Source organism: Nomascus leucogenys, chromosome 15 (assembly GCF_006542625.1).
Source record: "Nomascus leucogenys isolate Asia chromosome 15, Asia_NLE_v1, whole genome shotgun sequence".
Lineage (NCBI taxonomy): Eukaryota > Metazoa > Chordata > Mammalia > Primates > Hylobatidae > Nomascus > Nomascus leucogenys.
In genome coordinates, this window is record NC_044395.1 from 33,252,580 (window position 1) to 33,540,937 (window position 288,358).

At 37.8% G+C, this 288,358-nt stretch overlaps 1 protein-coding gene across 3 annotated transcripts; it reads left to right on the forward strand.

Moving 5' to 3' along the window:
• Positions 1-6,468: 6,468 nt before the first annotated feature.
• TRPC6 (transient receptor potential cation channel subfamily C member 6) lies at positions 6,469-141,074 on the forward strand. 3 transcript variants are annotated; one of them, XM_030829636.1, is made up of 13 exons: positions 6,469-7,143; positions 88,239-89,013; positions 100,853-101,035; positions 103,446-103,610; positions 109,347-109,563; positions 115,977-116,210; positions 118,780-119,044; positions 120,228-120,423; positions 121,179-121,382; positions 123,018-123,092; positions 137,565-137,648; positions 138,913-138,988; positions 139,532-141,074. In XM_030829636.1, exons 1-13 carry the CDS (start codon positions 6,974-6,976, stop codon positions 139,681-139,683), a joined length of 2,796 nt encoding a protein of 931 aa, XP_030685496.1. In that variant the 5' UTR covers positions 6,469-6,973; the 3' UTR covers positions 139,684-141,074. The 3 variants fall into 3 exon arrangements, with proteins under 3 accessions (XP_030685496.1, XP_030685497.1, XP_030685498.1); XM_030829637.1 differs by lacking the exon at positions 103,446-103,610 and having other exon boundaries at positions 6,974-7,143; XM_030829638.1 differs by lacking the exons at positions 100,853-101,035; positions 103,446-103,610 and having other exon boundaries at positions 6,974-7,143.
• The last annotated feature ends 147,284 nt before the right edge of the window (positions 141,075-288,358 follow it).

Below are 288,358 nucleotides of genomic sequence, written 5' to 3' on the forward strand. Positions count from 1 at the left end.
TTCCAGGGAAAAATGCCACTTGATCATGGTATACCATCCTTTTAATGTATTGTTGAATTCAGTTTGCTAGCATGTTGTTGAGGATATTTGCATCAATGTCATTGAGGATATTATAATTTTCTTTTCTTGTAATGCCTTTGTCTGGCTTTGGAATTAGATTAATGTTGGACTCATAAAATGAGCCTAGCAGTATTTACCCTGCTTCAGTTTTTTGAAGTAATTTGAGAAGGATTGGCACTAATTTTTCTTTAAATGTTTGGTAGAATTCACCAGTGAAGACATCAGGTCCTGAGCTTTTCTTTGAAAAATATTTTTGATTACTGATTCAATCTTCCTACTTGTGATTGGTCTGTTCAGATATGCTATTTTTTCATAGTTGAGTCTTGGTTGATGGTAAGTTTCTAGGAATTTATTTCTTCTAAACCATCCAATTTGTTGGTGTATAGTTATTTATAATAGTCTTCTAAGGTTCTTTGTATTTCTGTATAAGTTGTAATGTTTCCCTTTTCATTTCTCATTTTAGAGTCTTCTTTCATTTTTTTATTAGCTTAGACAAAGGTTTATCAATTTTATCTTTTCAAAAGATCCACTTTTAATTTTGTTGCTCTTTCATATTGCTTTCCAAGTCTCTATTTTATTTATTTTTTCTTTTATCTTTGTTATTTCCTTCCTTCTACTAGCTCTGGACTTAGATTGTTCTTTTTTTTCTAGTTTTTTTTTTTTTTTTTTTTTTTTTGAGAAATGATGTTAGGTTGTTTATTTGAGGTTTTTCTTCTTTTTTAATGTAGGTGTTTATTGCTACAAACTTTTCTCTTAGAACTGCTTTGCTGCTTCCCATAATTTAGTAAGTTGTGTTTACATATCATTTGTCTCAACATATTTTTTTGTTTTCCCTTTGATTTCTTCTGTGATCCATTGGTTGTTCAGAAACATGTTTTAAAATTTCCAAATACTTGTGAATTTTCCAGTCTCCTTCCTGTTATTTATTTCTAGTTTCATGCCATCGTGGCCAAAAGAAATACTTGATATTAATCTTTTATTTTTTTATTTTTCTTTATTTTTTTTTGAGACAGAGTCTAGTTCTGTCACCCAGGCTGGAGTGCAGCGGCATGATCTTCTTAAACGTGTTGATTATATGCTTTAAAAAGTTCACCTGTATCTTTCTTTAGTAGGTTTTACAACTTCTTTAATTACATTTGACTTATTAACGCATACTATTTTTGGCAAAAGTATGGGATAGAAATCCCTTATCCAGTTTGATTTATTCCACATTCCTTCACATCTCCCATTGACTTAAGATGTGCTCTTTATCATACCATGAAATTTTTTGTATCCTTTATTCTTTCCATTAAATCTTTATATATTTCTAGTTTGTGTGTACCAATTTATAAAATTTTTGTGGTTTTATTAAATCATTCGATATTTTTTACACCAAGTTTCTTTCATTGCTTTTCTTTTTTTGGATTTTTCTTTCTTTTAGATATTTATTTTTAGAAATGTGAAAAAATAAATAGTAGAGAAAAGCCTGTCCTTCTACAGGAAGACATAAGTATTGAAACTACTACATTCTAACTAAATCTATAAATTTAATACAAGTATAATGAAACTATCAGTAAAATGTGTTATATAATTTGATACAGACCTTTGATTATTTTTCAATTAGGTCTTAGTGAAGATTTATAATTTTCTTTTCATAGGTTTTACAATTCTCTGTTAAATATATTTCTGCTTATATTTTATAGCTTTTATTATATTTTGACTATTGCTAATATAAAGGAAAACTACTGAATTTTTAATATTTACTTTTATTATCTGGCACTGTACCAAACACATTTCTTACTTCTAAATCTAACTATTTTTAGCTAAAAATCTTGAATTTTTTATAGTAGATTATTATATAGCCTGTGAAGTAATAGATTTATGTCCTCATTTCAAACTTTTTCATCGTATTTTTTATGTTTTATTTTACTTATTGTTGAAGTTCTTAGCTATGAAAAATAGTAATGATAATGACAAACATCTTTATTTGATTTCTTGCATTAATGGAAACATCTCTGGTGTTTCTCCATGTTGTTTTTATCTAAAATAGTTTTCTCTGCCATGTTAAAAATGTGTCTGTTACTCTTAGTTTTCTAAGCTTTTTCTTATTTTCTTTTAAAAAATGAATAGATATTAACTTTTTGGATCCATGGAGATGATTATCAGTTTTTGAATTTTAGACTTTTTCTTAAAGGACCTTAGTGTTCACTTAATTTTCAATAAGTATATTAATTTTCCTTGTAGTATATGTGGAAAATTGAGGTCCAGGTTGTATTCGAACATGTCCAGTGAAAGAAAACAAAAACAAAAACAAGACAAAAACCAGCAAAAACAAAACAAAACAAAAAACCAAAAGCAGCTCAGTCCATTCTTGATATGTCTTCATTTACTAAACTTGGGTGACATTGATCTATAAATCAACAATTTTTCAATCGTCTTCTATTTATGAATCACTCCTTTGTTACCCAGTTCTTATTTTTCAGTCGTGCTGTCAAACATATCACATATTAACTCTTGGTAAACAGTTTGCTAAAAATGTCCCAATAATTCTATCAAAAGAGATATTAACTTAACTTGTTCTCTAAGTGAAACCATATTAATCACAAGTGCTTACAAAATAAGCATATGATAATGTTAGAATTTTGGACAACATCCATGTCAAGCTCAATTAGAGCAAAAATGAAATTAGCAATCTGTAGATTTCTTCTATTTGTTTCTGATGGTTAATAACATTTTAGCTGCAAGAGAGATACTAAATGTAAATTATTATAATCCCTTTATTTTAAAAATTAAGAAATTGAGGTTCAAAGATATAGTAGCACCTGCTCAGATTTTACTCAAACTGGAGTTTGCAGTGCACTTTCATTCATAGAGAATCAGCAGCCCCTCTGAAGCTTCTGAGGTGTTTCTGGTTTTACCCAGTTGATTCTACATGTGATAGGAGTCAGGGCTCAGGGTTTCCATGCTTTAAAATATCCAGATGAAATCATGACTAAACTTTCATCTGTACTTCTGGCCAACCAACCCCAAACTGCATTTCCCAGAGAGACTCCTATGTTAGTGGTTTTCCATCAGCAACAGCAACTCACAAACTGCAGCTTTGTGTAACTTTTGAGCTTCTTGAGTCATTAAGCATTTAATGTTTTCTCAACCTTTTGCTCCTAGTGGCAATTTCTTTTCCTTTCCCTTTGGGCTCCTTGCCTGAGACTTCCTAGAGCAGCGGTTCCCAACCCCCAGGCTATGGACTGCTATCCATCTGTGGCCTATTAGGATCTGGGCCACACAGCAGGAGGTGAGCAGTGGGCAAGCCAGCGAAGCTTCACCTGTATTTAGTATTTACAGCTTTTTCCCATCACTTGCATTACCGCCTGAGCTTTGCCTCCTGTGAGATCAGCAGAGGCATCAGATTCTCCTAGGAGCATGAACCCTGTTGTGAACTGTGCATGTGAGGAATCTAGGTTGTGTGCTCCTTGTAAGAATCTAATGCCTGATAATCTGTCAGTGTCTCCCATCACCCCCAGATGGGACCATCTAGTTGCTGGAAAACAAGCTCAGGGATCCTATCAAGTCTACATTATGGTGAGTTGTATAATTATTTCATTATATATAACAATGTAATTATAATAGAAATAAAGTGCACAATAAATTTAATATACTTAAATAATCTCCAAGCCATCCATCCTACCCCACAGGTCCGTGGAAAAATTGTCTTCCACGAAACCAGTCCCTGGTGCCAAAAAAGTTGGGGACCAATCTTCTAGAGGACAACCGTTTTTCTTTACTCATTTTTCTTCTATCAGCTTTTCAAAACACTGTGTTATATTATATGTATAGTATATATATACACATTATATATATTACACATATATATACATTATATATATTACACATATATATACATTATATATATTACACACATGTATATATGTAAAATATCTGTTTTTGTAAAATCAAGCTATTAATCAAACAGTGCAGATATATATAACGAGGCAAAGGTCCTCTCTCATTAACATCTCTTCCTCCACCCAGAGACACATAACTCACCTTCATCCTCACATCTCAGAATTAATGACTGAGTGTTTTTTTTATTTCAATAGCATAAACATACTACATAAACATACATAACCTATAATTGCATAGCAATTTCCAACTCTGCAAGAACTATCAGTCCTGCGCTCACCCAACGTTTTTTAACTTTAAAAACTGTTGTTTCTTTGTTCACTCAGCTTTCTTCATGACTCCAGATCTACTCAATGCTTCCATACTTGATTCGAAAATATATTATTTAATTGTATTTTGTCTTTTTTTTTAAATTGGTTTCACCATGTTTTTAATGTAAAGTGATAAAACTGCATAGATAACTATACAATGTGGGAAGTTAGAGATTGAGGCATAATTGTATACCAGCTTACTGATGAAAAAACTGAGGCAGAGAGAGATTTAATGACCTCTGTGAAATCATGTAACTTCAGTTAGGGAAGTGGCCGAAATGAAAATCCAGGCTTTGAGACTTCTGACCTAATGATTCCACTTCATCATGTCATAAGTTCTTTCAGAATCTTCTAACATTTGTACACCACCTTATGCCTTCTGGGTACTCAATAAATGACTGGGCTTGTTGGTCTAGTACTCACTATAATTAAAAAAAAAACACGGAGAAAAACATGTCTTATCTTACCACATGATAAATTGATGTCAGAATAAAAGTTTACTGTAGTAATTTTTTCAGTGTGAAGGTTGTTACCTGTGAATGAAAAACAGTGTAACAACAGCAAAATAAATTGTCTCTATTTTTTTTTTCTTTTTACATGAAAGGTTAACACTTCAACTGACACTACAAGTGTTTAACTCACAAGTGGCTTTAACTCACAGAATTTGAATTGGGTAGAAAACCTTTGAATACTACTTTTCCCATGAATGTTTTCCCCATACTTGGTGTTGCCAAAGAGATTACCTTGGCACTGTTTAACTAAACATTTATTGATTAATTCATTCAAGCATCAAAGCTAATGAATACTTACAGATAGCAGTTGCCACAAACAAATTTTAGGCAGAATATCTTATTGCTAGGTATAGTAACTAGAAAATTATAAGAATTTTAAATCATGGCTGCACATGTTGAAAGATCAAAAAGGAAGGCTCTTAACTCAGAAAGAACAGACTTCAGAATGATCCAGGGTTGTTTGTTTCCCCAGGAAAAATGTTCTTTTCCAAGGCCAAGAGCATTTTCTTATTTTTTCTATATTCCTTCCATCCATCCATCCCTCCACCCACTCACCCACCCATGCATGCATGCATGCACCCTGCACACCTGTGTCAAATACAAAGCTGGATCCTCAGGACACAGTGGTTTCTGCTCTCTCTGAGTTTCAGTTCTAAATTTAAAGGCAAACTCAGAAGTTTCTAAATGTGTGAGCTCTTTTCCCCTCTATCAGATCGATTGCTTTTTCCCACACTTCCAACATTCATTTTGTTGTCCACCTGTTCATGGGAACCAAAGACACCTTTGCAGACAGATTTCAGTCTGGCTTTCTTTCATCCAATTGCAATGGGGCTCTGATCTTTTCATGGCTGGCTGCTTGCCATGCATGTCTCAACTTAACTAGCACCTCCTTAGAGGGGCCTCTTTTAACCATCTCATCTGAAGTAGTCATTCACCAGCTGCCATCACATCAACCTGTTTTATTTTCATTGTAGCATTTGTCCTTGATATTTTTTCATTTGCTTATTTAATTGGTCCGCCTTTCTGCCATGAAAGCTCTATGAGGGCAGACAGGTGCCTCATCTGCTTGTTTGCCTCCGAATTCTGAAATGATTTGAAACGCAGTTGGCATTCATTAAGTATTTGTTGACTTAATGAATGGATTCTTAATTGGCTACTACTGCTTAAAGGTCTACAAATACTGATTCATCCTTGTTGACAAGTTTTTACTTCTCACACGTATGCATATTAATCAGAATTTAAAACCAAGTCTTAAAAATAAAAACAGCTTGGAAACGTGGGAAACATCTGGCAGAGAAATCATTCTTGCATTCGCAGTGATGGAAGGAAAATTTTTTCTCTGAAGTAAGCAGGTTGTTGGCCTCTTTATCGGTATCATTGGAAAATGCTTGCCTATTTTTGTTGGTTTTTTCAGGAACTGGGAACATCTGGCGTTGGGAACATAGAATGTTGTTCATTTTTAAAGCAGAGTCATAATAACTTTATGAGTTGAGAGTAAGAGAGAAAATGCCCAAAGAAAATGAAGGCAGTCTGGAGAAAGAAGAGGCTCGTGTCCCTTTTAAGGAACAGGTTTCCTTAGCTCTTCCAGAGTGGTTCTTAAAGGAAGCTTCCTAGAAAGTCCGCAGTTGGTATCCTTACTAAATAAGCCAACTAAATAGTAGAGGGGAAAAAAAGAGTGCGTGCCTGGCTCCTCCTAGTTCAGGCTCATACCGCCTCCTGAAAGTTGTGGCTACAGGACAGGCTTTGGCTGCTTTCTAGAACGTCGCTCGGATCCCTTTAAAGGTGGGGATCTTGACGGAGAATGCCGGGGGATGAAGGCGGGAGCTGAGGGCTGTAGAGTCTCTGTTGACATAGTAACTCTTCAGCGCTGTCTCCCTTGCTCTCCGCTCTTACGCTTCGCTACCACCAGCGGCCCCGCCTGTGCCCTCTCTGCCCGGGAGCCCCGGACGCATCCTCGCGGGGTCTTCTTGGCCTGACCTGCTCAGGTCAAGGTCCTCTTTGCACCCCCTTAAGTGGCGACTTCTCCCCGGGCCAGTGGGCGAGCCACTTGCGGTGGGCGTCTGCACCCCCTGCCTCATCGCCGTCCCCTGGGCACCGGTCTGCCCAGGACCAGTTCGGCCGCTGACGCGGGCCCTCCGCACCGGGTCGCCGCTGGAACTGCCCACTCGGCTCCCCCGGGAGCGGGGCCCAGGCCAGTCGGGCGTTCCCGCCATGAGCCAGAGCCCGGCGTTCGGGCCCCGGAGGGGCAGTTCTCCCCGGGGCGCTGTCGGAGCCGGTGCGCGGCGCAACGAGAGCCAGGACTATCTGCTAATGGACTCGGAGCTGGGAGAAGACGGCTGCCCCCAAGCCCCGCTGCCTTGCTACGGCTACTACCCCTGCTTGTGAGTGCCGGCGACGCGGGGCGGATCGGGCGCGGGCTGCGCGGAGGGAGGTTGTGCGCTCGTGGCCGAGTGCGGTCCGCGCGCGTTCTGAACCCGCGTGTGTACCTCCTAGGACGGTGCTGGGAGGTCCGCGAGAGCCAGGGCTGGGACCTGAGTGAGTGGAGGGGCGCTCGGGGAGTGGGGGAGGCGGGGGTGTCTAGGTTTGCTCCTCGTAGGTACGCATGGATATGTTTGCCCACGAGAGTGAGACCGCATAGTACCAACACCATTGCAGGTGATCAGATGGGTGGTCGATTTCTCCAGACCCCTTCATCCTGTGCTCTCCAAGAGACAGGATCGCTACGTAACAGGCGTGATCTGAACAGGGGGCTGATTCAGATGTACGCCCGGGTGACTCTTAGCCTATGTGGGAGAGATGACTAGAACTCCAAGGGTTGGAGCCGCCTGAGTGCTGGGTGCGCCCGGCCGTCTCCACGCTTGGCTTAGCGTTTCGGGCTGAGCGCTCAGGTCCTTGGACCGTGGGACAGCCAAAGTTAGACCAGGACCTATCCCCGGGCCTGGGGCCTTGGAGTGAAGACAGAAATAGAACCAATAGGCCTCTCCACCGGCGGCGCGAAGCTTTTTACCAGGGGCGTCTGGGGAGACGAGCTTGTTAGGGGCTGGGAGACTCACGGGCTATAGAAGTGAGGGCGTCGGGGTCGTTTGTTGGGCTGTGGGTAACTACAAGCTTTTGTTTATGAATCTAGGGTATTTTTTTTTTTTTTTTTTTTAGCTGGGTGGGTGGAGGGAGGGGAGGTAGGGAGTAAGCAGAGTGGACTCCAGAAGAAAAGACTCCGCTTCCCCGACACCGCTGTGACCACATGTGCAGCGGGCAGATAGCATTTCTGTCCCATTGCCTCTTTGGGTGATTGGGTAGTCAAGTTTCCTGACTTGTCACATCTACCCGCAAGCGGTTTCCCGTGGTTCTCAGCTCTATAAACAGCTTTCGTTGGAGGAAGGATTCCTCCCCATAGGCGCCTGGCAGACCCTCTTGATAGATGGGTGCTGTGTCAGGGCTGCCCAGTCTCAAGGCCTGCTGCGGTGCCCTTTTGAAGTAAGAGGTGAGCCCCAGTGAAGGGAGCATCCAATTTTTCTCAAAGATAAAGGAAAATAGTTGGAACTGGTTTCATTCATCTGTGTGCTGTGCAAGTTAAGAGCATTTACAATTATGTATATATTTTTCTTTTTAAAAGTTCAAGACATAATTCTCATACCATCTAATTCCCCCATTTAAGTTGTACAATGCACTATTGTTTAATATATCCATAAAGTTGTACAGCCACCACTAATATCTAATTCCAGGACAATTTCATCATCCCTCAAAGAAATCTTACACTTGATGTGTTAAGTTAGAAGATATTTTTATGTCTCATAGTACAGACTTTTCCAACTTTAATGGCTAGCATACAAATCATCTGGAAATCTTGTTAGAGTGCAGATTTTGAGAAGGCAGGTCTTAGGTACAGCCCAAGATTCTCCATTTCTGACATCCCTCAGATGATGACAAGGTTGCTAGCCCATGGACCACCCTCTGAATAGCAAGGTGATATATGACAAGAAGAAACAAGAATAGAAAGAAAAATAAATAAATCTTGGATATTCTGAAATGCTGCTATTTTAAAATTTACTTTGAAGGTGTAAGTTTAAGACGTAGATGGAATTTTTATTGGCTTAAACTTGAGATCTCCGATGTCTGAGGGTTATAGGTTTGGCAACAATACCTCCTGGCTAAACCAGGTGACTAAAAATTTATATGGCTTTTTAAAAATTAGACTGTTCCATGAACAAAACGTTTTTTCATTCTATTATCCCTGTAATCACTTGTCGCTGTGTCTGTCAAAAAACGATTTGATTAAAAACCTTGTGGTTATATATCAGTAGTGAGAGAGACTAAATAAAGTATTAATTCCAAGTTATCCTGAAAACTCTTCCCAGTGCTTTCTTCAAATGTGGCTTACTGCCTAATTTGTCTAATTCTTGTTATTACGTTTTTTAACTACAGGTTCTCACTATGTTACCCGGCTGTCCTCAACATGCAGTATTTAGTGAATATGTATTTTTCTCCCTTAGTTCAAGAATCCTGGACTATTCTTAATAAATAGAGCTGAGCAGCAGAGTGATGAACAGAAATATTTTAATGTGCTTCAGTTCATAACATCCACTTTCTGCATGATGTCAGAGGTACTATAATACAAGTAAGAGTGAGCCATGCTCTAGAATTTGAGTTTGGTTTTATATGAATCTATTATTTCCAAAAGGTTCTATAGTTACATTTCATCCACTGTTTTCTCTGACAAGGTTTTAAGTTTTTCCAGTTGAATAATCAACTAACGGGAACATTTTAACCAAGAAACAAAAGTACTTCACACCTATGATGTATGAGAAAGAGCTAAAGAAAATTACTCCCTCTGGTAGAGTACAAATCAACTCTTCCATATGCTTTTGACTTGTGATTTATACAATTTCATTTTTTGTTCAGAGTGGGAGGTGTATCATTTCTGAAAGTGGCAATCACTAGTACATTTTAGATATGAATATTGCCATTTCTCAAATAATTGAGATCTTCCCTTATAAAATCCCAAGTCTTTGTAAGTTGTCATTTCTGTGAAATACATTCTATGACTCTTGCCAAAAATTTCTGTTTCATAGTTTTCTTATTTAAAAAGATTTTTTACATATATTTATGGAGCTTTTACTACTGAGAATTGTGGTAAATTATCTTATTTGTGAGCAATTATGTGCAATAAGGCCTTAATAGTTAAAGTAGTAATAAGTTGAAATGGTGTTTAGAAGAAAATGACTCAGATTTTCTCTTTATTTAACTTTCAATAGCAAATCAATTAATATTCTCTATTGTGATCAATTTGTAATGGTGATTAGCAAGAAAGGCCCATGTCCTGCCAAAGTCCCAGGAGGCATTTCAGATTTCCTTTATTTAGAACTTTAAAGATATGTTTACAGTTCTTCACTTCTGAACTTGGGGAACAATCCCAGACATTTAAAAAAGTTAAGCATTTCTAAAATCTCAGGATCTGAAAACACAGTCCAACTAAACTTTCTGCTTGGGAAGGAGTAATTGATTGATTATGAATAATGAAACAGTAAACTGTAAACTAAAGCACTGGCAATGCAGCTGACTGAGACAATCTGAAAAATTGATGGTTACAGACACCTAGCGGTACTGGATAAAAGATTTTAAATGATTTTAAAACATCTCCCAATTTTGTGAAAAATAAAAGGGTAATCTACCATGTGCTAAGAACAAAGACATTAAAAGCGAGTACAGATTGTGAAGTGATGATGTGGTTGTCCTGTGAGTTATGCGTTCCAGTGACCAAGGAGCATGGAATCTAATGTCCCTATGAGACAGAAAGAAGGTAAACTCTTGGTGCCAGATGAGGCAGAGAGCTGGAACTGAGATACCCTTGTGCCCTGCATAAAGCCATTAAATAAAAACGTAGGCTAGAAATATATGCCCACCAGCATACAGTGAGAACAGGAAACTTTAATAGTACGAAGAAAAGAACACTCCCCCTTGAGAATATCTTTTTGGGTTTTTTGTTTTTATACCCTACCTAACTGGCCTAGAAATTTTCAACATGGAAAATACTTCTGAGGCTCCTATAAGAGTAAAACACAAAATCATTATGAAAGACTAGTATCAGGCTGGGCGCGGTGGCTCACGCTTGTAATCCCAGCACTTTGGGAGGCTGAGGCGGGCGGATCACGAGGTCAGGAGATCGAGACCACGGTGAAACCCCATCTCTACTAAAAATACAAAAAATTAGCCGGGCGTGGTGGCGGGCGCCTGTAGTCCCAGCTACTTGGAAAGGCTGAGGCAGGCGAATGGCGTGAACCTGGGAGGTGGAGCTTGCAGTGAGCCGAGATCGTGCCGCTGCACTCCAGCCTGGGCGACAGAGCAAGACTCCGTCTCAAAACAAAACAAAACAAAAAAAACAAAAAAAAACCAAAATCATTATGAAAGACTAGTATCAAGCATCTAGACTGCCTAGGCTTTTCAAGAAGAAAGCAAGTCCTGCTAAAGATACGCTTGCTATAATGAATAACAAAACACACAAGGAAACAATCGACCAAGAGTGAGAGTCAGTGGACCATGGACTCAATCGACCATGAGTGAGTCGATATAAGACATGCAGTAGTGAGTGGATTTTTTAAAAAGTTGAGATAATGCAACAACATGAAAAAGAATATTTAAAAGTGCGTATAAATGGTGACAATATAAAAGAATAAATCAAACCTTAAGAAAAAAATGACATTTAGGCCGGGCGCGGTGGCTCACGCTTGTAATCCCAGCACTTTGGGAGGCCGAGGCGGGCGGATCACGAGGTCAGGAGATTGAGACCATGGTGAAACCCTGTCTCTACTAAAAATACAAAAAAATTAGCCGGGCGTGGTGGCGGGCGCCTGTAGTCCCAGCTACTTGGAGAGGCTGAGGCAGGAGAATGGCGTGAACCCGGGAGGCGGAGCTTGCAGTGAGCCGAGATCGCGCCACTGCACTCCAGCCTGGGCGACAGAGTGAGACTCCGTCTCAAAAAGAAAAAAAAAAAAAAAAAAAAAAAAAAAAAGACATTTTTAAAGAAAAGGACAAATAGAACATCTATAAGTAAAAAATACAATTCTTAAAAAAATTCAATGGAAGGGTTAAATGCAGATTAGAGCATAATTGATGATAATGCCCAAAATGCAGAGACATAAAAAATATTTTATATGGGCATTGTTAAGAGTAATGGAGCTAGAAGGTAAGAGTTCCAGGAAAAGGAAACATATAGAAGTGGGAGAGGCAACACTTGAATAGATAATGGGTGAGGATTTTCCAGAAATAATGAATTTTCATGTTTATGAAGTATACCAATGTTAGTGTAAAACATAAAAATAAACCCATTTAAACATATCATTTAAATTGCAGAACACCAAAGACAAGAGGAAATACTAAAAATTAATCAAAACATAGAGATTTGAATGACAGAGTTTTAAAATTCAAAGTATTTACAGTGGAAATGCACTCATAATATATTTTGATATTACCTTGGTTAAAGAATGTATAGCTTGTAAGAACGATGGCTTTTCCATTACATAAAAGGTTTACTCTCTAGTTATTAATGGAGTCAGTGCTCCACTGCTGATAAGGTCTCTCTGATGGATATGTACTAAATATTTTTAAAAGGTGACTTATTGCATCACAGTCTTAGAGGAAACTCAAAGTGATTCTTAATTCTATCCTCTATTTCATATGAAAAAACAAAAAGTGACTTTTATAAAATGGGTCACAGATCCTTTAAAAATTTTATTGACTTCAAGAGGGTTTTGGATGACCTGAACCCCATTTATGAACCCAAGATCCAGAGTTTGAATTCCCAGTTTAAGAAAGGTAATGTAATGTTAGAGACCACAAGTAAAATCCCCCACGTATTGCTTTCTTTTCTCCAGGCAAAAAAAAAAAAAAGTTAGTATTGAACACATTGATAATAAGGGAATGAAAAAATTCAGACTGTAGGCTAGAGAATCTTTCCTGATATTACTTGCCAATAGGGTAACTAGTCTCTTAAAGAAGTTTAAGATTGAAGAACATGGACTCAGGCCTATGCATCATATTAAATTATCATGTCCTTGTTATCTCTCCCTCGTTTTTGGCAACCATGTTCATTGAAACATCTGTTAAACATTTTTACACTTATTTGTTCACATGTCTTTTTCCTCTTACTAGAATGTAAGCCACAGGAAGTGGGTCTGTCCTTCATCCCCCATACTTAACACAGTGCCTGGCAAAGAGAAGGTGCCATTTAATCTATTCCTCAACAAAGAGATTTCCTTCTTCTCAATATTTATTCTAATAAGAAATAAAATGATGCCCGCTACTTTAATAAAATAGCATCTGGATCAGCTAAGTTGGGCAGAAGAGTGAATGTGCATATCAAAAGAGATACCTATATCTTATATTCCAGCTGTCTGTCACAAAGACTTATCTTTCAGGGGATCTTTCACTAATCACTACTGCCACCAGCATACTACTCTTCTTTTAGCTCTCTAGCCTGAGGCTCTTTCCTTAAAGTTCCCTCTGCACACCTGAGGTGAGGCTATATCTTTACCAAAGAGAATTAATAAAAAGGGAAAAACTCCTGGCTGGCTATAACTGCTCTTCCAGCTCATTTATAGAGTCTCCTAGGGACTGACCCTTGCCTGGCCCCAAGTGTCATCTATTTGTCAGTGAGTGTTTTGCTTTCCCTCTGCAGACCATGCTCAATCAATCTAGTCCTTAGTCCTAGCCCAGACTGAAGAATGACTGCCTCCCCACCTCCCGCCACAACCTTTTTCTTTGTTGTAATATCTGTTTTCCAAACTTTATTTCTTTTTAAAATTCTCCACCTTTCCTAGATGATTGACATTAGATATGTCTACTCCTTTAAGCAAAGATACCACCACTGACCCACAGAGGTGTGGCTTTACTCTCTGACCCCAAAGGGGCAGTCACATCAGAACATGACAGTCCAGCAGCAGTACAAGGTATTTCCAAATAAAATTAAAGGGCTGATATTCTTAACAAGACATTTATTGAATGATAAGTGAAATCAATAAAAGAACATGTGTGACACAATGATTTCTTATACATATGTAGTGGTTTAGAATGCAGAAAGAATCCTATAATCTATTATACCCTTTGAAATAGCATCTATAACCATAAAGCCAAGACCTAGACTTTGATGAAAGATTTGCAGTGTGGAAGCTTGCTCTTCCAGGGGAAAAGCACATGTAAAAACCACCTTCGAATCTGGCTCCCCTTCTATTAGGAGTAATCATCTCCCCCAACCACTTGGATTAATGGTGGGTCTCATAGATGATGACTTTGAAGCTCTGTGTGCTGCATGGAAACGACCTGTTTTGTGTTGAAACCTCCCTTGGCTTGAAGTAATCAACTCCACTGGTAACATATTATTATCGTGAAACATTTTTAGGATGCCAGCATTGTAGATTGTGGAATGATTGCCAGATGTGCTTAAAAGTCCACATTTATTCTGTAACAAAATGTTTGCCTCCAGGAAGACATTGCATAATTTTTTTCTCTAGACAGTTATGCTCCTTGAGTTGTAAGAAGTAACTTCATAAGGCAATTCATCTTAAAGAGGGTAAAAGTCATAAAAGGAAAACATTTTCTTGAGTCCATTCTTATTTTTCTCCCTCTTTCACAAAAAATGCCAAATATAATTGGTTCCAGTTGGATAAAATTACCGTGTGTGATTGCTCTTTGTTTAGGAATCTTCTGATGGCTTTCAATACATTCAGAAGTGCTTATCCATATGCCAAATTTCAATTAAACTTTGGCATCTAAAATTTGGTATGCTGCTCAAGAGGCTTTAAGCCATTGGAACTGACTGAATCACAGTTCTTATAGAATCTCTGTTTAGAGCAGAATACAGAAATGAGTGTTACACATACTCAAACAACCTATATGATTGCAGCATAACTGTTCTCCACCTAATTCAGCTCTCAGCCATGACAAAGAGGAGAAATGATGTTAACTAGAATTATATACAGTTTAATGTAAGTTGCTGTTTCTGTGGAGGACTAATCCAAAATATTTATATATATTTGGGGCAACTAACATTTTTTGAATACCTATTCTGTAGCAGGTTCTTTTCTAGTTGTCATACAAATGTAATTTGATCTTCAGAGCATCTACTCAGCTATTTTTAGCATCCGTTTTATAAAGAACAATGCTGAAATTTAGAAATGTTAAACAATGTGCAGAAAGTTACACAGCCAGTAGGTTGTTGTCAAATGGGCAAAACCCAATATACTTGGGGCTGGAACACGTGGACCGTGGGCTGGCAGATTCTCTCAGTATCCCATATCTCAGTCCTCTATTCTCTCAGTATTCAGCCAGGCACAGCTGGATACAGGTGGATTATGCTCTTCAAAAGCGCACTCACCCCCATTCCTTCTCTTCTCCCTTTTCATAGGAATTTGGAGAGCCACACGTTGGCTCTGATCTACTGAACCAACATTCCTTGTGCTGTGCTCATTATATCTAAGTTATATCCTGGGTGCGGGCAGAAGACTGGAAGAAAAGGGCATAAATAGCAGTAATAAGTATGTTTAACCCCCACTTTCTCTTTCTGTTGAAATTTTAGCCATCTTTGAAGGTCAAGCTTTATATCTCTCCTTTCATTAATTCATTAATCTATTCATTCATCTCTGTTGATTTTATATGATTATGTCCAGCAAGAATAGAAATAATAGCTAGATTTATTAGTGACTTCTGTATACTAGGCCCTTCTCCAAGTGCCTTGTAGGTGTTAACTCATTTAATCCTTATCGCAAACCTATGAGATATGCATTTTTATAATCCTCACTTTACTGATAAGAAAAAAGAATCACAGTAAAAAGAAGGTAGGTGACTTGCCAAATGCTACACAGCTAGCAGTTGGCACAAATGGGAAGAAAGAAAGGGAAGAGCAAAGGATTTTGTTTTATCTCTTATTTCAATAAAGAGTGAAACTAGGTTTTGAAAAATTGCCAATCTTTGTCACCAAAGGAAGACTCTGAATGGTAACAAAATTGGGTGTCGATTGCTAATGTTACCAAAGATCCACAAACTGATCATGACTAAAGATTGCAAAAGGCAAGGCTTTCTTTTACTTCTCATTGCCATCATGTGGCTAAAACTGCTTCTAAGCTATAATGCAGGTTGTTTTAGAGACATTGACTCACATGACAGTGTGAAACTGGGGATTTAACCATAAGATTTGCATAATTTTTAAAGCATTTACATGTTATTCATCTAAAAATATCAGTTGCCAGGAATCAATTATAGTGTGGATAGTCATGTTAAGATTGACTGCCTGTTCAAAGCAGAGTTCATGTTTCAATTGCACCAGCTTTGGTTTGTGACACAAAAAGCATTTTGTCCTGACTTGCAGTCGCACAAAACCTTCAACAAACAAACAAACAAACAAAAAAACTAGGAAGAGTTCCCTTCATGGGAATCGCTGACAAAACTATCTTGAGAGTTAGGAGTCAAAATAAGAATTAGAAATGGCAATTTCTAAAGGTAACTTAAAAATTCTTTTAGGGAGTTAAACTGTTATAGATAAAAATCATTTTTGTTATTACCGAGTTAGCCTTCTTGAAACAGAATTTTGTATAGAGTAGATTGAAGAGTGGCAGAAGCAGCTATAAAAAGCTGATCCTGGGCAGTAAGAAAATCCCCACACTTACCTAGGGGAAGGATTTCTGCAGGAACCCTTTTCTTGGAGGAGCATTCAGGGCCAGACATTGTATTCCATCTGGAAAGATTCTTAATTTATTTCAACAAACATTTGTTTAAGTTCCTTTGGTACATTAAGCACATTTTAGGGTAACCAGTGAATAACATATAGCATGAAGTCTAAGCTTCTATCAATTGTAACCTGCTTTGACATTTTATGTATCTTTAAGAAAAAAACCAAAAAAAAGTGTTATCAGTTAAATTATATCTTAGATTTTTATTTTATACCTCTTAAAACAGTTCTTTATACTCAATTAGATATAGATTTGGATCATATATAACTCTTATGCACATAATTAAAAAATAAATTTGTTATGGTATTCCTAAGTTCCTTCATATTTAGGGATGGAGTCTACAGAATCGCGTTTCAACTCAGAAACTTCAGTGCCCATATTTTTCCACAGGATTGTGCTCTGTGCCAAAAGGACATTGGTGATGAAGGATTTCTTTAAAACAATCTAAAGAATCCATAATAGACCAAAAGCTTTTGGTGCTAGATAATTAAACTGACTTTGCAATTACATATAAGTAGCCTATTTTGACTAACAGTTCCAGCATGTCGCTAAATAAAATAAATCTGATTCAACTGTTCCTTATGTACTCTCCACCCTTCTCAACACACACACACACACACACGTATGTGTTTCTTAGGCTTGAAAGGAGCTTCACTACTGTTCCCAGGATTTTTTTCAAGCCATGCCATTCATTCTGAAACTCGGGATGCCATTGTTTTTAATGTTGGCACATGCACTGATGATGAAAACTCTGTCATGGTAATGACTGACACTTGACTGACAGCGATTGCAAGAAGGCTTAGATTATAAGACATGTTGTATGTAGAGAAGTTAAAATGGGAGAAATATGTGTCTTAGAATCAATGAAATATGTTCAGTGGGCTAAAGTTACTGTAAATGAGAAAGAAGAGGAAACATGAAAGATTACAAGGCAAACAGTATTGTTTATGATCTGTCCAAAAGCTAAGAAGTTTGGATTTTATTCTCTAGCTGACTTGAAAACACAGTAAGAATATGCCAGGCCCTTGCTTTATTTACATTAGCTTATTTGATCCTCACAACAAACTTGTGTGGTTGGTAATATTGAAAGGGATGCCGGCAAACTCAAACCACACCGAGTACGGCCAAGAGATCTTTATTGGAGAGGTTGAGGTCAAGTTGCACAGGGTAGAGGGAGAGAGAGCTGTTGGGTGGAGTAATTTATAGCCCCCAGGGCTATGTGGGCACTGATGATTGGATTGGGGGCGGGCCTGAAGGGAGGCAGGCCGACGTAGTGCTGGGTAAAGAAGAACCCGGAACCAGCGCCATCTTTTGGCGCCTTGCGTCACCTAACATTCCTCCCTTTTGTTTCTCTTAGAGGTGGGTGGAGGGGCGTCGTATCTCATCTGGCTACTTCCTGCTGAGTGGGGGCATTGAGGGGGAGTAAAGGGAGGACCGTTAGGGGCATCTATCAGTAGAATAAGCCTGAGTAGTGTGGCAGCGTATGTAAACACTTCTTGGGGTGTGAAGTCCATGAAGGTTCCTCTAACATTGTGATCCATTCAAAGGGTAGCGATGGATTGGCTATGAGCCAGCTGTCCACATGGAGATCATTGAGAAATTTGTGGAATCGGTTGGTGGTTGTCATGACTGGCTTGGGTTAGCAGGTTGTGAGCCCATCTGTGGAATCTGTCCCATCCTCGCTGGTGGCTAAAAGTTGGTAGTTTCTGAGGAGAAGCTGGTTAAATGTTTGGTTAGATATGGAAGAGATTTGGTTTTTCGTAAACTTAATGAGGCAGGGGAGTAGTGCGCAGAAAGTGAGGATACCCATTGGGGGGCCTAAAAATGGAAGGAGCCAAGCTAAGAGGGGGGTTTTGAGGGTTTCCCAAAGGGAGGGAGTAGTGCTAGCATTCATTAGTTTATGTTTTATCTGATGTAGGTTTTTAATGCTAGTTTCGATTACTTGGGACTCATTAATGTAACAACAACAGTTCTCCTGTAAGAAGATGCAAGTGCCGCCTTTTTCGGCTGTGAGTAGGTCGATGGCATGGCGGTTTTGAAGGGTGACACCAGCTAGAGATGTGATTTGTTGTTGGAGGGTGGCTAGAGACTGAGCTGTTTCCTCAATGGCCGTCTGAAACTTGGGATACGCTGTATACTTATGAGAGAGGTTGTTAGAGAGATTCCAAGCATGATAGGTAGGAAGATTGCTTTTTTTTTTCTGACGGTCCTCAGGAGAGTTGGGTTTAGGGTGATTAAACTGATAGGCTTGAAGGCCTTCAGAGAAGGAGAGCAATGTGAGTTGAGGAACTAGTGTGGTGGGTATGCAGGGGCCAGGGATAGAGGAATTAATGGCCGTTACACCAAAAAAAAAAAAAGGCCGTCTGGAGCTGGAAAGTTGGGGGGCTGACAGTTTGTTTGCATGTTACATTGTGGGGCGATGGGGGGTGGTAGCTGGTGTTGTAACAGGTAGGAATAGGGACGCTGAGGTTGGCAAGGAGTGGGGGACATGGGAGATTACAAAGCCAGTGGTCGGGGTGGGGAGGAGTTGCTTGTGTTTATGGAGCTAGATAGTGGAACTGTAGCAAGAGGGGGTTTGTTGATGTTTGCGCATAAGAAACAACCGGAAGTAGGGAACTGAGAGGTGCCTAATAGTAGTAATCCTTGATTGAGGAACAGAAGCCAGGAAGCCTGTATGGAGGTTGTGTCAGCCTGTGGGTGTAGCTGGGATTGTAGTTCAGTCTCTCTTTGAGAAATATGTATGTTAATTTCAGCTAGAACCTGTTGGGAGTCAGTTTTTAGGGTACGGGTGATGGTTAGTAGTTTGTGCTGGATAAGACCAGGCATTGCTTGGGTGTATTCCCCCTGTGGCTGCCTGGCCTCAGATTGCGTTGGCTGGGTCGGTGATGTGAATTGCTCGAGATGAGGCATTGTTTTGGTGATTTAATTCATAACACAGCTGGTCCAGGGACACCCATAGTTTTGGGGCCATTCAGTTTTACAGGTGCTGCGGGATTGTTGGTGTGGAAAGCAAATGGCAAAGTGGAACATGTGGAAATAAGGGTCCTAACCGCTGTTTATTATGGTGAGTTTAGGGAGGGGAAGGTTTACTGAGGATGCGTCGAAGGAGCATCGGGTGTAACTGATGACATTGGTGTGTGACCTCCGGTTAGAACGTATTGTAGGAGGGTGAACTGGGGAAAGTGTAATTTTTGTAGGTCTGAGGCAAGAGTTTGACCAAAGATATGGGGGCTATCTCTGAACACTTGGGGAAGCACTGTCCACGTGAGCTGTTGTGATTGTTTAGCGTCTGGGTCAGTCCAAGTGAAGGTGAACAGGTCTTGTGACTGAGGGGAGAGGGGAATGGTGAAAAAGGCATCTTTAAGATCTATGACTGAGAAATGTGTGGCACTAGGAGGAATAGAGGATAAGAGCTGAGGTCTTGGATGAGGCGGAACATACCATTGGGTTTTTTTACTGCTGGAATAGGGGTGTTAAATGGAGAATGGGTTGGCCTGAGGAACCCTTTTCTTAAGAGGTCTAAAATAATTGGTTGTAATCCTTTCAGGCTGGAGACGGGAAGAGGATATTGGGATTGGCTGGGGAAGTGGTGTGGGTTTTTAAGGAATAGTTGTATGGGAGGACAGAGTGCTAATGAGGGGGTGGTTGTGTCCCACACTATGGGGTTGACGCTGGCTGGGAGCGAAGGCAGAGTAGGAGCAGGAGTTTGATCTATGGAACTCGCCACCAAGGCAATGAGTGAGGTGGATTGCGGGAGGGTGATTGGGTTGAAGGTGTTGGAGGTTTTAAATTTAGAGAGAATTTCTCTTCTTAACAAAGGGAGTGGGCATTGTGGCATGACTAGGAATCGATGGGAAAAGATGTGGCTGGAGAAAGTGCAGGAGAGGGGAGGAGTGGCTCTTGGACGTATGGTTTGGCCTCCGACCCCGACTATGGGAGACCCAAAGAGGGAAGTGGTGCCCCAAAATTCCCTTAAAACCGAGAAAGTAGCTCCGATGTCTAGGAGAAAGGTGATGGGACGTCCATCCACTGTTAAAGAGACCCTGGGCTCCTGTGTGGTGATGATTTGTGTTGGGAAGGAAGTCCCAAGGCCCTGTCAGTCTTGAATGGCCAATCCTAGAAGATCGGGAGTTGGGATGGTGGCCGGCCCGGCCCCCCTTCAGGAGCCGGGGCAGTCTATGCCCCAATGGCCAGATTGGTGGCATTTAGGACATGGCCAGTTGGGGGGCCTGGGATTTGGGCACTCTCAGACCCAGTGCCCTTCCTTTCCTCATTTGAAACAGGGCCCTGGGGGCTGATGTTGGGATGGATGGGCAGATGACAACTTATGGCCGTGTGATCGAGGGGAGGCTTGAAGGGCTTGTGCCAGTAACTTGTACTTTTACCTCTTTGCCTTCTCATCTTGACTGTGATACACCTTAAATGCCGTCGCTAAGATCTCATTTTGAGGGGTGAGGGGGCCTTTGTCCAGTTTTTTTAGTTTACCTTTGATATCAGGAAAACTCTGAGGAAAAAAATGGGACATGAGGAGTTGCCTACCTTCTGGGGTTTCGGGATCTACGTTGGTGTAGTGTTGGAGTGCCTGTGTAAGGTGATCTAGAAAAGTGGACGGGTTTTCATTTTTATCCTGTATGACTTCATGATGTTTTTCAAAGTTAACTGCCTTTTGAGCTGCCCTCCGTAGACCAGCTATGATGCAAGTAGCAAAATGGTCTCGGGCTGATACTCCATTTTGGGTGTTATAATCCCAATTGGGCTCATGCTCAGGTACTGCCTGCGCTCCTAGCGGTAGGGCTGGGGTTGTTTGATGTTCTTTGAGGGTGAACAGGTAGTAGGGTTGTGAAGGGGGCCTGTTGGCGGAGGAGGGTCCGTAGAAGATGTAAGAGGTGGAGAGCCAGAAGAGCAGGCTCGGATCAGGCATGAGGGCGGCAGCTTACGCCTTAGGAATAGGGGTTTGTGGGTTCGTGTTTAAGGAGAAAGCAGAATTGGAAGTGTAGGAGCCTAGGCGTTTTTCTGTTTGTGATAAGTCAGCCATAGAAAAGGGGACGTGGACTCGGACAATACCTTCAGTTCCTGCCACCTCTCTAAGGGGGACAAGGAGGAGGGGTGTGACTTTGAGTGAGTGGTTGGGGGGGCTGAAGGCCGGGGCTGACGGGATAGGTGGTTGAGGGCGTGGAGTGGGGGGGCAGCAGGAGGCTGGGTGACTTCTGGTTGGGTGGTGGCCAGAGGGTGCGGCGGAGGGTGGTGGTATGGGGGGGGGGGTTCATCGGCTGGGTCGAAGTCGGGGCAGAGGGAGAGGTTGGCGGTTTAAGAGCGGCAAGGAGCTGCTGTGGTTTGCAAGGGAGACAAAGGTTAGGTCTATTCCGTAGGAGAAAGAAGCCGTGGATATATGGGATCTCTACCCATTTTCCTGTTTGCTCGCAATAATTGTAGAGATCCTGGAGAATGTTAGGATCGAGAGACCCATAAGTGGGCCATTTGCTTTGGTTGTCTAGGGGATATGTGGGCCAGTTTTGCTATTTGGGGTCTACCGTGGCCTTAGGGGCTTGAGGCGAGGCGCTTCGTGGAGTCTCTTGCCTGCCTAGAGAGGTAGACCCCAGAGGGGAAGACTTACCAAGAGGAGGCCGGTGTTGGGCGAACAGCTTGGGGAACAGGAGAATGGGTGAAGGCGGGTAAGGAGTTTGGGTTGAGTCTAAGAAGAGATAGGGATCCCACTAAAAGTGGAGAGTCCCGATCCGAGTCATGGCACCAAATGAAAGGGATGCTGGCAAACTCAAACCACACCGAGTACGGCCAAGAGATCTTTACTGGAGAGGTTGAGGTCAGGTCACGCAGGGGAGAGAGAGAGAGAGCTGTTGGATGGAGTAATTTATAGCCCCCAGGGCTATATGGGCACTGATGATTGGATGGGGGGCAGGCCTGAAGGGAGGTGGGCCGACATAGTGCTGGGTGAAGAAGAACCTGGAACCAGCGCCATCTTTTGGTGCCTTGCGTCACCTAACAAATATTATTTCTACTTGTAAATGCAGAAAAAGAAGTTCAGAAAGGTAAAATAATTAGCCAAAGAATTAATGGTTCTTAAGTATCTCAGTCAGGATTTGGGCTCATATTTGACTGTTTTGTTTATTTGCTTGTTTGCTTTTACCTTTACTGTTCTACGCTTCCTCTGAAGTAGAATACCAGTTTGATGAGGAAAGGATATACTCTGTAAAAAATGACTAGCATCTGGTAGGGCCTCAAGAAATATTTGTGAAATGAATAAATCAATGCCTGCCTTATACAAAATGATTTCAGTGTATTGGCCTTATCTCCACAATTCTTTCCTCTATGAACGTCATACGGTATCACTAGACTTTGCCTTCAGGGTATCAAGTTTTCATCTTAGCATTTTTAGAAATACATTATTGGAGTTTTATATTCTTGGAGCTTAGGTCATTTGATGATTTTTTTTTTTTTAAATTATACTTTAAGTTCTGGGGTACATGTGCAGAACATGCAGGTTTGTTAGATAGGTATACACATACCATGGTGGTTTGCTGTACCCATCAACCCGTCATCTACATTAGGTATTTCTCCTAATGCTATCCCTCCCATAGTCCCTCACCCCTGAAAGGCCCCAGTGTGTGATGTTCCCCTGCCTGTGTCCATGTGTTCTCCTTGTTAATCTCCCACTTATGAGTGAGAACACGTGGTGTTTGGTTTTCTGTTCTTGTGTTAGTTTGCTGAGAATGATGGTTTCTAGCTTCATCCATGTCCCTACAAAGGACATGAACTCATCCTTTTTTGTGGCTGCATAGTATTCCGTGGTGTATATGTGCCACATTTTCTTAATCCAGTCTATAATTGATGGGCATTTGGGTTGGTTCTATGTCTTTGCTATTGTGAACAGTGCTGCAATAAACATATGTGTGCATGTGTCTTTATAGTAGAATGATTTATAATTCTTTGGGTATATACCCAGTAATGGGATTGCTGGGTCAAATGGTATTTCTAGTTCTAGACACCTGAGGATTGCCACACTGTCTTCCACAATGGTTGAACTAGTTTACGCTCCCACCAACAGTGTAAAAGTGTTCCTATTTCTCCACATCCTCTCCAGCATCTGTTGTTTCCAGACTTTTTAATGATCACCATTATAACAAGCGTGAGATGGTTTTGATTTGTGGTTTTGATTTGCGTTTCTCTAATGAGTTTTTTTTCATATGTTTGTTGGCTGCATAAATGTCTTCTTTTGAGAAGTGTCTGTTCATATCCTTTGCCCACTTTTTGATGGGGTTGTTTATTTTTTTCTGGTAAATTTGCTGAAGTTCTTTGTAGATTCCAGATATTAGCCCTTTGTCGGATGGATAGATTGCAAAAATTTTCTCCCATTCTGTAGGTTGCCTGTTCAATCTGATGATAGTTTCTTTTGCTGTGCAGAAGCTGTTTAGTTTAATTAGATCCCATTTGTCTATTTTGGCTTTTGTTGCCATTGCTTTTCGTGTTGTAGTCATGAAGTCCTTGCCCATGCCTATGTCCTGAATGGTATTGCCTAGGTTTTCTTCTAGGGTTTTTATGGTTTTAGGTCTTACGTTTAAGTCTTTAATCCATCTTGAATTAATTTTTGTATAAGGTGTAAGGAAGGGATCCATATGCATATGGCTAGCCAGTTTTCCCAACACCATTTATTAAATAGGGAATCCTTTCCCCATTTCTTGTTTTTGTCAGGTTTGTCAAAGATCAGATGGTTGTAGATGTGTGGTGCTATTTCTGAGGCCTCTGTTCTGTTCCATTGGTCTGTATATCTGTTTTGGCACCAGTACCATGCTGTTTTGGTTACTGTAGCCTTGTAGTATAGTTTGAAGTCAGGTAGCATGATGGATGCCTCCGGCTTTGTTCGTTTGGCTTAGGATTGTCTTGGCTATGCCAGCTCTTTTTTGGTTCCATATGAAATTTAAATTAGTTTTTTCCAATTCTATGAAGAAAGCCAGTGGTAATTTGACGGGGATAGCATTGAATCTATGAATTACTTTGGGCAGTATGGCCATTTTCACAATATTGATTCTTTCTGTCTATGAGCATGGAATGTTTTTCCTTTTGTTTGTGTCCTCTATTATTTCCTTGAACAGTTGTTTGTAGTTCTCCTTGAAGAGGTCTTTCACATCCCTTGCAAGTTGGATTCCTGGGTATTTTATTCTCTTTCTAGCAATTGTGAATGGGAGTTCACTCATGATTTGGCTCTCTGTTTGTCTGTTATTGGTGTATAGGAACGCTTGTGATTTTTGCACATTGACTTTGTATCCTGAGACTTTGCTGAAGTTGCTTATCAGCTTAAGGAGATTTTGGGCTGAGACAATGGGGTTTTCTAAATATACAATCATGTCATCTGCAAACAGAGATAATTTGACTTCCTCTTTTCAAAATTGAATACACTTTATTTCTTTCTCTTGCCTGAATCCCCTGGCCAGAAATTCCAATACTATGTTGAATAGGAGTGGTGAGAGAGAGCATCCTTGTCTTGTGCCAGCTTTCAAAGGGAATGTTTCCAGCTTTTGCCCATTCAGTATGATATTGGCTGTGGGTTTGTCATAAATAGCTCTTATTATTTTGAGATACATTCCATCAATGCCTAGTTTGAGAGTTTTTATCATGAAGGGTTGTTGCATTTTGTCAAACACCTTTTCTGCATCTATTGAGATCATCACGTGGTTTTTGTCATTGGTTCTCTTTATGTGATGGATTACATTTATTGATTTGTGTATGTTGAACCAGCCTCGCATCCCAGAGATGAAGCCAACTGTATCATAGTGGATAAGCTTTTTGATGTGCTGCTGGATTTGGTCTGCCAATATTTTATTGAGGATTTTTGGATCAATGTTCCTCAGAGATATTGGCCTGAAATTTTCTTTTTTGTTGTATCTCTGCCAGGTCTTGGTATCAGGATGGTGCTGACCTCATGAAATGAGTTAGGGAGGATTCTGTCTTTTTCTATTGTTTGGAATAGTTTCAGAAGAAATGGTACCAGCTCCTCTTTGTACTTCTGGTAGAATTTGGCTGTAAATCTGTCTGGTCCTGGACTCTTTTTGGTTGGTAGGCTAATAATTGCTTCCTCATTTTCAGAACTTGTTATTAGTCTATTCAGGGATTTGACCTGTACCTGGGTTAGTCTTGGGAGGGTGTATGTGTCCAGGAACTTAATCATTTCTTCTAGATTTTCTACTTTATTTGCATAGAGGTGTTTATAATATTCTCTGATGGTAGTTTGTATTTCTGTGGGATCAGTGGTAATATCCCCTTTATCATTTTTTATTCCATCTATTTGATTCTTCTCTCTTTTCTTCTTTATTAGTCTGGCTAGCGGTCTATCTGGTTTGTTGATCTTTACAAAAAACTAGCTCCTGGATTCACTGATTTTTTTTGAAGGGTTTTTTGTGTCTCTATCTCCTTCAGTTGTGCTCTGATCTTATTTCTTGTCTTCTGCTAGCTTTTGAGTTTGTTTGCTCTTGCTTCTCTGGTTCTTTTAATTATGATGTTAGGGTGTCGATTTTAGGTCTCTTATGCTTTTTTTTGTGGGCATTTAGTGGTATATATTTCCCTCTAAACACTGATTTAGCTGCTTCCCAGAGATTCTGGTACGTTGTGTCTTTGTTCTCGTTGGTTTCAAAGAACATCTTTATTTTTGCTTTAATTTTGTTATTTACTCAGTAGTCATTCAGGAGCAGGTTGTTCAGTTTCTGTGTAGTTGTGCGGTTTTGAGTGAGTTTCTTAATCCTGAGTTCTAATTTGATTGCACTGTGGTCTGAGAGACTTGTTTGTTATGATTTCCATTCTTTTGCATTTGCTGAAGAGTGTTTTACTTCCAATTATGTGGTCAATTTTAGAATAAGTGTGATATGGTGCTGAGAAGAATGTATATTCTGTTGATTTGGGGTGGAGAGTTCTGTAGATGTCTATTAGGTCCGATTGGTCCAGAGCTGAGTTCAAGTCCTGGATATCCTTGTTAATTTTTTGTCTCTTTGATCTCTTTAATATTGACAGTGGGGTGTTAAAGTCTCCCACTATCATTGTGTGTGAGTCTAAGTCTCTTTGCATGTCTCTAAGAACTTGCTTTATGAATCTGGGTGCTCCTGTATTGGGTGCACATATATTTAGGATAGTTAGCTCTTCTTGTTGCATTGATCCATTTACCATTATGTAATGGCCTTCTTTGTTTCATTTGATCTTTGTTGGTTTAAAGTCTGTTTTTTCAGAGAGTAAGATTGCAACCCCTGCTTTTTTTTTGCTTTCCATTTGTTTGGTAAATATTCCTCCATCCCTTTATTTTGAGCTTGTGTGTGTCTTTGCATGTGAGATGGGTCTCCTGAATATAGCACACTGATGTGTCTTGACTCTTCATCCAACTTGCCAGTCTGTGTCTTTTAATTGGGGCATTTAGCCTGTTTACATTTAAGGTTAATATTGTTATGTGTGAATTTGATCCTGTCATTGTGATGTTAGCTGGTTATTTTGCCCATTAGTTGATGCAGTTTCTTTTTAGCGTTGATGGCCTTTATAATTTGATATGTTTTTGCAGTGGCTGGTATCGGTTGTTCCTTTCCATGTTTAGTGTTTCCTTCAGGAGCTCTTGTAAGGCAGGCCTGGTGGTGACATAATCTCTCAGCATTTGCTGGTCTGTAAAGGATTTTATTTGCCCTTTGCTTATGAAGCTTAGTTTGGCTGGATATGAAATTCTGGTTTGAAAATTGTTTGTTTAAGAATGTTGAATATTGGCCCCTCCTCTCTCCTAGCTTGTAGAGTTTCTGCCAAGAGATTCGCTGTTAGTCTGATGGGCTTCCCTATGTGGGTAACCCAATTTTTTCTCTCTGCCTGCCTTTAACATTTTTTCCTTCATTTCACCCTTGGTGAATCTGACAATTATGTGTCTTGGTGTTGCTATTCTTGAGGAATATCTCTGTGGTATTCTCTGTATTTCCTGAATTTGAATGTTGGCCTGCCTTGCTAGGTTGGGGAAGTTCTCCTGGATAATATTCTGAAGAATGTTTTCCAACTTGGTTCCATTCTTCCCATCACTTTCAGGTACACCAATCAAACGTAGATTGGGTCTTTTCACATAGTCCCGTATTTCTTGGAGGCTTTGTTCATTTATTTTCACTCTTTTTTCTTTAATCTTGTCTTCATGCTTTATTTTGAGTTGATCTTCTGATATCCTTTCTTCCACTTGATCAATTTGGCATGTATGATACTTGTGTATGCTTCACGAAGTTCTCATGCTGTGTTTTTCAGCTCCATCAGGTCATTTATGTTCTTCTCTAAACTGGTTATTCTAGTTAGCAATTCTTCTAGCCTTTTTTCAAGGTTCTTAGCTTCCTTGCATTGGCTTAGAACATACTCCTTTAGGTCTGAGGAGTTTGTTATTACCCACCTTCTGAAGCCTATTTCTGTCAATTTGTCAAAGTCATTCTTCATCTAGTTTTGTTCCCTTGCTGGTGAGGAGTTGTGATCCTTTGGAGGAAAAGAGGCATTCTGGTTTTTGGAATTTTCAGCTTTTTGCACTGGTTTCTCCCCATCTTTGTGGATTTATCTACCTTTTGTATTTGAAGTCTGTGACCTTCAGAAGGGGTCTCTGAGTGGACATCCTTTTTATTGATTTTAATACTATTCCTTTCTGTTTGTTAGTTTTACTTCTAACAGTCAGGCCCCTCTGCTGCAGGTTTGCTGGAATTTGCTGGAGGTCCACTCCAGACCCTGTTTGCCTGGGTATCACCAGCGGAGGCTGCAGAATAGCCCAGATTGCTGCCTGTTCCTTCCTCTGGAAGCTGCATCCCAGAGGGGGCACCCACCAGATGCCAGCCAGAGCTGTCCTGTGTGAGGTGTCTGTTGGCCCCTACTGGAAAATGTCTCCCAGTCAGGATACACGGGGTTCAGGGACCCACTTGCGGAGACAGTCTGTCCCTTATCAGAGCTCGAACACTGTGCTGGGAGATCTGCTGCTCTCTTCAGAGCTGCATGGCAGGGACGTTTAAGGCTGCTGAAGCTGTGCCCACAACCACCCCTTCCCCGAGGTGCTCTGTCCTGGGGAGTGGGGGTTTTGTCTCTAAGTTCCTGACTGGGGCTGCTGCTTTTTTTTTTCAGAGATGCCCTGCCCAGGGAGGAGGGAATCTAGAGAGGCAGTCTGGCCTGAGGGGCTTTGCTGAGCTGTGGTGGGCTATGTCCATTTGGAACTTCCCCACAGCTTTGTTTATACTGTGAGGATAAAACCGCCCCCTCGAGCTTCAGCAATAGCGGACGCCCCTCCCCCCACCTAGCTAGAGTGACCCAGGTGATGTCAGACTGCTGTGCTGGCCACGAGAATTTCAAGCCCGAGGATCTTAGCTTGCTGGGCTCCATGGGGGTTGGACCCCCCTGAGACAGACTTCAGCCCCCTTTCCAGGGGAGTGAATGGTTCTGTCTCACTGGCATTCCAGGTGCCACTGGGGTATGAAAAAAAACGTCCTGTGGCTAGCTTGGTGTCTGCTCAAAAGGCCGCCCAGTTTTATGCTGGAAACCCAGGGCCCTGGTGGTATAGGCACCCTAGGGAATCTCCTGGTCTGTGGGTTGCCAGGACTGTGGGAAAAGCCCAGTATCTGGGCCAGAGTGCATGGTACAGTCCCTAATGGCTTCCCTTGGCTAGAAGAGGGAGTTCCCGACCCCTTGCGCTTCCCGCGTGAGGTGATACCCCACCCTGCTTTGGCTGGCCTTCCTTGGGCTGCACCCACTGTCCAACCTGTCCCAGTGAGATGAACTGGGTACCTCATTGGAAATGCAGAAATTACCCGCCTTCTGTGTCTATCTTGCTGGGAGCTGCAGACCGGAGCTGTTCCTATTGGGCCAATCTTGTCAGCAACCTTGATGAGTAATAAGAGCTGGGTGATATATTCTTGATCTCTAAAATGGTGCTTGTTAAATATTTTTTAACAATCCTACAAACAAGATATGTATATAAACATTTTTTCTTTTCATGTTGATAGAATACCTGTGGGGATACATCTTTTTTGTTTTTATTTTAATAACAAGAGGAAAGGGGTATAAATTTTTATTTAAGTTGAAAGAATTTGTGAAAACTAAACTTCCTGAGACCAAAGCTCATTATCTCCAGAAAAAAAATCTTAAATACTGAAATGAAGAAATCCAACTTAAAATCAAGAAAGTTAGAAAAGATTGGGTAAGCAAAAAATGGTCTAAAAGTTACACATTATTGATAATATAATTTTGATTTGCACCATGTTGTGCCTAGGCAAAACTTACAAAGTGATTTAGTTGATTTTTATTGTAATCTGTCTTCTAGAAATTAGGTCAATTATTTTCAAATTAGATTACAATATACCCCATATACACAAAGTGGCTTAGAAATTATCCCCATGTCACTTCTTACCTGCAAGAATCTAATATCCATTTACTAGAAACTTATGGTGAAAGATACCCCTGAAGAAAGAGTGTTGTGCATTAAGTGAACATAGAGAAAATATTAGCAAGCCCTTGTCTAAACATGTACGCCAGATGATGGGGATTAAAAAATGTTTTAATTAATGGTTTTTCCCATCTGGTTATGTTTCTGAATCACTTAAATGATTTTTAAAAATACAGTTTCCCTAAGATTGACAAGAGTCCAAATAAATCAGAATTTCTGAGGGTAGAGCCCAGCAATGACATATTTTTTAAAAAATTACCCAGATGATTCTAATATGTAGCTAGTTTTGGAACCTATTATTTCAACTACTTTAGATTCACTATGAAAACCAGAGTTGAAAATAAACCTAGTTTCAATCAAGGAAACTGTTACTGTGTACTTATCCAAGAACAAACATATGAGATTAAAAAATTATGCTATTTAGGGTCCAGTGATCAGATATTGTCAAATAAATTAGAAAATAGTATATTCTAATTTAGCAAATTTTCATCAAATATCTATTATATACAAGGTGCTATTCTTACTATATTTTAGGAGCAGAAATGATGAGTCTGTATGATATGCTTGATAAGATGTCAGGAGAGTAATGTCAGAGAGTTGTTTTTTGAGAAAGTATATTAAAAAAATTCCCCTTCCAATTTGTTTCTTAAAGAACAGCCTGTTGCAATAATTTTATATTTGAATTACAGGATAAAATAATTTCTCAGAATTTTATTTTTATCTTAATATTGACTTTCTTCCTCATTTGGATTCTCAGTGTAAACTTCAAGTCTGTAATTTCAGGAAGTATTGAGGAAATTTGTCCTTTTTCAAATCACCCAAGATTTTTAGGGTAAAATTTACCCAAAGGATGAAAATTTTGCTATTAACTAAACTCATTATCACTTAGGTTAGTTTCTTCTTTTTCTGAATATTATGTAGTTTTGAATACTTCATTGTTGATTGTTTTCTTTGCTGCGCAGAAGCTTTCAGTTTGAAGAAGTCCTAGAATTATTGTCAAGATCAATGTCAAGGAGCTTTTATCCTATGTGTTCTCCTAGGGAAAGATCTTATATTTAGGTCTTTAATCCATTTTGAGCTGATTTTTGTGTATGGTGTAAGAAGGGTCCAATTTAATTCTTTTGTGTGTTGCTATCCAGTTTTTCCAATATCATTTATTGAAGAGACTATCTTTTCTTCCATTGTGTCTTCTTTGTACCCTTGTTGAAAATTATTTAACCCTATATGCTTGGCTTTATTTATAGGCTCTGTATTCTGTTCTGTTGATCTCTGTGTCTGTTTTTAAACCAGTACCATATTGTTTTGATTACTATAACTTTCAAATATAATTTGAAATTAGATTGTGTGATGCCTCCAACTTTGTTTTTCTTTCTCAAGATTACTTTGGCTGTTTGGATTCTTTTGTTGTTCTGTATACATTTTAGAATTTTTTTCTATTTCTGTGAAAAATGCTACTGGAATTTTGATATTGTTTTGAATCTCTATATCACTTTGGGTGATATGAAAGGTTTAAAAATATCGATTTTTTCAATCCATGAGCATGGAATATCTTTCCATTTGTTTGTGCCTTCTTCAGTTGCTTTTATATTGGAAGCATCTCTTTTTAAATTCAGGAGGAAGACAATGATGCCTACACTGCTGCTTCTATAAGCATGTACTGGAGCCTTAATTAGCACAGTAGAAAGTGAAAGAAATAAAAATAATCAGTTTGTAAAGGAAGAAATAAAAGTGCCACTATTAGCATAAGATTGTATAATAAAGCTCAAAAATTCCATGGAAAAATTATTAGATACAGTAAGAGAGTTTAGCAAATTGTTGCGTATATGATTGTTATAGAAAATCAATCATATTTATATCAGCAATGAACTGTTAGAAAACATAATAAATATACGGTTCACATAAACTAGCAAAAAACATGGCTTTAATGGAATAAAACTTAAAATTGTATTGAAAGACATTAAAGAGCATTCATACAATGCAAAAGCATATGCCATCTTCACAGATACTAAAAACTCAGTATTAAAGATGTCAGTCTTTTTTTTTTTTCTTTATGAACTGATGTCTCACATTGGATTCTTTATTGGGGAGGTGGGAGTAGGAAGAAGGACAAGTTTGTTAAATCCTGCAATGCGTGCAGTAACATTCTCTGTTTCTGTAGCTTCATGCAGTTAAACATATAACCCTGTTTTCCTCTGGCCATCTCTTTCTCACTCTAAATGTACAAGTAGAAAATGGAACAAAGAAGGAAAATACTTAATATGAAACTAGCTGGATGATTCTTGGGTAGAGGGATGCAGAGGCCTGTACTGCCCTCACCTTCGCTCTATAGCCCCTCTGTGTGTTCACTTCCTCCTTCATGCTCTGCATACCCAGTTTTGCACAAACTCCCAGTGTCTCCTCCCATCCTGCCCCTCTCTTTTCTTCTCCCTCCAGCCGCATTTGCAGATATTCCCATCCTCTCTATCCTCACTCCATTCATACTTGACTTTAAAAATTTATAAATTAAATGAATGTATGGTGAGTACTTATTAGGCAGTAATTATTGTACTAGGAACAAGAAATTAAAAAAAAAAAAAAGATTGACAGGACATACACAGCCGACAGACAATAAACAGCTTTAACATTTTTTGTAATGTTTTCCTACCTAAAACCTATTCACTCTTCAAGACTCCTTAAGCTTCAGTTTTCTAACATATCAGCCCTGCCCCACTCTTGCAGACACATGGGAAAATACAGACACGTACACATACAAGCATCCTCATCACTTCACACAGCTTCTGGTCCAGAGTCAACCATCACTCAGTATTTTCACAACTACCTGACTCAACACATTCTTATCCTTGGGTCTCTGTTATTCTTGTAATCAATCTTATAATCAGTTTCTAGTACAACAGTATGTGGTAGAACTTTTTGAAGTGGTGGACCTGTTTATTTTGTGCTCCGCCCAATGTAGCCACCACTGGTATTGAGCACTCGAAACATGGCTGGTGCAACTGAGGAACTGACTTTTCAGCATTAATTAATTTTAATGAATTTGAATTGTTATATATGGCTAGAGGTTACCATATATACTGGACAACAAAATTCTAACCTCTTTACATGGATTAGTTTTCCAGATTACTGGCAGAAGAAACGCTAATGAAGAACATACTATCTGCCAGGCATGATGCTAAGCATTTTACACATAGGAATCCGTTAATACCTCACAACAGCCCCATGAAGTAGGCCTATTATTTTCTCCATTTTGCAGCTTAGGAAGTGAAAGCCCAGACGTAAACTAACTTTTGCAAAGCCACGTAGGTAATTCGGAGAGCTGAGATTCAAACTCAAGCAGTCTGACTCCAGAGTTTATATTCTTAGGGCTTATTCTTTACTCTCTTGGACAAGGTATTTTTAATACTTACTTTCAATGTCATATTTCACAGGGGTCAGAAAGAAGGACAAAGGCACTTTTCCTATTATGCTTCAGCTCACAACAGTAGGTAGCTACCTACATATGAGTATGGCTCAGATTATTTTATTATGTAAACTAGGATTTTTGGTATGAGGTCTGTAGAGCAAAATTTAAATCACTTGTTCTACAATTTCGGGTTTTATAGAAACAAGCATTTTCATATAATATATAAAAAATATCTAGTGAAAAAGAGAACAGAGACAGAATTTTAAAACATGGGGTTTGCAAAGGAATTTACCCTGGAAATATTCTGGGACTCAAGATGAAGCCATAAGCTTTTTGAATTTAGGAACTGTCCCGAATTCCTAGGTACTAAATAGTTAACTAAATTATGTACTAAATAGATAACTGCTCATTGAAATCCTTGCAAGTCCCACTGAAATTGAGTTATTTCCTCTAGTTTCTTATCTTCCTCTTTGTATTCCTTTCTTCTGTTACCATCTTTATTTTTAAGTCAGTTATGTCTCTTTCTCTTCCATTTTATGACCAGGTTTATCCATTTTCAGGAGTATTAGAAGCTGATAAGAACTGAGAAATAGGAACCATCCCCAATCAAAGGTAGTTTGAATTTTTAGTTTCCCAGGATATTTATTTACCACAGGTTCACTTCACTCAGCATTTGTGAGCTGTGTCCCAGGCAATTTGTTAGTAATCAGAACTAAAGAACCAAACTCTTAAAATGATTTACTTTTAAAAGCACTTTAATGTATGTTCTTTAATATCTTTGTATTTATAAATACATATAAACTAATATGTATAAATATATAAATGAATATGTGTATATTTAATATATATTATTTAATGTCTTTCTATCTATATTATATATATTTTTAATGGGGTCATACTATGCTTACTTATATTGTAATTGTTTTTCTTTCCCATTTAACATGATTATGAATTTTAGGGGGTTTAAGTTTAACCCTAGAACTCTGATACTGGCATGCCCTCTCATATGTTTCCTGAGTAGAAGAGAGAGGAATAAGGCTTTTGAAAGTCCCAGCCTACACTGTCAGTGCCTCTATATAGCAATATAGCCTCTATATAGTAAGGGAGCTCTCGGGTCAGGTGTAGAGTAGAAGGATATAAAGGATGAGAACCACTGCTCTCAAATGTTCTCAACAGTTTCCATGAAAATTTAAAATAAAAAGTATGCAGAGGCTTCTAAGTAAATAAAAGAGTTGGCATGGAACTCATGTATACCATTTATAAGGGTGCTTACTCTAACTGAAATAAATGACTTTACATATATCTAATGAACTTGCTCTTTTAGCTTATAGTATATCAGAACAAATGAGAAGCGGAGGACAGTACTTGAGACTAAGTTTTTGTTGCTGTCAATTTGCCTAACAGCTTTATATTTCAAAAAGATGAGTTACTCAAGTGGAATATTATTAGTGTAGGAGGAAAAGTCCCATAACCCTCAAACCCACTGATAGCATTGATACTTTATCAGCAGCGTGCTGTAATGATTGGATGACTCAAGGATACATTATGAATGTCAAAGAAACTTAATCTGATCATTGTGAATATAATTTAAGAAAAGAGAGATGTATCCGATATATTTTAGAAAGATTTTAAATCCAATACAACAAAACTGTTCATGCTATAAGACATGGTATTAAACTGGAATGCTCTTTTATACGGATTAACTCATTGGCAACAATCTGAGACCCTATTGTGGGTAGTTCAGGTTGATTTCCACTCTGACTTCTGCCTTCCCTCACCAGCATTAACTCTCCTTACCTTTTTCCCCATCTTTATGCTCTAATAATAAATGATCAATGCTTCTGACTGCTGTGCCATTCCTACACTGTTCTCTGCCTAGATTACCTTTGACTCTGATTCTTTTTTCTTCAGGAACAGCCCTTCGGAGAATCCTTCCCTGAATTTTCCTCTGCACTCCGGGTTGCTTCTCAGAGCTCTTATAATGTTCTGGGCAGATCTATGCTATTTTTTTTTTTAATCACACTGTAGTATGATTTATTTCTGTGTCTGCTGTATGGGGCTTTCAGGTATTTGAGGGCAGTGGCTATGGCTTAGTAATATACCTGTTAGTTATAGAACAGTTTGTCACACACATTATCTAAAAACGTTCAGTGCATGGAAGGATGGTTGAATGAATCAGTCTTGCCGACTCAAATGCTTAAGTGCAAGAAATGAAAACAAGCAAATCTGATGTAAAGGAGGGTTGGGGACGTAGTGACCTTGAGAGGAGCCTTACATAAATTGATAGTGTTCGTTCAACCCTGATCAATTGTTGCCTGGAGGCTCTAGAGGCTTGTGTTCCAAAATTCTCTGTTTTTTTTTTTTTTTTTTTTTTTTGAAGAGAAGCCAAAATTAAGGTTTTATATGTGAAGTGTTCTGATTTTTTCAAATGCTAAATGGTCCAAAAGAAGTATACACCAGGCTCACCCACAGACTAATCATTTTTAAAAGATTTAGAATGAATAATAGGTCAGTTTCCATGAAATTCTAATTGGAAATTGAATACATTTTGCCCACTCATATGCCACCATAATGAAACCTAAAACTCTGTTGATCCAAAACAAAATTGAAGTTATCTTGTTGTCATACAGGTTTTATTTTTATTTCAGAACTTGATCTGACAGATGTTACTTTTTCACATGGTCAGCTGTTGCTTTAAAAATGAACTGTAAGAAAACCTTTGTAGGGACATGGATGAAGCTGGAAACCATCATTCTCAGCAAACTATCACAAGGACAAAAAACCAAACACCACATGTTCTCACTCATAGGTGGGAATTGAACAATGAGAACACATGGACGCAGGAAGGGAACATCACACACCAGGGCCTGTTGTGGGGTGGGGGGAGGGGGGAGGGATAGCATTAGGAGATATACCTAATGTTAAATGATGAGTTAATGGGTGCAGCACACCAACATGGCACATGTATACATACGTAACAAACCTGCACGTTGTGCACACGTACCCTAAAACTTAAAGTATAACAACAAAAAAAAGACATTATAGTGGATGCTTTTAGGTGTAGAAAAAAATAAATTTTGAAAAATCACTGAAATAAAAATTCTTTCAAACTGCCAATAAATTATCTTAGCTCCCTATGAAAAAAAGTTAACTTTTATTTAGAGGTGTATTCATGATATGTCATAATTATTATTTGTTTTGTTAAAACCTATGGCGATAACTTCATGGAAAATCACTCCCTAGGGAATAGCTGGGCTAGTGCTTCTCAAACTTTTTAAAATTGTAAATTGGCAATTTACAATTGTCTAATTTTATGGAGTATAAAGTGTTGTTAAGATTTATCAATACAGTGTGAAATGAGCGATTAGTCTAATCACTAAATAGACTAGCTCAACAGATTAGTGATGTTGATCATTTAAAAATATGTCTGGCCATTTGGATATCTTCTTTTGAGAAATGTCTATGTAAGTCTCTTGCTCATTTATTATCTGTGTTGTGTTTTGTTTTGGGTTGTTTGAGCCCCTTATATAGTGTGGATATTAATCCCTTATATATATGGCTTGCAAATATTTCTCCCAATTCATAGGTTGTCTCTATACTCTGTTGTTTCTTTTGCTGTGCATAAGCTTTTTAGTTTAATATAATCCCATTGTCTGTTTTTGCTTTTGTTGCCTGCACTTTTGGGCTTAAATCCAAAAAAAAAAACATTGCCTAGATCAATGTTGTGTAGTTTCTCCCCTGTTTTCTTCCAGTAGTTTTACAGTTTTTGATCTTATGTTTAAATCTCTAATCCATTTTGAGTTGATGTTTGCATATGGCATGGGATAAGGGCCCAGTTTCATTCTTCTGCATGTGGATAGCTAGTTTTCTGAACACCATTTATCAAAGAGACTATCCTTTTGATCGTTACCATTGTGTATTCTTGGCACCTTTGTCAAAAATCAGTTGACCGTAGGCTGGGCATGGTAGCTCATGCCTGTAATCCCAGCACATTTGGAAGCTGAAGAGGCAGGATTGCTTGAGCCTGGGAGGTCAAGGCTGCAGTGAGCTGTGATTGCACTCCAGCCTGGGTGACAGAGCAAGACCCTGTCCCAAACAAACACACAAAAAATCAATCGACCATACATAAATCAGTCCTGGGCTTTCTATTCTGTTCCACTGGTTAGTATATGTGTGTGTGTGTATATATGTGTGTGTGAGTATATATATGTATATATGTATACATTTACACATATATATGTTTATATATATATATGTGTGTTTGTGTATTTGCCAGGACTATGCTATTTTGATTACTATAGTTTTGTGCTAGATTTTGAGGTCAGGTAGTATGATAACTTCAGTTTTATTCTTTTTGCTTATGAATTGCCTTGGCTATTTGAGGATTTTTGCAGTTCCATATGAATTTTAGGACTGGTTTTCTCTTTTTATGAAAAATGACATTGGAATTTTGAAAAATATTGCATTGAATCTGTAGATCACTTAGTCTGTAGATCACTTTGCCTAGTATAAACCTTTAATAATATTAATTCTTATAATCTATGAACATGGAATATCTTTCCATTTATTTGTGTCTTCCTCAATTTGTTTTATGAACATTTTATAGCTTTCCTTGTAGAAGACAGTCACCTCCTTGGTTAAATTTACTCCTAAATAATTTACCCTTTGTGTAGCGATTGTAAATGAGATTGTTCTGATTTCTTTTTTTGGATAGTTCTTTGTTAGTATACAGAAATGTTACTGATTTTTCTGTGTTGATTTTGTACTGTGCAACTTTACTGTATTCATTTGTTAGAACAGGTTTTTTTTTTGTGTGTGTGGAATCAGTAGAGTTTTCTGTATGTAAAATTGTATTATCTATAAGCAGAGAAAATTTAACTTCTTCCTTTCTAATTTGGATGCCTTTTATTTTTTTCTCTTGCCCAATTGCTCTGGCAAGCTCTTCCAGTACTATATTGAATAGAAGTGGTAAGAGTGGGCATCCTTATCTTGTTCCAGATATTAGAGAAAAAGCTTTCATTTTTTCACCATTGAGCATAATGTTAGCTGTGGGCTTCTCATATTTGACTTTTATTTTTTGAGACACAGAGTCTCACTCTGCCACCCAGGCTGGAGTACAGTGGCACAGTCTCGGATCATTGCAAACCCCTGTCTCCCAGGTTCAAGCAATTCTCATTCCTTAGCCACCTGAGTAGCTGGGATTACAGGCGTGTGCCACCATGTCTGGCTAATTTTTGTATGTTTAGTAGAGACAGGGTTTCACCATGTTGACCAGGCTGGTCTCAAACTCCTGGCCTCAATGATCTGCCTACCTCGGCCTCCCAAAGTGCTGGGATTACAGGCATGAACCACCATGCCTAGCCATCTTTATTTTATTGAGGTACCTTTTCTTCTATGCGTAATCTGGTTAGAGTTTTTATCATGAAAGAATATTGAATTTTGTCAAATGCTTTTCCTGTATCTAATTAGATGACCATATGGTTTTTTGTCCTTTTGTTTTTCAATGTAATGGATCACATTTATTAATTTGTGTATGTTGAGCCATCGTTGCATCTCAGGAATTAATCCCACCTGATCATGGAGGATGATCTTTTTAATGTGTTGTTGAATTTTGTTTGCTTGTATATTTTGTTGAAGATTTTTGGATCTGTGTTCATTGAGGATACTGGCCTATAGTTTTCTTTTCTTGTAGAGCTCTCATCTGGCTTTGGTATCAGGGTAGGGCTGGGTTCTTAAAAAGAGTTTGGAAGTATTCCCTCCTCTTTAATTTTTTGGAATAGTTTGAAAAGGACTGGTATTATTTCTTCTTTAAATGTCTGGTAGAATTCAGCTGTGAAGCCATCGGGTCCTAGGCTTTTCTTTGATGAAAGACTTTTAATTATTGGTTATTTATTCAATCTCCTTACTTGTTATTGGTCTGTTCACATATTCTATTTCTTCATGATTCAATCTTGGCAGGTTCTATATATCTAGGAATTTATTTCTTCTAGGTTATCCAGTTTGTTGGCATATAATTGTTTCTAGTAATCTCTCTTATGAGCTTTTGTATTTCTATGGTATCAGTTTTAATGTCTCCTTTTTCTCATTTTATTTGAATCATCTCTCTTTTTTTTCTTAGTGAGCCCAATTAAAGGTTTGTTGATTCTTTTTCTTTTCAAAAAACATACTCTTTGTTGATCTTCTTGATTGTTTCCCTAGTCTCTATTTCATTTATTTCTGCTCTAATGTTTATTATTTGCTCCCTTCTGCTAACTATGGGCTTAGTTTATTTTATTTTTCTGTTTCCTTGAGGTATAATATTAGGTTGTTAATTTGAGATCTTCTTTTTTGATATAGGTGTTTATTGCTATAAACTTTCCTCTTAGAACTGCTTTTGCTGTATTCTGTAAGTTTTGGTATATTGTGTTTCCACTTTCATTTGCCTTAAGACATTTAAAAAATCCCCCTTTTAATTTTCCATTCACCCATTGGTTGCTCAGGAGCATGCTGTTCAATATCCGTGTATTGGCAAATTTTTCCAAATTCCCCCTGTTACTGATTTCTGTAATTTCAGTCTTTTGAAATTTGCTGAGGTGTGTATCGTGCCCTAACATGTGATCTGTCTTGAAGAATGTTTTGTGTGAACTATTCTTCAAGTTTTATAAATAAATATTATTTATATAAAATTCTCCACATTTTATGTTCCTGACTACAGAAAAAAAATGACTGGTTCTCATAGAAATCTGGTACAGTCCACCATAAACACAAATATTCTTTGACATCTGTTTTACATTAAAAGTTTGCATTCTCTTACATAATGTTCCCATGTTCATCTAAAAATAAAATTGTTTTTCTACCATCCCTTCTTCCAAAAAGATGAAATATGTTTATCCATAACTTCATATGTCCTTAGGTCACACTGCATGCTCAGGGGTATTCATACCAGGATGCGGAAAAGCAGATGACTCACATCGATAACTAAGAGCAGAATATATCAGCTCAACCACTTACTAAGCTCAGGTCATGAGCAAAATACATTGAGTACACAGGACCCTTCCTAGACAGGAAAAGGAAGCCTTTTGGTGGTCGTTGTTAAATAATAGAAGAGAAGTCCATTGCAGAATGGTGAAAGAGTAGGATGCCATGTGGCAAAGTTGAAAAGAAAGGTACAGCCTTTGGAATGGAAGAAATTATGTGGAGTCCTCATATGTTCCATGACCAGTTGACACCAAGCCTAAAACATCCTGCCTTTGAAATAATAGGTGAAGGCTGATTTCATCAAAAGGAGATTTAGTTGTATAATCATCTAGTGAATGTAGACTTCACAAAAGGATGAGCTCCCAAAACCTGAAACTCTCCTTCTCATGGCAGTGTCTCTTGGCCTACCACAGAGTGAGAGCTCAGTGACTATCAGACCACAGTGTCGCAGCACTGAAATTATCTAGGTAAGAAGAAAGAGCAAACACTAATGGAACCCAGAACAATTTTAACCCATGGAGTGGCATCTTTGTGGCCTGTTTTAAGACTCAGGCATAGAGAGCAAGACAAACTTAGAGAGGACAGAGAGGGAAGGGAGTCAAGCCCGTGATGTGCCTGCACCCAGTGGGAGGACAAGGTCAGGCAAGGAAATAGGGCTGGGATTGATTGAGGGTGTTACTCAGCTTTGAAAGAAGATCAGCTGCTATCCGTCTTAGGCTGGAGTTTACAATAACATTCATTAACTTTTAGTTAATAAAGAATTTTGTTGATTGGTTATTTTTCATCTTTGTTTTTTAAATTTTTTCCCCACTTTTTGGGTGATGCAGGGAAAGAAATATAGTGATGCCGATAACTTGCTTCTTCCCATTGCCTGGCACTGGGCAGCCACCACCTGAAATTGGCCAAGGCACTGAAGGATACTGTAGAGGTCAGTCTCTCACACTGAAACCAGGAAAACCCACCATATTCCAAATTTATATATATGTTTTATACATACATTCATGCAAACATGGGAAACATTAAAGATTCCAACATAATCAGGCTACTGTTTATTCTCTTAACAGTTAATTTTTTTTTTTACTATTGCTCTACTTTGAAATAAGCTTAGATGCCCAGTTAATATACCAAGCATAACATAAATGTAAACAGAAGTTTATATGCAAATCTAAAACTCTTTTTTGTTGTTCCAGCTTCTCTGCTACTGGCCTCTTAATAAAAAGCAGAAGTGAAAGGGAACAATTTTCATTTTCAGTTCTTCCTATTGAAGAGACACGGTATAAAATATACTGTCTCACACATCCATTTCACTGAATATGCTGGTCTGTCTGCCTGGAGCGCTGATTTCTCCTTCCTCTTTATTTATAGAACCCTTTTGCGTCTGACCACGTATTCTTTAAAAGTCACTGGCCAGTGAATTCAGCTTCAACTGATGCAGAGTCCAGTGTGTCTATTTCTGTATTTCCATGAGCATTGTATATACCTCTAGCACAGCATTTAAACCATGTGTGAAATGTGTTCACATGAATGTTTTCCCCACAGAACTATGAACACTTAAAACGGCATCTATTATAGAGCAGCGACTTAATTTTTTTTTTCAATTGTCTCATTTTCCTTTACATATGCCCTATTACTGAGCTTGGTATCTGGAACACGATAAATCTTAAGAAACTTTTTGTGGAGAGAATGATTTATGAGTGCAGTTACTCTTCTAAAAGTAGCTATGGGAGCCAAAAGAGACATGAATAAAATAGAGGAGCTTATCCATACATGTGTGCTAGAATATGTTATAATTCTTAGTGAATGTGATCCAGCGTATGCTAAGTTCTCAGTAGGTGAGCTGGTTGAGAGGGAGGAAAGCTGGAAACTATTAGAAACACAACCTGGGTGGATTCTAAAGTACTGATCAGCAATCTGGAGTATAATGTCCAAAGGCATGAGACTAACATTACTTGCTTTAAACTAACATTGGCATCCAAGAGGGGCTCATGTGATAGGTGAGGAAGGCAAGAGTTAATAGGCATGGAGATATTTGCATTTAGCCTATGGTTTCATCTCAATTATTCTTTTGTTTATCCAGTTTGAAACAGAATACCAGCTGTGACAAAGGTTCAGCGAAAGGATTACAAAGCCTAGTCAGGAGGAAACAAAAGCAAAATTTAAAAAAAAAATAAGGCTGGTATCAGAGTAGGCAGAGATGGGATAGGTTACAGGAAAGAGCTTAGAACAGCGTTTGGTTTCTGCAGTCAACTTCAATGTTTCAATAGTAAACTTCACTGGCTAGAGTTACTACATTTATCAGAGCTGGCTCAGGTTCACGATCTTGACAAAAGATCAGACAAAGAAAGGGGGGACTGGCACTGACTCTTTGATTACATCACCTATCTTACTTCCCATTAATACTCTACCTCACCCTATCTTACTTCCCATTAATACTCTACTTCCCGAATTTCTGCAAACCCAGACTTTAAGGAAGCTTCTCTTTTCACATTAGCCAAATACCACATATTTCTTTGCCGTTATCTGATAAAAGAATAAACATTTATTGGTTCTGATATTTTCACTTAATTTCTGCCACTTGAAACAGAAAAACCACACTGGATAAAGTTTGACAATGTTTGTCACTATCATTTATATTTATGCCATATCATTTACTCATGTTATTCCAAACACTAACGAGAACCCAAAATTAGACCTGATCCTCAGCGGCTATAAGATGTATATTTAGTACCAGTTGAAAAATAATAATGTAGGAATTAGAGAGGAACTATGCAGAGTTTGAGACATTTATCATCTTAATTAGATGGAGAATTTTTTTTAAATGGGTAATCTAATAGCTAAGACTAAACTTCTTTTAGGATTTGTTGTTGGATCACAAACCAGTGTTCACTTTTTGATGTGGGCAACAAATAAACAAACCTAAATAGAATAAAGATGTCTGAAGAGCAAAACTTGAACCTTCTGACTCACCTTCTTAGTTTGCCTTGTGTCAGAATGGATTGACTAAAGCTTTATTATTTGGTAGAAACACTTTCTGGACCATTTTGTTTCTTGACATACAAATTGCTGAGACAGAAGGTGATGAAAATATTTAGAGCCAAGTAATTTTGGATGATTAGAAAAGTGGCTTTGTTATTATGTTTTCAATATAGGCCACTGTGTGTTTCAAACATGGGTTACGTTGATTTCTCCTCTTCGTCATCTTTCTTGTTTCTTAAAGCTAGAGGTGACCTGCTGCCCAATGGAAAATGTGCAGTGAATGGCCCTGGCTTCACTTAACAAAAGAAAACTAAGTTTCTTAGTTCTGAAAATAACTTACAAAGGGTAAATAAAGTATATGATCTTATTGGTGTAAAGAACTTTGAAGGGTCTGAGATTTTTACTTGCAAACTTACAAGATGGCCTGCCATAGTTTCATGGATGCTGATAAAAGACACAAACCTCCTGGGCAAAGTTGGACAGCCTTTAGTCATAGCAATAACAGGAGCTAGTGTATTCTTATTTTTGTATCAGTTCCCCAAGCCCCAGTTTCTACAAGGAGACACAACAGGATGGGATGGTACCTGCACTAACAGTGAGTTGTGTTACAGAAAGGATCTCTGAGCTTAGAGAACCTAAATTTTTTGTAATGAGCAATAACCATGACAACCCTGAGGGTCTGGTGGGAGACATTCTATCTTCCAAGGCTGTTTGTTTGCTTTAGAGATGTCCTTGAAAATATAGTTTGGATCAAAGGGCAAACATTGCTTTGTACACAATATGTGTAGAAACTCTAGACCCATCTGTAAATAATTGAATTTTAGGAAAGTTTTTGAATCATTAATTGGCAGAGACAATTTGTTGGTGGGGGAGGGGGGAGTTGATTTAAACCTTGTTTAGAACTACAGAAAAAATGTACAGCTTTATGACTGTATGAGAGAGTAATGAAAAGCAATTTCATGAAGCACTGGTGAATCAAGTTTTTTTTTTCTACAGAATGTTATTTCTTAGTAGAATAATTTGTATTAAGTTATTTTTTAAAAAGAGAAATTATACCAACAAAGAAAATACTTTAAGTGGTCAAATCTAATGTATTTTTTGGCCTTCTTTTTGACAAACAGTTTATAAAAATATTTTGTTACTAAGATTGTCACTCCAGATTGGCCATTGATACTGTTTATTCTTTAATACTTTATGGTTGCAGTTAATGACTGCCAGTTCATAATATTCATTTAGTCCTTTGAATTCATTTAATAGTTTCACTGACTGTATTTAATGATTAAATGTTAAATACTCATTTCCAGGAAGTTTGAAGTTGAACTATTTATTTATAGAAGGATGTTGACTTGAAGATATGCTCTTATATGGAGAAACTATTTTCTGATTCCTAAAGTACAGAAGCATTTTCTCTAAGCAAACTAGACTATGGATACTGACCACTTTGTCCTACGTACTTATGTATTTGTAGTCGTATAGTTGCTCTTAATGAAAAGATTATTTTAATTTTGGTCAATGCTGCACCAAAATTAAATACTTCATTATTAAATCACATGGTTCGATTTACTTTAAATACTATGATCTAATAAACTATGGGAAGCATCTTTTATATCACAATGATATTAGGTGAGCTCAATGAATGTATAGTTAAGCACATATATTATTTTTAAAATAAAAATGAAGTATATAAATATGCAATATTTCAAAGTACTACATTTGATAAGAACACATTTTTCCAGTCCAGTGAAGTTATACCACATACTCTCCATGTTGTGTGTATTTTTTACTTAATCTGTTTGTGTTTTATAATGTATCAGACTACAAAGGCCTTAGGAAACATTTATATATAAAGAATAATATTGTTATTCAATTGCCCTTTATCCTTATTTATTAGTGCTTATGACAAATATTACAGATTTTGCTGTTGAAATTATTTTTTCTTTATTTCTGTTGATTAAAAACACTACTGTGTGTTTTAAGGTTATGAAAATTATTATCAGTTGAACAAATATTTGGATAATAGCATTAGCAGAAATAAAATTAAAATTAAGAAAAAAGTATCAATAAATCTGCACTCTAACAAATCAAATTATATTTCTCTCAGTTATCTTCTTGTACCTATCCATATATATGCATGATTTTACATCCATAGCTTATATCCTTGCGTCTTTTTTAATTTAATGTAACGTCATACTTGTGTTTTCATATGTATAATATGTATTCTTCATAATTATGATAAAAGGCAGATAAAATTCTATCAAGGAACTTTTTGTTGAGGAATTAATTATATGATGATTGTGTAATTGTTGGGCATATGTAAGTTGATTCTAAATTTTTATTCTTATAATGTTGCAAAAAACATCTTACTTTAAAAAAATTTAGATTCTTTTTAGACTAAATTTCATCAGTAATAATTTCCAAAGCACAAAAACTGAATAGAATTATTTTCATGAGTCTCAGACTACATTATAATTTCCAAAAAGACTGTTCCAACTTCTGTGTCTTCAGAAAAAAGGGAGGTTATAATTTGGTATCAGCCTTGTATACTTTTGACATCATTCTTTATACTGCTAACTCAGTATGGAAAAAATAATACCTCATATTGTTTTTAATTTGCACTTGTCTATTCGTTGACTAAATATTTTTCTAAGTATTGCTTTATTAATTATATTTTAAAAATTGTATTATATTTACATGAAATTTACCGATTTATCTATTAGGGCCATAATAGTTCTTTCTCAATTTTATTTTATTTTATTTATTTTTTGACATTTTTTCATTTGTGTTTCATTTTATATTTTTATTATTTAATTTATTTTGAAATATTCCATTTTATATACAGGAATTTTCTTTTTTTATCCCTTCTTTCTTTGTCATTTTTTCTCTCAATTTTAAACATAACTCCTCTTTTCTATCTTATTCAATATAATGTTTTTCTCTCTGCCACTTTTTATTGAAATGATTTTATCATAAACATTTAAATATTTATTTTTATTATAGCCTTTTGTAACTCATCAAAGTTTGTAACTACCAATATAAGATCTGATAAATGTTGACTTGCCTTTTTGCTATTTTCTTGGATTTGTTTTTATTTAGCTAGCTAAATAAAACATGTATAAATGTTTTATTCACATATGTTTGTTTTGCTTTATGGTGTAATATGAGGTGTGGATATAAATAATTATTTTTCCATATAGCTGACCATCCTCACATTGTTTCAATAACTATTTTTTAAATTTTATAATATATCCCTTTTTAAATCAACCTATTGAATAAGTTAGATGTATTTCTAGATTTTGAGTTCTGTTCAACTTACAAAAGTGTTTGATTTTGTACTTCACTTGCTCTTAAATCACTTCAGGTGATTAAAGCAGGCATGTCTAGTATTCAGCTCCTCCCATTAGTAGGCCTTTGTTCTGATCTGTACATCTCACAATCTTTTTTAAAATTGGATTGTCTTTAATTTTAAAAAGTTATATTTGAACACGAAACATCAAAAAATACAGACGGATACAAAGGGAAAATGTCAGTCTCTCTGCGTGAACCCTACCCTTGGTACTACCCCCAGAGTTACCCACTGATATTTCCTTGCACATTCTTTTAGAACTTGTCAATGCATATGCAACCCTATATATTTTCTGACAAAGCAAAATTATATGATATCTTTATACTCTTCTACACCATTATTTTTTTCACTCAATACTATATGTATTTTGTAAAATCTTACATTTTAGCAAATATAGATTTATTGTATTCTTTCTAATAGCTACACTATATTTCATCGTGTGGAAATATTCTTAAAAGTTTTAAATAATCATTTCATCTCAGTTCTCTTTTTGTAAATAAGCATGATTGTTTATGGATGCAGCATCTCTTGACGTGAGAATGGTACGAGCTTTGCTATCACAGAGAATTGGTGTCAGTAAAAAAATAGAATTGGATTCTTACTTTGGTTAAATGGCTTGATGCCTCTTTGGATAAGCTACTTAACCTCTTTCAAGCTCACTTTCCTCATCTGTGAGATATATATGTGTATATCTCAGTATATATATAATTATATATATTTATATATTAAATATATTATATATAATTATATATTGTACATAAATATATAATATAAAATTATATATTATATTATATTTTAATTATATATAATTATATATTATATTATATTTTGATTATATATATATAATTATATATAAAAATTATATATATATGATCTAGTTCTTAGGCTGTTGGGAAGATTAAATGAGATGATAAATTTTAAATGCCTGGCATACAGTTCAAGAAGTAAAAGGAGAGAATATTTCAGAAAACCTTACTTGTTGAAGTTCTCTTAGATTATAGTTGATGAATAGAAATCCTATTTTAGCCCCATTACTGAAATAATAGATTCACTGTACATGGCAAGACTTCCATACTCTCAATAGCCTTAAGGAATCTTAAAGTCATAATTGGCATCTCCTGGAGACAGTTTATATGTGAGAAGTATGTGTGAATATATTTGCAGCATATTTATTGACATAACAGTTACATTTTGGTGTCAGAATTGTCTAGTAGTCTTATTTCAGTGTTCCTTAGTTTGCTATATGATTCCAAATGTTGGGAATTAATAAGTAGGAGCAGACAGGCAGCCGACTAGGAGTATATAGTGCCTACTGGGATCAAAGAAGATACACCTGTGTGCCCCTGTTCCATTCTCCATGTCCATTTGTTAGTGTATGCTGGACCTTCAGGCAGTTTTCTAGGACACAAGTCAGAAAGATTACTACCTGGATACCTGTTAACATAGTATGTCTTCTACATAAAATTTCTGATAACTTACTGCTTTCTAAATTACAGACAGGAAGAAATATTCATAACAGAAATTGATGGTCTCAACTGATATACTGGGGGCGTGGTTGATGTAATTGATAGGGCTTGTGCTAAATGCACAGGGACTGTAAGTTCTCCTTAGTGTGAACCAAGAAGGTTTTGAGAATTTCTAAATAAGCTATTAGATTCCTACAAAATGTTCTTGGCAGCAGAGCATTTGTTCCATGCCATCCATCCTATTTGTGCTTTAGAGTACTTGAGATGCTTTGTTATTCTCATATCAAAAAGGAAATATTACATTAATGTTTGTGAGTACATGGGAATCTCAGGGCCCATATAGACTTAGATGTCATGTGTTTGTGAAAGAAAAGGAACATTAATTAACTAAAAATAATTAATACTTTGTAATAATAATGACATTTTTGTTCTCATTCTTTATTGGGATACACAATATGCACATAGAAAAGTAAATAATACATATAAAGTTTAATAATTATAAAATGAATTCCATGTAGCAATGGCCAAGATCAAGGAACAAAATGCCATCAAACCCAGAAGATTCCCATGGACCTCTTTCTGACCTGACTCTTGTGAAGATCATTTTTTTGTTTTTCATTATCACTTAACATTTATATATTTATCCTTAAACAATATAATGTGTTTGAACTTTCTTTTTTATTATACTTTAAGTTTTAGGGTACATGTGCACAATGTGCAGGTTAGTTACATATGTATACATGTGCCATGTTGGTGTGCTGCACCCATTAACTCGTCATTTAACATTAGGTATATCTCCTAATGCTATCCCTCCCCCATCCCCCCACCCCACAACAGGCCCTGGTGTGTGATGTTCCCCTTCCTGTGTCCATGTGTTCTCATTGTTCAATTCCCACCTATGAGTGAGAACATGCAGTGTTTGGTTTTTTGTCCTTGCGATAGTTTGCTGAGAATGATGGTTTCCAGCTTCATCCATGTCCCTACAAAGGACATGAACTCATCATTTTTTATGGCTGCATAGTATTCCATGGTGTGTATGTGCCACATTTTCTTAATCCAGTCTATCATTGTTGGACATGTGGGTTGGTTCCAAGTCTTTGCTATTGTGAATACTGCCGCAATAAACGTATGTGTGGATATGCCTTTATAGCGGCATGATTTATAATCCTTTGGGTATATACCCAGTAATGGGATGGCTGGGTCAAATGGTGTTTCTAGTTCAAGATCCCTGAGGAATCGCCACACTGACTTCCACAATGGTTGAACTAGTTTACAGTCCCACCAACAGTGTAAAAGTGTTCCTATTTCTCCACATCCTCTCCAGCACCTGTTGTTTCCTGACTTTTTAATGATGGCCATTCTAACTGGTGTGAGATGGTATCTCATTGTGGTTTTGATTTGCATTTTTCTGATGACTAGTGATGATGAGCATTTCTTCATGTGTCTTTTGGCTGCATAAATGTCTTCTTTTGAGAAGTGTCTGTTCATATCCTTCCCCTACTTTTTGATGGGGCTGTTTGTTTTTTTCTTGTAAATTTGTTTGAGTTCATTGTGGATTCTGGATATTAGCCCTTTGTCAGATGAGTAGATTGCAAAAATTTTCTCCCATTCTGTAGGTTGCCTGTTCACTCTGATGGTAGTTTCTTTTGCTGTGCAGAAGCTCTTTAGTTTAATTAGATCCCATTTGTAAATTTTGGCTTTTGTTGCCATTGCTTTTGTTGTTTTAGACATCGTTTGAACTTTCTATAAGTGGATGATGTCATTTGTATTTTTTATTTCTTGCTTATTTTGTTCACCTGATAATTTTGACATTCATAAAATTTTAGTGTCTCTCTAGTTCATTTTATTACTGTACAGTATCCCTTGTATAAGTATACCATCATTTATTTATCCATTCTATTATTGATAGATATTTGTGTTATATGTATACAGTCTTTGTTTGGTAAAAGACATCTTTTTTAGAAAAATCATGAATAGAAGTTAAATTTCATCAATTTTCCTGCAGCTGCACTTCACTTTTTTTGAAATCCACTGCTTCCCAAATGATATGATAGATGCTTTATATACATCATGTTTAAAACTCAGATCAGTGTTACAAGTAAGTGTTACAATTCCCATCTTGTACATGAAAAAACCAAAGCTCAGAAAGGCTAAGTAGCTTGCCCAGTTTTCTAGGTACTAAGTGGAAGAGCTAAGATTGAAAGTCAGGTTTCTCTGGTCACTTCATTCACTGATTCATTAACTTATGCATGTATTTATTCACTAACGTGTTATCGAGGAACCTCCATGTTATCTTGAAATCTTTGCAGTGTTTCCTTTATCTCATCACATGAGTCTGAGGATAAAGAGTTGTAAATGTGATACTAGATCCATTATTTTTTTATTTCCTGCGAACTCAGTTTATCTTCACTCTCTCTTCTTCTTTATAGCCCTATTCACAGAATGGAACAAGTTGAACATCACAGGCAAGCAAATAATGAAGGGCCCATCTGTGTGAAAAACAGAAAACACTAGGAATGCTACATGTGTAAATAGGTCAGATAAAATTGATTCCTATGTTTAGTAGCTAATATGAAAAATGAAGTCTATCTCAAGCATGTGGAAAGATGTCTTAATTAAAGGAACGTAAATGATAAAGATCTCTCCATCATCTACCTAAAAATTATTTTAAGAAATAGGGGGAAACTCCTAATGTGTTAGCTAAATTATAAGAAATGTATTAAGGCTGAATCCAGATGAGTGTTTTATCCGACTATTTGGTTTTTATCAGGAGACTTAATAATGTTAACAGAGTGTTGGATTAGCAGTCAAAAGACCCAGACGATCTAATAATCTCAAGAAAGCTATTTTGTGGATTACAAAACTAGCCAATGTGCCTTGTAAAATAGAAGTTTTGTTTATTTCAATTGTTGGGGCAATGTAATGGATAGATATACAGTTGTTCCTTACTATCCATAGGGGATTGGTTTTGGGTTCCCCACTCCCCACGCAGAGAGCAAAATATGTGGATGCTGAAGTCCCTGATATAAAATGGGCTAGTATTTTCATATAACCTAGGCACACCCTCCTGTATACTTTAAATAATCTCTATATTACTTACAAAACCTAATACAATGTAAATACTGTGTAATAGTTGTTGTATTGTTTATTTCCCATATTTTAATTGTTGTATGGTTATTATTTATTTATTTCAAATATTTTTGATCCACAATTGGTTGAATCAGTGGGTGTAGGACCCATGGATACATAGGGCCGACTGTATATGATGTTTGTGTTTGTGTGTGTATGTGTGTGTGTGAGTGTGTGTGTAAAGACTAATACAGACCTATTTTTCATTCAGAACAATAACTCTTATAGGAGTCTCATACTTAAAGGCTAGGTGATCTTCATAAATTGAACAAATTCCTACAATGTTATTTCACAGGGCAGGGTTTCTACATATAGCACTACTCGTGCTCCAAGTACATTCCTAGAAAAGTTCAAAAAGTGTCAATTAATTTGAAGACCACTGAACAAACATATTTTTTTTTATTATACTTTAAGTTCTGGGGTATACATGCAGAACACGCAGGTTTGTTACATAAGTATACATGTGCCACGGTGGTTTGCTGCACCCATCAACCCGTCATCTACATTAGGTATTTCTCCTAATGCTATCCCTCCCCTAGCCCGCCACCCCCAACAGGCCCCAGTGTGTGATGTTCCCCTCCCTGTGTCCATGTGTTCTCATTGTTCATCTCCCACTTATGAGTGAGAACATGTGGTGTTTGTTTTTCTGTTCTTGTGTTAGTTTGCTGAGAATGATGGTTTCTAGCTTCATTCATGTCCCTGCAAAGGACATGAACTCATCCTTTTTTATGGCTGCATAGTATTCCATGGTGTATATGAGCCACAATTTCTTTATCAGGTATATCACTGATGGGCATTGGGGTTGGTTCCAGGTCTTTGCTATTGTGAACAGTGTCACAATAAACATATGTGTGCATGTGTCTTTATAGTAGAATGATTTATAATCCTTTGGGTATATACCCAGTAATGGGATTGCTGGGTCAAATGGTATTTCTAGGTCTAGATCCTTGAGGAATCACCACACTGTATTCCACAATGGTTGAACTAATTTACACTGCCATCAACAGTGTAAAAGGGTTCCTATTTCTCCATATCCTCTCCAGCGTCTGTTGTTTCCTGACTTTTTCATGATCATCATCCTAACTGGTGTGAGATGGTATCTCATTGTGGTTTTGATTTGCATTTCTCTAATGATGAGTGATGATGAGCATTTTTTCATTTTTTTGTTGGCTGCATAAATGTCTTCTTTTGAGAAGTGTCTGTTCATACCCTCTGCCCACTTTTTGATGGGCTTGTTTGATTTTTCTTGTAAATTTGTTTGTTATTTGTAGATTCTGGATATTAGCCCTTTGTCAGATGGATAGATTTCAAAATTTTTCTCCCATTCTGTAGGTTGCCTATTCAATCTGATGATAGTTTCTTTTGCTGTCAGAAGCTCTTTAGTTTAATTAGATCCCATTTGTCTATTTTGGCTTTTATTGCCATTGCTTTTGGTGTTTTAGTCATGAAGTCTTTGCCCATGCCTATGTCCTAAATGGTATTACCTAGGTTTTCTTCAATAGTTTTTATGGTTTTAGGTCTTACATTTAAGCCTTTAATCCATCTGGAGTTAATTTTTCTATAAGGTGTAAGGAAGGGATCCAGTTTCAGCTTTCTGCATATAGCTAGCCAGTTTTCCCAACACCATTTATTAAATAAGGAATCATTCCCCATTTCTTGTTTTTGTCAGGTTTGTCAAAGATCAGATGGTTGCAGATATGTGGTGTTATTTCTAATCTGATTTCTGATCTGTTCCATTGGTCTATATATTTGTTTTGGTACCAGTACCATGCTGTTTTGGTTACTGTAGCCTTGTAGTATGGTTTGAAGTCAGGTAGTGTGATGCCTCCAGCTTTGTTCTTTTTGCTTAGGATTGTCTTGGCTATGCCGGCTCTTTTTTTGGTTCCATATGAAATTTAAAGTAGTTTTTTCCAATTTATCTTGGAGTGGGATTGCATGGTGATAGAATACATGTAAGGTGAACTTTATAAGAAATTGCCAAAGTGCTTTTCAAAATGGCTACACCATTTTGCATTCCCACCAGCAATGCATGAATTCTAAGTGTTCCACATCCTTGTCAAACTAGATGTGGTCAGTCTTTCTTTATTAGCTCTTTCCTGATTAATTATGTTGAGCACCTTTTCACATATTTAAGGAGATTTGCATATTTATGTTTTCATTTTTTGCTCTTTGTTTTGGGTTGTTTGTCTTAATTGGGTTGTAAGAATTCTTTATATATTCTGGATAGAGATTCTTTACTGTGTATGTATTTTGTAAATATTTTCTGTCTATAATTTATTTTTAGCATTTTCTTGAGTATCAAAGAGCAGAAGCTTATAATTTTAATGAAGAACTGTTTACCAATTTTTAAAAGTTAATATTTTTAATATCCTATCTGTGAAACCTTTTTCTAATCTAAGGTCACAAAGATTTTCTCATGTTTTCTTAAGGTTTTTCCTCTTGTGTTGAAGTCTGAAGTTCATAGAATTTTAATCTGTTTAGGTGTGTCTTTTATTTTCAGTTTAAAATTATATATATATCACATTAACTATGCATAATAGATTATATAAATCTAGCTATAAAGATAGTCAGAATTTGTTTTATTCACTGGCTTTCATAATGGCAAAGTGTGCTTATTTTTCAGTAGATACTATTCTCTCTTTAGTTTTCTTTTGTGTTTTTTTTAATGTTGTAACTTTTTAGGATTCATGATAAATGGTTTAAACTTTAGACAATTAACTACTCATTCTGGGTAAAATGCAGGATGCAAAACCCAAATACATCATTTGGTTTCTGCATATCAGTTGGGTTTGACTACTGACTTTAATAGTGACTATCAGCTAGTTGAAATCAGCATTTACACAAGACAAACTTGCAAAACTACCTAACAAAGCTAGATCTGTCCCAGAAATATGTATTTTAGATTTTTACTTAAGGGGACTATCTTTATCAGTGGATCTGAATACAGTGGCCAGTGTACATTTTTTCAGTCATGAGGAGTTAATTGGCACCCTATTTAAAATTTATCCTGGTATTCATTTATTACATATTTAGATGGGGTGCCTCAGGCAGGTGCCCAACAGACCTTGCACTTCTGTTTTACTCTGTGTCTCATCTGATTCTGTCCTTGAAATTACAATAGTCAAAACACTATAGATCAAGACGCAATAAATACACTAAGTACAATCATGGCTCTAATTTCAGTTCTTTCAATTATTAAAAAAGTTTATCTAGGAATACTTCTTTTTCTCTTCCAGTAGAGAATGCACCAGCCATTCTACCAATTACATTTTGGACGTGACAATTGCTGATTTCAATCTGAATTATCCAAGAGTTGCCTGATATTTTCCAGATATTCCAAACTTCTAGACATAGTATATATTTCAAGATAATAGGGTGGCAATAGAAAAGTACAGAAATAGCTTTTTCAAAATAAGCTAAAATACTTTAAAAAGATGATATAAGAGCAATATTCACCAGAATGAGAAAAATTCCGAAAGGAGGTAACAGAACTGAGGTATTAGAAATAAAGAACAAAAATCCACACAAGAGAGAAGAAACACACTAGAGAGTGCTAAGTAAAAATTTTTTTAAAAATGAAGAGTTTTTAAAAAGAATTAGAAAGTTAACAATTGTGAATAGGCAAAGAAGAATCAACATAAAGGTAATTGAGATCTATGGAAGAAAACTAAAAACAAGGCAAGAGGACAGAAAAATATACTAAGAACTGCAATCCAAGAAAACTGCTAAAAATATGTATACGTTTAAAACCATATATTGACGGTACATGGAGTAACTAATATTACCAACCCAAATGACCAACATCAGACACATTCTAGTAAAATTACTCATCTTAAAGAAAAAATAATTTGGCATCTAAGCAAAACCAGTAGGTGAATTATAAGGCAAAGAAATGTAAATTATCATCAGAAATTTTTTGACAGCAATGTTTTTTTGCTAGCAGAAAATGGAATAACATATTTAAGATACTCCAGGAAAGAAATATTAGACAATGATTTTTATATTCAGCAAACTGACCTTCAAGTAGAAAGGGGGCAGATTAACTGTGAACAACACACAAGAACTCAGGGAAATAGTTCCCAACATTCCTTCATGAAGAAGCTTCTAGAAAATGTGCCCCAGACAACCAAAATGACTAGAGAAACATCAACATAAGGCCATGTGGTAGCATTAAAGATGTAGTTACTTATAGAATTCAGACAAGTGTTTTTGAAAGAGAGAGAGTATAGTATATATGGCCAAATGTTCAGACAGAATATGGCGTAACTACAAAAAAAATACAAGGATAAAAAAAAAAACCCATTCTCAGTAATTGCATAGGCAACAGTAGCATTAGTGTAACAGTGAGACTGTTAATGATTGTAATGTGGGATAAAGTAAATGAATATATGTGGAATATTCTATCATCCCTTGTGTCCTTGGGAATCAGGATTCTTGGCGTAGTTGAAAAAAAGGTATAATATAAAAGAGGTTAAGTGAAAAACAATGTAGTCTTGAATTTGGATTTAAATTGGAAGTACTATTTTGAATATTACCTAAAAATTTTCTAAACAAAGTGAGGTTCAAAGTCTGCATTATCTTATCCCAAAGTACTCCAAATGTAGATGGCAGCACTGTAACCCCAGAGGTTCAGTGCAGACACTTGGTAAACATATTTAACCTTTTACATCCTTAACTCTTTGCTCACAGACAGTCTGTAGATCCTATTCTACCTTTCCAAGATTTCTCAAATTCATCAACCCCTTTCCATCCTAATGTTGTCATCTCTCACCTAGAGTTCTATAATAGTCTCCTAACTGGTCTCCTTGCATCTAGTCTTGCCACCCTCCCATCTATTCCTCAGACTGCAAAGTATCTCTACAAAACAAATCTGATTGCATCACTCCAGGTTTTAAACTCATCAGTGACATCCCAGAATCCGAAGAATGGTACAGTGGCCTGAATGCTCTGGCCCCTGACTAATGACTGAGCCCAGAGAGGCATCATTCTCCTTTCAGCTCTCTGATCTCCCCAGCCCTACTGGACTTTTGGCTCCTCAAACATGCCAGGATCTTAAGGGCCATGATATTAGTTACTTTCCCTTTCTGGAATGCTTTTCTCTCCCCTTTACTACATCTTAATTTTTCTTCGGTTTTCATTTTAAAAATCATTTTCTCCAGGAAGATTTTCCTGATTCCTACCCTAGACTGGAGAATATACCTGTCTGGGAGTGTATCGCATTCTGCAGTTCTTACCACACTCTGAGCACCTGCAGTTTCTTTCTTTCTTTCTTTCTTTCTTTCTTTCTTTCTTTCTTTCTTTCTTTCTTTCTTTCTTTCTTTCTTTCTCTCTCTCTCTCTCTCTCTCTCTCTCTCTTTCTTTCTTTCTTATCTTTCTATCTATCCTTCCTTCCTTCCTTCCTTCCTTCCTTCCTTCCTTCCTTCCTTCCTTCCTTCCTTCCTTCCTTTCTTTTTGTGGGGTGGTGGGGGACCAAGTCTCACTCTGTTGCCCAGGCTGGAGTGCAGTGGTGTGATCTCGGCTCACTGCAGCCTCCGCCTCCCGGGTTCAAGTGATTCTGGTGTCTCAGCCTCCCGAGTAGCTGGGATTACAGGCATGCACCACCAAGCCTGGCTAATTTTTGTATTCTTAGTAGAGACAGAGTTTTGCCATGTTGGCCAGGCTGGTCTCAAACTCCTGACCTCAGATGATCTGCCCATCTTGGCCTCCCAAAGTGTTGGGATTACAGGCGTGAGGCACTGAGCTTGGCCTGCAGTTACATTTTCAATGTCAGTTTTTCTCATCAACATGGAAGTTCCATGAAGAGAGAAGTCTATCTGCTTATTTCCCACAGTTTCCCCATTTCCTAGCACATAGCAATGCTGATTATATAAATATTTATTGAATGGATAAGGGAATTACTATCTGAATAGACAGGATTGGAGCATTTTAAACAGTCTGACATTTTCCTTGTTAATCTTTGCATTAATTAAAATCAAGCATTATGTCATCTATTTTATTTATAGGAATATTATTTAAAGGATATTCTCACATTCTGTAGCCATTCATCTGGTTACCAACTTTTTGTTACTAAAATTTTTCCAGGTAGGTCATTTCATTTATCTACAGAGTATTTTATTCTTTCCATCCTAACTTCTAACTCCAATAAAAGCTGATTGGTATGCCTCATCAATAATGCTTTTATGCTCTGCTTTTATCAGACTAGACAAATCACAAAGGAGAAATAGTCTATTATCAGGGATTTTACTAACAAGTAAACAAAACTATTAAGTCATATCCTAGTCAGCCCAGTTTTCTGTATGTTCTATATTTGAGGTGAACATAAATGTTCAGAATAATGACTCTATAGTCCTCTGAAGTTCTGTGTCAGTAAAAAGACTCAGAAAGTTTGAAAGAGAAACAGACAAATATCTTTTATGAATACTTTCAGTAACAAAGGTTAAAAAAAATAAGATTAAGGAATTAGTTGGCTAGTAACTAAGGTATCCATAAAAATAAGTTAACTAGAGCATGCTTCTCCTGAGCATTCTGGGAAGTTTTTACCTTTACTTTTATGTTATTATACATTTCTTAATCACTTTGGCTCCTCAAATGCTTTGTTTTCTTTCTTCCTTCCTTCCTTTCTTTCTTTTCTTTCTGACAGAATCTTGCTCTGTCACCCAGGCTGGAGTACAGTGGTGCGACCCTGGCTCACTGCAACCTTTGCCTCCCAAGTTTAAGCGATTCTTGATCCTCAGCCTCCTGAGTAGTTGGGGTTAGAGGCATGCACTACCACGCCCAACTAATTTTTTTTTTTTGTATTTTTAGTAGAGACAGGATTTCACCATGTTGGCCAGGCTTTTCTCGAACTCTTGACCTCAGGTGATCTGCTCACCTGGTCCTCCCAAAGTTCTGGGATTACAGGCATAAGCTACTACGCCTAGCCCCGTTTGTGTTTATTTTCTCATATAAATCTTGCAGGTGTATATGAACCATATACGTTCTGATATGTAGAAATCTCCTAATAAACCTTTTAAAAAATTTTCTGAAATGCAGATTGGATTGAAACCTCACTCAGCTATGAAGTAGTTATATTAAAAAGATGTGAGCCATCTCTTGCTAAATGAACCATTACTTCTAAATATGTATCAGTTGTTATTTAGTCTTTCTTTTAATTAGGAATGTATGGAGTTATTTATCTTTTATCTATAGTATTATTTAGTGACCTGGGTTTTTTTTTAATAAACTTCCTTGTCATTATCAAAACATAATTCTAGGTGAATTCATTTGTTTTAGGATTATGTTTACACCAAATCCTTACTGTTATATCTTGAAATGATACTTTAGTGTGGGCAGTAGTAGTACAAATTATATAAGAAGTGAAGGGGTGCCAGTCATGGTGGCTAATGCCTATAATCCCAGCATATTTGGAGGCTGAGGTGGGTGGATCATCTGAGGTCAGGAGTTCAAGACCAGCCTGGCCAACATGGTAAAACTCCACCTCTACTAAAAATACAAAAATTAGCCAGGCATGGTGGCAGGCACCTGTAGTCCCAGCTACTCAGGAGGCTGTAGTAGGAGAATCTCTTGAACCAGGGAGGCAGAGGTTGCAGTGAGCTGAGATGGCACCACTGCACTCCAGCCTGGGCAACAGAGCGAGACTCCATCAGAAAGAGAGAGAAGAGAGGGAATGAAGGAAGGGAAGGGAGGAAGGAATCGGGGCCCAGTTGAGTATCCATCATTGAGTGAGTATAAGAACAGAGGGAACTTCCTGATGGCAGAGCCTGATTTTGGAAGAGTGGCCTCCTGAGCTAGATGGAATGGGAGCTTCCAGACAGGCATATAGCACACAGCATCAAGGAACCTATTAATAGCTAATGTGAAGTTACAGGAGTGGATGATCATCAGCCATAAGCCAATACATTATGGAGCCCTCAGTTGCCTGAGTGGGGCTGTGAATACATCAAACAAGCTGGTCTTTGATATTGGGCTGAGGTTCAAGGTAGGATTAAGTCCCAGAAGGGAATGGAATCCTAAGCAGAAAGCGAGTTAGAATAAAGGAATGGGGAGAAAGATAGAAGTCTATGTTTATAAACTGAAATACCATAAAAAAATAATGGCCAAAACTTAAGCAAAGCCCCAGTTAAATTTGGGAGTGACACCAAGATCCCAGTATGGTCAGGCTCTTTCTGCTATGACTCCCTCAACCTGACACTTGAGTTTCACTTGGCACTTCAGACCTACAACTTTGATATGGTTTGCATATTTGTCCCTGCCCAAAGCTCATGTTGAATTGTCATTTCCAACGCTAGAGGTGGGGCCTGGCAGGAGGTGTTTGGGTCATGGTGGCAGATCCCTCATGGCTTGGCGCTGTCTTTGTGACAGTGAGTTCTAGTGAGATCTGGTCATTTAAAAGTGTGTGGAGCCGCCCCCCCACCCCCGTTCCCCCCTTCCCCCCTCCCCGCAACCAAACTGTCTCTCTCTTGCTCCCATTCTTGCCATGTGATGTGCCTGTTCCCACTTTGCCTTCCATCATGATTGGAAGCCTCATGAGGCCTCCCCAGAAGTAGATGCCACTATGCTTCCTATACAGCCTGCAGAACCATGAACCAATTAAACTTCTTTTCTTTATAAATCACCCAGTCTCAGGTATGTCTTTATAGCAATGCAAGAACAGCATAATACAAACTCTTACTCCCATCTTTTTCATCCCTGATCACCTCCCAAAGACTGAGCTTTATTCATTGTTCATTTTCTGTATTCTCAAACCCATTTTTCTAAGTGCTTCCTCTACCCTGACCTTCTTGGTTTGTGGCTCACCATGGCACTGTTGAATGTCTAGCCATGCAGCTCAGCCAGCACTGAGGTTCTGTGATGCTTTTTTTCTGAGGAGCTCAGAGTGGCTGCTGGCTGGGCAATGAATCCTTGGGGCAGCTGGGAGGAAGAAGGATCTGAGGCTGCCACATAGTTTCAAGAACGTTTGTTCTTGGAAATCTGATGTGCCTTGCTATTCACTGCCTCACCCTCTTAACTCCCCAGGTGACAGGGAAGGGAACAGCTTCTCCCTTTCTCCCACACTCCTCTGTCATACTACTGGGTGCTCTTGGCTAATTCTTTCTCCTCCTCAAAGTATCCTTCTTATCAGCTGAATTTCACCAGCAAAACAATGTTGGCTGAGGGCTGGAGTCACACTTTTCATTAGACCTCTTCTCTTTTCAGGAGTTGCTTAAATTCACTACATTGTCCACTCCCAGTTACTTCCACCACTTGGACAGTCCTGATGAACAGGCCATGCATCTTTCAGTTGTTCTCATGCCATGCTATGAGTGAGACTCATGAACACTGACCCTAGGCTAGGACTCAAAATCCTGGCAAATTATTTTCATTCCTGGATGCTTTTAGGAAAAGAACAAGATCTATCTCAAACTCAGGTTAGCTTCAATAATTTATAAAACAAAGTAAGAATTCCTCAGAGGTGGAGTGAGGCAGGCTGTAGGACACTAGATATGCATTTTATCTGGTTTCCAATTTTCTAAATAGCTGAACCAAATTCCACCTTGAAGGTGTGATTAAAGCCGTAGCTTCAATGAGAAGATTTAGGTTTTGGATTCTTGCACTTATATAATTTTAGGGACCTGTGCTAGAGTCTCTCCCAAGACTTGAAAAGAGACCTGTACCACTGAGATACTCTGAAGATTGAGTTACTTAGCTTCAGGGTACATGTGCCCTTGGATTCAACTGTACAATGTTGTTGCTTGATCTAAACCCTGGACTTGCTTTTGCTTCAGCACCATGAGTGATCTCATTTTGGTCCTTGTCCATCTAACTGTGCCTCTGCCTCAGGACACTGCTTGCCATGCCTGGAAACTGCAGAGCCGACACCTTCCCAAGTCTCTCTAACCAGCAATCTCTGCTATGGCTAAAACAGGCAGATAGGAGAGGGAGAGAATGCTTAGGGCAGTTCTGCAATAACCTGGGAATGGGCTTTTGAACCTCAGTGGAGCAGAAGGAACGGGGAGAAGAGAGAATGAACTCGATTGGTTATAGAAGATACAAAAAAATGTAATATATAATGTCAATACTAACTGGAAGTGGGAACAATGGATGTGAAAAAGTTGCTGATTTGGGCCTTGCGTATTTAGATTGGGTGAAAATATGGTAGGCAGTAAAATAGTATTAAATACAAAAAGCCTCAAATTGTGCCTGCTTCATTCATCCTATTCATAAGATTTGGGAAGAGTAATTAGCAAATAATCTTTCAGTAAAATCAGATATTTCCAGAATCAAGATTGTGAGTCAAATTCTTTTTTAGAATAAATGTTGTGCATGCTGTTCATACGTACTAACACAATCTTTCATATCTAGAAAAAGTAATACTGAATACCTACCAAGATAAAAGGCAATGAATGCATTTGAAAGGTTTAGGATGCAGACTTTGGGTCCAGACTTCCTGGGGTCAAGTCTCTGTTCCACCACTAAGCAGCTGTGCTACCAAGACCAAGTTATTTATACTCTTGTTCTTCAGTCTTCCCACCTGTAAAGTGCTGGTACTAATATTATGTACCTCATAGAGTTCTTATGGGGATTGAGTTTTTCCCAGATTTATTAGGGTATAATTGACAAAAATTATATATATTCAAGGTATATGACATGATGATTTGATGTATGTATGCATTGGGTAATGATCACCACAATCAAAGTAATCAATGCATCCATCACCACACATTGTTACCGGTGTGTGTGTGTGTATGTGTGTGTGTATGTGTTAAGCACACATTAGGTTACTCTCTTAGCAAAGTTCAAGTCAACAATACAGTATTATTTACTATAGTCACCATGCTGTACATTAGATTCCCAAACTGAAAGTTTGTACCCTTTGACCAACACCTCCCCATATCCCCTACCCCCAGGCCCTGGCAATGCTATGTGTTTGACTTTCTGAGATTCTACACTATAAGTGAGATAATACATTTGTCATTCTGTTTGGTTAATTTTTATGATTTCTATTTATTTATTAAATGTCATATTTTGTGGATGCATTGGTTTTCTGCTTTTATTGGGTCCCAGGGCTGATAGGATTGCCTCCAGATCACAGTTTGTGGTTGGCAGGCCTGTTACCAGGGGCTCGAGCTGGCATGAATATTGTCTGGTCCCTGGGCAGACTGGACTTCCAGGATCTTGGTCAGTAGGGCTGGTACTGGTACAAGGGTCCACTTCAGGGTCTGCAGACAATGGGCCTGTTACCAGGTCTGTAGACAGGTGTGGCTTCTTCTTGGTTCCTGGGAAGGGTCACTTGGTGGGTCCCTGGGTGGGCAAGACTGGTCCCAGATTGCAGATAAGAGGAGCTAGAACTGAGTTACAGGGCTGCTTCAGGGTCTACAGCCCAGCCTCATGTCTCAGACCTGCCTCTGGAAGCACAGATGGGCGTATCTCCTGCCAGGTTCCTGGACAGGCAGAACTGACCATGGATCACAATTGAAGGGCACTGGAGACAAATTTCTGGGCTGTCTTAGGATCTGCTGTGGGATGGAGTTCAGCAAGCCTGCTTTCCAGGGTACATACTGGTGTGACTCCTGGCAGGTTCCTGGGTGGGCAGGACTGCGTTCAGACTGCAGTTTATAGGGGCTAGAGCCAAGTTAGAGCTTTTTTAAGGTCTGCTATGGGACTGAGGGTAGCAAGCCTGCTTCCCAGGGCACAGATGGGTGTGTCTCCCAGCAGGTCTCTGGGCAGGCATGATTGTTCTCAGACTGTAGATGAGGGGCTGGAGCTGAGTTACAAGGGTATTTCAGCGTCTGCTGCCAGGCCTGTGGTTGGTGGACCTGTCACTCTAGGCATGAGTGAGCATGAGTCTTCCTTGGAGGATGGTTCTGGTGGCAGGACCAAGGTGAAACAGGATTGTAGCTGGGACCACAGGGGATGGGTTCATTTTTGATCAATGGCTTATTCCGTAGTCAGCAAAATTGCCACCCAAGTGTGGGCCTGCCCTATTAAAATGAGCCTCCTTGGTTTTGGCCTGTACCAGAGTTTTAAAATCTCCTCCCTGGATCCCAAAGCTCCCACTGAGGCACTTCTATCAGTGGATGGCTGCCAAATCCTTCTTGCTGTGTGGGTATGTGAGCAGGGGCCTCCTATTCCATTATCCTGCCAACCATGATTGACTTATTATTTATAAAATCATGTTTAAAATTGTACCTGGCATGTACATAGGAAGCAGTATCTGTATTTCATAAATAAGTGCATTGTTTTAAGGTCCCTCCTAATTCCAAGATTATCAAATTCTGTAGGACGATCTATCATAGCCAGGCCTTAGCATTGGTTTACTTTGCATTCAGATGATTCTGCATTAAAGCAAACAATTTTGAAGTACTATGTATGTCTGAAGTCCTAGTTAAAGGGCAAGAGATCACTCAGTGCACACTCATGCTTTTATCCAGGCAATTTAATTCCTTTTATGAAGCAGCAGCATCTACATTTCCCTTAGGGGAGTGCTGCAAAGGCAGGAGCTTTCATTGCCAAGATGCTGCCCTGATATTTAGGCTAGACTCTCATTTCTTCTATGTCTCACCATCCCTCCTAGTTAATCGACTATATATGTATTATCCTACGCCCATCCTCAGGAGCAGGTATTGGGCAGTGAACTCCCTTCATCCTTTCTGATCTTTCTAGGCTTTTAGTGAAGTTCGAAGCTTTTTTGAACCATTTGATCTGTGAACCCCTGTGTCACAAAATGAAGTCTTGTGGATCCAGAAGTCTTTATTTAAAGTATGTGGGAATTCCTTAGAAAATGTACTTATTTTTTCTTACTTGCAACTAATATTCAGTTCATGAGTTGTTCAAAGGAGAAAAATGGTGTCTATCCACTGTTCATGTCTCCTGCTTGCTAATGTGGCGGCTGTGCACTCATTAGTTGGAATTTTCCAGAATATATGGCTTGGGAAGAATCATTAATATTTTCATGATTCCAGATGCCAATTGGCCTGTAGTATTTTTTACAAATCATTTCTTCATACGCATTCTTAGGTCAACTTAGCCTTCCAGGAAACATTTAAGAATCTTTCAGTCTGTTGAAATTCCCTTTGGCCCAATGAATTTTTATTGGTGCAATTAATTCTTACCTCATACTGCTAAGCATGTTTATGTTTTTCAGATATGCACAGGCTAAGAAAGTACCACATGGCAAAGGTGATGGCCCTGCATCTGCACAGATTTCTGTAAGAGAAAGCAGACTACACATAAGAGTTAGTATAAACAATAATACAATAATAATAAACACATTTATTGAGTGCATATTATGTGCAACTCTTTATAACGTGTTGCCTCATGTAATATAGCTGCCAACAACCCTTTAAAGTAATATCTATTTAAAGATACTTTTAAGTATTTCATAATAGAGCATATCAAAAAATAAGATCATATTGTATATATTAAGCTTTGTGCAATGACAGTGCCAATGAGGTTTGCAATGTGTAGGCAATGAGGTTTATCCAAGGCACAATATTGCTGATTGAAAACTCTTCCCATATTGCATATACCACCTTATGATCTACTTTGTTTTTCCAGGTCCCATGTGGTAGACAATTTTCCATGTCAATATCTTAAGTTCTAATGATTAGATAATACTCCACTAATCTGACTTTTACCTTTCCCATTACACATTCTTTAAGATAATAAAGAATATGTAAATTTACATAGATTTATTTATTCATATTGATAGACATAAATCTGTTTATAGATATGGATATACAGATAGACAAATATATATACGTATATATTTTGAGATGGAGTCTCACTGTGTCACCTGGGCTGGAGTGCAGTGGCACGATCTCGGCTCATTGCAACCTCTGCCTCCCAGGTTCAAGTGATTCTCCTGCCTCAGCCTCCCAAGTAGCTAGGATTACAGGTGCATGATTTGCCCACCTTGGCCTCCCAAAATGCTGGGATTACAGGCGTGAGCCACTGTGCCTGGCTGACAAAAATATTTTACACTCCATCACATTCCAGAAAATGTTTGTACTACCATGAATTTTATCAGAACTATAGAAAAAAAATCAGTTATTTAGTCGCTTTATTTTAAAATGTCTTTCTGCAAATAACTTTATAAAGTCAATTAGCAAAATTCAAATTTTATACCATTGTTTTTATAAAGGCTTCAAAATGTCCATGAAAAGAATTAAATAACATGCATGTGTGCACACCACCCCCCAACCACACACACTTCACAAATGCATATAATCTCCTATTAACCTAGGATACAGTATTGGAACTGTGTCACCAAAAATGTAAATTTTGAAATCCACATTTCCTTGAATGTTACGTGAGAACACTTACTAGCCCAGTCAAATCATGATGGGCATAAAATGATCAAGCAAAAGACTTGCTTCATTAAATTATTAAGTGTCCTAGAGGTTTCTATTATAATTGAATATAGTGATTTCAAGTATTGTTTTTCAAACTTCAGAGTAATTAGTGAAAACATAAACATATTTAATCAAGAATTGGAGGCAGTAATTCAACAGAGCCTTGTCAAACCAAGAAACCCTATTTGGTATTTAAGAGGAAGTATACATTTCAGAGGCAAATAATATATTGCAGTAAATGATAAAAAAAATAGAAATTTTATTCCTGAATAGTTATAAATAATTAAAATTGTTCATATTGCCAGCATGTTTTTCTTCTCCAGTGTTAGTAGTGTGCTTTATAAAATAGTACACAGCCTTGCAGCTATACAATATTTTTTGAAGTTGTAGTCTTGTTAATTCATTTAACATTTATGTATACAGTGAATAGTATTGCTCACCAGAAACATGACCAGATCAGATATACTTTAAAAATACATTTTTCATTGTCCAGGAACTAAGACTATGTAATTTTTTTTTTTTTTTTGGAGTCTCCTTCTGTCACCCAGGCTCGAGTGCGCTGGCGCAATCTCGGCTCACTGCAAGCTCCGCCTCCCGGGTTGATGCGATTCACCTGCCTCAGCCTCCTGAGTGGCTGGGATTACAGGCACCTGCCACCGTGCCTAGCTAATTTTTTGTGTATTTTTAGTAGAGACGGCATTTCACTATGTTGGCCAGACTGGTCTCACACTCCTGACCTCGTGATCTACCCGCCTCAGCCTCCCAAAGTGCTGGGATTACAGGTGTGAGTCACTGTGCCCGGCCAAGACTATTTAATTAAATCATCTTCTAATGTTAAGAAAATTCTGGAAAGGATTTACATACACAAATAAAGAGACAGTTTAGGAATAACACATCTGAAAAGATTCACTCAGTAAGAAAACAACTATACTTATTGATCTTGACTTTAAAAGAAGGAAGAGAAACTAAACTATGCCAAAATTTATTTTTTTAAGTTCAAAGCACGTATCTTATATAAAAGTTTCTGAGGTCAGAAAATGTGCCATATTTAACTTAATGTTCAGCGTGTAATACCATTTCGCATGGATATTAGCACTGAGAGTTTCTGTAAGAATAACAGTGGTCTTCTCTCTACTGGAGGAAACAGTTCCATTAATTAGCGGGGTCTGCATTATGCCTATGTGTGGTCATTGTTAAAAAGAGAGGGACAAAGAGAGACAGAGAGATTCATATTTACACCCTTTCATTAATGTACATATATGCAACTCTTCAGGTGCCAGAAATTGCATGAGGGACTGGAAACAAGACACATCTCTCGCCCTGTTGGAATCTGTTCTACTGTGTAATTAAAATGTACTATGATAAACACCCTGCAATGAGGGCCATGACTACAAAGGACTGTGGATCCCAAAGAAAAGGAGCTGCCCCGCCCATCCTATGGAATCAGGGAAGGTTTTCCTGATGTGTTCTCTTAGTTCCCGCTGGTGATGCCCCCTTTAGGCCACCACTGTGGCTTGTAGCCATAGTCTCTTGCCTGGTCATCCTGCTTCCTGACCCGGATCCTCTCAACTTCAAATATGATTTAGAAGTTTTCAGTGTCTCCACATTATGCTCAGGATAAAGTACAAACATTGCATCATAACTCAAAAGTTTCTTCATGACTGGCTGCCTTTCCCTCCATCTTAATCTCTGGCTACCCTGTTGTACTTGACTGTCAAAGTGTATCAAAATACTTTGAGTTCCAAAAACGTGTTATGTTCTCTCTTAACTTCTGCCTTTTGTTCATGCACTCCCAAGTTCTAGAATAGTCTCTTTCCTCTTACTGAATGTTTACCTGGCTAATTCATACTCATCCTGTAGTTCCCAGTTTGTATCTGTTCATCCAAGCCAGAACTATGAGTGTTGTCCTAGTCTCTTCCCTCTACTTCCTCCTTTCCATTCAATTCATCACCATGTCCTGAAAATTCTAAGACTAAGCATCTTTGCTGTCAGTTACTTTTAAATTTTCCCCTACTTATTAAAATAAAACTGCACAGTTGGTATTCATGTTCCTCTTTTACAGGTGGTGAAACAGAAGCTAAGAGATACTAAGTTAGTCACTCAAGATCACAGTCTTAAGAACTCATAAGCTAGGATTCGAGCCAAAGTCCATTTGACTCCAAAGCCAAAATGCTCTACCACCTTGCCTTTCCATTGCAAGAGATATGCTAATGACCATTGCATGCTTGTTCCAGAACAATAGTACTTTGATACTTTTCATTTTGTTTAATTGTTTCTTCCATGGTTATGAAAAAGTCAGTGGCTAATGTAACTGGCACCAGACTTTAAACATATTCATCTCTTCAACAATTCCTTTAAGATTTCTACTTAACACAAAGGCTATTTCAAGTGAGGCAATGAGACTTGATTGATTGTTGCTAATGTATTTCTAAGGCATAGAAATGGAGGAAATAGTTGGAAAGTGAATTGAAGCAGCATTTCATTTTCTATCAAGGAAAAATGTATTATTTAAAAAGTATTGCAGGCACACTGTAGGAAATTCATAAAATAATGACACAAAACAAGTGAAAGATAAAATCACCTGTACTTATTCCTTCCATGGATAACACTGCATCAGATTTTGCTGTCTACCTTTCTTAAATGAATTCTATGTATCACATTGTATACACACATATCACACCACCTACTACCTACTACTCACTGTTTTGATAAATGGGGAATATTGACATAGAAAAAACAAAGTGCTGAAATCAAAGCTCTTGCAGCATGGTAGAATTATATTTAATGGTAAAATTACATTTGTGATTCAAATACATTTAAATTTAAGGGATAAAAATGGCCTGGGCCAGGCGCGGTGGCTCATGCCTGTAATCCCAGCACTTTGGGAGGCCGAGATGGGTGGATCACGAGGTCAGGAGATCGAGACCATCCTGGCTAACATGGTGAAACCCCATCTCTACTAAAAATACAAAAAAATTAGCTGGGCGTGGTGGCAGGCACCTGTAGTCCCAGCTACTCGGGAGGCTGAGGCAGGAGAATGGCATGAACCTGGAAGGTGGAGCTTGCAGTGAGCCGAGATCATGCCGCTGCACTCCAGCCTGGGCGACAGAGTGAGACACTGTCTAAAATAATAATAATAATAAAAAAATGGCCTGATTGAGGCTGAAGCCCCTGCCTCTCCATTTGTTGGTAAATTCACTTAAGGGACCTTGATCAACCTGTAATCCCAAATTTGAAAATGAAAGGCTGTTGTGAATACAAAAAGTAAAATGAATGACAGGCTACTTTTACATTGGAGGAATGTGGACTAAACAATGGTATGTAGGCAGCTGAGTATGTGTGGGTAATCCTGTGTTGACTTTGACAAAGACAATGGCTATTCCTCTCAGAGGAATGCCTCCTAAATTAACAGCCATTATAATTTGAAAACCACAGAAGAATCAGGGTGAGAGGAATAACAAGGGACCATATATTTTACTAAAATGTAGGCAGGGAAAAGAGCAGAAAATTTCACGTGAATCACCATCTCCATTCTGAATCATTTTATGCAATAATAGAAAAATTTTAAAACAAACTTATTTCCTACTTGTATGTACATGCCTTAAATGATCACTGTAAGTGGAGCAAAGTGTTTGAGTAGAGATTGGATATATTTTATCTCAAATGTAGAACCACTGAAATGGTTTAGTCTTTTTCAATTTTCTCTATTCAATTTCAGCTAACAATAAGTATCTGTGAAATGAACTCCTGTCTAAACTAAGAGAAATGTGGAATTCTTGCTGTTTTACTCTCCAGTGAAGTTTGAAATTGGTTTCTTCAAAGATTTAGTCTACAAAGTTTAGTGTAATCTATATTTTATTTCTGCTATTATTGATTTAAAATGTTTTATAAGAAAGATAAGAGAAAATTACAGATAGTTGAAGACAATGGCAACTCTTCAGTTCCATTTTCTCATAATATCTTAGAAATTATATAGACTAAGAAAGGAGAAATAAAACTTCACAGGTGTCATGTCCATGGTATAACTTGAAGACAGAGAATCACCAATTTCAAAATAACTCTGACCAGTAAAAGAAAAAACTCTGCTAAATCCTAATGCAGCTCTCTCATCCTCCTGCTCCTTGCTTTCACTCTGACCTGTTTTGGGACAAGTAAAGACAGCTAGTGAACAGCCACAGGTTGATCTAAAACCACTGCCAGAAAGACTCAGTTGACCTTAAATCTGAAGAATACTAAAAAAAGTGCCTTGGTAGATCAGAGCATGAAGAGTAAGGGTTCTTTGTTTTGATGATGCCCAATTTGCCAAATTTTTAAATTCATGGGATCATACTTTTGGTGTCATATCTAAAAGTCTTTTGCCCATTCAAGCTGTCAAATGAGTAGGCATAAATTAGTCCGCAATATACTATAATCCTTCTGACATCTCTAGACTCTGTGATGATATCATCTCTCTCATTCTTGGTATTGGCTATTTGTGTTTTCTATCATTTTTGTTTCTACTTAGTCTGATAGAGCTTTACAAATTTTATGGATTTTCTAAAATTATTATAATGCTGACACTGAAGCTATGCCTAACATTTCCTTGCAGACATAGATACATAGGTTATTTCTATGCATGCTTTCATGCCTTCAATGGATATGTGCTGAGAACCTACCAGGTGCAGGCCCTGTTTTATGCACTGGGAATATTTTGGGGGAAAATAAATGCTTTCACAGAACCTACATTCTTATGAAAGAGACAAACAATAAACAAGATAAATAAGTAAAATGTACAGATGTTAGTGATAAGATGAAAAAAGTAAAGAAGGGAATGTAGACCTGGAATGTTAGAGGTTGAGATTTTACTTTTAAATAATAACCAGGGAAGGCCTTAGTGAGAAGGTGACTGTATTAGTCTGTTCTCACATTGCTATAAAGAAGTACCTAAGACTGGGTAATTTATAAAGAAAAGAGGTTTAATTGACTCACAGTTCTGCAGGCTGTACAGCAGGCATGGCTGGGGAGGCCTCAGGAAACTTACAATCATGGTGGAAGGCAAGGCGAAGCAGGCACATCTTACGTGACCAGAGAAGGAGGAAGAGAGTGAAGGGGGAGGTAATATACATTTTTAAACAACAGATCTTATGAGAACTCACTCACTATCATGAGAATAGTAAGGGAAATATCCATCCCCATGATTTGATCACCTCCTACCAGGCCCTTTCTTCAACGCTGGGCATTATAATTCAACATGAGATTTGAGTGAAGACACAAATCCAAACCATATTCTGCCCCTAGCCCCTCCAAAATCTTGTGTCCTTCTCACATTGCAAAATGCAGTCATCCCTTCTTAACAGTCCCCCAAGTCTTAACTAATTTCAGCATTAACTCAAAAGTCCACAGTTGAAAGTCTCATCTGAGATAAGACAAGTCCCTTCAGCCTATGAGCCTGTAAAGTAAACAACAAGTTACTTACTTCCAAGATGTGACAGGGGTACAGGCATTGGGTAAATACATCTGTTCCAAAGGGGAGAAATCAGCCAAAGGGAGGAGCTACAGGCCCTGTACAAGTCTGAAACCCAGCGGGGCAGTTATTAAATCTTAAAGCTCCAAAATAATCTCATTTAACTCTATGTCTCACATCAAGGCCATACTGATACATGGGGCGAGCTCCCAAGGCCTTGGGCAGCTTTGCCTCTGTGGCTCAGCAAAGTTCAGTTCCCATGGCTGCTCTCAAGGGCTGGTGTTGAGTGCCTGTGGCTTTTCCAGGTGCACAGTGCAAACTGTCGATGGATCTACCATTCTGGGTTCTGGAGGACAGTGGCTGTCTTCACACAGCTCCACTAGGCAGTGCTGCAGTGGGGACTTAGTGTGGGGGCTCCAACCTCACATTTCCCGTTAGCACTGTCCTAGTAGAGGTTCCTCATGAGGGCTCAGCCCCTGCAGTAGATTTCTGCCTGGACATTGAATAGTTTCCATACATCCTCTGAAATCTAGACAAAGGCTTCCAAGCCTCAACTCTTGCCTCTGTGCACCTGCAGGCTTACCATGACATGGAAGCCACCAAGGCTTATGGCTTGCACCTTCTGGAGCAGCATCCTAAGACATATCTGGGACCCTTTCAGCCACAGCTGGAGCTGGAGTGGCTGGGAAACAGGGAGCAGTATCCTGAGGTTGCACAAGGAAGCTGGGCCCTGGGCCTGGCCTACAAAACCATTCTTCCCTCCTAGTCCTCCAGGCCTGCGATAGGAGGGGCTGTCACAAAGGTCTCTGAAATGCCTTTGAAGCATTTTCCCCATTGTCTTGGCTATTAACATTTGGCTCCTCTTTACTTATGCAAATTTATGCAGCCAGCTTTAATTCCTCTCCTGAAAAATGGGTTTTTCTTTTCTATACAGGGTCAGGCTGCAAATTTTCCAAACTTTTATGCTCTGCCTCCCTTTTAAATATAAGTTCCGGTTTCAGATCATTCCTTTGCTCATGCATATGAGCTAATGCTGTTAGAAGCCGCCAGGCTACATCTTGAATGCTTTGCTGCTTAGAAATTTCTTCCATTAGATACCCTAAATCCATCACTCTGAAGGTCAAAGTTCCACAGTCCCCTAAGGCAGGGGCACAGTGACTCCAACCTCTTTGCAAAAGCATAGCAAAAGTGACCTTTACTCTAGTTCTCAATAAGTTCCTCATCTCCATCTGAGACCACCTTAGCCTGGACTTCATTGTCCATGTCACTGTCAGCATTTGGTCACAACAATTTAACAAGTCTCTGGGAGGTTCCAAATCTTTCCTCATCTTCCTATCTTCTTCTGAGCCCTCCAAAACAATTTAACAAGTCTCTAGGAAGCTCTAAACCTTTCCTTATCTTCCTGTCTTCTTCTGAGCCCTCCAAACAGCCCTCCAAACTGTTCCAACCTCTGTCCGTTACTGGCTCCAAAGTTGCTTTTACATTTTTAGGTATCCTTATAACTTCTCTGGTACCAATTTTCTATAGTAGTTTGTTCTCACATTGCTCTAAAGAACTACCTGAAACTCAGTAATTTATAAAGAAAATAGGTTCTGCAGGCTGTACAGGGAACATGGCTGAAGAGGCCTCAGGAAACTTAACAATCATCGTGGAAGGTGAAGGGGAAGCAGGCACTTCTTACATAGCCAGAGATGGAGGAAGAGGGTGAAGCGGGAGGTGAGACACACTTATAAACAACCAGATCTCATGAGAACTCACTCACTATCACGAGAATGGAAAGGGAAAAATCCACGCCCATGATCTAATCACCTCCCACCAGGCCCCTTCTTCAACACTGGGGATTACAATTCAACATGAGATTTGGGCAGGGACACAAATCCAAACCATATCAGTGACTTCTAAGTAAAGAAATACCTGAATGAATTGAGAGTGTGTGCTCAGGTATCAGGATAAGAGCTTCCAGGCAGAGGGTAGAGAAAAGTGCAAAAGCACAAGCAAGCTTGGTACGTAGAGGAAGAGCAAACAGATCAGTGTGGCTGGAGCAGAGAGACTGAGTGAGGGGGTCAGAGAGTTAAGAGAATTAGTACGGGTGAGATTGTACTGATTCTCTTAAGTCTCTGACCCCCTCGCTCAGTAAAGATCAGATTGTGCCAGGCCTTTCAGGTCATCGAATTTAGATCTAGTATCTAGATGCCTGGACTGGGGTGGTAGCAAGAGGTGTTCAGATTCTGGATACATTTTGAGATACAGCTCAGAATTTTGAAAAATAAGCAGGATTTCCTGATTAAATGGTTTTGGAGTATGAAAGAAAGAAGCCCAGGACACCACCATGATTTTTTTTTTCTGAGTAACTAGAAAATTGGGGTGCCACTAGCTGACATAAGGAACAAGATGGGTGAAGCAGATATTGGAGAGAACATCATTTTGTAGCATGTTTTCACCAAGTTCTCACGTGACTAGGTTATTTAGCTTAGTCTGTGTCCTCAAAGCTGTTGAAAATGAAGGTAAATATTCCACTTAGTTAAAACAGAGAAATAGAATTAAATGTTGTATTAACTGGAAGGGTCCTTAGAGGTTCCTTTATTTATCTTATTTTTTAAAATTATTTAAAAAAACTTTTGTGGGTACACAGTAGGTGTATATATTTATGGGGTCCAGGAGATGTTTTGATACAGACATGCAATGTGAAATAAGCACATCATGGAAAATGGGGTATCCATCCCCTCAAGCATTTATCCTTTGAGTTACAAACAATCCAATTACATTCTTCACATTATTTTTAAATACACAATTAAGTCATTATTGACTATAGTTAACCTATTGTGCTATCAAATAGTAGGTCTTATTCTTTCTTCTTTTTTGTACCCTTAACCATCCCCAACTCCTCCCAAACCTTCACTACCCTTCCCAGCCTCTGGTAACCATTCTTCTACTCTCTGTGTCCATGAATTCAATTGTTTTAATTTGTAGCTCTCACAGATGAGTGAGGACATGCAAAGCTTGTCTTTCCGTGCCTGGCTTATTTCACTTAACATAATGATCTCCATTTCCATCCATGTTGTTGTAAATGACTGGATCTCATTCTTTTTTTATGGCTAACTAGTCCTCCATTGTGTATAAGTACCACATTTTCTTCATCCATTCATTTGTTGATGGACACTTAGGTTGCTTCCAAATCTTAGCTATTGTAAGCAGTGCTGCAACAAACATGCGAGTGCAGATATCTCTTTGATATACTGATTTCCTTTCTTTTGTGTATATACCCAGCAGTGAGATTGCTGGATCATATGGCAGCTCAATTTTTAGTTTTTTGAGGAACCTCCAAACAATTCTTCATAGTACCAATTTACATTCCCACCAACACTGTACAAGGGTTTCCTTTTATTCACATCCTCACCAGCATTTGTTATTGCCTGTCTTTTGGATATAATTCATTTTAACTTGGGTGAGATGACATCTCATTGTAGTACTGATTGGCATTTCTCTGATGATCAATGATGTTAAGCATCTTTTCATATTCCTATTTGCAATTTGTATGTCTTCTTTTGAGAAATGTCTATTCAAATATTATGCCTATTTTTTGATTAGATTATTAAATTTTTTTCCCATATGGTTGTTTGAGCACTTTATATATTCTGGTTATTAATCCCTTGTCAGAGGTGCAGTTTGCAAATATTTTCTTCGATTCTGTGGGTTGTGTCTTTACTTTATTGATTGTATCCTTTGCTTTGCAGAAGAGAGATTACTTTAAAAGCAAGGAAACAGAAGACCAAAGAGGGCAAATGATGTTTTTCTTTCAACTGAAATGGTGGCAAAATCTGGCTGATTCTATTGATTAAGTTCCACAATAACATCTCATGAGCAGATATACCAGTATATCACAACTCTGGGCTCCAGCTAAGATCTGAGGATTATTGACTCAAACAACTTTTTAATCTGGGCCAGTTCTTCTGCTTTCATTGGCCACAGTATAAATGGGAACAAATTTAACACCAGCTATGGGAATATCTAGAGAACAATATGTTGTTTATTGAATTGGATCTTCATCATAAGAAAATTCTCCTTAACAGGACCAGAAACTAATTTCCTTTCAATAACGTTTGTTTTTAGGAAATAGCATTTTGGAATAAAAATGATTTAACAGCTCAGGGTTCTAAGCAGCTGTTTAACATTGGGCAAGTTAGTTTGTATCTTGATTTCTTCAGGTAGAAATTAACTATATAATTAATAATTTTTATATATTCCCTCCTCTAGAAAAACTTAAAGCAGGTACTTGAAAAGTGACAAGGTTGAAACAGACAATTTTAAGTACCCTTCTGGTACTTACAATTTGTGGTTCTATCATTATTACTTTGGTGGGTAAAGTGGAAGTAATGCAGAAATGTATTCCATGCATGCAAACACTCAAATAACTAGCATTCAGTGAGTGACTGATGGCAGTAATAAAGAATCACCGAGTAGGATGCATAGAGGAAACATGAGCCTTCGGCAGGGTTCTCAAATTTAAATTTACTAGCATAGGAATAAAAATACAATTAGTAAAAATGGTTTGAATTATATCTGTAAAGACTGAAAACAAGCATTCTTACCATAAGAGAAAAAGGGTAAGATAAGAATAACTTGTCCGTGGAAAATAGAACTTTTCTTTCATGTTGTAGCGAAACACCAAGGCTTTAGTCAGCTAGATTTGCTTTATGGTGTACCAAAGCAATGGCTTCACTAGTTTCACTGAATTTGTTTTCCTTTTCACCTTCCTTTAGGGAAGTCATATAACTTTTAGAGCTTGAACATACTATTCTAAGTAGAGGCACATTGATCACATCCCTGAAAGCTGAATACAGCTGCAAATGGATACAGACAAATTCCATTCTGGTTCAACATAATAGGTAGCTTTCCAGCTACTGGCTGCTCATATTATGTAGCTTTCAGCGTAGTTCAGTGTTTTGCTTTTGTAAAATTGGTTTTAAAAAAATGTGGGCAAAAGGGGAAACATGGCAAAAAACCTTGATTGACAGCCTTACTCCTAAAGGCAATGTGGAAGACTTCAATGAGGGTGAGCCCTCTCTTGCCTCTGAGGTAATGTGTTCTGACCTGCTCTTTTATAGCAGAGTAGAGAGTAGAGAGCAGCAGATGCATGGCCAGATGCCCTGCTGGCTACCCGTCCAGCTGCTGCAGCTCTGAGGAGCCCTGTGTTCCCAGGATGAAATTCATGTTCACCCTCTGACCAACCTACAGGGGCTCTTGCAAACTCTCAGGGAAGCTGGAGCCAGATAATGAACCACAGGCTCTGCTCTGCTTATCTTATGTTAGAAGCCTTCCTCTAAGAGTGTAGCAGTGGCAGTATTTCCCTTCCTTATTCTACCAAGTTTGTGCTAAGTACTTACTTTTTTTGAGCTAATTCGTATTGTTTAGGGCACGCAAAGATGGAAAGCTATAAAAAGTAAGAGAATGCTTAACATAAAAACCAGATAATGATTGGTGGATGGGGTTCAGGGGAAGATAGTAATTTAAATAGGCACATAGAGGTCTTCAAAGTGATCAGTGATCACGTTCTTAAGTGGGGATGGGTAGGAAGATGGTGTTAATTTTGTTATTAATCTTAAAATTGTAGTTCTTTTCAGCATGTGTGCTTCACAATAATAAAAAATAAGATTTAAAAAATGAAATAGGACGTCTGCAAACCTCAGTTTACAGTCTTGCCTTACCTCTCATTGCTAGCATGAACTTAAGAGAGAAGTTTCTGTATATCAGTCAGTTCATAACTAATCCTAGATATTGTTGAAATCCACAAATGTTCACAGTTTTTGGGGAGGGGATATTGAAACTCTGCTTTTTTTTTTCCCAGCTGCATTTTAAAAGAAATTCAGAAAACAAAAGCCCCCAAATGTTTTTCCTTATATATGCCATGCCTGTTCAGGAGTGATCTCCAAACATTTCTTCATGTAGCGAAATAACAAAGCCAACCTCACCAAATGCCATGAAAATTAAATAAAATAACACCTATAAAGTTATTTGGTCATAGTAAAAACTTGTAATAAATATCAATTTCCATCCTCCTAGCCTTAGTCAAATTAATTTAATATATGTGTACCTATAAGTTTATATAATATTTTTATTAATAAAGCTAGAGAAATGGGTAAATATATAGTAAACTTATAATTTACTTGACATAAGTAGTATGCTCAAAATAAAACTCCATCAAATTGCTATATTTCATCTTTACTTAGGGTGGATAAGTACATTTCACTTTATGACAAGTAAAAATTAGTTTAAAATACTGTGAAAAAATACAATTATGACTACTGAGAAGTTACTTGGTAAATACAGGATATACTTCCTTGCAAAATTTAACCCTGACAGTAGAGGTAGTTTGTGTAGTATGTTGTTATGCATTTGATTATTGATCAATAAGTGAAATTCTATCTAATTTTTAAAAAGGTTCTTGATATGGTGTAAAATAGTTTGAGAAACTCCTAAAACTGTGACAAACTAGGGTGCTCTCCATTCATTTTTCTTTTCATATTCCTCTTTCTATTGCTTTTTTATTCATTTGTAGATGCATAAAACATTTTGTGCCTGGCTCTGTGTTTGGCACTGGAATTCAAAGATAAGTTCAGGTTTAAAGAATACAGGTAAGAAGGGAAAGGGAAATACATAGTCAGAGATGAAGGTATAAGAATAGAACACACTTTAAGAACAGTGGTAGCAAAACAAAGCACAGAGTATTCTGAAGATTAAAAACATAATGCCCTTTTGGCCATGTTGACATCACAGCAAGGGAAAAAAAAAACCGAAAACAAAAAACGAGGTCAAACTGTGTTCTTTGGACACATGGTGCAGATTTAACAGCTGGCATTAAAGGAAGAGAAGCCCTTGAATGATTTCTTAGTTTCTATCTCCTTTACTAAGCAGAACATCTTCAAACTGGAAAGTCTTGAATAATTATGATTAAGAAGGATTTGAAGTCCATGACAGATGAGGCATTGAATTACCTTAAGCAGAATTCCACAAATCACCAATTTCATAGTAACCCTAACAGGTAACTGCTATCCTTGATGCTCTTCCCTTTCCATTTTTACAGTTAAGGAATCCGAGGCTCAGAGGGATGACACAGGTAGTAACTGACAGAGTAAGGATTCCCAACTTAGCCTATCTTTCTTTAAAGCTTTGTTCTTCCAAATATTTTGCAAAGTTCCCCAAAGTTTTCTCAAGTTTAGGTCCCTAAGGACTCAGTTCTCAGTTTCCCTCAATTTGTCCTCAATTATTCTCAACTTGAGATCTTGAATTATACAAGCTCCAAACCCCTCAGAACAAAACCTTTTGGGGTGGCAATCCAGTCTCCGAGTTTTGAAGCTTGAATCTCCTAAATTGGAATCCTGAGCTGTTAAGGAATTACCTCAATGTTTACCTTTCTGCCCTACTGTGGAAGTGCTAAGTGCTAAACTGTGACTATCAATGGATGTTTAGCTTCTAAACCTGAATGCTAGACTTTTAGTTAAACTGAGGCAGGAACCAGAAATCGTGTTGGGGATGGGAAGTCTTATGTGTTCCAGCCCTAATAAACATTTTTCAGGGTTTTTTCTGGGCTGCTGACTTATACAACTGTGATTTTCTCTGCCTGCGGGCTGAGTCTTCTCTTCCCTCCTCTCAGCTAACTCTCCTTCATTCTTAGGCTAAGTGACATGTCCTTAGAAGGCTTTACCTGACCTTCAGATTGGGTTGAAAACTGCTTGCTAGTCATTTAAATGCCACACTACTTCCTTTTTGGTAACATTCATCACCCTGTAATCTTGTGCTTATTCTCTTTTTTTCTGCCATATCCTATTTTTTTCTGGCTGTACCCCCATGTGCCTAGCACAGTGTCTAGCACATGTTGAAGCTGAGGTTCAGTAAATATTTGAATTGATGAATGAATGAATGAATCAATGAATGAATGAACTGTTACAATCCCAGTGGTGGTGGTGGGTGTGAGGGTTGATAATGATGTCTGAAATCATATCACATCAACAAAGAAAAGCATTTCACAATTTTGGTTTCAATAAATGAAAGCTATGTGCTGCATGGTCCTGCCAATTTCTCTATCCATGTACTCTATTACACATAGCAGTCTCATATAGACTGAAACCTGTACTGTGAGCATTTGGAGCTATCCCCCATTGCGGAGAGTTAGAACATGTTCCAGACCTGTTATCAAAGTCTTTCTTCAGCACCATTATCTCTGAGAATCAGCAGCTTCAGCTTGTGCTCCTCACATTTTGAATGTTTCTATGACATCAGATTATCCTTCTTCTCACCCTCCACATCAGAGTTGTTCATCCTAAGCCTCATATGAACATCAACTTAGAATTTCTATGGATGAATCTTAGTTACAAGTTCATTTTTTAAGATAATAGACTGCATGAACTTGAATGTGGGTGTCTTTCTTGACAGCTTAAAGAAGGGAAAAATAAGCTCAGAAAGGCGTGAACTGATGATGCCGTAGTTACTCATCATCAAAAATACACTTACCATTTTTTTGGTGCATATGTTTTCATCAGTAATTTCTTTACCTCTCTATAGTAGTTTAAAATCTTTTAAAAAATTATTTCAATAGGTTTTTTTGGGGAACAGGTTGTGTTTTACATGGATAAGTTCTTTAGTGATGATTTCCGAGATTTTAGTGCACCCATCACCCGAGCAAGGAGTTAATTATGGCAAAGTCAAATTATTGTATCTAGAGCATATGCTGGGCATTGTTGGCTTGGTCCTCCTGACCTACTCTTCCTGTTTTCCATACTGTTCTCTGACTGTGGCAATAGCACCAATGCAGACCTGTGGGGACTGCATCAATGGGCTTCTTTGTCCCCCAGCACTGGTCTGAGTTCAGCCCATCAGAGGCACTTGTGGGATATCAGAGGGCATGAGAGTGAGGTCAGAGTATCAGTTCCCTTGGCTCTCTCCTTGATGGTGGGCTGTCACCCTTCATAAAAGGTCAGGGCCACTGTCAAGTGTCCCTTGTCTTATAGTTATCCTGTTCTGGTAACTTCCCTCCTTATGCCCCTTCAGACTTAAGCCTACGTTGTCCTAGATGTGGGCACTGCATGGTGCCATGTTGGATTTCCCTAACTTCTGCACACATACTCCTAGAGTCCCTTCATTAAATTTTTTAGATTGTCTTATAATTGAAGTGTGTTTTTTCCTCCCCAGAATCTATCTTATGCAGAGGATATTTGTGGAATTGGAAAACGTGCTTGTGTAATACACATGATTATGGCAGTCATTGATCATAGAAGCAAAGAGTTTAAACCTCTTCTTTGATGAGATAATTTGGATATAGTTTGCTGGTATTATAAAGAAACTTTTTAATGTTCCCAAGAGTACTCTATTTTGTTCTTAAAGCTTTGTTCTTCCAAATATTTTGCAAGGTTCCCCAAAGTTTTCTCAAGTTCAGATCTCCAAGGACTCCGTTCTCAGTTTCTCTCAACTTGTCCTTAATTATTCTCACCATAAATGTCTGGCCCCAGAACTCTTCCAAAGAGCATTTCAAAGTAGGAAGACATGACACATGAAATAAATTAAACCACCAAGGAGAAACTAAAAGGGAACAATGACATTTCAGATGTTGTTTTATAAAAAGGCAAATTTCTATAACTTCTGTTATTTACTCACAATTTCATTCTCTCACACAGTTTGAGTTCTAATTTACACACACAAGATGTCAATTGATGATACAAACCAAAAATTTGTTACATGCACCTGACATTTTTCAGTCACACTTTTGCTGGCTCCCTACTGAAAGTGACAAGCAGCTCAGGCTCTTATCATTTCATTCATAGAATACTAAGACAGGGTGTGATGTAGTGGGACTGATCAAACAGAAAGTTAGTATTTGAAGAAATGAGAAGAGTTCATGGGGAGAACTGAAACTAATTGAATCAAAATGAAGAATTGCTATCTAGAAGACTATCTGGAAGTTCAAGGGATTTGGTGGTGCATTGTGAAGATGGGTGCTCACACTCTATGTATGACGTAAACAAGAGGGAGAGAGAACAGGGTGAGAAAATATTAGTTCTGCCTTTATTTTTATTTTTATTTTTGTTTCGTTTTTTGAGACTGAGTCTTGCTCCGTCGCCCAGGCTGGAGTGCAGTGGTGTGATCTCGGCTCACTGCAACCTCTGCCTCCTGGATTCAAGCTATTCTCTCACCTCAGCCTCCCAAGTAGCTGGGATTACAGGCCCCCTGCCACCATGCCTGGCTAATTTTTGTATTTTTTAGTAGAGACAGGGTTTTACCATGTTGGCCAGGCAGATCTCAAACTCCTGACCTCAGGTGATCCACCCACCTAGGCCTCCCAGAGTGCTGGGATTACAGGCGTGAGCCACTGCGCCCGGCCCTAGTTCTGCCTTTAAAGTCAAGAAAATCTCTGCTTCTGGATCATGAACAAGTCACAAGGATGCCATTAAAAACATGGCTTTCAACTTCCTTTGTCCCATGTTGAGCTCACTACTTATTTGAAATGAATATAAAATATTATATATACACTAGAACACACTGTGGCTCAACCTTTATATTTTGTTCCTTTTTTCTGTGTAGGGTTGTAGGTCGTAGTCATTTGCAGTCAGGTTAATAGGGAACAAACAGACTTTAAACTTTATTCCTTTGACAGGAGGGATTAATGTATTCCGCAGTTATGTACTGAGAGTTTACAACGTGTCCCTCTGCAAAGAGGGGTGAATAAGGCAAAATCATCATTGCTCTCATAGGACTAAGGAAAACCACTTTAATTGTTTATTGCTTCCTCAACCCCAGAGGAAGGGCATAGGTTATGTGCCCAGAGATTAAGTAGTCAGGGCAAAAACAGTGTCAGTGTTGTAAAATGAGAACAAATGACTTCTTTCATTCATCTCCCTAAAGTGGTTTGCAAACTTGCTAGTTGTGTATAATGTTAATCTCTAAATATCTGAGTCTAATTATTCCCATTGATAATTGGGCATGTAATAAAATGCAAATTCTGGAATTTCTTCTATTTCGACTTTCTTAGGATGAATCTACATTACTCTTGTGGCTGACCACACTGCCTGGAATAGTTACATTTCATTTACAATTTTAAAACTTCTGCTGTAATAGAATTGTGCTACAAAAGGATTTTTAAAGCACAAAGTCAAAGTTAAGCTAAGTACTTAATATGGAGCTTAGTTTGTATAAAAGCAGTTCCATGTGATAAAAGTGTATCATAGTTGAACAGGAAGTAGAGAAAATTACTACACACGCTGTGGACTCAAGCATGCAATCCAGTCTACTCAGAAGCTAATCTGCATTGCTGGCATTTTCAATAGAGATGGATTATTCCATCTCTCACTATCTGGGGCAACAAGCACTAAAAGGATCAGGAGAATGAGGTGTGTAAAAACACACTTTTCATGACCTAATCTACATTTGAGTGCCATAGGGGTGGTGGCTAATTACTCTTTCTTAGAACCAGTATTTATATGTTGTGGATAAACACCTTGTAAAAATACAGACATGAAAATGTAGGTTACTAAGCTTTTAACCATGCTAAATGTGGCTAAATGGGTGATGAAAATTTCTTAATATTTTCGTAAATAGAAGAGCCGAATTTAAAAAGTGTGCCCTTTAGCTGAAATGAAAATGTCTTTTGTTGAAGCAGTGCTATGGAGCTATGGGCTGAGTTGTTCCTCTTTTTAGTAGATGATTTTGCTATGTTTCATTTTCTATTAATGTAAAATTCTACAACATAGTTTTATAAAAACCATCGGCAGAGAGGTTTGTAATATAATCTGGTAACATCTAGTATCTTTCCTGAATTGCTTTCAAATACCTGTTACTTAAAAAGTTGTTTTACACATTTTGCTTTTGCATAGGAGAGGCAGGGATTAAGCAACACCACTTGTGACATAAAAATACAAGTAGAATATTTTATTGCTTCTCCAGGCTGCAGTTAAGAAAGATAAGGAGAGCAGCAGGCATGCGTTTTGTTCTGTCAACAACATACGAGCAGCTTTTACTGTGTCTCACTACTCATGCAAGGGTTGCTGAATCCATTGTGCCTGCATTTGTAATATGCCTAAAACAATAAAAATTCATTGTGCCTGCAGTTGTAATATTCCTAAAATAATCAAAAACAAACAAAAATGCATCAGATACATTCTGACTTTTCAGATACAGAATGACCGAGTTGTAATTCTGTCAGACTCATATATAGTTGACAGAGTGCTAAAGAGATTATGATAATCTAGGCCTTTTTATAAAAATGTATCTGAAAATTATATCATTGCATATGATTAATATGTGTGGTCACAACAACTAAGACAGAAGATGCTTTAAAACTGAAAAAAAAAATTCTACGGAAATATCTTTGCTGTTCCTTCAAGAAGTTATAGGTACAAAAGCCGTAGTAATTTAGAAGGAAATAAGACACATCATTAGGATCAGTGGCTTGCCAAGATGGAACTTGGGCAGGAAAATCATAGATTGTTATTTTTAAATTTTAGAATAAAAGATGTCACAACTCAGACATTCTATTTAGCTCAGTGTAAATTTAGTATTGGATGAAAAAATAAAATTTTGCAAACCAGATTAAAAATTGAGATATAAGTAAAGTTGCTTATTATTATTTTTCTTTCTTTAAAAAGACAAAGGGCAGGTGTGGTGGCTCACTGTAATCCCAGTATGTTGGGAGGCTGAGGTGGGAGGATCACTTGAGGCCACAAGTTTGAGACCAGCCTGGGCAATATGGCGAGACCCCATCTCTAAAAAAAATACAAAAATTAACGGGGTGAGGTAGCATGTGTCTTTAGTCCCAGCTACACAGGAGGCTGAGGAAAGAGGATTGACCGAGCCTGGGAGGTTGCGGCTATAGTAAGGCAACAGAAAGAAATCCTGTCTCAAAAAAAAAAAAAAAAAAAAAGACAAAACAACTTGTATCAATTACCATCTCAGTCCTTGTCTTTTTCATGGGTCTTCTTATTGAATAACAGCTGAAAAATGATAAAGTAGAAGTGTCCTTATTTTTTTAAGTGCTATATATGTGCTTATTCTTATGGATGTGGCTGTAAAAAAATTTAAATCCAAACTAAAATGCTTTCCACGTTCATAATTTCAATTACCTCTGAAAATAGTCCTTTGAGATAGGTCAGAATAATTATTTCTCCCATTTTAATGGATGAAAAAAATGGACGCTTGTTTTTGATATTTTGGTATGTTACTATTTTTTGTCAGTTTTGTGTCATTTTTTAGTTACATGAGAACTTATCTTGCAAGTTCTCACTCCCAGTACTTTCATCTTACTTTTATAGATCCCTGATCCTATTTTGTTTCTCCCTTTATTTTACAGTTTTTCTTTTTCAAAGCATTCTCCATGTTTGGAAGATACTGTCTCTCCCCCTAATCTTTGAACTTCCTCTTGTCTACAGTAGAAACTATGTAAAGCAATAAATACAGAAGATAAGAGAGAGGAAGTGAAAGCCTAAAGAGGTTAGTAGAAGCCAGAAAAAGTGACAGAGAGAAGGAAGAGGGTTAAGAATTTCAGCAGGAAGATGATGGATGGTTCCTTATGTAACAAACCTTGATGATCTCCTGTCTCTTCTACCTCATCCATCTTGTTAACTCAGAAATAATGTGATTCTTCTAGAAACTCACCCAACTCAGACATCACCTTTTGCCAAAACCACCATTAGGCTCACTCTAGTTTTTATAAGGGGAAATTATACTCTCTTAGAAAAGACATTATAAGGAATATTTCTTTAAAAAGAAGCAAAGAATATCTACTAAGAATCACTAGCTATATGAGGAAAAATTCTACTATGAAATACAGAGACCAAAGCAAACAAACACAAAAAAGCAACTTAGGAGTAAGTTCTCTAAATTGTGATCTGTGCAATCTTTAACATCTCCAGAGAGAGAAGAGAAAATTTTTGTGCTTTTAAAAGCAGAAAATTCTTATAAAAAGTAACATTTGAAAATAAAGGGTGTTTTTGAAAACTAAAAATATAATAACAATTTTCATAGATATAATCTAAAGTTGAAGAAATTTCCCAGAATATAATAAATAATATTGAACATAAATAATTGGAAATAGAAAAGATAAGAAAATTAAAGGACAATTACAGGATGTCCAACATCAAAAAGAAGTAGTTCCAGAAATGGTACATTGAAAGCAGGAAACAAAATGATCAGATAAATAGGGCAAGAATATTTCTTAGAAAAGGACACTTTTTATTCCAGATTAAATGGGCAGCACTGTGGAGAAGAAGAGACTCCCTTCAATAAACAACCATGCAATTTTAGGACCCCAGAGACAAAGACAATATCCAGAATCAAAATTGCATCATGCTTCTCAATAGTAGCCACAAAACTGTAAGTTATTAGAGCAAGGCCTCCAAAATTATCCTCAACCTTGAATTCTCTACCCAGCCAAACTATCAGTTAAGTTTAGAGGTAGGACAAAGTCAGTTTTAGATGTACACCTTCTTTAAAAATTCACCTATGCATGCTTTATTAGACAGCTGTCAGAAGATGTGCTGTACTAGAACAAAGAAGTCAACTCAGATAAAAGAAGATCTGGGATACAGAAAACAAGGACCCCAATACAAAAGCAAAGTAAAGAGAATCCTTGGAATGATACCAAAGGAAGATTCAAAGATAACATACATGCATCAAGTCTAGACAGCAACTGGTCCAGATTTTCCAAAATTGAAAAAAAAAAAACTCACATAATATGTAGAATGTATTAAAATAAGACTTACATTGATGGAGAAGAGAGTTTGATTGAATTATTCATATGTATATAGAGCACTGAGAAAATGAAGAGAATTTTTATCCATTAGGTTTGAGGTTATAGGGAAGCTGTACCTGAAAAGACACTATAGTATACCACTTAGCTATGATTAGCACTTGCATTGTCATGTTTTAAACAGTAAATAGTTATTTAAAAAGAATTCATGATATAACAATTCTGGAAGGATAAGGGACCATGAAGGGTGTGTGTGTGTGTGTGTGTGTGTGTGTGTGTGTGTGTGTCTGTGTGTGTGTGTGTGAGAGAGAGAGAGAGAGATACGTGGAGGTATGGTGTAATGGGAAGTCCATAGGTAATGCCAAACCTGAAAAATCAAGAAGTAGTGATATAACCAAAGTTATGTGGTTATAACATTTAAAATTATAAAATAACCAGCTAAAATAGTTGAATTGAAATGTATTACCTCTGGAGATCAAGACATGGAGAGAATAAATTAAAAAAAGCACATGTATAACTTTACTAAAATTAAAAATGGAATTAGTAATAAAGTAATAGCTATGGGACAAAATAGTTACAGATGCTATTCTCTTATAATAAAAGTTGCATATATATTATCTAATGACCCATTTTAGAAATTATTGGTTGTATAACTTGATATTGGCCCTTCATGTCATTTTTGAAACTTACAAAGTTGTCTCTTTAAAAAAAACATCAGTTTGGTTGATTTTAAATAGGCCTTGGATAGTTAAAGGAATCACTGCTGAATGAAAATCTATGAAAAATATTTGTGAATATGGCAGCATACTCTTCAAGCTCCTGCAAGAAGCAAAATCTGTTTGTGAGTTGCTGAAACTTTACTATCTTCCTTTCTATTCCTTTCTATCACACTGCCACAGACAGCACTGTCTGGAGACGTGGAATCAAGATTGATAAAGGCCAGTAGGGAAAGCAACTAAGATTCTCCAGACCTGAACATACTGGAGGGAAAGATAGCTTATGAGGCCCTTGGATCTTTTTATTGTCCTCTTTATACTGGGAAGTTTGTGACCGTTTTTAAAGAGGGACGAATCTTGGAACATTCATAAAGAGAAGAAACAATACTCATTTATCACACCTTTTCTTTCTCTTTAGCCTACCCTATAAGCTGGCCCTGTTCCAGTTCTGCAAAAACATGCCTTCTTTGGGTTCAGTTAGTGATACTGGTAAGAGCTGAACCTCTAATTGTAATGACATGCCTTCAAGCTCAAAAGACCTTAAGACACGAAGTTATGAATTAATAATGAAAAAATCTTCATTATAGCATTTTGATCAGAGGAAGAATCACATCCCCCTTCCCTTTTTTTTTTTTTTATACAGGATCTTATTCTATCACCCAGGCTGGAGTGCAGAGGCATAATCATGGCTCTCTGCAGCCTGGACCTCCTGGATTCAGTTGATACTCTGCCTCAGCCTCCTGAGTAGCTGGGACTACAGGCATGTGCCACCATGTACCACTAATTTTTCTATTATTTGCAGAGATGGGATTTTGCCATGTTGTCCAAGCTGGTCTTGACCTCCTGGGCTCAAGTGATTTGCCCACCTTGGCCCTGCAAAGTCCTGAGATTATAGGCGTGAGCCATAGCACCCAGCTCACCTTCCCTTCTTATCACAGATTGAAGGACTACATTGAAGGCTGGCCACTGCTCTGACCACTGCCTGCACCACAAAAGTGTTTTTTCCTACCTGACAACTTGATCACAATTTTCTCCAGTTTGCAGTTTGATTTTTAGGACAACGGAGTTCGGGCATTTATTGCCCATATTAATGAAACCTGTACTCTAACATCTAGCTGATACCTCTGCTAGAGATAACTTTCTACCTATACCCAATTCCTGTCTCACCCTCCTGAAGCACACTCTCACCCGACTTCTACTCATCCTTCCATTTTCAGCTTGTTATTTTCTCTCAGAATCTGGGATAGATGCCCCACTATAGACTTATCATTATAATTAAGCAGCTGATAACGAAGCAATATGCTGATTGCCCATCTCTCCCTTTAGTCTATAGGACTTGTAGAGGCAGGAAAAAGCATCTATTTTTTTTCACTATTGGCCTTCTTGGACCTAATACAGTTCCTGGACCTGGCATCAGAGGGACTCAATAAATATTTGTTAACTTGAATGGATTTGCTATTGTCTCTACTTCTTAAAATGTAGTCTTATATTCTCTATCATATTGTGACTGATTATGGATAAGAGGGTCCATCTTTCCTAAGTCTATACCATCTATAGTACATTAGTTTCTATTCGAATGGCACAGAGTAATTATGGCAATTGCTAGTCTCCACCCCAAATTGGAATGTTAAAATCTGCAAAGTGCTTGGCTTTCTTAGATGTGAAGTTCTTGGAATCCATTAACAAATAAATGCATCTTCATTTTATAATATAGTAGGTCTAGAGATGATGAGACAACATCTAATATACTTGAGGATTGTATTAGATGAATAGCAAGTCATTTGGCACACTAAAATGCTCTTAATGTGATTTGTTTACAATCTTTCTGTTTTATTGCAGCCGGGGATCTGACAACAGACTGGCTCACCGGCGGCAGACAGTTCTCCGTGAGAAGGGGAGAAGGTTAGCTAATCGAGGACCAGCATACATGTTTAGTGATCGCTCAACAAGCCTATCTATAGAGGAGGAACGCTTTTTAGATGCAGCTGAATATGGTAACATCCCAGTGGTGCGGAAGATGTTAGAAGAATGCCACTCACTCAACGTTAACTGTGTGGATTACATGGGCCAGAATGCCCTACAGTTGGCAGTGGCCAATGAGCATCTGGAAATTACAGAACTTCTTCTCAAGAAAGAAAACCTCTCTCGAGTTGGGGATGCTTTGCTTCTAGCTATTAGTAAAGGTTATGTTCGGATTGTGGAAGCAATTCTCAGTCATCCAGCTTTTGCTGAAGGCAAGAGGTTAGCAACCAGCCCTAGCCAGTCTGAACTCCAGCAGGATGATTTTTATGCCTATGATGAAGATGGGACACGGTTCTCCCATGATGTGACTCCAATCATTCTGGCTGCCCACTGCCAGGAATATGAAATTGTGCATACCCTCCTGCGGAAGGGTGCTAGGATTGAACGGCCTCATGATTATTTCTGCAAGTGCAACGACTGCAACCAGAAACAGAAGCATGACTCGTTTAGCCACTCCAGATCTAGGATTAATGCCTATAAAGGCCTGGCAAGTCCGGCTTACCTGTCATTGTCCAGTGAAGATCCAGTCATGACGGCTTTAGAACTTAGCAATGAACTGGCAGTTCTGGCCAATATTGAGAAAGAGTTCAAGGTAGGTCACTAACAATAGAGACTTCACCCTCCACAAGCCAGAGTCAAGGTGTATTTACCAGCTTCCACCATGTGCTCAGCACTGTGCTAGTTACTGTGGACACTAGGTAATTTTATAAGTTTATTCAACAAGCTCTTTATTATAATCATTGTAGCAAAAGTTGTGATTGCTACCATTTAGTGATGCTCTACTGTCTGCCAGACATTTTGCATTTATTATGTCTAATCTTTATCTGTCCCCCTTGAGAAGATATTATTAGTTCCTGTCTAGATGGGTAAATGAAGGCATAGAAAGTTTCGCTAATACCCAAGATCAACAAATGGAAAATGACACAGCTGGGTTCAGAATCCAGGTATACTGCACTCTGAAAAGCCCAGGCTTTTTCCTCCCATAAAACACTATTTCTATGTTCAGAGCACAGTGATAGATGCTGTTGAGGTCAGAAAGAAGAATAAGCTTAAGGAAGTCACAGTTGACTTGAGAGACAAATGCACACATGAATAAAAAATAAACAGATCTACCAGGTAGAGGTAAAAGCAACATACTGTAGAAGTTGAGAGAAAACAATATTTAATTCCTATTAGGCTGCAGGGAAGCTATGTGTAAGATGGCATTTCATCTGTATATGGTGGAACAAGTAGGATTTTGGAAGGCAGAGAATGAGGGAAAAGATATTTTAGGCCAAGCTGTACCAGCAAAAGCAACAGATGATAGATATGAAATAGTAGGTAATTAGAACTTTGACCAGTCAAACTCTTAATAAGAGATATCTGGAGAGAGAAATGGTGTCAGATGCTGCCATTGTCCATAAGGGCTGTGCTCCACGTGGGGAGGATGAAAGCTTGCATCCCTAGCTAAGATCTTCCCCACAGGTATCTCTAAACTCCCTCTACCTGTTTGAGGTAGTTCTGATCTTCTAGTGCCCATCACATTTACCATGGATTATTGTTATTTATGATGCACTTATCTCCTTTACTAAAGAATGCAGGTTGGAAACAGGTTTGATTTCTCAAGTACGATGTTTTAAAAAAATGAATATTGGTTTCATTTTTTTTCTATTCTATATGCTGAGAGAAGGCTTGTTTCTATAGTCTTTTCTTGAGGGATTACAGCCCAGTCTTTCCTGGGCAGCTTCTTGGTGCCACTGTCACTGATGTTTCACCCCAGTATCAGATGTCATGTGTCCATCTATCCTCAGGTCCAGTCTATCCAGAAAGGCTAGAAGGAGGAAAATGGCTACTGAAACGCTCAGTATGTGCTTGGCTCCCAAGGTAGAGGAAGGTGCTTTTCCTCCAGCTACCTGGCAGCTAACAGGGCAAGACAAGTAAATGGTCCTTCCAACCCTGTCTCAGATTCTTATCTACTTTTCACTTGACTCCTAGGACGCAGAGACGTTCACCTGATTCAAATTAAAGCATTTTGAACTCTGATTAATATTAATTATTTTCAAAATCTGTATTACTAATTTTGCCTAATTTCAACATTTCTGTTTCCTTTACTGTATCCTTGTTTACATGCTTTCTCTAAACCACTGAAGACTATTATATTCTTTATTTGATCATTAATTCACTGGCCTACATCTTTTGAGTCCCTGCTCTTTTATTTTGGGGATAGTTGAGGATGAGGATGGCGAGGTAGTACAAAATACAAAGACAATTCAGTCAGCAATCCTGTCCTCAATTAGTTTATAATCCAATGTGATAGAAAAGATCTGTGTGTAGTAACTATCATATTAGGCATGACCTTATGGAGTGAGGAGGGGGCTAGTGGCTCAAAGGTGGGAAGAATCACATTTAACCAGGATGTAAACTCTGCATGGTCCCTAAATGCATTGCAAAATGTTAAAGCCTCCACACGATGATGAAGACGTAAACATCTGGACATTCTTCTATTTGTTCATCACACCCTTCTTTCTGTTCTCATCAGTGTGAAGTGTATGGATTAGCCACTTTCCTCCCATTTATGCTTCTCTATTTGCTCCATTGTCTTGAGCAGTTACCTAGAGCTTCTGGACATGCATACCTTTTTGCTAATGCCCTGCCTCTATGAAGGTTTCAAGGCAAAGAAAAGATAAATCTAACTGAAAACATAAATGTATTTAGGAGTATGTTATTAATGTCTTTTAAAAATCACTTTCAAAAATTAGATTACTGTTAAACAAGAGTAGCAGTTTAAAAAATGCTTTTATAGAGTATATCCTAGAACTCGACAATTTTTATAATTAGAAACCTGACTCAAAATTACTGTACAAGGAGAAAGGGCAGTTATTGGCTTCATTTTTAAGGCCTTTTTACAAAAACAAACAAGAAAAGATTTCTTCCTTGCCAGGTATCAAGCATTAAAACAAATATTCTTTTTCTCTGAGATTAGTTTGGACAGCAGATGAAAGAACTGCTGCATACAAGGGTGAGCCTCCCTTGCCTTTGTGTGTAAACTCACAGGGAAATAACATTCCCCCACCACCCATGGCTACTGGGACACTAACTCTTGTCCCAGCATCCCAGTCTCAGTTTACAGCAGGGTGGGACCTTACAGGAATAGAGAAGTTGGTGTCTCTGAGGTGACATTTGCTGCTGAGTTTGCTGCTTCTACCCTTAAAAATAACTTCTTTTTTCTTACATTAAAGTAATATATAGCCATGTTAGAAAATAATAATATAAAAATGAAGGAAGTTTTAAAAATCATTCCTAATTTTGGCCATCAAGAAACAAACAGTGATACACTAAAAACCTGCCAGCACATATCCTTTCAGTTTTTTGTTTTTTTTTTTAATCTTTTTAAATAGTCAACTCCCTTAGAGTCTCAGGAAATAAAAGTCACTGAGGGCTGGATAGCTTAGACCTGGTCAGCCTCACAAGGACCTGAGAGATTGTATTGACCACAGGAGGTCCTCCCTGTTCATGGTATGTATGTCTGTATGTATGTATGTATGTATATATGTATGTACGTATGTATTTTGCTCCCTTTCCATCTGAAAGACATTTGAAAAACTCTGTGTTCATTCACACAGTTTAAAATTGATATCTATTTTTTGTCTTCTGTAAGTATAAATATTTTTAAGGGATATGATTTCTGCATGGTGTACATATTGCCATTTAAGAATAGAACTCTTCAATTCTCCTTCAGATATATGCAAAGGACTCTAAATCCTGTAATGATTTCATGCCCACCATCAACTAAGCGAACAACATCTTCTTTAATGTTCAGGATAGCTGCATCTTTCGTTTTACTCCTTGAGGTTATATTTTCAGTCCAATTTCCTTCACAAATGTGATTCCTCATATTATAGCTTTTTATTATTGTAAAGTCTCTTAAAATCCCTTTATATAGATATCAACATGTATATCATATATAAATAAAATACATATAACACACACACATATATGAAATTTTAGAATTTGTTTCATTTCCTCTTGCTAAAAGGCTCTGGATATTGAAAATACTCTGGAAAGAGTTGTCATTGTATCTATTATTGGTATATTAGATCAAAAACTACAAAAATAAACCCAGCTGTTAAAAATAATTAATATGGGCCGAGCACGGTGGCTCACACCTGTAATCCCTGCACTTTGGGAGGCCGAGGCGGGTGGATTATGAGTCAGGAGTTTGAGACCAGTCTGACCAACATGGTGAAACCCGTCTCTACTAAAAATACAAAAAAATTAGCTGGGCATGATGGTGCACACCTGTAATCCCAGCTATGCAGGAGGCTGAGGCAGGATAATCACTTCAACCTGGGAGGCGGAGGTTGCAGTGAACTGAGATTGTGCCACTGCACTCCAGTCTGGGCAACAGAACAAGACTCCGTCTCAAAAAGAAAGAAAAAAAAATACACATTTTGAAAAATAAATTTTAACTATGTGACACAATGCTTATTGGATGTATTTTTTAGTGGTATTCATCATGTTCACACTTTGGCTATATATTTAAGGAAAGAAAAATGTTTGTGTATATATATATATACCACATTTTATATTGTGTATATATATATATGCCATTTATATATATACACATATATATATATATATGTAGCTAAAAATTAGTTGGTATGGCAGCCAGTATGTTATTTTAGTCTTTGTTGATAGGATATATAAATTATTAAAGGTTTTATGGAATAAAATTAAAAGAGGATAAATAGTAGGAGTAAATATTTCTAGATATGATTTGGTAACTATCTTACTGGATTAAAATTCTAAATCAGAAAGAAATCACATAAAAGTTTCATCCATGGGTTTTGACCATCTTCCTGTAAAAATTTTGGGTTCTGTAAACCAAGTCACATTTAAAAGAATCACTCTCGCTAAGCTTTTCTGCCTTGCCTGTTTGAGATACTTTTCTTTTCTAGTGAATGATACATCTGAAAGATATTAAGAATAATACAAGGAATCATTTACATTTCAATACATGACAAAACATTGTTTGGTATTCAGTATTCCCTATTGATGCTGTCTTTGCTTAACTCTTTCTGGAATCTCACTCAAGTAGCATTCATTCTTTGACAATTGTTGGCAAATGAAGAGGCAAAGTCATTAAAAACGGCGGTTGTTTCTGTCTCCACCCTGCACTCTCCATCTGAAATCAGAACATCCCAACATGAGCCAAGGGTGCTGCGTTTCTATCATTAAGCTTCATCTTCAGCAGAAATGTGTATTTATTCAGGGAAATACAGGAAGCCCTTCAGGGTTTATAGTACCTGGATACTATAGAAGGGGGACTCTCTTGTTTTGTTTAAAGGGGGACTCTCTCTTGCTTGCTACATGGGTGGGTGGGTGAGCAAAAGATGTATTTTCTAGGAAATCCATTTTAGGAAAGTGGAGATCTGCAAATTGATTCCCTAAAAGTTATCCATATTCTACAGCCGCTTGGAAAGTATTCATGTACCTCTGTTTGAAGACGATTAATCTATTTTATGACAGTCAGAGAATGAGAATTTTCATAACGATTTTGTAAGCTCCAATATATAGCTTGCTCTTCTAAGCACCTTCCATATTGTCCCCTACTACAATAACCCATAGTCCATTAACAAAAGAGACCATGGGAGATGTTACTGGGTTTCTGAGGCAGTTTTATCCTGTGCCTTGAACCTTCTAGGCCCAAGATTTTTGTTACTCATATCACCACATGTGTAGCTGGTTCCAAGCAGAGGTGACACCAGACCTCAGCAGAGAACTCTAACAATTAGATGGAGCTACAGGAACAAGAAGAAAACCAAGAGATGTTGGGGAGTTGCAGGTTTTTAAAGAAAATGGGGGAAAACATAATACAATTTTTACCCATTCAAATTCAATTTTTATATTGAATCTTTATAAATAGTTTTAGGCTTCGGTAGCATAAGACCTCAGCCATCTTAAGCTTAAAATTGGCTTAAGACAATTTTGGCAACACAAAGTCAGTAAAAAACTGAAAACCCAAAACTTTGACTGGTTTTGATACCAAAGAAGAGCAAAAACTCTTGCTTTCTCTCCTTGACTTGAGTTTTAACTCAAATAAGGGACAACAGACTTAAAGACAAGGAGATCAATACCAGGGATGGTCTTGTCCACAAATACGTTCCCCAGCATTCTTAATTTCATTTTAGTTCTCAATATGTGCCTATGACTTATGTCTCTAATTCCCTCTTTTTTTGAACCTATTTACCTTTTAGGTTGTTTGTAGTAACACACAATGTTTCCTTTTATTCCCCTTAAAAATCCCCTGTTTTGGAGAACATCACACACTGGGGCCTGTCAGGGGGTGGGGGACAATGGGAGGGAGAGCATTAGGACAAATACTTAATGCATGCAGGGCTTAAAACCTAGATGACAGGTGGATAGGTGAAGCAAACCACCATGGCACATGTATACCTATATAATAAACCTGCATGTTCTGCAAATGTATCCCAGAACTTAAAATTAAAGGAAAAAAAAATCCCTTCTTTTATATAGCAGGAATTGTCCTCTTCTCTGTTATTCTGGATAGAGAGTTTTTCTGGAGGTCTTCCAGCTCCTATACATCTTCCCAGAGGTCTGCACATGGATGTGCACATGGCCCTCCAGATGCCTCTGCTGCTGACTCTGAGAAAGAGGAAGGGTAGAGAAACTCCCGCCCTGTCTGTTTTTAGACCGTTGCTATGTTCTAGGGTATAATATTCAAAAAATGCCTGGCATTGTTTCAAAGATAACTATCCTCCAAGAAAATGGCTGCTTTGAAAAGTACTTTTTGTTGGGACAAAGGTGGTGTGACTGTTATCAGACCTTAACAGGGTGACAAAGGGTGTCACATGCAAAACAGGCAGAATCACAGCTCCAGAAGATTCTGCAAGGCAGAATCACAGCTCCAGAAGAACAGGGATTGGATCCTGACCAAAGAGGAAGAAGAAAGTGTACCTTAGCTGAGCTTTATGAATTATTCTGTTACTTACAGTTTATGCTATAGCAGAATTTAGGTTGTCCATAATGACGTGAAATTAGAAGGCCAGCAAATGAAATAACCTTTTCAAGATCATATAATTATTTAAGTGGCAGGGCAGAAATTCAAATCCAGGTATGCTTTCTATTCAGCTATGTTCCTTTCTTTACATCGGTTAGCAAAATGTGTTGATTACCTACTACGTACCTCACACCATGCTAGGTTGGGAGGATTCATAAATGAGTAAGATATAATCCTTGTCTTGAAGGATATTGAGTCTATTCAAGAGAGGCAGAAACATAAACAAATAAATACAGTAAAGTGATAGGGGTGTGTGGGTATGTGTGTTCTTGTCTTTGAATGTCCTATTGTAGTTTGAAACAGATGGGCAGAGAAAATCTCATTCTCACAGGATTGTAGGTCTATGACAAGTCAACAGTTAGGGAGGGAGTTAAGTGCAACAGTTTGCTTGACGAGCAACCCCAGCCCCTGAAACAATCTGTTTACCTTCATTGCTGCTCTCCAAGCTTTGTAGCTTCAATGGGACCTGAACATTCTTGTGCAAAGGGAAGAGTGAAAGCTAACCAGACATTATAGTAAGTGTATATAACCAAACACTATATTAACTAAGCAGCCACTGCTGATGGCAACAATCAATAGAAAAAGGCTGACACATCTAGGAAAATGTTTTTCTTCAATTCTTGTTTTGAAATTGTATTCCATTTCTTTTTACCTTTTCTATAGAATAGTGCCTGATTAACTTTTGTATCCTCACAACCCCACATAGTAGATGCTTTATAAATGCTTGTTAATCATCACCACAGAGCTCCATGATCAATGTGCCATCTGGTGACAACTATCCTGAGGAGCAGGAGAGCCCCAGAGTTACACTTAGTCCCAAAAAGCATGGCTGGCCAATGCAACACTGTATATATCATAGTGTATCTTATCTTACTGATATGGTTTGGATTTGTGTCCCTGCCCGAATCTCATGTCAAATTGGAGGAGGGGCCTGGTGGGAGATGACTGCATCATGGGGATGGATTTTCCTCTTGCTGTTCTCATGCTGTCTAGTGAGTGAGTTTTAAAGAGATTTGATGGTTTAAAAGTGTGTAGCACTTCTCCCTTCACTCTCTCTCTCTTCTGCTGCCATGTGGAGAAGGTGCTTGCTTCCCCTTTGCCTTCTGCCATGATTGTAAGTTTCCTGAGGCCTCTCCAGAAGCAGAAGCCTGTATAGGCCATAGAACCATCAGCCAATTAAATCTCTTTTTTCTAAATTACCCAGTCTCAGGTAGTTCTTGAGTGTCGGTGCTTCTATTGCTGACTGCGAGAAAGAGGAAGGGACTAATATGCTTACTCCTCACATATATAATCTTATTTTACAAACTCCCATCTTAGTAAGAGAGTAGTATCTATCACAGTGCTGTGTGTAAAATATTTGTTGTGAAAATATATGAATAATTGTTTTATTTCCAACACTTGCAGATAATATCCAGGAATTCCAACATGACTTTATATTTGATAGCATAGCTTTGTGCTGGGGACTGCAAAGAGCTAGATACTGTTTGTAAAATAATGAAAACAATAATGATAATAATAATTACCATTGATCTGCGCTACCCTGTGCCAGGAACTTGGCATTCATTGTCTTGTATAATCTTCACAGCAACCCTAATTCATGGGTACTAATATTATTCCCTTTTTAAACATGAGGGTTAGAAGCTTTAAGAGATTAAATCATTTATCTAAAGTCACATAGCTAGTAAGTTTCAAACCCAGGTCTGCCATCTCCAAAGCCCACATAGTAGATTACTGAGAGTCAAGGCATACATTTTTCTCTACCCTGTTAATTTCTATGAAGTAAACTTCATTCTTTGTATAGAAAGAAGAGCCAGAGATTAAAATCACAAATCATAACATCTATTATTTAAAATCCAACTAAGAGGAACCTTTGAAAGGACCATTTTAACAGGGTTTTTTCTTTATAGTTTCTAAACTGTGTTTCATTAGCCCACTATGAGTTATCTCTTTTCAACTTCTCAAAGATTAATAGGCAAGCACCCATATCTGATTAATGAATGTATGGTGTTAGGTTTGTGATCCAAAGACGTGACCCAGAATTAAGTTAACCCATCAGCTTCACTTTTCCTCTCAAGGAACCAAAATCATAGAGCTGCATTCTGGCTAATGAACTACCACCAACATTTTATTTGAGTGAGTTTACAGGTCAGTTACTTAAAATATGAATTAATAGTAATGTCAATAACTTAAAATATGAAAATATTTGTAAATGATTTCCCAAGGAGAAAAAGTGTGTATTTCTGAAATCATGGTCTTATTCTTTCTTTCTCTCTCTCCTTTTTAAATAGGTATTTTTGCTCAAGAAAATGTCTTAGGAATTAGTGATGAATTGGACAAAAATTTGTAGATTAAGGTTATTAAATACGACAAAGCTCTTGCACTTTACTTTTTCAGTCCATGTGGTTTCTGCTTTAAAAAAGTTACCTACGTCTGAAAGATTATACTTTATTTTCATATATCTAAATATAGCTGAGCTTTCTTAGAATTCTAGAGAGCACTGATTTTGACAATTACTTTGTTGCTTTTAAAAGGACTAAGAATTCACTATACTTGAACTCTACATTCAAGAGAAGCCAGGTGCATTAAATTTTGTCTTAGCTACATGGTACTTTTTGAATGTCAAGAGAGGGCCTGTTTTCAGATCTTCTCTTTGATGATATAAAATAAAGTAGTTACACTTTATAGAATGCTTGCTAAATGCTCACAACCATGCTAAGTCCTTGGCATGCATAATCTCTTTAATACTTATTTAATCTCCCTAAGCCTCAGTGTTCTTATCTGTAAAATGAGAATAATAAGAACCCCTACCTCATAGACTGGTTCTAACTTATTAAAGGTCACATGGCTCATAAGTAGAAGAGTTGGGATTTGATTACAGATATATCCAGCTCTAAGCTACCAAGTCATAACTACTATAGTATAGTGGACACAGACAAATATGTACCTCCGTATCTAAGACTTTGTCCCCATGGCCCTAACAGACTATTTTATAAAATGGGCAAAGCCGTTTCCTTGTAACACTCTATATACTATCTGCCCAGACATCTGTTTATAAGTAGTTTGAGCCATTCTCAGCTAGACATTCTCAGGTAAGACACAATTTGCTTTATTAATTTGCTTTTCTGGAATCTTTTTGGACCTGCAGTTTAGCAAACTGTAGCCTGTTTAGCAGTTACTAAACTGCATTGATATTCACTTTTGGCATGATTTATAGAAAGGAGCCCAAGTAGGTACCTTACACATACCTAGTATTAAGCTATTCTCCATACAGACACCCCCCAAATATGGCCTTATTGACTGACATCCAGAATCACATACATTTCTCTTGAACTTTCCATAGAAATCTTTTCATCCTACAACACACTGGTTTCAGGAAGAGGAGACAACTAACTTTAAATCTGCAGTGCTGGGTTTAAGAGAAAAGTGTGTCATTGAAGCTGTGTGAGAACCTTAGTTTTTTCATGTGCAAAATGGGAACAGCATTTGCCCTGCTTGCCCCCTCAGTTGTTTCAAAAATCAAAGTAGAAAAGTATTCTACAAATAAGAGAGATAAAGTGGCATTATCTCAAAGGCAAAAGGCTTGGGGCCAAGCAGATTTAGGTTTAAAGCTTGATTTTGGTGCTTACTAGCTGCATGATTTTGGACACATAATTCAACCTGAGCAGTTGTAAAGATTAAATGAGATAATACCATCCACCTGCAATACAACAAGCTCTAGCTCAAGCTTGTCCAACCCACACCCCAAGGACATGTGGGTTGGACATGAGGCCCAGGATGGTTTTGAACGCAGCTCAACACAAATTTGTAAATTTTCTAAAAACATTATGAGATTTCTTTGTGAAAATTTTTTAAGTTCATCAGCTATCATTATTGTTAGTGTATTTTATGTGTGGCCCAATAAATTCTTCTTCCAATGTGGCCCAGGGAAGCCAAAAGATTGAACACCCCTGCTAATAGGCTCTCTTGATTAGCATTTGGTTATAGGTGGTCTTAGTGTAAGAAAGTAGAGGGAGTAAATATTAGAAAAGCATGAATGAAGATGTAAAATGATGCCGTATAGAAGCATGACATGAGTTTATGGTAATCTGAATGTGACCTGCACGATTTAAGTCTTCCCAATAGAGTATTAGATCGTCAGCAACAAACTACAAAACTACAACAGTGTTTCATTAAAGTTTCCTTTCTCTAAAGAGAAGAGTCTCAAGTTGCAGACTCTATGTCTAGATTTCATCTTTTGACCCTGTGCCTGCCATATAAAGTTCTTAAATTAAAATCTGTTAAATAGACATGTACTTGCTCTTCGCTGGAAACTTTCCAAATATTCTATGTTTCTCAAGTTTACTAACACAGCTTACAAGGTCTTCCAAAGACCTATTAAATGTATTTGTATGCCTAACTGATGAAGTTGTGCCCATGAAGGAGATGATATATGCAAAGTCCTATGATCATGCTGTGGAAAAAGTTGGTTATTTTATATTTCTTCTGAATCAACAGGTGAGTTTGGTAGACCATACTCTTTTTTTTTTTTTTTTTTTTTTTTTGAGACAGGGTCTCGCTTTGTTGCCCAGGCTGGAGTGACAGTGGCATGATCATGGATAACTGCAGCCTCAATCTGCCTGGGTGATCCTCCCATCTCAGCCTCCTGAGTAGCTGGGACTACAGACACACACCCCCCCTCCTGTCTAATTTTTTCTGTATTTTTTAGAGACAAGGTTTTGCCATGTTGCTCAGGCTGGTCTCCAACTTCTGGGCTCAAGCGATCTGCCCACTTCAGCCTCCCAAAGTGAGGGGATTATAGGTGGGAGCCACCACACCCGGCCAGCATACTCTTTTTTAAATAACTTTGATTATGCTTTAGATAAATTTCCTTTTTGAGGGTATGAAGAAAATCTTCATGTGCTAAAATATTTTAGAGGTCAGCAGAAACTGCAATTGAAATATGATAAATGAACAGTAAAACTAAAAATAGAATGTTTCTCGGCTAGGCATGGTGGCTCACGCCTGTAATCCCAGCACTTTGGGAGGCCGAGGCGGGCGGATCACGAGGTCAGGAGATTGAGACCATCCCGGCTAACACGTGAAATCCTGTCTCTACTAAAAATACAAAAACTAGCTGGGCGTGGTGGCGGGCACCTGTAGTCCCAGCTATTTGGGAGGCTGAGGCAGGAGAATGGCGTGAACCCAGGAGGCGGATCTTGCAGTGAGCCGAGATCGTGCCGCTGCACTCCAGACTGGGCAACAGAGCAAGACTCCATCAAAAAAAAAAAAAAAAGGAATGTTTCTCTTGAAGTGTAAAATCCTTCAAGTCCCTGAAGCATAGTAAAACGTGGTATTCTCCATTATTGCTTTTGTTTTGCTTTGTCTTTCCTAGAATGACTACAAAAAACTGTCAATGCAGTGCAAAGACTTTGTTGTTGGACTCCTTGATCTGTGCAGAAACACTGAAGAAGTCGAGGCCATTCTGAATGGGGATGTTGAAACGCTCCAGAGTGGTGATCACGGTCGCCCAAATCTCAGCCGTTTAAAACTTGCCATTAAATATGAAGTAAAAAAAGTAAGGTCAGGCATGAAGCCCGTTTACATTGTTTTGGTTCTTGTTGGTGCTAAATAAGGATAAAGGGTTGATATTGTTAGATTGAGCTGGGATTTTCTTTTTTTTTTTTTGAGATGGAGTCTGGCTCTGTCGCCCAGGCTGGAGTGCAGTGGCGCGATCTTGACTCACTGCAAGCTCCGCCTCCCGAGTAGCTGGGACTACAGGTGCCCGCCACCACGCCCGGCTAATTTTTGTATTTTTAGCAGAGATGGGGTTTCACCATGGTCTCGATCTCGTGACCTCATGATCCTCCCGCCTTGGCCTCCTAAAGTGCTGGGATTACAGGCGTGAGCCACCGCGCACGGTCAGGATTTTCTAATTAACAGTTGCACTAGGCAGATTCTCTAACAAATCATAAGCATCTGTATAGTTGTGAGGCAGTTTACCTACACTAAATGCCAGTCTTTAAAATCTAGACGTATTTATATAGAATCTTACAGGGACTGCCACTTTCTTACTGGGCTAATGATATAACAATGACTTTATGAATCCAAATTCTAAAACATTTGTTATAAGACAGGAACATCACTATTTGAGACTCAACTCCATTTTCCTATTTGTTGCTGTTTTTCCAATAATGCCTTCAATTCCTTCTTTACTGCATTAGACTTTCCACCAGCTGCATTTTTGTGAAATATTTTTAGTCTCTCTCTTCAAGCATTGGCCCCATTCTCTACTTTCTTAGATTATGTGAGGTATCTTTTAAAAAGCTGGCCAGGCACAATGGCTCATGCCTGTAATCCCAGCACTTTGGGAGGCCGAGGTGGGTGGGTGGATAACTTGAGGTCAGGAGTTGGAGACCAGCCTAGGCAACATTGTGAAACCCCGTCTCTACTAAAACTACAAAAATTAGCTGGGTGTGGTGGTGTGCACCTGTAGTCTCACCTACTTGGGAGGCTGAAGTGGGAGGATCACTTGAACTCTGGAGGCAGAGGTTGCAGTGAGCCAAGATCATGTCACTGCACTCCAGGCTGGGTGACAGAGTGAGACACCGTCTCAAAATAAATAGATAGATGGATAGATAGATACATAGCTTTTAAAGGTAGATTTTTCTATTAAAAGTAATATATGCTTATGGTAAGTTTTCAAATAGTATAAACATGTCTCCTCCCAATTTTTCCAGTTCTGAATGGAGAATAATGAACCATTGTTATGTTTCTATACACAAATTTCTTTCTTGGACAATTTTATATAACAGTCAATAAATGTCCACTTTATCTTTTTAAAGGTTGCATTGTTATTTCATTATATTCACATAATCTGTTTACTATTTAGGGATGTTTATTATAATTTTCAGATTTTTGTTATTAGATTTTTATTTTTTATACAGTAAACATATTTGTTCATATAGCTTACTTACTTGCATGACTTTTACTTGTAAATAAAAATTCTTAGACGTGGAATTAATACGTCAAATTTTTATTTTTAGGTTTCCAAACATTTGCTAGGTTTCCCTTCAGAAATGGTGTACCAGTTTCCATACACACCAACAGTGTGTGACAGGGCTTATTTCTTCCACCCACAGTGGAGTGGGTTTTATCCAACTTTACCGTTCTGAGTAGATAAACATCCTATCTTGTTTTAAACTCAACTCCATTTTCTACCTACCTCTCAAGCTACCTTTGAGGTTAACTACCCTTAAGATTCACTTGTAGTTCTTTTATATAACCTGTCCTTTGTAATATTTTAATATTAATATTAAATATTGTAACTTTTTAATATTCTTTACCAATTTTTATTTTGGGATATGGCTTTCTGTATATTAACTCTGCCATATGTATGGTTCAGTTGTAAAAATAAATACATGAGAATTTAAAGATTCTCTCAAAAAATAAATATTGAAAATTAAAGTCTTCTTAAGTGAAAGAGTTTTTGGCACAAGAATAAAAGGAGAGATCAATAGAATAAAATAGGCAGTCCAGAAACAGACCCATATACAAATGGGAATTTAGTATAAACTGTGTGACATTTTAGGTCAATGCAGGAAAGATGGTATTTTTAAAAAAGTATTTAGGCAACTGAGTTAATATTGATCTCCTTCTAGATGAAAAAACTATATGATCATAAAAGCTGTATGTAAAATATAGATTAATCTTTTTATAATATTCAATTAAAATTTTTTCTGTGCTTTGAAAGAAAGCTTGTTTGTCATAAAGGAAAAGCTTGATAAATTGAAATCTTCAAATTTATGCAAAACATATTAGAACTTTTTGCCATTTGCTTGTTGCCTGTTAATTTGATGTTTTATGTTTGTTCTTTAATTCTAACAGTATATTTCATTGGAAAGCATGGAACTATTAGAACACATGAAAATCGTTTATGCTGAACCTTTCTTTAATCAAACTTAAATATTTTGTCACTTCCCTGCTAGTTTGTAGCTCATCCAAACTGCCAACAGCAACTTCTCTCCATTTGGTATGAGAATCTTTCTGGTTTACGACAGCAGACAATGGCGGTCAAGTTCCTTGTGGTCCTTGCTGTTGCCATTGGACTGCCCTTCCTGGCTCTCATTTACTGGTTTGCTCCATGCAGCAAGGTATGTATGTGAAGCCTGGACCTCTATTATCTACTAGATGTGTGTTTTAAGTGGGGAAAAGGCTTATCTCCAAAGTGAAAATTTCAGGGAATTATAGTTGGGTTTCAGTAATCTTTATTAACATTACAAAATAATTCCTGTTTGGGTTTAAATAATTTTTATTGCTTTTATTATCATAAAATAATACGTTTGCTATAGGAAACAAAAAAATGGAAAAGATAAAATTCACCTGTAATATCACCACTGTTAATGTATGAAAGGAAACTCAGTAACTATATTAATTTCCTTTCACTCTTTTCTCTATGTACATCTATGCATCTACTTTTATATTTCTTAATGAGATCATAGTACCATTGAGCATATATTTCAAATGACATCCTAAAAGATGAACACTTTTTCTGCTTCTCCTCTGGCAAAATATGAGATGAAAGTTTTGTCTTGTATTTATTTTAGCTAATACGACCAGATAAATAAAAGGCAGTCATGTAAATACTAATGTAATACTTGTTTCAGTAAAGAATATATATATTTTTAGGGACTAAGTACACCAGAACCTGACAGCAAAAATAGCCTATTTTATTAGCAAAATCTATCTACCCATGCTTTGGTAAAAATGCTATGTTCCGATGGATCTAGCCTTTCATTAGTGTGACAGGATAGGTTTGAGAAATATTGACCTATCATTTTGTTAACAAGTAGAGAAATTTGTGTCCTGCATTGCTAACAAGCCTATTCTTCATGTTTTTGAAGCCACATTTCTGGATCTGTTTAACTCTGAGAGGCAGATTGAAATAATTCTGAAGCTTAGTGGCTAAATGTCTTTTGGACCATCTATTAATGTGCTATGTAGAACGAACTATCAGTTGAGTTACTTCTAGTGCTTAAACATGGGCAAGATTCATTTTCAAACATTTGTAATATGTGGGCTCAAACACAAACATCACCATTACTAACATATTGTTTTCTAATGACTTTGTCATATTTTTGGTGTTTTAGCCATATTAGGACTGTTCAAAATGACTCATGCTAGAAAGCTTGTGCAAAGCCTTTTAGACAGTGGAAACATCCTAATTATTTCTAGTGATGACAGGAATTACAGGAAACTGGACATGTTCTCATGAGGGTAAAATCCATCATCATAGATATTTTCCCCTTAAAATATATAAGGCCAAAATTTGGTATCTTAGATACATAATATAAATGAGGAACATAAAATGAAAATAGTGCAATTTACTAGAAATGACATCTATAGTACAGATTTTCATCTAGAAAGTTGAATTTTTTTCCCTTTTTACTAAAAATGACAGATTTTTGCCTGGAAAAAATAATGTGTGTACAGGGACATGGAGTGTGGAATGATAGACACTGGAGACTTAGAAAAGTGGGGGGTCAGAAGAGGGACAGGTGGTGACAAATTATTTAACGGATACAGTGAGTATTATGTGACTGGTATACTAAAAGCCAAGACTTCACCACTATGCAGTATATTAGTGTAACAAAATTGCACTGGTACCCCTTAAATTTAGACAAATACATTTTTAAATTGTCCTCCCTAGAACATGAGTTATATCTATGTAGGTAGTCTCTTTGTTCTTCTTCTCCTTATATTTCCTGAGTCATCTGAGATTTAAACTGAATTTAAATGGGGGGAGTTTTTGAATTATCCCTGTTCTCATTCTGTGACCAGTTAAATTATAATCTCTTTCCTAAACTGAATAACTTTCCTTTTCCATAACCAGTGTGTTCGAAAGCATAATGTATTCCAGAGTGTCTGGTGCTTTGACACAGACTATTTTTGGCAATCCTTAGAGTTACACATTTCTTAAATTTTGATTGAATTCTAATTAAACTGATTTCCTTTACTATTTCTTCTTCCCTGGCCATATGTCTTTCTGGCATCTGTTTTCCCATCCTCGTTTATGAACATTGAGGCAAATAATCAAATTAAAAGGACATTGTCAAGGTATTTTTTTCTCCTATCCGAAACCTATTTTACTGTTTTTATCTTTGAAGCATGATGATAAAATCTATTTTATAGTTTTCCATTTGCAATGAACATAAATATGCTTTACAGGCCACAGGATTTTTTGTGGGAGGGGATTGCTTCAGCTAAATTGGTGCTTTTATTCCAAATATATTTAAAATATTTTGGATTTTCCAATATATCCATAAACATCAATAAGATCAAATTGCAGGCCTATGCACTGTGACTGAGTCCCCATTTCTGTTTAAAGTTGGTTTTGCTATAGGAAACAAAAGTTGGTTTTCTTTTTTCCCCATTCTGAAATCCCTTTTGTTTTTACTTGCTCTCTTTCTTCTACTGTAATCCAAATATCAATTGTTTTTGTTCATTACAATAAGAATAGTCATACTGCAATTACAAATCATTTTAGTTTAAGCTAGTCTCAACGTTTTTCATTTCTATGTGGTGTTGAGTAGCTAGGTATTTAGTCATCAATAAATACCTAAAAAGAGTATCACATATCATATTTAAAGACAAGTATTTATTTCAATGCTTACCCTCAGTAATTTTCCAGGTACATCAGTTGTTCAATTTCTTCACCTAGCTCTCCTCCTTTACAGTTATGTTTTGGAAATTTGTCTATATTTCAGAGTATATAGATGGCAAACTTTACTAAAAAAGATAACTCACTTCAATTCCTAAGGTCTAGTGAGAGATGCCAAAATCTCCCTCAGTTTAAAGAGAAATACAATTCTCAACTTTTGTAAGAAAAATAAAGGCTATGAGGTTTCAAACATGCCCATTTTAGTTTCTAGGCAACCAGCTTTTTTTTTGATTGCTAAAACAAAACAGAACAAGAAAACACCAACAAACAAACCAAGAAATACCCTAAGACTTTTAGTAAGCAGAAGAAGATGCTTGGATTGATACTCCCTTTAGAATAAAATAAAAGAAGAGTAATGTTATATAAAGGTCAGTAGGCCAGTGGAGAAAGAAGGGAAGCCAGGTAGGGGCCAGGCACACAGATCAGACACCTTGCCGTGAAAACTGAAGATTGACTTTAGAGGTGTTCGGGACAGTTAAACTAAGGTTCCAGAGTTTTCAGATTTGTGGCTCATTCTAATGTAGATAGCTTTATTTCAACTCCATTTTATGTCCCCAACCTCGTGTTTTCTATTTATGTTATTTATTTGGTTCTATTTTAATTTATGCTCTACTGTATGATGTCCTTGAAAGCTGCTTCTTATTCTTCCTGGAACCAGGCAGGTGATAAATAACTTTTTCATGAATGTCACTAACAGTCATTGCCTCTAATCCCAGGTTTCCCCAAACAGTCAAATAAATTGAGAATTTTTAAAAAAAATGGTTTAGGATTTATAATGGATTTTCCCATGAGAAAGATAGGGATTCTTGCAATACATTTTCACTTGCTTTAATACACGGTTAAAATAAATCATACATAAAACATTATAGAATTAAAATTTTATGTAAAACACATCATGGAAATATAACATTGATGTTTATTTTTAACTGTTTATATTTAAAAAGAAAAATAGCAAAGGACAATAGGCAGAAGAAAATCAAACTTACTTTTTCTACCATTTGTTTTAATTTTGCCATCGTTTGATTATTTTAGAGTTTGATTTTAAAAGGATATAAAAAAAATACTCCTTGAATCAATTCAGTAGGTGATGTTATCTAAGCATTTTTTTTACAGCAAACTTTTACAAAGTAACTTTGGATTGGCTCTGCAATCCTAGAATCTATTGGCTTTAAAACTGTGTGTGTGTGTGTGTGTGTGTGTGTGTGTGTGTGTGTGTGTATTTGGCCCTCTGTATCTGTGGGTTCTGCATCCCTGGATTTAACAAACCACAGATTGAAAACATTTGAAAAAAATTGTGTCTGTGTTGAACAGGTACATACTTCTTTTGGCATTATTTTATAAACAGGATATTGAATATTCTCAACACAAAGAAATGATAGATGTTTGAGATGATGGCTATGCTAATTACCCTAATCTAATCACTATATGTTATATGCATTGACACATCACTATGTACCCCCCATAAATATGTACAAATATATGTCCATTTAAAAGTGTATCTTATAACAAAAATTTACATAGCATTTACATGATATTACGTATTATAAGTAATCGTGGCATGATTTAAAGTATATGGGAAGATGTGCCTAGGTTATATGTAAATATTATGATTTTATATCAGGAACGTGAGTAGCCTTAGATTTTAGTATCCATGGAAGGACCTGGAACCAATCCCTCACAGATACCTAGGGACAACTGCACACACACACACACACACACACACACACACACACACACACACAGCATGAGAGAGAGAGAGATACAATACAATAACTCCTGATATTCTGTGTCTGGCCTAACATTCAGAATGTCAAGATAAGTTAATTGGTTCCAGCTCTAAGTTTTCTTATTTTGAAAACCATATAGACAAATAAAGGTATGGAAATAGAGAACACCGATTGTGTTCCTTCCATGATAGCATTTATCTTTTCTGAGTCTTAAAAGATAATTCCTAATAATTTACATATGTAGGCCCATTGATGAGAAAGTATGAAATTGTTCTGTAAACCAAATAGAAGTATTAACTTAGGAACAAGAATGCCTGGGTTCAAGTTCCAGCTCTACCACTTACGAGATATGTGACCTTGAACAAGTTTCTTGACCTCACTTCCTCAGTTTCTTCATCCAAAGTGGGCATTTGAGTGCACCTACCCTTTTGAATTGTTGTAATGATTATAAGTTAACAGTGTAAAGCACTTAAAACAGTGCCAACTAAGTGTTGGTTGCATTTTATTAGTTTGTTAAGTTTTCTGTAATAATAAACTCACTTGAAAAGCTGTTGAAAGCTATGGATCATCTCTTAAAGGGTGGAGGAAACTGCACACACAGCTTAAGTTTTGTTCATTTCAGAGGATGTCCAGACCCCTTAGTCATATCCTAGATCCTCACTCTGCCCAGGTGAAGATCTGTACATCTCAGACAGAAATGAATCCTCTACTGTAAAAGGCACACTAGCTTTTATTGTCCCCGTATTTCATATAAAGAATCTGGTTTTCACGTAATTTAGGAAATGTGCTCATTGTCACTCAGCTAATGAGGGAATGAAACTGGAACGTGAACCTAAAGTGTTGGACTTTAAATCCAGTGTCCTTCCAGGAGATTGTTCCAACACACTGTAGGAACTGCCCTGCTGCCCTGTCCTCAGCTGGGAGCTCTATTCTTGGTACTCATGACTTTTACTGCATTTACAAGATCACCAGAATAGCAACATCCACTCAGGCCTGAATTGCATGCCTGTCAATGAAGTATATGTGAGGATATCCACCAAGGTTCTATACCTTGCAATGTAGACTCAGTTTCATATTTTCATTGCCACTTCCTCAATACCTCAGACCCACTAAATTAGTTTGCTTTATATGAATAATGCTGATATTATTATGCTCTATATTTTGTCAATAATATTATATATTTTAAGAATTTAAATATCCTTTATTGGAAAAGTACATGTATTTAGTTATTAATCAAGAACATCAGCACATGTAGGTGAGGAATGTGAACAAAATTTTATAACAGCATAAAGATATTACTCTGTCATGAATTACATAAATATAAACAATTATCTCAGGAGATCATTGGAATATGCAGATGTTTATTCCTGCATGTATGTATGTGTGTTTTGCAAAGTGTACAAAACAAAGTTAAGATTTTATTTTGGTGTGTGTTGTGGCAGATGGGGAAGATAATGCGTGGACCATTCATGAAGTTTGTAGCACACGCAGCCTCCTTCACCATTTTTCTGGGACTGCTAGTCATGAATGCAGCTGACAGATTTGAAGGCACAAAACTCCTTCCTAATGAAACCAGCACAGATAATGCAAAACAGCTGTTCAGGATGAAAACATCCTGCTTCTCATGGATGGAGATGCTCATTATATCCTGGGTAATAGGTAAAGACTGATTTTCTGTCATGTTTTCTTTTTGCAGTCTTAGCAGTTGGACTGAATGACACTGATTCTTTCACACATCAGTTATACAAAGGTATGCAGCACGATACAATGCACCTCACATCATAATTTTCTTTGTGTTCTTAAAGTACAGTTGCCTTGGGTTCATTATCAGTGCCATAGTCTTCTCACATGCTGTGCGCCTTTTGCATTTCCAAGGAAAACCCAGGAAGAAAACCAACAGGGTAGTATCAATCACATCCCAACAGTGACACAAAGCTATTATACTATTCATATTTTGAGAGGCAGCTATGATTTCAAGCTTAAACACAACCACAATTTTACATTGAGATTTGACAGGAATTGAAGCTAACAGCCACTTGCATTTATTGAACATTTATTATGTGCCAAGAATTATTCCAAGCACTTTGTATACATCAAATCACATCATGTCTCTGCACCTCAGTTTTCTAATCTATAATGTATAACCACATCTATTTTATAGGATTTATCTAAGGATCAAGTAACTTTCTTTAGGCCTCTTGGATGGTAAGTGGAAGAGAAGGAATATGGTCTTAGTTGCTATATTATTTGTCTTTAGAATCAATCATACATGTAGCTTGCCATTAAATATAATGCAAATAAGAAAGATATTTCAATTAGATATTTATGAATAAATAAATCCAGTGGCTGTTAAGTGCCTTTGTTAAGTAATGAGGATACTAAAGTGAATGAGACAGTCCCTGTGTTCAAGGAAGTTAAGTCTGGGAGGCAGGTCAGTAAGTAAATCAATAATTAAAATTCAATGTGACAAATGCTATAATTGAGTTATTAGGATACTATGAACATACACAGATTGGGCATCTAACTCTGAGGTGGGATGTGAAGTAGAAGGGGCAAGAAGCCCTTCCTGGGCAGTATCTTCAATTTGGTACTTTGAGGATAAAAAAATGTTAACCAGACCTGTTTGGGAGACAAGGATACTACAAGGCATGGGAACATTAGAGATGTGGGACTATGGCAACACCTGGCACACTCGAAATATGATGAGTTAGGCAGAGAAGGAGCCAAGGTGCATTTATGGCTGTGAGTGATGGGAGATAAGGGTGGAGAAATGGCTAGAGGATGCTTTTCAGCAATTGGTGATCTGATCTGATCATGTTTTAGAAAGGTCACAGTGGTTGTGAGATAGAGAGTGGCTTTAAAGAGTCCAGAGGCTGAGACTCAATGGAAGTGCTCCCTGCGAGGAGGATGAGGCCTGGAACTCAGGAGATAAGGGAAAGGACTTGAGAGCACCCTAATAGGTAAACCCCAAACAACTTGGTGATTATTGCACATCAGAAGGGAGAGCTGTGGATTCTGCCTTGGATCAGCAGGTAGTGACTACAGTCTCTAAGAGGGAGAATACAGAAGGAAGATCATGCCTGGGACCGGAGGAATGAAAAGCTGATAAAGTTTAGGTTATGACTGACTTTGAAGTGCCCATGGAATTTCAAGGTGGAAATGTCCATTCAGTAATAGAAAGTACGATCCCTGGGAGTATTCGGGTTTTGAATAAAGTTCCAGCAATCCTCAATTTCAGATGGTACTTAAGGCCCTGACTATGCATAAAATTATGTAGGGTTAACATAGGCAAGATGTAAAGAAAATTAGGCTCAGGGATTTTCATATAAATCCTTTAATAATCCGTAGCCTTCTCCATTCCCCCCACGACATCCCACCTCCCTCTCTAGGGACCTGGAGAAGCATTGACCATCAATTTTGTATCACTTCTAAGGCAGGACATGTCTTCTTGGCTTCATGCTGGAGCTTGATGAGATGATCAATCGAAATATTAAGAAGCATTTTTCAAATTACCATAGGAATATTTCAAATGTAATTGAATAGCATTTGAGTTATTGAAAACTTTCAAATTACTTCATTTCCTGAATATGTTTTAGGGAAAAATATGGATAGTGGCATAAAATGTGAATTGTATCACCAAAGTAATGATAAATCTTGGATACAGAAGATGGCTTTGATTTTATTCTATTTCTTTTCTAATTTAATTGATGAGACTAGAAAAAGAAATTATACTTCACTTCTAATATCTGATTTAAAATAAGAATAAACAATCACTTGTGCATGGCCTTTATCGTGTTAAACTAAAAGCCCATATCTCATAGTTTATTTTTTATGTGTTAGTATATGTAAGGTAAATAATACAGTACTTGGCACAATGGACATGTTCAAGAAATTTCAGATAATTATAATTATTATTCAACTTTTCACTAAGTGTTTATATGTCACTTTTACATAGGAGTGCTATTTTTCTATTAGGCAAAACATGACTGTTTTAGGACAAGATGAAACTTTGAAAAATTAAATTTTCTATAAGGGGTAAAGAATTTTAAAAATTAAATTTTATATAAAGGGGTATGAGGAGAATGATTTATGGTAAAGAATAAAATGAACATATTATATTTTATATATAAAATATGTATAAACTTGAGAGCATCCTAACAGGTAAACCCCAAACTACTTGGTGATTACTGCTCATCAGAAGGGAGGAGCTGTGTGTTCTGCCTTGGATCAGTAGGTAGTGACGGCAGTATCTAAGAGGGAGAATATAGAAGGAATATCATGGCTGGAACTGGAAAAATGAAAAGCTTTGAAAACAACTAGACTGTGTGAGTTCAGTGAGTTATATTTTATATAACATGCTCATTTTATTCTTGACCATAAATTATTCTCCTCATACTAGTCTTAGTTTTATTTATTTTTTATTTATTTTGAGATGGAGTTTCACACTTGCTGCCCAGGCTGGAGTGCAATAGCGTGATCTCAGCTCAGCGCAACCTCCGCCTCCCGGGTTCAAGCAATTCTCCTGCCTCAGTCTCCCGAGTAGCTGGGATTACAGGCATGCGACACCATGCCCGGCTAAATTTGTAGTTTTACTAGAGACGGGGTTTCTCCATGTTGGTCCAGCTGGTCTTGAACTTCCGACCTCAGGTGATCCGCCCACCTTGGCCTCCCAAAGTGCTGGGATTACAGACGTGAGCCACCATGCCCGGCCGTCTTAGTTTTATTTTAAACTTTATATATAGATTTTCCTTTTTCACTTAGAAACCTAACACAGGAATGTTAAATGAGGCTTTAATCAAAAGCATTTTCCTTATAACTTTTGTCCCACCAGCCTTTGTATTTGACTTCAGAGACTAGCTAATAGTGTTTATTTAAAGGGAAAATAACGAACAACTCCGGACAGCTGAAGCTTTTGTAGCATATGTTAGATTCCTGGTTCAGTTTCTGACATTGGTATTTATTTTCTTTTTTGAAGTTATTCTTGAAAAAAAGTTGTTGTACTTTCTGGAAATGTTAGTAAGAAGTGGCCTACTTAGATGAGATGTTGGGTGTGTTATCTGGGCTTGAGGGAGAGGACAACACTATTAGTCACAAAGCAAATTTATCTAATTTTTAGTTGACAAAATGTTGAAAGGCTAAATGACAAAACTGATGTGTTAGGAGATGTTGACAAGGCAGAACAGTGAGCTCAAATCAATGAGAGGACATATAGCAGGAACACAGGGAGGAGGGCATGCTTGAAGACACTTGTGAAAAGGGCCTTAGGAGCACTTGTCACTTAATGGCCAGTCTGAGCTGCTGAGAAAGCAGATGCAGTCCTGGGCTGACTCTTCAACAGAAGGAGAGGACGGCAGCCCAGGGCAGTAATTACCCAATGGCGAGACCACATCTGCAGGCCCCGGGTGCCACGTGCAGCCAATTGGCAAACTAAGGAGCGTTTCAAGCACAGCAGTTAGGAGAGTGAGTGGTTCTCAGAACAGCACTTGAGGGGCTGGGGAAGCTTACCCTAGAGGGTGAGGCATGGGGTTAAGACCCAGTGGAATCTGAGGCTTGTTTATTCAGAGGGCCCCATTTAGAGAAAAGGAAGATAAAGTGAGGACTTAGCAGGAGCCTGGGCGAGTAAAGGCATCTTGAAGCTTCAGTTTCATGGTTAACCTGCCTCTGCCACAGAAAAACAGATTTAATGAGCACACAGGTGGGTTTTTTGGTTGTTTTTTGTAAAAAGAAATTTGAAGGCAGAGGTTGCTGACTCATTTGCTACCTCTCTAGAGGGCAAAAATAGAAACACTGCATCCATGTTGAAGGAATATTCTGAAAATTCAACAGTGGAATGAGCAGCCTTCAGAATTAGTTAAGCACCTTATCGCAAGATCTATACGAGCAGAGGCTTGATCCCTGTGAAGTCTCCTGCTTGGGGCGAGCTTGGACTTGATGCGGGATTTCAAACTCTCCTTGGCAGCTCTCAGGGGTCCTCAGGACAAATGAGACAGAAACTTTTCCTTCGAGCAGAATAGCTCACTTGTTTTAGTTTTTAAGCTTCAGGAAGACATCATTTGTGCCAAGAATGCTATTTCTTAGAGAAAGAGAAAAGAAAATGGAAAAGTGGGAGGAACAAGAGGAGGGGAAGCTTTGAAAACAACGAGACTGCATGAGTTCAAATGTCCCTTTAGTCCCCATGCTTGTTACTCTGAACCATCCGCATCTCCTAGTGAGGCTGACAGGAACCCAGGGACCACAGTAGGGGGAAAAAACTGCCGTATTTCCTGTTACAAATTTGATCCCCCAGATTATATATGAATTCAATCCTAGTCCCCTCTTAACTTGAAACAACTCAAAATAAGTAATGAAGTCTTCTCTTAAATCCATGTCCTCTATGCTGCATTTAATGCTGGCTTTAAGAAAAGGCACATGATGTGCTCTTGGAAATTAGAGATGGGGCATTTCCTTCATCCCCACAGGGCTCTGCAGCTATTCACATAGCAGGTTCTGTGATTAACATTTAGGACAAATGTGAGAATTTGAGGCAGGTGGTTGCTGAGGGTAAGAGGAGAAGATTAATTTCAACTCGAGGCTGTGAAGGACTTCTTGATGGAGGCAAGTTTTGATCAGTTGTTGGAGTTTGGGTTGTATTTCTCCAGATGGCTCCAGTAGGAGGCAGGATGTCAGAGTAGAGTATCTTAATAGGGATAAAGCAACTTCTTTTTAATTAAAAAAGTGGGATTCTTCAAATTAAGAAAAAAATACATGTGCCAATCATGGAAAATTTTAAATAGTAAGCACTCAATAAATGTTAGTCATAATTTTTTCCAAGTGCCAGACACTGAGCTGTGTATTTCACATGAACTATTTTATTTAAGGCTCATAACAATCCAGTGAAGTGGGAATGAACCAATATCATTCCCATTTTACAAACTGAGTTTTAGATAGTTTAAATACCTTATCAAAGACTTCATAGCTGACAAATGGAAGAATAAATTCTCGAATCCATGGTAGCCTGATCTCAAATCCAGTGTTCCAAAATACTATGTTAAAATTTTGAAGAAATATACAGTACTATTAATAATTCCACCAGAAAAAGACAACTACTATTAATAAGTTCCCGTCATCCCATCTAGGCTTTCACTGTGCTGGTTTTAAACATAAACCATACATCGTAACATTTTAAACATTTTTACTTAGCATTACAATATAAAGATTTTTCCAGTGTATGTTAGTCCGGGTCCTCCAAGAAGCAGGCACAAAGATTAAATGTTCAACAGGTTTATTAAGGGAAATGGGAATTTTATTAAGGAACATTTCTTGTGAGAGGAAATGGCAAGAGAGCTGAGAAATGTCTCAAGGGCTCTCAGGCAGGGATACAAGTCAAACCCCAAGGGACAGAGAGCAGGCAGGAAGGTTGGGTAGAAGCATCCTAGATCTTTACACAGTCTAAGGAAAGGTTGGCAAGGCTGTCATGAAATCCTTGAGCCAAAGTCAGCCATCAGAAGAGTCCCATGTCTCCCAAGAAGGGGCACCCTCAGTAATTGGCTGAGAGCAGCCGGGGGGAGACACGGCCTTGGACAAAAGTGGCAGTGGTTTTCAGAAGGCAGTGGGTGAGGCCTGTGATCAATCAAATTCCTGTAGCTGGATGTCACTGAGGCACATTCTCATGGTCACTGTCCCATGGTAATTAATAAAATATCATATTAAATGGCTTCATAATACTCCATCTGTGGAAGTCCCACTTCCATTTTACTTCTATTTTGAGTGTGTGGTTGTGTTTGAGTTATTATAAAGTATCCTACAATAAACATCTGTTAAATATATTTTTATGTGTGGAATTAATTGATCAGCAGGACATTTGTTATTTTAAGGTGTTCAATGAACTTTGTCAAATTGCTTTCAGGTATGCACTGAAATTTCTGGACTAGGATATTTGTGAGGATATGGGAATTATGGTGGGATGGCAGGTTGGGACCAAATTTTGAAGAGTTTTGTAATGTCAGGCTGAGACCTTTCAAACATATTTCGTTTTATAGAACAGCTAAGAGTGAATGCAATTGAATTGATATTTTAACCCCTTTCTGATGCAGGCATGATATGGGCTGAATGTAAAGAAATTTGGACTCAAGGCCCCAAGGAATATTTGTTTGAGTTGTGGAATATGCTTGATTTTGGTATGTTAGCAATCTTTGCAGCATCATTCATTGCGAGATTCATGGCATTTTGGCATGCTTCCAAAGCCCAGAGCATCATTGACGCGAATGATACTTTGAAGGACTTGACGAAAGTAACACTGGGAGACAATGTGAAATACTACAATTTGGGTGAGTTTACAGTACAGTCAATATAAATAAAAATGCAGAATTTTCTTGTAAAACAGATGTCAGTAGTAGTTTGGTTACTGCCCGATTCTCATAAAACTGTTTGTTAGTTTCCAACATCTGTGTCTGAAGAATGAGCATCTATATGTGAGGAAGCATGCTTTACGCTTCTTCCTTTGATTTTTCTACTCCCTGGAAAACTCTCTTAATCACAAGACTCATCTCCCTTTATCTCTTGGATCAATTGGCTAATTATCAAACTTCCTTGAGAATACATGTCTTATATCCTGGATTTATTTTTTATTCTTTTTTAATAAAAAATAGTTCACATTTGATCTATCTCTCTGTATCTCTCTCTGTATACATATATATGTGTGTATATATATATATGTATATGTATATATACACATATGTGTGTATGTATATGTGTATAGACATACATATGTATGTGTATATATGTATATATGTATATGTGTGTATATATGTGTGTATATATGTATATGTGTGTATAGACATATACACACATATATATGTGTATAGACATATACACACATATATATGTGTATATATATACATATATGTACAATGGAATACTATTCCACCTTTTAAAAGAAGAAAATCCTGTCATTTGTATGACATGATTGAACTTGGAAGACATTATGCTGAGTGAAGTAAGGCAGGCAAAGAAAGACAAATGGTATATGATCTTATTTATTTGTGGAATCTAAAAAAAGTCAAACTCAAAGAGGTAGAAGGTAATGGTGGTTGTCAGGGGCTGGGGTAAGGGGCACAAAATGGGGAGATGTTGGTCAAAGGTACAAAGTTTACAAAGGGTACACAGTTAGGATGAGTAAGTTCTGGTGATACACAGTATGGTGGCTAGAGTTAATAATCATGTGTTGTATACTTGAAAATTGCTAAGAGAGTAAATTTTAAATGTTTTTACCACAAAAATGTAAATATGTGAGGTGATGAATATGTTAATTAGCTTAATTTAATCTTTGCACAATGTAGGCAGACATATATGAAAACATCAAGTTGTGCCCCATAAATATATATAATAAAGTTCACATTTGAGTGCCATTTTCATTTAAGATATATAAAAAGTATTTGAAAACAAAGGAATTGTTGGGATCTCCGAGAGGTTCCCAAATCAGTAACACCACTGTTTCCCAACCAGGCTTAGAATTAGTTGAGAAATAAAACAAGAAATTAATATGGAGGCCAGATCATCACCTCTAACACTGATAAAAATCTGGGGTGGATGACACAGTTCTATTAGCTAATGGATTCAGTAATACTGAACCCCAGAATTAGGCAGACACATCCTCCAATTTCTAGATAGCAATGGGCCAGGGCAGTCCTCCCCATAAAAAGAGGATGGCAGCAAGTGCCCGATCAAGTGAGATCTTCCATGGAGGACCAGAGGAGAATTCCCAAGAGAGAGAAGGTAATGCCGAGCTAACTATGTCCAGTTATTCATCCCAATTTAGCAATCAGATAAGTCGTTCCAGCTTTGCAGGAAGAAAGTGACTAAGGGATGGAAATTGGTTCAGTTATTTACTTAAGGAGACTACCACCTCGTAGAAACCTGGATGGGGAAGATATATTCCCTCTGAATACTCATTTCAAACCCTCTGATAAGAAATTAGTTAACATTCACTTGTGAGTTTATTGGCAATATCACAGTAAGGGCTCCATTATCATTATTGTTTATTTTAATGATTAAGATTTTAAAAAATGCACTTAATTTAAAAAAATCAAAGCTATTTGTAGATAATACTTATATTCAAAGCACTATAAAAAAGGAAACTGCTTTTATTAGTTTCTTGTTATCCTTTCCTAATTCCACTTCTCAGCCAGTAAGCAAATACAAATTTGTAATTATGTTTTTCCCCTTTCTTACAAACTGTTTTGTATTTTTCTTCATAATGGTTTCTTAATTGCATTTTTGATGACCTGATGTAATAATGCCAGAAAAATTCATAAGTGAATAATTGCTACATTTTATGGTAAAAATAGACTTGAGTGACCAATAAAAGTTACTCCTAATAAATTTAAATGACTGCAAATATGCTACAAGCCTAAAATTATATTATAGTTTAAGACTGAATAATAAACGCTACCATTTATTAAGTGCCAGGCACTTGCTAAACACTGAACATATGTTGACTTATTGAATTCTCACAAAGACAAGAGAGTTAGAAGGGATATTATCTCATTTTCAAAAATGGGCAAACAAAACTAAGAGAAGTAGTTTACATAAGTTCTTTGTTATACGTGTGTGTGCGTACATATATACGTGAATTTTTACAGATACTGAGTCTATAGTCTGAACTCTTAACTATTATGCTATCCCCTTATGGGAAATTGCTAGCAAACCAGGAAAGTCATGTTCTCAATAAACTAAGAAGCTCAACTATAGCAGACGCTTAAGAAGCCCTTTAAGATAGGAGACTTCCATTCGAAAACCGGATTCTAACATAACTATATTTCTTTCACAGAAAAAGAAGTTACCTAAATAAAAAACTTGAAGAAACTCACACAACTCTTTGTCTTTGCTTTTTCCTAGCCAGGATAAAGTGGGACCCCTCTGATCCTCAAATAATATCTGAAGGTCTTTATGCAATTGCTGTAGTTTTAAGTTTCTCTAGGATAGCTTATATTTTACCAGCAAATGAAAGCTTTGGACCTCTGCAGATATCACTTGGAAGAACAGTCAAAGACATCTTCAAGTTCATGGTCATATTCATTATGGTGTTTGTGGCCTTTATGATTGGAATGTTCAATCTCTACTCCTACTACATTGGTGCAAAACAAAATGAAGCCTTCACAACGTATGTGATCTCAGATGTTATGAAGATAGTTATTGTAAATTAAATATTAGTTTAACAGTGTTTATGTAAGTCCATGGGATAAATAATGTTTTGGTAAAGACTTCATCTCTAGTTCCTGTTGTGCAAAATGAGGGGATTTTACAAATGAGTTGGAGGGACTCTAAAATGTAGGAAGCTTTCTAATATTAAATAATAACTTACATTTTTAGAGCCGGGTAAATACATTGCATGCTTCCCTTTATTATCTCTATTTCACCAAGAGGAAACTGAAATTCACAAAAATTAAGTAATTTGCTGAATATTCCATAGCTGTGTGTGGAACAGCCAGGGTGTAACCCTTGCTTGCTGACTCTAGGGTCTGTTGCTCTTAACTCCCTTACCCTCCTGCTTACGGGGGACTCCTGGGGATGCTAACTGTGAAAACAGCTGCTTTCCTAATTGAATTTCTCAGATTTTATCACTGAGTAGATCTGACTTATGTTCACTATGGACAAGTGTTTTTTTTTTTTTATAAAGTGTGTTTGGAATAATTATTTAAATATTAGGTCTTCAGTGTTACAATAAGAAGCAACAACTGAAACATAAGCCTACTATTTTCCATATTTCTCTAAAATACAGTTTGCCAGGGAAATGAAACCACCTGAATTAATTAAGCAAATTGGCTTAGCTTTGGTCAATAATTAGGCCTAAAGCATTGAAATTCCTACCTAAGACATGTCAGTGATTTTGGTAACATTGTCTGTTTATATTGTATTTTCCATTAAGATGTATATGATTATTATCTATTGGATATGAGTATGATTATTATCTATTGGATATGAGTAGAAGTATAGATCAGGAGGAAACCTAAAAGGCTTCTAACAATTCCATTGCCAAAGCTATGGATTAAGTGTTCCTATCTGTGGTTATGAAATTACATTAATAGCACTTATTGAGCGCTTATGTATTTAGATATTGAGCTATGATTATGTACTTCATATGCACAATATTACCCCATCCTTGCAGCAATCCTATTGTAACCATTTTACAGAAAAGAAAAGTGAGCTTCAGAGAAGTGAAGAATTTTTTTTTATACTCACTAATTTGCAAAGACACTAAACCAACTCATTTTTATTATGGTAATATTGTTATTTATGTATATATTTTCTTATTTCTTTTCTTCTTTTATTTATTTTTTCCCCAGAGTTGAAGAGAGTTTTAAGACACTGTTCTGGGCTATATTTGGACTTTCTGAAGTGAAATCAGTGGTCATCAACTATAACCACAAATTCATTGAAAACATTGGTTACGTTCTTTATGGAGTCTATAATGTTACAATGGTCATTGTTTTGCTAAATATGTTAATTGCCATGATCAACAGTTCATTCCAAGAAATTGAGGTATAATCTCAATACATTTTTATAATTTGTGCCTACATGTTTTAACTATTCCAAGGGCTAACTCAGCAATGAGGATGAAAGTATGGACTGCTCTGCGCCCTTTTATTCATTCCCTGTTTTATACACTCGTTTGACCAATAATCTGGAAAATTTTAACTCTTTGCTTCCAAATGCAACATCAGTAAGGTGTCATGGGGCAGTAAGGCATAAGAAGCAGAAATGCTGATTGATTTGATATTGATTTAATAAAAACTTTAGAAATACTATATCAGCATGAATTTATATTTTATTCAAAAAATTATTGCTTATGAATACCATCATTCTCCAAGTCTTTTTTGAGTGATATTCAAAATTGACCTTTTCTCAACTTGAGATTAACAGTGTAAATTTTTATTCCAGAAATCTTGATCTGTGTCCCAAATAAATGAGTGGTATATTTCAGGATAAAAGAGAGAATAATTTTTCATAGCATTTTTCAGAAAGTAGGAAAGTACATTTATATCTATCAGGTATTTATAAACACATGGGAACTTGGAGATTAATAGTCTTGCAAGACTGTCAAAATTTTAGACAAATTTAAGAAAGAATATGTGAATAGAATGTTAACATTTTGAAAAAATCTTGGAACGATCATTGGGGTCTGAGAGTGTTTACAAGCAAAGGCACTGTCCCCCATCTAGCCACACAATGTTAAAAGCATCCCAGTAATTCTGTTTATGCATTTCCTTGCTGAACTGTCATGTGTATTTGTATAGGATGACGCTGATGTGGAGTGGAAATTTGCAAGGGCCAAACTCTGGTTTTCCTACTTTGAGGAGGGGAGAACACTTCCTGTACCCTTCAATCTGGTGCCGAGTCCAAAGTCCCTGTTTTATCTCTTACTGAAGCTTAAAAAACGGATTTCTGAGCTGTTCCAGGGCCATAAAAAAGGTTTCCAGGAAGATGCAGAGATGAACAAGGTAACTTAGCTTGATAACTTATAATTGTAAATTCTGTGACTACTGTAACCACTATGCCACATCCCTTTAAAGAGAAGCAGTTCCTGATGACACGTCCATTTATTCCCACATGCAGTCACTTCACACAGCACAGTCCTTTGGCTTGTGTCTGTTCAACATGAGCACACTGGACATTTCCTACTTAAAAGAATGTAAGAAAAATTCATGAAATATAACTAAAATAGTATGTTATCTAGAGCGAGTACTGAAAGAAGAACTATTCCGGGCTGCTTTTTTGCTGTTGTGGCTGCATGTCCCTCACTTTTCCTTCAATTTATACAGCCCGGTAAATCGGCAGCAGCTTGTTATGACTGGGGGGCAACTTGATTAACTCTTAGATAACTTCTACATTGAAAAGTTCAGAAATCAGTTGCTCACATGCAATTTGGGAGACCAGGCTTGGCAATAAGTAGTTCAAGAAAGAAAGAGCTACGGACATTGATTAAAAACAATAATCCCACAAGGCGATGCAATCTTTTTTAAAAAAATAAAAAGATTTAGTGCTTAGATGAGGCACTAGGGCGATCACAGCATGTTCAGATATGTTTAGAGAACATGTGGAATTTGTGTTTCACTGGAAGTGGAAGGTGAGGGCTGATGCTGTGCAAAGATCTCTGCTGAGCATTTAGACCTCTATACTCAGAAGGAGCACTGAGATACCAGGTGTATCCAGAGGAGGAGGACCAGAATGGAACACATATGGATAAAGTGTCATATGAGGGAGGACTGAAGGAGCTGGCTGTTTCTTCTGAAAAAGGAAGATGGAAAGTAACTAAAAATATCTTTGTAATTTCTATCTTTAATTAGGAAGTACACTTGTTTTTCAAAAATGGGAAGAAAAGCAATGGGCCAAAAATTCAAATAGTTAACTTTTAATTCGATATAAGAGCAAACTTTTAACAAGAAAATCTGCCCAACAGAAGAATGGGCTGCCTTTAGAAGTAGTGAGCCTCCCACCATTGTAAGCAGTCAATAAATGTCAGATGGCTGACAGTGGGAATGTATCAAAGATTTCTCCTTTTTACACTGAGTGGGCGATTGGGCCAAATGATTATAAAGTTTCCTGGCAGTAAGATTCTATCATTAAATAAAAGGAAAATGTTGTAATTCCTGCATTGTTTACCATTTACTATTTAGGGTGCTCAAGTAAGTAACACATTCTCTGAGTTCTAGTTTCCTCAACTGTAATATGTGAAAAAAAATTATATCTACATCCTGAAGATCAACTCACATAAGTATATAAAAGTACTTTGAGAATTTTAAAGCTTTCTTTAAATGTAATTATGATCAATCTATGATATTCTTCCAGAAGTATAACTTATAGAACTCAGTGGATTGAGTGGCAAAAATTTCCCTTCCTTTATTTTATGTAATTAAATGAGTGGTTTACAGGTGTGGTTAGAATGCAACCTGAGGGAATTCAGAGTCCAAAGACAGTGTCGAAGCAAGTACTGCAAAGGGAATAACCCTGTAAGAATATGTTTCTCTCATTAAAACTTGTTGGGGAATTAGACGAAATGGCTTTTGAAATACAGAACAAAGAGTGAAATTGGTTATGCAGTTAGTTATACTCATTTTACTATCTATCTTTAAAAGATAAATGAAGAAAAGAAACTTGGAATTTTAGGAAGTCATGAAGACCTTTCAAAATTATCACTTGACAAAAAACAGGTAAGCTCATATTTGAAAATATGAAGTCATGCACATGATCAGGCTTATCTTTTCAAAGAAAGGGACATGTTCAGAAGGAATTTTAGGAAATAGAGAACAGACACATTAAATAATTCAACTATTTTAACAATTCTCAACAATTCCATTACTGAGAGGTAGAAGTAAGCTATGTTTTATAAGTGAAAAAGAATAGCATGTATATTTAAGACATATACTAAGCACATACTTATGGTGATGGAATATAAGACCAGTGACATAGAGAAGGGAATATTAAGAGATGAATCTGTCCAGAACTTGATGGAGGGTATGATTAACTTCACTCTTTGCAACTCAGATAGAAAGCAGGCACGGTACCCAGTGCCTCCTAATTTGTCAATAATCAAGAAGCGATGGAAAAAGGCACTGTGGGACCTCAATGGCTATTGTGGTCAACACCGTGTATAATGAACAATGTGCTCTAGAGGTCTATCAGCTCATTAACTGAGAGTAGCAAAATCCTCAATGATGAGGACGTTTCTTTTTTTGTGGCATGTACATAGTAGGGGCACAATAAATGCTTGTTGCTAAAAGGAAATGATAAAGGAATGAATTAGGAAGAGGGCAATGTAGGACCTGCATTCAATTACATATAGTAATATAAAATCCAAATCATGGTGGTTTAAAAAAGACACTTGTTTTTTTCCCTGCCTCATTTAACTCTCCAGATTTATGCAGTATGGGGCTGTTACAGGCATGAGTTTCTGTGATTCTCCTGGATTTTTTGTCATAGTCAGATACAAGAGTACAGCTTTACCTTCAGCTATTATACCCACTTTTCAGGCATGTAGGAGTAAGGGCAAAGGAAAAGTAGGGGATGCTAGCTGAATCTGCCACCACCTTCAGAAGAATCTCCCAACAATTTCTGTTGTTATATCTCATTGACCAGAACTATGATATATGTCCATCCCATAGAACACAAATGACAAGGAGGGAGACCATTTTTTTGTTAAGTTGGTTATGTTACTTCCCCCAACAACATAGGAATCCTCTTAAGGCCTATCTGATATCCACCCTCCCAGCTTCTTTCTAACCATCCCTTCCACTAGCATGTCAACCATTACCCACTACAAATCACAAAACAAAGGAGAGCTTTAGGTAAGGGGAACCCTAAGCCATTAGCCCTAGTAAGATTAGGAGGTTTGATTGGGAAGAACTTCCAAAGAACAATATCACAGGTGAGAAGGGCTGCAGTGGGAGGTAACGTGGGTGAGAGACCTGTGCATGAATTCTGTGAGCCCTGCCACAGCAATGGGGCCACAAGGGCTGAGAGTAAGACAGCAAGAAGGCAAGTGGAAATCATCCCTGGTCATCCAAGAGAGTCAGCAGATTAGGGTCATTGCAAATTGGCACATTCTTGCTGTTCAGACAAGTTTTGTTTGTTTTGCCTATCCAGGTGAGTCTAGATTGCATTTAAAAATGATTCCAATAAAGGAAATTAAAAATGATTCCAATAAAGGAAATTTAAGAAATGGAAAATAAGGTATATAACAGAGCTACAAAGTCATTTCACTCTAGAAAGGATAGTTCAGTGGTTAGGAGGCTAGTGTATAGGGGGTCAACAAGTCATAGCCCTCAGGCCACATTTAGTCTTCAGCCTGTTTTCAGACTGAGAGTTAGAGATTTTAAAAAAAATTGCATTTCTAAATAGTTGTGAAAAAAATAAAGAAGGATATGTGAGAGAGACCATATGTGGCCCACAAATCCTAAAGTATTTATTATCTAGCTCTTTACAGAAGAAGTCTACCACCCATGTTCTCATGATGCTGGTTATGATGAATAGAATACATGGGAAACACAGAATTAAGTTCAAATATTTTGTGAGCAATTTCTGCCATTCTAATGCATGCCTGTGTGTGTTGTACTTAGAATGTTGTTCTCATTAAGACTCTTTACTTGTTCACAGGATGTAGGCAGTAATCACACCAACATCCAAATGTTCTTTTGAATATTAAATTACTTAATACTGTAATGTTCTGACAACAGGGCCTGGCACATAGTGGGTATGTAATAGCTATTTATTATTTTAATTGCTATTACTAGAGAGCAGGAAGAGTAAGTATACTACATAATTTGGTAGTGATATTAATCCAGTGAGGACATATAAATAATACTAGGCCTAAAAGCCCTATAAAAAGAATGCAAAATATAAGGGGTCCAGTTAAAAATCATAAATGGGCATATCTGGAAAAAAATAACTTGAAATAAATGAAGTAGTGAGTGGAAGAAACAAAAACAGGATTGCTGGCAAGATGGCCGAATAGGAACAGCTCTGGTCTGCAGCTCCCAGCAAGATCAACGCAGAAGGCAGGTGATTTCTGCATTTCCAACTGAGGTACCCAGTTCATCTCATAGGGACTGGTTGGACAGTGGCTGCAGGCCACAGAGGGTGAGCCAAAGCAGGGCGGGGCATCGCCTCACCTGGGCAGCGCAAGGGGTTGGGGAATTTTCTCCCCTACCCAAGGGAAGCCATGAGGGACTGAGCCTGAGGAACCGTGCATTCCGGCCCAGATACTGTGCTTTTCCCATGGTCTTTGCAACTCGCAGACCAGGAGATTCCCTCTGGTGCCTATTCCACCAGAGCCCTGGGTTTCAAGCACAAAACTGGGTGGCCGTTTGGGCAGACACCGAACTAGCTGCAGGAGGTTTTTTTTTTCCATACCCCGGCGGTGCCTGGAATACCAGTGAGACAGAACCATTCACTCCCCTGGAAAGGGGGCTGAAGCCAGGGAGACAAAGTGGTCTGGCTCGGTGGGTCCCACCCCCACAGAGCCCAGCAAACTAAGATCCCCTGGTTTGAAATTATCGCTGCCAGCAAAGCAGCAGTCTGAGATCGACCTGGGATGCTCGAGCTTGGTGGGGGCAGGGGCATCCACCATTGCTGAGGCTTGAGTAGGCAGTTTTACCCACACAGTGTAAACAAAATGGCCAGGAAGTTCAAACTGGGCAGAGCCCACTGCAGCTCAGCAAGGCCACTGTGGCCAGATTGCCAGATTTCTCCTTTCTGGGCAAGGCAGCTCTGAAAGAAAGGCAGCAGCCCCAGTCAGGGACTTATAGATAAAACCCTCATCTCCCTGGGACAGAGTACCTGGGGGAAGGGGCGGCTGTGGGTGCAGCTTCAGCGGACTTAAACATCCCTGCCTGGCAGGTCAGAAGAGAGCAGTGGATCTACCAGCACAGTGTTTGAGCTCTGCTAAGGATCAGACTTCCTCTTCAAGTGGGTCCCTGACCCCCGTGTATCCTGGAAGGTACCCCTCTGGGATGAAGATTCAAGAGGAAAGAACAGGCAGCAATCTTTGCTGTTCTGCAGCCTCTGCTGGTGATACCCAGGCAAACAGGGTCTGCAGTGGACCTCCAGCAGACTTGTAGCAGAGGGGCCTGACTATTAGAAGGAAAACTAACAAAGGAATAGCATGTCCACTCAGAGACCCCATCAGAGGTCACCAACATCAAAGACCAAAGGTAGATAAATCCACAAAGATGGTGAGAAACCAGTGCAAAAAGGCTGAAAATTCCAAAAACCAGAATGCCTCTTCGCCTCCAAAGGATCACAACTCCCCACCACCAAGGGAACAAAACTGGATGGAGAATGAGTTTGACAAATTGACAGGAGTAGGCTTCAGAAGGTGGGTAGTAACAAACTCCTCTGAGCTAAAAGAACATATTCTAACCTGGTGCAAAAAAAGCTAAGAACCTTGAAAAAAGGTTAGAGAAAGTTCTAACTAGAATAACCAGTTTAAAGAAGAACATATATAACCTGATGGAGCTGAAAAACAGCACAAAAACTTTGTGAAGCATACACAAGTATCAATAGACAAATCGAACCAGCTGAAGAAAGGATATCAGAGATTGAAGATCAACTTACTGAAATACAACATGAAAACAAGATTAGAGAAAAAAGAATGAAAAGGAATGAACAAAGCCTCCAAGAAATATGGGACTATGTGGAAAGACCAAACCTACATTAGATTAGTGTACCAGAAGGTGACAAGGAGAATGGAACCAAACAGGAAAACACTCTTCAGTATATTATCCAGGAGAACTTCCCCAACCCAGTAAGACAGGCCAACATTCAAATTCAGGAAATACAAAGACCACCACAAAGATACTCCTTGAGAAGAGCAACCCCAAGACACATAATCATCAGATTCACCAAGGTTGAAATGAAGGAAAAAATGTTAAGGGCAGCCAGAGAGAAAGATCGGGTTACCCACAAAGGCCAGCCCATCAGACTAACAGCAGATCTCTCTGCAGAAACCCTACAAGCCAGAAGAGAGTGGGGGCCAATATTCAACATTCTTAAAGAAAAGAATTTGCAACCCAGAATTTCATAACCAAACTAAGCTTCACAAGTGAAGGAGAAATAAAATCCTTTATAGACAAGCAAATGTTGAGAGATTTTGTCACCACCAGGCCTGCCTTACAAGAGTTCCTGAAGGAAGCACTAAGTATGGAAAGGAAAAACCAGTACTAGCCGCTGCAAAAACATACCAAATTGTAAAGACCATCGACACTATGGAGAAACTACATCAACTAACAGGCACAATAACCAGCTAGTATCATAATGACAGGACCAAATTCACGTATAACAATACTAACCTTAAATGTAAACAGGCTAAATGCCCCAATTAAAAGACACAGACTGGCATATTGGCTAAAGAGTCAAGACCCATCAGTGTGCTGTATTCAGGAGACCCATCTCACATGCAAAGACACACATAGGCTCAAAATAAAGAGATGGAGGAATATTTACCAAAAAAATGGAAGGCAAGAAAAAAAAAGCAGGAGTTACAATCCTAGTCTCTGATAAAATAGACTTTAAACCAACAAAGAACAAAAGACAATGAAGGGCATTACATAATGATAAAGGGATCAATGCAACAAGAGAGCTAACTATCCTAAATATACATGCACTCAATACAAGAGCACCTAGATTCATAAACCAAGTTCTTAGAGGCCTACAAAGAGACTTAGACTCCCACACAATAATAGTGAGAGACTCTAACACTCCAATCTCAATATTAGACAGATCAACGAGACAGAAAATTAAGGATATTAAGGACTTGAACTCAGCTCTGCACCAAGCGGACCTAATAGACATCTACAGAACCCTCCACCCCAAATCAACAGAATATACATTCTTCTCAGCACTACATCACACTTATTCTAAAATTGACCACATAATTGGAAGTAAAACACTCCTCAGCAAATGCAAAAGAACTGAAATCATAAAAAATGGTCTCTCAGACCACAGTGCAGTCAAATTAAGAAATTAACTTAAAACCGCACAACTATGTAGAAACTGAACAACCTGCTCCTGAATGACTACTGGGTAAATAATGAAGTCAGAAATAAAGATGTCCTTTGAAACCAATGAGAACAAAGACACAATATACTAGAATCTATGGGACACATTTAAAACAGCATTTAGAGGCAAATTTATAGCACTAAATGCCCACAAGAGAATGCAGGAATGATCTAAAATTGACACCCTAACATCAAAATTAGAAGAACTAGAGAAACAAGAGCAAACAAATTCAAAAGCTAGCAGAATACAAGAAATAACTAAGATCAGAGCAGAACTGAAGGAGCTAGAGACACTAAAAACCCTTCAAAAAATCAGTGAATGCAGGAGCTGGTTTTTTGAAAGGATCAACAAAATAGACCACTAGCCAGACTAATAAAGAAGAAAAGAGAGAAGAATCAAATAGATGCAATAAAAAATGATATAAGGGATATCACCACTGATCCTACAGAAATACAAACTACCATCAGAGAATACTATAAACACATCTACACAAATAAACTAGAAAATCTATAAGAAATGGATAAATTCCTGGACACATACACCCTCCCAAGACTAAACCAGGAAGAATTTGAATCCCTGAATAGACCAATAACAAGTTCTGGAATTGAGGCAGTAATAATAGCCTACCAACCAAAAAAACTGCAGAACCAGATAGATTCATAGCCAGATTCTACCAGAAGTACAAAGAGGAGCTGGTACCATTCCTTCTGAAACTATTCCAAACAATAGAAAAAGAGGGAATGCTTCCTAACTCATTTTATGAGGTTAGCATCATCCTGTTACCAAAACCTGGCAGAGACACAGCAGAAAAAGAAAATTCCAGGCCAATATCCCTGATGAATATTGATGAGAAAATCCTCTGGCAAACTGAATCCAGCAGCACATCAAAAAGCTTATCCACCACGATCAAGTAGGCTTCATCCCTGGGATGCAAGGCTGGTTCAACATACGCAAATCAATAAACGTAATCCATCATGTAAACAGAACCAATAACAAAAACCACATGATTATCTCAATAGATGCAGGAAAGGCCTTCAACAAAATTCAATAGTGCTTCATGCTAAAAACTCTCAATAAACTAGGTACTGATGGGATGTATCTCAAAATAATAAGACCTATTTATGACAAACCCACAGCCAATATCATACTGAATGGGCAAAAACTGGAAGCATTCCCTTTGAAAATCTGCACAAGACGAGGATGTCCTCTCTCACCACTCCTATTCAACATAGTATTGGAAGTTCTGGCAAGGGGATTCAGGCAAGAGAAAGAAATAAAGGGTATTCAAATAGGAAAAGAGGAAGTCAAATTATCTCTGTTTGCAGATGACATGATTGTGTATTTAGAAAGCCCCATCATCCCAACCCAAAATCTCCTTATAAGCAGATAAGCAACTTCAGCAAAGTCTCAGGATACAAAATCAGTGTGCAAAAATCACAAGCATTCCTATACACCAATAACAGACAAACAGAGAGCCAAATCATGAGTGAACTCCCATTCACAATTGCTACAAAGAGAATAAAATACCTAGGAATACAACTTACAAGGATGTGAAGGAACTCTTCAAGGAGAACTACAAACCACTGCTCAAGGAAATAAGAGAGGACATAAACAAATGGAAAATCATTCCATGCTCATGGATAGAAAGAATCAATATCATGAAAATGGCCATACTGCCTAAAGTAATTTACAGATTCAATGCTATCCCCATCAAGCTACCACTGACTTTCTTCACAGAATTGGAAAAAAAATACTTTAAACATCAAATGGAACCAAGGAAGAGTCCACATAGCCTAGACAATCCAAAGCAAAAAAGAACAAAGCTGGAGGCATCACACTCCTGACTTTAAACTATACTACAAGGCTACAGTAACCAAAACAGCATGGTACTGGTACCAAAACAGATATATAGACCAATGGAACAGAACAGAGGCCTCAGAAGTAACACCACACATCTACAACCATCTGATCTTTGATAAACCTGACAAAAACAAGCAATGGAGAAAGGATTCCCTATTTAATGGCGATGGGAAAACTGGCTAGCCACATGCAGAAAACTGAAACTGGACCCCTTCTTTACACCTTATACAAAAATTAACTCAAGGTGGATTAAAGACTTAAATGTAAGACCTAAAACAATAAAAATCCTAGAAGAAAACCTAAGCAATACCACTCAGGAAATATGCATGGGCAAAGACTTAAAAAGCAATGACAACAAAAGCCAACATTGACAAATGGCATCTAATAAAACTAAAGATCTTCTGCACAGCCATAGAAACTATCATCAGAGTCAATAAGCAACCTACCGAATTGGAGAAAATGTTTGCAATCTATCCATCTGACAAAGGGCTAATATCCAGAATCTACAAAGAACTTAAACAAATTTACAAGAAAAAAAAAAACCCATCAAAAGTGGGTGAAGGATATGAACAGACACTTCTCAAAAGAAGACATTTATGCAGCCAACAAACATATGAAAAGTGCTCATCATCACTGGTCATTAGAGAAATGCAAATCAAAACTACAATGAGATACCATCTCATGCCAGTTAGAATGGTGATCATTAAAAAGTCAGGAAACAACAGACGCTGGAGAGAATGTGGAGAAATAGGAACACTTTTACACTGTTGGTGGGAGTGTAAATTAGTTCAATCATTGTGGAAGACAGTGTGGCGATTTCTCAAGGATCTCAAACCAGAAATAACATTTGACCCAGTAATCCCATTACTGGGTATATACCCAAAGGATTAGAAATCATTTTACTATACAGAGTCATGCACATGTATGTTTATTGCAGCACTATTCACAACAGCAAAGACTTGCAGCCAACCCAAATGTCCATCAGTGAGAGAAACTGGATAAAGAAAACGTGGCACATTTACACCATGGAATACTATGCAGCCATGAAAAAGGATGAGTTCATGTCCTTTGCAAGCACATGGATGAAGCTGGAAACCATCATTCTCAGCAAACTAACACAAGAACAGAAAACCAAACAGCGCATGTTCTCACTCATAAGTGGGAGTTGAACAGTGAGAACAGATGGACACAGGGAGGGGAACATCACACACTGGGGCCTGTCGGGGGGTAGCAGGCTAGGGGAGGGATAGCATTAGGATAAATACCTAATGTAGATTACAGGTTGATGGGTGCAGCAAACCACCATGGCATGTGTATACCTATTTAACAAACCTGCACATTCTGCACATGTACCCCAGAACTTAAAGTATAAAAAAAGAAACAAAAACAATAATGGAGAATTGTAATATCAGAATGAATTTGAATGTCAGTAGACATTATTTGCAAAATGGCAACAAAATTAGCATTTTTCAGGTATGTTTGGCAGCAACACACACATACATAGTACACACACACACACGGTCATGTTGGTTTCCCACCACTTTCCAGCAATGGACGTGGATACGTTTTATGGCCTTCTCAGGCCTGAGTTTCCTCACTTGTCATTACTACAGCCTCAAAGTGTCATTAAATGTAATGAAACAGCATACCTAGCAAGGAACATGGTAGGAAGTATATTTTGCTACTCACATGCCCGTTTCTTCCTCCCATTCCTCTTCCTTGGTGAAATCATATTGGTCATGGCGTGTTAACCAATCTCCCAGACCAGGAAGAGGCAAACTAACTGATGAAGTTGTGGGTTCTGGAAGATACAGCCCATGTCTTAGTTTAACTCTGATCCTTAATACTTCTATAGTTTTGGTACCTGCAGGTGTCTGTGGAAAGAAAGAATGCGTGAATGTACAGAAGGAAAGGTGTACAGACGGAAGGATAAAGGGGAAAATGTTACTGAAAGAATATGAAATAGCTTATCTCCAAAAAGTATTCAACTCAAAACATTTTATTTTTATTTCATTTTAGTTTTTGAGACAGGGTCTCTATCACCCAGGCTGGAGTGCACTGGTGCCATCATGGCGTGCTGCAGCCTGGACCTCCCAGGCTCAGGTGTTCCTCCCACCTCAACCTCCCAAATAGCTGGGAGTGCAGGTGAACACCACCACACCTGGCTAATTTTTAGTATTTTCTGTAGAGATGAGGTTTCGCCATGTTGCCCAGGCTAGTCTTGAACTCAAACTCCTGGAGTCAAGTGATCCACCTACCTCAGCCTCCCAAAGTGCTGGGATTAACAGTTATCAGCCACCGTGCCTGGCCCAAACAATTTTATAATTTGCTAGGACATTTTAGTAAATTCTTTTGTTTGAGTGAATTAAATTATCTGCACATACCACATAAGAAAACTGGAGTAAGGTGAAATGATTTAATTTCTCAAAGCCTTCCCTAGTTAGTGGATATATTCAGAAAATAATTCAATTATTCCTGGTGACATATTGTTTGGTCCCAATCATTTGTAACATGTGTACCAAGCACTATATAATTAAGTCTATCTTACAAGTTTAACTTCATTCTATGTGTTTTAAATATTGAAATGCTTAAAGGAAAAGGAAAGGGGTGACATTTCAGCTAGTAATGTTATTTAGCCTCTCTTATGAGAGTTGTGTTATAATTGACAATATGGCCCATTATGTTTTCTTACAGATAAGAGGTTATGAATTATAAGTCTCAAGAATAAAATGTTGATTCCACTGTCAGTTTAACAATCTAGAGAGCCTTTTGTGTAATTGTGTGTTGTGACAGCTATGGAGATGTGCCGCTCCCTGTTGGGCTGACTGACTTTCCCAGACAGTCGTCTTACCTCTCCCCCTTTCACAGGTGGGCAGAGTCTCACAGTGGAGAGGCTTTCTCTGCCTTCTCCCGTTCCCAGTTCCCTTTATCTCTCATAGGTATAATCCTGGGTACGTCTCATACTTCCAACTCAGTCTTGGCATTTGATTCTTGGAGGCTTAAATCAACACAAGTATCTCTTTTTCCCTTGCCATATGAGCTTGTGGTGAACAAAACCTGAGACACATTGCACATGGCTTGGTTTTCCTACATACATTAAACTGTATTCCTGAGAAGATTTTTTAAGGCAATCCTTTATATTTCAAATAATCTTTGCCCATTGCTAATGAGATGGTTTGGCCCTAGTGTATACATACTAAGGAAAACTCTCATGGTTCATTCTTTCCTACCCAACTCATATGGCTTATGCTTAATCTTTTGCATAACATCTATATCTAAGATGGTAAGTGAATTTCTGATTCACTCAGGTCTTCTCTCTCTGACCTCTTGAATTTTAAAGTATTTAGTTAGCTGCACAAACACTGCCTTCACATCTGCTCCAGATGCACCATAGATATCAGTAGGATGAACCATATATAAAAATACATTTTGAAACAAGGTAAGCAGACCTACTCATTATCTCCGACCATATCCTTTAACTCTAAAGGTCACTGACTTTGGTGGTTGCTAGCATTAGCTTTTCAGATAATAAGCAGACCTATTCATTATCTTCAATCATATCCTTTAAGTCTAAAGGTCACTGAGTTTGGTGGTTGCTAGCATTAGCTTTTCAGATATACAGTCTGAAAGGATAGCATAAATTAAAAGTTGATCTCTCCCATAGTTGATCTTTTCCATGTGTAAACCTGAAAATGCCAGATAACTTCTTGAATAACTGCCCCGTTCCAACTTCTGAACAGATCACATTCCAGTTGTCGTCTTAGGGCAGGTTTTTAAACCATGTAGGGTAGAGCTTAGGAGATTTTAATGCTCATCTGAATGTGGGAATCACTGAATATTTCATTCCCTGAAGGACTTAGTCATGGACTTGGGCACATCAGTAAAAAGTAATATTTGGCAAAATATCTCTAGGATGAATTGACTACAGACAGTTGCAGACTTACCACAGTTCAACTTCATGCTTTTTCAACTTTATGATGGTGTGAAAGCCATATGTGTTCAGTAGAAACTGTACTTCAAAGTTTAAATGTTGATTCAAATTTTGTATAATAACTTTAATATAAAATAGGTTTTGTGCTAGATGCTTTTGCCCAACTGTAAGCTAAGGAAAGTGTTCTGAGTATGGTTAAGTTCAGCTAGGCTAAGTTATGATGTTCAGTAGTTAGGTGTATTAAATGCATTTTCAACTTACTTACAATGGATTTATCAGGACATAACCCCATCATAAGTAAAGGGGTATGTGCAGATTAAAGTTAACCATGAAACAGACCTAAAGCCACATAGTAGATATTTATCTTTCTGTAAGATAATAGCTATTGACAATTAATTATAGAATGTCCAGTGTATTTCGAACTATATATTCTCTATACCCCATGTCTTTAATTCTTGCAATAGCTCTGGGAGGTAGGTAATATTATTTTCCCTATTCTATATCTGAGGATCCCAAGGATATAGAGGTGAAATGATTTGCCTCAAGTCCCATTTCAAACAAGTGACAGAGCCTGAATTTGAATCAACATCCACTTGATTCAGAGCAATATGTTTATAAGCACTGTATGACACAGCTTCATTTCATATCTGCATTCGCTGCTGACTGAATATATTGTCCATACCTTTTCAGTTCATTGCTGTTCCCGGCTGCAGGACATTTAATGCTTGTGGGAAATAGGTGACTCTATGAACTGTTCCTATATCCAGCAATATAAGAAACTTTAAAGACTTAAGATCACTTGTTCTTTTTAATGAATTAGAAACAAGTTATTAGTGTTGCTCACTCTAATCCTACAATGAACCTACAAGATAAGAAATGTTAATATCAAACTAATTATTAGGAAATGAAAAAGAAAATGAATAAAGAATGCATAAAATGTGGTAGAAGGTATTAACAAAGGGGGCAGGCAATGGTTCATTCAGAATTGGAGAGAGTGTTTATTTCCATGTTAGGAACAAAGCTTGCATCCAGTCCTTGCTGCTTATAGTCAACAAGCTTCCCACTTCCAACCTCTATGGCAGTATACATGTTGGCACCATCTATAAATACCCAAATCCCTAAGCTTTAAATACTATTCAATTTTCAAATTGAATTTTCTTTTATGTACAAACGTGTTGCAGACTTGGATTTCCAGACATTAAATAATTGTACATGGAAACAATTATATATTAGGATTTTCTGCCACCAAGTGGTAATAATACTTCCTTGCACCGTTGGATAGGTTTACTCTTCTCTGTATCATTAAGTTTTTTTAAGAAACATTTACTGAATTTCTATGATGTATTAGAAACTGACTAGAATTTTTTTCTGAAAATAAAATGTTATCTATGCATCCAAAACTTGGTATTTAATACTTAGAAAAAAACTATCACATAAAAATGCTTCATGCGAGTTTATAGATATTTAGTTTTATACCATTTAACTATACCAGTGATTCTCACCCAGGTGTGATTGTGCCCTCCACTCCTAATTTGGTGCCTTTGATAATACCTGCAGATATTTTTGGTTGGCACAATAGGGGATGGTGGGAGCTGTGACTGGCATCTAATCTGTAGATTAGAGGCCAGGGATGCTGCTAAGCATTCCATAATGCACAGGAGACCACTGACACCAAAGAATTATCTAGCCCAAAATGTCAATGGTGAATTAATGAATAGATGGTAAATAAATCAGAGACATGACGGTTATGAGCCTGTCCTCACCTGCATGCTTTATCATAATGGGCTTAGTGGGAGCTTCACACTGGTATTCACTTTTTATGACGTTCTTAAGGCATAAATCATAGTTTCAAAGCCAGGGTTCCCATTATATTATTTAAGATGTTATGTGGAAGTTTTTATGCGTTTCACAAATTCATAAATTGGTGGGGCTTGAATGATAGAAGCTAGGTAGACCACTTCCTTCATTGTCAGACAAGGTTATAGAAAGTTGAAGCATCTTGCCTACTGTTCCATGGCTAGCTTGTGGCAAAGCCAGATGGTATTTATCCTTCAGATTCCCTTCAAGTGCTCTTTTTGAGAACCTAAACCGTCTCTCTCTGGTTAATCTGATGAATTATATAATTTATCAGAGTGGTTTTAAAATTCAGTATAAGTAAAAATATATGGACACTGACATTTTTAGAGTAAAAGAAAAAGGAAATAGATGCATGAAAAATGATGCTAAATTATTTTAAAATTTATATATTATTATTCATCTTATCAATCTTGCCATATTTTTCATAATGAGCTATTACCATAACTCAGCTATACCATAATTGCTTATGTTCATTTATACACAGAGCCTAGCACAGCACCTTACATTTTGAGGACCCTCAATATATACTTGTTCAATAGATGAATGTCTGAGTAGCTGTTTTAATTCAGTATGTGGCTATTTAAAGTATCAAAGCAAAGCACTGAAGTTAATGCAAGGATTTTAATTCAGTCTCATTGAGCTTTACTTACAGCAACATAGATGTCACCAGGAAATATGAATCATTGTGTATCTTTGAAGACAGTCTCGAGGTGTCTCTTCCCCTAGAAAACAGTTGTGCAACATAAACATGCAGATTTAGAGCTGCTTGTTTTGCTTCAGTTCTTCTACTTATTTCTTTGTAAAGCCAGTTTTTTTCCTTTAGAAAATGCATTAAAGAGGTTTTAAATCATCCTCTTAGCATGTTAATATGGTATGCTACCACCTTTATTGCAGATTGCTTTAATATTTTGTTATTTGCCTATTTGGGTAAATGTATTTTAATTTGAAAAGTGCTACCCAAATGGGATAGTATGCAGTACCTAAAATTCAGACATTAATTAGAGCTTTTTTCGCAACTGAATTCTGTTCCACCACAGTCTTACCCTGGTGTTTCTGCAGGATCCACATCAGACCCTGCTGCAGGTGTGGATGTCTTAGTTAATCAGGTGGCACTGTTGATCCCTCATCAATGGGCTTCTGAGATCATCACCATTATTTCCTCAATTTCTTTGACTCTTTCTCTACCATGGCTTTATCTGTGAGAAGGTTAACGCGTGATTCTCATGACAACGTGATTGGCAGCCACAAAGTCTAAGAGACTCCTCAGACAGACAACCTCTAACAGCCATTAACAAATCGAACACACCTAAAATGTCACTGATTTGTCTTGGAAGACAGAATATTAAGCAAGATAAATGGCACTAGACATATGGATAATTTGTGTATATAAGACTATTAGTTCATTAGATAACTAATCTCACTACCTTATTTAAAAGAAAATTTAAGTAGGAATCCATTTCTAAATCTTTTCAAATTACAGGTTGGGCACAATAAACAACCAAGTATAAGGAGCTCAGAAGATTTCCATTTAAATAGTTTCAATAATCCTCCAAGACAATATCAGGTAAGCATGGATTTTTAAAGGAATAAGACTAGTTATTTGTAATATTTAGGTTCTTGAACTATGTGATTCTTTAAAGTATCAGGATATTTTTCTCAATATCAAATAAGGCATTAATTCAACAAATATTTATTAATTTCCATGTACCAGGCATTTTGTAAGTGATTGAGATATATAAGTTAAAAAAATAAAGTCTTGGAATCACAGATCTGAGAGTCTCCATGTTCATTGAAAAAGGCAAACCTTACAAAAAACATAAAGAAGAGAGTAAAATTCATGTCACATTCCACCAGTGAGAAACAAAGACTGCTTGCTTTTGGTGAAAATTCTGCCAGCTGATTGATTGTATGTCTACATGTGCATAATTTTACATATATTTTAATATTATTATAAAATGCATATATACTACTGTATAAATGAGTTAATACTTACATAATGAGTAATAGTTTTTAGCTTGTGATTTTCTCTCCACAAAATATATATTTCTATTAATTTCAGTGAATGTATCATATTCCTTCATACAAATATATAATTTACTAAAAATAATTCCTTATTGATGGACATTTAAAGTTCATTTTTGTCTATTATATAACTAGTTCTATGAACATACTTGTTAATGTACTAAATCATATCTTTAGAATAGATTCTTGAAGGTAGAGTTTTACTATCTATCTACCATTTAACCTTGGCTTAGGTGTAAAATTTTGTTTAGTTCTATATGAGCACCCACTAAGACTCCTTCTTTTTATGAAAAATATATAGTAAAAGCAATGTTTGCATGATAGAAGCCCAGGTACTTGAAAAATATATTACATTGAAACTAGCATTCCTAAATTACTAGAAAGTTTAAAATAAAAATTGGTTCCATTTTTTGGTGGATCAGACGTGGGGCTTAAATGAGTGGACATTAGCTTAATTTCTCATTTCCACGAGCAGTAGTGTACATCTTTTGCCTACCCCACTGAAAGACTGTCTTACTCTAATACTTGCAATACAAGCAACGGACATAAAGGATTACATACTTGCTCTAAACATTCTTTTCTAAGAACTCACTTTTGAGTCATTAGCCCAGGTGATGTGAAAACTGCTTTAAAAAGGAAAGCAAAATGTGGAGATCGCATGCATCCCGGCTGAATCATCTTAGTCTTTGACAGCCATGACTTTCAAAGAGCTCCCTACAGGGAGGAAGACTCTGAAACTTGTTCCAAATGAGAGATCTGTCATGAACCTGAAACTGACATAGATTTCTCCTTTCTCTGTTTTTTAGAAAATAATGAAAAGGCTCATTAAAAGATATGTACTGCAGGCCCAGGTAGATAAGGAGAGTGATGAAGTGAACGAAGGTGAGTTGAATGCAGAAGCAAATCAGCCCCTGAATGTGAGACAGGATGGGAGCCTAAAGCAGAGTGGCCGGAGAGCTGCAGAGATGGGCATGGGGAGAGTGAACTTCAAGGGGAAAAGTAGAACAGGATCTCACCAACCACCATTCTGTTAAAGAGTGGGGAACAGGCTATTTCTCCACAGGCGGGGACAGGTGCCACTTGCTAGATAAAAAGCTGTCATTCTTATGGTGGACTTGGAGGGAGGAGGAAGTGGGTGGGAAAGGCAAGGAAGGGGCTGCTGCCTCAACCCCTGAATCATTCACCACCTTTTCATTTTAACTTACTTTAGGAGGGCTTTTGTTATCATTCTGCTGTAATCTCTTCATTCACCAAAACACTTAGCTAAGAAAACAAAAACCTGCTCAATTAGGAAGTTATTTCCTTTCAAAGGATTCAAAATAAAATTGTGTGTGAAATTAGAGCTGATTTCCTCCTGTCCCACAGTCACTAGTTTTTCTGCATTGCGTATTTATAGTTGACTTCTTATCACTCTTGCTTTCAAAGGGGAACTGAAGGAAATTAAGCAGGACATCTCAAGTCTCCGCTATGAACTCCTTGAAGAAAAATCTCAGAATACAGAAGACCTAGCAGAACTTATTAGAGAACTTGGAGAGAAATTATCCATGGAACCAAATCAAGAGGAAAACAATAGATAATGTGAAGACTTCCTTAGAAATTCATATTTATTTGTCCACTTGAAGCCATATTATTTTCTGATTTATTTTCTTAAGTGCCAATGTGCCCACCTTTTAAACAAGAAAAAGTTAAATAACTTGGGCTATCCTACCATCTGGAACCCTAGTATCTATCTAATTTTTTTGGTGATTAAACTCCATTGTTCAGGGTAAAGCCTGTAGATAATGAGGAAAATTATGCCCAGTTGTTTGGTGCTTGTTTTATAAACTGCTTTCTTGGATATAACTGTTGTGATGATGTCATTGCCATGTAGTGTCTGCCTGAAAATGGGTCCCAGCGGACAGGGGCTGACCCATGTTACTCCCCATGCGGTTTTTCCTCTGAAGTTTATTTCAGGTTCCTTCTTGCCTGTTCTGTGGATCCCCTGCTGGGGACTCCCAGCTCTGAAATTTGGGAAAAAGTAGTCCATGGGCCTTTAGAATGCTTTAATCCTTTCTTTAGAATGCTGTTTAAACACCATTTACCCTACTTATCCCTCAAAGCACATGAGTGACAGTGTTCATACAAAATGGGCTTACATCTATGTAAAATTTTCTGATTCATCTATTTGAAAACATTACACTTAAGAATGAAAAAAGTTTTTCCTCCACTGAACCCTGGAAACATGGTCCAGTTTTTTGTGTGTGTGTATGTAAATGTGTACACACATACATAAAGTACTTGCCCTATTTATTTTGTGGCTAATGTGGACACACAAAAGCTCTTTATGTTGTAAATTTTTATTGTGACTAAAAAATTGCTGTCTAAATAAGTAGCTTTTATTGGAAAAAAATCAAAACCCCAAACACTATGGTTATTTGGTTCCATTGTAGCACAATTTTGTGCCATTTCTGGGAGCATTTACAGATGAATTCCCACACTTAGCCATTGAATGTAAAGGGGAAAAATAAGGTGGGAATTTGTAAATACTTACTTATCTGTTATTTGCAATATGTTCTATCCTTCTACCCAAATATATAAAACAGGAATTTGCATTCATGTGCATTTAGCAAGAACTGGTTGTTGTTACTTACTGATCATGTGAAGTGGTGTCTTAAACAACTAAAAGAGATGAAGGTTCATATGTTTACTCAAAGACCATTGGCATTCAGAGGATGCTGGACATTAACTGGAAATGCTACTTCCAGTTCAATAATGGGAGATTTCAAATGCAAATCTTTAACTTCATCTTAAAGATGAAATGGTTGCAGAAAATCTGTTTAGCTCCAACTTTGGCTTAATTTAAACCAAAGAACATTTATGTAACCAGATCAGAAAATACAGCTGAAAATTTATATTCAGTGATTTTGTATTTGTGGATACTACTTATGGAAAAGTTACTTGGCGATACATAAAGATCGATTTTCAAATATTTTGTGACAGTATTGGAATCAGCAGTTGTAAAAAATCAACCTCATACTGAATGCAGTATCAGCAAATTAAAATAATCTAACATCCACAAAAAGTGTGTGTTGTGCCATGTGAGAGATGGACCTTCATCCCAAGGATGCTCTATGACAGCACATAGGCTTGACTCCAGAAGACTCAAGAAAAGATATTCAGATTCCTCAGTGTCTTTTAAGTTGGATTGACTTGACAAGATAAAAGTTTTGGGAGACTCAACAGACATGACTGTGGGTTCCTCAGCAAAAGGCACTACTCTCCTGTGGCTCTTATGGTTCAAATTAATGTCCTGAAGTCAGATTTTCACCAGAGTGCAACTGACTTGACATCTCTTTGAATTTCATCTTCCAACTTAGAATAGTTGGCATTTCTTCTAAGTTGGAAGATGAAAAAGGAAATTAAACGTATTTTAAGAAAGCTTTTAAAATTCTGACAAGAGCTTAATTACAGGCACATCGCCAAAAGATGGTCATAAGCATGGGAAAAGTCTCAAGACCACTGGCTTTAAATCCTACCTTCACGTCACAGTCGGCTTCATCTTTGAAACTAAGATGATAAGAAGTTGAAACGTTTTTATCCCAGTTGCTCTCCTGTCCTATTTCTCCCCTCTGAGTGGATGCTTTCTGGAGGTTCATGCACCCATGAGGAGTATGAAGCAGCGCTGCTTTTCACTGTGACCACACAGCTGCTCCCCGAGGGCTGAGCCCTGCCCACTTTTCACCGTCTCACCACAGATCGACCACTAACGAACAGAACAAAGTCCCTGTTTTTGTCCATCGATGCCTGGGTTTCCTCTATGCTGCTCTTATTACTCTGAAACTGAGAAATAGCACAAACTCAGTATGATTTTATGAGGCATATCAAAGAAATTACCAGAATCTGCTGTCTGCTTAAAACTACCAGGGATTGAAAGGAGAAGAAAATGAGTGTTTGAACTCAAGGTACTTGCAACCAAATGGGGTAATTGGCCTTAATACAAGTATGAAAAATGTTAAATATTTTTCTATGAATTATCAAATTTAATCTAACTTAATGCTTACAATGACTGTATGATGTTAATTCTATCATTATTCTCATTTTGGAAAAGAGACAACTGAGGGAGTTAGAGGCTAGTAACTTACACATGGAGTGTCAAAGCCAGGAATGAACACTATGCCTGCCTCGCATTTATTGTAGGTCTTGATGAAGCATATGGAAGTGTGGTCATCTCATTGTGTAGCTTATATTTAAGTTTCTAGGTGAGGAAGAATACGTGGTACCTGAACACCCTAGCTTCCATTATATGTCCAGTCTAGGGGAAAATGAGCATTAGGCAAAGCAGGCTGTGGGTTAACAGAGGATTTGGTTTCAAAAGGACTGTAGATATTGGGGAGGAGAAGTATCATCTCTTTCTCACTCAACCTATGTTCATGGCTGAGGCCTCTATAACCAAAGACAGGTTAACAAAAGTGTACAAATTTATTTACCGTGTTTTATGTCACACGTGAGCCTTCAGAAAGACTCAAACACTTAAACTTATGTATTTTATGTTAAGTTTGACAAAGAGTGGAACTGAACAAGAGGGTATTATGTAATGGTACTGAAGTGGTGGGTACTTTTAGCAAGGCCTATTCAGATTCTTCTCTTACTATTTGGTTCTATAACAAGAGTCTTTTATTCTTTTAATCATTCATGGTCTATCTCTAACATTCCCTTTAACTGTCTGAGTAAAGTTGAGAATCTTTGGAAAAACACTGATGTGATTAAATATAGTGTACAGAAATCTATTTACAGTCAATAAGCCAATAAGGCCTGGGGTTTTAAGAGATTGAAGCCTCTGTGTGTGTGTGTGTGTGTGTCCTCTCTGTGACCCCATGTCTTCAGAAATAAGGAGGTTCCTGTCCTCCAAGTATAGGAAGGACACTTCTGGAATGAGGGTCTCATGACCTGCTTCAGTGGAAGATCAGAAAATTCTTTCTAGGGAAAGAATTTCTCACCTGCTTCAGGAGAGAAGGGTGAGGGGAAGGTGAGAATAACCTTCCTGCTTCTGCTGTTTCTTGAATTCCTTCAGCTCAAAATATTCAATATGCTGGGGTGCCATATTTTCAAGTAGCATGTCCTGAACGCTCTCATAGTTATGAAAAAGAATAAAAGATGGAGATGTATATTTCTTGGCAGGGACAGTATGAGCAAAACCAAGAGCTGGCCATGAGTGTGGGACACTTAGGGAGTTCTTCAGAGAGCAATAGTAAATCCAATGGCTATGAGTCAGTGAGGAGAATGGACTGACTCAGGAGCAAGTGGTTTCACTTTATTTGGACAGTCTATCCCACCCTTCCAGGACTATTTCAGTATGAAAGAATTTTATCACCATGTGAATAGTGAAAAAAAACTGAATTTTCAATTAAAATGGAGAGACTCTATGTCAGTATTTGCCTGCCAGCCAGTCCCCTAATGAAATCACTGTCAGGATCGATTACCAGCTTCAGACCAAGGAAGAACCCCAGACACAGATGATGTTTCTCCAGGTGGCACGTTCTAAGCATGCCCCACATCAGTTCTGATTTGAACACATAAATATCACCTCCCTCTTGGCTCTGAAACCCTCCTTCATCACTGTGTGCCAAGCAAGGTTTGTGAGCGTCATGCCAGTCATCCTGGCAGCTCTGGTGAATGGTGCTGAATATGAATTCCTACACTTTAGAGTCTCTGCCCTTTGATGTAGACAGCACATGTTTCCAAGTTAATCCAAGGTTGTGCAGGAGTGCAGCCCAGAACCCTAAAATGGGTGGAAACTGAAACTTCAGCTGTTATCTGTTGTCAAACAAAACATGGACTGCTAGTCCAAAAGTCTTTACTTCTGTATGTGGTTAGCTGAGGTGAACAACACAGCAGAGACTCTCTAAAAGACCTGGTAATTAAAGTAAATTCGTTTTTCTTTTCATGAATCTTGGAAGGATTGCTTGAATTTTCTTCCTTACTCTGTGTTCATAACTACAGCTATAAAAGTTTCCAGAAGCACTTTTCAAAAACACTTTCCTGGGATGGATTTAATGATAAGACCTATCAAAAATATTTCATTTTAAGTTAGAGATTTTTGTATAGCTGAGTAAATAGCTAGAGACACTGACCAACTGTATGATCGTTTCTTTTTTTTTTAATATTAGTGCCATTTGATGGATAGTCAATTTATCCAATATAAGTGGATCATAGAGTGGCTCATATTTTTCAAAATCTCATGAAAATTACATATCAAAAGGCACCTTATTCAATGGTAAAGGTAATTATATCTACCAAGGAGATCATATATTCATAACGACTGTAACAATTCCTAAGTAAGTATAATGTTACCTGGAACACTGAAGAAAAAACAGGAGAACAACTGGTATTCTAGTCTATTTGCGCTGCTAAAATAAAATACCATATTGGGTAGCTTATAAACAGCAGAAATTTATTTCTCACTCTTCTGCAGGCTGAGAAATACAAGATCCAGGTGCTGGCAGATTCAGTTTCTGGTGAGGGCCCACTTTCTGGTTTTTGATAGTGTCCCCACTTGCTGTGTCTCACATGAAGGAAGGGGCAAGTGAGGCCTCTAGGGCCTCTTTCATAAGGGCACTAATCCCATTCATGACAGCTCTGGCTCCATGACATAATCACCTCCCAAAGGCCCCATCTTCAAATGCCATCACATTGGGGGTTAGGATTTCCACATATAAACTCAGGGAGGACACAAGTATTCAGATCATAACAACAGGTCTGTATAGAATCAAATCAATTTTTAACCTTTCTTCTTTTTCTAATGTCCACCCTGGAAGTCACAAGGCTTTCATCATTGCACACTGATAAACTGATGGAGTAGTGTATCAAAAGCTGGAAGAGAGGTATATCCTCTGGCAAATGCATAGAAAGCACACTTTTTTTTCCTAAATAACGAAAGAAAACCTTGATGCTGACATTCAGGAAGTGAGTGTGGAATTTCACGTCCCTGCATTTTTGTCCTAATTATTGTCTATGAAAAGATATTGTTATACCACCATAGGAACAATTTTTTCAAAATAAAGTAAGTTTACTTATTATCATGTCTCAGGCTAAAAGAACTGTGGCAATGCTCTGCGTTTGCTTTAACCTTTTTAGTAGTCTGTGATTCAGCCGTGTGACATTTACCCTTCACTCTTCTTCAGAAAATGGACTTTCCCCAGAATGATTGGAAAAGGTCAAATTGTAAAGTGTCTTCTTATATTCTGGAAAATGTTAACATGTCCTGTTGTTGCCACTCTTTGTTAACATTGAGAAAAATGTATAAATACATGCATATATATATATATATATATATATATATATAAAGTCTGCCATGATATACAATCAATAGCCAAAGAACACATATATATGTAATTGTATATATGCTCAGACATTTTTCAAAACACGGCTATCTATAATTCTATCAAAAATTATAAATATGGATCTTTTTCTTTTCCCACATATCCTTTTACATTCTTTTTTTTCGTCATTTCAATGATTTTACTCGCTTTCTAGCCTCTCTATGTTATTTATCTCTTTGAGTTCTTTTCATCCCAATGGTTCAGAGTATAGCATCTGCAGCCAGAAGTATTGGGTAATCCCAGGTCTGACAATAGCTGTATACTCTTCACCAAGTTTCTTAACCTCTTTGGACCTCATTATCCCAATTCTACAGGTGAAAAAACACTAATATCTCCTACATTGAGTTTTTGTGAGGATTAAATGAGTTAATACATTTTAGGCTGATGATAAGCGTTCAGTTAATACTAGCAATCATAGAGAAAGCATGTGGCTCCCAAATTTCTTTTTCCACTCTGTCTTAAACAACTCTCCCTTAAACCTCACAAATCTATTGAAATTAGGTTCTAACTCATGTTTCTCTCATCACTTGGTACATCATGTCTGGGGCATTGTGCTAAGAAGGATTCTGAGGCCCAGTCAGAATTGGTAGTAAAGAATGACATAGAGACATTGAATAATGCTTGCCATGGACATGGGAAGTTGGCCATCATGCCACATATTTGCCATTTTTGAAAAAGATGAGTCACATTTGAGCAATATGTGGGAAAAATTCAAAGCACTGTTATTACTTTTGAGCATGATAATTTGTATAATTTTATAATAGTATCATTCATAAGATGGCTTAGGGCAACTCCCATATTAGGTCCAGCTCACAAAACTTTCATTTGAAACCTATGAAATTCATTGCAGTGTTCTGGGTCCTATTGCCAGTAGCAGTACTAGAAACAGAATACAAGTAGTCTATTTATAAGCAAAAGACTTAATTAATACAAGCTACTTCGATGAGGCCCATCTGAATTTATTCATTCTAGATAGCTATACAACCCTTGAGAATGAAGCCTGGACTAATTTGTGTTGGGTTAATTTGCCTGCCACAGCTTGTGGCTTCATTCCATATTTTAGAGGGCATACCAAATCCATGTAAGAAAATCTTGACACTGTCCAGTCATTGGGTGGCTCCTGAGTGATTTGCATCTCCCTCTTGGAAGGTGACGACTTTTGACTCGTTCACTCATACTTTTGTTTAATAAGAAAGCTATCTTTTGACTGAAGTAGAAGTAAACAATAAATGAATCACATGCCAGCTTTTTCTGCTATTCCATTTACGGGTCTAGCCTATCAGGCTGCCTCAGAGCCATGATCCAGTTGTCTTTCATGATCTACTAATAGGATACAATTAACCCATAGCTTGTGTCATTAGTTCATTTGACATTTACCCTCACTAAGAAGCAGGACACAAAGAGCCTGTCTCAGTTTGGTCACTTCTGCCTGATACTGTCCACTCTGAGATCTAATTACTTTTTCTTGCAAATCCCCAAAACATTTAGGTTTGAACTTAGGGTAGGTGTTTCTCTCCTAAACCAATGACATCTCGCTAATGATTTAAGAGCCCAGGGAGGGTTTATAAAGAAAACTTGTGTGAGGAACAGTTATGGCCCCTTATAGCCTTCGAATTGCTATCAATCAGGACAAGCCAGAAGTCCTCCAATATTGTGGCTGGTAAAAGGCATTTAACATGTCAAAGGATCAGCAGTTAGTCATTTTTTAAAATAAACTTTTTCCAATAAGAAGTCTGGCCTGAGGCTGACATTATGAGGACATAACTTTTCCAGCAATTCATTTATTCTTAGTGTTATAATCTAGACATTAATTGTAACCTATCTGCTGCTAACTGCATCCAATGAGATCATCTAAATCACTCCCAATTCCTTCCTCTTGAAGCAGGCACCAGGCCTGTACCCTTCTAGTATTTTCCAGTATTTCATGAGAATTGCAAAAATATCCATAAGAAATGCATTATCAGAAAATCAAAATAATGCAGTACTCTATGTGTCTTGACTTGTGCTTTGCAAGAGAAGTATCTAATGCCATTTTCATTCCAATGACTTTTATGTGTCTCCATGCTTGGAAGGGCTCCTGGGACTTTGCGGCTGCCCAGCAACATGTGATTTATTCAATCTGTAAGCCAAAAATAAATTCTAAGCTCCGCCCAGCCATCTGAATGGGCCCCTCCTCTCAGCCAAGGACATTCCAAAGTTATCCTGAAAAACTCATTAAGGCCATGATGGGAAGGAGGAGCTAGACATGCTTTATTACCCTCCACTCTTTTGGAATTACTGGTAGAACAGACTCTTTAAGTCTGATAAGAAATACTCACAATCTATTCTCTCTGAAGCCTGCTACCTAGAGGCTTCGTCTACATGAAACCTTGGTTTCCACAACCTCTTATAACCCAGACATTCCTTTCTATTGATAATAACCAACTGCCAATCAGAAAAATGTTGAAATCTACTGATGACCTGGAAGCTCCTGATTTGAGTTGTCCTGCCTTTTCAGACAGAACCAATATACACCTTACATGTATTGATTGATATCTCATGTATCCTTAAAATGGGCAAAACCAAGCTGTGTCCTGACGGTTAGCGGTGGTGAATCCTTACGAATCTGCAGTAACCTCAATTCTTGCTACTTCAGAAGAAAGAATTCGACCAAGGGGGCATAAAGCAGAGTGAGAGACCAAGGCAAGTTTTAGAGCAGGAGTGAAAGCCTATCGAAAAGCTTTAGCGCAGAAATGAAAGGAAGTAAAGTACACTTACTTGGAAGAGGGCCAAGTGGGAGACTTGAGAGATCAAGTGCACAATTCCGCCTTCAGACGCATTGGCATGCGTCCAGGATCTTGTGTTATTTCTGCCCTGATTCTTCCCTTGGGGTGGGCTGTCCACACGCACAGTAGCCTGCTAGCACTTGGGAGGGGACACATGCGCAGTGTGTTTACTGGAGGTGTATGCATGCTCACTTGAGGCGTTCTTCCCTTACCAGTCAAATGTCCCTAGAAGGTGAGACACCAGTTAAATTCCGTGATGTTTTTGCCTCTTAATGTGCATGCTTGAGCCCATCCCCCCAACTTCTGAGATCTTGTCAGGAAGTGGCTGATTACCAGTTTCAGGTGTTTCTGTTTATAGGGAGACTGCCTTTCCCTGGTGCTGGCTGCAACCAATTATTTTAGAGAGAGTTTAATAACTGCCCATCACCTGATGGTTGCCTGACATTCCTGGTTGAGGGGGACCTTCACCTGCCCTGCTCATGTCTGTGTGACTACCTGCTGTAACACAACCAGGTGCAGGTATTTAGAAGCAAAACCACACAGTCTTCATGGATGGACACACTGAAAAGGGATCTTGGAGGAACACTAACAGCATCCACTCCACACCCAATGCACAGCACCAAGAACAGTATTCTTTGTAGTCACAGATTGCATCAGAATTCTAAAATGTTATTTGGTGGTAGATTTTTTGGTACTTTGTAATTTTGGAATTTTCTTTTGGAACTTTGAGATTTTGAGAAATTGTATGGTTTTTTTGGTTTTTTTTTTGGAGTCTGTAGAGGAAATGCATTGCATCCTCTTGAAATCAAGGAATGTCTGGGTTACATGGGGTTAAACCAGGTGACATCTTTCTCCGCTGGGGACACGGCTGTTTTTATAGGTGACTGCTGACTCCATTAAACTAAATTATATCGTTTGGTTACAGAGATATCCCAGGCCCACCTCCCCATCTTATGAGGCAGCTAGGCCCTTCAAATTGCCCACTAGTTGTCCTTTCCTTAAGTGAAGATATAATATGCTTCTTTGAAATGAAATTTTAATGAGGGTTATACATGAACCAGTTATCAATATTAACCTGACAGAATTTATCAGGACCTCTAAAGAATGAGACCCAGAATTGATAACTTTAAATGAGGGTCTAAGAAAATATCCAGAATATGGGGTCATTTTGTTAGGCTGTGTTGTAACCGAGAATACCATAGCAGTATCCTTGGCCTGAGGGGCAGCACGCATGTATTAGATAGCTATGGGAAATGTAAGGGCCAAGGGCGGCTTCGAGAATAGGCAGCCAGCAGCACGGATGACTAATTTTCCCTTAGGTGGCCTTGTTCACAGTACTCACATTCCTACTGCCACAAAAAAACGACCCTGCACAAACTTTAGAGACTCATAACTCAAGGAATTAGTTCACAGTCACTTTCAGGCATTCTAGCGCATATTGGATACTCAAAAATATTTACTGAATGAATACATTTGTTGAATGAATCCTTTGTTTGGTGCGACTTGCAACCCCAGAGGGGATGGTAGCCACAGCCTGGAAGGGAAAAGGTGGAACAGGCCTTAGGTAGAGAAAAACTCCCAAGGGACCATTTCAAGACTTTCTGGCTGAACGTTGTGACATAGATGTCTCAGTAGCCTTCTCCAGGCTTAGTCAGCTTTGAGCCTTAGTGCGGGACATGCTCTCCAGTGATAGGGGAGCTATCTCTGGCTGGCTGGCACAGGGATCTCCTTACAGACTGCCAGAAAGAACACACAAACCTGGCTTGACTTGGGTTCTCTTTGTTTCCTGTACAGCTGACTGCTGGCCAAAACACACAGTATTCCAGATTGAGAGGTCACACTGACACAGTTCAGGTAGGCTGGTGACACGGCCTCTGAAGAAGTAGGTGGGAAGCACCCACCCCCTGCCACTGTTGCTGATGTCATGTGGCAAAGTGGTTCAAGGAAACGGACACAGCTCCAGAGTCATAGCTGGAGCAAAACCTACCAGCTGCCACTTATCACCTCCCAGGTGAACTTGGGCAGATGTTGAGCCTTTCTGAGACCCACTGTCCTCAGCTGTTTAAAAACAACCTATTTGATGAGGTTGACTGATGGTTAAACAAGAAAATGTATATGAAGTGCTTTTTCTTTGAGGGTCTTAAAATTGAGCATCTGTGTCAGGAACTGGGCTAATACCATGTCTTATACATCTGCATCGGGTCTGCCCTAGAGGCCCAACTCAATTTTGAGATGAGATTTGTGCCTGTAAAATAATCCCAGGACAAGCCTCGGGATATGCATCTGGGCTAATAAAGACAAAGCTGAGACATGAACAGGCCAGTCTTGGGGAGATGGGGGACCGATGGATAGCAGAGTGGGAAATAGGAAGCTCTGGACCAAAGCCACGGCAAGACAAACACACCTGTTCTTGTCTATAACTTTTGGTTAATCTAGGTACTAAATTTTGCCTCCAAACTTCACACTGGTCTTTTCTTCTATATGTGGCTGCTGTCTCTGGTGGGGACACGGCTTCAACTGGGCTTTATTTTCTGACACTTCCCTGGTCTTGATGGTAGGGGCTTAGTCATTGGTGCCCTAGTCTTATGCCTATTCCTCAAAGTTGGCTGGGTTACAATCCCGTAAACTGCCAGGGGTCTATTGCTGAATCTTAAACACTCCTTAAGCATTCCTAGTCCCCACTGGACTAAAGCCCCTTCCTTGATACTTCTGTGAGAGCCCCGTGTGCTCAGGACTGAAGACTTCCTGGAGCATGTGTCCCCCATCAGAGATACGGTGCTGAGAATTGCAAGTCCAAGATTCATTTGTTGAAAAACAAATACGCTCTGAGTGCCTAACATGTGCCAGCAGCTGTTCTGAGTGATGAAGACAACAGGGAAAACCTCTGCATCCCCATGGAATTTGTATTCAGGAAGGCAAAAACAGACTATAAGCAAAATAATTAGAGGTAAAGGAGTTGCAGTTTTAGATCAGATGGTCAGGAAAGGCCACCCGAGAAAAGATCTAAAGGAGCTAGAGGAGGGAACAAGCAGATATGTAGGAAGAACATTCTAGGCTGGGTAAACCTGAGTACAAAGACTGGGATGCATGAGCATGTCTTGAGGGGGTTGCGGAACAGCGAGGAGGAGGGGGCATTGGAGGGAGGGAGGGGGACAGCAGGAGGAGATGAGGTCAGAGAGGCCACAAGAGGGGCCAGAGCGTGGACAGCCGTGAGAGCCACAGGGAGACTGGCTTTCACAGAGTGGAAAAGGAAGACCTAGCAGGATTTTGAAGACAGCGAAAGCAACATGGTTCTCTGGCTGGCTGTCTGCGGGGCCTGTTCCTACCCTCTCACTTCTAGAGCTGAGACCTTCCTCTTTCTTCATCTTACTTTGCCATCATCTCCTGAACGGCAGTTTCTTGTGATATTGGGAGCATCAGAACCGGCTGGGTCGGGTCAAAGACCCACATTGTGACATTCCTTGCAGACTTTTGCTCTGACAAATGGCCAGAGCTGAACTGGAACACACTGTCCAGTTCACACTATCTCCAACACCAGCCTACCCTCCCCACAAGCCTTCCTCCTTCCTGCTAGCTTGTAGCTGAATCTCTCTCCCCCTCCTTTCTCCCACTCTTTCCCCATAATTTCCTTCACAGGGGCTCTTTTGCCCCTAGAAAAACTGATGCTAACCTCAGGGTTTTCTAAATATCTATTAGAAGCCAGTGTTGACAGTGTACCAGGCTACCTGGTGTTTCCCTGGAAGCTTCCACTCCTTCATCCTCCCACCTATTTATGTAAAGAAATGGCAATAAAATTAGCATAGGGCTTGCCTCAGGAAATTATAGGCCCAAATGAACACTGATTTCAAAAAGGAGTTTCTAAAATCTCTTCGTTTTTCTTTTTGAAATTGACCGACCTGAGCCGGTGTTTCAGCGCAAACCAACTGTGGTTTGTGACTGAATCAAGCCACAGCCAGTTTGAGCCACAGTGCCCACTTCACTGTCTAGCACTACTCTGTGGTGGAGAAGGGGTGATGCATGAAGTTCTTTTTTTTTTTTTCTCAACTTTTATTTTAAATTCAAGGGTGCATGTGCTGATTTGTTACATAGGTAAACTTGGGTCATGGAGGTTGTTGTACGGATTATTTCATCACCCAGCCATTAAGCCTAGTATCCATTAATTATTTCTACTGACCCTCTCCCTCCTCCCACCCTCCACCCTCAAATCAGCCCCAGTAAGTGTTGCTCCCCTCTATGTGTCCCTGTGTTCCATCATTTAGCTCCCACTTATAAATGAGAACGTGCGGTATTTGGTGTTTTGTTTTCTGCATTAGTTTGCAAAGGATAATGGCTTCCAGCTCCATCTATGTCCCTGCAAAAGACATGATCTCATTCTCATTCTTTTTTATGGCTGAATAGTATTCCATGGTGTATATGTACCACATTTTCTTTATCCAGTCTATCATTGACTGGCATTTGGGTTGATTCTATGTCTTTGCTATTGTGAATAGAGCTGCAATGAACATATGTGTGCATGTGTCTTTATAACAGAAAAATTTATATTCCTTTGGGTATATCTCTAATAATGGGATTGCTGTGTCAAATGGTTTTTCTGTCTTTACATCTTTGATAAATGGCCACACTGTCTTCCACAATGGTCGAACTAATTTATACTCCCACCAACAGAAGGTAAGTGTTCCTTTTTCTCCACAACCTCATCAGCATCTGTTATTTTTTGACTTTTTAATAATAGCCATTCTGACTGGTGTGAGATGGCATCTCATTGTGGTTTTGATTTGCATTTCCCTACTAATCAGTAACATTGAGCTTTTTTTCATATGTTTCTTGGCCACATGCATGTCTTCCTTTGAGAGGGGTCCTGTTTATGTCCTTTGCCCACTTTTTAGTGGGGTTGTTTTTTTTTCTTGTAAATTTAAGTTCCTTATAAATGCTGGATATTGGACCTTTGTCAGATGCACAGTTTGCAAAATTTTTCTCCCATTCTGTAGGTTGTCTGTTTACTCTGTTGATAGTTTGTTTTGCTGTGCTGAAGCTCTTTAGTTTAATTAGATCCCATTTATCAATTTTTGCTTTCATTGCAATTGCTTTTGGCATGTTCATCATGAAATCTTTGCCCATGCCTACACCCATAATGGTATTGCCTAGGTTGTTTTCCTGGATTTTTTATAGTTTTGGGTTTTACATTTAAGTCTTTGATGCATCTTGAGTTGATTTTCACATATGGTATAAGGAAGGGGTCCAGTTTCAAGCTTCTGCATGTGGCTAGCCAGTTGGCCATCTCCAAGGCAGGGAGCAACCAGCAGGGAGCAGCTTGTGCTCCAGGTCTGGAGCAGCCTGCCAGGAGGCCTGGAGCACAGTGACACGGACTGGTTTTATGAGTAACTGGTAGCCTCTAATAACCCTGCTCATAACTATGGCATCGGAGATGGGGCCCTGAAGACCATTCATAGAGCCAATGCAATTATGGCCTTGACTTGCACATGGGCCATACACAAGACATTCCTTCATGTCATCTCCCCCAGCAGTGAGTGAGATACTGGAATATTTGAGTTTTGCAAATAAATATATTCAAATATAACATAAATATATCTAAAAAGAAAGATTTTTAATAAATAACATTGTTTTTAATTTTTACTTCGTAAAAGTCCTAATTCTTGTAGAAGATTTAGTAATATTAATCAGTGATAACTGTCATCTATTAAACAGACATAAATGGCAGATTCTGTGCCAGGTCTTCTATCTACTTCATCTCATTGAATATGACAACACTATGATGTAGATATTGTTCCGTCAGAGATGAGAACATTCAAGTTCAGTCAGATCAAATAACTGGCTCAAAGTTATATAGCTAATATGTGGTAGAATCAAGATTTAAATAAGATCTTTTTGGAAATAACAGTAAAGTGCAAGATGTACAGGTATTGGAGTTAAAATGCCTTAATTCACCTGGCTGTGTTTGACTTTTGTGGATGGAGGATGATTTACACACATTTAATGGTGTTGCATCGATATGTTATAGCATTGCAAAAATGGAAGGATATAGTTTCAGCTCCCACTTTATTTCCCACTCTGAGAAGAAAAACTCACTGCACGCACTGTCACAGCCCACTAGGAAAGCCAGTCACTCAGAGGAGCTGCGACGGGCAGAGGGCTACAGAAGCTCAGGTCATGGAGAGAGAGTCCATTTTGCACTGCCATGTCCAGAGTTCATACACACAAAAAGACTGATTTTTTTTTTTTTTTGGTTACAAAGACACAAAAACATAAAGCTAGCATACAAAGAGTGGTCTGTTCTGGTGAGACTGTTGGTTTTGTTGCTGGTTTATCCTGAATTCTCTTATATTTCCTCATCACATAGGTTAAAACAAACACTAGCTCTTTAGCAAGAAAACCTTGGAGCCTAAGCTCTGCAACTGATCAAAGATGGATACAGAAGGTTCTGATAAATGTATAGCATTTCTTTATTTTTCCTTGCAGAGCATTTGACTCAGTACCTTGTGGAGAAGACGAAAGGATTTGCTAATAATCACTATACCCTTTTTTTCGTATATATGGATCCCATCTGACTATTAAAGTTGTACTTCATAGTGAGAAAAAAGTAGATGAATGCTTACATAATGCTTCCTTAATATATCTTATTTTTCTCTGGGTGCACATCACGTTCTATCTTAATACATTTGCTAATTTAATTTTCACAGAAGTCCCCATCTTGCATCTTAGAGAAGAGAAGTAGCAATCATTGTTCTTGCTGAAGACCAGGATTCTAAACCCAGCGCTTTCAAGACCAAGGCCAGTACTTTATGTATGCAAGCATGTACAGTAATTGCAAAAGAAGAGGCTCTCTCAAGAGGAAGAGTGTTGAAGTAATTTTCAAAGTCAGGTCAAGTTGCTCCTGTGTATCAGCAGTGAAGTTAGGTAAAGAACAATTTGTGTTTCAATTTGCCAATGAAGGATAGAAGCAAAAAGCATTTTGACCTAGGTAAGCCAGCAGAGGGTGCCATTGCCCCTTCCTGTAGATGTAATCATGCAAGCCCAAGGGGCTCACCTTTCTTGCCCAAAGGAAAAGGTCCAGGTGAGAGGTCCCAAACTTCTCAGGTCGTAATGCTCCTGCATCTTCTTTCCACAAAATTTAGAAAATCAGTAAAAAAATTTTCCTGTAAGCAAACAGGGAGCTGAGCTTTGTGGATACAGGTAACTTAGTATCTTTGAAACTGGCTTTAAATAATTTTTTTGAACTCACTAGAAAAAGTTTTTTCAATGACTAAATGAGACCTGGGAGGACAAACAATAGTCCCTGCTGCCTGGCTTTGAATAACTTTAATTTTCTCTTTTAGGAAGAGAGGATTAGTCTGTGAAGAAGCAGCTTTGCCCAGCCCTACCAGAAGAATCAGTTTAAACTGCCATAGAATGATTTCTAACCCCATCCCCAAACCACCATCACCACCCCCACCACCACCAATCCTAAATTCTCATCCAGCCACCTTCCTGGACCTATTAAACGGTGGACAACACAAGGACTTCTGTCCACAGGAAGCACTTAATAAACAGTGGTTGAACGTGCGAGTGCAGCCCCTGCTTAAATACCCCCAACAGCAACAAAGTGATGTGCACGCTCCCCAGCTACCCATCCTGCCATGGTTTTGAGCTGCCCTGCTTGTATGTGTCAGGAGTGAGCATGCTGAATATCAAGCATAGAAGATGTTTACATGTGTCTTTTGCCTGCCAGTGGTTACAGACACAGCCTTACTCTCACCATAAATGCTTCAAAAGTACCTGCTGAATTGAGTAAGTAGGAGCCGGCTCTAATTATGAGTAATAAATGAAACTGAGCCAGGAAAATTGAGTATGAAACAGTTTAAGGGGAAGACATTAATGATAAAATCTGCTCATGTGTGTAATTGCCTCCCACCAGCGGCAGTGGCTGTCCCCTGCCTTAATTAACTTAGCAAAAGAAATAGTTCAACCTAGAGCCCTTCATGCGGGGATGCAATGAGAGGATGAAGGAGGCAGGGGAAAGCACAGCAAAGATGCCCTAATGGGTTTTCCACATCTAGGTTGATTGACTGTTGAGAAAAGAAAGAACAGCTTGTACTATTCTGGGTAGCATGAGCACTGTAATTTGTGACAGCTATAGGTCATGTATCTATTTTTCTGTCTAACAAGGACGAGGAGCAGCTGGTGGCTGGTACAAACTCAGATTGGCTTGGTCAGGCTGTGAACTATGATAGAGCCTTGGTTTTCAGCCTGAGCTATAACAGAGGAAGGGTATGTGGCTAATGTTTGCATGTCTGTGCAAATTTAACTGTAGTTAACAGATTTGTGGCTGCAGGTGGAAAATGAAGCTTAATGATTCCAAGAACTCTGTCCTTAATTTCCTTCTGATTCTGAAAACAAGGTAGATTTCATACCTTTCATATCTCTCCCCATTCCCACTGTGGCCACCTTCAATTAAGTCCAAAAACATTGTTTTAGTTCTTGTTAAATACTTGGCACCATGCTGGGCACTGAGGAAGTGAGAAGAATGTGGCACACTCCCTGTCCTTCCAAGAATCATTTAATACAGAAGATAGATAAGTAATCAAATAGGGTGGTAATTGTGATAACAGATATATGCACAAATGCTACAAAGATGCAGCACAGATAAGGGAGTGATTTCCTCTATTGCTACAGAATAAGGAGAATCATAGAAAACATCTCAATTCGTAGAAATGAGGAGACCATATTAAAGAATGCAACTGTCCAATGCATAAAATTCTTCCCTCCTGTAAGGTGATTTAAAAAGTGTTGAAGGGTAAAAAGACTACCTCATCCTTATAGAGAGACTTTCTTCTCTGCCTATCCAAACCTCCCATGCCAAGTGATAGACCTTTGCTACTGTGACCAGATCCCTAGCAGGTGCCCTGCTCATGACCCCCACCCCTTCCTAGGTCATGGCCTCCAACTACATTAATATAATATTTTTTTGTCTTACAAAATATTCTGTGCTTTTTATTTCCTTTAGACATTAAAAAAAAAGATCCTGGAAAAAGCATTCAGCTGGAGCAGGAGTGTCCAACTTTTGGCTTTCCTGGGCCACATTGGAAGGAGAAATGTCTCGGGCTCCACATAAAATACACTAACAGTAGCTGATGAGCTAAAAAAATTGCAAAAAAAAAAAAAAATCTCATGTTTTAAGAAAGTTTACAAATTTGCGTTGGGCTGCAAAGCCATCCTGGGCCACATGTGGCCAGTGGGTCATGGGTTGGACAAGCTTGAGCTAGACTGTGCTTGTCTCTGCAAGCCTGAAGTGTCAGTGTTTCCCTTAGGAAAAGAGCATTATCAAAGCTCCATGTAGTTAAACCACAAGACAAATGCATGTGTTGAAACTGTGAACTTCAGAAAGTCAAACACACAGAGTTTCCTGACATCTTCTTGCTCCTAACATGCTCATTAATTCTGCCCTCATTTCCCCTTATCCCTCCTTAACCACACCTTCCATCACTCCTCCCTTTATGGACCTTCTCCCCGTTATGCCACATGCCACAACAAACAGGCCTCCCTCGTGGACACTGTCATCCTTCTCCACGAAAAAAATTACCACGTGGAAAGAGGGAGTTGCAATGTCCTATCCCTATAGGAATAGCAATGTGGTTCACTTTTGGGGAACCAATGCAGAATGAACAACAAATGAATAGAAACCAAGTCTTGTATATTTGGAAAGATCTCATATTCTTGGAATAAATCTATGCCCTCAGATCTTCAGTGGAAGGGAGTAATAAATATATAAATAAAAATAAATGATGAAGTAAATCCTCAGTGGTAAAGAAAATGCGTGGAAACTTTTAAAGAAATCGCATCTAATAACTGAATATTCCACAGTGCGACAGCAGTACTCTTTATATTCCCAGGCTCATTGCGTTAGCCCTGGAGTATTTAAACATTGAATTATATCCAGCCATCAGACTGAGCCTCAAGATTGTAAGAAAACCACCAATAAGGGAATGTCCCCTGAATCCTAGATCCCTAGGATTTGCTGTATTAGCCAAGCACTTAAATCTTTTCAATTTGACTTAGGCTGTATTTCCTGCTTGGGTTTGTCAGGTGATCTACATGGAAAGGAGTCCCTAATTCCAGAGAGTAATTGACAAAGATGTTCATTCTAAAGCAATTCAGGTTATGTTTAGACCATAGCACTGAATGTATATGTATCCTGGAGTTTTCTCAACTTTGGGTTTTGATGCGCGATAGATTTGAATATAAACTACAATTTTGGAGGCCTTCGAACAGAAGTACAGTCTGGACCCATGGCTTATGGTGTGTCACATAAACAGGAACAGTTTGTTTAGCAAAAGCTTGGAAGTTTTAGTGTTTTCAAAGCAGATATTCAGGGACATAATCCAATATCCTCTATTGCCAAATGAATTCCAACTGTGACCTGTTTTTCTCTGCCATGATGAGCTTTGTGTTTTTGATGGGACCCAATTGAATCCGGGAAGAAAAGGAACTAAAATAATTAACAGCACATCTCAGAGTCTGCGTCTGGCAGTGTTTAAAGTTGAAGGCAGGGACTAGCATTAAACACTTTTATGTTGCCATAGAAGCATCCAGGATGTTAAAATCAAATCATTCGCCGTCTCGATGGCTCTTGCTGCAGGAAGCTCCTTGGAGGGGCAACAGGGATCAGTCTTATTTCAACAGAGACTCCTTATCAGGGGAAGGCACCCCACACCCTTCTCACACACAGCCCTGAATTTTGTGCATGCCAGTCCCTGAGGCATCAGCTGTGAAGTTACCACAAAAATAAGAATGGACTCCATGAATTTTGTGGTAAATAATTTTGGAAGTTATTACATACTTTGTCTCCCTCCTGAAGATTCACCACACTCTTGATCACCTTAAAGACCCTGAGAAGCCTTAAAGTCAGAATGTTTTATGTGTTCCTATACATATGTATTTTTAAATGCAGACTTTTCTAAATTTATTTGACTATGAAGCCATTTTTGCAGAACAATTATTAACATCTCAAGGAATCGATGTTCTATGATACACATTTTGCGAACGGCATATCAAAGTAACACGCACTTCACACAGCAAATGAACGTTTGCAAGTAGGTGAACAAACTACTCACAGGTGAGGAGGGATGCAGAAGAATATTTGTAAAAATTCACAATATAAGAGCCTCAGGGAATGCAGCCAATATCAACCAGGTGATTCTTGCTCAAAAGTGAGGGTGTGTTTGGTGAAGGTGAAGGTGAAAGTGAAAGTGAAAGTGGCGAAGTAAAAGTAATTTCACTCAAATGGAAGGAAATTGGCACAAGGTGGGCTCTCACTTCTAGATACTTCTATCAAACCCCAAGGCAGCTCTTCCTGTCAAATTACAAAATCTCTGGGCTGGGTGGAGCCTGAAACCTAATCAGAACCACACAAGGATTCATCTGGGGTGGGTCCTATGTGGGAACATATCTTATGGCTCCCGAATGGGTAACTGATAACATTATTAAGTATGAAAGTAAAGGGAGGGATTGAGACACACTGCACACAGAGAGACCACACAGGACTGTGATCAGCAAGCTTCCTTTTGTTTCCATAATTATCAGCTTAAAACTGACTTGGAATGGGAACTCTGAGGATAGAATCACAGCCCTCTGGCCTCAGAAGTCTAAATTGGAGCTCATGCTCTTCAATCTCTGCTGTATGAGTGTTATAATTTATATTCTCCTGTGAAGGGGAGTAGCCTTGGGAAATAGAATTCTAAGTCTGAGGGTGTAAGGATAGCTTGGTGACAAACAAACTCATTGCTTGTTTACTGGAGATTTTGGGGGAAAAATCTAGGGAAAATAATTTCTCAAGAAAAACAAGTTTTTATGGAGTTTCTACCTCTTCCTGGCTTTTCCCCTCATAGACTAATACCAGAATATTCCCCTATGTTAATTTGGATTCCTCTTAAAAGCAGACACCAAGACGAGATGTTACATATATTTATTGGGGGAAATACCCCAATAAAGGATAAAGAAGAGGTAAATTCAGCCCGGGAGCGGTGGCTCACGCCTGTAATCCCAGCACTTTGGGAGGCCGAGGCGGGCGGATCACGAGGTCAAGAGATCGAGACCATCCTGGCTAACATGGTGAAACACCGTCTCTACTAAAAATACAAAAAAAATTAGCTGGGCGTGGTGGCAGGCGCCTGTAGTGCCAGCTACTCGGGAGGCCGAGGCAGGAGAATGGTGTGAACCCGGGAGGCGGAGCTTGTAGTGTGCTGAGATTGCGCCACTGCGCTCCAGCCTGGGCAACAGAGCAAGACTCCGTCTCAAAAAAAAAAAAAGAGGGAAATTCAATGAGTGGGCAGAAACAGACAGCTGTGAAAGAGGGGAAAAGAAGGATGACTGCGTGGAAGGCAATTCAACCTGCAGCAAACTGCAGTGTGGTTCTAAGAAAGTGTCAGCCAGGCCAATGGCAAACACATCAACTGAGGGTACCTGTTGAAACACTCCAGGCAAAACTGCATTTCTCGCAGGAACGAACCTGCAATTTACCTCCACAGTGCTCCAGGCTTCTAATAGCCACCCTAGCAGTGAGTTTTCCCTGTCCCCAGGGGTCCTCACAAGAATGGTAAATTCAGTGTGGAGAAACTTCCCCCACGTCAATGAATTCTTGCTTGTCCACTCTTACATTCCAGTACCCTCCATCAAATATCCCTAAAATTCCAATACAAGTATAAGCTAGCTAAAATTCATAGTTTCTCTAGTATATAATTTCTTCCTTCCCTTATCTGGCCCAGCACATCTTCAGCTGGCATCATAGTTATCAGTGTGGAATCTAGGAGAGGAAGTAGAGGCAGCTCTTGAGTGGGATTCTTCTTGACTCACTGCTTTATCTTCTAGTAAGAGGGTAGCGTTAGTTCTTACTAGGGAAGAGTTGCTAACTGCTGAAAGCTCTGAGAATGGTCAGGATGGGGAGGAGTGTGCAGAGTCAATATCCTCAGGAAATCCACCTAGTTGCCCCCATCTCATTTTTTAGGGTCCCAAGTTTTCTCAACCATTTTCAACCTTTCTCAGCATTTAAACATCTTTGGGGCTTCCAAAGGAGAAACTAAGGGGGATTAAGTAATAAGAGTTCCAAGCTGCAGCACAGTTGCAACAATGTGTTAGCCATATGGAAATTCTCAAGTAAAGTCACCAAAAAAAGAGTCCTGTGTTTTACAGGAACAGGCCTGCATCTATAAGGCCAGTATCTCCACTATGCTCATTTGTTAGCTGGAAGGAATTCATGGGAGGCGTGCTTTTGGCACAACCAAACGAGCAGGGAAGAGCCAGAAGAAGAGCAGCTGAAGCTACCAATCAGTTATGCTCCCTGAAGCAAGAGATCTGATTGGCACATTTTTATGGCCATCCCACCCTTCCAGGTACTGTGTTGCTGCCCTGAAGACCTGTCTGACATTGAAATGACATTCTGGGAAAGTCTGTCTACAGCTTGAAGAGGCCAATTCTATATACAGCAAACTATTCCTCTGGCTGATGCCTGCTGATACTCTCCAAATGAAAGATGGGTCAGAGTCAAGAGGCAGAAGGAGAATGTAGAATAAAGTGGAGAAAAAAGAAGAAAACAAAAACTGAAGGGTGGAGCAGTGCCTCTTTGATGTCAAAATGAAAACTCAAAAATGAAGTAGCAGCCAGAAGATGAAAAAGAGTAACAACCACTACACAATTCAAGAAATATGGGGGAAGAAAGGTTGCTTCTCTGCAAGACTGTGTGCTGAGCTCAAAGAGAAAAAGAAACCCTGAGACTGCTCTTGCCCTCCTTCTTCCCTAGCAATAGTGATTTGTTGACTCTGCCATGTGACCTTTGCAACCACTTAGCTGCCTTTTGTTAACATGTCAAACACTGAAGTTTCTTCTCTAATCACCTCCAGCAGATGATTCAGTGAAAATTTAAAATGGATTCACTGATAGCATCAAAATGGCAGAGTAGGAGCAATCTGGCTTCACTCTCCCTCATAGAAAAGCAAAAGCAACTATCTAGTGCCAAGATTATCACCCAGAATATTCCAGAACTTAAAACTGGTGCTGCGACAATCGCTAGAGCCTCAGAGAAGTGAAAAACCAGGAGTAGAAGGTAGGGGAATTAATTTCCTTAACCTTGATGCCCCTCCAGCAAGCTGCCAGGTACCACATGGAAAACTGCCCCTAGACTTCTTTCTACACTGGAAAAGTGTAACCTCTACAATGGAAAAACTGACATCAAGGCAGACATCTGGCTTCTCCACCATCCTGGGTTCCTTAGAAGGAAAAACATTCCTGCCTTAACCCATGGGAATCATTGCAAATGCCTGTAGGGTAAAAACTCCTTAGGTCAGCCAGAGACAAAAAGTGGAGGTGAGGCTAGCAGCAGTCAGCATGCAAAATCTGGTGGCTGCTCTTCATTTCTACCTAGGGAGGCATAAATCAGAAAGGCTATTCAGCAGGATCATGCTATAGGAGGCATTCTCCACGAGTGCTTTGGGCACAAATCTTCGGCCAGCCTTCCCAGACAGCCATGTATCCACTTTGGATCCCACCCCTAGGCCCCTCCAAAAATAGGCACTGTGCAAAACTCAGAACCTGTGAAAGAGCTAAAGCAAACATTAGCTTAGGACACCAACTAGTGCTGAAAAGGAGTCAGCAATCTTGAGATAAGGGACCTTAAGAGTCTGCTTAGGACCTTTAGACATATATACTCTAGAAAGATCAACACAAACCAAGACAGACAGAGAAGCCTGGAATAAATACCTAATACTTCAGTACGAAGACATAAACATACATCCAAAATAAACAAGAGCAAACAGGAAACTGTGGCCTCAAAAATTAACAAAATAAGAAACCAATGACTGACCCTAATAGGATGGCAATGTGTAAACTCTCAGATTAAGAATTTAAAATAGTAGTTTTGGGGAAACCCAGTGAATTCCAGAAAAACACAGAAAAGCAATTCAGATATTTATCAGATAACTTTAACAAAGATATTGAAAAAAAAAACTTAAAAATCAAACAGAACGCCTAAAGCTGAAAAATGTGATTAAAGAACTCAAAAATACAATAACAGGTCTCAACAACACAATTGATCAAGCAGAAGGAAGACTTAGTAAGCTCAAAGATAAACTAACTGAAAATAAACAGGAGAAAAAATGAGAAAGAATGAAAAGAAACAAACAAAGCTTACAGGTCCTGAGGGACAACATCAAAAGAGTAAATATAAGGGTCACTGGAGTTCAAGAGAGACTTGAAAATGACAAAGAGGTAGAAACTTATTCAAGTAAATACTAACAGAAAATGTTCCAAACACGGAGAAAGATATAAATGTCCAAGTATAGGAAGGTTCAATATCACCAGATACAACATAAATGTGACTATCCCAAGACATATTATAACTAAACTCTCAAAAGTCAGTGACAAAGACAGGATTCCGAAAGCAGCATGAGAAAAGAAGCAAATGACTTATAAATGTCACCCAAAGTTCACTCTGGCAGTAAACTTCTGAGTAGAAACCTTACAAGCCAAGAGAGGGTAGGATGATATATTCTGAGTGCAGAAGGAAAAAAAAATTGCCACCCATGAATACTATACCTGGCAAAATTATCCTTCAGAAATGAAGGACAGATAAAGACTTTCTCAGACAAACAAAAGCATAGAGAATTCATCACTGCCAGACCTGTCTTACAAGAAATGCTAAAGGGAGTTATTCAAACTGAAAGAAGAGGTGTAACAGGAAAACATCTGAAAGTTTAAAACTCACTGGTAAAATTAAGCATATAGACAAATTCAGAATACAATAATATGGTAATTGTGGTGTATAAACCACTTATACCTGTAATATGAAGAATAAAAGACAAAATATTTAAAAAAATTGTAACTACAAATGTTTGTTAAGGGTTAGGCAATATAAAAATATGCAAATTGTGACATCAAAAATTCAAAATTTTGGAGGGGGCAGAAATAAATTTAAAGCGTTGAGTTTTATTTTGATTATTTCTTTTTTGACATGACTAAAGTTAAGTTGCTATCAAGTTAAAAATAACTGGTTATAACTATAAGATGTCTTTTGTAAGCCTCATGGTAACCACAAAGCACAAACCTATAATGGATACACTAAAAATAAAAAGCGAGGAATCAAAACACATTGCTGAAAAAAATCATCTAACCACAAAAGAAAACAGCAAGAGAGGAAAAAAAGGAGAAATAATCTACATAATGACTAGAATGTGAGTAACAAAATAGCAGTAGTAAGTCTTTACCTATCAATAATTATCTGGAATGTAATGGATTGAATTCTCCAATTAAAAGACAGAGTCACTGAACGGATTTTTGAAAAATCACGAAAACAGAAAAACAAGACCTGATGATATGTTGTATACAGAAGACTGATTTCATTGTTAAAGACAAATACACACTGAAAGAAAAGAAATATAAAAAAAAAATCCACGCAAACAGAAACCAAAAGCAACCAGGAGCAGCCATACTTACATATAAATTAGACTTTATATCAAAAATGGCAAAAAGAGGTCAAGAAGGTCATTATACAATGACAAAGAGAGCAATACAACAAGAAGATAGAATAATGTTAAATATTTATGCACTCAACACTAGAGTATCCAAATATATAAGGCAAATATTATTAGATCTAAGGTGAGAGACAGGCTGCAATATAATAATAGTAGGGAACTACAACGCCCCACTTTCAACAGTAGATAGATCATTTAGACAAAAAATCAACAAATAAACATCAATCTTCTGGCCAGGCACAATGGCTCATGCCTGTAATCCCAGCACATTGGGAGGACAAGGTGAGTGGATCACCTAAGAGCAGGAGTTCAAGACCAGCCTGACCAATATGGTGAAATGCTGTCTCCACTAAAAATACAAAAACTTAGCTGGGCATGGTGGCATGCACCTGTAGTCCAAGCTACTCAGGAGGCTGAGAGAAGAGAATTGTTTGAACCCGGGAGGCGGAGGTTGCAGTCAGCCAAGATCATGCCACTGCACTCCAGCCTGGGCGACAGAGTGAGACTATCTCAAAAAAAAAACAACAAAAAAACCCCATCAATTTTCAATTACACCATAGACCAAATGGTCCTCACAGACATTTACGAAACAGTCTATGCAACAGCTGCACAATATACATTCTTCTTAACTGCACATGGAACATTGTCCAGGAATGATTACATGTTAGGCCACAAAACAAGTATTAACAACTTTAAAAAACAGATGTCATATCAAGTATCTCTTTGGAACACAATGGTATAAAACTAAAAATAAAAAAAGAAAAACCTCAGAAACCATAAAAATGCATGGAAATTAAACAACATGCCTCTAAATAACCAATCCATCAATGAAGAAATTAAAAGGGAAATATAAAAATTGTGTGAGACAAACACGAATGAAAACAAATTATACCAAAACCATGGAACAAAACAGAAAAAGTTTTAAGTGGAACATTCATAGCGATAAATCCATACATAATAAATGAGAAAGATATCTAATAAATAACCTAACAATGCACCTCAAGGAACTGAAAAAACAAGAATAAACTAATTCCAAAATTGCTGGAAGGAAGTAATAAAGCTCAGTGAAGAAAGAAACAAATTAGACACTACAAAATGCAAAGTATCAACAAAACTAAGAGTTGGTTATTTGAAAAGATAAGCAAAACTGACAAAACTTCAGCTAGAGTACCCAAGAAATAAAGGAAAAAAGACTCAAATAAATAAAATTACAGATGAAAAAGGAGGGAGCTATTACAACTGATATCAAAAAATACTGAAAATCATGAGACTCTAATGAAAAATTAAACACCAACAAATTTGAGAACATAGAAGAAATGGATAAATTGCTGGACACATACAACCTATAAAGATTAATTTATGAAGAAATAGAAAATCTATACAGTCCAATAGCTAGTGAGGAAATTAAATCAGTGGTTAAAAGTATTTTATCAAAAAAAGCCAATGGCATGATGGCTTTACTGATGAATTCTATCAAATATTTAAAATGTAAAGAGGAAGAAATCCTTCCAAACTCATTTTATGAGGCCAGCATTACCCTGATTCCAAAGCCAAACCATAACACAACAACAACAGCAAAGTACAAACCAATATCCCTGATGAACATAGATGCAAACATTCTTAACAACATACTTGCCAGTGGGATCTATCCCAAGTATACAAGAATGATCCCACATATGCCAATCAATAAATGTGATACACTACATTAACAAAAAGAGAGGAAAAAAACTCACATGATCATTTCAATAGATGCAGAAAAAGCATTTGACGAAATTCAACATTCCTTCATGACAAGGATGCTCAACAAATTAGATATAGAAAGTATATGCTTCGATAGAGTAAAGGCCATATGTGACAAACTCACAGCTAACACATTAAACAGGGAAAAGCTAAAAGCTTTACCTCTAAGATCAGGAGCAAGACAGGGTGCCCACTTTCACCACTCTGTTCAATATAGTACTGGAAGTCCTAACCAGAGCAATTAGGGAAGAAAAAGAAATAAACGGAGTCCAAATTGAAAAGGAGGACGTTAACTTGTCCCTGTATTTAGATGACATTATCTTATATATAGAAAACCTTAAAACTCCACCAAAAAAACAATAACAACAACAACAACTGTTAGAACTATTAAATGAATTTACTGAAGTTACAGGATACAAAATCTACATGTAAAAATCAGTAGTGTTTTTATTTGTGAATAGCAAACTATCTGAAAAAAATTTCATTTACAGGAACTACAAAATTAAAGGTACCTAGGAATAAACTAAATCAAGGAATTGAAATAACACTACATGGAAAACTATAAACACTGATAAAAGTAATGGAAGAAAGCACAAATAAGTAAAAAGACATCCTGTGTTCATGAACTGGAAGAATTAATATTGTTAAAATGGCCATATTACCCAATGGTATCTACAGATTTAATGCAATACCTAAAAATTCCAATGACATTGTTCACAAAAATAAAAAAAAATTCTAAAATTCATATGGAACTACAAAAGACCTAAAACAGCGAAAACAATCAACAGCAAAATGAGCAAAGCTAAAGGAATCACACTATGTGATTTCAACATATACTACAAAGCTACAGTTAACAAAAGAGTGTGGTACTTGTAAAAAAAAAAAATAGACACATTGATCGATGAAACAAAATGGAGAGCCCAGAAATAAATTATTGCACCTACAGCCAACAGATTTTTGACAAAGGTGCCAAGAACACACATTGGGGAAAGGATAGTATCTCCAATAAATGGTGCTGGAAAAATTAAATACCTGTATGGAGAAGAATGAGACTACATCTCTACTTCTTACCACATACAAAAATCAACTCAAAATGGATTAAATATTTAAATGAAATTACGAGAAGCAAACATAGGGGAAACATTTTATGGAATTGGGCTGGGGAAGGATTTTTAAAATAAGACCTCAACAAAATTAGAAAAATGAGATTACATCAAACTAAAAAGCTTTTGCATAGCAAAAGAAACAATCTACAGAATGAAGAGACAATCGCAAGAATTGGAGAGATATTTGCAAGCTATGCATATATCTGATAAGCGGTTAATAACCAGAATATATAAGAAAGTTAACAACTCAACAACAAAACTAACAAAACAAAATAAAACACCCCCCCCACAAATAACTTGATTAAACTATGAGCAATATTTTAATAGACATTTCTCAAAGGAAGACATTCGAATGGCCAAAATGTACATGAACAAATGCTTAGCATCACCAACCATTCATAAATTTGAAATGCAAATTAAAAGCACAATGACAGACCATCTCCCTCCAGTTAGAATGCCTATTATCAAAAAGTCAAATGAAAACAAGTGTTGGAAAAGATGATTAGAAAAGGAGGTACTTCATACACTGTTGGTGGATTGTAAATTACTATAGCCACTATAGTAAACAGTATGGAGATTCCTTTAAAAATTAAAAATCAAACTGCCTAATAATCCAGCAATCCCATTACTGGGTATATATCCAAATGAAATGAAATCAATATGATGAAGAGATATCTGTACTCTCATGTTTATTTCACCCCTTTTATAATTGCCAAGACATGGAATCAAGCCAAGTGTCCAATAACAGATGAATGAATTTAAAAACGTGTCACATATACATAATTAAATAATATTCAACATTAAAAAAGAATGAAATTCTGCCATTTGTGACAATGTGGATGGATCTGGAGGACATCATGTTAAGTAAAATAAGTCAGACACAGAAAGAAAAATACTGCGTGATTTCACTCTTTGTGAAATCCTTTTTTTTTTTTTTTAAGACAGTTGATATTATAGAAGCAGAGACTAAAACAGTGTTTACCAGAGACTGAAGTAAGGAGAGTTTGGTCAATGGGTACAAAGTTACAATTAGATAGTAGACATAAATTCTGGTGTTCCATTGCACAGGAGGGTGACAATGGTTAACAGTAAGGTATTTTAAATTACAAAATAGCTAGAGGCTTTTGAACATTCTCACCATAAAAATAATAAATGTATGAGGTGTTGGATATGCTAAACACCTTGATTTAACCATTATACAACATATATATGTATTGAAACATCAAATTGTACTCCATAAATATATATACACTTATGAAGTATAATTTAAAAATGTAAAAAGAAAATTTAATGTTGATTTTTTAAATGCAATATTCTTGGCTATCAAGATGGCTGACAAGAAGCACCAAGAACTCACCTCTTCCACAAAAAAATGACTAAAATAACATATAGATAATCACATATCAAATAGAGCAACTGAGGAAGAACACTGGAATTTAGTGAGGAAATGGCAAAGACGCGATGAAGCATAGAAATTCACAGTGGAAGCATGGAGAGGGAAGTGAAGCAGTTGGCCAGGATTAGCTCAGAGCCAAGAGGGACTCCATGTTGTGAGGAAAATGTAAGCAAGAAATCCCAAGAAGTCTACATTCCCACCACAGAGGCCTGCAATCCTGACTACAAAAGAGCTCCGCAGCCCTTACAGGTCCCGAGCATTGTGTAAGGAGCTTCCTGGAGTCCACACATCTGCATTGTTTCAGAGAGGAAATAAAAAATTGGTCCCCAAACCCTCTTGGAACCAGGCCGCTGCAGTATGGTGTTATTTTGAGGCTGGAGCCACCACCAGACTACATCTTGCCCTAAGGCCAATAGCCCCTGCATGTTCAAATTCTTGGGGCCTTGCCAGCAACCCCCCACAACCATAGAGGGCTGCAGGATTGTGACATCACCTGGACCCAGTGGTCTATGTCCCCAGTCACATCCCCAAAATAGAGCTCATGCAGTACTCTACACCCTGAAGAACAGGTGGTCAAGTATATCAGAGAGTCTACACCCAAGAAACAGAGAACCAAAGCAAGTATTCCCTAGAACCTGAGAGCCACCAGCCTGGGGTTTGCACATTGACAGCAATCCCTTCCCCTCCAGTGGATCCACCATCTGTGCCTGGCCAAGGTCTGCTGTCACCACTGGCACCAGGAGTGTTGTTTGGAGCCTGAAGACCAGCTCACTTGGGGCCAACTGCTGTCATCACTGATGCCCATGTACTCTACCTAGGGGCCCAAGGAACAGCCTACCCAGGATCCCCCACTGTCACTGCTTGTAAACCCTCCCCTTCCAGTGATGGGTTTATCAATATCCCCTTGTAAAACTGCCCCATGACCTCCATAAACAATTGCAGCCTAGGCCACTGAGAAACTCACAGACACGACTGACATTGATTACAGTCAAAGAAATTGTACAGAGACTATACTACTGCTACCCAGAATCAAAGACAAAGCATCGTACTCAATTGACACTATAAATATGTCTACAGGAAAAAGGCTTTTCCCACAAAAGGTACTTTATAAAATTAGAAGTGGCTGTTACAACAGATGTACAGATATCAATATAGGGACAAAAGAAACATGAAAAAGCAGGGAAACATAACACCTCCAAAAGAGGACAAAAATTCTCCATGCTCAGATCCCAAAGAAAAGGAAATTATGAGATACCTGACAGGAAATTTAAAGTAATTCTTTGAAGAAAAAGTGAGATATAAGAAAGCATAGATAGACAATACAAAGAAATCAGGAAAACAACTCATGAGCTGAATGAGAAATTCGAGAAAGAGAAAGATAATACAAAAAAGGACCAAACAGATATCTTGGAACTGAATAATTCAATGAATGATATGAAAATACAATTCAGAGCTTCAATAATAGACTAGATCAAGCAGCAGAAAGAATTTCTAAACTTAAAGCCAGGGTTTTTGAGATACAGACAAAAAAAGTCAAGAGAAGAAAAAAGAATGAAGTAAGCCTTCTTGACATATGGGATACCATTAATTAAAAAAACATTTAAATTTTAGGATTTCCAGAAGGAGAGGAGACAAGAAAAGGAACATAAAATTTATCTAGTGAAATTATAGCTCAAAATATCCAAAGTCTTAGGAGAGCTATAGACATCCAGATCCAGTAACCTCAAATACCCTGACTTAGATTCAACTCAAAAATGTCAGCTCTCTCAAAAGTCAGAGGCAAAGAGAGAATTCTATAAATAGCGAGGGACTGTTCCACAAACAGTCAAGCCACACATAAGGGAATCCTTATCAGGCTAACAGCAGATTTCTCAGCAGAAACTTTATAGGCCAGGAGAGAATGAAATGATATATTCAAAGTGCTGAAAAAAAAATTTAAAAACCCTGCTAGCCTACAATAGTATATATATTCAGCCAAGCTATCTTTCAGAAATGAAGAAACAATAAATACTTTCTCAGACAAGCAAAAACTGAGAAATTTCATCACCACTAGAACAGCCCTCCAAGAAATACTTAAGGGAGTTCTATATCTGGGAAAAAAACACAATATCTGTCATTATGAAAACACATGAAGGTATAAAACTCACCAATAGAGCAGATACACAAATGAGAAAGAGAAAACAATTAAGCATCATTACTACAGAAAACCATCAAACTACAAAGATGAACAATGAGAGGAAGAAGTAACAAAGGGTATACAAAATAATCAGAAAACAATAAACAAAATGACAGGAGTAAGTCTTCATCTATCAATAACAACTTTGATTGTAAATGGTTTAAATTCCCCATTTACAAGATATAGTCTGGCAGAATGGAGTAAAAAAAAACTATACCCAACTATATGCTGCCTACCAAAAACTCACTTCACCTGTAAAGACACACATAGAATGAAAGTGAAGGGATGTAAAAAGATATTACATTCTAATGGAAACAAAACATATATGGTAATACCTATAATTATATCAGACAAAATAGAATTGAAATAAAAACATAAAAATATTCAAAGAAAGTCATTATATAATGATAAAGGGGTCAGTTCAGCAAGAAGAAATAACAATTGTAATATATCTATGCAACCAACATTGAAGCACCCAGATATAAAAAGCAAATATTTTCAGAGTTAAAGAGAGAGACAGACCCCAATACAATAATAGTTGGAGACTTCCACACTGGGCTTTCAGCATTGTACAGACTACCTTGACAGAAAATCAACTAAGAAACATTGGACTTAAACTGGACTTTAGACTAAATGGACCTACCAGACATTTGCAGGACATTTTTTCCAACAGCTGTAAAATACACATTCTTCTCATGAGCACATGAAACATTTTCCAGAACAAATGATATGTTAGCCCACAAAACAGATATCAATAGTTTTTCAAAAATCAAGATCATATCAAGTATCTTCTTATACCACAATGGAATAAAACTAGAAATCAGTAAGAGAAACTTTGAAAACCGTAAAAATACATAAAAATTAAACAACATACTTTTGAATGACCAATCGGTCTTTTAAAAAATTCTGAATTTTTAAAAATTCTTAAAAAATTCAGAACTTTTTAAAATTCTTAAAAAATTCAAAAGAAGTTCTTAAAACAAGTGAAAATAAAAACACAGTTGATATGGTTTGGATTTGTGCCCCTGCCCAAATCTAACGTTAAATTATAATCCCCAATTTTGGAGTTGAGCCTAGTGGGAAGTTATTGGATCATGGGGATGGTTTCTCATGGTTTAGCACCATCACTCTCGTGCCGTTCTCATGACAGAGTTCTTACAAGATCCAGTTGTTTAAAAGTGTGTTGTATCTCCCACCTCTCTCCCCTCCCTCCTGCTCCAGCCATGTAAAATGTGCCTGCTTCCTTTTGCTTCCACCCTGATTTTAAGTTTTCTGAAACCTCCCGAGAAGCTGAAGCCAGTACAGCCTGCATAACCGTGAGTCAATTAAAACTCTTTTCTTTATAAATTACCCAGTTTCGGGTATTTCTTTATAGCAGTGCAAGAATGGACTAATACAACAATGTACCAAAACCTATGGGAAACAGCAAAAGCAGTACTAAGAGGGAAGTTTATGGCAATACATGTCTATATCAAAAAAGTAAAAAGATTTTAAATAAACAACCTAACAATGTACATCAAGAAAGTAGAAAAACAAGAACTAAGACCAAAATTGGAAAAACAAGAACTAAGACCAAAATTAGTCAAAGGAAAGAAATCAGAAAGATCACAGCAGAACTAAATGAAATAGAGACATAAAAATAATACAAGCAAAAAATTGTTTTTTTTTTGAAAAGACAAACACAATGGAGAAACCATTAGGAAGACCAAGAAAAGAAGGAAGAAGACCCAATAAATAAAATCACAAACAACAAAGGGGATATTATAACTGATACCACAGAAATACAAAGAATTATTAGAGGCTATTATGAACAACTATACATCAACAAATGGGAAGACCTAGAAGAAATAGATGAATTCCTGAACACATATAAGCAACCAAGATTGAACCAAGTAGAAATAGAAAACCTGAACAGACCAATAACGGTAACAAAATTAAGTAAGTAATAAAAAGACCCCCCAAAATAAAAAGCCCAAGACAGATGGCTTTACTGCTAAATTTTACCAAACACTGACAGAATAATTAGCACCAATTGTTTTTAAACTATTCCAAATAATTGAAGAGGAGGAAATTCTAATTTATTCTGTATGACCAGCATTACCCCAATACTAAAACCAGACAATGATACAACGATAAAAGAAAACTAAAGACCATTATCCCTGCTGAAAATAGATGTAAAAATCCTCACCAAAATACTAGCAAACTAAATTGAAAAGCACAATGAAAAGATAATACAATACAATCTAGTGGGATTCATTCAAGGGATCAAAGGATGTTTCAGCATATGTAAATTGATAGAGGTGATACATCACATCAACAGAATGAAGGACAAAAACTATATGATCATTTCAATAGATGCAGAAAAAGCATTTGATAACATTCAACATCCCTTCATGATAAAAATTCTCAATAAATTAGGTATAAAAAGAACATACCTCATCACCACAAAGTCCCTATATGACAAACCCACAGCTAACATCATACTGAATGAGGAAAAGCTGAAAGTTTTGCCTCTAAGAACTAGAGCAAGACAAGGATGTCTGCTTTCACCACTCTAATTCAATGTGGTACTGAAAGTCTTAGGCAGAACAATTAGGGAAGGGAAAAAAAGAAAGGGCATCCACACTGGAAAAGGGAAAGTCAGATTGTCCCTCTTTGCAAATGACAGATGATCTGCTATAGGGAAAAATCTAACGACTTCACCAAAAAACTCTTAGAACTGATAAGCAATTTCAGTAAAGTTGCAAGATATGAAGTTAACATTAAAAAGCAGTAGCATTTCTCTACTAACAATCAACTAGCTGAAAAAATTTAAAATAAAAACACTTAAAATAGCTACAAAAATACAATACTTGGGAACACATTTAACCAAGGAGGTTAAAAAGCTCTACAATGAAAACTATAAAATATTAGCGAAAAGAACTCAACAGAACACCAAAAGGACATCACATGTTAATGGATTAGAACAATATTACAAAAATGACCACATGGCCGGGCGCGGTGGCTCACGCCTATAATCCCAGCACTTTGGGAGGCCGAGGCAGGCGGATCACGAGGTCAGGAGATCGAGACCATCCTGGCTAACATGGTGAAACCCCGTATCTGCTAAAAAACACAAAAAAATTAGCCTGGCATGGTGGTGGGTGCCTGTGGTCCCAGCTGCTCAGGAGGCTGAGGCAGGAGAATGGCGTGAGCCCGGGAGGCAGAGCTTGCAGTGAGCCGAGATCGTGCCACTGCACTCCAGCCTGGGTGACAGAGCAAGACTTTGTCTCAAAAAAAAAAAAAAAAAAAAAAAAAAAAATGACTACACTACTCAAAGCAATCTACAGATTTAATGTAATCCCTATGAAAATACCAATGACATTCTTCACAGAAATAGAAAAATAAAACCTAAAATCCACATGGAACCACAAAAGACTTCACAGAGCAAAAGCAATACTGAGGAAAAAACACAAAGCTGAAGGCATCATACTATCTTACTTCAAAGTATATATTCCAAAGCTATAGTAACCTAATCAGTATGATACTGGCATAAAACCAGTCACATAGACCCATAGAAAAGAGTATAGAACTCAGAAATAAATCCAAACATTTACAGCCAACTGATTTTTCCACAAAGGCATTACCAACATGTAATGGGGAAAGGACTCTTCAATAAACGTTCACCAAGAACATGCACTGGGAAAAGTCTCTTCAATAAATGGTGCTGGGAAAACTTTCTATCCATATGCAGAAGACTGAATCTAGACCATCTATCTCTCAACATATACAAAAATTAACTCAATAGGAATTAAAGACTTAAGTGTAAGACCCAAAACTCTAAAACCATTAGAAGATAACACAGAATAAACTCTTTAGGACCTTTTCTATACTTTGGATTTTCGACCCTCCAAACCTCATGTTGAAATTTGATCCCCAATGTTGGAAGTGGCACCTAATGGGAGGCATTTGGGTCAGGAAAGAGGATTCCCCCTGAATGACTTGGCACTGTCCTTGAAATGAGTGAGTTCTTGCTGTAATAATTTCTGAGAGCTGGTTGTTAAAAAGAGCCTGGAACCTGGCCGGGCGCGGTGGCTCACGCCTGTAATCCCAGCACTTTGGGAGGCCGAGGCGGGCGGATCACGAAGTCAGGAGATCGAGACCATCCTGGCTAACACGGTTAAACCCCGTCTCTACTAAAAAAAAAAAAAAAATTAGCTAGGCGTGGCAGCGGGCGCTTGTAGTCCCAGCTACTCAGGAGGCTGAGGCAGGAGAATGGTGTGAACCCGGGAGGCGGAGCTTGCAGTGAGCCAAGATGGCACCACTGCACTCCAACCTGGGTGACAGAGCGAGACTCCAACTCAAAATAAATAAATAAATAAATAAATAAATAAATAAATAAATAAATAAATAGCGAGTGAGCCTGGAACCTCTATCTGTCTCTCTCTTGCCATCTGACCTTTATGCACCAGCTTTCTTTCATCTTCTGCCATGAGTGGGAGACTTAATCCTTCACCAGAAGCAGATGCTGGTACCATGCTTGTATAGCCTGCAGAACTGTAGACAAACAAACCTCTTTTCTTTTTAAATTACCCAACTTCAGGTATTCCTTTACAGCAACACAAAAAGACTAAGGAAATGTTGGTCTTGGTAACGATTTTATGGGTAAGACCTTGAAGTACAGGCAACAAAAACAAAAATAGAAAAATGAGACTGTATTATACTAAAAAAGCTTCTGTACAGCAAAGGAACCAATCAACAGAGTGAAGAGACAATCTGTAGAATATAAGAAAATATTTGTAAACTATTTATTTGACAAGGGACTAATATACAGAGTATAAAAAGAAACAACTCAATAGAAAAAAAAATAATCCAATTAAAGAATGGGCAAAGGATCTGAATAGACATTAATCAAAAAAAAGATATGCAAATGACCAACAAGTATATGAAAAAATGCTCAGCATCACTAATCATCAGGGAAATACAAATCAAAACCACAGTGAAATATCATCTCACCCCAGTTAGAATGGCTACTACTAAAAAGATAAAAAGTAAATGCTGGTGAGAACATAAAAGGAACTCTTATACACTGTGGGTGGGAATGTAAAATAGTTCAGCCATTACAGAAAACAGTATGAAGTTTTCTCAAAAAACTAAAAATAGAACATACAATCTAGCAATCCTATTACTGGGTATATGTCCAAGGAAAGGACATCAGTATATTGAAGAGATCTGCACCTGTATGTTTACTGCAGCACTACTCACAATAGCCAAGATATGAAATCAACTTAAATGTCCATCAGTGGATAAACAGATAAGGAAAATGTAGTGTGTGTGTGAGTGTGTGTGTGTGTGTGTGTGTATTCACACAATGGAATCTTGTTCAGCCATTAAAAAGAATAAAATTCTGTCATTCAAGGCAACATGGATGAGCCTGGAGGACATTATGTGATGCGAAATTAGGCACAGAAAGATGAGTACCGCATGTTCTCAGTCACATGCGGCAGCTAAAAGAAGTTGACCTCATGGAAGTAGAAAGTAGAATTGTTATGATTAGTAGCTGGGAAGGGTATGAGGGAGAGGAAGTTAGGGAGAGTTAATAGATACAAAATTACAGTTAAGTAGAAGGACTAAGTTCTAGTGCTCTGTAGCACTATAGGGTGAATATGTTTCTTTTTTTTAAACTTTCATTTTAGGTTCAGGGGTACATGAAAAGGTTTATTATATAGGTAAACTCATGTCATGGGTGTTTCTTGTACAGATTATTTCATTGCCCAGGTATTACCCAGTACTCAGTAGTTATATTTTCTGCTCCACTACCTCTTCCCATCCTCCAGCTTTAAGTAGACTCCAGTGTCTGTTGTTCTCTTCTTTGTGTTGTTCATGAGTTCTCACCACATAGCTCCCACTCATAAGTGAGAACATGTGGTATTTGGTTTTCTGTTCCTACATTAGTTTGCTAAGGATAATGGCCTCCAGCTGCATCCATGTTCCTGAAAAAGACATAATCTCATTCTTTTTTATGGTTGCATAGTATTCCATGGTATGTATGTGCCATGTTTTATTTATCCAATCTGTCATTCATGGGCATTTAGGTTGATTTCATGTCTTTGCTATTGTGAATGGTGCTGCAATGAACATTCATGTGCATGTGTCTTTATGGTAGAATGATTTATATTCCTCTGGGTATATATCCAGTAATGGGATTGCTGGGTCAAATGGTAGTTCTGTTTTTAGTTCATTGAGGAATTTCCATACTGCTTTCCACAATGATTGAACTAATTTACACTCCTACCAACAGTGGATAAGTGTTCTTTTTTCTCTATAAATGAGCAGCATCTATTATTTTTTGACTTTTTAATAATAAAGATTCTGATTAGTATGACATGGTATCTCATTGTGGTTTTGATTTGCATTTCTCTAGTGATCAGTGGTATTGAGCTTTTTTTCATAGGCTTGTTGGCCACATGTATGTCATCTTTTGAACAGTGTTGCTCATGTCCTTTCACCACTTTTTAATGGGGTTGTTTTTCTCTTGTAAATTTAAGTTCCTTATAGGTGCTGGCTATTAGATCTTTGTCAGATGCACAGTTAACAAATGTTTTCTGGATGAATATAGTGAACAACTTATTGCATATTTTCATGAAGGTAGAAATGAGGATTTTGAATTTTCCCAACACAAAGAAATTATAATTATACCTTGATGCTAATAACTTTGATTTGATCATTACAAATTGTATACAAGTATCAATATATCACTCCGTATTTCATAAATATGTACAACTATTATGTATCAACTAAAAATAAAAGAAAAAAGTAATATGGAATAAATTCCAAATTAATATATTAATTGTGTATTTTTTATCAACTAAAACCTTATTATAAAAATGAGGGATACTTCTCTTCTCCTGTCCCAAAAGGGTACTTAGAACTTTGTATCCTACAACTTTTGGCTCCTCTCATACCCAAAAAGTGGTCACCAGTTTTTATTTTCAAAAGTGTAGACTGGAAAAAATGATGAAGTTGGAATGCCTGTGAAAAGTGGGTGTTGATGTCACAGAGCTTCAGGTAAAAAGGGGAGAAGGGCTTAAGCCAGAGAGCAGAGCTGGCTCCCCTGAAATCAGGAAGTAAAACATAAGAGGAATCAGGCCACCTCTGTGCCTCTGACTGCCGTCAGTGAAAGAGATCTCTCTGAAGGTTGTCTTTGTACCTCATGTAGTTAAATGGGCCACAATGGATAAATACAGAATTTCAGAAACATAGTGTGGAAAAAGTGACACGGCAAATTAGACTTGAAAGTTGAATAGAGTCACTCAGGTGATTTGCAGAGGGAGTAATAAGTATAGCCCCTAGCTAGATATCTGTTTAAGTGGCCAAATTGTGGAGCTCCCCTGCTGCTACCCACATAGGACCAGAATGAATTGGAGGAAGATATCAGAGAAAGAGGCTATGGCAGAGTGCCCTGCATCCAACTATTTTACATGGCAATATTTTGTACATTGCCCAGCCTTCTTTCAAGGCTGTCTAGCAATAAAATCCAGTAGGGAGAAGTTGCTGAGTAGAAATCACTAGGAGTGGTTGCTGCACAGGGTTAGAAGAGGTCAATGGCGAGTTGGATCTCTCCCATCAGGGAACGGCAATAATGCCTGCACCTCCCCACCTAAGAAGTCCCTCCAAAGAATCTACATAAATTTCCCCCAATCCCAACAGAAGAATCAGCATTTGAGTGCCTGACACACCAAGAGCTTAGAGGGTCAGTCAGCATTGGCCAGAGAAGCAGCAACAACCAACAGAAAAAGGACTGGAAGAACCACTAGCACAGTTTAGGAAGAAACAGATGTTGCCTGCCCTTTCCCTGTCCTGGCATAGCCTAGGAGTTAGAACTTTGAAGAGAGAGAAGAATAAAGTATTCCAGATGCATGTCCTACATCCTGCAGCCTCACCCAAGCAGAGAGCTCAAGAACAGGGCTCTCTCTCCCAACTCCATACACTTGACTTACAAAAGGAAGAGTGAAGGAGATCAGATTGACCCTTAACAGGAAATTGCCCTTTTAAACTTGATGGCCTTTAGTATATTAATATGACTCAGGTGTTAAGAAATCTGCCCAAAATGTCATGAAGGATCCTGCTTCTAAGCAAGGAAAGGAGAGCCAATACTGACCATCAGGAGTGAATGGAGAAAAAAAAAAAACATGTCAAGGTTATACCCCACCAAATGGAGATACTACAAGAAGCTAGTTATAAAAATTTGAAGTTTTCCTCAAGGCAATGGGAAGACATTGAATTTTTTTTTTTTTTTTAGAAAGAGGGTGCTCTGATCATATTCACATTTTAGGGAGATTGCTTGGTACAATATAGAGAATGGTTTGTAGGTGAGTATGTCTCTGTGTGTATACTTGGCGGGTAGGAGAAGAGTTTGGAAATTAAGATAGAAGGAGGCAGACCAGTTAGAAAGTGTGGTAGTGTCTATGTAAATGGAGACAAGTAGATAAATTTTGACCTAAAATATAGGAAAAGTCCGTTGGAGTTAGGTAGATATCAGAGCAAAGGGAAGGGAGAGTGGACACAAAAACACCCATACTTCCAGCTTGAGCAACTGAGTACTGTTAACCTAGATGAGGACCATCGGGGAATAGTATGTTTGAGCACAAGATATGATTTTAATTGTAAACAGAATGACTTGAGGTGTTTGTGGGAGAGTCAACTGGAGATATTTAGTAAGCAGCTTTAGATACTGATCTGAACTTCAGGAGGAGAGGGCAGGATTTGGGTGGGAGATGGAGACTTTAGAGACCTTAGCTAACACAAAATAGTAAAAAAACTTAAATTGAAAAAGGAATAGATAAGAGTTATCAGGAAGAATGAGAAAATAAGGGGAACTTGGACAGAACCTAATGAATGTCAGCATTGAAAGGGTGAATAGTAAAAATGAAGCCAAAAGGAAACTCTAACAAGGGTTGAGAGAGAGTTAAGAAGAACATTAGGGAATATGTTGTTATCAAAAGAAGAGATGGTTTTGAGATGGGATAGTTCCCTTGACCCCTTGCAAAGGGGTTGGCTTGTTTACTCAGCCCGCAACTCTCAACACCTCACAGGAAGGGAACACACAGGTGAGCAGGTAGAGGGACTTGGATAGGTGCTTCTGGGCACCAGCAGGAATAGAACCCTGTGAGGCCCCGTAGCAGCATCTAGGGGAGTACCCGTGACCCCTGGAGCCTTAGAGGGCATGCGTTACAGTGTGCTCTTTCAGCTTTGCTTAAATGTTTAACAGCTCAGTGGAGGGTCAGAGTAACAACCTTTTGCACCCACCCTCTTGGTACCCGAGTTGTTGTCTGGCATCCAGGAACAATCAGGTTGCATGAATGAATTGAAGGGTAGTGAATGTGGAGGAATTTATTAAGCAGTGGAAGTGGCACTCAGTGGTATGGGGATCTGGAAAGGGGATGGAGTGGGAGGGTGGTCTTCCCCTGGAGTTTGGACATCCCTGGCCAAAGTCTTCTCCAAAGTCCTGCCATTAAGCCATCCCTCTGAAGTCAAGCTGCTTTGCTCTGATATCTGGCTGCTTCTTCTTTTCTCTCTTTCTCTGCTGCTCCACTCTGCCACTCAGCCACTTTGCTGTCCCTCTGCCAGTAGAGCCTCGGGTTTTTGGAGGTACACGATGGAGGGTGAGGCAGGCCAAAAAGCAACATTTGAGCAGGAAAACAGGAATGCATGTTCTCAATTTGGGCCATGGATCCAGGCTTGAGGGTGGGGCTTCACCAGGGACCCCACCCTTTTCTGCCTAGTATTTCCCTACCTCCTGTCCATATCAGTTTCAGAATGGGAGAAGGGGTGTTTAGCACTTAAAGTTAAGGAAATATTTGAATGGAAAAGTGACTTCGAACATCATTGGTGAACTTGAAAACCAGTCTCAATGAAGTTGAGGAGCTGAGGCCAGATTATAGAGGGTTTAAGCATGAATGAAAGGTGAAGAAGTGATAATAGATATAGAAAACCACTTTATAGCAGCTGGAAGTTTATTATTTTGGAGAGAATTTATTATTCTTAACATAGGGGAGACATTTAAGCGTAATTAAATCCTGATGGGCCATAAATTGAAAGAGGCAAGGGACTGGTAAAGCAGGAAAGCAAGTCACCTATGGAAATGAAAGGTGCAGGAGTATGGACAGAGAGTTTATCCTTAGGCAGGAAGACAATATGTCTTATTTAACAGACAAATAATAAAGAATACTGTGTGGACTCCATAACTATGTGAGTTTGGTGGGAGAGTATGTCAGGAATTACCATTAGCTGGCTTTAATTTTCTGTTTAAAGTCAGAGACAAGGGAAATTCTTATTTCCAAACCATTCGGTGCCTTGTTATCCCTTGATCATTACTTCCGTCTCTTTTCTCTTCCCACCATTTACATAGAGCTCTTTATAATTTTGCATGGATTTCAAAAACATTATCTCTTTTTTTTCTAGGGTGACCATATAATTTATCTTCCAAACTAAGAAAATTTAGAGAGCGAAGGAAACATTAACACTTAAGCCAGGCAACAGACTATGAACTGGTTCTGTTCTGACCAAACAGGGATATAGGGCCAATCCTATTATATGTATATTTCCTTTTTTCAAAGAACTTTCCCTAGACCTAACTAAATCGTAGCTGTTCTAGAAGATACAACTTCTTCTGAAGGTACTTCTATGAGGGCTGCTTATTCTCTTGCATTTTACATAAAAGAAGGTCAGAATGTGAAGCAGCATTCTTCTAATTCTCAACGATGCTTTCATGGCTTAATTCCATTACTGCTTGAGGCTTATACATTTGGCTTCTTATCATTTTGTCTGTCACTAACTACTCCCATGGTTATACATTAGAACTTGATCTTGTCTAAAATTGTTCTACTTAGAGATTTTAAGCCCTGAATCTTTTTCTAAGATATCAATCATTTTTACAATCCTCTCATAACCTTATGATGACTACAGATACTCTGCATCAGCATGACTTAACAGAATAGACCTTCTTATCATCAGGTTGATGGTTAAATGCTCATGGAACAGTTTATAAAAAGTGACCAAATTTAAGTCACCAAAAATTCAATAAATTTACCAAATTAGAAATTATCTGACCAAAATACAATATAATCAGAAAATAATCCCAATGAAAAGAACAAAAACAAAAAACCCATTACTTCAAATTTTTAAAAAATCTCCTAAATTCAGATATCTTCAAAGATAAAAAACAAAATTTCAGAATGTCTAAAAGATACTAATGTTGAATTTACTATATATAAAAATATTAAAAAATATAAATATGACTAAATCTATGACTGAAGAAATTCATAGCTTGAATTTGAGTGTTTGTATAATTTTTAGTAAGTATTCAACTCAGAAAGACAGAAAAGGGCCACAAAATGAATCTAAGCTATAAAAAGAAAGGAAATAATAACAAATTAGAAATTGTTAGAAAAAACAGTGGGATCACTAATATATGTGTGATGTGCTTTAAGGGTACACAAAATAAAATAGATAAGATACTAGCTAATCTAATTAAGAAAAAAGGAAAAAGGTACAGAGACAAAAAACGAACAGTGAAAAATAAAGTGGGTTTTATCAGGAATTAGTAAGAGTAGCTTACAAAATATGCCAAAAGATTTGAATAGCTCAGTGAGGTGAATGGACTCCTAAAGAAGTACAAATTATCTATTGCTTGTTAGGTCATTTTGATAACTTTTTTATTTCCTGTAAGGCCATAGATAGGTTTCAGTTTTCTAAGAGTTAATTCCTCATAAAAGACCAACATAGCCATTAAAATATTTAAACAAAGGAGCGAAGAGATGAAAATTGAATTTTAAGAGATCACTCTTATCCTCCAGCCATGCCGTTCCTTACTCTGTAGCCAGAGAGAATGTCGGGAGACCAGTTAAGAGGCTATTACAAGACACCAAAGAAGGATGTTGGTGGCTTTGACTGGTGGTTGTAACTGAGAGATATCCACAGATTCAAAATGTAGTGAGCAGAATCAACATGATTGGTGATTGATAGAGGGAAGGGACAGGAACTGCACACAGCAAAATGATCATATTCATTTCCTCACTTGTCTCTCCCCTTTGTCTTTGTAGCCCCAGGACCTAGCATAGTATCTGTCCCATGTTACAGGTATTCTGTGAACTGTCCATCAGTTTACTCAACACATCTTTATTTCCAAATGACACTAAGGAAATATTGATTTACCTTCTGAGTGTTGCTATTTAGACAGTAAAGTTTACAAAAAATTGTCTTCATGGGAAATTGCTTAGGAAATGAAGAGATTTGAATAAACTCACCATGACTCTTGATTTGCAATCAAAAGCACTATGGTGGATGCATTAGTAACATTCTAAGAACTCACAGTATGTGAATGACATTCGGGTGGCCATTTTCCTCAGAAAAAGTCTATTAACTCAGATGTGTGACTCCATTCCCAAAGACTGTAGAAAATATCTTTTACTTTGTTCATGCTTGGTAAAAGCATAAGCCCATATAAATGAATTTGAAATGAATTCTGGGATTTTTAAAAGCATACCAGAAGTACATAATGACAAAGCATATTAAACATCCAGTAGACTGAGATTGTACAAGCATACCATAAATCTCAAATTGTAGTCAAACTTCCTATTCAAAAAAAATTTCTAATTTTCAAAATTGAAAGTCTCTCTGACCCAGACAGAGTTCCTTCCATTACATGAATTTGCTTCCATTACATGACTATCAGAGCACTTACACATTACATAAAAATGATTGGATTTTCGGTCAGCCTCCCCTCAAGTGAGTTTGAACTTCCTAAGGACAGCAGCCATGCCTTATTTATTTTTATGTCTTCATGGGTGATATTTGGCACACACCAATGTATAATAAATAATGAATAAATGAAAATCTGTGCTGCTACTGAAAAATAAAAGCCTTTGGAATGTCAAAAAGTAGATGAGTTAAAACATCCAGTTTTAAAATGCTTCTGTTCTTTCAACTTAGTTGAATTCATGTTTACTGCTAATCTAAGACTCATCCTTTGTGATGTAGTTACCCAATTCAATTTTTTTTTGTCCAAGGTTTCTCAACCTCGGCACTGTTAACATTTTTGGATGAATAATTCACTATTGTGAGGAGTTTCCCTGTGCATCATGGGATGTTTAGCAGCATCCTTAGACTCTACCCATTAGACACTAGTAGCATCCTCTTGTGACAATAAAAATGTCTACAGACAATGTCAAATGTCCCCTGTGGGGTAAAAATCACTCTCAGTTGAGAACTACTGCTCATGTCTGCCTTGGATTTTATCCACAGAGGGATAAGAAAAACAAAACCAAATCCTTGTCTAAGACAGGCTAATTAGCATGTACCAAGTTACGTGACTCGAAAGTTACAATGGGAATAAAGGCAATTCATTTATGGTGGGAATTACATGTGATAAAATAGGTAAGCATCCTTGATAAATTTTCTAGCACACACTGGGTGTTGGAAACACTTGTTGATTCTACATGCTAGTGTGTGATGACTCCGGAAAAATGTGTAATTTAGCAAAAACTAACTGACAAACATGAGACATTTGGGGTTTGCTGTCAACATGTTCAGCTGCAATGATATGGCTTTATTAACATGTGAATTTTTTTTAAACTTTGTTCTTTATCTTGTGTTACCATTTATAAAAAGTAGAATGACAGCTTTGATTATTTTTAATTAAATTATTCACTTTGACCAAATTTTTAATCTGGCATTGTTCTTCTAAAATTTATTTTGACATAAATAGAGCCTCACTGTAACCAAAGCCAGCATTCGACAGGAAACCATTTCTTGAACTTCAATACGTTAAATCTTCTAGAATGCTTTAGCTATCTTTAGTTTTGACTTTGAATACAAAGGGAATTATGAATAGGAATTAAACCCAATTTTACATATATGTGTTGACAAGTCACTGAAGAAGATATTAAATAATTAAAAAAGGAACATTGTCCTCTAAATTTTATCTTTCAAGATTATTTTTTTCTCATATCCAAACATTTGCATTAATCAAATCTTAAACGGGAAGCTTTTAAAAAAGTACAAGTAAACTACATGGTATTTTCTAGGAACTTGAATGCGAAACAATTTCACAAACTAGATATATGGCTTAAGTGGCAGATTCTGCCCCTTAAGCCTAAACTGGAACGGGAAAGGTCAGGGTGTCCTAGAGAACAGGTCTCCATGGACTTTGGTATGCTTTCATTTTGCTGTGGGAGAAAGAAAGAATAAAGAACTGTTCTCTCCTCCTTAGAGGAAAGGCAGCTCATCCCTTGGCAAGCCTGCTACATTCCTCCTGGTTTTGAAACAGCCCACATAAGGTCCTGGAAGTCTTGCCAACCTTGGACTTCTCTGTGAGCCTGAGACACTTTTGAGATTGTTTTAGAGACAGGAGCCATACACAGGCTAAGAGGCAGCTGCCCACTCCTGCACAAGTATTATTTGGGTGTTCAGATTTTGACAGTCCATGCTATAGAGTGAATGTCCGTGTCCTTTCAAAATTCATATTGGGAAATCCTAACTCTGAAGGTGATGGTATTAGGAGGTGGGATTTTTGGGGAAATGATTATGTCACGAGGGAAGAACTTTCATCAATGAGATCAGTTCCCTTATAAAAGGGACCCCAGACTGATCTCTCACCCCTTTTTCCATGTAAGGATGCAGGGAGAGGGCATTACCTAAGAACCAGAAAGTGAGCCCTCACCTGACACAAAATCTGCCAGTGTCTTGAGTTTGGACTTTCCAGTCTCCATTTATTTCTCTGTGAGAAATAAATTTCTGTTGTTTCTAAGCCACTCAGTTCATGGTATTTCGTTACAGCAGCCTGAACAACGAAGACACTTCACCACCACCCCAGCTCCCCTCCCCTTTTAAGCCCTCAAACCCCATCCCACTCCCCACATTGATGTAGGTGCTTTAAAAATGGTTTCCTCAGGGCTGCCTTAGGGATCTTCCACAAGCTCCACTCTTCCCAGTCCCACCACTGTTCTAGATGCTGCTACAGATCTGGTCCCTGCTGTCTGCCAGCTCCATGATCATGACTTCTTGCTTCTCATGACTACCCTTATCAAGGAGCCTCGTTTCTTTTTTTTTTTGCAAGCACAGAGACCACAATTGCCTGTGGTCGAAGATTTACTCCTTGGGAAGGTGATATGTATAAGAATTTGGAAAGGAACTATACAGAAGGACTTGCATACTTACGGAATATATCTTCCTTAGCAGGCAGTGAGAATCTAAGACTCACTTTTGCAATCATCAATACTGGAAGTTGTGTCCACATTGATCTAAGCTTAAGGCAGAACGAGTACCATTCTCACTTTGAGATGTAGTTTCAGAGGAAAACAGCGCTGTTTCTTGTTAATGTGTTCTACAGTAACCATAAAAATACCTGCAGGAGGCACCCTGGGAGCTGGAAAGATACTCTCTTGCCAGCAGCTGGATTGAAGCTACATTCTGCAGCAGGACTGTTTGTTTGCAGATCAAATGAACTGGAAAGAATGATGAAGTGGGGACTAATAATTATAATTAATAATATCTGTAGATAATGTTTTAGTGAATCCTCCTATAATCCTTTAAATAGGTATATGATTATCCCTATTTCAACCAAAACATAGAGTTGTTAAGAAACTTGCCAGTTTTCTGACAGCCAATAAATAACGGAGGCATGATTTAAAAGTAACTGTCAGATTCCAATGTCAGTGTTCTCCACCACTAGGCCCTTTTGCTGTAGACTACTGAAGTTCATTTAAGTCCTAGTTCTTAGTTGTCACTTCAGCTTGCTTTGCCTTGGTTACTTCACTCATTTACAGCATATGGAATTTGCTAAGAGAATAGATCTTATGTGTCTTCACTGCACACACACACAGACACACACACAAAATGGTAACTATGGGTGTTGATAATTGTATTAATTTGACTGTGATAATCACTTCACAGTATATATATATATGCTGTATATATATTTATAACATATAAAATATATTTATATCCACAGTACAAATCTAATTATGTGTATATAAATATGTATTTTATACATATATTTATATAAATATATAAATATATAATTATATATTACATATAAATACATAATATAAAATATAAAGAAATATAAAATACATTAAAATTTTTATATAGATATATAATATAAAAATTTATATAAAATATATTTATATAAACACATATATTATATATAAAATGTATATTTATATATCAATATATTTATACTATACATATATACTGTGAAATGATTATCACAGTCAAATATATTTGTATATTTTAATTGCAAATATATTTCTATATTTCTATATCTAATTATATAAATATATGTACTGTGAAATGATTATCACAGTCAAATCAACACATTTATCACCACCCAGTTACCATTTTGTGTGTGTGTGCATGCACAGTGAAGACACTTAAGATCCACTCTCTTAGCAAATTTCATACCCTGTAAATAAGTGACTATGTATATATACATATATAATCATCACATTGTACACCTTAAATACATACAGTTTGTATTTGTTAATTATGTCTCAATACAGCTGGAAAACATAAATTTTAAAATAAATAGCTAGGCAACACCTTCCTCAGAAGACTGTTGTGGAAATGAGAGAGATAATGGATGTGGGAGTGAAATATTTCAATTTCAGGATATCGCATTGTTATGGCAAGATGTAGTGCATTGTTGAGCTTATGGTAATACTGTGGAGTGGCTTCCAAGAGATGCTTTTCACAGCTGAATTTAAAAGAATATGTCTCCATCTTTGTGACCTGATCTTATAGAGATTCAATTTAGGCAACATATTATTTTGTGACAGAGTTCAGTTTCAAACAAAACAACTTGACATGGGTGTTGCCAGCCTGGATTTATAGTCAATTTGTCACTGTGATCTTAAAAGAGGAAACAGCGTAGGTTGGAACAATATCTGACATGTTTATCATGGGAAGTCATATGTTAACAAAGAACTTGGGGCTTCAGTCAAGGTTTTTATTTGTAGAAAGAACCAAACTCATGCTATTTAATAACCTTTCAGGAAATTGGATACTAATGTTTTATTAATGCTGCAATGACTCTGAAAAAACTACCAGGCACTGGAAACATAAAATGACCAATTCCCGGAAATAAGAGGTAGAATAAGAGTGGTTGAAAAGAAATAATGAGGCTTGAGGGCTGGTCTATGTGAAGGTCATGTAAGTGGCATTTGCATAGGCACAGAAGGATTTTCCTTCCAGAAATTCGCTGTAGTTATTACAATGTCTAAGATTCTACTATTAGAAAGTCTTTTTTGGTCTAAGTGTCCATCTCTTCCTGCCCTTCTATTGTAAAAGAAAAGTCCTTATGAAGGGGAGCCCAGGAGTCTGTGAGCAATTTATTTAGTTTCCCAGATTATTTTCTGGAAAAGAATTACGTAATGGAAATAGAACTTGTTTTCAAGTCAAACATAGCAACTTCATTTCAAATTTCAGCCTCGCCACTTTCTAGCTTTGTGAGTATAAGCAAGTTTCTAGCTTTGTAAATGTAAGCAAGTTGCAAAAGCATTCTGAATCTCAATATTCCTCAGTAAAACAGTAAAAATAGTTAACTACATTGCATACCATTTCAGGTAATCTCACAACTTACTCTGGGGGCTGCATGTAGATCGGAGTCTGCCATATAGGAAGCCCTAGACAAATCATCACCTCTCCACACATGTTCACAATCATTATTCAAGTTTGATGTCAGGGGACGAAAGAAAAAAAAAAAAACGTAGCGAGCTAGAAATGGAAATTACCTTAGGAATAGTCACATTAGTTATACTTAACCAGGCCAGGTGCAGTGGCTCATGCCTGTAAACTCAGCACTTTGGGAGGCCGAGGTGGGCGGATCACGAGGTCAGAAGATCGAGATCATCCTGGCTAAGACGGTGAAACCCCGTCTCTAAAAAAAAAAATACAAAAACTAGCCAGGCATGGTGGCGGGCACCTGTAGTCCCAGCTACTCAGAAGGCTGAGGCAGGAGGATGGCGAACCTGGGAGGCAGAGCTTGCGGTGAGCCGAGATCGCGCCGCTGCACTCCAGCCTGGGCGACAGAGCAAGACTCCGTCTCTAAATAAATAAATAAATAAACTTAACCAACGTCCTCTCCTTTGGGTTATTACTCTAGCTTTGGGAGTATTCTTGGCTGCCAAGAAGAGATAAAGATCCTCCCCTAGGAAAATGCTGGCATCTACTTATGATACCACCATTCCCTGTCCCCTCCTCCTTAGGCTGCAATGAGTGTCAAAGCAAGTCTGCAAATTTTGCTTTCAACCTTACGCAGCACAGTGGTAGCCTGACCCTTATGAGAGCTGAGAGTGACATCATTTAGCTCCCACCAAACCCAGCATTGTACTTGTGCTCTTAAAAAGTCAGTTATGTGGTAGGTGCTACAGAAACAGTAGTAAACAAGACAGCCTGTCACTTAAGTAGCTCACATTCTGGTGAGAGAGAGGGGACAGAGAATAAACAGGAACATATCAGAAACTGGAATTATTTCTTTTAAAGTGATTAAATACTTTGGGCACTGAGACGGAGAACAACAGAAAAGTCATTTCCTAAATGGGCCAGTCAAGAAAAATGCTATTTCAACCTAAAAGGAGCAAGTCATTCAAAGGGCTGGAGAAAGAGCAGTCCAGGTGGAGCTTGGTGGGAAGAGCTTGGTGCATTTAGCGGAAACTCTAAGGAATTGTAGGTAGTCTGGGGCAACAACAGTTGGGGAAGTAGAGAGATGGTTTAGAAATGGAAGCCAGAGGAGAGAGAAGTATTCCTCATAGTCCTCTTGCCTTCATTCAACAAGGTAGATGGGAACATCTTCACAGGAACCTCAGGCCAGGATATTTGGTTCTTGCTTGAAGTTGGGTTCCAGAGGAGAAAGGTCTCCAGTATCACCTGCTGTGTCTGTTTTCCCTGAAGATGCCACAGTGAAGGTAGAATAAGATGGGCTTCCTTGTCCCTTCTCAACTTCTTGAATGAGCCCACTTTAGCGAGAGAGACTGCCCTTCCCTTCATCTCCAAGACTGAGGTTTAAGGACCTGTTCAGTAAAGTCATCAAGGAGATCAAGCTGACCCTCTAATGTTCCTGAAGTTTCTTCTCTCCTTGTGTCTATGTGCCCCAAATTACTCCATTTACACTGACCAACTGTCCTTGGCTACTATCCTAAATCTGCTATCACAGGGCAATTTTCAATAACCTACAATCACCCATTCCTACTGACCACATTCCTATCAAATTTCTTTCCCCTAAAGAAAAATATTATCTTGGCTATGGTTGTTGCTGGGGGTGGGAGTGGAGAGATGGCTCATTAAAATAAATAGCACTGAAGAGGTATAAATAACTAAGTTTCCTCTTAATACCTCCCTAAGATACTTACATTCTTGGAGAATAGCTTAATACACACAAGATAACAATTTTCTGATGATAGAATTCTAGAAAAGGTATGCTGACTTTCTATGTCTTATGAATCCGTGAAATGTATAAAAATTTTAAAATGCACTAAGTCAGATGGGCTTCTTTTGATACATACTAAGTCAAATGGGCTTCTTAGGTCTATCATGGCATACATTTTATAGTGGATTGAAAGTGTTATTGACCTAAAATTTATGAGTGTTCTATTAAAGAATGCTGACAAGAAGAATGTTTTTAAAAGTATAGCAGTAAAAATACTCCATAATATAATAATAAAATTCCATTTTTAAATTTTATGTTCAGGGGTACATGTGCAGGTTTGTTACACAGGTAAACTTACGTTGCTGGGGTTTGTTGTACACATTATTTTGTCACCCTAGTATCCAGTAGTTATTTTTCCTGATCCTCTCCCTCCTCCCACCCTGCAGCCTCAAGAAGTCCCCAGTGTCTGTTGTTCCCCTTTGTGTCCATAAGTTCTCATCATTTAGCTCCCACTTATATAAGTAAAAACATGTGGTATTTGGTTTTCTGTTCCTGTATTAGTTTGCTAAGGATGGTGGCCTCCAGTTCCATCCATGGTCCCACAAAAGACATTACCTCATTCTTTTTTATGGGTGCATAGTATTCCGTGGTGTATACCTACCACATTTCCTTTATCCAATTTGTCATTGATGGATATTTAGGATGATTCCATGTCTTTAATATTGTGAATAGCGCTGCAGTGAACATTCATGTGTATGTGTATTTATGGTAGAATGATTTATATTCCTTTGGGGATAAACCCAGTAATGGGATTGCTAGGTCAAATGGTATTTTCGTGTTTAGCTTTCTGAGGAATTGCCACACCATCTTCCACAATCGCTGAACTAATTTACACTCCCACTAGTAGCATATAAGCGTTTCCTTTCTCCACAGATTACCAGCATCCGTTATTTTTTGACTTTTTAATAACAGCCATTCTGACTCGTGTGAGTGCTATCTCATTGTGGTTTTGATTTGCATTTCTCTAATGATCAGTGATATTGAGCTTTTTTCATATGCTTATTGACTGCATATATGTCTTCTTTTGAAAAGTGTCTGTTAATGTCCTTTGCCCACTAATCAATGGTGTTGTTTGGTTTTTGCTTGTAAATTTGTTTAAGGTTCCTGTACATGCTGGATATTAGAGCTTTGTCAGATGCACAGTTTGCAAATAGTTTCTTTTGCTGTGCAGAAGTTGTTAAGTTTTATTGATCTCATTTTTCAATACTGCCTTTGTTGCAATTGCTTTTGGCAGTTTCATCATAAAATCTTTGCCAGTTTCTATGTCCAGAATAGTATTGCCTAGGTTGTCTTCCAGGGCTTTTGTAATTTGGGGTTTTACATTTAAGTCTTTAATCCACCTTTAGTTGATTTTTGTATATGGTATAATGAGGGTGTCCAGTTTCAATCTTCCGTATACGGCTAGCCAGTTATCCCAGCACCATTTATTGAACAGGCAGTCCTTTCCCCATTGCTTGGTTTTGTCAGCTTTGTTAAAGAGCAGATGGTTGTAGGTAAGTGGATGTTGCAAAACGGAAGAAACAGATCTGGTGTTTTGTTTTCCAAATAGCAAACAGAATACAAAAATTACAAAGTATATATTTTGCAAAGAATTCTTTATGGGAAATTATATGTATTTGGTGAAGAATTCAGATTCTTTATGCTATAGAGCACAGCTATAGAAAGCAAACAAAATGCAAGAATTAGAAAACTATATATTTAGTAAAGAATTCTTTATAAATAATTGTATTTTTTGGTAAAGAATTCAGATTCTTTATGCTATAGAGTACAGTTAAAACACATCCAGCAGAATCAGAACAAAGTTTATGTAGTGCCATTCACACAGTGAGATGGTAGCAGGGCTCAGAGACAACTCTAAACCTAATTTGAAGATTTTTACAGAGTTGGCTGAGTAGCATGACCCAGAGATTAAACTGAGTTAGTATTTTGACCAGATTTGATTTCTGATGACAGTGTAAGAGACGATTGGGAACAATGCTGAAAGGAAGAAGCTTATTCCTTAAACCAGCTAGTTTCACATTTTTCTTCTAATGGCCCATCATAATCTTCATTCTGGGCTTTTCTGTTCGTGAAATTTTTCCTCATTTTGATTTTTAGCATAACTGCATCCATTCTTGAAAGATTTATCATCTAGCATAGTTCCTAAGTACTTGGATTTAAATGTCTTTTCTTGTGCCAGAGTATTCTTCCTTTACAAGTCTTTTAATTCTCTGCCCTAATATCCCTCCAAATTTTACATTTTGTCATTTTATTCTAAAAAAAAATTATGCTCCATTTTCCCAGGGAAATCTCATTTTTGTGTCTCTGAATGCTCAGGGTCTGAGCATCTCTTTGTCACATGGGACATTCATCACAATGAGGTATCTCATTTCCTGAAATTCAGGCTATTGATCTAAGGAAAAAGGCCAAAAATCAAGTTGAAAGTGAATCACTCAAACATTTTAAGGATGTATCACAGTTCTCTTGTATAAAATTATTATGTTACTTACTACAATTTCTGTTTTTTATATAAATAGTGGAATTTCCAATGTCCTATGGAAAATTCCACACTGAATAAAGAGATGCTCCTATGTTTAAATTACTCATAATTTTTTTAAAAGACAGCTTATGTTCCCTATCATATTTTCTGGGGGCTAAGTCTGTTTAGACATAGCTCTAGGCACCAGAATTAGTCCGGATCAACTCTAGCGGGGTCATCACTGCCAGACATGGCTCCTCTCTCTTCATTTAAGTCCTTAACAAATGGATATTATTGTAATAATAAAAATTATTATTTACCATGCACTGTGTTAAATGCTTTATTGTATCCCATTTAATATTTACAACAGATGCTTTGAAGTCTTTTATTCATGCTACCATTAGGGAAAACGAGGCTCACAGAATTTAAGTAACCTGCCAGAGGTCACACAGTTTGAAAGCAATAGAATTAAATTAATTCAGTATCCCTCAAGCTTGTAGTTGATCATGTGATCTCTCTGGAGGCTGGTATTCCAGATACCAAAGTCAAAGTCATATTGGTTTCAGGAACTTAGTATTACATAAATTTCAGTTTCCCCCTTGTGTCCTTAATGCCCCATTATAGTCCTGTAACTTCTCATATGCAACAGGAATCAATTTTCCACTCTTAGTAAGTTTAAATCAGACCTAAGGCACACTCCTTAGGTCTGTTTTCATTCGGTCCAATTTGTTCATGCTCAAGATAAAACTGCCTCATTCAATAAGGTTGAGTATCTGCTCCATGAATCCTCTTGTTTTGTATTCATAGTTTGCCCATCAATTAAGATACATTTTGCTACAGGAAGCCATATCCAAACTGGCATTAAGGAAATATATTCTCACACATAACAAGAAACCTGCACATCGTGTGGACTCCAAGCGTGTTTGATCCCCAACACTGTCTTCAAGGATGTAGGCTCTTCACATTTCTTCCTCTCTAATAAAATGGCAGGAGCAGTTCCAGGAGTTACCTCCAGAAACAACAGGGTCCCGGGAGAGAAGAGAAACCATCCCTCCATATAGACCTCTTTATAAAGCTTATCAATAATGAAACTTGTAGAAAGTGGGTAGAAATATTACTATTGGCTGGAAGGTAATGGATGTTGGACAATCCAGAACAATGTCTGCTTCAACTTGTGGACCACTTCCACCTCGGAAATAACTTACACTTAACAAAGTGCTCCGGCATATATGATTGTATAACAGTGCTGTTGGGTGGATATTACTAGGCTTCTAGTTTTACAGCTGCAGGAACTGAGGCTCAGAGAGGCAAGTGTCTGTCCATGATGAAAGTGCTAACATGGTGAACTAGACCTGAAGTCTGTGCTCTTTCCACTCAAAAGAAGAATACATGCGATTGTGTATTTTCATACCCTTTACTGATTATCCAATTTCTGAAGCAATGGTTCTCAACCCTGACTTTGCATTGAAACCAAAACAGTAGACAAACAAACAAATAAGTAAACAAAAACTGGGGAGCTTTTAAAAAATCTTGATGCTATGCCCTGTTTAATACAAACTAAATAAAAATCTTCAGAAATGGAATCTAATTTTTTTTGCAAAGCTCCCCCAGGGGATTCATATGCAGCCAAGATTTGAATCATAGTTTTAAAAATAAAAGCCAAGCTGTTTTACTTAAAACTTATCATGATCTGACCTCTCTTTCCTGTCTCAGCAATGAGCCTAGTGCATCAACAAGCTGGTCCCCTCGAGGATCTATATTCCAACAGTACAAAACTGTTCCTGAACTCCTGCGTATACTAGGCTGTTTCATGATTCTGAGCCTTTGCATCTATGTATCTATGTATCTATGTATCTATGTATCGATGTATCTATCTATCTATCTATCATCTTTTTACATGAAATGTTTGTTCTATCACTACATATTCCCCATCATAGCCACCTAAAAAACTCCAATTAGCCTTTCAATTGCAGCTCATATATAACATCTTCTGGGACTCCTTTCTAGACTGCTCCTCAATAAATAATCACTCTCTCTGCTTCTTCCTCATTTTCCATTTACACGTCCCAGGGCAATACTAAAATCATGTGTCAAAAAAGTGAAATTGCCATGTCCCAATGGACCATAAGTTTTTTAAGGACAGGGACAGCATTTTATTTATCTTGGTGTCCTAAGAACTTAGCATGATGACTAGTACTTGGGCAACACTTAATAAATGTGTGTTGAATTAATTTCTTTTACTTTTTTCTCACTTTCAGAAAAAATTTTCTATTTCAGTTATTATTTTATTTTCACAAAGCTTCTTCTCATACAGGCATTCCTCTTAAAAAAATAAAACATGCTAGAGAAACAAGAGCAAACAAATTCAAAAGCTAGCAGAAGACAAGAAATAACTAAGATAAGAGCAGGACTGAAAGAGAGACACGAAAAACCCGTCAAAAAAAAAAATCAATGAATCCTGGAGCTGGTTTTTTGAAAAGATTAACAAAATAGATAGACTGCTAGCCAGACTAATAAATAAGAAAAGAGAGAAAGATCAAATAGACCCAATAAAAAATGATAAAGGGGATATCACCACTGACCGCACAGAAATACAAACTACCATCAGAGAATACTATAAACACCTCTACACAAATAAACTAGAAAATCTAGAAGAAATGGATAAATTCCTGGACACATACACCCTCCCAAGACAAAACCAGAAGAAGCCAAATCCCTGAATAGACCAATAACAAGTTCTGAAATTGAGGCAGTAATCAATAGCCTACCAACCATAAAAAGCCGAGGACCAGATGGACTCACAGCCAAATTCTACCACAGGTACAAAAAGGAGCTGATACCATTCCTTCTGAAACTATTCCAAACAACAGAAAAAGACAGACTCCTCCCTAACTCATTTTATGAGGCCAGCATCATCCTGATACCAAAGCCTGGCAGAGACCAACAAAAAAAAAGAAAATTTCAGGCCAGTATCTCTGATAAACATCGATGTGAAAATCCTCAATAAAATACTGGCAAACCAAATCCAGCAGCACATCAAAAAGCCTATCCACCACGATCAAGTCAGCTTCATCCCTGGGATGCAAGGCTGGTTCAACATACAAAACTCAATAAATGCAATCCACCACATAAACAGAACCAACAACAAAAACCACATCATCACTAGTCATTAGAGAAATGCAAATCAAAACCACAATGACATACCCACCTTATGCCAGTTAGAATGGCAATCATTACAAAGTCAGGAAACAACAGATGCTGGAGAGGATGTGGAGAAATAGGAATGCTGTTACATCTCAATATAATGCAGAAAAGGCCTTCGATAAACTTCAACACTCCTTCAAGCTAAAAACTCAATAAACTAGGTATTGATGGAACATATCTCAAAATAATAAGAGCTATTTATGACAAACTCACAGCCAATATCATACTGAATGGGCAAAAGCTGGAAGCATTCTCTTTGAAAATTTGCACAAGACAAGGATGCCCTCTGTCACCACTCCTATTCAACATAGTATCAGAAGTTCCGGCCAGAGTAATCAGGCAAGAGAAAGAAACAAAGGGTATTCAATAGGAAGAGAGGAAGTCAAATTGTCTCTGCAGATGACATGACTGTAAATTTAGAAAACCCCACTGTCTCAGCCCAAAATCTCCTTAAGCTGATAAGCAACTTCAGCAAAGTATCAGGATACAAAATCAATGTGCAAAAATCATAAGCATTCCTACACACCAATAACAGACAAACAGAGAGCCAAATCATGAGTAAACTACCATTCACAATTGCTACAAAGAGAATAAAATACTAGGAATACAACTTACAAGGGATGTGAAAGACCTCTTCAAGGAGAACAACAAACCACTGCTCAAGGAAATAAGACAGGACACAAACAAATGGAAAAATATTTCATGCTCATGGTTAGCAAGAATCAATACTGTGAAAATGGCCATACTGACCAAACTTATTTATAGATTCAATGCTATCCCAATCAAGCTACCAATGACTTTCTTCACAGAATTGGAAAAACCTACTTTAAAGTTCATATGAACTTTAAAAAGAGCCCATATAGCCAAGACAATCCTAAGCAAAAAGAACAAAGCTGGAGGAATCATGTTACCTGACTTCAAACTATACTACAAGGCTACAGTAACCAAAACAGCATGGTATTGGTACCAAAACAGATATACAGACAAATGTAACAGAACAGAAACCTCAGAAATAATGCCACACATCTACAACCATTTGATCTTTGACAAACCTGACAAAAACAAGCAATGGGGAAAGAATTCCCTATTTTATAAATGGTGTTGGGAAAACTGGACAGCCATATGCAGAAAACTGGAACTAGACCCCTTCTTTACACCTTTTTTTTTTTTTGAGATGGAGTCTTGCTCTGTCACCCAGACTGGAGTGTAGTGGTGCAATCTTGGCTCACTGCAAGCTCTGCCTTCTGAGTTCATGCAATTCTCCTGCCTCAGCCTCCTTAGTAGCTGAGACTACAGGTGCCCGCCACCATGCCTGGCTAATTTTTTTGTATTTTCAGTAGAGATGGGGTTTCACTGTGTTAGCCAGGATGGTCTTAATCTCCTGACTTCATGATCCGCTTCCTTACACCTTATACAAAAATCAACTCAAGATAGATTAAAGACTTAAACGTAAGACCTGAAACCATAAAAACCCTAGAAGACAACCTAGGCAATACCATTCAGGACATGGGCATGAACAAAGGCTAAAACACCAAAAGCAATGGCAGCAAAAGACAAAATTGACAAATGGGATCTAATTAAACTAAAGATCTTGTGCACAGAAAAAGAAACTATCATCAGAGTGAACAGGCAACCTACAGAATGGGAGAAAATTTTTGCAATCTATCCATCTGACAAAGGGCTAATATCAGAATCTACAAGGAACTTAAACAAATTTACAAGAAAAAACAAACAACCCCATCAAAAAGTGGGTGAAGGATATGAACAGACACTTTTCAAAAGAAGAAATTTAGGTGGCCAACAAACATATTGAAAAAAAGCTCATCATTACTGGTCATTAGAGAAATGCAAATCAAAACCACAATGAGATACCATATTATGCCAGTTAGAAGAGCAATCATTACAAAGTCAGGAAACAACAGATGCTGGAGAAGAAGTGGAGAAACAGGAACACTTTTACACTGTTGGTGGAAGTGTAAATTAGTTCAACCATTGTGGAAGAGAGTGTGATGATTCCTCAAGGATCTAGAACTAGAAATACCATTTGACCCAGCAATCCCATTACCTGGTATATACCCAAAGGATTATAAATCATTCTACAATAAAGACACATGCATGTGTACGTTAATTGCGGCACTGTTCACAATAGCAAAGACTTGGAACCAATCCAAATGTCCATCAATGATAGACTGGATAAAGAAAATGTGGCACATATACATCATGGAATACTATGCAGCCATAAAAAAGGATAAGTTCTTGTCTTCTACAGGGACATGGATGAAGCTGGAAACCATCATTCTCAGCAAACTAATACAGGAAAAGAAAACCAAACACCACATGTTCTCACTCATAAGTGGGAGCTGAACAATGAGAACACATGGACACAGGGAGGGGAACATCACACACCAGGGCCTGTCAGGGTTGGGGGCTAGGGGAGGGATAGCATTAGGATAAATGCCTAATGTAGATGACAGGTTGATGGGTGCAGCAAACCACCATGGCACATGTATACCTATGTAACAAACGTATACATTCTGCACATGTATCCCAAAACTTAAAGTATAATAAAAAAAGAAAAAAAATTTAAAAATAAAAATTACATATAAAAAAAAGAGCAGGGATGTATTTTTTATTTTATAATATACCTGTGTATAATCGGAATGTTTTTCTTATCATTTATCACTCAAACTTAGCAGAACAATGCTGTGCTGACTCTCTGATAGCTGTACTAAAGCAAATGGGAACACATTTTCCCATTTCACTCTGAAGAAAAATTAGGCTGTGGTCAATTTGGCAATTTGATAAAAATCCACTCTGTTCTTGTGTGTAACATTTCAAGTTTGGGACAGGCTAGAAAATCTGACAGTCATTTTGTATTCAGTCAGAGCAAGAAGAAAACAAGACTGTTGGAATACTGTGCTATATCATTCAAAGTGGCAATCCGCATTGTGGCTAGTCTGGAAAAACAAGTGAATATTGCTACAGGTACATTTAGATTCAAAGTGTATGTAGAGAGCTAAGTGAATTTTTCACATTCTTTTAGCCTAGCTTGGGTAAGGAGACTGTACAAAACAAGAAGAGAAGTCAGTATCCAACCCAAAATTAAAAGTACTTGTAAAGCTGTGAATCCAAAGGGAAGAAAAATCACTCAGAATGGCAACAGGATTAATGACAGGGAATGCATTTCTATAAAACATATAATTAATTATTTATGAAGGAAGACGGAAGAATTCTGTTTTACATAATACATGACTTGGATATTGACTTAAGTACTTTAACTCTTAGAATAACACATGTGGAAACGAAGAAGGGATGCCCCACGGCAGTGACAGAGGAGCTCTGAGAGCTACTCCAGGAAGGGAGGGACCAACTGCCCCTGCACAAGTGTGGGGGCCAATTACCAACATATAACAATTCTTGACCAGTCTTCTTATTTTAACAATATATTCACAGCTGCCTATTGAGATCACCACAATCCTTCATTCTGGTCTCTGAGAAGGCAACCTGACCATCTAAAATAGCAATTCTTATGTTGCTGTCTCTTTACTTTTCTTTTTTTCTTTTTTGAGACAGAGTTTCACTCTTGTTGCCCAGGCTAGAGTGCAATGGCGTCATCTCAGCTCACTGCAAACTCTGCCTCCCAGATTCAAGTGATTCTCCTGCCTCAGCCTCCTGAGTAGCTGGGACTACAGGCGCACACCATCATGACCAGCTAATTTTCTTATTTTTAGTAGAGACAGGGTTTCACCAGGTTGGCCAGGCTATTGTTAAATGTCTGACCTCAAGTGATCCACCCACCTTGGCCTCCCAAAGTGCTGGGATTAGAGTGTCTTTCTTTATAGTACTTATCACAACCTGAAACTACTTTTTTAAATTGAATTATGCATATATTGTCCCCAATCTCCACTAGCATAAGAGAATATATGTTGTCTAGTCTGTTTACCTATTTTAACCAACTAGAATATTGTATGATGCATCACATGTGCTCATAAATACATATAAATTTACATATGTATAAGTGTGTATATACATATATATGTATACACACATATTTTTAAATGCATCAATTACTTTAGTGAGATTTTCTCTTCTGTGGCAAATATTTTGGTGTAGTTGCTAGTGAATCTAAAGCATACAAAATGCAGTTATTTGGCAAAAAATATATATGTATACACACACAAATATTTGTATATACACACGTGCACACACACACACATATATGTCTACATTTATGTAGTCTCCTCACAACTGATGAATAGTAAAATCATCAATGAAAAGAAAGAACGAAGTAGGTTGAAAATGTTTCTGTTCCAGTCAGGAGTGGAGGAGAAGTGATCCAGAGGGCCTAAGAAATTTGGTATCCTCAAGGCTAAGTGATTGTAAGAAAGCTTCCCAATGTAATGCAGATTTGGAAGGAAGTAGACATTCTTATAAAGTTTTAGGTTTATAAAACATAAAAATTAGGCTGACAGAGAGGACATGCACCTTGCAGGAGGACCCTGAAAGGGCTGCTGGCAGAAGATGAATCCTTAAGCTAGGAGACAACTTCTTTCATTTAAAAAAATTGCTTGAGTTCAACCAAAACCAATAAGAGACAGTAAAACAATAAACTACCATCTGGATTTAAAATTACTCTTAAACTCTCCCTTTGTTGCTCCTAGTTCGGGACCAGAAGTTTTCCCTTTCCCTAGCCAGCAGCACGGGGTGTAATTAAATTATGAACTTGTACCACCAAGCTGCCAAGACACAAGAAAGGACCAAAGAAGGGCCACAGCCAGGAAATGCAGGGCAGATGGGGCCTCCAGGGGAAGCTTGTGCATTAAGAAGGTGAGATTATCTCCATGAGGATATGCTTGGAAGGTCTGCACAGTGATAATGGGTTTTATTTGGTTCTTGGTGACATTTTAGATAGTTTAAATTTCTATACTCAGATTTCTGTCCTACACCCTACTTGGTTTGGAGTCTACCACTATCAAATTGTGGTAAGAATCTTTGAGTCATTTTTGAGGTCCTTGGCACAGAAGGAGGAATAAATCATTTCCTGAAGCCCCACCAGAGCCCCTGCAATCATTAGTAAGCAAAAGACATCATTAGTGAAGGCACAGGGCTGAAAAGAGAGTCATGATTATTGCCAGGTAAAGGTAAGGCTAATTTCCCTTACTGCAGCTCTTACTTGGGAAGAGGTAAAAGGCCAACAGCACCAAAACCCAAAAATCTAAGGCTTGTGGCACACAAAGAAAGAGAAGTGTACTCTGATTCCACAATTTTAATATTGACATGTAATGTAGTGAAAGAAAAACATATCAGTTAGCCTGTCTTAAGCAGTTACCTCAGTACAAAATGTAAATAAAATTATTGAGTTATACAAAATACTAAAAATAGAATCTGGTAGTATATTAACATATAATGATAAAGCAAGGTTTATTTCAGAAAAGCAATACTTATTCATTACTAAGACATAGACTTGGGTAAGAATTTCCATAGATCTTATTCTCTTACTGTCTTATTATATCAACTTGAGTTTCTTTACAAGTGAGTCCATCTCTTTTTCATTCCCTTATCCCTCTCCCTACTGATAGTTTTTAGAGGCTGTATTGATAAGAGGTAGTTTGGGTGTAAAAGCAAAAAATTACAAGGTAACACCACTGACAGAGTAAACAATCAGGATATGCTGTATAAATGTTAAATCTATTCTTAATAAAATAAATTATTAAAAAAGTGTCATCAAAATTGACTCAAGAATTACTTATAAATCTAAATGACGATTTTTTTTCAAATTCTTCTACAGCTGTTGAATGATTTTCTCAAAGAAAGGTTCTACATTTTTAAAATCAAGATTGTATATTGAAAACATAAGTCCACCAAAATATCCGTGAAGTAGAAAAATAGAAAGTAATATAAGAATAAAAGCATAACAAATGTGTAAAACAGGAAAGAGTGCCACCAAGTGGAATGATGTATTATTTAGGATTCTCCTGAGAAACAGGACCAGTAGGAGACTGGTTCTCCTATTCTCACTAATAAAGCTATTGTATATATAGTATGACGTATTATTTAATCCTATATATATATATATATATATATATAGGGAAGAGTTGATGCTGCAGTTCAAGTTCAAAGGCAATAAGCTGGCAGAATTTCCTCTTCACGGATGTCAGCCTTTTTTTATTGAGGCCTTCAACTAGTTGTACGAGGCCTACCCATATTATGGAGGGTAACCTGCTTCACACAAGTCTACTAATTTAAATGTTAATCTCATCTAAAAAATACCTTCACAGAAACATATAGAATCATGTTTGATCAAATGTCTGAGTACCATGGCCTAGCCCAACTGACATAAAAAATTAATTATCACAGATGATACTTGAGGAATTCCTAAAAGAAAACTGAAAGCAATCATATTTGCTGCAAAAATAAAGAATCACTGTCAACCCATATGAGGAAAAGAGTGAGTTTAAGGTTTTTCCGGAATCCATTTTCTTCTCCACAAAAGCACCAACAGAAAACAAAGAGCAGAAGAGAGCCATTGGACAATTGTTGGGATGATTGACTTCATCTCTATATTCAGAGCAGGTAAACCGTTGGCTCCTTGCCCTTCCTGACTTGAGCTGAGCAATGGGCAGCAGCAACCTTAACTGACAGGTTTCAGCACTGTATGGACAATGGGGTAGAAGGGGCAACACAGAACAAGGGGATAGGTTCTGACTCTCAGAGAGATAGAGATCACACACTCCTAGAAGCCTGAGTAACACCACACTTAGTGGCACATGCCACACTTTACCACAATCACGTAATCAGCACCTACTAAAGGGAAAGCAGAAACTCTTAAATTCAGAGATAAAATCAAAATCACCAATCATTTGAATAAGGAATGCAAACAACTGTAAAAAGAGTAGTATGACCAAGGCACAGAAGGTCAAGAAATAACGCGGCATGAGAAGTCACTGGAGCATTAGGAAAAGGGGATCATGCAGGGCTCTGTAAGCCAATTGATGTTTTAGCTTTATCCTAAGAGAAACAGAAATCCATCAAAGGAGTTTCAGCCTTGATGTAATATGACACACTAAAACAAAAACAAAACAGATAATGTGGTTGTCAGAAGAAAATAGTTTGGATGGGCTTTCCATTTCCAGTTATGATAGACTTAGTAATCAAACCAAATTTCCCTCTGAAAAAAAAATTCTAGATAAAACACACACACAAAAAAAACCCCATCAACCTAATGGAAGAAATACACAGAATATCGACTTCAAAATCCACATGCAGACAGAAACCCAGATGAATGAAAGTAACACAGAAACCACTTTTGGCCTAAACTCAGCTAAAGATGTTGAAATCAAGTTTTGTTCTTCATACTTTTTGGGTATAGGCAAAATGAGGCACACTGCAAGGCCAACCAAAGTAAGGAAGATAACAACAGACTTTATTTTCATAAAGCCGGTACCCCAAAAGGCACATCCTCAGTATTTGAGTGAATTAGAAATAAACTCAAGATTTCCTAATCCCGCTCTTGCCATGGAATATTTCCTGTTTCAACGATGTTACTGAGAAAAAGGGGGAAATAGCTCTGAGAAATGTGACATAAGGTGGCTTTCTTATGGATTTGTAGCTCAAATTCACATTGACTGGGTAAAGCAAAATACCTTAAGTAGTGATTTTAATTAAAATGGTCCCACACAGGAGGTAGTAGCTGCTAGAGACGTGAAACAAATCCACGTGAAGGGAAAGCGCCTTTATCCTAAGCATTGAATAATTCTCAGGAATAAACCTACAAGGAAAATGAGCAGCTTATAGTAAAAATATAATAAAACAAATCACTAAACACTAAGTAAAACAAGTCATGAGTGAAAACCAGCAGAAACAATAAATAGTGGAAACATACCTGTAGAGAATACACAATAGTTATGTTTATTATATTTAAGGAAATAAAAAACAAGCTTAAATATCAAGTCAGGGTACAGAAAACCAAAGTAACCTAGAAAGAAATATTAAAGCATCAAATACAAATTCAAAAAAATTAACAATTAATATTTAAAATAATCAGTGGATGATTTTAACAATGGGTTATACAAAATTAAAGAATTTGTGAACTGGAAAATACATAAGAAAATAAATCTACAATGAAGAAAAAGAGCCAAAATATATGAAAATATGATAGCAAAAATAACATACAGAGATCATAGACTAAGAAAGTCCAACATATATCGATCCAGATATCCCAAAAATAAATAGGACAGAGGCAATATTTGAAGCAATAACTATTAAGCACTTGTTCAAATCTAATGAAAGACATCAATTCACAAATCTAAGAAGCTTAATAATTCCCAAGCTGGATAAAAAGAAATCTATATTTGAGCACTCATAACGAAAATATTGAACATCAAGCATAGAGATAATATACAAAAACAATAGTTTTTCAAGGAGAATAGTTAGATTGGGAATTGACTTATCAATAGCAACACAATAGAAGTGGAGATTTAATGGAATAAAATCTTCAATGTGCCGAAAAAATAACAATCAAAATATTTTACCAGATGATTCCGGTAATTGCAAATAAGCCTTCTATAGATAATTACTTCTTTCAAAAACAAGTAGAAAGTCTGAACAAACTACAAAGCAAAAGAAAAAAAATATTTGAAGGTGTCAGAGACCCACCTAAGAAGCAAAAACTTGAGGGGACAACAGAGAGAAGCAAACCTGACATTCATTGTCACTTTTCTCCCTGGGGCATTTGCTGTCTTGGAAGCAGGTATTGAGGGACTGAAAAGCTGCCCAAACCTTTCAGTAGGTTTTTAAGGCTAGGGGAAAAATGAATGTGGATCTAGAAAGAGCTGGGGGCCCAATAAACACTCTAGGCTATCAGTCGGAACTCCCAAAGGGATACACTCTAGGAATAGCAGTAAATTAAAAATAAACACAAACCTTGAAAACTAGCTTTGAAACAATTATAATCTCTAATTAAATTGAAATGTCTGTCCCAATTTTAACTGCCTAACACAAAGTAAATCCTCTCTCAGGGAAGATTTATCTTCAAAAACAAAAAAAGGGATTAGTCATCAGGAAAGTTAATGCAACTAAATACCATAATGAGATACCACTGGATACTCAACAGAACACAAAAATTAAAGATACTGACAATTCCACAATTCTAAGTGTTAGCAAGGATGAGAAATGGTTAAATATTGTTGTTGAAAGCACAATTAGGTACGAAAACTTTGGCAGAATAACTGTGGAATATGCATATAATCATCCCCAAGCAATTCTTCTCCTAGGCATATAACCAAGAGAAATTAATATATGTGCACAGAAGGACAAGTGCAAGCATGTCACACTGTTTTATTGTAATAGCTCCGAACAAGAACAATCCAAACGTCCATCATCCATAGAAAGGATAAATAATTTGTAGTCTGTTTATACAAAAGGAGCACAATAAACAATGAAAATAGCCAAACAAATGCTGCATACAGCATGAATGAATTTCACCAATGTGATATTGTACAGAATAAGAAATCTAGTAATATATACTATACATAAAGTTTGAAAACAGGTAACATGTGTCTATGATGTTAGATACCAGAATAGAAGTTACCTCTGGAAAGAAGGGAAGGTCACTAGGGCCTCAGAGATGTTCTCTGTCTTGATTTAGGTAATGGTTACACAGGAGAGGTCAGCTTATGATAATTCATTAAACGGAATACTCAAGAATTATTAATCATCTGCATGTATGTCATATTAGAATAAAATATATTTTTAAAAATATATTTAAAAGATATAAACAGTGAAAATATCTTTCAAAAATGAGGGCAAAATAAAGACATTTCCAAACAAACAAATAGAGCTTGTTACAGCAAACTCTCCATAAAGGAAGTTCTAAATCATGTACCTCACTTAGAAGGAAAGTGATACCAAATGATATGTCTCAGGTCATGTAAACAAATATTGACTCTAAAAATAATAATAATGTCCAGTTTTAGAGAGAGATGAAAATAAAACATGTTAAACAGTAGTATATAATTGGGGAGTGGGTTTAAACGGAATTCAGCTGTTTTGAGTTCTTGTATTGCTTAGGAAGCAAGTAGGACACCAATTAAAATTAGGTTTTGAAAAGTTAAGATGCATGTAATAATATCTAGCCTAGCTTCTTGCAGAGAAAAAAGGTGTAAAACTTTCAAGCTGGTAGACAATAAAGCAGAACAAAAAATTGTCAGTCCAAAGGAAAGCTAGTGAGGAGTAGGAAATAAAACACAGAAGAGACAGAACAACTAAAAAGCAAAAAATAATATCATACGTACAACCCAAAATCTATCAGTAATCACAATAAATATAAATAACTTAAATTCTCCAGTTTACAAACAAAAAATTACAGATAAAACTATAAAAACAGACAAAATACCTATACAACAAGCCCCTATGACACAAGTTTACCTAGATAACAAATCTGCACATGTACCCCTGAACTTAAAAAGTTAAAGAAGAAAATAAAAGTATGTGTATATATATATATACTTACTGTATATATATATATATATACTTACTGTATATATATATATATACTTACTGTATATATATATATATACTTACTGTATATATATATATACTTACTGTATATATATATACTTACTTTATATATATATACTTACTTTATATATATGTATATATATGTGTGTATATATATATATATATATATATATATATATATATATATATAAAAGCAAAACCTAGGTTCCAGCTCCACACAAAATAAAAACAAAACAAAAAGGATAAAGTATGGTTACATGTAAAAGGATGGAAATGATATTTTAGTCAAATATGAACCAAAAGAAAACTCAAAAAAATTATGTAAATATCAGAATAAATAAACTTTGATGCAAATATATTCACAGAAATGGAGATAACTTTATCAAAATTGAAAGTTCACCAGGAAGAATTTACTATTACAAAAATGTGGTTATTTAAAATAGTGGGAGATTTTTAACAGGCATGTTGATTTCTCCTTGTTCTGTGATTTTTTGCTATGTAAGTGCTGGATATATAAATATGTTTGCATAAGTAACTAATAAATTAAGCAGATAAATCAGTAAATTATAGAATATTTGAATGAAACAATAAGCCATATTTAATGGACGTAACATATAGAACACTGAACATATTACGACAGGGTAGATTTATTTTGTTTAGCCCACAAAGAACATTTATCAAAATGAACTGCAGATTGGACAATAAAACAAGACATATTTCAAAGAAAAGGAATCACAGAGTTTTTTTTCTACTATTAGCAACACTAAAATGGAAAAAATGACAAAAGATAGCAAAATAAATTCTGTATTTTGGAAGTTAAGAAACACTGAAAAATTTAAAATATGTAGAATCAATAATCACCACCTATCAAAACTTGTGGGGCGCAGTTAAAACAATACCTATCATTTTACAGCCTTAAAAGAGTACATTAGAAAATAAAAGTGGCTAGTATTTATTGGGCTAAGCATCTGTCTTTAGAAGGTAGAAAAATACAATCATGTATATCTAGAAAACCCCATTGTCTCAGCCCAAAATCTCCTTAAGCTCATTAGCAACTTCAGCAAAGCCTCAGGATACAAAATCAATGTACAAAAATCACAAGCATTCTTGTACACCAATCACAGACAAACAGAGAGCCAAATCATGAGTGAACTCCCATTCACAATTGCTCCAAAGAGAATCAAATACCTAGGAATCCAACTTACAAGGGATGTGAAGGACCTCTTCAAGGAGAACTACAAACCACTGCTCAATGAAATGAAAGAGGATACAAACAAATGGAAGAACATTCCATGCTCATGGGTTGGAAGAATCAATATCGTGAAAATGGCCATACTGCCCAAGGTAATTTATAGATTCAATGCCATCCCCATCAAGCTACCAATGACTTTCTTCACAGAATTGGAAAAAACTACTTTAAAGTTCATATGGAACCAAAAAAGAGCCCGCATTGCCAAGTCAATCCTAAGCCAAAAGAACAAAGCTGGAGGCATCACGCTACCTGACTTCAAACTATACTACAAGGCTACAGTAACCAAAACAGCATGGTACTGGTACCACAACAGAGACATAGACCAATGGAACAGAACAGAGCCCTCAGAAATGATGCTGCGTATCTACAACTATCTGATCTTTGACAAACCTGACAAAAACAAGAAATGGGGAAAGGATTCCCTATTTAATAAATGGTGCTGGGAAAACTAGCTAGCCATATGTAGAAAGCTGAAACTGGATCCCTTCCTTACACCTTATACAAAAATTAATTCAAGATGGATTAAAGACTTAAATGTTAGACCTAAAACCATTAAAATCCTACAAGAAAACCTAGGCAATACCATTCAGGACATAGGCGTGGGCAAGGACTTCATGTCTAAAACACCAAAAGCAATGGCAACAAAAGCCAAAATTGACAAATGGGATCTCATTAAACTAAAGAGATTCTGCACAGCAAAAGAAACTACCATCAGAGTGAACAGGCAACCTACAGAATGGGAGAAAATTTTTGCAACCTACTCATCTGACAAAGGGCTAATATCCAGAATCTACAATGAACTCAAACAAATTTACAAGAAAAAAACAAACAACCCCATCAAAAAGTGGGCAAAGGACATGAACAGACACTTCTCAAAAGAAGACATTTATGCAGCCAAAAACACATGAAGAAATGCTCACGATCACTGGCCATCAGAGAAATGCAAATCAAAACCACAGTGAGATACCATCTCACACCAGTTAGAATGGCCATCATTAAAAAGTCAGGAAACAACAGGTGCTGAAGAGGATGTGGAGAAATAGGAACACTTTTACACTGTTGGTGGGACTGTAAACTAGTTCAACCATTGTGGAAGTCAGTGTGGCGATTCCTCAGGGATCTAGAACTAGAAATACCATTTGACCCAGCCATCCCATTACTGGGTATATACCCAAAGGACTATAAATCATGCTGCTATAAAGACACATGCACATGTATGTTTATTGTGGCACTATTCACAACAGCAAAGACTTGGAACCAACCCAAATGTCCAACAACAATAGACTGGATTAAGCAAATGTGGCACATATACACCATGGAATACTATGCAGCCATAAAAAATGATGAGTTCATGTCCTTTGTAGGGACATGGATGAAACTGGAAACCATCATTCTCAGTAAACCATTGCAAGGACAAAAAACCAAACACCGCATGTTCTCACTCATAGGTGGGAATTGAACAATGAGAACTCATGGACACAGGAAGGGAACATCACACTCCAGGGACTGTTGTGGGGTTGGGGGAGTGGGGAGGGACAGCATTAGGAGATATACCTAATGTTAAATGACGAGTTAATGGGTGCAGGAAATCAACATGGCACATGGATACATATGTAACAAACCTGCACATTGTGCACATGTACCCTAAAACCTAAAGTATAATAATAAGAAAAAAAGAAAAAAAAAGAAGTTAGAAAAATAACAGCAAAATAAGCTCAGAAAATGGATAGGCAGAAGACAGTAACAAAAGTGGATATACGGAACCAGTTAAAGACTAGTGAAATGTCCATTTGGAGGAGGCTCTTTAGCAATATGAGAGATGGGGAAAAGATCAACTCTAGAAATAATATGAGGCAAAGAAGCAAATCTCTGTGAATTAATTGATATAGGAGAATGAGGGAAGGGAAGTTGTAGGATTATTTCCCAACTCTGGAATTGATTCAAATTATTTTTCATTGGAAATTGATGAACAACTTGGCCAAGTATAGAAAATGGAAGTGAAAGGAGGTATCATTTGTTGAATGCAAATGCACATATCATTTTTGAGCAGCCAGCACTGTGCCATTGTACACATTGGTCTTATTAATTCTCACAATAGCCTTTTGAGGTGCATCTGTTAATATACTCCTTTGATCTAAGCCTTCAGATGTATTAACTAGCCAAAAGCCATACAGCTTATGTATGAGTAAACAGAGACTTTAATTTAGCTGTTGCATTTAAAGTCCATATCCATTCTTGATTTTACTTCAGACATGTTACATTTGAGTTGTCAGAAAAAAAAGCTAAGAACATTGGGCGAAGTACATATGAGCTGGCCATCAAAAGAAAAACAGCCAAATATAGGATGAAGATATATTCCAAATTGAGAAATTTCATTAGCATGTTACTAAATTGCATCTATTAAATTTTCTTGGGGTTCACTTTATTTTCCGTGACGATATAGGGGTACTTCTTTGTCCAATAATAACTATAATGCAGGTTTAAAAAAAAAGCAGGAACTTGATAAATGTTATTCTTACAAACTACAAATCATTTCAATGTGTTCTGCTTGTTGGCTTATGAATCACTTACAGAATTGATTGCAACTCTGTGGAAGTGGAAATAAATGAATCAAACTCAAATTTAGTGTCCTTAGAAGTCTCCCAAAACAAAATTCGCTGCAGTCTTTTGGCCAATAAATTAAAGAGCTTCATCAGAGGTAACACAAGGCTTGATGGTAAGTAGTCTCGATCCACTTAGTGAAATAATCTTGAAAAATAATCTTATCAGAAGAGGAAAACAGGAATTGTTTAGGGGAATGTCCTATGGATAATAACTTTACATGAATAATTGGTTTTTCCACAAATTCTTTCATGCCTGTATAATCACACACAATAAGGAAATAAGTCAACTGAATGCATTATTCTGCCATGTTAATTTTGGACAGCAAAATTGCTTACTATATTCTAAAGAATATTTACCCACACATGGCTGCTTCTTACTGGTGAAACCACAAAGATTACTACAGTAAAATGAAAGTGCAAAAGGGCTCAGAAGGAAGAATACTTTTTAAAAGTTATTTCTAGAACATGAAGTCAATTTTCAGAATACAGCAAGCAAAGTTAAAGGAACAGAAACTTCACTTTTTCCAGCTAACTCTCAAATATTCAAGGATCAAAAAACAAAGCTGTACTCTATTACAAGGGAATGTAATTTCTCTTCACTAAAAACAGTGGGCATTTGAGCTCAGTAATGAGGAGGCAAAAAACATGTTAATCTTGTTTTACAAATGAAGGTAAATGAAGTAAAGTCTTTCATGTACAACAACTATATAGCAAAAATTATAGAAAAACATCATAAAGGAGAATGAACACTTGTTAAAACAATGAGTATATGAAGTGTTAATCTTTTCCATATATATTATTCTATTTTTTTGTTCTTATTTCTCTGTGGGATTTATCCCTTAAGCAAATTTCTATATCAACAAAATGTAATGTTTTAAGTGTTGCCTCATGAATGATTTCAGAATTATCAGCAGCCACATATTAAGCCAAGAGGGAGAAGGGAGGGAGCAATGGACCACGAGTTAGGACACATTGGTAAAAGTTCTAGCTTCACCAATGAGGCCAATATTATGCACTGCTTATCAATAGCCATTTTGCCCCCTCTGTGCTTCCACACCCTGTTTTAGTCAATATCTTATTTATCTAAATGCACAGTGAAATATAACTTTACAGTGTGAATTTAATAGCTAGGCTCATTAATTTATTTGTTAAATATTTATTAAGCATTTGTTATAGACCAGGTGATAAGCTTTGCAATATAATACAAAACATGTCTATCCCCTCAAGTAGTTGTATATTATAGATAACATTTCCATGATTTTATATTTTTCATGTGCCTTTTTATGAACAACATGGACTTTCATTTTTTATTTCTGTCAAAACTAAAAACATCTTTTATTTGGGAAGTTTAGATCATTTATATTTATTATGGTATATTTGGTTTTCTGTTGCTATAACAGAATATACTTGAGACTGGGTAATTTGTCAAGAAAAGAGAAAAGTTTTCTTTGGCTCACAGTTCAGGAGGTTGGGAAGTCCAAGACTGGCAGCCAAATCTGGTTAGCTTCTGATGAGGGCCTCTTGCTGTGTCATAACACAGTAGAGAAGTGAAAGGGAAGCAGGCATCTGTGAGAGCACAAAAGGGAAGCAGGCATCTGTGAGAGCACAAAAGCACACAGGGAAAACTCACTATAACAACCTGCTCTCCTAGTAACTAACCCACTCCTGCTATATAATAACATGAAGACATTCATGAGGGCTCCACTACTGTGACCCAAACACTTCTCAGTAGGCTTCACCTCCAAACACTGCTGCAGTGATAAGCAACCTTCCAACACATGAATTCTGGGGAACACACACACACAAACCATAGCAATATATAAACACACTTGTACATACATAAAACTTTTGCTATCTACTCTCTATATTTCTTATCTTCTATTTTATATTTGTCATCTTCTTGTTTCTCCATGTGGTCGTCTGAGAATTTATTCAGGCTTATATTCTAAAGATTCTCTCTTCAGCGTTGACTAATATTCAATATAACAATGTATTAAGATTTTAATTTAAAAATTTACTTTCTATGTAAAATTTCTATTTTGTTCTTTTACAGATCTGCCTAGTAATTTTGGTGTTCTCTTAATTCTTGATCATTATTTATTTACTATTTATAGAAATTTATGAGATACAAGTATAATTTTATTACATGGAATTATCGTGTAGTGGTAAAGTCAAGGTTTTTAGTGTATTCATTGTCTGAATAACAAACATTGTACCCATTGACTAATTTTTCATCACCTAATCCCTCCCACCCACCCCCCAACCTTCCAAATTTCCATTGTCAACATCATCACCATTATTCAATACTCTATGCCCATGTGCACAGATTATTTAGCTCTCATTTTTAAGTGAGAACATGTGGTATTTGTGTTTTCATATCTGAGTTGTTTCACTTAAAATAATGGTCTCTAGTTCCTTCCATCCATGTTGCTGCAAGAGACATGATTTCATTCTTTTTATGGCTAAATAGTATTCCATTGTGTATATATGCATCATATTTTCTTTATCCAATCGTCTGATTGTTGAGGGACACTTAGGTGGATTCCATATCTTTGCTATATAGTGAATCATGTTGCAATAAACATACAAGTGCAGGTATCTTTTGATATAACTTATTTTCTTTTCTTTTGGGTGGATACTCAGTAGTAGAATTTCTGGATCAAACAATGGGTCTATTTTTTATTTTCTATTTTACTTCTTGAAAATTTTTATGCATGTTTATTTTATATATGGAACCTGGTAACACTAATATCTGACGCTCTTAGATGTCTAAATATATTGTTTACTAATATTGCAGTTTCTCTATAGTGATTTCTTATCTTGTGGGTTTGAAAATGCTTTCATGTTCAAGTTCATATTTTATTGAACTTAATCCAAAATTATAGGCAACTACAATGGAAATGCTTTCTTCCAAGAGAATTTAGTTATTACTCTACAGGGCATCAAAATATGCTACTAAATATCTATGGCTTCATTTCCCTATTGCATCGCTAATCATCAGGACTCCATTGCCTTTCACATTCACAATTTTATCTTGGGGAGGCTGGGGGCTGGAGGTAAGCCTGTAGGTTTCATTACTTTCAAGGAATACAGGGATAAAATTTATTTTTGTAACATGTAGGATCTAGTTGTATTTTAGCAGACAGGCTCTTCATAAAATCTAGTCTGTCATAAGACCACCAAAAATAGTCCCTTTATTTTTCCAGGTATTGAAAGGTATATTGAGGTAGTGGAAGTATGAGAGTTATTTACCCAGTAATAAATAGATTAAATCACATTGCTCACTTAGTTACATAATTAAGGTTGTAGTAATAGGCAAGGAACTTCAGTAACATAGAATTAAAGGTGGTACTGGTAGACATCCGTATACATCCACCTAGGTGAGTCATTTCAATTGAGTACATACGGATTTTATTTAGGATGATATCTACAGAGAGAGTTTTGTTTTAAATGAGGATGAGAAGGTAGAAAAAATAGGATGAGGAACAAACTTTTGAACAAAAATTATATAAATTACATAGTAGTAAAATGTAGTATAATTACAAAAGTATTTTCATTTGCATATATTTTTAAATCTGGTAAGTCACTTTCTTTCTAAAAACCCTTAAATGATGCCCCATTTTTAAATGATAAATCTGAATTCCTTAGCATAACATACTAGGAACCTGATGATCTGTTTCCTCATCAGATCTTATTGCTCACCACTGTCCACTTCATACTTTACACTCCATCTATATTGAATTACTGAATGCAGCAAGCATCTACCTAACCAAAAGCTAGCTGTTTTCCTCTTCCTTGCAAACAGAATCTTGAGTTTGTTACAATATTGAGAAGAAATCTTTTTCTATCAGAGAATTCTGGCCTATTATGTAATCTGGAGATGGGCATATTCCTGAGTTCTGGGTAAGAAGAAGTCTTCTAAAAAAATATTGGAAAAAGATCTCTTATGAATAAAAGAAAATATCCATTTTTCCTGTAATTATTTTGCTTGTGAAAAACCAAGATGCCTAGTGCTACAGCACCATCTTACAACCATGAGACAATAAGATGAGCCCAGATCTATCTGATTCTAATGTCCACATTCTTCTCACTACCTCTTTGCCTCTTGAACAACCTTGAGGTCATTTGGCTAAGATTGCCATCTAATCTGTGAATAAAATGAACAGAAATGTAAGGTTTAATATGCCAAAGCTGAATTTCAGCTCAATCCCACTTCCACCCCACACATTAAAGAACAATCCTGATTCACCTATAACGTTCCCATTGTAGCTGCTGTGACTGTGTATAATTGTAGTTGCTGAGGCCATAAACCTTGAAATTGTCTTTGACTTCTCTTTTTGCACATGTCCCACAGACAATCTGTCTGGAATATATATCACAAAATATATCTGGAATCTGACCACTTCTTATCACAGATCCTGCTACTATCCATGTGTGAGGCGCTGTCCCTTCTCACCTGGATTTTTGCAACAGCCCCCAAACATAGAAGGCACAGCGAGACTTTACAAAAGCAATCCAGATAATGACATTCATATGCTTAAAACCTTCCAACGTCTCTCCAACGATTTCTATGTTCTGTCCATCAGTTCCCCATGGGCCCCACATCACAGACCCTGGAATGTTAGAAGTTAAATGACTTACCCAAAGTCACAGAGCCTATAGTAATAGGGCTGAAGCTAGAACCTAACTCGAGGCAACAAGATGAAGATGGCAACTTTCAGGTTCTTATGTTATATTTAAACACAAATAATTTATCTAATTTAATTGATAATAAAGAAATTTGGGAAAGAACTGTTTTTCCTACCAAAATGAAAGTTGACCAAAGGCAATGATAGCCCTTATGATTCTGGAATATTCTTAGGTTATTTCTTAAATTCCTTCTCACAACGACCAAGTGAGCACAATGACTTCCTAAATAATTACTGTGTTCTACGTAATGGATGTCATCCATTAATAATCATCACAGTCAGGATTCTCCTACTATTCTCCATTGTGCTATACCCAGCAAGTCATTAAGAAAGTCTTCTGATAGTGTGTACATTTGTAACCAAGAAGTGCCTAATAATTACATGTATAGTGAAAGATGAAAGTATTAGTTCAATAATATCTTTATACCTCTCAAACTCAAACAACTTCATCACTAAAGTCTTCTTGGCTAAAAAGTCCCCTTCCTCTCATCTTCCCTTCTATTCCTACCCACATGTGAAATAAACTCTGTTAACCTGAACTCCTTCCTTCGGAAAACAAACATTAATTGTCCAGTTTGCACTACGCCTGGTTGAGAATGTTATTAATCTATGGTGGATACTGAAAATGGAAGTCCCTTTGCTAGCACTATGTAACATGAGGTTTCTTTCCAGGGGAAGCAGGCCCCAAGTTACACATTCTCTCACCCTGAATTAATGCAAGTCAAGTAGATAAAGTTATAACGCAAATGCCCATTGCCCTTTGGCATGATTCCAACCCTACTTGATTCTAGGGAAGAGGGTTGTTGATATACCTTGTTTTGATAGGTAAGATTTTTACTAGCAGCCCTCACCAACACAACGTCTTGGTAGTGGTAAGAGATAGATGTGTATAGACCACCAAAATAAATACTGTGTTCTATACTTACGTGTCTATAACCCCAAAACTCTGCATCAAAAATGACACTCTTTGTAGGTCTCTAAGGACTTGCTTTATGAATCTGGGTGCTCCTGTATTGGATGCATATATATTTAGGATAGTTAGCTCTTCTTGTTGAATTGATCCCTTCACCATTGTGTAATGGCCTTCTTTGTCTCTTTTGATCTTTGTTGGTGTAAAGTCTGTTTTATGAGGGACTAGGATTGCAACCGCTGCCTCTTTTTGTTTTCCATTTGCTTCATAGATCTTCCTCCATCCCTTTATTTTCAGCCTATGTGTGTGCATGTGAGATGGGTTTCCTGAATACAGCACACTGATGAGTCCTGACTGTTTATCCAGTTTGCCAGTCTGTGTCTTTTAATTGGAGCATTTAGCCCATTTACATTTAAGGTTAATATTGTTATGTGTGAATTTCATCCTGTCATTATGATGTTAGCTGGTTATTTTGCTCATTAGTTGATGCAGATTCTTCCTAGCATCGGTGGTCTTTACAATTTAGCATCTTTTTGCAGTGGCTGGTACTGGTTGTTCCTTTCCATGTTTAGTGCTTCCTTCAGGAGCTCTTGTAGGGCAGGCCTGGTGGTGACAAACTCTCTCAGTATTTGTTTGCCTGTAAAGGATTTTATTTCTTCTTCAAGTATGAAGCTTAGTTTGGCTGGAAATGAAATTCTAGGTTGAAAATTCTTTTCTTTAAGAATGTTGAATATTGGCCCCCACTCTCTTCTGGCTTGTAGGGTTTTTGCTGAGAGGTCAGCTGTTAGTCTGATGGACATCCCTTTGTGGGTAACCTGACATTTCTCCCTGGCTGCCCTTAACATTTTTCCTTCATTTCAACTTTGGTGAATCTGAGAATTATGTGTCTTGGAGTTGCTCGTCTCGAGGAGTATCTTTGTGGCATTCTCTGTATTTCCTGAATTTGAATGTTGGCCTGCCTTGCTAGATTGGGGAAGTTCTCCTGGATAATATCCTGCAGAGTGTTTTCCAACTTGGTTCCATTCTCCCCATCACCTTCAGGTACACCCATCAGACGTAGATTTGGTCTTTTCACATAGTCCCATATTTCTTGGAGGCTTTGTTTTACTCTAAGACTCCCACGCAATAATAATGGGAGACTTTAACACCCCACTGTCAACATTAGACAGATCCATGAGACAGAAAGTTAACAAGGATATCCAGGAATTCAACTTAGCTCTGCACCAAGCAGACCTAATAGACATCTACAGAACTCTCCACCCCTAATCAACAGAATATACATTCTTCTCAGCACCACATCACGCTTATTCCAAAATTGACCACATAGTGGGAAGTAAAGCTCTCCTCAGCAAATGTAAAAGAACAGAAATCATAACTGTCTCTCAGACCACAGTGCAATCAAACTAGAACTCAGGATTAAGAAACTCACTCAAAACTGCTCGACTAATGGAAACGGAACAACCTGCTGCTGAATGATTACTGGGTACATAACAAAATGAAGGCAGAAATAAAGATGTTCTTTGAAACCAATGAGAACAAAGACACAACATATCAGAATCTCTGGGACACATTTAAAGCAGTGTGTAGGGGAAATTTATAGCACTAAATGCCCACAAGAGAAAGCAGGAAAGATCTAAAATTGACACCCTAACATCACAATTAAAAGAACTAGAGAAGGAAGAGCAAACATATTCAAAAGCTAGCAGAAGGCAAGAAATAACTAAGATCAGAGCAGAACTGAAGGAGATACAGACACAAAAAAACCCTTCAAAAAACCAATGAATCCAGGAGCTGGTTTTTTGAAAATATCAACAAAATTGATAGACCGCTAGCAAGACTAATAAAGAAGAAAAGAGAGAAGAATCAAATAGATGCAATAAAAAATGATAAAGGGGAGATAACCACCGATCCACAGAAATACAAACTACCATCAGAGAATACTATAAACACCTCTATGCAAATAAACTAGAAAATCTAGGAGAAATGGATAAATTTCTTGACACATACACCCTCTCAAGACTAAACCAGGAGGAAGTTGAATCTCTGAATAGACCGATAACAGGTTCTGAAATTGAGACAATAATTAATTGCTTACCAACCAAAAAAAGTCCAGGAGCAGATGGATTCACAGCCAAATTCTGCCAGAGGTACAAGGAAGAGCTGGTACCATTTCTTCTGAAACTACTCCAATCAACAGAAAAAGAGGGAATCCTCCCTAACTCATTTTATGAGGCCAGCATCATCCTGATACCAAAGCCTGACAGAGACACAACAAAAAAAAAGAGAATTTTAGACCAATATCCCTGATGAAAATCAATGCAAAAATCCTCAATAAAATACTGGCAAACCAAATCCAGTAGCACATCAAAAAGCTTATCCACCATGATCAAGTGGGCTTCATTCCTGGGATGCAAGGCTGGTTCAACATATGCAAATCAATAAACATAATCCATCAGATAAACAGAAACAAACACAAAAACCACATGATTATCTCAATAGATGCAGAAAAGGCCTTTGACAAAATTCAACAACCCTTCATGCTAAAAACTCTCAATAAATTAGGTATTGATGGGATGTATCTCAAAATAATAAGAGCTATCTATGACAAACCCACAGCCAATATCATACTGAATGGGCAAAAACTGGAAGCATTCCCTTTGAAAACTGGCACAAGACAGGGATGCCCTCTCTCACCACTCCTATTCAACATAGTGTTGGAAGTTCTGGCCAGGGCAATCAGGCAGGAGAAGGAAAATAAAGGGTACTCAATTAGGAAAAGAGGAAGTCAAATTGTCCCTGTTTGCAGATGACATGATTGTATATCTAGAAAACCCCATTGTCTCAGCCCAAAACCTCCTTAAGCTAATAAGCAACTTCAGCAATGTCTCAGGATAGAAAATCAATGTGCAAAAATCACAAGCATTCTTATACACTAGTAACGACAAACAGAGAGCCAAATCATGAGTGAACTCCCATTCACAATTGCTTCAAAGAGAATAAAATACCTGGGAATCCAACTTACAAGGGATGTGAAGGATCTCTTCAAGGAGAACTACAAACCACTGCTCAATGAAATGAAAGAGGACACAAACAAATGGAAGAACATTCCATGCTCATGGATAGGAAGAATCAATATCATGAAAATGGCCATACTGCCCAAGGTAATTTATAGATTCAATGCCATCCCCATCAAGCTACCAATGACTTTCTTCACAGAATTGGAAAAAACTAAAGTTCATATGGAAACAAAAAAGAGCCAGCATTGCCAAGACAATCCTAAGCCGAAAGAACAAAGCTGGAGGCATCACACTACCTGACTTCAAACTATACTACAAGGCTACAGTAACCAAAACAGCATGGTGCTGGTACCAAAACAGAGATATAGACCAATGGACCAGAACAGAGCCCTCAGAAATAATACCACACATCAACAACTATCTGATCTTTGACAAACCTGACGAAAGAATGGGAGAAAATTTTTGCAATCTACTCATCTGACCAAGGGCTAATATCCAGAATCTACAAAGAACTCAAATTTACAAGAAAAAAACAAACAACCCCATCAAAAAGTTGGCGAAGGACATGAGCAGACACTTCTCAAAAGAAGACATTTATGCAGCCAACAGACACATGAAAAAATGCTCATCATCACTGGCCATCAGAGAAATGCAAATCAAAACCACAATGAGATACCATCTCACACCAGTTAGAATGGTGATCATTAAAAAGTCAGGATTCTGGAAAGGAGGTGGAGAAATAGGAACACTTTTACACTGCTGGTGGGACTGTAAACTAGTTCAACCATTGTGGAAGACAGTGTGGCAATTCCTCAGGGATCTAGAACTAGAAATACCATTTGACTCAGCCATCCCATTACTGGATATATACCCAAAAGATTATAGATCTGCTGCTATAAAGACACATGCACACATATGTTTATTGTGGCACTATTCACAGTAGCAAAGACTTGGAACCAACCTAAATGTCCAACAATGATAGACTGGATTAAGAAAATGTGGCACATATACACCATGGAATACTATGCAGCCATAAAAAATGATGAGTTCATGTCCTTTGTAGGGACATGGATGAAGCTGGAAACCATCATTCTCAGCAAACTATTGCTAGGACAAAAAACCAAACACTGCATGTTCTCACTCATAGGTGGGAATTGAACAATGAGAACACCTGGACACAGGAAGGGGAACATCACACACCAGGGCCTGTTGTGGGGTGGATGGAAGGGGGAGGGATAGCATTAGGAGATATATCTAATGTAAATGACCAGTTAATGGGTGCAGCACACCAACATGGCACATGTATACATGTGTAACAAACCTGCACGTTGTGCACATGTACCCTAGAACTTGAAGTATAATAAAAAAAATATAAAACGAAACAACAACAAAAAAACAAAAATGACACTCTTTTCTTGAAGTGAGCTGAGATCACGCCACTGCACTCCAGCCTGGCTACAGAGCCAGACTCCATCTTAAAAAAAAAAAAAAAAAAAAAAGTAATATAACTAGTACAATTTTGAGTTTAATTCTCTGAGTTAAAAGTGTCTCTTGAGTACTTTGTGCCAGGTCATTCTAGACAGCAATCTTTATAGGTCACTCGTTCTTTCTCATTTAATTGATGAGGACCAAATCATTTTTCCAAAGGCACAGAACAGACAATGCCAGCACCAGACCCCATGATCCCATCACCCAATGTAGAGTCAGACAAAGCCATTCGTGACATTCTGATAACCGCATTAGTGGAGAGAGGTGGAACCAGAGGCCCTAACATCTTCTTTGCTCCAATTTCTTTGATTGAAAGTAGCATCAAAATTTCTCCTTATTTTCCACAGTGAAAAAATGCTTCTCTTGAAGTTTTTAAAAGGTTATATTAAGGGACACTACCTGTGAAACAAACATTTCCCAGGTTGTCTACCATCCTAACAACCACTTGCATTCAAGAGGGTAGTTTGTTTTTTATTTCACTTAAAGGATTTGGTTCAGAAATTGGAAAACATAGAATATCCTCAACTAAGAGCTCCTTTCATATTTTGAAATGTAAGACAGAAAACAGAATCATCAAAAATCTTTTAATAACAAGATGATAGTGCCTGGGGAGGTTACTGAAATGCAGGACACAGTGTTTCCTGGTGGTTTGAATGAGACTTGATGTAGAGAAAAGGACCTAAAGAACGTACTTTAGACATTGTTGACCCACTCCTCTCAAAGTCCTTTAAGAATGTGAAGGAAGAAGAAGAACAACAAAAAAACTGTGTACTAAGATTCGAAGGACCTGGTACTCCTACCAAATCTGCCGCCACTACCGTGGTACTCTGAGTAAGTCATTTAACCTCTTGAAGTTTTGATAAATGAGAGGATTAAACCTAAGTGATCATACAAGGTTCTCTTCAGTTTAGAAATTTAAAACTCTACACTTCAGCTTCAACAAAATGTTTACTCTAAACACCATTGTATCCCTTGCCCACAATGAACACATATATCCAAGTACTCCCCACAGTGAAAAATCTCACAATGTTGGATAAACTGCAGTTCTAAGAACCCATTCCCCTCTCTGAAATCAGAGTCATCATTTTATAACACATGTCTAATCATGTCATTCCCTAGATTAAAACACATTATAATTCAATAGCTAACATTTATGGAGTGCTTACTATGTTCCAGGTTAAGTACTCCAGCTATTCTATGTACATTATGGGGTTTAAATTTTTCTATTGTTTCAACAACCCTATGAGGGAGGTTTTATTATTTTCATCCCCATTTTACAGATAAGAAAAATGAGGCATGGAGCCCATAATCCTAAACATTCTATTTTGCTGTGTCTTCTCATAGGACTGTTGAGAATGCATTGTCTCTGTTGCCATTAGGATAAAGCTCAATTCCTAACTAAGGTGGGTTGAGTCCATGTTCAACAGCCTCATTTTAGTCAGATCCTCTCCCAGTACTCTGAACTATTACAGTTCTTCTGAAATGCAGCCTTGAAGAGATATGGAGAGTGTGATGTTTCCTCTGCCTCTATCATTGCTCTCTTAGATCATAAAAATGTCATAGTTCAGAATTCACTTCCTCCAAGAAAAGGTTAGTTGGTTGGGTTGGTAGGCACCCCTTTCTCATGCTCCTGTATCTTTCTGTATTAATTTTACTGTAGCACGTCTTGTAGGATATTGAAATTAACTGTTTACCTTTATGTCCCTTAGTACTGTAAGCTTCTCGGATTTTTTCTCTTTCTTATTTTAGAAACAGGTCACTCTGTCACTCAGGCTGGGGTGCCATGGTGCAATCATGGCTCACCACAGCCTTGAACTCCTAGGCCAATAAATTTTCCCACCCCAGCCTCCTGAGTAGCTGGAATTACCATGATAAGCCCCCATGCACAGGTCATTTTTTTAATTTTTATTTTTGTAGAGATGGAGTCTTGCTATGTTTCTCAGGCTGGTCTCAAACTTCTGGCCTCAAGCAATCCTCACACCTCAGCCTCTAAAAGTGCTGGAATTACAGGTGTGAACCACTGCACCTGGCCCTGTAAGTTTTTTGAACATGGAAACTATATTCTCATGTTTATGCTCTTAAATATTTGTTGAATTCATGTAAAGAAGGAAGCATATTTGCCTTTTTCCTATTTACATTTCACATCCTCAATACTATTATGTGACTTTTGAGAAACACAGTGGATTCCATAGTGCTCCAAATCCATTTTTCTTCTTTCCCATTAAAATTTATCAATTCTATGAACTTTCCTATCAGAGTCTTGATCTATTAGCCCGTTTGTCTAATACTACTCTCATTTCCCCACAAGTTTTCCAAAGGAGTTATTACAGGCAATCGAAGCACTGAGGTAGATGAGATGCTTCTGACCAAGTCATACCACCAAAAGCCCTGCTTGCTCTATCAACACATCAGGGGCCTTCCCTGCTGCAACATTATGACACTCTTGATTTTCAGGGGCCTTCCCTGCTACAGCACTATGACACTCTCGATTTCCAGAAATTTTTGATGTTCTGCAAATTAGGATGATCACCTTTATTCCTGGAAATAACGCAGAAAAAAATTCTAATTCAGAGAAAAGTTATTTACTGATTATAAATATTTGCCTGACATTTCCAGATTTTGCAAAAAATACTTCTAAGATCATTTTTATTTCTTTAATCCTCAAATTGATACATAGATTTATTTATAAAGATGTAACTTTGACAATTCCATCTAGAGAAAACAACATGAAAAAGATTTGGTATCAGAAAGTTAAATTGTATCTTCCCGGGAAAGAAAGTATAAAAAATGTTGGGAAGAAAATTCTTCACTTCACAGTTGGTACCATGCCTGTTTTAAAAGCAAGGGTTTCTCAACATTTGCACCTCTACTGTTGACTGCCTCACACAGTTTCTCGGACTTAAGGTTTGAAGTTTCTAGACTGTAAACACAGAAACATGATAGAATGTGACCACAGCAGCCAATAATGTCTGTTGCCAGTTTGAACCACTCTAAGTCCCCTAAGCATTTTTTTTTTTTTTTTTTTTGAGACTGACTCTCACTCTGTTGCCCAGGCTGGAGTACAGTGGTACGATCTCGGCTCACTGCAACCTCCGCCTTCAGGGTTCAAATTATTCTCCTGCCTCAGCCTCCCAAATAGCTGGGATCACAGGTGCAAAGCACTACACCAGGTTAGTTATTCTATTTTTAGTAGAGACAGGGTTTCACTATGTTGGCCAGGCTGGTCTTGAACTCCTGACCTCAGGTGTTCCACCTGCCTTGACCTCCCAAAGTGTTGGGATTACAGGTTTAAGCCACCGCACGTGGCCAGCCTCCTAAGCTTTTAAATACTGTTTAAAAGAAACCAAAGAAAACAGGTTGCCCATAAGGAAATAGCACATTGCTAGTCTGGAGAATTCTCCTGTAAGTCAGGCAAGCACAAATTGACTGGAGGTTTGTGGTGTGGAGCAGTAACATTAGCAAATCCAGCAGAATTTGGTGGCATTAAATCAGCTTCTGAGATATCCAGATTTGGGCTGGAATCTAAAGTTTAGTCCTGCATGGAATGGTAATTTATTTGGCAGCATCAGGACTATAAGAATTACTGCAGAAACTATCACTTAAATGAACCTCTTTGCCTATTTCACATGAGTATAGACATGTTTAACCTTTAAATTCTATGAAAATGTCCCCTTTAAAATTTAGACGATTTTGACTTCTGGGACATTTCAAATAACAGAACTTCAAAAGCAAGGAGCAGGGAAGTCTGCATAACAGTCTTCCCTCAGCCCATTTCTCAACTGAACAGTCTCAGAGAATTTTTAGTGCACCCCGGGACTTCCTCCCTTCTGTCCCTTCAGCCAGGAGAATAGAAGCAAATTGTTATAATAATAATATTTGGCACAGTACCTAGCACATGGACACTTATTACCTTGGTCCTATCAATACCCCGAAGTTAGGCTGGGGGCAGTTGCTACTATCACCATTTAGGAGATAAAGAAACTGGCTACCAAAATATTAAATGACTTAACCAAATTTGCAAAGCTAAAAAATAGAGAAACCAAGATAATAATTCCAGCCTATGGTCCCTAGGACCAGTGATTGCTGTATGTCTTGTTCTACTTATAAGATCCTGATATATATTGGGGGGCTGGCAAGATGGCCAAATAGGAACAGCTCTGGTCTGCAGCTCCCAGAGAGATGAATGCAGAAGGCAGGTGATTTCTGCATTTCCAACTGAGGTACCTGGCTCATCTCACTGGGTCTGGTTAGACAGTGGGTGCAGCCCACAAAGGTCAGACCGAAGCAGGGTGGTTGGGGAACTCCCTCCCCGGCCAAGGGAAGCCATGAGGGACTGTGCCACAAGCAATGGTGCATTCAAGCCCAGGTACTGCATTTTTCCCATGGTGTTCGCAACCTGCAGGCCAGAGATTCCCTTGGGTGCCTACACCACTAGGGCCCTGGGTTTCAAGCACAAAAATGTGTGGCTGTTTGGACAGACACCGAGCTAGCTGCAGGAGTTTTTCATACCCCAGTGGCACGTGGAATGCCAGCAAGACAGAACCGTTCACTCCCCTGGAAAGGGGGCTGAAGCCAGGGAGCCAAGTGGTCTAGCCCAGCAGATCCCTCCACCACGGAGTCCAGTGAGCTAAGATCCACTGGCTTGAAATTCTCGCTGCCAGCACAGCAGTCTGAAGTTGACCTGGGACACTCAAGCTTGGTGGGAGGAGGGGCATCCACCATTACTGAGGCTTGAGTAGGTGGTTTTTCCCTCACAGTGTAAACAAAGCCACTGGGAAGTACGAACTGGCTGGATACCACCGCAGCTCAGCAAAGCCGCTGTTGCCAGACTGCCTCTCTAGATTCCTCTTCTCTGGGAAGGACATCTCTGAAAAAAAGGCAGCAGCCCCAGTCAGGGGCTTATAGATAAAACCCCCATCTCCATGGGACAGGAAACCTGGGGGAAGGGGCAGTTGTGGGCACAGCTTCAGCAGACTTAAAGGTTCCTGCTTGCTGGCTCTGAAGAGAGCAGTGGATCTCCCAGCACAGCACTCAAGCTCTGCTAAGGGGCAGACTGCCTCCTCAAGTGGGTACATGAACGCCATGCCTTCTGATTGGGAGACACGTCCTGGAGGATTGTGAGACACCTCATACAGGAGAGCTCCGTCTGGCATCTGGCAGGTGACCCTCTGGGATGAAGTTTCCAGAGGAAGGAACAGGCAGCAATCTGTGCTGTTCTGCAGCCTCCACTGGTGATACCCAGGAAAAGAGGATCTGGAGTAGACCTCCAGAAAACTCCAGCAGACCTGCAGCAGAGGGGCCTGACTATTAGAAGGAAAACTGACAAACAGAAAGGAATAGCATCAACATCAACAAAAAGGACGTCCACACAAAAACTCCATCAGAAGGTCACCAATATCAAAGACCAAAGGTAGATGAATCCACGAAGATGAGGAAAAACCTGCACAAAAAGGCTGAAAATTCCCAAAACAAGAATGCTTCTCCTCCAAAGGATCACAACTCCTCACCAGCAAGGGAACAAAACTGGATGGAGAATAAGTTTGATGAATTGACAGAAGAAGATTTCAGAAGGTGGGTAATAACAAACTCCTCTGAGCTAAAAGAACATATTCTAACCCATTCTTAGCAAAAAAGCTAAGAAACTTGAAAAAAGGTTAGAGAAATTGCTCACTAGAATAACCAGTTGAGAGAAGAACATAAATGATCTGATGCAGCTGAACTTCGCGAAGCATACATAAGTATCAACAGCCAAATCAATCAAGTAGAAGAAAGGATATCAGAGATTGAAGACCAACTTAATGAAATAAATCATGAAGACAAGATTAGAGAAAAAGAATGAAAAGGAATGAACAAAGCTCCAAGAAATATGGGACTACATGGATTATGTGGAAAGACCAAACCTACATTAGATTGGTGTACCTGAAAGTGACAGACAGAATTAAACCAAGTTGGAAAACACTCTTCAGGATATCATCCAGGAGAACTTCCCCAACCTAGCAAGACAGGCTAACATTCAAATTAAGGAAATACAAAGAACACCACAAAGACTGCAAAGTATTTAGCAAAATATAGCAGATGGGATATATCCACAAAAACTATAATGTAATTGAATTCTGCAAATATTTATTAAGAATCTATTTTATGCCCAGAGCCACATAGATCTAGTGTTAGATACAATGGCAAATAACTGCTGGTTTCTGCCATCTTGTAATTCACAATCTAGTGAAGGAAATAAAATACACATTATATACTAAAAAAGGTAGAGAGGAATATAAAGTTTTAAATAACAAGCTCTGAGAATATTGGGGCTGAAAGAGATCAGTTCCAGGGAGAAAAATCTGGAATGGGTCCTTGTAGGTGCTTCCTACTCACCTATGAACCAACAGGGAAAATATGGGTACACAACAGTGAGGTTAGCAGTTCAGTGGAATGCTTACCTGCCTTAATCCTACTTTATCATCCTGAAATATCAGACACCTTTAGTTATGCTTTCCTTCTCTCAGTTTCTCCTCATTTTCCTTCTCTCCCTCTCCCCCTGCCTTTGTCTTTCTCTCCTTCTTCCTCTTCCCCTCCCTGTCTTTACCCTTCCTCCATCCGTCTTTCTGTCTCTGTATCCCCCTCTCTCTTCTCTCCATTTTTCCCTCCTCTTCTTATCCATAATAATCCTTCCTACCAGTGTTTCTACAAGTTTCTTTTATCTGCCATGTACTCCCTCTGGTAACAATATTCTTCATACTTCCAAAATATGCTGATATCTCCAAATCTACATTCCTTGTTCTACCTATTGTCTGCATTTGAAACCTGTACATCAAACTCTACTTGATTATCCTATTGACACCTAAACTCAATATGTTTCAAACCATATTCAGTTTCTCTCAAATGTGCTTCTCTTCCTGAAATCTGTATCCCATGAGCAGCACCACAATCCACTGAGGGAGTGGGGATAAAAGACTGAGGGATACTCTAACCTCATCTCACTCATTCCTCTTCCAGAAGGCCAGCAAGGCCTTCGGATTCTGTACTTCATCAGTGTATCCCTTGGTTCTACCCTCTTTATGACTTTGGTAATAGCTTTAAGTCAGTCCTCATTGCCTTTTCTTCCCCCGACTCTTTTTTTTTTTTTTGTATCCAACCTGTCACCTGTCTTCTTGCTGCAAAGCAAGACTTCTTAATCTCAAACCAAACTTTCTTGACTCAATATTTATGCTGAACATTATGTGAAATAACAGGGGTTTCACACTCCTGGGTAGCTATGTACATAAGACTCCTACCTATCTCCCTAGCCTCAATACTCAAGGCTCTTCGTAGTCAGCCCCCCTGGCTCTTCATCACCTCTCATCCCCTCAATTTTACCATATTACTTTCAGGGATTAAAAAGCATTGTACTGTATAATGCCTTTATGCCTGCCAACAATATTTTGCCTAGGACTTTTTCTGTCCTCTCATGTAGTAATCCAGTCTTCAAAAGTCAGCTCAATTACAATCTACTCCTCGATGGTCCACAGTTCCATTTATATGACCTTTCTCTGCTACCATAGAATACATGCACACTTTTATCAAAATTATTCTTCATTTACATGCATTTCTTTCTCTTTAATCATTTTTAACCTTTTGGGAGAGCCATTTACAGTTAAATTATGGAGATTCTAATAAACACTTTAGAAACACATTCTAGAAAACTGTGTTCACAATTTCAAGTGCATGCAGATACCTATAGAAGGATTTCCCAAGGAATCCCCATGGACTCCAGAACAAGTGCCATTCCTAGATAATAAGCTCCTTGAAGATAGAGGCTGTATTTCTTTATTTGACTTTCTTTTCCCAATATCTAATACAATGTCTAGCATAAAGTACTGTAATCCCTCAATAAATGTTTATTAAATGAGCAAAGAATAGGTCTTTGACATTTGGATATGTCAGAGGGATGGAGGAAGAAAAGAGGTCTTTTAAGACAGATGAAACAGTTTGACGGACTGTGTATTCCATAAAATGAATTAGTTTTAACTGTACAGACAATGTGTACCTAGTTTACTTCGGAAGGGGTTAAAACAGTAGGTAAAATTTACAGTTCAAGTAATGCTTTTTATGCCACTACCATGTAGTTTTGGTTACTATAGGTCTGTAGTATAATTTGAAGTCAGGTAATCTGATTCTTCCAGTTTTGTTCTTTTTGCTCAAGATAGCTTAGGCAATTCTGAGTCTTTTATAGTTTCATAAAAATTTTAGAATTGTTTTTCTATATCTGTGAAGAATGTCATCGGTAGGGATTGCACTGACTCTGTAAATTGCTTTTGCTGGTATGGACATTTTAACAATATTGATTCTCCCAATCTATAAGCATGTAATATCTTTCCATTTCTTCATCTTCTTAAATTTCTTGCATCAATGTTTTATAGTTTTCATTATAGAGACCTTTCACATCTTTGGTTACGTTCTAGGTATTTCATTTTATTTGTGGCTATTGTAAATGGGATTGCTTTTTAAATTCTTTTTCTGATTGTTCACTGTTGGCATATAGAAATGGTATTGATTTCTGTATGTTGATTTTGTATACTGCAAATTTACTGAATGTATCAGTTCCAATAGTTCTTTTAGTGGAATCTGTAGGTTTCTGCAAACATAAGATCGTATCATCTGCAAACAGGGATAATTTGACTTCTTTCTTTCCAATTTGGATGCCATTAATTTCTCTCTCTTGTCTGACTGCTCTAGCTAGAACTTCCAGTATGGTGCTGAATAACAGTGGTGAAAGTGGCATCCTTGTGTCCCAGAACTTAGAGGAAAGGCTTTCAGTTTTTCCCCATTTAGAATGATACTAGCTGTGGGTCTCTCATATATGGCTGATACGGTTTGGCTCTGCGTCCCCACCCAAATCTTATCCTGAATTGTAATCCCCACATGTCAGCCTTCTGCCATGATTGTAAGTTTCATGAGGCCTCCCCAGCCATGCAGAACTGTGACTCAATTAAACTTCTTTTATTTATAAATTACCCAGTCTCATGTAGTATCTTTACAGCAGTGTGAAAATGGACTAATACAACTGGCTTTTATTGCGTTATGTTCCTTCTATATCTAATTTTTTGAAGGTTTATATCTTGAAAGTATATTGAATTTTATCAAATGCTTTTTCAGCATCAGTTGAAAGGATCACATGGTTTTTGTCCTTCATTCTGTTGATAGGATGTAGCACATTGATGAATTTGCATATGTTGAATCATCCTTTCATCCCTGGGATAAATCTCACTTGGTCATGGATGAATGATTATTTTAATGTATTGTTGAATGTGATTTGCGAGTATTTTGTTGATGATTTTTACATCAACGTTTGTCAGGAATACTGACCTATAGTTTTCCTTTTTTAATATGTCTTTGTCTGATTTTGGTATCAAGGTAATACTGACCTCATAGAATGAGTTAAGTATTTCCTTCTCTATTTTTTTGGAATAGTTTGAGTAGGAATGATATTAGTTCTTCTTTAAATGTTCGGTAAAAATCAGCAGTGAAGTCACTGAGTCCTGGGCTTTTCTTTCTGGGGTACTTTTTATTACAGCTTTAATCTCATTACATGTATTTTTGTCCATTCTCACATTTCTATAAAGAACTACCTGAGACTGGGTAATTTATAAAGAAAAGGTGTTTAATTGGCTCACAGTTCCACAGGCTGTAAAGGAAGCATGGCTGGGGAGGCCTAAGGAAACTTATAATCATGGCAGAAGGTGAAGGGGAAGCAGGCACATCCTACATGGCTGGAGACGGAGGAATAGGATGAGAAGGGGGAAGTGCTACACACATTTATACACAACCAGATCTCATGAGGACCCACTCAGTAGCATGAGAACACCAAGGGGGGGAGGTCCACCCCCATGACCAAATCACCTCCCTCCTCCAACATTGAGGATTACAATTTGGACATGAGATTTGGACAGGAACACAAATCTAAACCATATCAACATATTATTGTTCTGTACAGATTTTGGATTTACGGTTCAGTCTTGCTGGGTTGTATGTTTCTAGGAATTTATCCGTTTTTTCTAGGTTTTCCAATTCATGGGCATATAGTTGCTCATAGTAGCCTCTAACGATCATTTGAATTTCTGCAGTATTGGCTGTAATGTCTCCTTTTTCATCTCTGATTTTATTTTTTTGGGTCTTCTCTATTTTTTTTTTAGTCTGTGTAAAGGTTCTTCATTTTGTTTATTTTTCAAAAAACCAACTTTTTTTTTAAGTTGGTCTTCTGTATTGTTTTCTTCATTTAATGTCACTTATTTCTGCTCTGATCTTTACAATTTCTTTTCTTCTACTAATTTTCGGTTTGGCTTGCTCTTGCTTTCCTAGTTCTTTAGGGGGCATTACTGGATTGTTTATTTGAAACTTGAAAAACACTATATTGATATTGGTTGACAGTCTAGATTTTGAGGTCAGAAGAATTGGGATTCAAGCCCCTGCTCCACTGATTTTAGCTGTGGTATTTTAGACAAGTTTTTTCTTTTTTTTCTTTTTTTTTGAGATGGAGTCTCACTCTGTTTCCAGGCTGCCAGGCTGGAGTGCAGTTGTGCCATCTCAGCTCACTGCAAACTCCATCTCCTGGGTTCAAGTGATTCTCCTGCCTCAGCCTCCCAAGTAGCTCAGACTACAGGTATGCACCACCACACCCAGCTGATTTTTGTATTTTTAGTAGAGACGAGGTTTCACCATGTTGGACAGATGGTCTTGATCTCTTGACCTCATGATCTACCTGCCTCAGCCTCCCAAAGTGCTGGGATTACAGGCGTAAGCCACTGCGCACAACCAGTTATTTTACAGTTGAGAAAATTAGGGTTTTAAGAGCATAAATAAAGAAAATTTAATCTTACAAAATGGTACCTCTAAGTTATTATTTCAGTAAGTACATTTTTTCACATTAAATCTGAAAGTAATTATGTAGATTTGTATTTGCCATTGCAGGAAATATTTACTGTGATGGCATCTAATGAGAGTTCAATATTACGGCAGCCTAAACTTTAGAATTCCTAGTAATCGTTTAAAATAATATAAATTGCAGATGCACAGTCCAGTAAATGCTCATTTAAGACCCTCAATAAATATTAAACAAAAGAATTTAAAAGGAACACATGACAATTATATTGAGGCATCAAATGTAGATAGCCTTTCCAAGAATATTTTTACATGATCATTTCACAAATATGAAAATGAAATACACAAGTTTCCTGTTGTTACAAAAGCTATTAGAATTAGATGTATGAAAAAAAGCCATTGATCTCTATCTCTAGAAATCGCCTTGAAAGGAAATCAAATCTGCTGTGTAACAACCAACACTTGTTAAGCTTTATGTCAGTTATTTAGTACTTAGAATAATTTCAATTTTTCATGTTTTACATAAGAAAAGAAAGTTGTTTGCTTTCATCTCAACACCTGCTTCCTTTTAGCCAAAAGAAGCAGGTAAGAGAATTCAAAAACTTCCCTGGCTTTGGACCAATTAACAAATATGACATTTAATTCTTCATTATGGAGAGGAGGTAAACATCAGGTCAGGATTGAAGCCTGTTCCTGCTGCTTGGGGGCATCCGTCCAAGACTGAATAGCATCTCTGGGCAATGGACAAGCAGGCAAGAGAAAGAAATAGGGAGCCTCAGTGCAAGAACAATAAGAGGTCTCTCTGCTCATAGCAGCGTCATGCTGAGCACTCCCTGGAGGAAAGCTTGTATCTTCCTCAGGACAGTTTATTATGACCTTGAGGTTGGATCCCTGAATGCTCACTCACAAGGGCCCCATGAATCAGGACAGATTTTAGGTCCATCGCCTTTGGCTCATCTGCTGAACAAACCAGGAAAATGCTTATTATGCAGATCAGTTCAGCAGTCTGCATGATTTAAAATTTAATCCTTATATATTCTGAATGCTGGCACACATCCATTATTTTACAGGATGAAGAATTTATAGCCACTACATAGTAGCTTTTGGTGGGCGTGGCGGGGAGCTAAGTACACAAATTCAAAGATTTTTGCCTCCATTTTTCCGTGACACTTTTATAGAGCTAATGACTTGTCTATGATCAAAAAACTAGTCACTAGCGAATCTCAGATCCAATCTAGAAATCTCTGATTCCCTGTTGGTATTCTGTTTATAAGTCTGGTGGATGGGGTGAATAACCTCACTACATCTCATAAACTGGGAGGAGTTTCCCTCTATAAATTAAAATGAACATATTTCCCATCTAGATCCCAGAAAAAAAAAATAAAGATGTATCAGTAATCTCTAAAGTACTGCTTCAGATCCTCTAGTCTTTTCCTGTCTCTTGGTCTAGCTGCTGTCATAGTACTCTCTTTTGTTTGTTTCGTTTTGCTTTATTTTGTTTTTGAGACAGAGTCTTGCTCTGCTGCCCAGGCTGGAGTGCAGTGGCACGATCTGGGCTCATGGCAGCCTCCACTGCCCAGGTTCAAGCAATTCTCATGCCTCAGCCTCCGGAGTATCTACAATTACAGGCACGTGCCACCATGCCCAGCTAATTTTTTTGTATTTTTAGTAGAGCTGGGGTTTTGCCATGTTGGTCAAGCTGCTATCAAACTTCTAGTCTCAAGTGTTCCACCCGCTTCGGCCTGCCAAAGTGCTGGGATTACAGGCGTAAGCCACCTACCTCATCCAGCCTGTCATAGTACTCTTTATGGGATCTGAGGCAACCTGACAACACCTTATCTCATGCGGGTGGAGATGCATTGTACCACTCACCTCCCGCTACAGTGACATTGACTGAGAACCCGTATTATGTTTACACATGCCTAACCTAGAAAAACAAGCGTGTCAATGTCCTGTAGAACACACCCTTAACCAGTGGAATAAAAGGAGATTTTGGGTAATTCTTTACCCTTCTTCCTCACTAATGGATTATTCTGAAAAACAGTTTGTAGGACTTCTTAAGGACCGTCTTTTAGTCTTTTAGGATCAAGCATTCTTATCTTGGCTCTTTCTCCTTTCCTGCTTCATTGCCCACAGTGTAAGGGAGGAACATGTTATCATTAAGACTGAAGTCCTTTGTATGTATCATTCAGAAGTCACTATTGTGAGGTATAGTTGACATAAATCATGCTGTCACAAGCCATAAAGCCTATTAAATTTGAGAAAGCATAGTATTGCAATGACAAAGTGATGATGAGAGGGTACATGGAATAAAAAAGGGTAAAAATCCAGACTATTATTGCTAGAGCTGTCTTTATGGATGGTTTGTTCAACCTCTGCATTTTAGAAATGAGGAAACTATAGCCAGAGAAGTTAGGTGACCTCTCTCAAGTCACACAGCCAGTTGATGGAACAGTCTGGGTGACATCCAGGTCCCCCCTATGTCTCAACAGTCTGCTTCTCCCACTGAATTCTGATCAGTGACATCAAAATTCTGTCCCCTTGGCAGTTTTGGCACACAGAACAAATAATGTGTCATCAGGCCCCAAGAGTTCAATGAAAAATGTTCACTAAGGGCTCCAACTCATCATTCTTGGTTTTCCCACATCTTTTGGGTTATCACTTTTCACAGCTGATTTGATTCCAAAAAAGGGATAGCCATGATTGTTGTACATAAGTATTCACTCTACCTAATAGCCACATACCCAAATGTAAATTATTTTGAACCAGTTCTTCAGAGCCCAATGCCTCTATGTAAATGAATAGTTAAAATTTGTTTCCTGAATTGGAGAGCCAGAAGACAAGACTTCAGAGCATGTGACTACAGCGACATTTGAGCACTTGCCCAACACAGAAGCCAGACTCCAATCCACATGACTTTCTCCTCCTCTTTAGTCCCAGTCCATGAACACAAAGTTTGCTCCAAACATCACATCAGTTTAACTCAAGGAACATCTGATGAGGGTCCACTTATGTACAAGGAGCTGAGTGAATGAAAAGCCAGGCATCCCTTTGAGAATCTGCTCAAGTCCTTTCTAGTTTACAAAAACTTTCAACAGATACTATGGCTCTCTCTACCTAAGGGTCAAAAGTGCTTAACCAGTGCACATGAAACTGTGTGGCATAAACAGTATCACAGTTTTCTCCTTTCAAGAAGAAACTTTATGAGGGCAGGAACTGTTTATGTGTGTTTTGGCACACTAATCTCTAGTTTCTAACACAGTGTACACCACATGTGCTGGCTGGGCATTTAATAAATATTTGTTGCATTAACTTGTCTTCTCCTTGCCTGTAGGATAACCGACTTGTCTCAATTTGCTAATGACTTTCTTGGTTTTGCATAAAAGTTCTGCACCCCAGGCAAATGGGGTCCTCAGTCCCAGGCAAATGGAGAAGGTTGGTCATCCTCCTGTAGGAGTTTACAAGCTGATCAAGTTGGGAAAACCATGTCTTTTAAAAGTATGTATCCCAAGACTCTGCTGGGCACATAATAAATAGCAAATATTCACTTATTCAGGACACTAACTGGAATGCTTTCAAAAGAGACTGTTTTCCCAAACAATTCCCAAAAATCTACTAATACTACCCTCACATGATTAGAATTATCTCAGAAAATCTTTTCTCTGGCAAAAAATAAAATTCCTTATCGTTAAAATCTGACTCACAGAGATACTTAAGTAACCAAGGATTAGGGCAGTTCAGAAGGAAGAGGAGAGCATAGTGACCTAGAAAGTCTCTGTGAAGGGCCATGAAAGTCACAAAACATCAAAGTGAGGAGAGGCAATTTCCCTTAGTTATTAGTAAGTGACTGCATCTTGTAACCCTTCTTTAAAGCAGCAGAACTGGCAGTCCTTTTTTTTTTTTTTTTTTTTGGTCCCACACCCTGGAGGTGTGGTATTAAAAACTAGAAAGCATTCTGCAGTAGTTTAAGATTTTATATTAACTTTTTGATCCAATTTCCCTTTTGTCTTATGTCTCAGATAATGCAACAAATACATTCGAACTGTATTAAAAACAAGAAAGTATATAAAGTAAATAATTTCAAGTGCAGTCCCCACTCCATGCCCAACCATACCAAAATCTTTCCCTCCCCATAGAGAACTGCCTTAAATAGTTTATTGTGGCTCATTCTTGTGTTTCTCTTGTGTAATTCATGCATATATTACATATAATTTTTTCAAAAGCAGATTCATTCGTTTCTACATATATATGTGTGCATATATATCCCAGAACTTTTTATTATTACTATAATACAGATTTACCGCATTACTTTTCTAGATTGAAGCTGTACCATATGGGTGTAACAATGTAACTATTTTCTCATCGGTATACATTTAGTTTGCTTCTAAGTTTTTGCTGTCACTATCAGTGCTACAAAGAACATACGTGCCTGCTTTATTGTGGTATTGAAAGGTAGGTGGATTTTAAATTTGATATATTCAATTACTGTGTTTATAAATGGTGTATCTTTTTGGAGGGCAACTTGGACAGTATCTAGGAGTACCTAAAAAGTTGCCAACCTGGCAGGGAGAAGAAATATGTCACAGTATCATGTTACTTTCCTTCATTATAAGTTTTATTCATTAAATCAACAACTCTTTTTTGACAATATGGAAGCTTTCTTCTAGATCCTGGTGATATGGAGCAAAGCATCCTCATTCTCTTGGAATTTATCTTTTACTCCAGGGAAACGGACAGTATACAATTTTTTTTTTTTTTTTTTTTTTTTTGAGATGGAGTCTTTCTCTGTCGCCCAGGCTGGAGTGCAGTGGCGCAATCTCGGCTCACTGCAAGCTCCGCCTCCCGGGTTCACGCCATTCTCCTGCCTCAGCCTCCTGAGTAGCTGGGACTAGAGGCGCCCGCCAACACGCCTGGCTAATTTTTTGTATGTTTAGTAGAGACGGGGTTTCACCGTGTTAGCCAGGATGGTCTCGATCTCCTGACCTCGTGATCCACCCACCTCGGCCTCCCAAAGTGCTGGGATTACAGGCTTGAGCCGCCGTGCCCGGCCTTGACAGTATACAATTTAAAAAATCTGTCAGATGTTTATAAATTGTATGAGTCAAAATAAGGTAGTGAGACAGAAGACAGAGAATAACGTGGGAGCATGATATTTTACATAGAGTATGAAGGCATCTCTCACAAGAAGATATTAAAGCAGAGACTCAAAGGAAGTGAGAAGATGAGTCATGAGGATATCTGTAGGCAGTAGGGTTTCAAGCAGAGGGATCAGCAGTTGAAAAACAATTAAGCAGAAACATGCTTGGCATAGTCAATATGTTGGCCATTTGTTCTTTCTTCTGTGAACTACTTGCTTATATGCTTTTTCTATGTTTCCACTGGGGTATTACTTTTTTCTTGTTAATAAATAGGTACTCAATATATTATAGATATTTAATAGGATAGTCATTCTTCACCTTTTACTTATGCTACAAATATTTTCTTTCAGTTTGTTTTTTGACCAGACTTCCATTTATTGTGTTTCTTTTATTGTTCTTGTGAACAAGAGTTTTAAAGTTTTGTGTCTTGTGTCAAGAAGGTTTTCCTCGACAAGGCACTTTAATTTTTCCTGTGAAAATAGGGGTCACGATCCTTCCAGATCAATTACCCTCAACTGCCTTAGTTCTGGCTGCTTCCCCAGCCCTGCTGGTATTCCTGAAGAAGCTCTTGGACTTGCAGCCATGTCCTAGGAAAGCTGCTGGACCCAAGAACCACCACAAGCAGCCGTCAGCATCTCTAAGACATGGGTCTGCTCCATGAACTCCATAGCTCTATACTGAATATAAGAGATAAACTTAGAGTGGATGTACTTCTAGGCTATCCTCTGGGACATTCTGAAAACGGTTTAGTAAATTGGTTAGTCATAAATTCTTCCCCATCCCCATATTCCCCAGATTCCATGAAAGTATATGACAGAAGAATGTAGAGCATATTGAGGAACTGACCCCTCAAACCTTTGGAGGACAGGCAGTTGAAGCCTGAGTTGGAATACTCACTCCTGTATATATTCCAGGTCTGGCATAGATCAGCTTTGAAATAAATCCCTAGGGCACCAGTTCTCAGTTCTGGTCAAGCATTAGAACCACCTGCATAGCTTTCTGAAAATGCAAACCTGGAACCAAAAAACATTCGAATTCACTAGTCTGAGGTGAGCCATGGAAACAGTAGTTTTAAAGCCTATGGGCAATTCTGGTGCACATCCATGGTCAGGAAGCCTGAATACAAACATCAAGTTCACATATGATCATTTTGCCAATTGTCTATACACATCCACCACATCTGTTCTTACCTACAAAACAACTTCAGAGCATTTGAATACTGTGAGCCATTTACTCTTCTTTTACAAGAACTTTGAGTGACAAACGTCATGTAAACCCAAGTGTATGTGCATTTAATTATTCAGTTTTGTAATAACGAAACACTAAATTTTACCCGCCCCCCCCCCGAGAATTAAGGGCCCCCGTGACAACATAGCTATTCATTGCCTCATATGTATAAGTTTTATTGTTTCTGAATATGAACTTTAACTAGCTTTTGTTCTATTTCTTCCCACTAGTTTGTTATTTTCTCATAAGTAGGAATAATTTCTACTATTTTTTTCCATCATAGCATCCAACGAGGTCAAGAACAATACTGGAAGCAGAATGGTGGTTTATAAACATACACCATCTGACCACATGCTCCAGAAATGAGGAAATTGAATAAATCACTATTACTTTTTAAGTGCCAGCTGTCTAAACAGCATAATTAGGTTCTCTATGTACTATCCATAAAAGAAGATGTCTTATTAATTAACAATCATCATAAAAAGGATATCAACTCTAAAAACAAAAAAAGAGCATCTTTATCTTGAGTACAGTCCTAACTAGAAAGAGAATATCCAACTAGTGTGTTTGGCAAATAAAACACATGGAAATTCAAATATCAGAATATATAAATAAAGTGATTATTTTTTCTGGAAGATCAAATTTGAGGAGGGTGGGGTAAACACAGGAAACATGTGGAGGACGTCGTTTCTGGCAGCTTTTTCTACTTTTACGACCCTACAAAATCATTGCAGGAGTATGTCATTTCAACCTCAATCACAAGACAGAAAAAAAAATACTCTCTGTTGCTGTAACCACCAGACAACTGCAAACCAAGTTTATGATTTTTTCAGGAATCCATGATTCACTTTGAACAAATCAGAGACCGACACAAACTACCAAGTCTTCTAAGCCACACTGAGACAGAAGTCCACATTTTCAGTCCTCCATTTGAGAAACTGTCTTCCTAAATTCATTGTGAGTACAGTTGGATGCTTTTCTATATTCCCCATCACACAGCTTTCTACTTACCTCTCCAGCCTTGGTTTCTCCACAGCCCACTCCCTGCCTCCACACACACCCTGCACTCCAGCAGTACTGAGAAAAGCATCACAGCTTCAACACCTGTTTCCTTCCTCCCTCAACTTTCTCAGGAGTCTGTAATTGTATTACTTAGCTCTAGAAAACATTGTGTGGTCAAAATAATGGAAACAAAATAAGATGGAAGGGCTAAAATACATGTGTCAGAACCAGGAAAGTATGTTTCCAACATTATGCCTTCTGCCAATGACTGGCTTTATGGGTACAAAAAGTAGGCCCTTTTCCTGAAGTACGGGGAGCAGCTCTCTGGTGTGGTTTTTGCTACAGAGCCCTTCCCCCTTGGATCAGCAAGGCTAGATCTCACCTGAAACCGCACCCTTGCTCAGCTCAATTTCCTGACGAGTGAATCACCTGCACCCCAATTACTGCCTCGGGCTCTGCTTCTAAGGAACTTCAACAGACAAAGACACTCAGAAATTTTTCTAGATGTTGTGTGACTGGCTATAATTCCAAGCTTTTTTGGTACTAGCATTTTGTGTCTTTTGAATATATCACTACATGGAAATGGCCTTTAGTGATAACGCAAGAAGGGCTGGACTATTCATATTAAAATGAACTTCCCTGAGTGCCACCAAATTATCTTACCTTTTCTCTCCTTCTTACATGCTGTTCTCCATGGTTAGAACAATTTTCAGCTTATTTTTTGTCTAGAAAATTTTAACTTATCCTCAGTTTAGATTCCTTTAAGGAGCCCTCCCAGATGTCTCCCCACCCTTCCTTCCAAAATTTATGTTAGGTGTCTCTCATGTAGTCCTGTAATACAGTACATTCTCTAGACATGATAGGTTATACACCCAGAAAAGAGATGGAATGAGTCTATGTTGGTCATTTCTGAATTCCTGCAATCTAACATCATACGTGACACACGCTAGGTATCCACTTTTAAATTTTAAATTAAAAATGAGTGAATGTGTAAATGCTAACAAAATGGAAGGTATGTTGAGTGGTATTATTTATTCTGTGATACCTAGAAAGGGCTTGGGTATGATATGGGCTTGGGGCAGTTTTTCTTAACAGCTGGACAACTATTCTCTACTCTATCTCTGCTCTCTCTAACTTATATTACTCTGTCATCTTTCCAAAATGGTGCTGGAGTTGGGTGTGGTGCTCCTTGTTGCATTTGGAGAGATCTCGAATTATCATCATTAGACTGTATGCTGCTCAACAGAACGGACTGTGTCTTATTCACCTCTTTATTCTAAAACCCTAGCACAGTGCTTGGCACACAGAAGATATGCAAGAAATGTTGAATAGGCAAAGGAATTTCATTTCTGGAGCCAGATACATTCATTATAAATAAACTTCTGGTGGAATAATAGACACTGGAGACTGGAAGAGGTGGAAGGTGGAAGTGGGGCGAGGAATAAGAAATTACCTAATGGGTACAATGTACACTACTTGGGTGATGGTTACACTAAATTCCCAGATTTCACCACTATGAAATTTATCAGTGTAACAAAACTGCACTTGTACCCCCAAAATCTATAAAGATAAATTAAATTTTAAAAAGAATAAACTTTTGAACCTGACTTTCTCACCTACACTTCTCATTGTTAATACTGCACTGACCTTCCTCTAGAATCCACTGACTCTCCTCTTCTATTGCCAGTCACATCTCCATGCCTGCAGATATGCTGCTTCCTTGATGGAGAACACCTTCCCTATCTCTTCCGGGCACCCAAATCCCAGAGTCCACTGAAGTCTTCAGTTGATTCACGAGGCTTTCCCAGACTCCTCCAGCTCTTGTTGACATTCTTCTCCATTGGATTTCATAAAACTAAAAACCACAGAAATGCTGTCATCTCCTCTAGGGCAAAAGTTCCGCCTTAGACACTGGGAATGCAGAGATAAATAACACCGTGCCTAGAGCATAACTGGCATTCAATAAATGTTTTTGGAGTTTTTAATAAGTTAGGATAGTGGAGTGGATGTGAGCCAAAAATTCTTTCATCACTTCCTGCAGTCGAGACCTAACTTTTAAATGAGAGGAGAGCAGTTTGGGCCTGGACAAACTGCTCTTCTCTAATTTAAATGGCAGTTCTATTCAGTGGTAGTTAGTGTAAAGAAGTTTACAAATATAACTAACGCAGTGAGAAACAGAACACACTACTAACATTCAAAGGCCAGGGTTATTTTTTTCGCAAGAAGAGGTGTCAACATTATGTTAACTGAAAAACGTGAGTTTCTGATTTAGAATCAATGGGAATTTCAGAAGACAAATAATTCATATCGTGGTGAAGTGTGTTTGATTTTGGATACTATAAGAAAAGGACAATTGTAACCCGGAGATGAAGCTTTCCCACTCTTTCCTGCCCTTCTCCATTAGCCATAGTTCTCCCCATTCCTCCTCAAAATAGCAAGCACTGGGACCAGAACCCACCCTTCTCCTCAAAAGCATTTACAGTTGGCAGTTGGCAGAAGCCATGATATGTTCAGAAGCCAATAAGGAAAGAAAGTAGCAAGTGGTGTGAAGAGGATTGGTGCTTCCTGGAAAAAGGGAGGGGCTGAGGAAAACTGACAGGGAAAAGCCTAACAATAAGAAATGCTGGCTGTGAAAGAAAGTGTCCGGAGTTGAAGGCACATCCATGTGGAACACCTTCGGAGTTCTATGTCAAGATCAAGACTTACTCTCCTTCAAGAGGCAGAAAGGTGGCCGGGCATGGTGGCTCATGCCTGTAATCCCAGAACTTTGGGAGGCCGAGGCAGGCAGATCACGAGGTCAGGAGATTGAGACCATCCTGGCTAACATGGTGAAACCCCATCTCTACTAAAAATACAAAAAATTAGCCGGGCGTGGTGGCGGGCGCCTGTAGTCCCAGCTACTCAGGAGGCTGAGGCAGAAGAATGGCGTGAACACAGGGGGTAGAGTTTGCAGTGAGCAGAGATCACGCCACTGTACTCCAGCCTGGGTGAAAGAGCGAGACTCTGTCTCCAAAAAAAAAAAAAAAAGAGGCAGAAAGGTGCTGGAGTCTCCAGCAAGTTAGAGGAGGCTTGCATAGCCTACAGGCATTTATTTAAATTAAAAAAAAAATTCTGAAAGCAAGTTTGCAATTCTCAGTCCAGGCAGTGAAACTTGTTCTTTGTGTTACTCAGAGAAATACACTCAATCTGCTCCAAACCTTAGGCTCCTGTGTGGCTTCAAGAATATTATCTAAACCCCTCAGTGAATACACTGGAGAAGTGGGCAAAGCAGTGACCGGAGTAAGAACAAGTACTTCATTACCTGCACCATGAAGGTCAGCCAATGGGTATTAACAGCACCTTGGGCTGGGTGCAGCGGCTCATGCCTGTAATCCCAGCACTTTGGGAGGCTGAGGTGGGTGGATCACCTGAGGTCAGGAGTTCAAGACCAGCCTGGTCAACATGGTGAAACCCCGTCTCTACTAAACATACAAAAATTAGCCAGGTGTCGTGGTGGGTGCCTGTAATCCATGCTACTTGGGAGGTTGAGGCAGGAGAATTGTTTGAATCTAGGAGGCGGAGGTTGCAGTGAGCCAAGATCATGCCATTTTATTCCAGCCTGGGTGACAGAGGGAGACTTTATCTGAAACACACACACACACACACACACACACACACACACACAAAACAAAATAGCACCTTGATGTTGTATTACTGCAGTGAAGAAATAGCCACCTATAAACAGGACCTAAAGAGACAAATATGATCTATACTGTGACTTTCTGCCTAACAGAGGTTAGCTTCAAACACATTTAGTACCCTAAAAATGTGGGTTCAAGTCTTGGCTAGGCTACACACTAGCTGTGTGCCTTTGGGCAAATCATTGGACCTCTCTTAGCCTCAGATGTTCAGATATAATATGAATGTTTGGACTGTAAGGTCCCTCAAATTCCCTTCAACTCTAAAAGTTAACGACTTTTGATCAACTTTAATTATTATAAAGTTGTGTTTAACAAGCAAAAATCTCGACTGTAACTTCTAGTATTCTGTATAGCTTTTAAGAGCAGAAAGCATACTAAATTATTTGCCCTATTACTATATTCTCCTAGTCAACCACCTCTCACACAAGGATGCCATTGTTAAACTCATGAGAAAAGTTGTAAAGACTCTGTCAAGGGACTTTCCTATCATTCAAACACATGTATGAAATACCCTTGAATAAGCAACCCAAAAAGTTTTTCAAAAAAACGCAAAATGTTTCTTTGAAATATTGTTCATTCTTAGTTGAGATATCTTCTATTGATAATAACTTCATTTTTAACTGTTAGTAACGGTAACAATAATAAAAATACAATACCCACTCTTAAAGAGCACTTATTATGTGGCTGGAATCTTCTACATGCCTTAAGAGAATTTAATGTTTATAACATCCTTATAAGACTGATATTAAGAGCATTCTAATTTTACAGCTGAGGCAACTGAGGCATAGAGAGGTTATATAACTTGCCAAAAGCCATATAGCTGGTAAGTGGTAGAGCCAGCAATCAACCAAGTCAGTCTGGCATTGCCTGATCACATTCTAGAATTTTGCTGAAAATCATCATTTGGTATCTAGACTATAATGTCTGTAATTTATTTTTCCAAGTAACTATTTAGTGTTCTACATCTCCAGAAGTTTGACACTTCTGTTTTCTGCAGTTCTTCAAATACTTCTACATCTGTATCTTTCTCCAAGACTCATTCTCCAAATGAGTGAAGTGTTATCTTCTGGGCTCTTTTACCCTTTCCAATTATAAGGTCTTTGTTGGACATCAATTTTCATAGAATTAGAAAAAAAAGTCCTAAAATTCATATGGAACCAGAAAGAGCCCAAATAGCCAAAGCAATGCTAAGCAAAAAGAACAACGCTGGAAGCATCATAATACCTGACTTCAAAGTATGCTGCAAGGCCATGGTAACCAAAACAGCATGGTACTGGTAAACAAATAGACACATAGATCAATGGAACAGAATAGAAAACCCCAAAATAAAGCTGCACACCTACAACCAACTGATTTTACACAAAGTTGACAAAAATATACAATCGGGAAAGGACTCCCTATTTAATAAATAGTGCTGGGAAAATTGGATAGCAATATGTAGAAAAATGAAACTGGCCCTGTATCTCTCACCATATGCAAAAATTAACTCAAGATGGATTAAAGACTTAAATGTAAGACCTGAACCTATAAAAATCCTAGGAGAAAACCTAGAAGAAACTCTTCAGGACATTGACCTAGGCAGAGAATTTATGACTATGACTTCAAAAGGAAATGCAACAAAAACAAAAACAGACAAACAGGACTTAACTAAAAACTTCTGCACAGCAAAAGAAATAATCAACAGGGTAAAACAACCTACAGAATGAGAGAAAATATTTGCAAGCTATGCATCCAACAAAGGACTAATATTCAGAATCTATAAGGAACTCAACAACTCAACATGCAAAAAACAAATAATCTCCTTAAAAACTGGGTAAAGGACATGCACAGACATTTCTCAAAAGAAGACATATAAGCAACCAACAAACATATGAAAAAATGCTCAACATCACTAGTCATCAGAGAAATGCAAATTAAAGCCACAATGAGATACAATCTCACACCAGTTGGAATGACGATTATTTAAAAGTCAAAAAACAACAAGTGTTGCTGAGAATGTGGGGAAAAGGGAATGCTTATACGCTGTTGGTGGGAATGTAAATTAGTAAAACCTATATGGAAAATAGTAAGGAGATTCTCAAAAAAATTAGAAATAGAGCTACCATTTCACCCAGCAATCCTATTCCTGGTTACATACTGAAAGAAAAAAAATTATTATATAAAAAAGACACCTGCACTTTCATGTTTGTCACAACACTATTCACAATAGCAAAGATATGGAACTAAGTTCAGTGTCCTATAAAGGATGATTAGATAAAAAATGTGGTATATATACACCATGGAATATTACACGGCCATAAAAAGAATGGAATCCTATGTTTCCCAGCAACATGGAAAATGGCGCTTGAGACCATTATCCTAATGAACGAACTCATAAACAGAAAATCAAATACTTCATCTTTTCACTCATAAGTGAAAGCAAAAGAATGGGTACACATGGACACAAAGAGGGAAACAATAGACATTGGAGACTCCAAAAGTGGAGAGAATGGGATGGGGGGAGGGTTGAAAAATAACCTATTTGGGTACAATATTCACTATTTGGGTGATGGGTACAATAGAAGCCCAAACCCAACCACTACATTGTCATCTATCCATGTAACAAACTTCCACTGTACCCTCTGAATCTGTAACAATATATTTTTTTCAGAAAATGATCCCTGTTGGAGATTAATGAATTATAAGGGAGAAGTAACATCAAGCTGTCTATATGTCATTTGCAACCCCAGGCTTGGGTCAAACCCTCTTTATCCTTCCCTAATTCCCAAGCACTTTTGCAAGTCTTTTGCACTTTCATTAAATATTCTACTAAACTCTAGTTCCTTCTGGTATTTGCTTTGCTATGTTTTTGTGTTTATTATGTCTTACTTGCCTCTGATTATTCAACAAATATTTATTGAGTGTCTGCTGAGCCATTATAATAGTCTTTGGAGGATCACAGACTAAAATGGCACAGCTCCTGCCCTTGAGGAGCTTACAGTTTAGTAACAGGAAAAAAAACTCACTTGGAAAATAATGGTGAGACTGAAAATATCTTTTTTTCTATTTTACAAGTGAACAGAAGTTCTTCTAGCCCTATCTTGAAATCTCACTTCCAGATTCATCCTAACTTTCTTCCCTCTTCTCACCTGAAGAATTGTTAGTCCTCCTCCCCATTAAGGTTCATTCATTCATCACTGGAAAGCAATATACCGAAATGTTAAGATGCAATACTATGAAGATTTTTACTTTCTTTCTTTTAATTTTATATATATTAAGCATATTTTTTTACAATGAGTAGAGGCTTTTTAGAAATGTTTAGAGCCTATCCTGCCTAGAGTGTGTCTCTTCATGCCAAATTCAATGTCTAGAAGCAATGCTGAGGGAGCTGCCTCTCTTGGGGGTACATATTTCTGCCCAAGGCCAAATCCATGCTATTCAAGTTCTCCTTGCACTTAAATCATGTCATATTGAGGAAATTGTCCAATTTTCTTAGAACTTGTTTTGCCCCTTTCTGACATCTTTCCATTAGGTCATTTTCTTTCACTAGCTCATATTTGTCCACATGTTTTGTGAGCTTAGCTCATAGCTTTTTATAGCATAGATTGTGTTCATATTATCACTGTTATTTAGGACATAACAGATCTTTTTCCCCTCATCTGATCTTTTTTGTTTCTTATTACAGTCCATTGAAAATTCTAAATTCTGGAGATAGTAACCAAATATTTCTAGAGTTGATTATAGAGAAATAGCAAAAGTAAATCAATGAAAATATGTAAATTGTGCTTTGAAGCTGAGCAATGTGACATCAGAAGTCCAGTATTAATCTGACCTTTCCCTGGCTAAATTTATACCTGGATTGTTCTCTATAGGGCCTGCAATTTGAAGGTACAATTCTTGGGTCTACTGGCTTACTTTTAGGCAACTTACGTTAAGTTGCCTAAAATCCCTAGGTAAGGAAATGTACTCCTACCCACCTCACAGTCTCAATTATTATTTTTTAATGTGAGAAAGTAACATAATATTAGAAAAATGTTAATTATTGCTCTTGGTTTCCATGTATTTTTGTTCTGAAAAGTCCAACAATTTTGCTCTGCAATCTGCTTTATCTCACAATTCATATTGGCAGTCTTTTCTAGAAAAATCTTTGAAGAAGTTACATCTTTTAAAAGCTGATTTTCTTTTTTTAATTTTGTCATAAATCCATCTTTTTACTCAGAAAAAGAATCATAGAACATTAGTTAGAAGGAACTTTGCAGATCATCTTGTCCAAACTCCTGAGGAAATTGAAGCCTAACATGGTACCTGATGGTCAAAAGTAGAGCTGGCTTCTTAGTAGCCTTCCTCCTGTCTACAGAGCATGGAGCACATATTCAAAACCCTGAAATCTGCCCCCACACTCTATACTGAACAGAAAGATACAGCTCATTCAATAAAAGGAAAACTAGTTTGTCTATTGTTATTTTTAAAGTGAAAATTAAAACGTGTATATTTATCATGCATAACATTCTGTTTTGAAATATGCATACATTGGCAGGGCAAAGTAGCTCATGCCTGTAATCCCAGCACTTTGGAAGGCCAAAGCAGGTGGATCACCTAAAGTTAGGAGTTTGAGACCAGCCTGACCAACATGGTGAAACCCAGTCTCTACTAAAAATACAAAAAACTAGCCAGGCATAGTGGTGGGCGCCTGTAATCCCTGCTACTTGGGAGGCTGAGGCAGGAGAATTGCTTGAACCCGGGGGCGGAGGTTGCAGTGAATTGAGATTGATCATGCCACTGCACTCCAGCCTGGGCAACAAGAGCAAAACTCCGTCTCAAAAAAAAATATATATATGCATACATTATGGAATGACTACATCAAGCTAATTAATCTATTATCTTTTTAATAAATATTTTGTGATAAAGCCTCCTTTCATACATGTACACTTACACAAATATATGTAGACATATATAAATATATGCATACATAGACATATATATGTATAGACAGACTTTTTTTTCACAGATTTCTTCAGCTCCAATGCCAACAAAATATCCCAAGCCCAATGAGCTAGGCGGAAAAATAAAAAGAAAGTTTGTTGCAAGATTTAGGAACAGCCAAAATTGTTGGATGATAAAGAAGAGGAGGAGGGAATAAACTGAAGAGAAAGTTAATAAAGCAAGCAGACTATGGGATTGAAGGGACCACGACTTCCAAAGCTTTTTCTGTCTTCTCGGAAAATGCTATTAATGTCATAAGTTGCATCGGAACAGCTTATCAAAAAGCAGAGTTAGGCCGGGCAAGGTGGCTCATGCCTGTAATCCCAGCAATTTGGGAGGCCGAGATGGGTGGATCACATGAGGTCAGGAGTTCGAGACCAGCCTGGCCAACATGGTGAAACCCCGTCTGTACTGAAAATACAAAAAATTAGCCAGGCGTGGTGGCACGGGCCATCTACCAGGAAGGCTAAGGCAAGAGAATAGCTTGAGCCCGGGAGGCAGAGGTTGGAGTGAGCCGAGATGGCACCACTGTACTCCACCCTGGTCGACAGAGCAAGACTTTATCAAAAAAAAAAAAAAAAAAAAAACAAAACAAAAAAGAGAGAGAGAGAGAGAGAAAAAAAAAGCAGAGTTAGTTGGAAGTACTGTTTTTAAAGGCATCCATTCATTTGATGCTCTACTCCACAGCCTGGCATGTCAGAAAAAAAGGCCTAAATTGCTCATCAGTGCAGGATATGACCCAGCTAAATCATGCCTTACACACATACATGTTAAGTATGTAACTTGAATAACACCTCACTCTTCTCTGGATCTTCATTTTAGGAGAAGGCTCTTTGCGGAAGATTTAGTGAAGTGTGTTGGAGATTGACACCCCCAAAATTCAATGTAAGGGTAAAGGGAAAGTCTTTTAAAAATTGGTTAAAATATTTGGAAACCCAAAATATTTGCTAGCAACAATTCATTTATCAAAAGACTACAAATTGAGGACTTGGAATCTTTTGATCATCACCTTGCCTGCCTTCAGCCTCATTTCATCTTACAGATTTTTCTCTGAACCAATTATGCAGAGATGAAATAAATATTCACAATGCCTTTATTAGTATACAGCCTTTATGGTCTCAAAACTCTTAACTACTTTTATGGGTTGTATCACTGCATTTTTACTTCTTAAATATTGTCTTATACTTCTTTACGTCTGCATTAGTCTTGAGAAGAAACACCCAAGTTAAAAGTTTAATAAATAAATGCCAAATCATTTCTAGATGTATATATTTTTTCTCAGAGGTCGATTCTGCATTTCATTTTCCCAAATCCAAATATTTTTACATCTTTTCCACATAAATACATCTTAGAAACTTCAAATGCTTATGGCTGAAATTCAATTTACAGTTATTTTCTGCCTGCTGCCAAATGTTCTTCTTTGCCTGTGTTCCCTAACATAGAAAACTGTTCCCTATATATTTATATGACACAGACCTTAAAAATCGTACCCGAGCTTCCCTTCCTCCTACCCTGAACCCATCAATTCCATCTTATAGTCCTGCCCGTTCAATTTCTAGAACATTTCTTACATCCACCCAACTCTTCGCATTGCCTAGTGTTGTCATCTCCCTCCTGTAGTACTGCGGTAACCTCCTAACTGATTTTCTCATTCATTCTTATTTCACCCCTTACTTCCCAGGCTCCTTCTTCAGGCATTGATTAGAGATATCTAGCCAAAATATAAATGTGACGAAGGCATTCACCACTTCAAACCATTCTACGAATTCCTATTGCTCTTATGACAAGATTTTAAATATTTCACATGGCTTTTAGTCTCTTTATGTGTTCCCTGCTCTCATTATCAAACTTTCTGTTCTTTAGTTTCCGTATCTGTAAAATGGGGATAATAATACTATATACCTTCCAAGATCATTATAAGGATTCAATATTTGTAGAGAACTTACAGCTCTTGGGGGGGTGGAGCCAAGATGGCCAAATAGGAACAGCTCGGGTCTACAGCTCCCAGCCTGAGCGACATAGAAGACAGGTGATTTCTTCATTTCTGTTTGAGGTACTGGTTTCATCTCACTAGGGAGTGCCAAACAGTGGGGGCAGGACAGTCGGTGAAGCACACTGTGCACGAGCCGGAGCAGGGCGAGGCACTGCCTCACTCGGGAAGCGCAAGGGGTCAGGGAGTTCCCTTTCCTAGTCAAAGAAAGGGATAACAGATGGCACCTGGAATATCGGGTCAGTCCCACCCTAATACTGCGCTTTTCCAACGGGCCTGGAAAACGGCACACTAGGAGATTGTGTCCCACACCTGGCTCGGAGGGTCCTACGCCCACAGAGTCTCGCTGAGATCAAGCTGCAAGGCGGCAGTGAGGCTGGGGGCGGGGCGCCTACCATTGCCCAGGCTTGCTTAGGTAAACAAAGCAGCCAGGAAGCTCGAACTAGGTGGAGCCCACCACAGCTCAAGGAGGCCTGCCTGCCTCTGTAGGTTCCACCACTGGGGGCAGGGCACAGACAAACAAAAAGTCAGCAGGAACCTCCACAGACTTAAATGTCCCTGTCTGACTGACAGCTTTGAAGCAAGTAGTGGTTCTCCCAGCACGCAGCTGGAGATCTGAGAATGGACAGACTGCCTCCTAAAGTGGGTCCCTCACCCCTGAGCAGCCTAACTGGGAGGCAGCCCCCAAGTAGGGAAAGACTGACACCTCGCTCGCCCACGTACTCCTCTGAGACAAACTTCCAGAGGAACTATCAGACAGCTGAATTTGTGGTCTCATGAAAATCCGCTGTTCTGCAGCCACCGCTGCTGACACCCAGCCAAACAGGGTCTGGAGTGGACCTCTAGTAAACTCCAACAGACCTGCAGCTGAGGGTCCTGTCTGGTAGAAGGAAAACTAACAAACAGAAAGGACATCCACACCAAAAACCCACCTGCACATCACCATCATCAAAGACCAAAAGTAGATAAAACCACAAAGATGGGGAAAAAACAGAGCAGAAAAACTGGAAACTCTAAAAAGCAGAGCACCTCTCCTCCAAAGGAATGCAGATCCTCACCAGCAACGGAACAAAGCTGGATGGAGGATGACTTTGATGAGATGAGAGAAGAAGGCTTCAGACAATCAAACTACTCTGAGCTACGGGAAGAAATTCAAAACAATAGCAAAGAAGTTAAAAACTTTGAAAAAAAATTAGAAGAATGGATAACTAGAATAACCAATGGAGAGAAGGGCTTAAAGGAGCTGATGGAGCTGAAAGCCAAGTTTCAAGAACTACGTGAAGATTGCAGAAGCCTTAGTAGCAGATGCGATCAACTGGAAGAAAGGGTATCGCTGATGGAAGATGAAATGAATGAAATGAAGAGAGAAGGGAAGTTTAGAGAAAAAAGAATAAAAAGAAATGAACAAAGCCTCCAAGAAATTTGGGACTATGTGAAAAGACCAAACCTACGTCTGATTGGTGTACCTGAAAATGACGGGAGAATGGAACCAAGTTGGAAAACATCTGCAAGATATTATCCAGGAGAACTTCCCAAATCTAGCAAGGCAGGCCAACATTCAGATTCAGGAAATACAGAGAACGCCACAAAGATACTCCTCGAGAAGAGCAACTCCAAGACACGTAATTGTCAGATTCACCAAAGTTGAAATGAAGGAAAAAATGTTAAGGGCAGCCAGAGAGAAAGGTTGGGTTACCCACAAAGGAAGCTCATCAGACTAACAGCTGATCTCTCGGCAGAAACTCTACAAGCCAGAAGAGAGTGGGGGCCGATATTCAACATTCTTAAAGAAAAGAATTTTCAACCCAGAATTTCATATCCAGCGAAACTAAGCTTCATAAGTGAAGAAAAAATAAAATACTTTACAGACAAGCAAACTCTGAGTGATTTTGTCACCACCAGGCCTGCCCTAAAAGAGCTCCTGAAGGAAGCACTAAACATGGAAAGGAACAACCAGTACCAGCCACTGCAAAAACATGCCAAATTGTAAAGACCATCGAGGCTAGGAAGAAACTGCATCAACAAACGAGCAAAATAACCAAGTAACATCATAATGACAGGATCAGATTCACACATAACAATATTAACGTTAAATGTAAATGGGCTAAATGCTCCAATTAAAAGACACAGACTGGCAAACTGGATAAGGAGTAAGGACCCATCAGTGTGCTGTATTCAGGAAACCCATCTCACGTGCAGTGACACACATAGACTCAAAATAAAGGGATGGAGGAAGATCTATCAAGCCAATGGAAAACAAAAAAAGGCAGGGGTTGCAATCCTAGTCTCTGATAAAATAGACTTTAAACCAACAAAGATCAAAAGAGACAAAGAAGGCCATTACATAATGGTAAAGGGATCAATTCAACAAGAAGAGCTAACTATCCTAAATATATATGCACCCAACACAGGAGCACCCAGATTCATAAAGCAAGTCCTGAGTGACCTACAAAGGGACTTAAACTCCCGCACAATAATAATGGGAAATTTTAACACCCCACTGTCAACATTAGACAGATCAACGAGACGGAAAGTTAACAAGGACATCCAGGAATTGAACTCAGCTCTGCACAAAGTGGACCTAATAGACATCTACAGAACTCTCCACCCCAAATCAACTGAATATACATTTTTTTTCAGCACCACACCACACCTATTCCAAAATTGACCACATAGTTGGAAGTAAAGCTCTCCTCAGCAAATGTAAAAGAACAGAATTTATAACAAACTGTCTCTCAGACCACAGTGCAATCAAACTAGAACTCAGGATTAAGAAACTCACTCAAAACTGCTCAACTACATAGAAACTGAACAACCTGCTCCTGAATGACTATTGGGTACATAATGAAATGAAGGCAGAAATAAAGATGTTCTTTGAAACCAATGAGAACAAAGACACAACATACCAGAATCTCTGGGACACATTCAAAGCAGTGTGTAGAGGGGAATTTATAGCACTAAATGCCCACAAGAGAAAGCAGGAAAGATCCAAAATTGACACCCTAACATCACAATTAAAAGAACTAGAAAAGCAAGAGCAAACACATTCAAAAGCTAGCAGAAGGCTAGAAATAACTAAAATCAGAGCAGAACTGAAGGAAATAGAGACACAAAAAACCCTTCAAAAAATTAATGAATCCAGGAGCTGGTTTTTTGAAAAGATCAACAAAATTGATAGACCGCTAGCAAGACTAATAAAGAAGAAAAGAGAGAAGAATCAAATAGATGCAATAAAAAATGAAATGGGGATATCACCACCGATCCCACAGAAATACAGTCTACCATCAGAGAATACTACAAACACCTTTATGTAAATAAACTAGAAAATCTAGAAGAAATGGATAAATTCCTCGACAAATACACCCTCCCAAGACTAAACCAGGAAGAAGTTGAATCTCTGAATAGACCAATAACAGGTCTGAAATTGTGGCAATAATCAATAGCTTACCAACCAAAAAGAGTCCAGGACTGATGGATTCACAGCTGAATTCTACCAGAGGTACAAGGAGGAACTGGTACCATTCCTTCTGAAACTATTCCAATCAATAGAAAAAGAGGGAATCCTCCCTAACACATTTATGAAGCCAGCATCGTCCTGATACGAAAGCCTGGCAGAGACATAACCAAAAAAGAGAATTTCAGACCAATATCCTTGATGCACATTGATGGGAAAATCCTCAATAAAATACTGGCAAACCGAATCCAGCAGCACATCAAAAAGCTTATCCACCATAATCAAGTGGGCTTCATCCCTGGGATGCAAGGCTGGTTCAACATATGCAAATCAATAAATGTAATCCAGCATATAAACAGAACCAAAGACAAAAACACATGATTATCTCAATAGATGCAAAAAGGCCTTTGACAAAATTCAACAACCCTTCATGCTAAAAACTCTCAATAAATTAGGTATTGATGGGACGTATCTCAAAATAATAAGAGCTATCTATGACAAACCCACAGCCAATATCATACTGAATGGGCAAAAACTGGAAGCATTCCCTCTGAAAACTGGCACAAGACAGGGATGCCCTCTCTCACCACTCCTATTCAACATAGTGCTGGAAGTTCTGGCCAGAGCAATCAGGCAGGAGAAGAAATAAAGGGTATTCAATTAGGAAAAGAGGAAGTCAAATTGTCCCTGTTTGCAGATGACATGATTGTATATCTAGAAAACCCCATTGTCTCAGCCCAAAATCTCCTTAAGCTGATTAGCAACTTCAGCAAAGTCTCAGGATACAAAATCAATGTACAAAAATCACAACCATTCTTGTACACCAATCACAGACAAACAGAGAGCCAAATCATGAGTGAACTCCCATTCACAATTGCTTCAAAGAGAATAAAATACCTAGGAATCCACCTTACAAGGGATGTGAAGGACCTCTTCAAGGAGAACTACAAACCACTGCTCAATGAAATAAAAGAGGATACAAACAAATGGAAGAACATTCCATGCTCATGGGTTGGAAGAATCAATATCGTGAAATGGCCATACTGCCCAAGGGAATTTATAGATTCAATGCCATCTCCATCAAGCTACCAATGACTTTCTTCACAGAATTGGAAAAAACTACTTTAAAGTTCATATGGAAGCAAAAAAGAGCCCGCATCGCCAAGTCAATCCTAATCCAAAAGAACAAAGCTGGAGGCATCACGCTACCTGACTTCAAACTATACTACAAGGCTACAGTAACCAAAACAGCATGGTACTGGTACCACAACAGAGACATAGATCAATGGAACAGAACAGAGCCCTCAGAAATGATGCCACATATCTACAACTATCTGATCTTTGACAAACCTGACAAAAACAAGAAATGGGGAAAGGATTCCCTATTTAATAAATGGTGCTGGGAAAACTGGCTAGCCATATGTAGAAAGCTGAAACTGGATCCCTTCCTTACACCTTATACAAAAATTAATTCAAGATGGATTAAACATTACATGTTAGACCTAAAACCATTAAAATCCTACAAGAAAACCTAGGCAATACCATTCAGGACATAGGCATGGGCAAGGACTTCACGTCTAAAACACCAAAAGCAATGGCAACAAAAGCCAAAATTGACAAATGGGATCTCATTAAACTAAAGAGCTTCTGCACAGCAAAAGAAACTACCATCAGAGTGAACAGGCAACCTAAAGAATGGGAGAAAACTTTTTGGAATTTACTCATCTGACAAAGGGCTAATATCCAGAATCTACAATGAACTCAAACAAATTTACAAGAAAAAAAACAAACAACCCCATCAAAAAGTGGGCAAAGGACATGAACAGACACTTCTCAAAAGAAGACATTTATGCAGCCAAAAAACACATGAAGAAATGCTCATCATCACTGGCCATCAGAGAAATGCAAATCAAAACCACAGTGAGATACCATCTCACACCAGTTAGAATGGCCATCATTCAAAAATCAGGAAACAACAGGTGCTGGAGAGGATGTGGAGAAATAGGAACACTTTTACACTGTTGGTGGGACTGTAAACTAGTTCAACCATTGTGGAAGTCAGTGTGGCGATTCCTCAGGGATCTAGAACTAGAAATACCATTTGACCCAGCCATCCCATTACTGGGTATATACCCAAAGGACTATAAATCATGCTGCTATAAAGACACATGCACACGTATGTTTATTGCGGCACTATTCACAATAGCAAAGACTTGGAACCAACTCAAATGTCCAACAACTATAGACTGGATTAAGAAAATGTGGCACATATACACCATGGAATACTATGCAGCCATAAAAAATGATGAGTTCACGTCCTTTGTAGGGACATGGATGAAACTGGAAAACATCATTCTCAGTAAACTATCGCAAGGACAAAAAAACCAAACACCGCATGTTCTCACTCATAGGTGGGAATTGAACAATGAGAACTCATGGACACAGGAAGGGGAATATCACACTCCAGGGACTGTTGTGGGGTTGGGGGAGGGGGGAGGGACAGCATTAGGAGATATACCTAATGCTAAATGACGAGTTAATGGATGCAGGAAATCAACATGGTACATGGATACATATGTAACAAACCTGCACGTTGTGCACATGTACCCTAAAACCTAAAAAAAAAAGAACTTACAGCTCTTCTTGGCAGAGAGTAAATACTATATACGTGTTTATTAAATGAATAAATTAATACATCTCATCTTGAGCTATTCTTCCCTTATTTAATTTTCTCTACTATTTTGACTCCTTTCTAATTTCAAGCATATTCTCCCCTTAGCACCTCTACCCAAGTTTATTTCTCTACTGGGAATTCTCCTCCCACCTCATCCTTGTTATCTCCACCCATTCTTTCTTTGGCACGCAGTTTAAAAAGGAAAGCTTTTCTTGATGCCTCACTCTCCAGACTAAATTATTTCCGCCAGTACACATTCTTATAGCACCCTTTACTTTTTCTGTAGAGGATTTATCACAATTCTAATTATTGGTGTGATTTCCTGCCTAATGCTCTTGTACCTAGACAGACTGGATGCCCCAAGATGCAAGCACTAAGATTGTATTTGTGTTACTTATGTTCTAACCCCAGCATCAAGTACGATATCTAGCATGTGGTAGGTTCCCCCCAAATATTTGTTAAATAAATGAATGAATGAATAATGAATGATGTCACAACTCTCCACCTATGTACACTATACTGTTCCCTTTGAGTTTCATAGATACCATGGAGAAAAAAGACAGTGTAGTCTTATCAGTTTATGAAAGACAGATGTACTAAAGTGGAGTTTTAGATACTCTGTTGAGTGGCTCTGTACAGTTTGACTATCTGGTTAAAGGTGCCTACGCATGAATATTTACACTCACAGAGTATTATTCTCCCTCAAGTTATGTCTCAAAAGAAATAGCAAAAGTAATGAATTCCCAGACCAGTGATGAATTTTCTTGCCATAAAGAAGGAGTCCCAATAAGGACATTTTGCTTATAATGCTCTGTTGTTACCAGTCACTTCACAATGAGTTGAAAAACTTCCTAAAGAGGCAGGTGCTTCTTTCAGGGTCTCCAACTGACCAAAGCCCCTTTTCCAGATGTGGGGCCTCAAAATAGCAAACAGAGGAAGTCATTCCCACAGCACTTAGCTGCTAGGCATGTATAAGACCAAATTGTAGTCCTATAGATCAGTGAGAAATGTTTACTTTCAACTATTTTAGATTTTAATAACCCTCTGTCTCTAAGGGAAATGTGCAGTTAAATAACAACCAATGAAGGAGCTAAAAAAAACATACTTGCAACCACCCCCTTAAAAAAAAAGCATCTATTCATTTGTGCACTTGCTTGTATGTCCTGAAATATCTCAGCCTTGGATTGGGTGATTTATGAAGGGATCAGCTCGACCGTGAGCCAAACACTCTCCTTGTAGCAAGCCAGGAGTATAACCACTTTCACAGCAGCAGGGTGTCTTGACATTATGAAGCAAATTACCTCCTCATGGATACCAAGTGGTACCAGGAAAAAGTAATTTACCCTTTTCAGGTTACACACGCACAGAGGATAAAGCACTCACCTAGATCAGCAAATTACTTTTTTCTTATCATTATGAAATGCCATCCTGACACTGTGTTCCCTGCCCTGGTCCATCAGAGGGCTGGCTTTTATCATTCATTTTTATATTCTTCTTTCCTTTCAAATGGGAGCTAGGAAAAGAACTCAGTGACAAAGTGAAGCAGGCTGCTTCTATTGAAAATCAAAGGCCATGACTCAACGGAGTAATACTGGTTCTGTTATTCCTCTGATTTGTGTCCCTAAAACACAGATTGTATCTATACTAAATACAAAAGTGCATTTCCAAAGGTGGAGCAGATCAGCAAGATGCACACACGTTCAACTGGCTGATTTGCAGTCTCTAGGAACAGTCTGAAAATAAACATTTTGAACGGCATTTCTTACAACTTGTTTACTAAACTCCATGGCATTAACTTGAGAGTTTAATTTCGCAGTGGCTCTGCATCCCCTTGTGAGATGGAGGGGATGACCTTTTCCAGGAGATCCATGAGTTCTTTTCCGTCATGAGGGCATCATGTTATGTCCTCAAAACCTCAATTTCATAAGTCATCTTTTGTATCTTCCAAGAGTTATGTGACCGCCCTCCTCACAAATGACTCACTCTCTTTTCATCAACAGAGACAGGTGTGCCACAGATTTGATTGCATCAAAAATAAGCACTCACTAAGGATAGAATGTTTACAGAATTAAAGACAGGAGAAAATATTAGACATATATCAAGATGGGCAGGTACAAAAATACACAAGGGTGTCCTGACCCATAATGGTTTTCATGGAAGAATTAAAAGGCAGTGATTTTTGTGATTTGTTTTCTTTTCTTTTCTGGGAATGCTGCTGTATTAATTGAAAGAAATAAGACATAGACCAAAAGCCTTCATATATACAATTATTACTTTGGTAATATAATTTTGCCCCTAAGCTTTATTTGTTTTTAAATAAGGCCTGAGTTTTTAGCCATGAAAAATTAAGATTTAAAAAGTAAAAAATACAAATAAAAACTTACAACATTTAAAATGTGAAATGTTTCTAAATTAATAACATGTTAAAGTAATCCTTTGAAAGAACAGGAAGCTAAAGGAAAAATAGTGTGAAATTATGCCATTGTGAGTACATGAGACACAGCACCTTCAATGTAATCTGGAGGGACTGTTCATTTCCCCTTGGAGCCCACAGACAAAGAGAAACCCAGAAATAGAAGGGGTCTTAGAGTAATCTTTTTTTTTTTTTTTTTTTTTTTTTTAAGAGATGGAGTCTTGCTCTGTCGCCCAGGCTGGAGTGCAGTGGCACGATCTCGGCTCACTGCAAGCTCCGCCTCCCGGGTTTGCGCCATTCTCCTGGCTCAGCCTCCCTAGTAGCTGGGACTGCAGGCACCCGCTACCACGCCCGGCTAATTTTTGTATTTTTTTAGTAGAGACGGGGTTTCACCGCGTTAGCCAGGATGGTCCTGATCTCCTGACCTCGTGATCCGCCCGCCTCGGCCTCTCAAAGTGCTGGGATTACAGGCGTGAGCCACCGCGCCCGGCCAGAGTAATCTTATACAGAGTTGCAACTACAGATTGCACCTCTGCTCTTGTTAGATTCACACAATCTATCTAGTCCCCACCAAACTCTATCAACACAATTATTTGGCTAGTAAATTTTAGACTCCTTAAATATAGCACATGTAATATCAGATATGGAAGAGAGAGAGAAAGAGGGGAAGTGGGCAGAGAGACAGAGAGAGAGATAACCAAGGCAGAAATGTAAAAAGAGGTGGACTTGAGAGTATGTACACTCCCTTTCCCCTTGGGAGTCTGGCCCACCACATGCTTCATTTCTTTTTGGAAGGCTCAGGTTCCCTCTTCACTTCTAAGCAAGTACTAATAACATTTGCAAGTCTTTTTTGCATTTCTTTTCTACATTCCTTTTTTTCATTTCTATTTCAATTTTATTGTATGACATACATGTTAAAACTAGTATGTATTATTGTATTATACAACCATCATATTTGCATCTCCTTCCCCCACGAAGACTTGGGTTTTATATATTTATTAATTTATTCATTTGGGCACTCAAACATTTATACAGAGAATATTATCTACTGGAAATGGTATTATGTGGTGGGGTTGCACACTGCATAAGATATAGTTGTTCTAGTTCTAACATATATAGTAAGCCTACAGACAGAAAGTTATGTTGTGAATATACAAGTTAGCAAGGAACGAAAAAGGACAGCACTATTCTATTTTTTCAAAGATCTTCTGAGTTGATATAGATGAACAACAAAAGGATAAGAGACTTCTGCTTCTCGTCAAGATGGAGGGATAGCGAGTGCATTTACCTCTTTGTCTGAAAAAAAAAACAAATGCTTGACATACTGTATAAAACAATACTCCCAATCATCGAATATCAGGCAGTGAAGGACAGAAACTGGCAACAAATAAGGTGAGCCCTACAAATTCCTCAGCTTAACTGCTTTGAGATAATTTCTAAGATACAACAGACGGAGGCAGGATCCTAGGCAGAGCCTGGTAGACTCTCAGAGTTGAGAAGTTGGCGTGAGAGTCCAGAAATGTCAAAGTAGCTGGAACTGGCAAGACAGAGTACTGAGGAGGAGAAGCCTGCACAGAGAACATCAGAGACCTCTGTAGGGTCCCCTTGAGCATTCAGCAGCGTATTAATAAATTTATGTATATTTGAAAACTACTCAAAGCAGTGGGAAAAAGAAAAAAATAACATCCAAAAGGTTTAGAAGCAACAGTGCTGAGTACTCATACAAGGACAAGAGATAGTGCCTCTTCCTGCCAGCAGGACCAGAAAACCTCATTCATGGAGCACTGGGTAGAGTATGAGAAGTGTCATGCCTCAGCAGGGGCATGATTAGTGCTAAATAAATCACTGCTCTGAGCCCACCTAACAAATTTTAAAAGCAAGACCAAAAAAGATCAAACCATTTCCAAGTAACTTAACCGCACTCAGAGCAAAGCTCAAGAACATCAGTAGTAATGCAAAAATATCTAGCATCCGGAAAGGTAAAATTCACAATGTCAGGTAGCTAATTAAAATTGGCAAGAATGCAAAGAAATAAACAAATACAAATCATAAAGAAAAAAATTCAATCAATCAAAACAACCAGAACTGGCACAGATGTTTAAGGCAGTAGACAAAGACATTAAATGAGTACTTTATGTATTCCATATGTTTAAGATGCTAAGTAGCAACATGGAAAATATAAAAAATTAAAAACTTACCTTCTAGGAATGAAAATTAGTGTCTGAAATGAAAAATACACCAGATGGGAATAATGGCAGATCAGGCATTGCAGAGGAATGGATTAATGAACTTGAAATAGCAGTAGAAATTATTAAAAATTCAGCACAGAAAGAAAAACAAAAACATAAAAGCAGTGATCTATAGAAAACTTCTAGCAGCCTAATATTATGTAATTGCTAGTCCTTGAAGGAGAGGAATGAGCTGAAAAAGTATTCAAGTATATGAAGGCCAAATTTTCCTATATCTAATGAAAACGATAAGCAGCTTGATGAACCCCAAGAAGACAAAACACAATGCAAACTACACCAAGGCATAAGATAATGAAACGTCTCAAAACTAAGATAAAGAGAAAATTTGAAAAGCACTCAGAGATTAATTTTTCTAAGACCTCTTATATATAAAGGAATAAAAACAGAAATAACAACAAATTTCTTGAGATTTATGCAGGTTTTCTGGTTCTCCATTATTTCTCAGTAAGTTAATAAAATAAATAGAAAGATGAGTCATGTCAGTGTTGAAAACTGTTGGGGCTGGAGGTTTATAGACCTAGATTTGAATCCTAGCTCCCCTACTTAATAACAGTACCTTGGGAATTGCCTGAAATATTTTTTCTTAATTATAAAAATGGTAATAATACTAAACCACTAACAAGGTTGACGTTGGATTAAATGAGATAATGTATGACAAAAGCACTTGTGAATCATAAACCATTATAAAACAAAACACACCACACCAGATATATTAGTAGATAGATGATAAAGATACATAGATAAATAGATGTATAGTTCATCATTACTGTAGTGACATTACAGATTCTAACCCATTTTAATTAATAATCTTGCCCAAATGTTATTACTGCTAATAATTTAACAAAAAATAGGTTATCCTTTGAGTGTAATATGTTTGCAATATTTACAATCAATAAATCCATTTGTATAAGATTATTATTAACATTTTTTCGATGATAAATAGGGTAAAAAGCTATGATTTTCTTCCCAGAAGAATGTACTATGCATGCACAAATTTTATTTTTTTAAATTTATTTTCTTTCCAACTTTTATTTAGGTTCAAGGGGTACATGTGCAGGTAAATTCTGTGTCACAGGGGAGTACAGATGATTTTATCATCTAGGTAATCAGCATACTACTGATAAGTAGTATTTCAATCCTTGCCCTCCTTCCCACCTTCCACCCTCCAGTAGGCTCCAGTGTCTACTGTTTCTTTTGTTGTGTCCATGGGTACTCAATGTTTAGCACCCACTTATAAGTAAGAACATGTGATATTTGGTTTTCTGTTCTAGTTAATTTGTTTAGGATAATGGCTTCCAGCTACATCCATATTGCTGCAAAGGCCATGATCTCATCTTTTATAGCTATGTTGTATTCCATGGTATGTATATATCACATTTTCTTTATCCAGTTAATCGCTGATGGGCATTTAGGTTGACTCCATATGTTTGCTACTGTGAATAGTGCTGCAGTGAACATATACCTTCATGTGTCTTTATGGTAGAACAATTTATAATCCTTTGGTTATATACCCAGTAATGGGATTGCCGAGTTGAGTGGTACTTCTATTTTATATTTTTTGAGAAATTTCCAAACTGCTTTCAACAGTGGCTGAACCACTTTAGATTGCCACCAACAGTGTATAAGCATTGCCTTTCCTCTGCAACTTAGCCAGCATCTGTTGCCTTTTGAAATTTTAACAATAGCCATTCTGACTGGTGTAAGATGGTATCTCATTGTGGTTTTAATTTGCATTTTCCCAATAATCAGTGATATTGAGCACTTTTTCATATGCTTCTTGGCCATGTGTATGTCTTATTTTGAGAAGTATCTGTTCATGTCCTTTGCCCATTTTTAATAGGGTTGTTTTCTGCTTGTTGATTTGTTTGAGTTCCTTATAGATCCTGGATGTTAGACCTTTGTCAGATGCATAGTTTGCAAATATTTTCTCCCATTCTGTAGGTTGTCTCTTTACTCTGTTGTAGTTCCTTTGCTGTGAAGAAGCTCTTTATTTTAATTAGCTCCCACTTGTCAATTTCTGGCTTTGTTGCAATTGCTTTTAAAGTCTTTGTCCTTCAGTCATTGTCTTGGCTGAGTCCGGAATGGTATTCTCCAGATTTTATCCTAGGATTTTTATATTTTTACATTTTACATTTTGCTCTTTAATCCTTTCTGAGTTGTTTTTTGTACATGGTGAAAGGTAGGGGTCCAGTTTCATTCTTCTTTATATGTTTACCCAGTTATCCCAGCAGCATTTATTGAACAAGGAGTACTTTCCCTATTGCTTGTTTTTGTTGGCTTTGTCAAAGATCAGATGGTTGTAGGTGTGCAGCTTTATTTCTGGGTTCTTTAACCTGTTCCATTGGTCTATGTGTTTGTTTTTGAATCACTACCATGCTGTTTTAGTTACTGTAGCTTTATACTATAGTTTGAAGTCAGGTAATGTGATGTCTTCAGGTTTGTTCTTTCTGCTTAGGATTGTTTTGGCTATTCCAGCTCTTTTTTGTTCCAAATGAATTTTAGAATTTTTTTTTCTAATTCAGTGAAAAATGTCACTGGTAGTTTGATAGAAATAGCATTGAACCTGTAAATTGCTTTGGGCAGTATGGCCATTTTAACAATGTCAATTCTCCTTATTCATGAGCATGAAATGTTTTTCCATTTGTTTGTGTCATTTCTGATTACTTTCAGCAGTGTTTTATAGTTCTCATTGTAGAGGTCTTTCACCTCAACCAGTTAGCTGTTTTCCTAGATATTTTGTTGTTTTGGTGCCTATTGTGAATGGGATTACATTCATGATTTGCCTCTCAGCTTGGATGTTATTGGTATATAGAAATGCTACTGATTTTTGTACATTGATTTTGTATTCTAAAATTTTGCTGAAGTTGTCTATCAGATTTATGACCCTTTGGGAAGAGACTATGGGGTTTTCTAGGCATAGTGTCATACTGTGTCTGAAGAAAGATAGTTTGACTTTCCTATACGGGTGTCTTTTATTTCTTTCTCTCACCTGGCTAGGACTTCCAGTAGTATGTTGAATAGCACTGGTGAGAATGAGCATCCTTGTCTTGCTCCAGTTCTCAAGGGGAATGCTTCTAGCTTTGCCTGTTTGCTATGATGTTGACTCTGAGTTTCAAGTAGATGGCTCTTATTATTTTGAGGTATATATCTGCAATACCTAGTTTGTGTGTGTGTGTGTGTGTGTGTTTATACTTTAAGTTTTAGGGTACATGTGCACAACGTGCAGGTTTGTTACATATGTATACATGTGCCATGTTGGTGTGCTGCACCAATTAACTCGTCATTTAACATTAGGTATATCTCCAAATGCTACCCCTCCCCCCTCCCCCCACCCCACAACAGTCCCTGGAGTGTGATGTCACCTTTCCTGTGTCCATGTGTTCTCATTGTTCAATTCCCACCTATGAGTGAGAACATGCGGTGTTTGGTTTTTTGTCCTTGTGATAGTTTGCTGAGAATGATGGTTTCCAGCTTCATCCATGTCCTTGTAAAGGACATGAACTCATCATTTTTTATGACTGCATAGTATTCCATGGTGTATATGTGCCACATTTTCTTAATCCAGTCTATCATTGTTGGACATTTGGGTTGGTTCCAAGTCTTTGCTATTGTGAAGAGTGCCACAATAAACATACATGTGCATGTGTCTTTATGGCAGCAAGATTTATAATTGTTTGGGTATATACCCAGTAATGGGATGGCTGGGTCAAATGGTATTTGTAGTTCTAGATCCCTGAGGAATCGCCACACTGACTTCCACAATGGTTGAACTAGTTTACAGTCCCACCAACAGTGTAAAAGTGTTCCTATTTCTCCACATCCTCTCCAGCACCTGTTGTTTCCTGACTTTTTAATGATGGCCATTCTAACTGGTGTGAGATGGTATCTCATTGTGGGTTTGATTTGCATTTCTCTGATGGCCAGTGATGATGAGCATTTTTTCATGTGTCTTTTGGCTGCATAAATGTCTTCTTTTGAGAAGTGTCTGTTCATATCCTTTGCCCACTTTTTCATGGGGTTGTTTGTTTTTTTCTTGTAAATTTGTTTGAGCTCATTGTAGATTCTGGATATTAGCCCTTTGTCAGATGAGTAGATTGCAAATATTTTGTCCCATTCTGTAGGTTGCCTGTTCACTCTGATGGTAGTTTCTTTCGCTGTGCAGAAGCTCTTTAGTTTAATTAGATCCCATTTGTCAATTTTGGCTTTTGTTGCCATTGCTTTTGGTGTTTTAGACATGAAGTCCTTGCCCATGCCTATGTCCTGAATGGTATTGCCTAGGTTTTCTTCTAGGGTTTTTGTGGTTTTAGGTCTAACATGTAAGTCTTTAATCCATCTTGAATTAATTTTTGTATAAGGTGTAAGGAAGGGATCCAGTTTCAACTTTCTACATATGGCTAGCCAGTTTTCCCAGCACCATTTATTAAATAGGGAATCCTTTCCCCATTTCTGGTTTTTGTCAGGTTTCTCAAAGATCAGATGGGTGTAGATGTGTGGTATTATTTCTGAGGGCTCTGTTCTGTTCCATTGGTCTATATCTCTGTTTTGGTACCAGTACCACGCTGTTTTGGTTACTGTAGCCTTGTAGTATAGTTTGAAGTCAGGTAGCATGATGCCTCCAGCTTTGTTCTTTTGGCTTAGGATTGTCTTGGCAATGCAGGCCCTTTTTTGGTTCCATATGAACTTTAAAGTAGTTTTTTCCAATTCTGTGAAGAAAGTCATTGGTAGCTTGATGGGGATGGCATTGAATCTATAAATTACCTTGGGCAGTATGGCCATTTTCACGATATTGATTCTTCCTAGCCATGAGCATGGAATGTTCTTCCATTTGTTTGTATCCTCTTTTATTTCATTGAGCAGTGGTTTGTAGTTCCCTTGAAAAGGTCCTTCACATCCCTTGTAAGTTGGATTCCTAGGTATTTTATTCTCTTTGAAGCAATTGTGAATGGGAGTTCACTCATGATTTGGCTCTCTGTTTGTCTGTTGTTGGTGTATAAGAATGTTTGTGAATTTTGCACATTGATTTTGTATCCTGAGGCTTTGCTGAAGTTGCTTATCAGCTTAAGGAGATTTTGGGCTGAGACGATGGGGTTTTCTAGATATACAATCATGTCATCTGCAAAAAGGGACAATTTGACTTCCTCTTTTCCTAATTGAACACCCTTTATTTCCTTCTCCTGCCTGATTGCCCTGGCGAGAACCTCCAACACTATGTTGAATAGGAGCCGTGAGAGAGGGCATCCGTGTCTTGTGCCAGTTTTCAAAGGGAATGCTTCCAGTTTTTGCCCATTCAGTATGATATTGGCTGTGGGTGTGTCATAGATAGCTCTTATTATTTTGAGATACGTCCCATCAATACCTAATTTATTGAGAGTTTTTAGCATGAGGTGTTGTTGAATTTTGTCAAAGGCCTTTTCTGCATCTATCGAGATAATCACATGGTTTTTATCTTTCGTTCCGTTTATATGATGGATCACGTTTACTGATTTGTGTATGTTGAAGGAGCCTTGCATCCGAGGGATGAAGCCCACTTGATCATGGTGGATAAGCTTTTTGATGTGCTGCTGGATTCAGTTTGCCAGTATTTTATTGAGGACTTTTGCATTGATGTTCATCAGGGATATTGGTCTAAAATTCTCTTTTTTTGTTGTGTCTCTGTCAGGCTTTGGTATCAGGATGATGCTGGCCTCATAAAATGAGTTAGGGAGGATTCCCTCTTTTTTATTGATTGGAATAGTTTCAGAAGGAATGGTACCAGCTCCTCCTTGTACCTCTGGTAGAGTTTGGCTGTGAATCCGTCTGGTCCTGGACTTTTTTTGTTGGTAAGCAATTAATTATTGCCTCAATTTCAGAGCCTCTTATTGGTGTATTCAGAGATTCAACTCCTTCCTGCTTTAGTCTTGGGAGGGTGTATGTGTCGAGGAATTTATCCATTTCTTCTAGATTTTCTAGTTTATTTGCGCAGAGGTGTTTATAGTATTCTCTGATGGTAGTTTGTATTTCTGTGGAATCGGTGGTGATCTCCCCTTTATCATTTTTTATTGTGTCTATTTGTTTCTTCTCTCTTTTCTTCTTTATTAGTCTTACTAGCGGACACATTCAAAGCAGTGTGTAGAGGGAAATTTATAGCACTAAATGTCCACAAGAGAAAGCAGGAAAGATCTAAAATTGACACCCTAATATCACAATTAAAAGAACTAGAGAAGCAAGAGCAAACACATTCAACAGCTAGCAGAAGGCAAGAAATAACTAAGATCAGAGCAGAACTGAAGGAAATAGAGACACAAAAAACCCTTCAAAAAATCAATGAATCCAGGAGCTGGTTTTTTGAAAAGATCAATACCTAGTTTGAGGAGGGCTGTTAGAAGGATGTTGAATTGTATTGAAGGCCTTTTCTGTATCTATTGAGATAATCATGTCGTTTCTGTTTTTATTTCTGTTTATGTGATGAATCATTTATTGATTTGCATATGTTGAACCAGTCTTGCATCCCGAGAATAAAGTCTACTTGATTGTGGCAGATTAGCTTTTTGATGATGTACACACTTTACATACTATTTTGGGAGTTTATGGACTCCTTGTAGCCCATCCAATTTAGTGACTTTAATATGGTAATGTAGTGAATTTTTATAATTATATGTTGGCTTAGCATGCATTTTGAATATAAATTAGAATTTCTCACAACAGTATCAAGGTTTACTAACCCTTGACACAGTTTCCAGTTCTCTACCTCTCCCAGTTCTTCAATGTGATTGACCCAGATTATATGCCTTATACAAACACCTTCTGGTGACCACATCCCTCTGGACAGATAGATACAACCTACTTGACTTGTCCAACTGACCCTCACACCCCACATGGGCTGCACAGAGGTGCCACAGTGACCACCTTTCAGTCACAGCATGATTCCAAGGAACTCACGCCTGCTTGTTGTAAACCCACCAATTAGAACTACCCTTGGGAATCCTGCTTAAGTAACACCGTGTAAAGGCTTGGCCCACTGATTTCTCACTCTTTCTCTCTTGCTCTCCATGCGGTGGTTGTGTGTGCATATCCCCAGTGATTCCCCCCTTGCTGTTAGCCCTGTGAGGCTTGCTACGCTCTTTCCTCTCGGATCTATAAGTGATACGCTGCTTCTGTTACTTCATGTGTTTTGTTGAGTTTCCTCTTCTGTGTCTCACCTGATGGATACCCCTGAATCTAACTCTCCTTCCAGTCAGAGCTATCTCAGAGAGTGGTTTTCTTGGTAGGAATAAACTGAACACAGGTCAGACAACAGCCACAAGGACATCTGCCAGTACAAGCAAATTTTCTGTGAGAGGTATTTCTGGTCACATATGAGACACTAAGGCATGAGAACACCTACCAGGATAAAGAAGCAATATCCATGACTACCTTATCTAGAGCCCCATCAGGGCACATTGAGAGTTTATTGCCAATCTCATGAGAAAAACTTCAAGATCAAATTTGAGGAAACTATTACAGGTAAAGACCCTAGTATTAAAACATTGCATTAGAATTATATCTAAAGACCCAACTTCCTGACCAATAAAGAAATCTTGCAACATTTCAGCTGGTGGTCTCCCAGCCTCTTCATAGACACCTACAAAGCCAGGAAATCTGGATGATATTTAATAGTTCTAAGAGCTGATAATTCTTAAAAAATGAATGCTCTTAGGAATACTATACTTACCACCATGGAAAACAATTGAGCATAGTGGCTAAGAAGGCAAGCTATGGAATCCAACTGCCTGGGTTCAAATCTTGACCTCTACCCTATGAAACTCTCCTAGTCCCTAAATCATCATCACTGCAGCATGATCTAAAGGCTACAAATAAAGATTACTGAGATCATCTTACATTTTGCTCAGAAAGCATTTGAGGCAGGAAGGATGAAATCAGGCACAGAATTATTGTTTATTAGATACCAGTGCTTTCAGATTAAAAAAAAAATTTCTCCTATACTTATTCACCTTCTCATTCTCCATCAGTGATTCCTTTTCTGTTCCTCTGAAAACTTGAAGCCAGCCCAGCCAGATGTAGGAGAAGTTGTGTTTCTATTGATTTGAGATGTTCAAGACATTCCTTCGAATGAAAGGATACTACATTCTGTCAGAAAAAGGAGTGTCACGAATAAATATTCCCTATATTCTTAAATTTATAAATACTAAAGGTTTGTTTTTTAATAAACAAAGGATAAACAACAAATCATAGACCCTGTGTCCAGTGAACACAGGCTCCCATTCTGCCAGGGCATGCACAGTCCTGGGGCTCTGCATGACTGTGAGTTTCAGGGACGCAGAGACCCATGTTTGAATCTCCAGCTTCAAATTAGGAGTTTAATTTGAAGCATTTACATAATCTTCTCTTCCTGTGTAGATTGGGAATAATAACCACAACTATCTTGCTGTGTTTTTATGAGGGTCAATTGAGAATATAAATAAAAAAGAGTTATGACAGATGTAGTTATTATTTATCACGACAACTGCATGTATCTTTATGGGCATAACATAGACCTACCAAAGACGATTGAAGCTGGCTTTTTTTTTCAAAAGACTGTTTTTAATTTAATAACATGAAACAAGTAACGCTGAATATTTTATGCAATTGGTTTTGAAGTGACTCTAGGTATAACTTGTCTCCAAAGATGTTGTAGGAAAATTATTTTCAGTATTTTATACCAATTCTAAACTAAATATCTTTTTATTATATTATTAAACTATAGTAAACATTGCCTCAAAAGTCATACAATGCCACCAGTATGTTAGTTTATGAGACCAGATTAATTGGTTCGCATGCAGATCTTAGACTTGCTTCTGCAGCTTTTTAACTATTTGCAGAGTATCTATGATTGCAAAAGGCATATAAAGTTATGCAATCTGTGATTGCATAACCAGTACCACTTGAAATTACTTATGTGCAAGGATCAGAATCTTTCCCAGCTTTGAGCCCCATGAAATACAGAAATAAACAGGTTGCTGAGACTGATGTAAAATTGTAAAACTAGTATCGTAATTCCCAACTCCAAATATTTGTATTCATCATAGAAATTCTTATTTGTATTGACTGGCTTTATAATAAACTCAATATGATTTTGAATTATATTAACAAATTTAGACCTTAGACCTTAGAAAAATATAATTGTGTTTAGCATTTATCTGTGGGCAAAAAGGGGGTTTTATTTCTCAAAGTTTAAAAATTGCTGTTCTAAGTTACAGAAATTGACATTACCTACTCAGAGTTTTACCCCTTAAGTCAGGAGTCCTCAACCTCTGGGCTGTGGACCAGTACCAGTCCACAGCCTGTTAGGAACCAGGTCGCAGAGCACCAGGTGAGTGAGTGAACATTACAGCGTGAGGTCCACCTCCTGTCAGATCAGTGGTGTCTTTAGACTCTCATAGGAGCGCAAACCCGATTGTGAACTGCACATGCAAGGGATCTAAGTTGCACACTCCTTAGGAGAATCTAATACCTGACGATCTGAGTTAGAACAATTTCATCCTGAAACCATCCACCCCCTTCTACGCCCCACCGACCCTTGTTTGTGGGAAAATTGCCTTTCACCAAACCAGTCCCCGGTTCCAAAAAGGTTGGAGACCACTACCTTAAGGAATTAAGCTGTTATAAATAAAATACATACATATAAATTATAAGCCACATATAATGATATTTACAAAGTGGCATTCTTTGGGAGGGTTTTTTAAAACTGAGTAACTCTGAAGAACTATAAAAAGAAAAACTTTAAGGAAAAAAATCAAATGATTGAGATGGATGACAGATTAGAATCACGAATGGGAAAACAGTCAGGTTTTATTAAAGAACAGAATTCCCTTCTTCAAAAGAGAGAAAGAAGCAGTTCATTTTCCTGGGTAAGTGGCAGTGAGGTATCAGGTGGATGGATGTGTGGTGGAGGAGATAGGTGTTGCTCTTACTCCAAAGCTGTTGAAAACATAAGCAGCCTAATGTCTCACAGATTAGACATTCAACTCCTATTTATGCTGTAAGTGTTGATAATGATGATGACTATTTATGAGTTAATCAACAGAGGGACACTATGCCTACTATGAATAAAAACACCAATTATGGGCAGTCACTAGGTAGCGAAATATGGGAGGAAATGTAGGAGAAAAGACAAAGGGGAGAGGGGAAAAGGAAGGGAGAAATAATTGTCTACTGAATGCCTGCCCTTTCGGGGTTTACCAGACTTACTTACATGTGGAGCTTTACTAAATCTTCCCAGGAGCAGCTGCTATTATCACTTCCCATCAATAAGAAAACTGAAGTTGTGAAGTCTTAAACTATGTACATCCATTCCACATATATTTATTGCATGCCAAATATGTTTCATGTGTGCTCATTTCTGAGGTTTATATATAAAGATGAAAAAAACAAAACAAAATATCCCCTACTTCAAGAAAACTACTATCCAAATTGTGACAACCATCAACAAGTGACTTACCCAAAATCAAATAACCAGTAAGTGGAAAAGGATGTGAATGCAGGGTTTTCTAATTGTAGAACCTGTGCTCTTTGTACCATCATACCAGGGAAAAGCAAGGAGCTGCTTCTCCCCACTGCTTTCCTTCACAATGTCCACACCCAGAGTGTGGGCAGGTCTGCTAGTCTCGTTCTCTATACTTTCTGAGCCCTGGCTTCACAAGCTGTGCCTAGCCACCCATCAAGCTACTAAATACAACAGAAGTAACTGCTTAGAAACCTGCCATAACAAATAATTACATAGGCCAAAAATTGCAACTGCAACATATTTTGAGATATTGACTTACATGTTATTTTTGTCTCTCTGGATATTCCCTTTTCCCTTTACCATATTTAAACTTGTGGCTTGCTCTATGTTTGTTATCTTAGGGAAGGTATGTGTCAGGAAGAAAACAAAAACATCTGTAAGTTTTTGTTTGTCTAAAGAGCAAAGACAGGTAAATATACAGACAGAATATTTTGGAACAGAAGTATTGTTTCCCAACCCTCCCTCATTCGTTGACTAGAATGAGACTCATCTGGTGTAGCAGAGGTAGGGAGAGAGAATGGAGCCTGCAGTAGGTTCACCCTCTACCTGGCTTTCTAGCAGTATTACTGGGAGAAGGTAACTCCTTCCCCGCCCCCCAAAAAAAGAGTCATGTGTGCATTTGGATGCACATGAAATAGGAAGCATTTTGTAAGATTTTGATTCCCTAAATGTAGCACAAAATGATTGAGAGTGAAGCTCCTCATGGACCAGGACAATGAAACAAGGACCAGAGGGTTTTATGACATTACCACTGCTGCCCTCCCACCCCAATGATGTAGTCAGGAAAACTGTAGCACAGTCTTGGAGGGAGGCAAAGAGAGCAAGCTGCATCCCACAAGCTCAACAGGATACAGAACTCAGAGACAAATCAGTTGAGCTATAAATATAGAGTTATGTTTCCTACACTCTTTCTTTATACACTAATATTTATAACTCCTTCAGGGAGAGAGGAAGAATGTAGGGGAGTGAACAGGGGTAGCGGAAGGGCACTCCATTCCTCATGGCTTCAGAAAGCATATCCAATTTCTTTTATTGATGGGGGAAAGGTGTCACTCGCATGCCCCCATCTCTGCCCCACATCCCCAATAAGGTAAAATCCTTCCAAGCAACATCTAGTGTGCCCAGTCTAAACACCAAATCTTCACTTCAATAAGGGATGTCTTCCAGGCCCAACTACTTAGCTAAAATAAAACTTGGAGGGGTTGGTCTCTTTGTTAATGCAGGATTCTATAAATATAACAGAAAGTATAGGCCGAGACCAACTAAATAATAAGTACATATAGCCTACTATTTTAATTTTAGCATAATATACCACATAGAGTAGGGTTCTAAATCTCATACTATCTTTCTGAGATCTGGTAAAAATCCTTCTTGCCTGGTGTAGCTAAAAAAAAAAAAAAATAGTCTCTTTTCTTCCTGTGTCACTCCTGTTACTAGTCATCTTTGTGTTCTCCAAAGGAGAACTTCCCAGGGGTGTTGATTCCTTATATTTGTAGGCTTATAGCTATTGAATAAAAGGCCTTAGTCTGCAGTTGTTCTGCAAGAAAGTTGAATTCCTTCAACCTTAGCTGCAAAATGTCTTATGAAAACTAGTACTCAAGAATCGTTGCCTGTCTGAGTAAGATAGGTGATTGCTCCTGTTATCTGTCTGCTTTGAGTGGTCGGTGCTCAGGCAGTTTTCCTGCCTCACTGGCATAATGGAAAGTGTGTTCCACTGTCTACACATCTTGGAACACAGTGAGGCCTTTACATTGGGTAAAAACCGAAATGGATGGCAAGTCACATAAAAAATAGGAATGCCATTGTTTTAGCATAATCTTGATAAACATCCTCACTATCTGTAGCATCTCAACTAGGAGGTTTCAAAACTTAACCACAAAGTACTCAATACATGGACTCCAGAAACATGACATAGATCATTGTTTACCATTATTAATTAGACACTCATGATTGATTAATCAAATAGAAAACATACTTAAAAATCATTTACAGAACCAAGGGCAATGAAAAAGATATGTTGTACACACACACACACACACAACACACACACACGCATATATATATTTCAGATACCATATGAAGTAAGAAAAAAACCTTGAAGTCTAGCTTGCTTGTAAGAAAATTGATTTGATTCAAAGCATTTCCCAAAGAAGAACATAATTCAGCTGATCAGCTAGTTTCCACATTCACACAACTTATTCTACATTCTACTCCTCTGACAGCTCCAATTTGTCTACTTGCAAATACTTCTTGCAAACCACTTGGGGGTGCACAGCTGCTACTGCCTGTCAGAACACCGCCAACATCCACACTCTGGGTACTGCCTGCAGATGCATTCGTTACTTCCTACCTCATGCCATAGCTACATTGCTGGGGTCTGGGGAGTAGAGTGGCTGCCTGCTTCAGTGGAGAGGTTTCTTCACCTAGCCTCAAAGATACAAAGATATTCCAAAGTCTCATGAAGTTGCCCTGGCTTACTTGCATCAGATTTTGTCATGAGGCAATAGCATCAATGTCATCCAGTCCATCCTTCAGTCTTCTTTCTCCAGCCTTCCCAGATCAAGCCTTCCTCTTTCCCTATCAACAAAAATAACAGAGAATAGGGCAGTGATAGAGATATTGGTAGGCAAGTGCTTTATTACGTGTATAGGTTTGCCTCAGATATTAAACTTTAAAAAATACATTTTATAAGGAGCTTCTTGTTTCTGTTCATGCCTATTTGTATCACTGGATTTCCCAGGTAAATGACTCAAGATTTCATTATTTGGAAATTCCTTACCATATTGAAACCTTGGGAGAACAAAACACTCGTTATATCTCTGGGTCATGGGATTATTGTGACTTCTATTTTCTACTTTAGATTTTTTTCTGCTTCTTTGTAGCAAGTAGGTATTAACTTAATGATCAGAAAATGCCACAAGTAAGAAGAAACAGAACCTTCTCAAGCATTTCTTGGGACTCTGTCTTTAATGTATGCAAAGATGATGATATCTGCCCTTCTGATACAAGGCCCCATGGAGCTCTAGACCATGTGTACTCCCAGAAATTTATTCACCGGTTGAGTTCACAAGATCTTTCTTAAAAGAAATGCTCCTATCCTGGGCTCCATATTTTTCTCTCTCACTTACCATATTCTTCCCCGTCCCTACTTTTTCTTTGTTTTGGAACACTCTCTTCTTTCCTCTTCTTCCTGTTGAATAAATTTCAAGACTGAGTCCTTTCTATTATTCTTCCCTGAAATTTCACACATTCTTCTATCATAGCACCTACCACACTGCTTTAATGTTCATGTATGTCCAAACACTTAACCAGGTTTTTACATAGATTAGGACTTGAGAAAACAAAGTGTCACTCGGTATTTAAGTTCTTACAAAATTTTTGTTGCTGGGCAACACTTAGTTATTTATGTTAATTGGCAAAGTATTCTTTAGTGGGGACATCTGAGTCTGAAACACCTCTACTGATGCTAACTTGGGATCTTTATATATCATCTGATTGGAGGAAATAAGGAAAATAAATTTAACTCAGAACTAGTCATTATTCTTGAGAGTAAAACTTTGCAATTCCAAATATTGGAAGTTACAAAAATACCTAAATTTATCATTTAACACCACTAGAATAGTTGGTTGCATGAAAGTCACAAATGTGTATCTACACAATGAATGGGAGGAAATTATCCTTGTCTCATATGAAAGATTAAAATTTCTACCCCATGCCTACATCCCCCTTTCCCCACAATGATATCTCTCAAATAATTTATGTGTAAGTAAACATGATATGCTCTATAAATTTGTTAGATACCTGGGTAAAAAAAGCTCTACAGAAGACAAAAATACAAATACAAATGTTAAATATACATGTGGAGAGTTTAAAAAATTTGGTTAATAAAATGTGAAAAGGGAAAAACTAAGTTAGTACATTATATGTGTCTATATAAAATCTTAAACATAAATTTATGATTAATTGATAAACTCAAATATTATAAACATTTCTTTTACATTGTTCAAACTTCATATACTCAAGTTTCATTTAGAAAATAAGTTCATATATTATAGGTAACTCTATAATTTCTTGTATAAATAAGGGTAATTTTAAGAGCATTAGAAGTATAAATAAGCAAATGAGGAAACAGGTATAAACTGTTAGTGATTCAAGCAAGCCAATACATATGGTCATCCATGGTATATATAGTATTATTTATGAATTTTGCTTCTTGGGGGCCAAGTCTGTTTATGTGTATTAGGCATTTTTTTTAGCCCTTGCCTAGTAAGATATGTGGCATGTGGTAGATAGTTAAATGCTTAAACTAATGAATGAATAAAATAATTAATTAATAAACTGTATTTTACAGATTTGAGTTATGAGCCAGAAAAGAAAGATCAGAATTTTACACACTCATACCAGTTATATACAAATATCCATAAATATCAGTATAATGTGTTTTACTGCCATTTTCATCTTTTGATGAATAAAAATATATAAATTTGAGTGAACAGTTATTTAGAAAGGGTTGATTAACAACAAATGGGGAAAGGAGTTGGAGCAAGATGGCCAAATGGAAGCCTCCACTGATTGTCCTCCCCAAAGAAACACCAAATTTGACAACCACCTACACAAAAAAAGTACCTTTATAAGAACCAAAAATCAGGTGAGTGATCACAGTACCTGATGTTAACTTCATACCATTGAAAGAGGCATTGAGGAGGGTAAGAAATACAGTCTTGAACTGCCAACACCACCCTCCCTGGCCCCTAGGAAGTGACCACATGGCAACGTGAAGAGAGAATCTGTATTCTTGGGGGAGAAAGAGTTAAGTGACTGTGGGACTTTGCATTGGAACTCAGTGCTGCCAACAACAGGCAGGACTCAGCCAACACCCACGGTTGGAGTATTTAGACTATTCCCTAGCCAGAGAGGAATTGCTGATGCCAGTGAGTGGAACTTGAGTTCCTGCAAGCCTTGCCACCACAGGCTAAAGTGCTCTGGGACTCCAAATAAACTTGAAAGGCAGTCTCGGCCACAAAGATTGCAACACCTAGGTGAGTCCTAGGGCTGAAGTGGGCCCAGAGACAGTGGACTGGGAGTGCACATGACCCACTGAAATACCAGCTGGGGTGGCTAAGGAATACTGACATCACCCCTCCACTAACCCCAGGCTGTACAGCTCATGGCTCCAAAGGAGACCAATTTTTTCTGCTTGAGGAGACAGAAAAGTGGAGATTATTTTGTCTTGCATATTGGGTACCAGCTCAGTCACAGCAGAATAGGGCACCAGTCCTAGTCATGAGGTCCCCTTTCCCTGCCATAGTTCCCAGACATTTCTAGACATACCCTGGGCCAGAAGAGAACTGCAGCCTTGAAGGGAAGGACCTGGCAGGATTCATCACCTGCTGATTGAAGAAGTACTATTGTGATCTGAATAATCAGCAGTGGTAACCACATAGTACATACCATGGGCCTTGGGTGAGACTCTGAGATTTGCTAGTTTCAGGTGTGACTCAGCATATTCACAGTCATGGTGGATATGAGAAGAGACTCCTTCTGCTTGAGAAAAGGAGGCATAATAATAAAATGGATTTTGCTTGCAGCTTAAATACAAGCTTGGTCACAGTGAGGAAGAGCACCAAGGAAGGTCTTGGAGTCCCCGATTCCAGGATTTGGCTCTTGGATGGGATTTCTGAGCCTGCCCTGGGCCAGAGGGGAGCCTCTTGCCCTGAAGGGTGAGTCCCAAGCCTGACAGCATTCACCATAAGCTGACTGAAGAGCGCTTAGGCCATAAGTGAATATTACTGGTAGCCTGACAGTACTTCCTGTGAGCCTGTGTGGTGGTAGGCACAGGGAGAGACTATTTTGCCTGGGGAAAGTGGGAAGGACTTTGTATTGTGGTTTGAGTGCTAACTGAGCCATAGTAGGTAGATTTTTAAGTTTTCCAACTTTAGTCCCTGGCTTCCAGATGGTATCTCTGGACCAGCCAAGGGCATGAGGGAACTCACTGCTCTAAAGTGAAGGCCACAAGACCGGCTGGCTTCACCACCTGCTGATTTTAAGGCTCTAGGGCCTTGAGCGAACATAGATGGTGACCAGGTTGTAGTTACAGCAGGCCTTGGGAGAGACCCAGTGCTGTGCTGGATTCAGGTCTCACGCAGCCCAGTCCCAGTGGTGATGGCCACAGGGGTGCTTGTGTAACCCTTCCCATAGCCTCATGCACTTCAGCAAAGAAAGAGAGACTCCTTTGTTCAGGAGAAAGTAAAGGAAGAGAACAAGAGTCTCCACCTGGTAATCCAGAGAATTCTTCCATATCTTATCCAAGACCACCAAAGTGGTACCTCTACGAGTCTTCAAGAACCACAACGTTACTGGGTTTGGGGTGCTCTGTAATGCAGATATGGCTTTCAGTGACCAAAAACTCAAATCTCAACTCCCAGGTCCCTTTGAATATGTAGAAAGCATTCCCAGGAAGGATGGACACAAACAAGTCCAGACTGTGAAGACTATGATAAATGCATAACTCTTCAATGATCAGACACCAATGAACAGTCACAGGCATCAAGTCCATACAGAAAAACATGACCTTACCAAATGAAATAAGGCACCAGGGGCCAATCCTGGAGAGAAAGACATATGTGACTTTTCGGACAGATAATTCAAAATAGCTGTGTTGAGGAAACTCAAAGAAATTCAAGATAACACAGAGAAGAAATTCAAAAATCTATTAGATAAACTTAACAAAGACATTGAAATAATTAAAAAGAATGAAGCAGAAAATCTGCAAGTGAATATGCAATTCACATGCTGAAAAATGCATCAGAGTCTCTTAATAGCAGAACTGATCAAGTGGAAAAAAGAATTACTGAGTTTGGAGAAAGGCTATTTGAAAATATACAGCTGGAGGAGACAAAAGAAAAATGAATTTTTAAAATGAAGCATGCCTCCAGGATCAAGGAAATAGCCTCAAAGGGGCAAACATAAGTTACTGGCCAGAAAGAAGAGAGAGAAAAAGATAGGGGTAGAAAGTTTATTGAAAGAGATAATAAGAGAGAACTTCCCACACCCAGAGAAAGATATCAATATCCAAGTGCGAGAGGCTATAATAAACAGCAGGCAGATTTAACCCAAAGAAGACAACTTCAAGGCATTTAATAATCAAGCTTCCAAAGGTCAAGGATGAAGAAAAGATTATAAAAGCAGCAAGAGAAAAGAACAAATAACATACAATGGAGCTCTGTATGTCTGGCAGTAGACTTTTCTGTGGAAACATTACAGGCCAGGAGAGAGTGGAAAGACATATTTAAAGTGATGAAGGAAAAAAAAAACCATTTACCTTAGGATAGGGTATCTATTGAAAATATCATTCAGGCATGAAGAAGAAATAAAGAACTTCTCAGACAAGCAAAGTTGAAGGATTACATTAACACTAGTCCTGTCATACAAGAAATGTTAAAGAGAGTACTTCAATCTGAAAGCAAAGGATATCAATGAGCAAGAAGAAATCACCTGAAGGTACAAAACTCACTGGTAATAGTAAGCACACAAAAAAACATAGAATATTATAACTCTGTAATTGTGATGTATAAACTACACTTACATTAAGCAGAAAGCCTAAATAATGAACCAATCAAAAATAATAATTATTAATATGGTTTGGCTGTATTCCCACCCAAATCTCATCTTGAATTGTAGCTCCCACAATTCCCATGTGTTGTGAGAAAGACTGGGTGGGAGGTAATTGAATTATGGGGGAGGGTATTTCCTGTGCTGTTCTCGTGATAGTGAATAAGTCTCATGAGATCTGATGGTTTTATAAGGGGGAGTTTCCCTGCACAAGTTCTCTCTTTTTCCTTTTGCCTGCTGCCATATAAGATGTGCCTTTCACCTTCCACCATGATTGTGAGGCCTCCCCAACCACATGAAACTATGGATCAATTAAACCTCTTTTTCTTTATAAATTACCCAGTCTCAGGTATGTCCTTATTAGCAGCATGAAAATGGACTAATACATAAATTGGTACTGGTAGAGTGGGGTGCTGCTCTTAAGATATCCAAAAATGTGGAAGTGACTTTGAAACTGGGTGACAGGCAGAGGTTGGAACAGCTTGGAGGGCTCAGAAGAAGATAGGAAGATGTGGAAAAGTTTGAACTACCTAAAGACTTGTTGAATGGCTTTGGTCAAAATGCTGATAATGATATAGACAATAAAATCCAGGCTGAGATGGTCTCAGATGGAGATGAGGAAATTGTTGGGAACTGGAGTAAAGGTGACTCTTACTATGTTTTAGCAAAGAGATTGGGGGCATTTTGACCCTGTCCAAGAGATTTGTGGAATTTTGAACAGGAGGGAGATGATTTAGGGTATCTGGCAGAAGAAATTCTAAGCAGCAAAGCATTCAAGATGTGGCTTGGGTGCTGTTAAAAGAATTCAGTTTTAAAAGGGAAATACAGCATAAAAATTCAGAAAATTTGCAGCCTGACAATGCAATAGGAAAGAAAACCCCATTTTCTAAGGAGAAATTGCAGTAGACTGCAGAAATTTGCAGAAATAACAAGGAGCCAAATATTGCCAAAACAATAGGGAAAATGTCTCCAGAGCATGTCAGAGGTCTTCATGGCAGCCCTTCCCATCACAAACCTGGAGGCCTAGAAGGGAAACCTGGTTTCATGGGCCAGGGCCAGAGTGACCATGCTGTGTGCAGCCTAGTGACTTTGTGCCCTGCATTCCAGCAACTTTGGCCACGGCTAAAAGGGGCCCAGGTTCAGCTCTGGCCATGGCTTCAGAGGGTGCAAGCACAAAGCCTTGGCAGTTTCCATGTGGTGTTGAGCCTGCAGGTACACAGAAGTCAAGAATTGAGGTTTGGGAACCTCTGCCTAGATTTCAGAGGATGTATGGAAATGCCTAGATGTCCAGGCAGAAGTTTGCTGCAGGGGCTGGACCTTCATGGAGAACCTCTGCTAGGGCAGTGCAAAAGGGAAATGTCGGGTTGGAGCCCCCACACAGAGTCCCCACTGGGGCACTGCCTGGTGGAGCTGTGAGAAGAGGGCCACTGTCCTCCAGCCCCTCGAATGGTAGATCCACTGACAGATTGCACTGTGCTCCTGGAAAAGCCACAGACACTCAATGCCAGCCCATGAAAGCAGCCAGGGAGGAGGCTGTACCCTGCAAAGCCAAAGGGGCCGAGCTGCCCAAGACCATGGGAACACACCTCTTGCATCAGTGCGACCTGGATGTGAGACATGGAGTCAAAGGAGATCATTTTGGAGCTTTAAGATTTGACTGCCCCACTGGATGTCAGGCTTGCATGGGGCCTTTAGCTCCTCTGTTTTGGCCAATTTCTCCCATTTGGAATGGGTGTATTTATCCAGTGTCTGTACCCCCATTGTATCTAGGAAGTTACTAACTTGCTTTTGATTTTACAGGCTCATAGGCAGAAGGGACTTACCTTGTCTCAGATGAGACTTTGGACTGTGGACTTTTGAATTAATGCTGAAATGAGTTAAGACTTTGGGGAACTGTTTGAAAGGCATGATTGGTTTTGAAATGTGAGGACATGAGATTTGGGAGGGGCCAGGGTCAGAATGATATGGTTTTGCTGCATCCCCACCCTAATCTCATCTTGAATGTGGCTCCCACAATTGTCATGTGTCATGGGAGGGACCTGGTGGCAGGTAGTTAAAACCTAGGGGTGGGTCTTTCACATGCTGTTCTCGTGAGATTGAATAAGTCTCACAAGATCTGATGGTTTTATAAGAACATGCTGTGTGCAGCCTAGTGATGTGGTACCCTGCATCCCAGCAACCTCTTCACATGTTCTCTCATTTTCCTTTTGCCTGCCACCATGCAAGATGTGCCTTTCGCCTTCTGCCATATTGTGAGGCCTCCCCAGCCATATGGTGTGAGTCAATTAAAGCTTTTTTTTTGAAACAGAATTTTGCTCTGTCACCCAGGCTACAGTGCAGTGGCATGATCTCGGCTCACTGCAACCTCCACCTCCCAGGTTCAAGTGATTCTCCTGCCTCAGCCTCCTGAGTACCTAGGACTACAGGTGCATGCCACCACACCTGGCTAATTTTTCTATTTTTAGTAGAGATGGGATTTCACTGTGCTAGCTGGGATGGTCTTGATCTCCTGACCAAACCTCTTTTTCTTTATAAATTACCCAGTCACAGGTATGTCTTTATTGGCAGCCTGAAAATGACCTAATACAATTACAATAACTTTTCAAGACATAGTACAAGAAGATATAAAGAGAAAAAACAAAAAGTTAAAAAAATTGGGCAATGAAGTTACAGAGTACAATCTTTGTTAGTTTTCTTTTGGGGTATTTGCTTGCTCGTTTATGCAATCAGTGTTAAGTTGTCATTAGTTTAAAATAATGGGCTGTAAGATAGTATTTGCAAGCCTTATGGTACCCTCAAATAAAAAAAACACACAATGAATACACAAAATATAACAATCAAGAAATTAAATAATAATACCAAAAATTTCACCTTCACTAAAAAGAAGACAAGAAGGAAGAAAAACCGGAAGAGAAGACCACAAAACAACTAGAAAACAAATTACAAAATGACAGGAGTAAGTCCTTACGTATGAATAATAATATTGAATGTAAGTGGACTAAACTTGCCAATAAAAAGATATACAGTGGTTTAATAAATGAAAAAAGAGAACCAATGTTCTGTTACCTACAAGAAACACACTTCACCTATAAAGACACATATAGACTGAAAATAAAGGGATGGAAAAAGACATTCCATGCCAATGAAAACCAAAAAAGAGCTGGAGTAGCTATACTTACATCAGACAAAATGGATTTTGAGACAAAAACTGTAAGTAGAGACAAAGGAGGTCAGTATATAATGATAAAAGGATCAATTCAGCATGAAGATGTAATGATTGTAAATATATATGATCCCAACATTGGAGCACCCAGCTATATAAAGCAAATATTATTAGAGCCAAAGATAGACCTCAACACAATAATAGCTGTAGACCTCAGCACCCTACTTTCAGCATTGGACAGGTCTCCAAGACAGAAAATCAACAAAGAAACTTCAGACTTAATATGTGCTATAAATAAAACTGGTAGATATAATATTTACAGAACATTTCATCCAGTGGCTACAGAATACACATTCTTCTCCTCAGTACATGGATCATTCTCAAGGATAGACCATATGTTACATCACAAAACAATTCTTAAAGCATTCAAAAAATTGGGATAATATCAAGCATCTTCTCTGACCACAATGGAATACAACTAGAAATTAATAGCAAGAGGAATTTTGGGAACTATACAAACACATGGAAATTAAACAACATGTTCCTGAATGATCAATGGGTATATAAAGAAATTAAGAAGAAAAGTGAAAAATTTCTTGAAACAGAAAATAATGAAAACACAACATATCAAAACCTATGGGATACAGTGAAAGCAGTACTAAAAGGAAAATTTATAGCAAAAAGTACCTATATCAAGAAATAGAAAAAGACTGCAAATAAATAACCTAATTATGCATCTTAAAGAACTAGAAAAGCAAGAGCAAACCAAACCCAACATTAGTCGAAGAAAAGAAATAATAGGGATCAGAGAAAAAATATGCAAATTAGAAATGAAGAAAGCAATACAAAAGATCAATGAAACAAAAAGTTCATCTTTTGAAGTGATAAACAAAATTGACAAACCTTTGGCCAGACTCATGAAGGAAAAAAAAATGGAGAAGACCCAGGCCAGGCACGGTGGCTTACGCCTGTAATCTCAGCAATTTGGGAGGCCAAGGTGGGCAGATCACTTGAGGTCAGGAGTTCATGACCAGCCTGGCCAACATGGTGAAACACTGTCTCTACCAAAAATACAAAAATTAGCCGGGCATGGTGGTGGGCGCCTGTAATCCCAGCTACTAGGGTGGCTGAGCCATGAGAATTGTTTGAACCTGGAAGGCGGAGGTTGCAGTGAGCCAAGATCGTGCCACTGCACTCCAGTCTGGGAGACAGGAGCAAAACTCCGTCTCAAAAACAATCAAACACACCCACACAAAAAGAAAACAAAAGGGAGAAGACCCAAAAAAATAAAATCAAAGGTGAAAAAGGAGACATTATAACTGGTACCACAGAAATTCAAAAAAACCATCAGTTGCTACTACGAGCAATTATATGCCAATAAATTGGAAAATGTAGAGGAAATTGATTAATTCCTGAACACATACAATCTACCAAGATTAAACCATGAAGAAATTCAAAACCTAAACAGAACAATAAAAAGTAATAAGTAATGAAGCCACAGTAAAAAGTCTCCTAGGAATGAAAAGCCCAGGACCCAATGGCTTCACTGCTGAATTCTACCAAACATTTAAAAAAGAACTAATACTAATCCTACTCAAACTATTCCAAAATATAGAAGAGGAGGGAATACTTCTAAACTCATTATACAAGATCAGTATTACCATGATACATAAAACAGACAAAGATATATCAAAAAAAAGAAAACCACTGGCTGATGTCTGCGATGAATATTGCAGAAAAATTCTGAACAAAATACTAGCAAAATTAATGCAACAATACATTAAAAAGATCATTCATCATGACCAAGTGGGATTTATTCCAGGGATGCAAGGATGGTTCAACGTACACAAATCAATCAATATGATACATCCTATCAACACAATGAAGTATAAAAACCATATTATCATTTCAATTAATACTGAAAAAGTATTTGATAAAATTCATATCCCTTCATGATAAAAAACCCTCAAAAACCTGAATATAGAAGGAATATACCTCAACATAATAAAAACCATACATATCAGACCCACAGCTAGTGTTATACTGAATGGGGGAAAACCAAAAGCCTTTACTCTAAGATCTAAAACATGACAATAATGCCCACTTTCACCACTGTTACTCAACATAGTATGAGAAATCCTAGTTAGAACAGTCAGACAAGAGAGAGAAATAAAGGGCACCCAAATTGGAAAGGAAGAAGTCAAATTATCTTTTTTTGGCAGATGATATGATCTTATATTTGAAAAAAATCTAACCACTACACCAAAAAACTATTCAAACTGATAAATAAATTCAGTAAACTTGCAAGAAACAAAATCAACATAGAAACATCAGTGGCATTTCTATATGCCAACAGTGAGCAATCTGAAAAAGAATAAAAAACGCAATCCCATTTACAATAGCCACAGATAAATTTAAATACCTAGGAATTAACCAAATAAGTGAAAGATCTCTATAATGAAAACTATAAAATGCTGATGAAGGACATTGAAGAGGGCATTAAAAATGGAAAGACATTCCATGTTTGCGGATTGGAAGAATTAATATTGTTAAAATGTCCATACTACCCAAAGCAATCTACAGATTTAATGCAATCCATATCAAATACCAATGACCTTCTCACAGAAATAGAAAAAAACAATTCTAAGATCTATATAGAACCACAAATACCCTGAATAACCAAAGTTGTCCTAAGCAAAAAGAGCAAAACTGTAAGAATCAGATTACCTGACTTCAAATCATACTACAGAGCTATAGTAACCAAAACTACATGGTACTGGCAGAGAAACATACACATAGACCAATGGAACAGAACAGAGAACCCAGAAACAAATCCATACACTTACAGTGGACTCATTTTTGTCAAAGGTGCCAAGAACATACCATGAGAAAAAGACAGTCTCTTCAATAAATGGTCCTGGGAAAACTGGATATTTATATGCAGAAGAATGAAAGTAGACTCCTATTTCTCACCATATTAAAAAATCGACTCATAATGGATTAAAGACTTAAATCTAAGACCTTACACTATGAAACTACTACCAGAAAACATTGGGGAAACTCTCCAGGACATTGGTCTGGGCAGAAATTTCTTGAGCAATACCTCAGAAGCACAGGCAACTTAAACAAAAATGGACAAATGAGATCACATCAAGTTAAAAAGCCTCTGCACAGGAAATGACACAATCAATAAAGTGAACAGATAACCCATAGAATGTGAGAAAATATTTGCAAACTATCAATCTGACAAAGGATTAATAACCAGAATATATAAAAGGAGCTCAAACAAGTTTATAAAAATCTAATAATCCAAATTTAAAATGGGCAAAGGATTTGAATAGACATTTCTCAAAAGAAGGCATACAAATGGCAAACAGGCATATGAAAAGGTGCTCAATATGATGGATCATTAGAGAAATGCAAATAAAAACTACAGTGAGGTATCCTCTCACCCCAGTTAAAATAGCTTATTTCCAAAAGACAGGCAATAACAAATGCCAGCAAGGATGTTGACAGGACTGTAAATCAGCACAACCACCATGGAGAACAATTTGAAGGTTTATCAGAAAACTACAGAGCAACCATAAGATCCAGCAATCCCACTGCTAGGGATATACCCAAAATAAAGGAAATCAGTATATTGTAGTGACATCTGCACTCCTATATTTGTTGCAGCACTATTCACAATAGCCAAGATTTGGAAGCAACCTAAAGTGTCTAACAATTGATAAATGGATAAGGAAAACATGATACTTATACACAATAGAGTACTATTCAGACCTACAAATAAATGAGTACCTGTTATTTGCAACAACATAGATGGAACTGGACATCATTATGCTATCTGAAATAAACCAGGCACAGGCAGACACATTTCATTTGTTCTTACTTATTGGTGGAATCTGAAAATCAAAGCAATTGAACTCATGGAGATAGAGAGCAGAAGGATGGTTACCAGAGCCTGGGAAGGATTTTGGGGTTGTCAGAGGGGAATTGGGGATGGTTACAGTGTACAAAAAATAGTTAGAAAGAATAAGATCAGTATTTGATAGCACAACAGGGTGACTACAGTCAATAATAATTTCATTGTACATTTTAAAATAACTAAAAGAGTATAATCGGATTGTACCACAAAGGATAAATGCTGGAGGTGACAGATACCTCATTTGACATGATGTGCTTATTATGCACTGCATGCTTGTATCAAAAGATCTCATGCACTCCGTAAATACACACAAGTACTATATACCCAGAAAATTTTTTCTAAAAGAAACCAAAGAAAATCACAAGGGAAAATTCAACATGCATATATCTATATATATTTTCCCTTGTGAAATAATTACATTAATAATATTATATGTATGTATATGTATATGTAATATATGTAATATGTAAATATGTATATGTATAATATATGTAATGTATATGTATAATATACATTATGTATGTAATGTATATGTATAATATATGTAATGTATATGTATATGTATAATATATAAGATGCAAGATATATATATTATATATAATATTATATTTATATATGATATATAAGATGCAAGATATGTAACATATATTATATGTAAGATATGTATTTATATTTTATGTACAATATATGTAAGCATATATTTATATTTTACATATATTATACATATATGTAAGTATATGTAATACAATAGATATATACTTACACATATATATATAATACATGGGCAACCATATATCATACGGGCAACCATATATTATATACATATGTAAGTATATATTTCATTATATATATACTTACATGTATCTATATTATATATAATACATATATAGAATACATTATGTAAGTATAATAAAAATACATTATATTATGTTGTGCTGAAGCTAAAAGCTAAAGAAGTGATAATCAGGTGGATAATTATAGCTTAAAATATTTATAGTATAAAAAAATATATATTTATATTCAGTTTCTGAATTATCACCATAAAATAACTAGAAAATATGAGAAAAATCAAACACAAACTAAATATGGGGAAGGATGAGAGTAGAAATTGGTGATTCAATAATCGAGAAAATTGACAAAAGTAAATTTGCTTCTTTTAAAAAATTGGTAAAATTTACAAATTACTAGCAAAACTGATCAAGAAAATAGGAGAGAAAACAAAAATTACCAATCTCAAGAATAAAAACTTGGCTATCACTATAGGCCATACAGACATTTAAAAAATAATGAAGAAATATTATTAACAGCTTTATGCTAACAAATTCACTTTTTTGTCAAATTTCTCAAAAACAGAACTTACTAAAAAATTTGCACAGCCCTATATATATATATATATCTATTAAAGAAATTAAATATCTGTCAAGAACATTCCCACTAATAAATTCACAGACTTGATGGTTTCATTGGAAATCCAATCAAATATTAGGGAAGAAATAATACAAATATTACACAAAACTTTGCAAGATATAGAGAAGGAAGCAGTTCCTAATTTGCTGAGGCCAGCATAACCCTGATACCAAACAAATAATGACAAAGACATTTAAAGGCACAAAATTATTGACCAATATATCTCATTCATGAATATAGATGGAAAAAAATCTGTAATAAATATTATCAAACTTAGGAATCCAATAACGTAAAAAAGAAATATATCATAACTAGGAAGATAATGTTGTCTTAACATTCAAAAATTAATCAATTGAATTCACCATGTTAACAGACTAAATAAAATAACCACATGATCATCTCAAATAACGTGCAAAATCTGTTGGCGAAATTTTAAAAGCATAATAAAAACTTTCAGAAAACTAAGATTGAAAAATAAATTCCCTCAATTTACTAATAAAGGGAAATTTTGGAAACACCTTCAGATAGTACTATATTTCATTATGAAACATTTTATGTGGCCTCCCTCATATCAGGATCAATGTACAAATGTCCCCTCACAAGTTTCATTCAACATTTTTCTGGAAGGTTTTTTTTTGAGATGCAGTCACGCCGTGTCACCCAGGCTGGAGTCCAGTGGCGTGATCTCGGCTCACTGCAAGCTCCACCTCCCGGGTTCATGCCATTCTCCTGCGTCAGCCTCCCGAGTAGCTGGGACTACAGGTGCCCACCACCATTCCTGGCTAATGTTTTGTATTTTTAATAAAGACGAGGTTTCACCATTTTAGCTAGGATGGTCTCGATCTCCTGGCCTCCTGATCCACCCACCTCGGCCTCCCAAAGTGCTGGGATTACAGGCGTGAGCCATCACGCCTGACCAGAAGTTTTAAGCATTGCAGTAAAAATAAATAAAGAATATAAAACCCAGAAAGGACATAGTATATTAATAAAATGAATAAATTTATAATTCTGTCAATATATAATACTTAGGAATAAATTTAACAGAAGACATTCAAAACTTCCTCACTGAATACTACAAAAGTTTGCTGAGGTAAATTTTAAGAGACTAAAAAATAGTCTATATATCCATATAGACTAATAGCTATATATCACAGTTATGGATTGAAAGCAATATTTTATAATGTTAATTATTCTCAAATTCATTTATAGATTCAATTCAATCCTAGTCAAAACTCAAGCAGGTTTTGTCAAAATTTACAAGCTAATTTTAATATTTTATAGAATTTCAAAGGACCTGTGCTGTCCCAAACAATTTTGAAAATG

Excerpts from the sequence above, each read along its gene's own strand:
- TRPC6 (XM_030829636.1), top strand. The coding sequence starts at position 6,974 with ATGAGCCAGAGCCCGGCGTTCGGGCCCCGGAGGGGCAGTTCTCCCCGG. Across the intron at positions 89,014-100,852 it reads ATATTGAGAAAGAGTTCAAG|AATGACTACAAAAAACTGTC; the intron begins GTAGGTCACTAA and ends TGTCTTTCCTAG. Across the intron at positions 101,036-103,445 it reads TTAAATATGAAGTAAAAAAA|TTTGTAGCTCATCCAAACTG; the intron begins GTAAGGTCAGGC and ends CTTCCCTGCTAG.